Source organism: Coregonus lavaretus, assembly GCF_964263955.1.
Source record: "Coregonus lavaretus genome assembly, chromosome: 9".
In the NCBI taxonomy this organism is placed as follows: Eukaryota; Metazoa; Chordata; class Actinopteri; order Salmoniformes; family Salmonidae; genus Coregonus; species Coregonus lavaretus.
The window spans coordinates 47,789,083-48,077,440 of record NC_139996.1 but is presented as its reverse complement, the minus strand read 5'-3'; the positions used below and the strand labels follow the sequence as shown (position 1 = coordinate 48,077,440).

At 44.0% G+C, this 288,358-nt stretch overlaps 3 protein-coding genes and 1 long non-coding RNA gene across 10 annotated transcripts; 3 read left to right on the top strand and 1 right to left on the bottom strand.

The window, feature by feature from the left end:
- Nucleotides 1-9,095: 9,095 nt before the first annotated feature.
- On the top strand, nucleotides 9,096-13,289 carry LOC311134580 (uncharacterized protein). The gene is made up of 3 exons (XM_084168309.1): nucleotides 9,096-9,505; nucleotides 9,879-11,182; nucleotides 12,648-13,289. The coding sequence occupies exons 1-3, from the start codon at nucleotides 9,322-9,324 to the stop codon at nucleotides 12,882-12,884; spliced, it is 1,725 nt and encodes a 574-aa protein (XP_084024435.1). The 5' UTR covers nucleotides 9,096-9,321; the 3' UTR covers nucleotides 12,885-13,289.
- Nucleotides 13,290-32,372: 19,083 nt separating this feature from the next.
- LOC311135282 lies at nucleotides 32,373-44,036 on the top strand. 6 transcript variants are annotated; one of them, XR_014613756.1, is made up of 6 exons: nucleotides 32,377-32,450; nucleotides 39,783-42,672; nucleotides 42,840-42,996; nucleotides 43,116-43,289; nucleotides 43,514-43,687; nucleotides 43,825-44,036. It is a non-coding gene; the product is annotated as an uncharacterized lncRNA (long non-coding RNA). The 6 variants fall into 6 exon arrangements; XR_014613754.1 differs by having other exon boundaries at nucleotides 32,373-32,450; nucleotides 40,569-42,672; nucleotides 42,840-43,289; XR_014613755.1 differs by having other exon boundaries at nucleotides 32,374-32,450; nucleotides 40,146-42,672; nucleotides 42,840-43,289.
- Nucleotides 44,037-67,839: 23,803 nt separating this feature from the next.
- On the top strand, nucleotides 67,840-254,772 carry LOC311135278 (pleckstrin homology domain-containing family A member 7-like; the record flags this gene model as incomplete). 2 transcript variants are annotated; one of them, XM_084169234.1, is made up of 27 exons in its annotated part: nucleotides 67,840-67,922; nucleotides 68,041-68,117; nucleotides 68,302-68,359; nucleotides 170,452-170,535; nucleotides 184,889-185,003; nucleotides 199,111-199,215; nucleotides 200,991-201,063; nucleotides 205,810-205,910; nucleotides 215,465-215,646; nucleotides 221,178-221,744; nucleotides 223,801-224,380; nucleotides 224,517-224,600; nucleotides 232,852-232,905; nucleotides 240,600-240,665; nucleotides 241,981-242,061; nucleotides 242,320-242,469; nucleotides 243,949-244,050; nucleotides 244,526-244,637; nucleotides 244,977-245,089; nucleotides 245,555-245,749; nucleotides 246,306-246,402; nucleotides 246,527-246,618; nucleotides 247,464-247,709; nucleotides 250,117-250,335; nucleotides 250,840-250,973; nucleotides 252,037-252,182; nucleotides 254,391-254,772. In XM_084169234.1, the coding sequence occupies 27 exons, from the start codon at nucleotides 67,840-67,842 to the stop codon at nucleotides 254,414-254,416; spliced, it is 3,942 nt and encodes a 1,313-aa protein (XP_084025360.1). In that variant the 3' UTR covers nucleotides 254,417-254,772. The 2 variants fall into 2 exon arrangements, with proteins under 2 accessions (XP_084025360.1, XP_084025361.1); XM_084169235.1 differs by lacking the exons at nucleotides 67,840-67,922; nucleotides 68,041-68,117; nucleotides 68,302-68,359 and adding an exon at nucleotides 160,182-160,308.
- A 730-nt stretch (nucleotides 254,773-255,502) lies between these two features.
- LOC311135281 (small acidic protein-like) lies at nucleotides 255,503-258,318 on the bottom strand. Its single transcript, XM_084169239.1, has 5 exons — nucleotides 258,131-258,318; nucleotides 257,494-257,577; nucleotides 257,071-257,131; nucleotides 256,753-256,862; nucleotides 255,503-256,148 (listed from the first exon to the last, which is right to left on the bottom strand). The coding sequence occupies exons 1-5, from the start codon at nucleotides 258,182-258,184 to the stop codon at nucleotides 255,945-255,947; spliced, it is 513 nt and encodes a 170-aa protein (XP_084025365.1). The 5' UTR covers nucleotides 258,185-258,318; the 3' UTR covers nucleotides 255,503-255,944.
- Nucleotides 258,319-288,358: the final 30,040 nt, after the last annotated feature.

Below are 288,358 nucleotides of genomic sequence, written 5' to 3'. Positions count from 1 at the left end.
CGGCTCGAACGGCGACTTACATAGCGCTTCGAGTACCAAGGCCAAATCCCACTGGGGCAGCGTGGCTCTAGGCATTGGCCTAAGCCGCCGCGTTCCCAATAAGAAACGTTTCACTAAAGGATGGCTGAACACGTTCGTTCCGCCAAACCCCTCATGACCAGCTGAAATTGCCGCTGCAAACACTTTAATGGTGGAGGGCGATTTCTGCTTATCAAACATAAACTGCAGAAAAGAGAGCACACTCTCAACCTGACAGTTCATGGGGTCCACACCTTGTGTGTCACACCATCGTGAAAAAACGTTCCATCTGCTGGTATACATCCTAGAAGTGGAACCGGCTCGTGCACCTTGTATGGTTCTGATCACTGCATCAGATAACCCACGGCGCCTCAACCTGTCCCATTCAGGAACCAAGCCTTCAGTGGTTGGCCGATTATGGGCCACTGCCCTATCGAGCCTCCTGCCTGGGTCAACGCGTCCCGTCGATGTGGAATTGGCCAAGGTGGCGCAATCAACATCTGACTCATCTCCGCAAACCACGGAGCCCCCGGGCGATCGGGCGCTATCAGTATCACTGACAGCCCCTCTGACCTCACCCTGGCTAGCAGTGGGAGAATGCAAGACAGCGGAGGGAATGCATACAGGAGAACTTTCGGCCATGGGTAGTGCGCGAATGCGTCTCTTCCCAGTGGTGGCTCGTCCTGTTCCCTCAGAGAGAACCATAGGGGACATTGCGTGTTCACGCGTGACGCGAACCGATCCACCTCGGCTCTCCCGAACTGTTCCCAAATTCGGAGAACAATGTCCGGATGCAGACACCACTCGTCGTCTCGAGGACCCCCTCTTGACATGAGGTCTGCTCCTACGTTCAAGTAGCCCGGAATGTGTGCTGCTCTCAACGAGTGAAGGTGCTTGTGAGCCCACAGCCACAATTCCTCTGCCGCCCGGTGGAGGGCAGGTGACCTGAACCCTCCCTGGCGATTTATGTGAGCTACTGTGGTCCGGTTGTCTGACCAGACCAGCACATCGCGACCCCGAAGGGTAGGCGCGAAGTGGGTCAGAACCAGTCGAACCGTTTCCAACTCCAAGAGGTTTATGTGACGACCTGATTGAGGCCATACACTTCCTATCGCTTGAGTCTGACATGTCCCTCCCCATCCAGTCAGAGAAGCATCTGTAAATACTGGAATGTAGGATGACACCTTGCCCATCGGGACTCCGTGCGTGAGAACGCTCGGATTCCTCCAATAGTCCAGGTCTGCTCTTAGCGAGAGAGGAACCACCACCAACCGATGACGTTGACGCACTGGGTCTAGTCTTAGTTGGGCGAACCATCGCTGTATTCTGCACATGTGCAGAAGTCCCAGCGGGACCACAGAGTGGGCTGACGACATGAGACCCAAAAGTGACATGATCGACAGCGCCGTCACTGTGTGATTCGGACGACACTTCCTCAGGGCTAGCAACAATGCTACCCTTCGAGGGTCCGAAATTCGAGCCCTCATCATTACAGTGTCTAGCTGTAGCCCCAGGTAGACAATCTGATGACTGGGCCAGGGTGCGCTCTTTTTCCAATTCACAGCGAACCCCAGACGCGTGAGATGAATCACTGTCTGTGTTGTGTGAGTGAACGCCAGCTCTGCTGACGGGGCGAGAACCAGCAGGTCGTCTAGGTAGGCTAATAGCCTTATCCCTTGACGACGCAGCGGCTCCAATGCCGCCTCCACACATTTGGAAAACGTTCGAGGTGCCAGGGCGTACCCGAATGGCATCCTCGTGAACTCGTACGCCACCCCTTGAAAGGCGAACCGCAGAAACTTCCTGTGACACATGGAAGTACGCGTCCTTTAGGTCTATGCTTGTACAAGTCTCCTTTCTGGACACATTCCAGTAGACGTTTTGTCGTCAGCATTCGGAAGGGTCGTTTGTTTATGCTCTCGTTGAGAGTGCGTAAATCCAAAATCGGCCTCACTCCCCCCGTCTTTTTGGGCACTAGGAAATAAGGCGAATATAGCCCTTTGTTCCTTTGCTCCCGGGGAACTACTGTGACCGCCTCCTTCGCCAAAAGTTCCGTAATCTCTGACATCAGAGCGGCCACTTTGTCCGGCGTTTTCATTACCGTCTCCACCACTCCCCTGAACGGGGGTGGGGTTCGATGGAATTGGAGGGCATAACCCTTCTGCAACGTCTGTTCTAGCCAGCGTGAGAGGGTACAGCTTCGTTGCCACTGCCAGCAATGCAGAGAAAGCGGGCGCGCACGAAGCTGTGGTGCATCCAGTAGGAAGGACCTGTATTCCTCTATGGCCCTCGCCGCCGCTATTCCCCAGCACTGGGTTGGTGGAATAGCCCAAGGCGGGCCCCCCTCGAAAGGGAGAGGAAACATCAGCTCGTTCTGAGAGAATCGGAGGCCTTGATATGTCAGTTACGTCTGTAACTCTAGTATTCTGGCCCTCCGTGAACGCAGCACGGTTTTGAGCTGCACTGACTGAGGTATTAACCTGAGACAGAGCGCCCTCCCCGGATAGCAATTACGTCATCATGTCATTGTCTGACTGAGACTGCTGCTTACTCCTGAGTGGCGCAGTGGTCTAAGGCACTGCACTGCAGTGCTAACTGTGCCACTAGAGATCCTGGTTCGAATCCAGGCTCTGTCGCAGCCGGCCGCGACCGGGAGACTCATGGGCGGCGCACAATTGGCCCAGCGTCGTCCAGGGTAGGGGAGGGAATGGCCGGCAGGGATGTAGCTCAGTTGATAGAGCATGGCGTTTGCAACGCCAGGGTTGTGGGTTCGATTCCCACGGGGGGCCAGTATAAAAAAAATATATATGTATTCACTAACTGTAAGTCGCTCTGGATAAGAGCGTCTGCTAAATGACTAAAATGTAAAATGTAAATGCTTGCCATGAGATCCGTCCACTGCAGTGCTCAACAGAGTCTGGAAAGTGTGGTCTCTAACTGGTACCACAAGGTGGCACCACAATACCTCTTTTTTACTGGTCTCATGAGGCTGCTCAACAGCACACTCTAGGTGTGGTGAGCTGCACTCAGAGTAGTGGGCATTGTTACGTTCTGAATTAACCGGGGGCGCCCATACATTGGTTACACCTGTAACTCTAGTATTCCGGCCCTCCGTGAACGTCGCACGGGTCTGAACTGCGCTGGCTGAGGCGTTAGCCTGAAGCAAGGCGTCATTCCCAGCTAGCGGCTGCGTCTTCATGTCATATTTAGACTGAGACAGCTGCCTGCTATGTGAGACCTTTACTACAGAGCTCCTAGGAGTCTGTAGTAAAAGATCTTTATTAGGTGAGCTAAGGCTACGCCTTGCTACCTTTTTCTCTTTCCTCTCCTGAGTGTGTTCAACTACGCACTCTTGGTGGGTTGAGCTACACTCAGGATGTTGAGAGAAATTCATAGGACGTGAAGTACTCTGCAATGTGTCATGGAAGAAAGGCTCTTTTGTGACAATGTCAGTGAGAGCCAGCTCTTTATTCACATAACAACAATAAACATTTCCCTCCATTCCCTGAACAGTAGGGTGGGGAGGAACAGTGGGCTCTGTCGCGTCCAGCGCCGAGCCGTCATCCGTCCTCTCCCCCTCGTCCCGTCATTGACGCCGTCGTTTCTGGCTGACCTTCTGGTGTTGCCAGGACGGTTTTGTGACGACCTCTCTCGCCGGCGGAATCGTCGCCACCACCGTCGCTGGAGGGGCCGAGCCCGCTCGCCTGCTGTCGGTGGTAGGCGCCTGTCGCCTGGCCCGTCGCCTCCCTGTAGTTCTACTGGGGGCGTTAGAGGTTGACGGGTTAGTTGAGGCCCTGCTGAACTTGCCTGCCAATGGCAGGTGTTTAGCCAGGTGCTTTCTCTCTTCGTCAAGCTTACCAAAACGTTCCGTCGCCTCCTTAACGGCGACCCCAAAGAGGCCCTCGCTAGAGACGGGAGCGTTTAGTAGCGAGGCTCTGTCCGTCTCCTTCATGGCTGTCATTGACAGCCAGAGGTGACGTTCCATGACCACCGAGGTGGCCATGGACCGGCCTGCACATATCGCTGACGCTTGTGTCAAATGAAGAATAGCGCCAGAAATCCTGGACGCCTCTTCAATCTCCTCGCTGGTCAACTCAGACCTACCCGTTGTTAGACGGGATAGGGAGGCTGCGAGGAGGGCAATGTTATTAGCCGCTGACACAGCCTGGGCTCCCAGCGTAAAGGACTTCTCAGACAGCTGTGCTGTGAGTCTGTCCTTTTGTGCTGGCAAGGTGGCTTTCTTGGAGGCCGCCCAGGGACTCGAACCCGGCACTAGATACGCCGCCATGGCGCTCTCGAGCCTAGGGATTCCCTTAGCAGCCCACTCACGTCCAGCCACTCTCGTGAATGGGGTGTACACTTTGGCCGGCGAACGCGCCGCCAGGGGTGTATCCCACGAGCCCTCGACATATTTTCAGAGGGAAGGCATAGCAGGAGCCATCGGCTCAGCTGCCTTCCTCGGTCTAGAGTAGGGGCCGCCCTCCATCATGTCGACCTCCACAGGGGGGGGGAGCAGGGGGCAGCGCTATCTCTAGTCGGTTGGCGGCTTTCTCAATGAGTTCGGGAAAGTCCGCACGCAGAGAGGCCGCTGCGAAGGACAGGGCTGCTGACGTAACAGAGCCCGTGTCGTCATCGCACAAGGAGCCTTCAGATCTCACACTCCCCATAGGGAAGGGGGTCTTGAAGGTTGGCGCCAGAGGGTCGGATTGTTCCATTGGAACATCCATCTCTGCGTCTCTCTCCTTGTCATCCCCTGAGCCAGCACTGTCCGACGACGCCTCTGAAGCAGAGGCGAGAAGAGACAGTACATCCTCTAGGGGGATATCCTCCCTAAAAAACGCCCAACACTGCTTCCTCTCCTTCATAGGAAGGAGGGCGCAGGAGGCGCAATTAGGGAGATTGCCGGTCCCTTCCTTGGCATGCTGTGGCCCCAAACACACGAAACAAAGGTCGTGGGGGTCCGCAGATGCCATGGAGGAGCATCGGCACTGAGCCCTGAAAAGGGCTTTTGGGGGTGGAAATTCTCCTGGCGTGCTCATTTTAGAAGACACTCAGGAAGAAGGCGATTTCTTCCTGAGTGTTCTTACTTCTTGGCTTCTTCAGTCTAGTCGTCCAGTCGCTGAAGATAATGGGAGGCTGATTGAGGGGAAGCGTCCCCTCTTATAGGGACACCTGTGCTCCCATTGGCTGCAGGTGTGTGCATAATTTTGCTTCAGGCTGTTGCTGCCTTAGGGCAGAGGGTAAACCACTAAGAGCAGAGCTCCCCTATGGGGCGGAGCTCCACGATATAGAACACAAAGCGAATTTAACTTATTTTGAAAAACAGCCCGAATGTTAGAAACAAACATCTTTATGTTGTCATCCAGAGTCACATTCATTTTTTTCCATGCTATAGCACACAATATTTTACATACAGCAAACAGTTTGGTTGTAATTTTTGCCATGGAAAAAATATTGTCATACTGGTATCTTCCTGGCCCTAATCTGGGGCCCTATAAAATCTGTTTGATTTTTTGCCTGATTCCTTTAGATTTTTTCCAAAATTCCGTGTTGTTTTTCCTGGTTTCCGTTTTCCCTTTTTTGGTTTTCACTCTCAAAATCACACATTTTTAAAATAGAAAAACAACTCAATTGGATGTTCTAAGTCCACAACAATGCTTTAACCACCGGAGACCAATTTCTTACCCTTCAATTCCAGTGTGCATCTAGCAAGAGGTTGTTGTTTAACAGTGTTTTTGTAGCGCACGTGATGGTAGGGTTTGCAAAACAAATACCCACTGGATTGATGCAATACATGATATCATTCTGCCAGGTAAGCGTAGGCTACTTTGAAGAATATTTCATTTAGGTTTTTGGGAAAGCCTTTCCATCTACCCAGAATACATTAGCATAATCGCTAACGGCTACACAAAGTGGTAGACGTGCACACTGCACATACACAGACAGCGTTGCCTCTTCAGAAAGTTGCGGGAAATACAAATCACTGATGCATTCTGTTAATGTCTTATGATACATTTGGGCAAATTAATACATTTTCAATACATTTAGTTGATTCCCTACTAAGTTCAATACATTTTTGAATATTGTTGAATTCCGTTTTAATAACTGGATTCCGTGATTCCGTCTGAGTTCTCCACATTGCGAATTCTATAGGGCCTACATAACGAAATCATTGACTGAGCACAGAATGCATCCTTGTGCGTTCTACATAGAGAATATCAAACAGAGTTCAGAGTGTGATGTCATATCAGAATGAGCGCTTCATCCATTATCACGTGTGACGGCTGTGATAAACCAGCAACATCCCATACCAGCCATTACTCACCTGCTTCTCTCCGTCCGCTCTTTCTGCGCATCTCCATCACAGCTAAATTACATTTTAAAATTGACGTCGAGCGGTGGTGTGCAGACACTGAGTCTTCTGTAAAATTTATTGGAGCGACTGCGAGCGTCAACGAAGTGGATACACTGTATCTTTTCATTTAGCCTGTTAGAACCAAACGCACAGGTCAGTCTGACTAGGCTTCGCTGTCACGCAGCTTCAGTGCCATAAAGGAAAAACAGAGCACAGTGACATGCTTGAGCCTTTACACCGCTGAAAATTACACCTATTAGTGGAGCTACCCTTTCCCCTTTCTACCGCAATTCACGTGCATTTGATATATACTGAACAAAAATATGAATGCGTTGGTCCAATGTTTCATGAGGTGAAATTTCCCATACACACAAAAAACGTATTTCTCTCAAATGTTGTTTACATCCCTGTTAGTGAGCATTTCTCCTTTGCCAAGATCATCCATCTACCTGACAGGTGTGGCATATCAAGAAGCTGATTAAACAGCATGATCATTACACAGGTGCACCTTGTGCTAGGGACAATAAAAGTCACAAATGTGCAGTTTTGCCACACAACGCCACAAATGTGTCAAGTTTTGAGGGCGCGTGCAATTGGCATGCTGACTGCAGGAATGTCCACCAGAGCTGTTGCCAGATAATTTAATTCTCTACCATAAGCCGCCTCCAACTTCGTTTTATAGAGAATTTGGCAGTACGTCCTACCGGCCTTACAATCGCAGACCGCGTGTATGGCGTCGTGTGGGCGAGCGGTTTGCTGATGTCAACGTTGTGAACAGAGTGCCCCATGGTGGCGGTAGGGTTCTGGTATAGGCAGGCATAAGCTACGGACAACGGACACAATTGCAATTTATCAATGGTAATTTGAATGCACAGAGATACCGTGACAAGATCCTGAGGCCCATTGTCGTGCCATTCATCCGCCGCCATCACCTTATGTTTCAGCATAATAATGCACAGTCCCATGTTGCAAGTATCTGAACACAATTCCTGGAAGCTGTAAATGTCTGAGTTCTTCCATGGCCTGCATACTCACCAGACATGTCACCCACTGAGCATGTTTGGGATGCTCTGGATCGACGTGTACGACAGCGCGTTCCAGTTCCCGCGATATCCAGGAACTTGGCACAGCCATTGAAGAGGAGTGGGACAACATTCCACAGGCCACAATCAACAGCCTGATCAACTCTATGCAAACGAGATGTCGCACTGCATGAGGCAAATAATGGTCACACCAGATACTGACTGGTTTTCTGATCCACACCCCCTACTTTTTTTTTAAAGGTATCTGTGACCAACAGATGCATATCTGTATTCCCAGTCATGTGAAATCAATAGATTAGGGCCTAATGAATTCATTTCAATTGACTGATTTCCTCATATGAACTGTAACTCAGTAAAAACAATGAAATTGTTGCATGTTGCGTTTATATTTTGTTCGGTATATTTACATCTGATGGCCGAAGTGACCCCCATCGCACAATCGTCAAAAGTAGGCAGACAGATGTAAACATGTTTTTGTCTCTCACAAGATATGTTTTAAGTTTTGAGCCATATCATGGACAGCACTCTCCTGTCTGGGTCTGGTGTTTTTGTACTGCATGTGGGGATGAGTCATATGCACACTCTTTAAGAATGACTTGGTACGCTACTTTGTTTCTAGAGATGCTAATATCTGTACCCCTGTTTTTTTGCAGGACAAGGATGCCAAGTTCCACCTGATTCTCACCGAGAGTAGGATCCACAGACTGGCCCGTTACTACAAGACCAAGAGAGTACTTGCTCCCAACTGGAAGTAGTATGTACTAGTACACACAATTACTGCTCTTTGTATGGCAAACATAGTATGCCGTACTTATTTAAGATCAAATTGCTTCATAACAAGTCCATTATATTACTGTACCAGACCTCTGTCTATGCCAATTAATTTGGTCGCTATGACTCCTGCACAATTCACTGTCCTGCTCTTTGTCCTGTAAGACCTGAGATATTTCTGTTGTGCCAGAGGAATGCTGGAGGTCAATTATCGGAGTGGCTGCACTGCCAAGTCTGCCAGTCCTCTTCATACAGCACTGTATAATACACTATAACCATGGTTTAGTTCCGGGTTGTCTGATCTTGGGTCAAATATAAATGATTAGAATGTGAGTCATTATTTAAAACAAAAATAAATGTTAAAGTGGGGTGCCCTGATTTGTGTTGGAAATTGAAATGCAAAGCAGTTCTTTGTATTCTCTTCATGGTTGGTTAGGTGGTTCACTCTTGGTTTGTGAGAGTAGTACGTTTTTTTGTCTCTAATAATTTCCTTTCTGTTTCTTCTACAGCGAGTCCTCGACAGCTTCTGCTTTGGTGGAATAATCCTCATCACGTTTTGGATAAATAAATCATTGGGATTTAAATGTTTATTTGGCTTGTATTTATTTAAGGAGGACATTTTTGAGAATAATTAGTATGTCTTTATGTAGCCGTCCCAATGAATTATATGTCGGCATAATATGGATATATAGTGGAAGCTTCTATTTTTGTTATTGTGTTGTCATACGTTTATTTTAGACTGAACTAAAGAGGCAACCCTTGGCTGGGGAACTTACCGGCACTTTCCATGCGTCACTGAAACACGTGAGTGCAGGGAGTGTTTACAATGAGGAGGAGGTACTTGGATGTGACTGACGCTTACTTTGTCCAATCACAGCATAATATGACGACACGGACTTGTTTATTTTAGGGTAGTGTCGTCGCAATCGTTCGACATTCACTCTACTACAACATCACAGCTTAAAATATACCGGCACTAGTCAACATTTGAGATATTTTATATAGGTAGAAAGTAATACTTAAGATGAAAATGAAGCCTTTTAATACAGTACGACAACTGACGACGGAGTGTAATCTAGTTGTTTTCGACGAGGAATATCAGAATACTTGAGGATAATTCTTCGAAACATAGACATGGTTCGAAGAAAAATGGCATCAAGTGGCATCAATTCTTCCACGACGGGTTCTCATCGAACTGCGATGGAGAGGTTTGGTGACGGTGGTATGGCTCTCCTACCGTGGACCATGCATACACTGACCGTACTGTGGGAACAACTACGGTTGTTGGTCCATGTCATTTACTACAGCTTATTGACAGGTACAGTAACGTTCATTTGATACAGAAACCTCACTTCCTTTTGTATGTGTGGGAAATGTGGCCCTGGAAGCACGGATTGTAACTTGTTTTGTCCTGACACCGTAAAACAGGCGACAGTATCAATATGCCAAGTTAATTCATGTCCTTATTTTATAAAACATTTGACAGGGAGAAAGGGTAGGTAGGCTTGTTAAGTTCCAAATAACAATACCGGACATAGAACCACTGTTACCATATTTGGTATGACATGTCAACAATTATTTGTTTGCACATTGTTTAATCGATACAGTCTATGGTTTAATCAGGCAAAAAGAGGGGACCGTTTTGGCAAATTGGATATTGAGCCTAACCTATTGTTTTGTTCTTTTAACAGTTTTCCAGATGTTCCGGTTTGAAGTTCACCTAAGAATCACAGAAGAAACAGGTCAACACGTCCAGCACATGACCATAGCAGCAAACAGAGACGATTCCTTTTTCTTCTCATTGTTTGACAGCGACAAAAGCGTCACGCTTGCTGGCTCTAACCCCCTATCGAATTTCTGCGGGGATGTGGGCGATGTCTCCGGAAATTCCCACACAGGGGCCCTTCTGTCCAGCCTACAGGCTAAGGAGATGTGCTGCGGATTGGTGGACGACTTTGTGTCCCGCGCCAGGATGGATAGCGATGATGGACTTTGCCTTGGACACCACCCCAGCTGGAAACTGGGCTTTCCAGGTGACTGGAACCTGTTTGTGAGCAGCACTGTCAGCAGCTCCAGCTTACATGAAATGTGTCGCAAGAACAAGGAGAAAGCATTTGACTTCAAAACCAAACATGACACCACCGAAGATGATATGAGTGTTTACTGGGGTGAAGAGAATGACCGAAACATGGGAGAGTTTGACAGTGAGGACAACCCCTTCTCTGGCTCCCCCTGCATTTCAAGCTGCTCCAATATGGGGGAAACGAAAAATGAAGATCGTGTTGACGGCGGCCTCGAATGTAACTTATCCAGCCGGCCCGGTGAAGAACTTCAAGAGACCCTCGGTGGCTGGAACATCTGGAGCAGCCGTTCAGATAGCGAGAGCAGCTGGGGGAGTTCAGATGGTTCGTGCGCAGACCTGGACAAAGAGGAGAGCGAGAGGCTCTGGGAGCTCTTCACCAGCCCCACCGACCCATACAACCCCCTGTCCTTCACGGCATCTGTAGCCAGCTCAGTCCCTCACACAGACAAAGCACTTACACACTCCCAGGAGGCTGAAAGGGCCTCCGTCCTGACCTCATGTTCTTCTGACACAGTTGACAGCGAGACCCCTGGCCCTTCCTCCTCTGAGGATGACGCAGAGGAGCAGCTATGGAGATCCCTCTCCCAAAATGATGACCCTTACCACCCTCTGAACGTCCGTGCCTGCCTCCAGAGCTCCCCTACAACCACAGAGCCACCTGCCTTCAGCACTGGAGACCCACTCACCCCACAGAGCTGCCCCACACAGACGCCACCCGGCCAAGCTAAGCAGAGGGACGTTGTGGCCAAAAGCCTCCAAACAACCAGGCACACAAAGCCTTGTCTACCCAAGAGACAGCTGAAGCAGCATTGCCACCCAGCCACTACACTACTACCCTGGAGGAGACCTGAAGCTAAAGTAACTGGACAAGGACAACCTCAGGAGGAGAAGGTCAAACAACCTCTGAAAAAGGTTATTAGTTTTCCATGTTATACATCCCTCAGTCTATAGTTCTAGTTTTACTGCCTTAAAAATGATATGCGTATCACATCGCCCATATAAACATTCACAACCAAACATTATGTACTATTAATAGCTCAAATTTACATATTGGCTAAACATGAACAAACAAGACATCCAGTTCATACTACTTGAATATTAGGAACTGGAAATTAGTAAGGGGGAACCACTTATTTACTCAGAAATACTCCGTACTAACAACCAATGTATGTGATAAAAAAAGGTAATGGCTGATTCCACGCAAGCGGGAGCGAAAGTATTTGTGGGTATTCCAGATTGCTTTGGCAATTTTCACAGAAACTTAATTGGGCGAGAAGAGATGTTGGACATGCTTTTTACATTTGTATCACAAACCATACCCGTGAACCGACAACATCTTGGTGTCATTATACCCCTTATGGTGTGCTCTCAAATATGGATTATGTCTAGATTCTGAAATTAAACAAATTCACATTAATTTATTCAACATAAAAAATATAAATATCTCAACTACCCCGTTTGGGTTAGCTTATTTTTAGACAAATTGTTTGGAACAATATACTCTTTAAACATGTCAAATTTCCAGAGTGGGCTCTTTGGTACTTTTTAATGATAAAACCAATTTTATACATAGACATTTAAATTATAGGTAATTAACCAATCACAGCCCTCCTTTAGGATTGCACATTCAGCAAATCACCAGCAGAGGGAGTTCCCATTGAATCCATTTACCAGTCGCTGTGTTTGTTGGTGATACTTGTAGAATGTATCATAAATGTGATGTACAGGTAGAGTATATTGTTCCAAACAATGTCTTTAAATGAACAAAATAAAAAAAGGGTAGTTTTGAGATTCATATGAATATTTTAAATGTTGAATAAATTAATGTCAACAATTGTATTTCAGAATCTACACATACTCCATAATTTAGAGCTCACTATAAGGAGTATAATGACACCAGGATGTTGTCTGTATCATGTACAGTTGACGGATCATAAGGTCTTACAGGAGGAATGTATAGGGGAGGGGGGGAAAAAAGCAGATTTTCTCATTGTTTGGGATACAAATGTAAAAAGCATATTAAACAGCCTTCCTCCCAATGAAGTTTCCATGTGAGAATTGCCAGAACAATCTGATACCAAAAATATATTTTCTGCTCCCGCTAGTGTGGAATCGCCCTAATGTAACTTGTAGTATAGTTGATGGTGAGGTCAGTCAATGACTCTTCTGCCTCATAAGCACGTAGGCCTTGTTTATTGTTGGTTAGCAACAACAGAGGTTGTAATGACTAACCCTGTCATGTGATACGAGAGTCACGAGAGTCAGCGGAGAGTTCACTTCCAGTTAATGTTGTGTGTCCGTCTGCCAACACTGCAGTCAAATGCGCTGAGTCAAATGCTCTTATCTGACACGTGTTTTCCTGTTTTGTGTATTTTAGGTTCGGTTCTCACCACTTGTCCAGGTCCATGTGATGCATACCTGGCCCTTTGCTCGGCAGATGTCTCGCAAAGGACCCTGGGAGGAGCTAGCCCGCGATAGAGACCGGTTCCGAAAGAGGATCCAGGAAACAGAGCAGGCTATTGGCTACTTCTTCAGTCAATCACACAGAGAGATGATTCGGGCAAATTTGCTAAGCACTTCAACATCAGCCATGCCCCTAGTCCATGAGCTCTGAACATAAATGTTTTACCATACCTACCTAATGAGAACTTTTGATTGGTTGCAATGCAACATATGGTTTTAGGTCAATTATAATGAAATATGGTGGTCCTAGGCCAATAGGATTTGGCATCAAATTCTACCTGCACTGTACCTCAACACTGTTGCTCTGATTTTATATTGAATATAGTTATTAACCTAAACATTAATGTATGTAATGTTCTTTTGTATGCCTTTCTGACTGACCCAGCAATGCAATTTATTTATGTCCTATGTAGCTTGTTTAAAGTGTTTGAATTGTACCCGTTTTAAATGTTCATATTAATCCAGATAATTGGTGTATTTAGAACTAAAATAATGACTTAGCAGATGGTATTTGTGATCATACCATAGTTAATAAACAACCTGTTTGACACCATAACCATAATGGCCTGTTATTCATCTTTAGATTCTGAATTTTCAAAAGCAGACACGTTAGATTAGGACTTTGAAAACCCATAACTAAACATATACTTTTACATTTAAATAACTTGAATCAGGATAAAACTTCAGTTGGCGTGATTATTTTAGTGGGAAGTAAACTTTGACCGTCTTGTGCGCGGTCAACCAAACCTATATCTCTGTCACTGTAGCTACACAGAAGTCGGATCATGTCAATAACCTGAATGTATAATGATGTGGACTTTGTCACATCTATATTTAATGCCTTTTATGGGCACAGCCATTCCATGTAAAGGCAAAAGGCTTTCTGTCTCAGACCTATCATTGGGGAGTGTTCAGTAGAGTGAAAGTTCACAACGCTGCAGATAGAAATGTAATGTAAAGAGCTGACCTGAGTCAGTGACAGCGAATCATGTTAGTTATAATCTCTACACAATACCAGGCTGTCTATTTTCTGTATAATCTTGCAGGAAAGTCCCTTTAACTTTAATATTCACATTTTCTCCACATCATAAACCTAGTTGCCTACCTATTTTCACCCATGCCCATTAGGCTGTGTTTACACAGGCAGCCCAATATTGAATTTATTTTCTACTAATTGGTATTTTGACCAATCACATCAGATTTATTTCAGAGCTGATCTGATTGGTCAAAAGACCAATTAGTGAAAAAAAGATCAGAATTGGGCTGCCTGTGTAAACACAGCCTAAGGGGCATAGGTGAAAATCGGTAGGCAACTAGGTTTATGATGGGATTGTGGAGTATAAATGGCCTCCATCAGAGAGACTGTACTGCAAGGGTTGTATCAGACAAGGGTTAAAGACAATGGAGACCCATGAAATTACTTCTCTGGAGGAGAAATCAATTAGCATGTTCCCTTGACACACACACACACACGCTACATGAAAGCCATCTGCTGGATGGTGTAAAGGTGAGCAATCACTGACATGACTTTGCAACACTACCCAGCAGGTGACTCATGTTGTGACAGATTCTTCGATGACATCTTTTCTCGTTGGGTGTTTTGTGGTCCTCTGTAGCTCAGCTGGTAGAGCACGGCGCTTGTAACGACAAGGTAGTGGGTTCGATCCCCGGGACCACCCATACACCAAAAAAACAAAACAAATGTATGCACGCATGACTGTAAGTCGCTTTGGTTAAAAGCGTCTGCTAAATCTGCTATTATTGATGTGTTGCACTTAGGACCACACCACCACACCCAGTCTTACTGGCTTATTGATCCCCCGTTCTCAGATGCAGTTCTGCTGAGACGCTTTTAGGGAGAACACAGATCCATCAGATTAGAGGATAGGTTTAACTGGTATGTCACTAATGAATGGTGAATTCAATTCTACCCTACCTTAACTCAACTAATGATTTAAATTAGCCTTTTATCTGCTGCTGTGGGGAGGTGTTGTTTCCGGTAGCAGATGGTGATGAAAATGCACTACGTGGCCAAAATTATGTGGACACCTGCTCGTTGAACACCTCATTCCAAACTCATGGGCATTCATTTGGAGTTGGTACCCCTTTTGCTGCTATATAAGCCTCCACTCTCCTGGGAAGGCTTTCCACTAGATGTTGGAACATTGCTGCGGGGACTTGCTTCTATTCAGCCACAAGAGCATTAGTGAGGTTGGGCACTGATGTTGGGCGATTAGGCCTGGCTCGCAGTCGGCGTTACAATTCCTCCTAAAGGTGTTCGATGGGGCTGAGGTTAGAATCTGTGCAGGACAGTCAAGTTCTTCCACACCGATCTCGACAAACCATTTCTGTATGGACCTCGCTTTGTGCACGGGGGCATTGTCATCCTGGAACAGGAAAGGGCCTTCCCCAAACTGTTGCCACAAAGTTGGAAGCACAGAATCGTCTAGAATGTCATTGTATGCTGTAGCATTAATATTTCCCTTCACTGAAACTAAGGGGCCTAGCTCGAACCATAAAAAACAGCCCCAGACCATAATTCCTCCTCCACCAAACTTTTCAGTTGGCACTATGCATTCGGGCAGGTAGCGTTCTCCTGGTATCCGCCAAACCCAGATTTGTCCATAGGACTGCCAGATAGTGAAGCGTGATTCATCATTCCATAGTACGCGTTTCCACTGCTCCAGAGTCTAATGGCGGCAAGCTTTACACCACTCCAGCCGATGCTTGGCAATGCGCATGGTGATCTTAGGCTTGTGTGCGGCTACTCGGCCATGGAAACCCATTTCATGAAGCTCCTGACGAACAGTTATTGTGCTGACGTTGCTTCCAGAGGCAGCTTGGAACTCTGTAGTGAGTGTTGCAACCGAGGACAGACAATTTTTACGCGCTACACGCTTCAGCACTCGGCGGTCCCGTTCTGTGAGCTTGTGTGGCCTACCACTTCGCGGCTGAGCCGTTGTTGTTCCTAGACATTTCTACTTCACAATAACAGCACTTACAGTTGACTGGGGCAGCTCTAGCAGGGCAGACATTTTACGAACTGACTTGTTGGAAAGGTGGCATCCTATGTGGTGCCACATTGAAAGTCACTGAGCTCTGGGCCTCCCGAGTGGCACAGCGGTCTAAGGCACTGCATCGCAGTACTAGAGGCGTCACTACAGACCCGGGTTTGATCCCAGACTGTGTCGCAGCCAGCCGCAACTGGGAGACCCATGAGGCGGCGCACAATTGGCCCAGCGTCGTCCGGGTTAGGGGAGGGTTTGGCCGGCCAGGATGTCCTTGTCCCATCACGCTCTTGCAACTCCTTGTGGCGGGCGCCAGCTGTATGGTTTGTTTCCTCCGACACATTGGTGCGGCTGGCTTCCGGGTTAAGCGAGCAGTGTGTCAAGAAGCAGTGCAGCTTGGCAGGGTCGTGTTTTGGAGGATGCATGGCTCTCGACCTTCGCCTCTCCTGAGTCCGTATGGGAGTTGCAGCGATTGGACAAGAGTGTAACTACCAATTGGATATCATGAAAAAAGGGTAAAAAGTCATTTTAAAAAAGTCATTGAGCTCGTCAGTAAGGCCATTCTACTGCCAATGTTTGTCTATGGAGATTGCATGGCGGTGTGCTCAATTTTATACACCTGTCAGCAAAGGTGTGGCTGAAATAGCCGAATCCACTAATTTGAAGGGGTATGCACATACTTTTGTATATATAGTGTACCTCTTGCGCTTAGCGGAGCAGAGCTATTCTGAAGGAAGTTGTCAAGGAAGTGAGTTTGTGTTTATACAGGACGTACCGCCCCCACCTACCGTCAACCAATCATGTCAATGCGGAGCTATGCCCTCCGCATTGTTACAAAATTTGAGCAGCGCACGCCAATGCGGTAAAGAGCTTGATTTGGCCTCTGCATGGCTCCGGAGGCTCTGCAATTGCGTCACACCCTCCATACAAAGCTTCCGACCACATTTTCGGATTAAGCATACATTGGCTTTTACTGTATAATTTAGTTTGATCAACAAGTAATGTGTCTTTGTCAAATTTTAAGAGGAATTGAGTATATACAGTAGCTAGTCCACTAAAGTCTGCTTGCTTACAACTGGTCGTCATCTCTTCCACACAGTTTGCGCCAATCAGAGTATCACCACCCAGAGATCTCCACAGATGGATGAAGCCCACCTGCTTGATTTACCTAACTCGGTGGAGACCCTAGGAACCTCAAGAGTTAACCAATCCTGTGAACGGGTTAGGCAACTCAGTTGTCTAAACTTCAACAACAATGTTAGATAAGACGGAAGTTTATGAAGTAGGGCCTTGTAAACAAAAAGCGAGTAATGTAGAGATCTACGGGTCTTTAGCGAAGTCCAGCCAACCTTTGGATACAGGATGCAGTGATGAGTATCAAAACTGTCACCTGTAACAAAACGAAGGGCACTATGGTAGATTGCATCCAAAGGTTTAAGAGTAGTAGCAGCTGCACTTTGATAAATAATATCACTATAATCAAGAACAGATAAAAAGGTTGACTGAATAATCTGCTTCCTACTGCTTAGAGAAAGGCACGATCTGTTTCTGTAGAAAAAGCCAAGTTTAAATCTTAGCTTCTTAACCAGCTCATCTATATGTTTTTTAAACGTCAAATCGATATAAATCCAAATGCCTAAGTATTTATTTGCGGGAACACGTTCGATGGTATGTACCCATTGATTCTTGAAGAATATAACTTACAGTATACGGATGACTGTAGAAGCAGCTGCCCTGAGAACACATATCAAATACTCAGATGACACTGTTATTATTGATACATGGAATTCTAGGGTGGAGTCAGGGGTAGATGTACAGTGCCTTGCAAAAATATTAATCCCCCTTGGCGTTTTTCCTGTTTTGTTGCATTACAACCGGTAATTTAAATGGATTTTTATTTGGATTTCATGTAATGGACATACACAAAATAGTCCAAATTGGTGAAGTGAAATGAAAAAAATAACTTGTTTCAAAAAATTCTAAAAATAAACAAAGAGACCAAAGATAACCCTGAAGGAGCTGCAAAGCTCCACAGCGGAGATTGGACTATCTGTCCATAGGGCCACTTTAAGCCGTACACTCCACAGAGCTGGGCTTTACGGAAGAGTGGGCAGGAAAAAGCCATTGCTTAAAGAAAAAAGGTGAATAGTTATGCACGCTCAAGTTTTCTGGTTTGTTTCACAATAACAAATATTTTGCATCTTCAAAGTGGTAGGCATGTTGTGTAAATCAAATGATACAAACCCCCCAAAACTCCATTTTAATTTCAGGTTGTAAGGCAACAAAATAGGAAAAATGCTAAGGAAGGTAAATACTTTCGCAAGCCACTGTATGAGAGGGAGAGTGAGGGGCTATCTTCAGCTGTCCCCATAGGAGAACCCTTTGAAGAACCCTTTTTGGTTCCAAGTAGAACCCTTTTGGGTTCCAGGTAGAAACCGTTCCACAGAGGGTTTTACATGGAACCTAAAAGGGTTTAACCTGGAAACAAAAAGGGTTCTCCATGGACCCAAAAAGTGTTCTCCTATGGGGACAACCGAACAACCCTTTTGGAACCTAAGAGTGTAGAGGGCTGTCAAATATGGGCAAGTCAAATGTGAGTGTGTTTGTCTCTGCTTGCTTGCCTGCAGTCACATGTTCAGGCTGTTAAGATTTAAACATGCTATTTGATCTCTTAATGTGGAGGGCTGCCTTAATCGACATCCACGTCGATTAAGGGGAACAGTGGGTTAACTGCCTTGCTCAGGGGCAGAACGACAGATTTTTACCTTGTCAGCTCAAGGATTCGATCCAGCAACGTTTCAGTTACTGGCCCAACGCTCCTACCCGCCAGGCTACCTGCCGCTGACTATCCAATATCACTTTCCTCAAGGCATATCAATATTCACTCAACTCTAGAGTGCTATATTGAAATCAGTAAGAACGTATGAACATATGATGGTCAAAGAGCAATCATGTCTTCCGCTTGTTACAACCAAAACATTTCCCTCGATGAACAGGTTCTCGTGGAGGTTCCATATGCTGCTAGGCGAAGAAATTTAGATAAAATGTTACATACAAGTGGATTCGGAAAGTATTCAGGATCAGTGGAAACAGGATGCAGCTGAGCTCAATTGCGAGTCTCATAGAAAGGTTCTGAATACTTATGTAAATAAGGTATTTCTGTTATTTATTTTTAATACATTTGCAAACATTTCTAAAAACCTGTTTTCGCTTTGTCATTATGAGGTATTGTGTGTAGATTGATGAGGACATTTTTTTATTGAATCCATTTTAGAATAAGGTTGTAACGTAACAAAATCTGGAAAAAGTCAAGGGGTCTGAATACTTTACGAATGCACTGTAACTACATGAACTACTTCCCACACCAACTGATTGTCTTTTTGATTAATTATGTACATGGTTCTGTTTATGATTATTCCGAAAGGGTTGGGCCGATATACGATAACTATATTGAACAACAATATAAACGCAACATGTAAAGTGTTGGTCCCATGTTTCATGAGCTGAAATAAAAGATCCCAGAAATTATTAATACACACAAAAAGCTTATTTACCTCAAATTGTGCACAAATTTGTTTGCATCCCTGACCGAGGGGCTTTTTAAATGTTGTTTCTGTAATGTACCTTATAATATAGGACACCTCCTTCGCTGGTGTAGATGGACGTCACACGGATGGGCTCCTACATGTGCTCATTAATTTTGCCCTCCAGTGGGTACACCCAGTGGTGTGTATTCATGGATGCCAAGGGAAGCCAGGCTTCCCCCCAAAACACTAAGAAAAAAACATTAAATAATTTATCTTTCATCTCTCTGTTTTCATAATTTTCCTTATATTCGCAAGAGGCTGTCTCGGCCTTATGCCTATATATAGTATCACGGTCACAAGGCATAAGAACTAACAGGTTACAGAGCAAACAACGCAATTATCACAACACATAGGTTGTGATATGGCTTTTTTTTTCCTGGCTTGACTTCCCCAGTGATTTTACCCACGCACCGCTACTGGGTACACCTCCACCTGGAACTCCTAGGACACACACAAAAACAAATTCATACCAAAGTAGCTCTCCAAAAGCAGGGTAAGAGAATGGAGTTAGTGACCAGAGCCCAAAGACTCTCAGAGTATGAGGGCTGATCTTGGATAAGATCCCCTCTGTCCTTATAATATTGTTCATAATGATCTAACATTTAGCAAATTCCTAGTCTGAATTGTTATTTTGGGTCAAAGTGAATTCTAATCTTGGGACCTAGCTACTTGTATCAGCTGGTATAGATGAACTTCATGGCGATGAGCTTCTACATGTGCTCAGTGGAGTTGCTTGCCCTTCACTGGCCACCACCACTCTCCAGCCTGGTACTGGAAATCCTAGGTGAACAGCACAGGAGGCTGCTGAGGGGAGGACGGCTCATAATAATGTCAGGAACGGAGCAAATGGAATGGCATCAAACACATGGAAACCATGTGTATGACGTATGTTACCATTCCACAAATTCCGCTCCAGTCATTACCACAAGCCGTTCTCACAAATTAAGGTGTCACCAACAACCTGTGGTGGACAGGCAGACAGAAAGATGTACCGGCAGACTGGGCAACAGAATCAAATGCAAATGTTGTAGCTATTGGTGTAATTATCTTGACATGCTTTTCAGATAGCGGCTAGACAGAAGCCACTCAGTCTTCTTTATTCTAAATGGAAAAATAAATAGAACCTAATCAAGCTAATTTATACAGTAAAATGGGTGGCTAACCAGTTAGCAGAGCACACTGTTGCCTCTCACCATAGCCAGCTATCTAAGATAGCTAGCCAGCTAGCTTTACTGAACAAAAATATTAATGCAACATGTAAAGTGTTGGTCCCATGTTTCACGAGCTGAAATAAAAGATCTTAGACATTTTCCATACGCACAAAAAGCTTATTTCTCTCAGATTTGTTTACAAATGTGTTTACTCGGGGCTCCCGAGTGGCGCAGCGGTCTAAGGCACTGCATCTCAGTGCTCGAAGCGTCACTACAGACCCCCTGGTTAGATTCCAGGCTGTATCACAACGGGCCGTGATTGGGAGTCCCATAGGGCGGCGCACAATTGGCCCAGTGTCGTCCAGGTTTGGCCGGTGTAGGCCGTCATTGTAAATAAGAATTTGTTCTTAACTGACTTGCCTAGTTAAATAAAGGTACAATTAAAAATTAAAAATTAACATTCCTGTTAGTGCCCAGCTAGCAATGAGTAATCGGCCCAGAAGCGGCCCTCTTCCAGGGGACTAGCTTCATCCATCGCTGCATCCATCGTTTTATGTCTTTCTCCCTCCATCTCTGTCAGGGGCTAGCTGCATCCATTGTTTTATGTATTTTTCTATCTCCACATCAGGAACTTCAGAATGGCTGCGATGCACTGCACCTTTGTAAATATCAGAAAGAGAGAAAATAGAACACATTGAAATACTCCCTGAAATATGACTCATAGTTTATGCAACTCCCCTATCCCTACAACATAGTTTTATCAACTGCTTTTTGTTAAATATTTCCAGTTCATTATATTCTTCCTGCCTTGAAAACTGTGTTGTAATCAAATTGACATGCTGGCCTGTTTTATTTAATTAATCACTTCTGTGACATTATGCCTCTCTGCCCCATGCAGTGGCCTTGAAAGCAAACTTACCGATAACAACACTTTTTAAGGCAAGAGATTCAAAAGCCTGTTTCCCATTGGCCCCTCTCCAATTAATGTTCATGGCCAGGCCATTTGTAAGGAGTTTTGAGAGGATTCTCCACACATTCTCCTTGGTGGTCATCCCTCCTGACAGTCCCAAATATATGGTCTGAAAAACAAAAACTTGTACAGTGAGGGAAAAAAGTATTTGATCCCCTGCTGATTTTGTACGTTTGCCCACTGACAAATAAATGATCAGTCTGTAATTTTAATGGTAGGTTTATTTGAACAGTGAGAGACCGAATAACAACAAAAAAATCCAGAAAAACGCATGTCAAAAATGTTATAAATTGATTTGCATTTTAATGAGGGAAATAAGTATTTGACCCCCTCTCAATCAGAAAGATTTCTGGCTCCCAGGTGTCTTTTATACAGGTAACGAGCTGAGATTAGGAGCACACTCTTAAAGGGAGTGCTTCTAATCTCAGAAGCAATCAATCAATCAATCAGATTCCAAACTCTCCACCATGGCCAAGACCAAAGAGCTCTCCAAGGATGTCAGGGACAAGATTGTAGACCTACACAAGGCTGGATTGGGCTACAAGACCATCGCCAAGCAGCTTGGTGAGAAGGTGACAACAGTTGGTGCGATGATTCGCAAATGGAAGAAACACAAAATAACTGTCAATCTCCCTCGGCCTGGGGCTCCATGCATGATCTCACCTCGTGGAGTTGCAATGATAATGAGAACGGTGAGGAATCAGCCCAGAACTACACGGGAGGATCTTGTCAATGATCTCAAGGCAGCTGGGACCATAGTCACCAAGAAAACAATTGGTAACACACTACACCGTGAAGGACTGAAATCCTGCAGCGCCCGCAAGGTCCCCCTGCTCAAGAAAGCACATATACATGCCCGTCTGAAGTTTACCAATGAAAATCTGAATGATTCAGAGGAGAACTGGGTGAAAGTGTTGTGGTCAGATGAGACCAACATCGAGCTCTTTGGCATCAACTCAACTCGTCGTGTTTGGAGGAGGAGGAATGCTGCCTATGACCCCAAGAACACCATCCCCACCGTCAAACATGGAGGTGGAAACATTATGCTTTGGGGGTGTTTTTCTGCTAAGGGGACAGGACAACTTCACCGCATCAAAGGGACGATGGACGGGGCCATGTACCGTCAAATCTTGGGTGAGAACCTCCTTCCCTCAGCCAGGGCATTGAAAATGGGTCGTGGATGGGTATTCCAGCATGACAATGACCCAAAACACACGGCCAAGGCAACAAAGGAGTGGCTCAAGAAGAAGCACATTAAGGTCCTGGAGTGGCCTAGCCAGTCTCCAGACCTTAATCCCATAGACATTTTTTTTGCAGAGGGGGTCAAATACTTATTTCCCTCATTAAAATGCAAATTAATTCATAACATTTTTGACATGCATTTTTCTGGATTTCTTTGTTGTTATTCTGTCTCTCACTGTTCAAATAAACCTACCATTAAAATTATAGACTGATCATGTCTTTGTCAGTGGGCAAACGTACAAAATCAGCAGGGGATCAAATGCTTTTTTCCCCTCACTGTATATGATGAATATAATACTAATTTGAAGAAAGCTGGAATGGTACTCTGGGTCAGATTGCAGCTTGGTTGATTACTTTTCAGCAATACATGTAATGATATAATATGATATCTTGTCATACCAGGTTATTTTTTAATTCTTGATCTGAAAGTTGGCCCTCAACTCTCCTCAAGTCTTCCAGCGAGGAGATTGGAAGTCGAAGGTCTGTCAAATCTGGAACCTCATCCAGGGTTGATCTGTTCGCCTGGAGCTTTTGCAGCTGCAGCAAAATCAGCTTTTGCTGTTGCTTAATCATTTCTATGGAGGTTAAGATCTTACGAAGAATTGCTGCAAAAATACAAAACAGAACACAGTTGTTTTATCCCTCACATTCTTTCAGTAGTTCAAGTTATAAAGGATAACAAAGATAAATATAAACAACATAATCAACGCAAACACATTATAGATCAGGGGTGGGCAACTTTGATGTAGGTGGGGGCCACAACATGTACCTTACATGTAACACTTACGATCACACACTGGCTGCTGCTGTTCTTGAATGTTTGGCTCAAACCTTATTGGCCTATCAGAAATCCCAGGTGTCTCTCTTCTGTCCTCTGGAGGTCTGATAACTGGTGCAGGTGGCAAACCCTTAGAGGTGTTTGACTGGCCCTTGAGTGGAAACTTTTCCTTTGGCCCCTCATCCTCACTTTCAGTGTCACTGAATATTTGCGTATTTGTGCCCCTGATGTAAAAAATATAAGGTTATTGAACTCATAAGAACGACCAGTGAAGTTAACACTGGAAAAACAACCGCAGACCAGGTGTAACCACGCCAGCCCAGGACCTCCATATCCTACTTCTTCACCTGCGGTATCGTCTGAGGCCAGCCACCCGGACAGCTGATGAAACTGAGGAGTATTTTTGTCTGTAATAAAGCCCTTTTGTGGGGAAAAACTCATTCTGATTGACTGGGCCTGCCATCCAATGGGTGGGCCTTGCTCCCAAGTGGGTGGGCCCCTGCCCAGTCATGTGAAATCCATAGATTAGGGCGTAATGACGATTTCCTTATATGAACTGTAACTCAGTGAAATTGTTGCATGTTGCGTTTAGATTTTTGTTCAGTGTACATATTAGCCATCATATTGCTAGCTTTCCTTTCAGCACCTTGATTGCCCGGATCTGTCTCCCCTTTTCCCGGGAACTGCTCGCACGCGCCTGTCAGTCGTAGCAACAGTAACTATGGGGCAGAGTTGTGGGAGAGAAGCAGTGAGTCAGCATCCAAAACGTTTGTGACGCGGAACGGCGAGAGGTTTCGTCAGATTTGGTAGGCAGTCAGCTCTGGCATCGACACTGGCATGGCTGCATATCGCTCCTTGCTTGGTAAAGAGACATCTCTGGGGTCATAATTATCATGCCTCCCATGCCTGACGCAACACAGCAGCAGATATTGTGTCTGATACAAACACAGACAGAGGCATGGGCAGGTGAGCCTCCTGGTGTTCTAATGTGGTGAACATTAGTAGTGAAAGCTGAGGGATGGGCCTGGAGAAATGTAACCACTCTCAAATTCATAGACAGAGCTATGGATGCAAGGAATGACCATCCATGATATCAAAATTGTTTAACCATGTTTTGAGGCTATACAGTGTTTCTTTAGATTTACATTGTTTACAAACATTTCAGTAAAATAAGCTTATATTTTGGGTTCTGATGGGGTACGACAGTTGAACTAAGCTCATGAGGCATTTATAAGGTATATTCCACAAGAATCAATGGGTATACAGTGGGGGAAAAAAGTATTTAGTCAGCCACCAATTATGCAAGTTCTCCCACTTAAAAAGATGAGAGAGGTCTGTAATTTTCATCATAGGTACACGTCAACTATGACAGACAAAATGAGGGAAAAAAAAAATCACGAAAATCACATTGTAGGATTTTTAATGATTTTATTTGCAAATTATGGTGGAAAATAAGTATTTGGTCAATAACAAAAGTTTCTCAATACTTTGTTATATTCCCTTTGTTGGCAATGACACAGGTCAAACGTTTTCTGTAAGTCTTCACAAGGTTTTCACACACTGTTGCTGGTATTTTGGCCCATTCCTCCATGCAGATCTCCACTAGAGCAGTGATGTTTTGGGGCTGTCGCTGGGCAACACGGACTTTCAACTCCCTCCAAAGATTTTCTATGGGGTTGAGATCTGGAGACTGGCTAGGCCACTCCAGGACCTTGAAATGCTTCTTACGAAGCCACTCCTTCGTTGCCCGGGCGGTGTGTTTGGGATCATTGTCATGCTGAAAGACCCAGCCACATTTCATCTTCAATGCCCTTGCTGATGGAAGGAGGTTTTCACTCAAAATCTCACGATACATGGCCCCATTCATTCTTTCCTTTACACGGATCAGTCGTCCTGGTCCCTTTGCAGAAAAACAGCCCCAAAGCATGATGTTTCCACCCCCATGCTTCACAGTAGGTATGGTGTTCTTTGGATGCAACTCAGCATTCTTTGTCCTCCAAAACACGACGAGTTGAGTTTTTACCAAAAAGTTCTATTTTGGTTTCATCTGAACATATGACATTCTCCCAATCCTCTTCTGGATCGTCCAAATGCACTCTAGCAAACTTCAGACGGGCCTGGACATGTACTGGCTTAAGCAGGGGGACACGTCTGGCACTGCAGGATTTGAGTCCCTGGCGGCGTAGTGTGTTACTGATGGTAGGCTTTGTTACTTTGGTCCCAGCTCTCTGCAGGTCATTCACTAGGTCCCCCTGTGTGGTTCTTGTGATCATTTTGACCCCACAGGGTGAGATCTTGCGTGGAGCCCCAGATCGAGGGAGATTATCAGTGGTCTTGTATGTCTTCCATTTCCTAATAATTGCTCCCACAGTTGATTTCTTCAAACCAAGCTGCTTACCTATTGCAGATTCAGTCTTCCCAGCCTGGTGCAGGTCTACAATTTTGTTTCTGGTGTCCTTTGACAGCTCTTTGGTCTTGGCCATAGTGGAGTTTGGAGTGTGACTGTTTGAGGTTGTGGACAGGTGTCTTTTATACTGATAACAAGTTCAAACAGGTGCCATTAATACAGGTAACGAGTGGAGGACAGAGGAGCCTCTTAAAGAAGAAGTTACAGGTCTGTGAGAGCCAGAAATCTTGCTTGTTTGTAGGTGACCAAATACTTATTTTCCACCATAATTTGCAAATAAATTCATTAGAAATCCTACAAATGTGATTTTCTGGAGAAATAAAATCTCAATTTGTCTGTCATAGTTGACGTGTACCTATGATGAAAATTACAGGCCTCTCATCTTTTTAAGTGGGAGAACTTGCACAATTGGTGGCTGACTAAATACTTTTTTCCCCCCACTGTACATCATTAATTAAAAAAATGGATGTAGCCACTACGGATTATAGCTTTAATCTTAAGAGTTGCTGCTTGTCCTTAGGTTGACCTAGTATAATGGACTCTAAATTGGATAATCACAGATCACAGCCAACTTTCTTTGTGTATTTTGACAATGGTGTGAGGAAGTTATGGTGAGATTATTAGTCATTAAGCATAGAAAAACATTTAAATGAATTTGACTATTAACTATACCCTTTGTACTCGACTTACAACTCTATTGCAAGATTCCAAACAACTGTGCTGATGAAGCTGGAAACAATTGTCGAGAACCAGGTGGAACTCCTGGCAATTCAACGACAGCTGCTAGCCTCTGGAGCGCAAGACCTGTCAGACGAAGTCCTGCATAGACCAAAGAGGAGTTGGAGGACCTCTGCAAGAGTCTGGAGGCCACCACAAGACGGAAAGAGATGGTATGTATCTTAATCTTTGAAAATGTTCCCAGAACTTCCCACAACAATCTGTTGTAAATCACAGTATTCAGGATGATGGGATAACCGGGTGAGGCGAGCCCTGAGCAGAGTGTCGTGTTATGGATGGGACGTTAAACGGGTGTCCTGACTCTCTGTGATCACTAAAGACCCCATGGCACTTATCGTAAGAGTAGGGGTGTTAACCCCATTGTCCTGGCTAAATTCCCAATCTGGCCCTCATACCATCATGGCAACCTAATCATCCCCAGCTTCTTTAATTGGCTCATTCATCCCCCCTCCTCTCCCCTGTAACTATTCCCCAGGTTGTTGCTGTAAATGAGAATGTGTTCTGAGTCAACTTACCTGGTAAAATAAGGGTAAAAAAATAATATTTAAAATAACTGCCACTCAATTGTGTCTGTCATTTTAGATCCATTACATCCATTCCCTGGGGGGGGGGTCCTGAACACCATCGTGCGCAAGGTCCTCTGCAAAATTGCTACCAATGATGTCCTCAAACACTACACCTGAGAGGGAGGAGGGAGAAGCGGTCCTTCCAGGCCATGGTGATTTGCGGGTTAATAACCAGTAGGTTCAATACTAAGCTACACTGAGTATAAAAAACATTAAGAACACCTTCCTAATATTGAGTTGCATGGGGGGCAATAAATTGCAATGTCCGTACTGTGAGACGTCTAAGACAGCACTACAGGGAGACAGGACGGACAGCTGATCGTCCTCGCAGTGGCAGACCACGTGTAACAACACCTGCACAGGATCGGTACATCCGAACATCACAGCTGCGGGACAGGTACAGGATGGCAACAACAACTGCCCGAGTTACACGAGGAATGCACAATCCCTCCATCAGTGCTCAGACTGCCCGCAATAGGCTGAGAGAGGCTGGACTGAGGGCTTGTAGGCCTGTTGTAAGGCAGATCCTCACCAGACATCACCGGCAACAACGTCGCCTATGGGCACAAACCCACCGTCGCTTGACCAGACAGGACTAGCAAAAAGTGTTCTTCACTGATGAGTCGCGGTTTTGTCTCACCAGGAGTGATGGTCGGATTCGCATTTATTGTCGAAGGAATGAGCGTTACACCGAAGCCTGTACTCTGGAGCGGGATCGATTTGGAGGTGGAGGGTCCATCATGGTCTGGGGCGGTGTGTCACAGCATCATCGGACTGAGCTTGTTGTCATTGCAGGCAATCTCAACGCTGTGCGTTACAGGGAAGACATCCTCCTCCCTCACGTGGTACCCTTCCTGCAGGCTCATCCTGACATGACCCTCCAGCATGACAATGCCACCAGCCATACTGCTCATTCTGTGTGTGATTTCCTGCAAGACAGGAATGTCTGTGTTCTGCCATGGCCAGCGAAGAGCCCGGATCTCAATCCCATTGAGCACGTCTGGGATCGGAGGGTGAGGGCTAGGGCCATTCCCCCCAGAAATGTCCGGGAACTTGCAGGTGCCTTGGTGGAAGAGTGGGGTAACATCTCACAGCAAAAACTGGCAAATCTGGTGCAGTCCATGAGGAGGAGATGCACTGCAGTACTTAATGCAGCTGGTGGCCACACTGTTACTTTTGATTTTGACCCCCCCTTTGTTCAGGGACACATTATTCCATTTCTGTTAGTCACATGTCTGTGGAACTTGTTCAGTTTATGTCTCAGTTGTTGAATCTTGTTATGTTCATTCAAATATTTACACATGTTAAGTTTGCTGAAAATAAACGCAGTTGACAGTGAGAGGACGTTTCTTTTTTTGCTGAGTTTATATATACATTTACATTTTAGTCATTTAGCAGACGCTCTTATCCAGAGCGACTTACAGTTTTAGTGCGTGCATACATTTTTCATACTGATGGTGGGGTTGTGTTCCTTACCAGTATGCGTATGTGCCAGTATGCCCTGCCCTGCATTTCCTGTTCCATCTGACAGAGAACTGCCCTGCTGTCTCCCAGGTATATACAGCTCTGGGAAAAATTAAGACACCACTGCAAATTTTTCTTAAATCAGCATCTCTACATGTATGACAGCCATTCCATTCCAGTGTCTGTTGAATTCCAACACAGGCACACCTCATTCTACTGAATTAGGTACTGATTAGGTGATCATATGAACCAAATCTTATTTAACGAGAAAAAGTATAAAAAACACTGCTGTGGTCATCACTATCCTCTTGCAATAGGACCAGCTGGATGGCAAAAACAGTGTTAATAGTACCTCAAAAGTAATATTAATATTAATCAAAAAATAACTATTGACCATGCCAAAAGAGTTTGAGTGAGGAAAAGAAGGATTCAATTCTGGCTTTACTGGCAGAGGGATACAGTGAGCATCAGGTTGCTTCCATCCTTAAAATTTCAAAGATGGCGGTTCATAAGAACAAGGTCAAGCAGCAGACATTGGGAACAAAGCTACAGACCGGCAGAGGGCGAAAACGACTCTCTACTGACCGGGATGACCGTCAACTAATTCGAATGTCACTCAACAACCGTATGATGACATCAAGTGACCTACAAAAAGAATGGCAAACGGCAGCTGGGGTGAAGTGCACGGCGAGGACGGTTCGAAACAGGCTCCTAGGGGCAGGGCTGAAGTCGTGCAAAGCTAGAAAAAAGCCCTTCATCAATGAGAAGCAAAGAAGAGCCAGGCTGAGGTTTGCAAAAGACCATAAGGATTGGACTGTAGAGGACTGGAGTAAGGTCATCTTCTCTGATGAGTCCAATTTTCAGCTTTGCCCAACACCTGGTCGTCTAATGGTTAGACAGAGACCTGGAGAGGCCTACAAGCCACAGTGTCTCGCACCCACTGTGAAATTTGGTGGAGGATCTGTGATGATCTGGGGGTGCTTCAGCAAGGCTGGAATCGGGCAGATTTGTCTTTGTGAAGGACGCATGAATCAAGCCACGTACAAGGTTGTCCTGGAAGAAAACCTGCTTCCTTTTGCTCTGACATTGTTCCAACTCTGAGGATTGGTTTTTCCAGCAGGACAATGCGCCATGCCACACAGCCAGGTCAATCAATGTGTGGATGGAGGACCACCAGATCAAGACCCTGTCATGGCCAGCCCAATCTCCAGACCTGAACCCCATTGAAAACTTCTGGAATGTGATCAAGAGGAAGATGGATGGTCACAAACCATCAAACAAAGCCGAGCTGCTTGAATTTTTGTGCCAGGAGTGGCATTAAGTCACCCAACATCAATGTGAAAGACTGGTGGAGAGCATGCAAGACGCATGAAAGGTGTGATTGGAATAACCCTGATCTTTCACCAAATATTGATTTCTGAACTCTTCCTAAGTTAAAACATTAGTATTGTGTTGTTTAAAAATTAACATGAACTTATTTTCTTTGCATTATTCGAGGTCTGACAACACTGCATATTTGTTGTTATTTTGACCAGTTGTCATGTTCTGCAAATAAATGCTCTAAATGACAATATTTTTATTTGGAATTTGGGAGAAATGTTGTCAGTAGTTTATAGAATAAAACAAAAATGTTAATTTCACCCAAACACATACCTATAAATAGTAAAACTAGAGAAACTTATATTTTTGCAGTGGTCTCTTAATTTTTTCCCTCACTCCAGTGGGGAGAACAAGTATTTGATACACTGTCGATTTTGCAGGTTTTCTTACTTACAAAGTTTCAACTGTGAGAGACGGAATCTAAAACAAAAATCCAGAAAATCACATTGTATGATTTTTAAGTAATTAATTTGCATTTTATTGCATGACATAAGTATTTGATACATCAGAAAAACAGAACTTAATATTTGGTACAGAAACCTTTGTTTGCAATTACAGAGATCATACGTTTCCTGTAGGTCTTGACCAGGTTTGCATACACTGCAGCAGGGATTTTGGCCCACTCCTCCATACAGACCTTCTCCAGATCCTTCAAGTTTCGGGGCTGTCGCTGGGCAATACGGACTTTCAGCTCCCTCCAAAGATTTTCTATTGGGTTCAGGTCTGGAATCTGGCTAGGCCACTCCAGGACCTTGAGATACTTCTTACGGAGCCACTCCTTAGTTGCCCTGGCTGTGTGTTTCGGGTCGTTGTCATGCTGGAAGACCCAGCCACGACCCATCTTCAATGCTCTTACTGAGGGAAGGAGGTTGTTGGCCAAGATCTCGCGATACATGGCCCCATCCATCCTCCCCTCAATATGGTGCAGTTGTCCTGTCCACTTTGCAGAAAAGCATCCCCAAAGAATGATGTTTCCACCTCCATGCTTCACGGTTGGGATGGTGTTCTTGGGGTTGTACTCATCCTTCTTCTTCCTCCAAACACGGCGAGTGGAGTTTAGACCAAAAAGCTCTATTTTTGTCTCATCAGACCACATGGCCTTCTCCCATTCCTCCTCTGGATCATCCAGATGGTCATTGGCAAACTTCAGACGGGCCTGGACATGCGCTGGCTTGAGCAGGGGGACCTTGCGTGCGCTGCAGGATTTTAATCCATGACGGCGTAGTGTGTTACTAATGGTTTTCTTTGAGACTGTGGTCTCAGCTCTCTTCAGGTCATTGACCAGGTCCTGCCGTGTAGTTCTGGGCTGATCCCTCACCTTCCTCATGATCATTGATGCCCCACGAGGTGAGATCTTGCATGGAGCCCCAGACCGAGGGTGATTGACCGTCATCTTGATCTTCTTCCATTTTCTAATAATTGCGCCAACAGTTGTTGCCTTCTCACCAAGCTGCTTGCCTATTGTCCTGTAGCCCATCCCAGCCTTGTGCAGGTCTACAATTTTATCCCTGATGTCCTTACACAGCTCTCTGGTCTTGGCCATTGTGGAGAGGTTGGAGTCTGTTTGATTGAGTGTGTGGACAGGTGTATTTTATACAGGTAACGAGTTCAAACAGGTGCAGTTAATACAGGTAATGAGTGGAGAACAGGAGGGCTTCTTAAAGAAAAACTAACAGGTCTGTGAGAGCTGGAATTCTTACTGGTTGGTAGGTGATCAAATACTTATGTCATGCAATAAAATGCAAAAAAAATGTGTTTACTTTGTGCATCTACGTCATATTGCTGAGTCTACCTTTAAATACAAACTAATAGCTTCCTCTCCACGTGAGGTAGTGGTCTAAAACCAGTTGCAGTGAATTCCCTGACCTTTACATCATGCCCATGCTAACTTTCTTGATCTCTATTAAAATGTATATTTTTAAATAACATACAAACATGAATGGAGGTCATGTCAGGGGTAGGTCACTGTAAAATGTTTTCTCCATATATAAGCTGGAACAGATTTTATGTGTGATCTACTTTGCTGATGTTTTACAGTGCTGCACTGTAGTAATACTGCTATCTAGTGTACATTCAATAACTTTGTTCAAACTTAGTTTGGAAACAGCAAAAACAAACAAACTCTTAAGTTATAACCAAAATTAGCTACAGAAAGTATTGTAGCCGACATTGTAGAGTCCATAGTCTAATTGACACTGTATAGTTTTTTGTAGTTTGTCCAATATTTGTAGAGTCTGTGAAATAAGTCAACTTGGCCATAGCTGTGTGATGGTGTGTCTTTATTGTGTTGATAGCTCACCCACGTCAGGACGTGACGTGAAAGCAAAAGCTTAACTTTCCCTCTGGCTGACCAGGCAGGATCCATTTTGAGAGGACAGAGAGGTAAATGGAAAACATTGAAAGCTAGCCATAGAGAAGACAACACAGTAAGTACAATTATTAAGTTGACAAAAACAATCAACATTTAACTGATCACTGTTTGAGGGAGTAGGTTTGTGGCAGTAAGGCAGTATGGTGTCTATTATTAGAAGTGATTTCTCTGCATCACATTTTTTGCATAGTCATGATGTGGTTGTGTGAACATTTCTGTGTATTATAATCTCCTTAAAAGGTTAATTTAAAGGTCCTGAACAGTCAAAATCATGGATGATATTACAATGAAACCAGATTGTTCACATTGATAAAGTTAATGGCTTCCTCTTTAGTGTCAACTTGAATTCAGGAAGCCTGCTTATTGGGGATCGATGTGACATCACATTTAGCCACTCATTTTAAGAGTATTAATACACCAATGGTAATCTCAGAAACCCAGAACTAAAATCTTGCATAATTGCGTCAGATGCTCAATTAAAGTGATAGTTCACCCATATTACAAAATGACATATTGGTTTCCTTACCCTGTAAGCAGTCTATGGACAACGTATGACAGCAATCCATGCTTTGGTTTTGTTTGCCTGGCCACTGTTTCAAATGCAAATTTTTTAGCATTTGATGCACAAATCAAGTCAATTCAAGTTTCAATATTTAATGTCACGTGCACAAGTACAGTGAAATGCCTGTATTGCAAGCCCTAAACCCAACAATGAAGTAATCAATCAATAAACACACGAGAAATAAAATTAAGAACACAAGAAAAGAAGAAGCTATATACTGGGTCAGTTCCAATTCCAATACCATATGTACAATACTTACAATGTGCAGGGATACTGGAGTGATAAATGTAGATCAGTGGCGGTCAATGCCAGGGTTTTTTTCATGAGCATGGCCTTATTTCTATTACAGCATATTGGATGACTGTCATTCATATTCCAGCTAAATGTAACATCGGTGGCTTTAGGCTACTACATGACACTAATTTTCCCTATACCCATCATGAGGTTGCTACAACCTATGACTGAAAGTTTACAACGTAGGTGCACAGGTCAAGAGAAAAATTTGAGTAATCAAGGTGACAGACAGTGACACATTCAATACCACTTTGCACACTCTTGACTGCATCTAGCTGTAATCATTAGTCCAACAGTTGCAAACGAGAGTTTCTATTGGACAAATTCAGGTATGTTTATCCCCTGATCACATGCAAACACAGTTCACTTTCATAGCAGCCATATACAAAAGCATGATCGCTTTACTCGTTGTATAACTCCTTCTCGCATCTACGCGCTCTCCTCCTCTCACCATTTCCCTTCGCTTGTGGACTTCAGTGCACAACACATCAGTGGTCTGTGACCAGGTGAAAAAACTTTAAGCCAAACCTTCCTATCATAACCACTAACCGCTACACACAGCCTATATCGTTGTCACCATATTAGGTAACATCAGTCAACATAGCTGCTACAACTAACATATTAGTAAACCCGCTACAATCATGCAGTACAGTGTACACTCAGCAGCAGTTTAGCAGTTACACCGGCGGGCCCTGGTGGCAATAAATTAATAAAACCAAAAGCTTACCTTGACTTGGAAGAGTTCCAGTGTTGGATGGCCATAGCCAGCTAGTGAACATAGCTTCCCTCTCTGTTTGAGCCGGGTGTTTGAGTAGGCTAAATTAGCTAGCTGCATTCGCTAGATAAATGAAAACAATACAACGAAATATAGCTCTCTCTCACTCCCTTGGTTCTCCTTCATTTTTAAAGAAATAAATGTGTCAACTACTCACCACATTTTATGCACCAAACCAACTACTCATGTTCAGACTCTCTTATCCTATCAAGCAATCAATTTCCATCCATCTAAACTTTTTCAACTATACATTTTAAAATGTGCATAAATTAACATGGGTTTGAATGAGAACCATAGGAATACAGTGGTAGCTTTTCAAAATGGCGCTGCTCCTTGGTCAGTTATGCTAGTCCAACTTAAAATGTTCAAGCTGGCATCAATTTCTCTAACGCCTTTATTAAACTATAACCAGTTTTAATTAGCATACAACTTCATGAATTCAATGCCAACCCTAAGAACACAGTGGTAGACATTCAAATGCTACTGCTCTTTAATCATTGCAGCTACAAAATTAAAACAAGTTTAACATTTTCAAAATGTTATGAATTAAAACTATATAAATTACCATCAATTAGCATAAAATAACCCACCAACAGTAATAGTAACTCCTGAACCGTTCAAGCTAGAGACACCAAACCAACTTTCTCAGGTTCAGGCTATCCTATCAATCAATTAATTTAATTTAATTATTTTACCTTTATTTAACTAGGCAAGTCAGTTAAGAACAAATTCTTATTTACAATGACGGCCTACACCGAATGAATCAAATCAATCAATCATTCCATTTACCTACTTTTTCAACTATAACCAGACACTACCATTACGTGGTCCTCTGTAGCTCAGCTGGTAGAGCACGGCGCTTGTAACGCCAAGGTAGTGGGTTCGATCCCCGGGACCACCCATACACAAAAAAAAAAATGTATGCACGCATGACTGTAAGTCGCTTTGGATAAAAGCGTCTGCTAAATGGCATATTATTATTATTATTATTATTACTACTGTAGTCACTACCATTAACTTATTTCACAACCATAAATACTTTGAGACAAGCTAGCAAGCACACACATTTTCTTCAGGAAATCAAATGTTCTAGTTTTTCATAGTTTTAGGTAGATTTTTTAGCGTTACTGAACGTAGAGCAGTTTGGGAGTCAATTGAACGGCTCTTTTAGCTGAACGGAGCCAAATGAGCCGGCTCACTGAAAAGACTCAAATGCCCATCTCTAGTGACCAGCATAAACTGGTAACCAGCAAAACCAGCATCAAGTCACATCATGCTGGCTTGCAAAGTGATGTTTAATTCCTATTGGAATCCAGCCAGAGTGGTGATATCCAATAATGGGAATTTTTCTTCACCCACAATATGCATTCAGAATGACTGCCAGGGTAGAAAGTTGAATAAATGAGACTACCTAAACCATCTAATCTGGAACAACCATTTCAGTAACGGGTGCAATAAGTCCAACTAACAGATTGGATTAGTTTACAAAAATGTATGCTATTTATCTTTGTGTAGCATTAGATAAGATAATTAATCAGATGCAAAAACACAGATATTGAAACAAACAATTATAAATCTAACTGCATCTGTTACTGAAATGGTTGTTCCAGTTTAGATGGTTTAGGTAGTCTCATTTATTTATCTTTCTAACCCTGGCAGTCATTCTGAATGCAGATTGTCGGGATCCACTCTTGCTGGATTCCAATAGGAAATACAGCTTAGAGCAGCAATGAACGGGGTTCACAGGATGATATATTTATTTACGCACAGGAAAAATTAGCATGGAGCGGAATGACGTACTCTCCCCACTATTTATTGTTTTTACAGTGAGGCTTCACCATCTTCAGAGAATGATTTTGTAACTTATTTGCAGATAATCATAGTTTGAAGCTCAAAAAGCAGCTAGACCATGCTAGTCTGAGCAGCTAGACCAGGGGTGTCAAACTGATTTTGCCCTGGAGCCGCATTTGGTCTCAACGAGGTTTGGAGAGCCGCACTGAATTGTTTTTATATTTCTTCACCGGCAAAAAAAACATCTATAATAGTCCTCTATCGTTTTTGGAATTTGATGGTCCCTGACTGTCTAGCTTTCATTTCAGTGATTATTAGCGAGCTGGACACATTCAATAAACTGCCTTCAGAAAGTATTCATACCCCGTGACTTATTCCACATTTTGTTGTGTTACAGCCTGAATTCAAAATGGATGAAATATATTTTTTTCTCTCACCGTCTACACACGATACCCCATAATGACAAAGTGAAAACATGTTTTTTGAAATGTTTGCAAAATGTATTGAAAATGAAATATATAAATCTAATTTACATAAGTATTCACACCCCTGAGTCAATACTTTGTAGAAACACCTTTGGCAGTGATTAGAGCTGTGAGTCTTTCTGGGTAAGTCTCCATGAGCATTCCACACCTGGATTGTGAAACATTTGTCCATTATTCTTTTCAAAATTCTTCAAGCTCTGTCAAATTTGCCACTTTCAGGTCTTGCCATAGATTTTCAAGTAAATTTAAGTCAAAACTGTAACTTGGCCACTCAGGAACATTCAATGTCTTCTTGGTTAGCAACGCCAGTGTAGATTTGGCTTTGTGTTTTAGGTTATTGTCCTGCTGAAAGGTGAATTCATCTCCCAGTGTCTGGTGGAAAGCAGACAACCAGGTTTTCCGCTAGGATTTTGCCACATTTTCTGCAGTATTACGTTAGTGGCTTGTTGCAAACAGGATGTATGTTTTTGAATATTTGTATTCTGTATTCCTTCTTTTCACTCTGTCAATTAGGTTAGTATTGTGGAGTAACTACAATGTTGTTGATCCATCCTCAGTTTTATCCTATTCCAGCCATTAAACTGTTTTAAAATCAACATTGGCCTCATGGTGAAATCCCTGAGCGGTTTCCTTCCTCTCCGGCAACTGAGTTAGGAAGGACACCTGTATATTTTTATTGACACACCATCCAAAGTGTAATTAATAACTTCACCATGCTCAAAGGGATATTTAATGTCTGCTTTATAAAAATTAAAAAAAGATCTACCAATTAGGCCCTTTTCTTTTTTTCCTTTTGTTTTCAGGGGGTATCCCAGAGTCGCCTATTCACTGTTGACGTTGAGACTGGTGTTTTGCAGGTACTATTTAATGAAGCTGCCAGTTGAGGACCTGTGAGGTTTCTGTTTCTCAAACTAGACACTCTACTGTATTTGTCCTCTTGCTCAGTTGTGCACCGGGGCCTCCCACTCCTCTTTCTATTCTGGTTAGAGCCAGTTTGCGCTGTTCTGTGAAGGGAGTAGTACACAGCGTTGTACGAGATCTTCAGTTTCTTGGCAATTTCTCGCATGGAATAGCCTTAATTTCTCAGAACAAGAATAGACTGATGAGTTTCAGAAGAAAGTTATTTGTTTCTGGCCATTTTGGATCCTGTAATCAAACCCACAATTGCTGATGCTCCAGATACTCAACTAGTCTCAAGAAGGCCAGTTGTATTGCTTCTTTAATCAGCACAACAGTTTTCAGCTGTGCTAACATAATTGCACAAGGGTTTTCTAATGATCAATTAGCCTTTTAAAATGATAAACTTGGATTAGCAAACAACGTGAAATTGGGACACAGGACTGATGGTTGCTGATAATGGGCCTCTGTACGCCTATGTAGATATTCCATTAGAAATCAGCCGTTTCCAGCTACAATAGCCATTTACAACATTAACAATGTCTACACTGTATTTCTGATCAATTTGATGTTATTTTAACATGGACAAAAAAATTGCTTTTCTTTCGAAAACAAGGACATTTCTAAGTGAGCCCAAACTTTTGAACGGTAGTGTGTGTGTGTGTGTGTGTGTGTGTGTGTGTGTGTGTGTGTAAATAAATAAATAAAATAAACATACAGAAGTTTGGACTCACCTACTCATTCAAGGGTTTTTCTTTATTTGTACAATTTTTTACATTGTAGAATAATAGTGAAGACATCAAAACTACATGGAATCATGTAGTAACCAAAAAACTAAAGTGTTAAACAAATCAAAATATATTTTATATTTGAGATTCTTCAAATAGCCACCCTTTGCCTTGATGACAGCTTTGCACACTCTTGGCATTCTCTCAACCAGTTTCACCTGGAATGCTTTTTCAGTCTTAAAGTAGTTCCCACATATGCTGAGCACTTGTTGGCTGCTTTTTCTTCACTCTGCGGTCCGACTCATCCCAAACCATCTCAATTTGGTTGAGGTCGGGGGATTGTGGAGGCTAGGTCATCTGATGCAGCACTCCATCACTCTCCTTCTTGGTAAAATAGCCCTTACACAGCCTGGAGGTGTGTTGGGTCATTGTCCTGTTGAAAAACAAATGATAGTCCCACTAAACCCAAACCAGATTGGATGGCGTGTAGCTGAAGAATGCTGTGGTAGCCATGCTGGTTAAGTGTGCCTTGAATCCGTTCACCCACACCGCGTCTCACAAAGACACAGCGGTTGGAACCAAAACTCTCCAATTTGGACTCCAGACCAAAGGACAAATTTCCACCGGTCTAATGTCAATTTCTCGTGTTTCTTGGCCCAAGCAGGTCTCTTCTTCTTATTGGTGTCCTTTAGTAGTGGTTTCTTTGCAGCAATTCGACCATGAAGGCCTGATTCACACAGTCATTTTCATTTTTTCATTTTTAGTCATTTAGCAGACGCTCTTATCCAGAGCGACTTACAGGAGCAATTATGGTTAAGTGCCTTGCTCAAGGGCACATCAACATATTTTTCACTTAGTCGGCTCGGGGATTAGAACCAGCTACCTTTTGGTTACTGGCACAACGCTCTTAACCACTAAGCTACCTGCCGCCCAGTCCCCTCTGAACAGTTGATGTTGAGATGTGTCTGTAACTTGAACTCTGTGAAGCATTTATTTGGGCTGCAATTTCTGAGGCTGGTAACTCTATCCTCTGCAGCTGAGGTAACTCTGGGTCTTCCATTCCTGTGGCGGTCCTCATGAGAGCCAGTTTCATCATAGTGCTTGATGGTTTTTGCGACTGCACTTGAAGAAACTTTCAAAGTTCTTGAAATGTTCCGTATTGACTGTCCTTCATGTCTTAAAGTAATGATGGACTGTCGTTTCTCTTAGCTTATTTGAGCTGTTCTTGCCATAATATGGACTTTTACCAAGTAGGGCTATCTTTTGTATACCCCCCCTACCTTGTCACAACACAACTGAATAGATCAAACGCATTAAGAAGGAAATAAATTACAAATTAACTTTTAAGAAGGCACACCTGTTAATTGAAATGCATTCCAGGTGACTACCTCATGAAGCTGGTTGAGAGAATGCCAAGAGTGTGCAAAGCTGTCATCAAGGCAAAGGGTGGCTATTTGAAGAATCTCAAATATAAAATATATTTTGATTTGTTTAACACTTTTTTTGATTACTACATGATTCCATATGTGTTATTTCATAGTTTTGATGTCTTCACTATTACTCTACAATGTAAAAAATAGTACAAATAAAGAAAACCCCTTGAATCAGTAGGTATGTTCAAACTTTTGACTGGTAGTTTATATGAATACATTTTGAATTCAGGCTGTAACACAACAACATGTGGAATAAGTCAAGGAGTATGAATACTTTGAAGGCACTGTAAATACATAACATTACCGCTTTGTTTACCCTGACCAGATGGACAGGGTGCATAGTAGGCTGTATGCAGCTGCTGTTGTTAGTAGCCTACAGTTGATCAGACTAAAAAAAATAATCTTGTTTTCATCCCATACAGCAGATCTGTGGTTTCCGTAATCAAAGACACACACATAACCTGCAGCACTCCGATGTGAAGGACCGATAAATTGTGCGCGAGTTGAGAAATCATGAGGCAAATCAGGCTTTAAAAAAAAAAACAGTACTTTGTCCCTCTTTTTAATGCTTTTGCGTCAGTATTTTTTTTAAAGTGGTGGGGCGCTGCCCCACTGGATAGAAAAGGCCTGGGGCAAATGCCAGCTTGCGACATGTTTGCCGGCAGCCCTGCTACCATTACATTCTGAGTTAGGCATCTTAGGCATACAGACAGGTGTATTTTTTCAGAGGATGCAATTGCTGTTTATTCCAGCTGAAAACAGTGTTTTCTAATTGCCTTTGACAGGCTTCAACAGGAGAGATCAAAGTCTCCTGTCCTCAGCTGTGTGTTTATGAAGAGTGATGGGTGTGTTGTCACTGCCCACATATCCAATGGATATTCACTCTTCCTTTTAGGGAGCTGAATTTGATGGAGGGGAAACAACACAGTTTGATAGAACTCCTTCATTGTTTTTTCAAGGATACAAAGGAATCAGAAATATTCATTAATGATGACTTCAAAGTTCTCTTCATCTTTGATGGTCTGGATGAATGTCAACTTCCTTTAGACTTCCAGAACAATAACAGTTTGAGGGATGTCACAGAGTAAACCTCAGTGGATGTGCTGCTGACAAACCTCATTGAGGGGAGTCTGCTTCCTAATGCTCTCCTCTGGATAACATCCCGACCTGCAGCAGCCAATCATATTTCTCCCGACTGTGTTGACCAGGTGACAGAGGTACGAGGGTTCGATGACCCACAGAAGGAGGAGTACTTCAGGAAGAGAATCCATTCTTCGAACATGGCTAGAAGAAACATCACGCACATGAAATCATCAAGGAGCCTCTACATCATGTGCCACATACCAGTCTTCTGTTGGATTGCAGCAACTGTTCTAGAGAGGCAGTTGGGTGGGGCAGAGAGTGGAGAGATCCCCAAGACGCTGACACAAATGAACTTTCACTTCCTGATCTTTCAGACGAGGTTAAGAAACAAGAAGTGGGAAAGATCCTGAGTGGAACACAAATTAAGAGATTATTCTGAAACTGGGCAAACTGGCCTTTAAAACAGCTGGAAAAGGACAATCTAATCTTCTATGAGGAAGACCTGAGAGAGTGTGGCATTGATGTCAGAGAAGCGTCAGTGTACTCAGGAGTGTGCACACAAGTCTTCAGAGAGGAGTGTGGGCTGAAGAAGGGGAAGGTGTACTGCTTTAAACATCTTAGCATTCAGGACTTTCTCGCTGCTTTATACAGAAACAGAAATCTAATGTTGAAACAGCAATCCAAGTCCACACCTACAATCGACCTCTACAAGAGTGCCGTGGATCAAACCATTCAGAGTGCCAATGGACACCTGGACCCGTTTCTCCGCTTGGGTTGTTATGGTGTTGACTTCAGAAGAGGAGCTGGATGTGTTTGAGCTGAGAAAATACTCCAGATCAGATGAGGGTCTTCTAAGGATGCTACCGGTGGTCAAAGCCTCCAGAACAGCTGTGTGAGTACTGCCATACAGTACCTCTCATCATATATTGGTAATAATAAAGATGCACTCACAGATCAGTTGGGAAAATAAGACCATTTCAATAGAGCAGCTTGAGAAAGCCTTGTTAGCTTGTTGGAACAGTGTATAACTTAAAGGGGGGCTGAACTGATTTAGCCTCCGTTTCAATCCTCCTTATTATGAAATGTGACAGAACGAGATTTGGATCTTGGAGGCGTGCTTTGATGTGGGTGTCTCGTGTGTGTGTGTTCGCACATGGGAAGCTTTTTGTACATTTTAGTCATTTAGCAGACACTCTTACATCACTCTGCCAAGACAGTACACAGTTACGGTCACTCACCCTTCTAGATAACTTGAAACAGTCTAACCAGATCTTGTGTCTGGAAGTAGCCTAGGCCAACTTCTTTAGCCAATTTGCTTCAGCCGGCTGGTGTGTGACTGTCGCAAAATTGGTTTGACTTTGGATAGCCTATCTGTGGGGCTAGTTAGGGACCGTCGATACATTTCACAATGTAAATGACACAATATTTTCATGTTGCACGCCTTTTAGTTCTCTTTAAATGTTTTCAATATTTGTATACGAATTTCTACAATTTATAGTTGGTTTGAGGTTTTTAAGTCATTGAAATTTGGAGCTATTGAAGTTTGTAAATATTGTCCCATGTACATTGTGTAATTTATTGATGGTCCCCAACTAGCCCCACGGGGATATCCAAAGTGAAACCAAATTGACCATGGTCAGTGTGCTGGGCATTATGGTCGGTCCCGTGCAGCTACACTCCGAATTGGTGTTTACTTGGGTGCTGCCAGCTGTGGGCAGTATTGAGATAAACCCAACCCAAGGAAAACTGTTACGTACCCTTAATTTCGTGACAGATCATTTTTTCCTCATTGTCTCGCAAATCTCTGTTTTGGACGAGACTGGCTTTATGACCAAAATAATTATATTTACACTTTGTGGTCAATTTTGACACTAGAATAAATGTTATAAAATAACTAACTTTTTCTCTGCGCAGTCTGTCATGTTGTAGAGTCACTGGGAAAAGCTGTGCTTCTCTGGCTTCAGCTCTGAAGTCAAACCCCTCCCACCTGAGAGAGTGGGATCTGAGTGAGAGTAATCCAGGAGACTCCGGCGTGAGCCTGCTCTCTGCTGCACTCGGGTCCCCAAGGGACCACTCCTAACACTACACAGCTGATTCAAATAATCCAAGCTTGATGATGAGTATTTTTTGAATCAGCTGTGTAGTGCTAGGGCAAAAACTCAAAAAACATGCACCGAGTTTGGGAAACCCTGCACTATAGGATCCACTCTGTAAACTGGAGACACTGAGGTGAGCATTGGCCCCATTACAGCTCAATGATACGCAACACATAAAATGGTAGATATTTTGACAATAAGGAACCTCGAGACGTGATATAATGGCATTCCTCAGAAAGTGACACACATAGCAGACACAAAGAGCTTTCCTCCTTCTCCCCGCAATATATCACGTTGTAGTGTCACAGAGGAAGGCTGTGCTTCTCTGGCTTCAGCTCTTGAGGTCAAACCCCTCAAACCTGAGAGAGCTGGACCTGAGCTGCAATTATCCAGGTGACTCAGGAGTGAAACTGCTCTCTGCTGTACTGGAGGATCCACACAAACTGAAGACACTGAGGTGAGTGTTGGGGCCATAATAGCACAACTGTGAATAACTATAGAAAATCATAGGTGATCGTGTGTGCCTTGCCGTCATTGTGTAGCGTAATGTTGAAATGTATCTTTTTTTTTGTCAAGGCTGAATATCTGTAAACTTACTGAGAACTGCTGTCAAGCTCTGGCTTCAGCTCTCAGCTCAAACTCCTCTAGTCTGAGAGAGCTTGACCGGAGTACAAATAAGCTGCAGGATTCAGGAGTGAAGCTGCTCTGTTCTGGACTGGGGAATCCACACTGTAAACTGGGGATGCTAAAGTAAGGTCTCCTGTCTGAGAGTTACAGTACATATGCCTTGGTTCTTTATACAGCAGCTATACACAATAGTCCACAAACCTCACTTGTTTGTATCTTATGGTGGACACCTCAAGTAGAAACCTATATGATAATCTTAAAAAAAGAAAATGTAAACTTGCAAAGAAGAAAATGTTATCTTCTCTGTGTGTCCTGAACTGAAGAATTAAAGGATACTTTTATTTTAGGCTGTCGGAGTGTGGATTCACAGACAAAGGTTGTGCTTCTCTGGCTTCAGCTCTGAGGTCAAACCCCTCAAACCTGAGAGAGCTGGACCTGAGCTGGAACTACCCAGATGACTCAGGAGTGAAGCTGCTCTCTGCTTCACTGGAAGATCCATGCTGCAAACTGAAGACACTGAGGTGAGCGCTTTGAGTTCTCACCTGGCCACTGTGAAGAGGGTCTGTCTGGGTGACATTCCCTCAGACCTTGGTTGGCATTATATTTCAGTCAGTGGGTCTGTATTGTTTTCCCACTGTTCCTCTGTTTACTCCATTAGATTAAGTCCATGGGCCAGAGATGGGTTACAGAACTGGAGGACGGAACGGCATCCCAGCCCAGCAGAGCGGATGTGTAGTTACTGTTATTGGGAAACTTGCTTTTCAGAGCTTCTTTCACTGTCCAAACAGGAGAAAACAAAATAGCCAATATGTGGCAGATGTCCTGAATATCACATCCCTATTCTAATAGTGTGTACTTAGCCTGGGGGGGGGGGGGGGGGGGGGGGGGGGGGGGGGAGTATATATCAAAAGGTGACCCTCACATCTTTACCACACAGAATACACCACTAGGGCCTGTATTCATAAAGCGCCTCAATGAGTGCTGATCTAGGATCAGTTTTTCCTTTTAGGTAATAATGAATAAGATAACATGGACAGGAGGTGACCTGATCCCAGATCAGCACTCCTACTAGTACTCTGAGACACTATGAATACTGGCCCGGATCTTCCTTAGCTTCATCCATCTCCAAAAGTAATGAGGATTCAACAACACCACAATATAACAAACACCTAATGGTCATATGACCCATTGTATACTGTAAAATACACTGAGTGTACAAATCATTAGGAACACCTGCTCTTTCATGACATCGATAGACTGACCAGGTGATCGCTTATTGATGTCACTTGTTAAATCCACTTCAAATCAGTGTAGATGAAGGGGAGGAGACAAGTTAAAGAATGACTTTCAAAGGCTTGAGATTTAAGTGCCTTTGAACGGGGTATGGTAGCAGGTGCAAGGCACACTAGTTTGAGTGTGTCAAGAACTGCAAGGCTGCTGGGTTTTTCACACTCAACAGTTTCCCATGTGTATCAAGAATGGTCGGTCCACCACCCAAAGGACATCCAACCAACTTGACACAACCGTGGGAAACATTGTAGTCAACATGGGCCAGCATCCCTGTGGAATGCTTTCGACACCTTGTAGAGACCACGTTGAGGGCAAAAGGGGGTTCAACTCAATATTAGGAAAGTGTTCAGATTTATTTTGTAAAACACTGTATATAATATGTTTAAAAAAAATACTTTATACTCATTATGTATTTTTTTATGGTCAAGCTTGTGCAATACAAATGTAATCTGTTTCAATGTGCACCTATCCTTTCAGTTTCTATCTCTTCCTATCCACATTCACTGAGCCCCTCAATCCAGGTTTAAGTGATTACACAGACTCCTCAGCTTCCAAGAGCATGGCTTCCAATGTGTCAACTGTCAATGGAAGCAACCTTCAGCAAGGGCTGTTATACTAGTAGTTATTGTGATATAATATTTTTTTTAATGCACATTAAGTAGTAGAAGGGTTTTGCCTGTTAGTGCAGAAATTATTATTTTGGGTTAAGAAAACACTCCAGGCCACGTTTGAACGTCTAAAACTAGATAGAAAGTATGTATGGACCTACACATTTTCAAATAACTGCCCTTTTTCTGTCCCACAAATTGCTTTGACGAACAAATCGAAATCCCGATGTGCCCATCGAGCCAAATGTATTGCTAAACTGAAAATGCTAAATGGTCCAAGGTCAGTGTCTAGGGGCATCAGCTGCTGGGTGACTGGCATGACATATAAAGGCCAGCAGAGGGGATCAGAGTAACACAAAGGGGTTGCTTCACTTTCAATAACCAACAAGTAAAGTGATACAGAACATACAGTGACTTGAGAAAGTATTCACCCCCCTTGGCATGTTTCCTATTTTGTTGCCTTACAACCTGGAATTAAAATTGATTTTTTGGGGGTTTGTATCATTTGATTTACACAACATGCCTACCACTTTGAAGATGCAAAATATTTTTTTTATGTGAAACAAAACAAGAAATAAGACAAAAAAACAGAAGACTTGAGCGTGCATAACTATTCACCCCCCCAAAGTCAATACTTTGTAGAGCCACCTTTTGCAGCTGCAAGTCTCTTGGCGTATGTCTCTATAAGCTTGGCACATCTAGCCACTGGGATTTTTGCCCATTCTTCAAGGCAAAACTGCTCCAGCTCCTTCAAGTTGGATGGGTTAGGGTCATTGTCCTGCTGGAAGGTGAACCTCCGTCCCAGTCTCAAATCTCTGGAAGACAAACAGGTTTCCCTCAAGAATTTCCCTGTATTTAGCGCCATCCATCATTCAATTCTGACCAGTTTCCCAGTCGCTGCCGATGAAAAACATCCCCACAGCATGATGCTGCCACCACCATGCTTCACTGTGGGGATGGTGTTCTCGGGGTGATGAGAGGTGTTGGGTTTGCGCCAGACATAGCGTTTTCCTTGATGGCCAAAAAGCTCAATTTTAGTCATCATCTGACCAGAGTACCTTCTTCCATATGTTTGGGGAGTCTCCCACATGCCTTTTGGCGAACACCAAACGTGTTTGCTTATTTTTTTCATTAAGCAATGGCTTTTTTCTGGCCAGTCTTCCGTAAAGCCCAGCTCTGTGGAGTGTACGGCTTAAAGTTGTCCTATGGATTGATACTCCAAATCTCCGCTGTGGAGCTTTGCAGCTCCTTCAGGGTTATCTTTGGTCTCTTTGTTGCCTCTCTGACTAATGCTCTCCTTGCCTGGTCCGTGAGTTTTGGTGGGTGGACCTCTCTTGGCAGGTTTGTTGTGGTGCCATATTCTTTCAAAATAATTTTTATAATGGATTTAATGGTGCTCTGTGGGATGTTAAAAGTTTCTGATATTGTTTTATAACCCAACCCTGATCTGTACTTCTCCACAACTTTGTCCCTGACCTGTTTGGAGAGCTCCTCGGTCTTCATGGTGCCGCTTGCTTGGTGGTGCCCCTTGCTTAGTGGTGTTGCAGACTCTGGGCCTTTCAGAACAGGTGTATACATACTGAGATCATGTGACAGATCATGCAACACTTAGATTGCACACAGGTGGACTTTATTTAACTAATTATGTGACTTCTGAAGGTAATTGGTTGTACCAGATCTTATTTAGGGGCTTCATATCAAAGGGGATGAATACATATGAACGCACCACTTTTCCGTTATTTTATTTTTTTACTTTTTTGAAATACGTTATTTTTTTCATTTCACTTCACCAATTTGGACTATTTTGTGTATGTCCATTACATGAAATCCAAATAAAAATCTATTTAAATTACAGGTTGTAATGCAACAAAATAGAAAAAACGCCAAGGGGGATGAATACTTCTGCAAGGCACTGTAACAGTAATGTCTCCTAGGTCTTTACTATTTTCTGGCTCTTTTTATAAGCCATTAGCAGAGTATCAGTTTATTTTAATTAGAGAGATGGTGTTTTATACAGATACAGTTCTGCATCAAACTGTGTTAGCGATGTGGTAGAAATTGTTTACTTGGGCTGTGGTGCACTAAGAAGAAAAAGGTTCTTTCAGGGCTGCTGGGAGATTTCACTGTTACGCAAGTTGCAAGTGCTTCCATGGAGCAATGGCATGCATTATTCACACCACATTTAAATAAAAGACAATAGGGACATTTGTGCCGAGAGTTTGTGTGTGCATGCACACGTGTGTTTGTGATGCTATTAAATTCTCAGAAATGCTTTGCCACCCGAGCATCTAAGTAAATACTGCCAAAGGTTTTGTTGATGTGAAGTTGTGGAGGTGGGCTAAGGCCTACATCACTAGCTCCTATACCAAGCTGAGAGCGAGAATGTTGATAGTAGAGAAGATCAAGGATGGGACAATAAAGAGTGTCTCTCTCTCAACAAACAGTGGCTGGATTAGTTCTGGATTACTTTAGCAGGAAACAAGCTTCCTGGGAAATGATGATACAATGCAACTTTATCCAAACCAGTGCACATGATCACTATTCAATCTACAGTGAGGGAAAAAAGTATTTGATCCCCTGCTGATTTTGTATGTTTGCCTACTGACAAAGAAATGATCAGTATATACTTTTAATGGTAGGTTTATTTGAACAGTGAGAGACAGAATAACAACAAAAAAATCCAGAAAAACGCATGTCAAAAATGTTATAAATTGATTTGCATTTTAATGAGGGAAATAAGTATTTAACCCCCTCTCAATCAGAAAGATTTCTGGCTCCCAGGTGTCTTTTATACAGGTAATGAGCAGAGATTAGGAGCACACTCTTAAAGGGAGTGCTCCTAATCTCAGTTTGTTACCTGTATAAAAGACACCTATCCACAGAAGCAATCAATCAGATTCCAAACTCTCCACCATGGCCAAGACCAAAGAGCTCTCCAAGGATGTCAGGGACAAGATTGTAGACCTACACAAGGCTGGAATGGGCTACAAGACCATCGCCAAGCAGCTTGGTGAGAAGGTGACAACAGTTGGTGCGATTATTTGCAAATGGAAGGAACACAAAAGAACTGTCAATCTCCCTCGGCCTGGGGCTCCATGCAAGATCTCACCTTGTGGAGTTGCAATGATCATGAGAACGGTGAGGAATCAGCCCAGAACTACACGGGAGGATCTTGTCAATGATCTCAAGGCAGCTGGGACCATAGTCACCAAGAAAACAATTGGTAACACACTACGCTGTGAAGTACTGAAATCCTGCAGCGCCCGCAAGGTCCCCCTGCTCAAGAAAGCACATATACAGGGCCGTCTGAAGTTTGCCAATGAACATCTGAATGATTCAGAGGAGAACTGGGTGAAAGTGTTGTGGTCAGATGAGACCAAAATCGAGCTCTTTGGCATCAACTCAACTCGTCGTGTTTGGAGGAGGAGGAATGCTGCCTATGACCCCAAGAACAACATCCCCACCGTCAAAAATGGAGGTGGAAACATTATGCTTTGGGGGTGTTTTTCTGCTAAGGGGACAGGACAACTTCATCAAAGGGACGATGGACGGGGGCATGTACCGTCAAATCTTGGGTGAGAACCTACTTCCCTCAGCCAGGGCATTGAAAATGGGTCGTGGATGGGTATTCCAGCATGACAATGACCCAAAACACATGGCCAAGGCAACAAAGGAGTGGCTCAAGAAGAAGCACATTAAGGTCCTGGAGTGGCCTAGCCAGTCTCCAGACCTTAATCCCGTAGAAAATCTGTGGAGGGAGCTGAAGGTTCGAGTTGCCAAACGTCAGCCTCGAAACCTTAATGACATGCAGAAGATCTGCAAAGAGGAGTGGAACAAAATCCCTCCTGAGATGTGTGCAAACCTGGTGGCCAACTACAAGAAACGTCTGACCTCTGATTGCCAACAAGGGTTTTGCCACCAAGTACTAAGTCATGTTTTGCAGAGGGGTCAAATACTTATTTCCCTCATTAAAATGCAAATCAATTCATAACATTTTTGACATGCGTTTTTCTGGATTTTTTGGTTGTTATTCTGTCGCTCACTGTTCAAATAAACCTACCATTAAAATGATAGACTGATCATGTCTTTGTCAGTGGGCAAACGTACAAAATCAGCAGGGGATCAAATACTTTCTTCCCTCACTGTAGATTGAATAGTGATCATGTGCACTGGTTTGGATAAAGTTGCATTGTATCATCATTTCCCAACTGATTTGATTGGCCATCATCATTAGTGCCGCATTGATAAATACTTGCCTGACAAATGTACAGTAATTATACTTCAAGTGACAGCCCTCTGGCCCAACCAATCAACCGTCTCTGTTTCTAACAAAGGACTGCATGCCAACTGCCCCAGCTCATCAATAAACACGTTCCAGACATGTAAAAGACACAATGAATGACTAATTAGCAGGTAAAAGAGCAACATGGAAAAGTAATATACTTCCAGCACAAGAGCACACTCCATCTACTGTGAGCGGTCCTTTTGTTGAAGCCCACAAATGGACTTGGCTTTAATTTGTCTTGGATGTGTGATGTATTGATGTGGAGGCACAAGCTCACTATACAAGTGCTGCTTTTAGTCTAATTAAAAGGCCTCTCTCTTTTTACTCAAACACACACACACACACACACACACACACACACACACACACACACACATTTTCCCTTTTTTTCTGTAATGTAACACCCTGTAATGGAATCCAGGGAGCAGCCAGACAATACGCACCTGACTTTTGTTACAAAGGAGTTGGAAAGACAGCACAAACAGATCTGGGACTCAGGCTACCTCATCACATGTGTATTGTATAATAAATATTGTATTTTATACACTGTAAAAATAAATACTGTACATACAGCGCATTCGGAAAGTATTGATACCCCTAGACTTTTTCCACTTTTACGTTACAGCCTTATTTTTAAAAATGGATTAAATTGTTCCCCCCCTTATTTCTACACACAATACCCCATAATGACAAAACAAAAACTGTTTTTTAGTCATTTTTGCACATTTATAAAAAATAGATATAAAAACTGAAATATCACATTTACTTATGTATTCAGACCCTTTACTCAGTACTTTGTTGAACCACCTTTGGCAGTGATTACAGACTCCAGTCTTCTTGGGTATGACGCTACAAGATTGGCACACGTGTATTTGGGGAGTTTCTCCCATTCTTCTCTGCAGATCCTCTCAAGCACTGTCAGGTTGGATGGGAAATGTCGCTGCATTGCTATTTTCAGGTCTCTCCAGAGATGTTAGATCGGGTTCTGCATTGTCTTGGCTGTGTGCTTAGGGTCGTTGTCCTGTTGGAAGGTGAACCGTCGCCCCAGTCTGAGGTCCTGAGTGCTCTGGAGCAGGTTTTCATCAAGGATCTCTCCGTACATTGCTCCGTTCATCTTTCCCTCAATCCTGACTAGCCTCCCAGTCCCTGAAAAACATCCCCACAGCTTGATGCTGCCACCACCATGCTTCACCATTGGGATGGTGCCAGGTTTCCTCCAGACGTGACGCTTGGCATTCAGGCCAAAGAGTTCAATCTTGGTTTCATCAGACCAGACAATCTTGTTTCTCATGTTCTGAGAGTCCTTTAGATGCCTTTTGGCAAACTCCAAGCGGGCTGTCATGTGCCTTCTACTGAGGAGTGGCTTGCGTCTGGCCACTCTACCATAACGGCCTGATTGGTGGAGTGCTGCAGAGATAGTTGTCCTTCTGGAAGGTTCTCCCATCTCCACAGAGGAACTCTGGAGCTCCGTCAGAGTGACCATCGGGTTCTTGGTCACCTCCCTGACCATGGCCCTTCTCCCCCCATTTGCAGAGTCTTGGTGGTTCTAAACTTTTTCCATTTAAGAATGATGGAGGCCACTGTGTTCTTCAGGACCTTCAATGCTGCAGACATTTTTTGGTACCCTTCCCCAGATCTGTGCCAATACAATCCTGTCTCGGAGCTCTATGGACAATTCCTCCGACCTCATGGCTTGGTTTTTGCTCTGACATGCACTGTCAACTGTGGGACCTTATATAGACAGGTGTGTCGAATCAATTGAATTTACCACAGGTGGACTCCAATGAAGTTGTATGGGCCTCCTGTAGCTCAGTTGGTAGAGCATGGCGCTTGCAACGCCAGGGTTGTGGGTTCGATTCCCATGGGGGGGCCAGTATGAAAATAAAATGTATGCAATCACTAACTGTAAGTCGCTCTGGATAAGAGTGTCTGCTAAATGACTAAAATGTAAATGTAGGAACATCAAGGACGATCAGTGGAAACAGGATGCACCTGAGCTCAATTTCAAGAGTCATTTACATACTTATGTAAATAAGGTATCTTTTTTATTTTTAATAAATTTGCTAACATTTCTAAAAACCTGTTTTCGCTTTGTCATTATGGGGTATTGTGTATAGATTGAAGATTTTTTATTTTTTAATCCATTTTAGAATAAGGCTGTAACGTAACAAAATGTGGAAAAAGTCTAGGGGTCTGAATACTTTCCGAATGCACTGTACATGCTACATACTCTATTCCCCCGTTTTATCTTAAGGATATCTAAAGAGATCTCATCCCTAAAGTCGTACTACATTATTGTCAGAGACATACAGTATACAAATGTGTCTCTTCAGTGAGGGGGGGGGGGGGGGGGTAAACAAACCTGTTAGTCGCTCTCTCGTTTCCTGATCCTGTTCCTAGTGTTAGGTGTCACGCGTGTTTACCCTCAAATAAATATTTACCTTTACAATGTTGTCTTTCAGCACTTGATCTCTACTAGTACGAGAGATCCTCCCAGAGGCAACACTACTACTGCTGCTGCTCTACCTCAGAACAGCAGGGACTCGCCTTGAAATACTACAGAATTTCAGCAGTATCGGAATGGAACCCGGATAATATGCAACTGACATTGCATTCACCTCAGAGTTGTTTGTTTTTCCAAAGAACTCGATGCAGATAAGGGGTCAAACTAAAGACCTGAGGGAACAACTCCACAAACTAATGAGACGTTATTATTCACAATTGATAAAAACGTGTCCTGCAAGCACCCACAGGCCAAACTGAACGATCTACATTTATGGTGCGCTTCAACTGCATGTTCATTTCCCAGGCAGAATATTGCTGCGTGTTGCATCAAACTAGGCCCAGTGGTGAAAAAAGTACCCAATTGTCATACTTGAGTAAAAGTAAAGATACCTTAATAGAAAATGACTCAAGTAAAAGTCACCCAGTAAAATATAAAAGTATTTAGTTTGAAATACCTAAGTATCAAAAGTACATGTAATTGCTAAAATATACTTAAGTATCAAAAGTAAAAGTATAAATGATTTCAAATTCCTTATATTAAGCAAACCAGATGGCATAATTCGTTTTTTTATTTACAGACACAATTTACAAATGAAGCATGTGTGTTTAGTGAGTCTACCAGATCAGAGGCAGTAGACATGACCAGGGATGCACTCTTGATAAGTGTGTGAATTGGACCATTTTCCTGTCTGCTAAGCATTCAAAATGTAACGAGTACTTTTGGGTGTCAGGGAAAATTTATGGAGCAAAAAGTACATCATTTTCTTTAGGAATGTAGTGAAGTAAAAGAAGCCATAAATATACTAACCAAAAATATAAAAACACAACATGCGACAATTTCTAAGATTCTACTAAGTTACAGTTCATAAAATAAAACAGGTCAGTGGAAATAAATTCATTAGGCCCCAATCTACGGATTTCACGACTGGGAATACAGATATGCATCTGTTGGTCACAGATACCTTTAAAAAAAGGTAGGGGGGTGGATCAGAAAACCAGTCAGTATCTGGTGTGAACACCATTTGCCTCATGCAGCCCGACATCTCCTTTGCATAGAGATGATCAGGCTGTTGCTTGTGGCCTGTTGAATGTTGTCCCACTCCTTTTCAATGGCTGTGCGAAGTTGCTGGATATTGGCGGGAACTGGAACGTGCGGTCGTACACGTCGATCCAGAGCATCCTAAACATGCTCAATGGGTGACATGTCTGGTGAGTATGCAGGAAGAACTGGGACATTTTCAGCTTCCAGGAATTATGTACAGATCCTTGCGACATGGGGCCGTGCATTACCATGCTGAAACATACAGTGATGGCGGTGGATAAATGGCACCACAATGGGCCTCAGGATCTCGTCATGATATCTCTGTGCATTCAAATTGCCATCGATAAAGTCCGTAGTTTATGCCTGCCCATACCATAACCCCACCACGGGGCACTCTGTTCACAATGTTGACATCAGAAAACCGCTTGCCCACATGACGCCATACACGTGGTCTGCGGTTGTGAGGCCGGTTGGACGTACTGTCAAATTCTCTAAAACAACGTTGGAGGCGGCTTCTGGTAGAGAGGTTCACATTCAATTCTATGGGTACAGCTCTGGTGGACATTCCTGCAGTCAGCATGCCAATTGCACGCTCCCTCAAAACTTGAGACATCTGTGGCATTGTGTGTTGTGACAAAACTGCAAATTTGAGTGGCCTTGTTTGTCCCCATCACAAGGTGCACCTGTGTAATGATCATGCAGTTTAATCAGCTTCTTGATATGCCACACCTGTCAGGTGGCTGGATTATCTTGGCAAAAGATAAATGCTCACTAACAGGGATGTAAACAAATTTGTGTACAAGATTTGAGAGAAATAAGATTGTTGTGCTTATGGGAAATGTCTGGGATCTTTTATTTCAGCTCATGGATCATGGGACCAACACTTTACATGTTGCGTTTATATTTTTGTTCAGTGTAGTAAAGTAAATTACAGATACCCCAGAAAAAGACTTAAGTAGTACTTTCTGGAGGACCGAGTTTTGAAAAATCGGTCCTCCCCTACCTCTACAGAAGCACAGTTCCCGCTCAGCCCAGTCAAAGCTATTTGCTGCTCTGGCACCCCAATGGTGGAACAAGCTCCCCCACGACGCCAGGACAGCGGAGTCACTGACCACCTTCCGGAGACACTTGAAACCCTACCTCTTTAAGGAATACCAATTTCAGAGCATTTTCAGATATTACACGTTTCTAATTGACAGAAAGTCGTTTTCATTTCAAGTTAAAGTGTTCTGTTTTAACTAGCTAACTAGCTACAAGTTTATCAACTTTCAAAGCAGAATTACTTTCCCACTGTTCCTCAAATGCAGTGCATGATCTACCATTTTGTAGTTCTGTCTCTTCTTTTATCCAATGTAAAAGAAAAAAAAAAAATCAAATTTTGCTACTTAAGACCGAATCAGTGGTCGGCCACATTTTTACTTAAGTACTTTACACCACTGACTAGGCCAGGCCTAATCTAAATGACAAATGAGTTTAGCCAAATGTTTTAATGTCCCACTAAAGGATAGGATGTAGAGACAAGGGTGAATACAAAATGCTCTCTACCTGAATTCCCATGAGGGCAGCTCATTGGGCTCTGCTGAGGATTGAGTGTGTGTGTGACTGAGTAAGTGAGTGAGGGTTAGATACGTCACTGTTGAGCTAAATGTTATTCTAATGTCCACGGTGTCATGGATGAGGGGTCGGCCCTCTGTCCCTTAGTTGAGCCACAACAGGGATGTAGAACACACACACACACACACTCTTTATAAGACTTTGCGTTCTGTGGCTACCATAATCTCTCTCTGCCCATGATCCCAGCTTGCCATGTCAGGCATTCATTTTGTTGTTGTGCCTGTGTGAATGCTGCTGCCCACCGCAACCCAATAGGGGAGAGGCGAGAAGAAATCAAAGCCATAGATTGCCTCGTCTCCACTCATTCACACAGACCACAACACAGGGCAAAGGTCAGAAGACCTTTTTGTACTCACCCTGCCTTTAATTCACCAGCACTGGGGTAGGAGCAAAGGATAATAAAGGGATGAATGAGTTTCTATGTACTCTGTGATCAGCCAAGTAGCACCAGTGAGCTGTTGCTAATCGATGACCTCAGCTGTGAGAGTCAGAGAATGACAAATGGGAGAAAAAAGTTACTTGGGATGATAATGATTTTTTTGAGTATTTTGTCCCAATTATCTCGAGAGCTCCAAAGTCACGCTGCGTTTACAAAGCGAAAAAGCACAGCAGTTGGACCTTTTCATTTCCAGACTTGGAATTCCAAAAGGTTGTGTATGATGGAAAAAAACTAGTTACCTTGTCCTCAGGAACAAGCTGACACAAGCCTTCTCAATTAGATGGCTTCATGCTTCCTGACACACAGCTCAAAACAAGTGGTTTGTCTTTCTATGCTGTGTTCTGGGGGCTGTATGTACTTAGCCATATATGGCCAATTGAAGGAATGGAAGAAGTTAACATTATTGTGTATGTTCTAACGCATGGGAAATCCATAGTATACCACAGATTTTTTTTAAACCAAACATAAAATTCACAGAGGTGACAATAATTCTGCGGTGGTTATATGGAAAGTATATGACTTGCCTAGGGGGGCATGTAGCCTACTGTACATGTCTGCGTGTAAAGAAACAAACATCCTTTATTCTTTGACAGGGGGGCCAAAAGACAGGGCTAACATGAGGGGCCATGAATGAAAAAATGGTTGTATCCCAAATGGCACCCTTTCCCTATATAGTGCACGACTTTTGACCAGGGCTCTGGTCAAAAGTCGTGCACTATGTAGGTAATAGGGTTCCATTTGGGACACAACCGATGTCTCACACTGTATGTCTCATCGTGATAAAGACCTGTTGTCTCACCCACTGCTCATTCCAGGAGGAGTGTGTCACCAAAATGTAGTCCTGTAGGCTATTTTAATTATACAATTTATAGGCAAATAAGTCTGTGTCAATGTTTCTCCTTAACTCTCTATGATTCTAAGTTGATGCGCAGAGGATCTGGGGGGTGCGTAGTGTGTGAATAACAGCTGAGAGTTTTAGAAGGCAGCCTATTGAATTTACAGTATCTCATTCTATTCCCAATGATCCTCTCAAAGAACCGTTGTGCAGCTCATCATATTTCTGTGCTTTGAGACAGTGATATGCTTCAGATGTCACACTGAAAATGTAAAAGATTCCATTTTTGCACCGTGTCAGATTCCTGGTTTGGGGAAATCTTGAACTTGAAACATTTACTGGAATGAAACAGCAAAATAACAGTTAATTAATGGGAGCTGTACAGTTGGCAATGGAGCCCCCTTTCATGCTTGAGACATTAAATGTGAGAAAACTAATAACCATTGGATGCTAATAAACAACTTGTGAGGATTATGGCACATTCTCACATTCCCCATGTGCGTGAATGTAAATATGTTAGTGTTAGTTAATGTGTTAAGCCCTGTTTTCAGTCATTTTTCATATCCTGCCATAGTTACCATGTTTTCCACCGTTTCACCTGCAGCAGTCAAGTGTGTCAATTGAATGTGTGAGGAAGGTGTGTGTGTGTGTGTGTGTGTGTTCTTCAAATTTGTATTGGCGGATCGCAACCAACTGAAAGGTGCATACACCGCCACCTACTGTACTGGAGTGTGAGGCCGGTCACAGCCTCCCTATTCATCTATTTCTCTTATCTAGCCCTGTGTTCCTGCCTACTTTTCAATACACTTTGTGACACAAAAGAGAAGGGAAAAAGGACAGGGAAAAGGGATGACAAATTGCCCTACCAACTAACCCTACACCCATTAAAACCTCACCACTATTCCACTACTTGGCCCCATCTGATCCTACACCAGGCTAGCAGCCTGGGAGGACGGGACACTATAGTTCAACACCTTGTAACTTTTTTGCAATAAAATCTCATACACCCATGTACTTCTCTGCAGCTGCCACCACAACATTTATTTTCTGTGATTTGCGTTCCACTTCTGCAGTACAGTTGATAACCATGGCTATAAAACGCTGAGAAGCCAAACTTACTGGAACATGTTATTCCTATCACTCTCTATTGGCCTCTGCCTACTCACAGGGATCCTCTTAGGATTCCTCACCCTGGACCCATCTTCCTCTACCACTCTCCTGGCAACCTCAACCTGCCTATCTCTCACCAGACACTTCTGAGCTCCAGCACCATGGGTACCCTCACAGTTAACACACACAACCTCTTCCACCGGTAGTACACATTCCTTTGTCTCATTCCCTCCTGCACACTTCTCACATCTAGCAATCTCCCTCCTACTCACTGCTGCAACATGACCATAATCTTGGCACCTAAAACACCTTTAATGGGTTCGAGACAAAAGCTCTCACGTGATAACGAACACATCCTAACTTCACTTTGTCAGTTAAAGACTGCGTCAAAACTCAGCAGGACAGAGTGTTTTCTCTGTTTCACCACGCTCTCCACCGGGTTAACATTCCCCAACCTCTTCTCCACTATGGTGGGAAAATGAAAAACTCTTATGCATATGCGCTGTACAAGCCTTAAACCTGTATTTTTCCACTGTCCATTTCTGTCATGTAAGAAGCTAGTGTTCTTTTCACTCTTGTCTTTGTGTAACTTGGTCACGCGGCCAAAGACAAAAGGGCCATCTGAGAGTGACCACAGTTTGAGTCCATCATGTTCTTTTCGTATCTTTCAAGGGCACAGCTGTGTGGAGATATGAAGAGAACAGAGGCTAGCTTGAGCAGCAGCAGCTAGATAGTAAGAAAACTGGCGTCATCACTTGTTTGTACGCTTTGTTCCCACCATGATCTCACACACATGCTAAACTGCCACATAGACAAAAGAGGTTGTACTTTCCTATAAAAGCTGAGACCCAACTCTTGTTTGTTGAGCCTTAACTCTGCACCATTGAGTGATCGTTAATTGCTCCAGATTTGCAAATCCTGTAATAAAATTGTTGTTTGAAAAACCTACAGTCTCCCTTCCTTTCTGGTAAGAATTTCCACGACACCACCCACACTGACACCACATATGGATCAGCCAGAAATCAATAATCACTCCCACTGGGCCAGAATCATCCTTTTCATCATCGGGACAAGGCCCAAACTTGCACCGCAGGTAATTCACCCTTTTTTGTTGTTGTACTTGACGGCAATCTTCCTCACCACACCGCTTCCCTCTACACTCAGCTCCTTACCTTCTTCCTCACTTTCCATTTCCACCTCTCCACGCTCTTTCCGCTCCTTCATCCGCTGTAATAGCAAACTGTTCTTGTATCTTGAATTAGCCGCATAAACTCCAATAGCTCTACAAGCCGCCATTACTCCTCGCTGCCGCCTCGTTCGTGTGTGTGTGTGTGTGTGTGTGTGTGTGTTTAGAAGGATTGACTAATATTGTAGGCCCCTCCCAGCAATTTGAGTAAATTTAACTTCGATATAGGGCCAACTAATTTCAGTGGGAGAGGGGCAGTTGCTAGTTGGAAGCAAGGATAGAGGAGAGCATTTGTTTGATACAGTGAGGTCCAAAAGTATTTTTACAGAGACACATTGTATGTTGTTTTGACTCTGTACTCCACTTTGGATTTGAAATGAAACAATGACTGCCAAGCTTACATCTGAGGGTATTTTGACCAGCTTCTACCCCCAAGCCATGAAACTTCTAAACAAGACTGCTAAATAGCTACTCAGACTATCTGCATTGGCCCTTTTTTGCACAAACTCTCTTGCACTGACTCTGCACACACACTGGACTCTACCCACACATACTTTACACTGACACCCAGGGGTGAAAGTAGATTTAATGTCTTACCGGTATGGGACACCCAAGTGCGTGTACACATTTTGCTGACACTGACAACAGATCAATAAAAACGATGTTGTCAGATCCGTAGAATAGGCCTAGGAAAAGGGGAGACAAAAATCCAATATGACGTCCATCTAACCTGGAGGAGGAAATTATTGTCCAAAAAGAAACAAAAGTGAATATGCACACACTGGTGATATGGCCGATGTTCTCCACTGGTGCAAATAAGAACTTCATTGAGCAAACAGTAGCCTAAGAATTTTGATAACTAAAAGACAGATTGGAAAGCAAATGGCTTGCTGTAAAGATATGACAATGAAAAGACTCCTAACCTTTTTTCCGCGATTGTATTTTTGAATATTGCGATATGCCTCTGCTTTTCACTGACAGTAGCAACTCAACAATCATTTATTATGGTATTTGCAGCGAGTGCTGCCCCAATTGTGGGCCATGCGATTTACAACAATCCACAGTTTATTTTAAAGAAGCTAATGATCCTCTGTGGCCAAATCCTGCTTTCTGGTGTAGTAGCCTATTTTGAATGATTTTTTATTTGTGTATAGACAGGAGTAAGCTAATTAGGCTATATAATTTCGACAATTTAATTCAATTTACTTTAGGGAAAGCTTCCCCTAGCCTTCTGGACAAGCCAGCTATGCCTTTTAATGTTGCATAAACACAACCAGTCATGTTTTCATCTGATTGTCAAACAATCACTTAACAAAAGGCGCTCCTGTAGGCAACCCGCGCACATTCGTCCACTCACAAAAATATTTCAGCATCCTACAGTGCACTGTGCACCCGCAATTTGATGAATGTTCCAAAACACCTAATTGTATTGTAATGACATTCTGCGATTTTCATTAGGCTTACACTTGTAGCCTGAATTGATGCATCCACTGCTGTCCACGTGCGCCTCGGTCTCGGCCACTCATCTCCGCCTTGTCCACTAGCGTCTTGGCCACTCAACTCTGCCTTGACAAACTAAGTATTCTCCTCAAACCACAACGCAATTTGGATGGTATACAGTGCATTCGGAAAGCATTCAGACCACTTTACTTTTTCCATATTTTGTTACGTTACAGCCTTATTCAAAAATTGATTAAATTGTTTTTCCCCCCCTCATTAATCTACACACAATACACCATAATGACAAAGCAAAAACAGTTTTGAACGGAAATATTACATTTACATAAGTATTCAGACCCTTTACTCAGTACTTGGCTGAAACGCCTTTGGCACGATTACACCCTAGAGTCTTCTTGGGTATGATGCTACAAGCTTGGCACACCTGTATATGGGGAGTTTTTCACATTCTTCTCTTTAGATCCTCTCAGGCTCTGTCAGGTTGGATGGGGAACGTCGCTGCACAGCTATTTTCAGGTCCCTCCTGAGATGTTTGATTGGGTTCAAGTCCGGGCGCTGGCTGGGCCACTCAAGGACATTGAGACTTGTCCCGAAGCCACTCCTGCGTTCTTTTGGGTGTGTGCTTAGGGTCGTTGTCCTGTTGGAAGGTGACCCGTTGCCCCCAGTCTGAGGTCCTGAGCAGGTTTTAAATCAAGGACCTCGATGCCGACTAGTCTCCCAGTCCCTGCCGATTAAAAGCATCCCCACAGCATGGTCCTGCCACCACCATGCTTCACCATAGGGATGGTGCCAGGTTTCCTCCAAACGTGACGCTTGGCATTCAAGCCAAAGCGTTCAACCTTGGTTTCATCAGACCAGAGAATCTTGTTTCTCATTGTCTGAGAGTCCTTTAGGTGCTTTTTTTGGCAAACTCCAAGCGGGCTGTCATGTTCCTTTTACTGAGGAGTGGCTTCTGTCTGGCCACTCTACCATAAAGGCCTGATTGGTGGAGTGCTGCAGAGATGGTTGTCCTTCTGGAAGGTTCTCCCATCTACACAGAGCGATTCTTAGTCACCTCCCTGACCAAGGCCCTTCTCCCCCAATTGCTCAGTTTGGCCGGGCGGCCAGCTCTAGGAAGAGTCTTGGTGGTTCCAAACTTTGTCCATTTAAGAATGGAGGAGGCCACTGTGTTCTTGGAGACCTTAAATGCTGCAGAAATTGTTTGGTACCCTTCCCAATTCTGTCTCGGAGCTCTACGGATAATTCCTTCAACCTCATGGCTTGGTTTTTACTCCGACATGCACTTTCATCTGTGGAACCTTATATAGACAGGTGTGTGCGCCTTTCCAAATCATGTTCAATCAATTTAATTTACCACAGGTGGACTCCAATCAAGTTGTAGAAACATCAAGGATGATCAATGGAAACAGGATGCACCTGAGCTCAATTTCGAGTCTCATAGCAAAGTTTTTTTTACATTTTAGTCATTTAGCAGACGCTCTTATCCAGAGCGACTTACAGTTATTTTTTTGGTTAATTGTTTTTTATTATTTTTTTATACTGGCCCCCCGTGGGAATCGAACCCACAACCCTGGCGTTGCAAACGCCATGCTCTATCAACTGAGCTACATCCCTGCCGGCCATTCCCTCCCCTACCCTGGACGACGCTGGGCCAATTGTGCGCCGCCCATTAGTCTCCCGGTCGCGGCCGGCTGCGACAGAGCCTGGATTCGAACCAGGATCTCTAGTGGCACAGTTAGCACTGCGATGCAGTGCCTTAGACCACTGCGCCACTCAGGAGTTAAATAAGGTATCTGTTTTATTTTTAATAAATGTTTAACACTTTCTAAAAACCTGTTTTCACTTTGTCATTATGGGGTATTGTGTGTAGATTGATGACTGTAACATAACAAAATGTGGAAAAAGTCAAGGGGTCTGAATACTTTCCAAATGCACTGTACTACCCGGTTTGAAGTCAATTCGCAAATGTTTTATGCGGCTGACATGCAGTAATGTTAAATAATGGTGTAATAGCCTATAGTTTTTTTGGGCATGTTGTATTAATTGTGATATGCTCACGTTTTACCGGTACAGTGTACCCCCCCACCATTTATTTTGCTTGGATGCCGTACTGGACCGCCTTACTTTCACCCCTGCTGACACACACGTACTCCCTGTATATGGCAGTTACTTTCTACTCCCTATATAAAAAGGCCATGTTACTTTTACTCTTGTTATTCACTGTGCAACTATTCCTATATTTTATTTATCTTTAACGCTGCATTGTTGGAAAAGGACTCGTAAGTAAGCGTTTCACTGTTAGTCTACACCTGCATGTGACAAATACAATTTGATTTTCATCCATAAAATCGGGTGAACCGTTGAGAAATTACAGCACTTTTTGTACATAGTCCCCCCATTTTAGGGAACCAAAAGTATTTGGACAAATTAATTTATACTGTATGTGTATTAACTTTGTCAAAAGTTGAGTATTTGGTCCTATATATTCCTAGCATGCAATGACTACATCAAGCTTGTGACTCTACAAACCTTTGTTTTGGTTGTGTTTCAGATTATGTTTGAGCCCCAATAGTCACTTTTATTGTAAATAAGAATAGAATATGTTTCTAAACATATATACATTAAAATGTGGATGCTCGTATGATTCAGTGGTGGAAAAAGTACCCAATTCTCATCCATGAGCAGTGGTGTAAAGTAACTAAGTAAAAATACTGTGAAGTACTAGGTAAGTAGTTTTTTTTGGTATCTGTACTTTACTACACTGAACAAAAATATAAAAACGCAACATGTAAAGTGTTAGTCCCATGTTTCATGAGGTGAAATAAAAAATCCCAAAAATGTACCATACGCACAAAAAGCTTTTTTCTCTCACATTTTGTGCAGAAATTTGTTTACATCCCTGTTAGTGAACATTTCTCCTTTGCCAAGATAATCCATCCACCTGAGAGGTGTGGCATATCAAGAAGCTGATTAAACGGCATGATTATTACACAGATGCACCTTGTGCTGGGGACAATAAAAGGCCACTTTAAAACGTACAGTTTTGTCACACACCACAATGACACAGATCTCAAGTTGAGGGAGCATGCAATTGGTATGCTGACGTGTACGACAGCATGTTCCAGTTCCCGCCAATATCCAGCAACTTCGCACAGCCATTGAAAAGGAGTGGGACAACATTCCATAATCAACAGCCTGATCAACTCTATGCAAAGGAGATGTGTTGTGCTGCAAAAGGTGGTAACACCAGATACTGACTGGTTTTCTGATCCACGGGCCTACTTTATTTATTTTTATTGACTGATTTCCTTATATGTACTGTAACTCAGTAAAATATTTTAAAATTGTTGCATGTTCCGTTTATATTTTTGTTCAGTATATTTATTTTTGACAACTTTTACTCCAATCCATTCCTAAATAAAATGTGTACTTCTTACTCCCATACATTTTCCATGACACCCAAAAGTACTCGTTATATTTCAAATGATTAGGCAGGACAGCAATATGGTCCAACTCACACACCTATCAATATAACGTGTTACCATCCCTACTGCTTCTGATCTGGTGGACTTAACACAAATACTGCATTTGTAAATCATGTCTGAGTGTTGGAGTGTGCCCCTTGCTGTCCGTAAGTTTAAACCGTCTGGTTTGCTTAATATAAAAGGAATTTGATGTATAGCAATTCCTTTTCACTTTTATTCAAGTATGACAATTGAGTACTTTCCCCACCACTTTACTTGAGTACATTTAAAACCAGATACTTTCACTCAAGTAGTATTTTACTGGGTTACTTTCACTTGAGTACTTTTTCCCACCATTGTACTTGAGTTAAAGTAAAGATACCTTAATAGGAAATGACTCAAGTAAAAGTCACCCAGTAAAATATTACTTGAGTAAAAGCATAAAAGTATTTGGTTCTAAATATACTTAAGTATCAAAAGTACTGAGCAAATATCAGGTCTGCTGAGCGCAAACATGAATGTTGTGAAAATTCGGTGCAACTCCCAGCGCGCATTTACTGTGAACACTGAGGCGGTACCTGCTTTAAGTTATAGCTTTAGGCTAATGTGGCTATTTGATCATAATGTAGGCCTACCAGAGTGGCCTACCATCAAAAGCAATGGAGAAAATGCATCCCATAACATTTTAACATGGAAATAGCTGTTCTATCATTCAGCCTACGGTAGCAGCCAATGTGTGGTGTTCAATGTAGGCCTACATTCCATGTGACTTTTGAAAAAAACCAGCATGCAGGGCTTGACATTAACCTGTTTATCCACTTGTCCTTTAGACAAGGAGGTGACTGAAAATGTTGTGTTTGATGCAAAAAAACACTTTACAAAATAACATGCATTATTATTCTCATACCATTATTACAGAGAATCAGACAAATTATGTTACCCTTTGCCTATTGGCTACTTAGCTTATTCAAGCCTGTCTCAAAAACACTGCCCCTTTAAGACAAAAAAAAACTTTTACCTGACTCGCTTTCAAAGATGTCTAGAAATGTATACGTTTTGTGCTCTTGTAAGAAGCAATCACTCCCCTATTGCTGACTACAAACGATCTATAACTGGGCTAATAACTCACTAACTAGCAAAGGATAAGAACAAAATGTACAGACGTGGCTAAATGCAGCTCTGGCGTTGATCTCAAAACAAGTGCATATACTCACAACCGCTCACGCTGTAAACACAGTCCAGTTCACTAAATGGCACAGATCCATATATGGTAATGGTCTATTTGCATATAGGCCTACTGCAGCTCTGATTGGTTATGCCGCACTGGTCTGTGTAGAGTACGGGCTGAGTAGTGCGTGTCAATGCCATAGAATCCTACTCTGATGCATTCTGCCTACAACAAAATCTCTTGCATAGTTTGTTTTGTTTCGGTATGTTGCATTGAAAGTGGCTAATATTGTGTTGATTCGATCACAATTACCACAGTAAAGGGAAACTTTGATAGTGTTAACAGGGAAAACTCTAGAACAGTGGTCACCAACGTTTTCTGAGTCAAGATCACTTTGAGTCTAAATGCAAGCCGAGATCTACCGCTCAGTAAGCTATAGGCCCAATACATTATCACCGCATATTGGCTTTGCTTGAATTGCCCTGCCAATGCATTGTTGTTCGGGACATTTTTGAAAATAATATTTCAAAATTTGAGGTAGGCTATATGATCAAACCGGTTATAGATCCGTTGTTGTATTACTTGTGAAGCATAGCTGAGTGAGCATACATTTAAATCGTTTGCTTTTATTTTACTGGGCTGATGGTGCCTGCATCTGATGGTCAGTCTCAGTGGAGGGAGAGAGCAGCAGACTGAGGGTCCGCCTCTCAACATCCCTCCGCTCTCCCTTTCCTCCACTGACACTGACCAAAAAAGGGGCACCGCATTATTTCTGCCTCATGCACAAATTAATGTTGTTACTCCTATGAACAGAGAAAGTGAAATATTCCTTGATATTAAAAAAGACCCAAGCTGCTAATAATAACAACAACAACGCAAGCCTATAGATACACTTTCCTACTCATTCATTACTGCTGCAGTGCTTGTTGTAGTGCTGAGTTGAAATAGGAAGAACGGGTATTTTATGGGTTATAAAGGTGTTGAATACAAAGTATTGACAGTGCTGAGTAAGAACTTAAACATGAACTCACGCATAAAAACAGCAGCTCTTTGCTGTATTCGTTGACAGTCTCGCTCTAGTCATGGTTTTGAAATCTCACAGTATCAACTTTGCTGTAGCATTCTTTTATGCCTGCTACATTACTGCAGACAAGGTCATCTGAGCCATCCGATTGGCCAGCGGTAGACCTATAGTGCACTTGATTTGCTCTCTGGGCCCGCCGGGAAGTACCTTCAGACACATGAAATGGTAGGAAAAAATGGCAACAGTTCGCCTATCCAGCGTGAAAGGCAGCTGAATCGAGTGCACCCACCACCAACAGCCTGAGAGTAATACATAGAAAATATAGGAACACAAGGAATTATCGTTGGGTTTTTTATAGAAATGTTTGGCGATAGACCGGTTGGTGAGCACTACTCTAGAAAATTGAGTGAAGTTCAATCTCATGCTTCTCTATGTGGGCTGATATTTCTGAGAGGCAGTCCCAGGAGAGCTGCGCAGCAGTCTCGGGGCTACTGCGCGCACGCAGTTTAGAGGGAATGTTGCCCCCAAAACATGCTAACCTCGCACCAATAACAGGGGAAGTTAGCATTTTGTTGGGGTGGGATGATATTTACAGGGGCGCAACTTTCACTGGGGACGGGGGGGGGGGGGGACGGGGGAACATGTCCACCCCACATTCTGAAATTGCATTTGTCCCCCCCAGCTTTATCATTGGAATGTGATACAAAACGAGGCAACGGTGTGCTTCAGGACCATGCGGACGCCTCCGAGCAGTCGGGTAGGCTGTTTGGAGTGTTTATCCGACTGGATAAAAACAAAAAATAATTATGTCCCCCCCACTTCTTAAACCAAAGTTGCGCCCCTGGATATTTATGCCTCTAACTTTCTCACTCATTATTCACGATTCATTCAGGATTATCCGTAATCATCCACATTTGTCCAAATCTTTTTGGTTCCCTAAAATGCAGGGACTACAAAAAGTGCTGTAATTTCTAAACGGTTCACCCGATATGGATGCAAATACCCTCAAATTAAAGCGGACAGTCATTGTATCATCCAAAGTGCTGGAGTACAGAGCCAAAACAACAAAACATTTGTCACTGTCCAAATACTTTTGGACCTCACAATTTTTTATTTTTTTTTCACTTTTATTCCTTGTTTTATTTAGCCTTTTAGCGCTAAGCCTGATTTTAACCCGTTGTTGTATTTATCTATTTATTCAAATAAATACAACATTTTGGATGGAATGGTTTTATGGCTTTAATGTCTAATTGCATAGCTATACTGAACAAAAATATAAAACGCAACAATTTCAAAGATTTTACTGAGTTACAGTTCATATAAGGAAATCAGTCAATTGAAATAAATTAAATAGACCCTAATCTATAGATTTCACATGACTGGGAATACAGATATGTATCTGTTGGTCACAGATACCTTAAAAAAAAAAAGAAGGTAGAGGCGTGGATCAGAAAACCAGTCAGTATTCCAGGAATTGTGCACAGATCCTTGCGACATGGGGCTGTGTATTATCATGCTGAAACATGAGGTGATGGCGACGGATGAAAGGCACGACAATGGGCCTCAGGACCTCTTCACGGTATCTCTGTGAGATGAAATTGCAATCGATAAAATGCAATTGTGTTCGTTGTCCGTAGCTTATGCCTGCCCATACCATAAACACACTGCCACCACGGGGCACTCTGTTCACAACGTTGACATCAGCAAACCGCTCGGCTACACAATGCCATACGTGCTCTGTGGTTGTGGAGCCAGTTGGATATACTGCCAAATTCTCTAAAACAACATTGGAGGTGGCTTATGGTAGAGAAATGAACATCCCATTCTCTGACAACAGCTCTGATGGACATTCCTGCAGTCAGCATGCCAATTGCACGCTCCCTCAAAACTTGAGAGATCTGTGGCATTGTGTTGTGTGACAAAACTGCACATTTTAGAGTGGCCTTTTATTATCCCCAGCACAAGGTGCACCTGTGTAATGATCATGCTATTTAAACAGATTCTTGATATGCCACACCTGTCAGGTAGATGGTTTATCTTGGCAAATGAGAAATACTTACTAACAGGGATATAAACACATTTGTACACAAAAATTAAGAGAAATAAGATTTTTGTGTGTATGGAAAATATCTGGCATCTTTTATTTCAGCTCATGAAACATGGGACCAACAATTTACATGCTGCATTTATATTTTTGTTCAGTATAGATTGCCATGCACTGATTACCTTGGGGCGTGCGTTAAATAAGACAATGCCTCTGAAAAACTACTTTGAGAGCAGTATTTCTAAATAGGCTAATACTATGGAAATGCAATACTACAATCGCCTCCTGTTAAACAACTGAAATAATTGTCCTACACGTGTAACTACAAAACCTTAAATTAACCAAAGCCGCTAGTCTAGGCCTACTTTTTGTTTCCAAATGAGTGTAACTTTCAGTCGGCAGACAAAAGTAAGCTACTCAGAAAACGTACTTCTCCGTCAACGGAGTAGCCTAGCTGACAGCCCTCCCCTTTATTAGCCTCTTCTCCCTGGCCACCCGATTCGGGATTGTTGTCTAATCGGTTGCCCCGGCGGTGATCGTTGGATTTGAGCCCCTGGAGACTCCATGGAGAGGGAATGAAATAGGACTTCATACCGGGATCATGGCGGCGCCGCTCGGGCGGGAGACCTTACCTGAGCACTGGTCCTACGGTGTCTGCGTAGATGGCAGGGTGTTTTTCGTTCAGTGAGTCGGATATGTGCTTTGGCGAGGCGAAATGTGGTAGATTTTTGGCGGCTCTTTAATGAGAGTTCGTTTGTCTAGTGTTTATTTCCTTTTAACAGGTGTTTTGTCTTTCTGGCAGCGATGAAACGAACACCACTACTTGGCTCCATCCGCGAACGGGCGAACCTGTCAATTCCGGACACATGATACGGGCAGGTATGCGAATTATTAGTAGGCTAATGTATTCGATAAACATATTATTAATGCTGTTTGGCCTACTTCACAGAAGAACGGGTTTCCTTTTGTGCGTTGTTGCTATGCCGGTAACCTAATGAAGCACAAAACTTTCAGGGAATGCGCCAACTCTCGAAGGTAACGAATTTTTACACGCCCATTGCAGATTTACCTCGAGGATGGGAAGAGGGTTTCACGGACGAAGGGGCCAGCTACTTCATAAAGTAAGTCAAAGCAATTGAAGACGACTATATTATGTTTTGGCGAAGTACCTGAGCGTACTACAGCTGTTGAGGTTACTAGGGGAGCAAAAATATGGCTCCTCTAGCCTACTAATAATTCGTCAACACACGAGACTTCATAACTCGAGTAGGCCTAGTGTGCGTGAATTTAAAGGTAGGGACTATCCCGTGACGTGCTAATGACCCTATCACTAACTGTATTGGTATCCTACTATTGGCTATTAGGCCTACTAAATAGTTGTTTCAGTCTTTATTGGATTGCATTACATGCCTCTGTGGTGCTAAACTGACGCAGGTGTGTGTGTTCATAGGTTCAAAGACGTCAGTTAGTTGGTTTACAACTAGGCCAATAATGGACTAAAGGAGCCTAACGTTACCCCTTAGTCCAAGGATCTTACATGTTCTGTTTAAAGGCGAATTGGCGCTGGAAGCCAAAACAGCCAAATACTCCATCTAAACGTGAATTGATTCTCAATTGCAGTATGGTTCTAGAAACATAAATCCATCTACTTTAATATCACATCAAAATAATTTCACAAATGCAAAATACTTACTTACTGTACACTGTTTAAACCGGGTTTAACACAGTTGCAGCTGACAGTATTTTTCAGTTACAACATGTTTGCCACAGGTGTTAGGAGACACAGATAGCTAATTAGCACAGGTAGTCGAATCTGTCTTCTGCCTGTTTACAACACACACTCTCTTGTTGACTTGGTTGTTCATTGAACAGTTGTGGCTATTGTTTGACTATTTGGAAAATTGGTTGTTCAATATCACACCTATTGCTTTAGGCTGCAAAAATGTGTGTGTTTGACAATCTGATTCAGAATGTTTTGAACATCTATGACACTTACGATCTTGAACCTCGATGTGAGGCTTGATGTATTATTGTGTACCTCTAGCTATTAGTTTCAATAAGGTGTATTAGGCTACTGTCTGTCCATTGTCGATTTACACACTAGTTGAGATTTCACACGTTGATTTCCCCCAACTTATCTTCTGCTATCAGTGTGACTCAATATATTGTGCTCTTTTTTTACAATATTCGTTGGGACGCTGCATTTATGTGAAGTTTTCCTATGTGCTATGATATAGTGGTGTACAACTGATATTGTACTATTGTAAAAGAAGACCAGCACTCTTGATACCTAACGAAGGGAGGTAATGTAAACAATGTAGCTCAAGAGAGCCAAGGCACTTGCATGCTATTTGCTAATGTCGGTGTTCAATGAAGTTCCTTTTCCAGTGTCTAGTGTCTGTCTCCACTCTTATCCACCTGGCACCTGCAGCTCCTTGCCAGGAGTGCAGAGCAGCACAACTGTGACCTGGCATTATGTAATGTTATGATGCCAGATACCCCTACCGTGACATAGGGTCTGCTGTTATGTGACATAATGCTATTATGCAACTCAGGGCTACTGCAGGATCAATACTCTGTGGTGAAATGAATCTTAATGAGTGACTTCAGTATAGTTGGTCTGTCTGGCCAGCACTTAGACCGTGTGTATGCTTATTGAGTGAGTGCGTGTGTGTGGGTGTGTGGTATTAGACTCCAATACCGAAAGATGCAAACTTCAGAGGCCTGGACCTCACCTATAGCTCTCTTTTGACATCCATCAACCTGTGTTGATTGAAAGATCAACAAATATTTTCTTCAAACTATTTGGGAGTTTGGGAGCTTTGTACGGCTTCCTGTCTGGCCACATAATCCTCCCCATTTCTTGTATGCTCTCATAAGACATCCCCACCCTCCCCCCTCAGTCAATTTACTATTGTCCATGTTTGGCATTCTCTTCAGAGACATGAATACCACAGACATGGGAGAGTTCTGGTGAAATGCCCTCTCACAGTGTTTCTCTCTCTCTCTCAGGAGTAGTGTGGTCTAGCCTGGTTCCTGATCTGTTTGTGTTGTCTTACCAACTCCTACGGCCATTGTCACACAATTGGGAACAAACAAGCCTGGGACCAGACTAATTGTGGCCTGGGAACAGGCTAATTGTGGCCTGGGACCAGGCTAATTGTGGCCTGGTCAAGATAAATCATTTACAGACCAATAAGCCACAAACTATTTCTCAATGTGAGAGCATGCTTGTATCTTGATGAAATGCCACCCTAATCTCATTCAGGGTGCCCACACTCTGTACTGGGCAGTAGCCTCTACCCGCTCTAATTTAGGGACTGGCATAAACATGACATAATCCAGGGTTTACCTTCTCCAGGGTCATGTTCATTAGGTGCCAAATGGAACAAAACAGACTGAAACAGGGAGGAACTATCTGGACTAATAATGAACACAAATTGTATTAAAAAAAAAAACATTTTCTATTGTGTGGCTCAATGAACACGACCCAAAGCATAGCTACTTTCTTTAGATACCTAATCTGGCCTTTCTCCAGTTTGTCAAGCCAACTCTGTATATCAACTACCTGAATGGAGCTGTGTGCTTTAAGTGGAAAGAACTACTGAAAGTTTACCCACTTTGTAGACCACAAAAACACAAATCTCCCAGAGGCACTCATGTGAAAGAAAAGAGCATGTACCCACCTGTGCAATCATAATATCTCACCGCAAATGTTAACCGTCTTTATGTGCATCACCAAAACGCAGCCATCCGAAACCCCATTATTTCTACTTGCTAACCCATCAACAAAATAGACTGAGCTCATAGATGATGATGACGATGATGAACTCATTGTGGAGATAGGAAGGCCAGATTTGTGCCTTATCTGTGTCTCTGGTTGTTTGCATTGGGCCACATTCAAATCCATCTCAACTGTTACTCCTCCAGACTCTTATTTATCAGGGCTTGTGGAGAATAATCCCATTTACGCTCCCTTTTCCCTTTGGATGTCAGGGGCTACAAATGGGGGAGGGGGGTAGCTTGCTCAGAGCCCCTTCTGGAGTCCCTTGAGCTGCTATCGTGCCCTTCGGGGGCAGAGTGGGATCAAATCCTAGGGATGAAAGAGGAAAACCAGGGGATAAACCCCTCACAGGAATGTCAGACGGATCTTAACTCCGGCTGTGCCTATTGGAGGAGAAAGGGGAGGAGGGATGGTTGGTACAGAAGGACTGGGGGGCTGCATATGGCACAGCAAGGAGTGAGTAGCGGATGTCAGGGCCAATCTCTAATGAAAGATGGCACTTCTATCCCCCTCCCCCTAAACCCAAGTCCTCCTAGCCTCCTCCTTTAGCCTGTTAGCAGATCTGAAGGCACTGGGTCGAGGACCTCAGTGTTATACAATTGTATAGTTGATATAATTGTACATATAAGGCCTAATATAGAATACCCCTCCTCCCCCCAAAAAACGTGCAAAAAGTGTAAAAGAAAATGTAGGCCATTACCACTTTAATTTTTTAAGGCCTTTATTCAAATTATAATTATATTCTAAAATATGTTAATAACGTGGACATTGCCTGACTAAATAGATTGGATGCCTACATGGCACAAAAAAATTTCTGTAGCCTATGTGGCCGATGCAGGTACACATAATAAAGCCATGAATAGCTGTAGCATTAATCTCACCATCGCTATTTTTATAATGAGAAAGTTACGAAAAACCAGGTTCCTTTTTTTTAACGGAAGGGTTTGTATGGAAAGCCAAGTTGAAGCCAACATTAGATGTTGCCGTCCTCATAATAACCACGTGGTTTTACCGCAGCAGAGTAGCGCAACACCCTTCAGTTGACGCGGCGGGAAACAAACGGAATTGGCCACATCCCGCTCACAAAAACGGATAAATGTAATCACGGATAATTAAGGGAGCAGGAGAACTTATAAATTGGCTACAATAATTGCAAGGACTTTTCAAGCACCAAATTGAGGCCTACCTTGATTTTTCAAGGTAGGCCTATTCCAGTACTTGCATTTCTGAGCTCCAAGTTCAAGTAGGCTACTTCAAGCCCCTTGTATTGTTTAACATTGCAGGTGTAACATGGAAAACAAAATGTATTTGTCATATTATTTCATTACCAGATCATCATTGTGCATAAGCCCACTAGGCTATGTAATTTGTCATTATTTAAGGGATAATGCCAGAGAAGCCGGTGTTTGGAGGATATATTGGCACTGGTGTTGTTAGGCCTGAGACAAAGTTAAATCTAACAAGACTCTGCTGTAAATCAAGCAGACAACAACAGATGATCAACCTCAATTCGCTAGGGATATTAGATCCAACGTGGATCCAGGCACAACTGTCTTCACCAGCATAATGAATGAGACACCAAAATATTCTGGACATTCCTCGCGAATACCTTTTCTCCAGCTCTTGGGCTGTTGTTGGATTGCATGCACTATCACAACAGCTGTTCGTCACTTGGCTGTCATTCTGAAAATTCCTTCCTGGTGTGAAAAATATCACTGTGTAATTAAACAGCTCAACACCAAATGTAATACCACAGGTATTATGTATGATCGAAGAACCACGTTAATGACAGCATCTATTTAGGTTTTAAGTATCAAATATCTTTCGGTTAGAAGTATTCGATTTTTCAATTGCATTTTATTATTTTGGATTTGTGTGCCCATGAAAACTGTTTTCACCACGTAACAAGGAGACACAAAATGTTACGTAGTTACACTGCATTTCTGTGATCTCTATACAAAAAACTGTCCGACAGCTAGATCCAGGAGTCTTGCAGGGTTTAAGTTCAATGTCTAATTTAACTGATTAATATACTGTATGATATAACGACAACTTACACTATCATAAATGGCAAGGACAGAAAAGTAGTGTTGGCTACAATAATTGCAAGGACTTTTCAAGCACCAAATTGAGGCCTACCTTGATTTTTCAAGGTAGGCCTATGCCAGTACTTGAATTTCTGAGCTCCAAGTTCAAGTAGGCTACTTGCAAGGACTTTATAAGTACCAAATTGAGGCCTACAAATGGGGGAATACAGTAAGCATTTCACTGTAATGTCTGCACCTGTTGTATTCGGCGCATGTGGCCAATAACATTTTATTTTATTTTATTTGAGTGTTGTATGTCACACGATTTTGGACAAATCCGTCAAGACACCAACCATGATAGGTTTAAAATCCCCCTTATATCTTAATGTAATGAGATGAAAAAAAATGGGCAGATTCTTATCAACAGCTGTCACAAGTTGTCCAGTGTAGGAAATCCTCACCGGTACCCTAGCTTTATAGAAAGACCCATATATGAGTTTAACTATGAACGGTGTAACTTCATGAAGGTATATTTATTACTAACATTGCATGGCATCATACGAGAGACCGTTGCTTTCTTGATCAAACCCACTTGACCCAAAGCCATCATTAGCTCTGGCCATTCAGGATGCAATATGCAGCTGTTATGCAAATAACAAATAACCACATGTAGCATCTGTACTGGGATTCAATAGCATGCTGCTGCCACCTGCAGCACTAGGGCTGGGAATTGCCAGGGACCTCATGATACGATATTATGACGATACTTATGTGCTGATACGATGTGTATTACGATTTTCACGATTCTACGTGTATTATGATTCGATATTGCGATTTGATGTTCCAAACATATTGCTCACGATATGTCTGCTGCAGAGAGATGAGAGCGTGATCATTGTAAAAAAAAAAAAAAGTAGCTGAGTAGGCTACTTGTATTACTTTTTTGTTACCTTTTGCATAACAAATATCGGTAACACATGCACATACCAAAGTTTTGCTTTTGGCCTAGAGGCCATGGGTCCCTGTTGTAGTAATAAATGTAGTATGTGTGCTTGCCAATGGAAGCATAATGGCAATAATATCATGTATCATGTCACAGATAGGCTTAGCCTAAAGCCACGTACAAGGAACAAAACAGACTGTAATATGGCCCTTGCAGGAATTAAATCCACAATGTTAGTGATACTGGTTAATGGGCATCATGCTATACACAACTGAGTTATCATTGTAAATAAGAATCTGTTCTTAATGGACTAACTTGTATAAATACCGGTTGATTCAATAAATAAGATCAGACCACATTAAAGTAATAAACTCAGCAGGGTATTTTTCAGTCAATTATTGCCTGTCATTATTTCAAAAAAGCAACCCTGGCTTAAAAACATCACACTTGTATGGCTGGTCTTGACATAGAAGATTACATGAAATATTGTTCTTTGTAGTATTGTCTTAGAGCATGTAAATAGTTAATCTAGCACTTTTTTAAATTCCTCATTTTAAAAACAAAGCAACATTTTTATGGCACTGGCCTTGACTGTGGAGAAAGCCACAGTGCATTATGACTGCCCCCTGTGAGTTTGACCAGTCAGGCAAAGAGGAGCTCTGCTAGGCTCTTTACAACTACGCCATGTCAAGTATTGTAGAAGTCTTGTGATATAAAACAGGCTAAAACCATGTGGTAACACTTGTAACACATTTAGATTCTACGCTGTTATGACACAAACTGTTTAAAGCTGAAATCCTTAATGGTGAAACAGCCATGTCCGTTTGTGATATTACAACAACAAAGAAGTTACTGCAAACAATGAGCACAATTTTTTCCCCCTCTGACATCATTGCACACGCCATAGAACAGCACAGTATCTACAGAAAAATGTTTCACCATGCTGCGCGACGTCTCCCCAGCTCTGCAACAGTAACAGACGTCTCCCCAGCTCTGCAACAGTAACAGACGTCTCCCCCAGCTTTGCAACAGTAACAGACGTCTCCCCAGCTCTGCAACAGTAACATACGTCTCCCCAGCTCTGCAACAGTAACAGACGTCTCCCCAGCTCTGCAACAGTAACAGACGTCTCCCCAGCTCTGCAACAGTAACATACGTCTCCCCAGCTCTGCAACAATAACAGACGTCTTCCCAGCTCTGCAACAGTAACAGACGTCTCCCCAGCTCTGCAACAGTAACAGACGTCTCCCCAGCTCTGCAACAGTAACAGACGTCTCCCCAGCTCTGCAACAGTAACATACGTCTCCCCAGCTCTGCAACAGTAACATACGTCTCCCCAGCTCTGCAACAGTAACAGATGTCTCCCCAGCTCTGCAACAGTAACAGACGTCTCCCCAGCTCTGCAACAGTAACAGACGTCTCCCCAGCTCTGCAACAGTAACAGACGTCTCCCCAGCTCTGCAACAGTAACAGACGTCTCCCCAGCTCTGCAACAGTAACATACGTCTCCCCAGCTCTGCAACAATAACAGACGTCTCCCCAGCTCTGCAACAGTAACAGACGTCTCCCCAGCTCTGCAACAGTAACAGACGTCTCCCCAGCTCTGCAACAGTAACAGACGTCTCCCCAGCTCTGCAACAGTAACAGACGTCTCCCCAGCTCTGCAACAATAATAGTGGTGGTGTGGCGGCCGTGGCGCTGTTTCCGCATTCTGTCTAGTGGTAGCCTAATGCTAACTATTTGAGTACGATTGATTGTCTGATTGTTTTATTTCAGAATCTCATAACTTTTTTAGGTGCCCATATGGGCTTACCAATAATGAAATCTTATCATTATTATGGCATGTAGTGTATATGTAGGTCTTATGATGGAGGGTTCAACTCAGGTAAATGCTAATTAAGATTTATTTAGTAGGCCTGTGGAAAAGTCATAAAAAGTATATGGTCAGCTTGCTCCAGCTCTCTTTTGTCACGGCTAGGATACAAAGGGCTTTGTTTGGTCTCAGAGACCATGGGTGTGTCCCAAATGGCATCCTATCCCCTATGTAGTGCACTTCTTTTGACCAGGGCATATAGGGTTCTGGTCAAAAGTAGTGCACTTTATAGGGAATAGGTCGCCATTTGGGACGAATACCATGGCTAATTCAAAGAGCAGCCAAAGTAAGGGCGGTTAAGAGGAAGCTCTGTAAACAATAGTTTTGAAACGAGGGGTTAATACAGTAATCAGGGGGGAGTAACAACCTATACATAACCTCGTTGATTCTCCTCAGGACTTTGAACGGCCCCACAAACCGCGGGCTCAGCTTCCGGCAGGGCAGGCGGAGGGGCAGATTCCGGGTCGAGAGCCAGACCCGATGCCCCGGTACGAAGACCGGTGCCTCACTGCGGTGACGGTCAGCGTTGGCCTTCTGACGACGCACGGCGCACTGGAGGTGAACGTGGGCAGCGTCCCACGTCTCCTCCGCGCGCCGAAACCAGTCATCCACTGCAGGAGCCTCAGTCTGGCTCTGGTGCCACGGTGCCAGAACCGGTTGGTAACCTAGAACACACTGGAATGGCGGAGAGAGTTCTGGGCATATTCGGCCCATGGCAATAACACCGACCACTCCCCCGGGCGGTCCTGGGAGTAGGACCGCAGGAACCTACCCACATCCTGATTTACTCGTTCCACCTGCCCATTAGACTCTGGGTGGAACCCAGAGGTCAGGCTGACCAAGACCCCCAGACGTTCCATGAACGCCTTCCAAACCTTGGACGTGAACTGGGGACCTCGGTCGGACACGATATCCTCTAGCACCCCGTAGTGCCGGGAGACGTGAGTAAACAGGGCCTCCGCAGTCTGCAGGGCTGTGGGGAGACAGGGCAGAGGAAGGAGGCGGCAGGACTTGGAGAAGCGGTCCACAACGACCAGGATGGTGGTGTTACCTTGGAAGATCAGTTAGAAAATCAATACTAAGATGAGACCATGGTCATTGTGGAACTGGTAATGGTTGTAGCTTACCCGTTGGGAGGTGCCTAGGTGCCTTACTCTGGGCGCACACTGAGCAGGAGGAGACGTACACCCTCACGTCCTTAGCCAAGGTAGGCCACCAGTACTTTCCGCTCAAGCAGCGCACTGTACAGCCGATACCTGGGTGACCAGAGGAGGGTGATGTGTGTGCCCAGAAGATCAGACGATCACTGATAAGAGCAGGCACGTACCACAGCCCAGCTGGACACTGCAGTGGAGATGGATCTGTGCGTAATGTCGGCTCTATATCCGCGTCCATCGCCCATACTACCGGCGCCACAATGCAGGAGGCCGGGAGTATGGGGGTGTTGTCTCTGGGCCTCTCCTCTGTGTCATACAGCCGGGACAGTGTGTCTGCCTTCACGTTCTTCGTACACGGAATGTATGACAGTGTAAAATCAAACCAGGTGAAGAAGAGGGCCCACCTGGCCTGGCGAGGATTCAGCCTCCTCGCTGCCCGGATGTACTCCAAGTTACGGTGGTCCGTCCAGACGAGGAAAGGGTGTTTCGCCCCTTCGAGCCAATGCCTCCACACGGTCAAGGCTCGGACAACAGCCAACAGCTCCCGATCACCAACGTCGTAGTTCTACTCCGCCGGGCTGAGCTTCTTAGAGAAGAAGGCACAGGGGCGGAGCTTGGGTGGCGTACCCGAGCGTTGAGACAGGACAGCTCCTATCCCAACCTCGGACACATCCACCTCCACTATGAACGGTAGTGATGAATTGGGGTGGGCCGGTACTGGGGCTGAGGTGAACAGACCCCGCAGTTTGCTGAAGGCCAGGTCAGCCTCAGCAGACCATCGGAGCCGGGACGGCCCACCCTTCAACAGGGAGGTAATGGGAGCTGCGCCCTTGCCAAAGCCCCGGATAAACCTCCGATAGTAGTTGGCAAAGCCAAGGAAGCGCTGCACCTCCTTAACCGTGGTTGGAGTCGGCCAATTACGCACGGCTGAAATGCAATCTCCCTCCATCTCCACACCTGATGTGGAAATGCGGTGTCCAAGGAAGGAGACGGACTTCTGGAAAACATACACTTCTCTGCCTTAGCATAAAGGGCATTTTCCAACAGTCGGGCCAGCACCTTGCGAACCAGGGACACATGCTCAGCGTGCGTAGCGGAATACACCAGGATGTCATCGATGTAGACCACTACACCGCGACTAAGCATGTCCCGAAACACCTAGTTCACAAAGGACTGGAAAACTGAGGGAGCATTCATCAAACCATAGGGCATCACCAGGTATTCATAATGCCCCGTGGTTGTGCTGAATGCTGTCTTCCACTCATCTCCCTCTCGGATACGCACCAGGTTGTATGCACTCCTGAGATCTAATTTGGTGAAGAAGCGCGCCCCATGCATTGATTCAATCACTGAAGGAATGAGGGGGAGAGGATAACTAAATCTTATCGTCTCCCTGTTCAGTGGTCGATAATCAATGCACGGGTGCAGACCTCCGTCCTTCTTCACAAAGAAGAAACTCGAGGAGGCGGGTGAAGTGGAGGGACGTATATACCCCTGGCGCAGGTACTCTGTGACATATGTTTCCATAGCCACCGTTTCAGCCTGTGACGGGGTATATATGACTCCTGGGAGGTACAGCGTCTACCCGGAGGTTTATCACGCAATCCCCCACTCGATGAGGTGGTAATTTAGTCGCCTGCGTTTTAGAGAACGCTTGCGCCAGATCGAGGTATTCAGGGGGAATGCGCACGGTGGAGGTACTGTCTGGACTTTTTCCACCGTGGTTTCACCAACGGAAACATCTAGACACCTACCCTGACATTCTCGTGACCACCCCATGAGAGCCCTCTGCGCCCATGAGAAGGTGGGGTTGCGGAGGGCTAGCCACGGGATACCTAATACCACAGGTAAAACAGGAGATTGAATAATCGATAAAATACCTGCTCACAATGAGTCTCCTGGGTGATCATGGTGACTGGTATCGTGACTTCCGTAACAAACCCGGACCCTATTGGTTGCCTATCGAGTGCTCTGATGGGGAGTGGAATGGATAGGGGAACCAATTAAATGCCTTGACGGCGTGCGAATGCTCTGTCCATAAAGTTCCCAGCTTCACCTGAATCGACTAGCGCCTTACACTGGGGAACTACCATGTGATCGGGAAAGTGGATAGGTAGGGACAGTGTGCAACAGAGGGCTCTGAACAAGTGTGGGTGTTCGATACCTGGGGTGATGCGTGAGTGCCCTGCCTGCCGCCTCAGGTCCAAAAGAACGTTAACTATGACGTGTGGTGTACTGTCCCTTCGTGCCACCAGAGTGGCACTGTCGCTGTCCTCCTCCGCTCTCTCGGCTGGCGGCTCCACCCAGCTCCATCTGCTCGGGATCCGAGTCGTCCAGGGTGGAAACGGGCAGACCCCTACCAGGACGTTCTCTGGCTGCCAGCAGGTTGTCCAACCGAATGGCCATGTCCACCAGTTTATTAAAGTACAACATGGTGTCCCGGCAGGCTAGCTCCCGTCCGACGTCCTCCCGCAGATGGCACCGGAATTGGTCGATCAGGGCCCGCTCGTTCCACCCGGACCCCGCTGCCAGCGTCCGAAACTCCAAGGCGAAGTCCTGCGCGGTCCTCGTCCCCTGCCTCAGGTGGACCAGTCGCTCACCCGCCTCTCGACCCTTGGGCGGGTGATCGAAGACCACCCGAAAGAGGCGAGCAAACTCCCTGTAGTCCTCCAACGCGGCTCCTCCGTCATTCCACATCGCGTTGGCCCACTCCAGGGCTTTCCCACAGAGGCAGGAAACGAGGACGGACACCTTCTCCCGCTCCGATGGTTCCGGCCTGATGCTGGCGAAGTATTTCACTGTAGATCCCCCAGCCCAGCTAAACCTGCCTTAGATAGCTCCTTTGTCCCACCCCCCATACACGCGGAGACCGACTCAATTGGTGCCTCTAGTGATACTATCTCTTTCATTGTTACCCAACGCTTAGGTTTACCTCCACTTTACTCATATCCTTCCATATCCTTGTCTGTACATAATGCCCTGAATCTTTTCTACAACACCCGGAAATCTGCCCCCTTTATTCTATGTACCCAACGCACTAGAAGACCAGTTCTTAAAGCCTTTAGCCGTATCCTTATTCTAGTCCTCCTCTGTTCCTCTGGTGATGTAGAGGCTAACCCAGGCCCTGCAGCCCTCAGTATCACTCCTACTCCCCAGGCGCTATCATTTGCTGACTTCTGTAATCGCAAAAGTCTTGGTTTCTTGCACGTAAATATCAGAAGTCTACTTCCTAAGTTTGAGTTATTCACTGCGTTAGCACACTCCGCCAACCCTGATGTTCTAGCAGTGTCTGAATCCTGGCTCAGGAAGGCCACCAAAAATTCTGAAATTTCCATCCCCAACTATAACATTTTCCGTCTAGATAGAACTGCCAAAGGGGGTGGAGTTGCAATCTACTGTAGAGATAGCCTGCAGAGCTCTATCATACTATCCAGGTCCGTGCCCAAACAGTTTGAGCTTCTACTTCTAAAAATCCACCTTTCCAGAAATAAGTCTCTCACTGTTGCCGCTTGCTACAGACCCCCCTCAGCCCCCAGCTGTGCCCTGGACACCATATGTGAATTGATTGCCCCCCATTTATCCTCTGAGTTTGTACTGCTTGGTGACCTAAATTGGGATATGCTTAATACCCCAGCCATCCTACAATCCAAGCTAGATGCCCTCAACCTCACGCAAATTATCAACGAACCTACCAGGTACAACCCTAAATCCTTAAACATGGGTACCCTCATAGATATCATCCTGACTAACATACCCTCTAAATACACCTCAGCTGTCTTCAACCAGGATCTCAGCGATCACTGCCTTATTGCCTGCGTCCGTAACGGGTCCGCGGTCAAACGACCACCCCTCATCACTGTCAAACGCTCCCTAAAACACTTTAGCGAGGAGGCCTTCCTAATTGACCTGGCCCAGGTATCCTGGATGGATATAGATCTCATTCCGTCAGTAGAGGATGCCTGGTTGTTCCTTAAAAGTAATTTCCTCTCAATCTTAAATAAACATGCCCCATTCAAAAAATACAGAACTAAGAACCGATATAGCCCCTGGTTCTCCTCAGACTTGACTGCCCTTGACCAGCACAAAAACATCCTGTGGCGTACAGCATTAGCATCAAATAGCCCCCGCGATATGCAACTTTTCAGGGAAGTTAGGAACCAATATACACAAGCAGTCAGGAAAGCAAATGCTAACTTTTTCAAACAGAAATTTGCATCCTGTAGCACTAACTCCAAAAAGTTTTGGGACACTGTAAAGTCCATGGAGAATAAGAGCACTTCCTCCCAGTTGCCCACTGCACTGAGGCTAGGAAACACTATCACCACCGATAAATCTACAATAATCGAGAATTTCAACAAGCATTTTGCTACAGCTGGCCATGCTTTCCATCTGGCTACCACTACCCCCGCCACCAACTCTGCACCCTCCGCTGCAACTTGCCCATGCCCCCCCCGCTTCTCCTTCACACAAATTCAGACAGCTGACGTTTTGAAAGAGCTGCAAAATCTGGACCCCTACAAATCAGCTGGGCTAGACAATCTGGACCCTTTCTTTCTAAAACTAGCCGCCGAAATTGTCGCAACCCCTATCACTAGTCTGTTCAACCTCTCTTTCATAACGTCTGAGATCCCCAGAGATTGGAAAGCTGCCGCGGTCATCCCCCTCTTCAAAGGGGGTGACACTCTAGATCCAAACTGCTACAGACCTATATCCATCCTGCCCTGCCTTTCGAAAGTATTTGAAAGCCAAGTTAACAAACAGATCACCGACCATTTCGAATACCACCGTACCTTCTCCGCTATGCAATCCGGTTTCCGAGCTGGTCATGGGTGCACTTCAGCCACGCTCAAGGTCCTAAACGATATTATAACCGCGATTGATAATAGACAGTACTGTGCAGCCGTCTTCATCGACCTGGCCAAGGCTTTCGACTCTGTCAACCACCGCATTCTTATTGGCAGACTAAATAGCCTTGGTTTCTCAAATGACTGCCTCGCCTGGTTCACCAACTACTTCTCAGATAGAGTTCAGTGTGTCAAATCGGAGGGCCTGTTGTCTGGACCTATGGCAGTCTCTATGGGGGTGCCACAGGGTTCAATTCTTGGGCCGACACTTTTCTCCGTGTATATCAATGATGTCGCTCTTGCTGCTGGTGACTCTCAGATCCACCTCTACGCAGACGACACCATTTTGTATACATCTGGCCCTTCATTGGACACTGTGTTAACAAACCTCCAAACGAGCTTCAATGCCATACAACACTCATTCAGTAGCCTCCAACTGCTCTTAAACACTAGTAAAACTAAATGCATGCTTTTCAATCGAACGCTGCTGGCACCCGCCCACCCGACTAGAATCACCACTCTCGACGGGTCTGACTTAGAGTATGTGGACAACTACAAATACCTAGGTGTCTGGTTAGACTGTAAACTCTCCTTCCAGACTCACATAAAGAATCTCCAATCCAAAGTTAAATCTAGAATCGGCTTCCTATTTCGCAACAAAGCCTCCTTCACTCATGCTGCCAAACATGCCCTCGTAAAAGTGACTATCCTACCGATCCTTGACTTCGGCGATGTCATTTACAAAATAGCCTCCAACACTCTACTCAGCAAATTGGATGTAGTCTATCACAGTGCCATCCGTTTTGTCTCCAAAGCCCCATACACTACCCACCACTGTGACCTGTACGCTCTTGTTGGCTGGTCCTCACTACATGTTCGTCGTCAAACCCACTGGCTCCAGGCCATCTATAAATCACTGCTAGGCAAATCCCCGCCTTATCTTAGCTCATTGGTCACCATAGCAGCACCCACCCGTAGTCTGCGCTCCAGCAGGTATATCTCACTGGTCATTCCCAAAGCCAACACCTCCTTTGGCCGCCATTCCTTCCAGTTCTCTGCTGCCAATGACTGGAACGAATTGCAAAAATCTCTGAAGCTGGAGACTCTTATCTCCCTCACTAACTTTAAGCATCAGTTGTCAGAGCACCTTACCGATCACTGCACCTGTACACAGCCCATCTGAAATTAGCCCACCCAACTACCTCATCCCTATATTGTTATTTATTTTGCTCTTTTGCATCCCAGTATCTCTATTTGCACATAATCTCTTGCACATCTAGCATTCCAGTGTTAATACTATTGTAATTATTTTGCACTATAGCCTATTTATTGCCTTACCTCCATAACTTGCTACATTTGCACACACTGTATATATATTTTCTGTTGTATTTCTGTTGTATTTTTGACTTTATGTTTTTTACCCCATATGTAACTCTGTGTTGTTTTTATCGCACTGCTTTGCTTTATCTTGGCCAGGTCGCAGTTGTAAATGAGAACTTGTTCTCAACTGGCTTACCTGGTTAAATAAAGGTGAAATAAAAAAAATTAAAAAATTGCTCCAATTGGAGGAGGAATCCCTGGCACAGTGCCGCCGTCCCATCAAACGCCCGTGGTCGGGATATCTGGATCCCTCCGGGTGCTGGGGTGTAGGTGGCTGGATCCGGTCTCGACAGATCGGGTTCTCTCCTCTCCAGGCATTGAACGATCTGAAGAACCCAATCCATCGCTTCCCCCAAGCTGGCCAGCATCGTGGAATGCTCCTGGACCCGTGCCACGACTCCAGGCATGCGCTCTTCTCCTGCTGACTCCATGAAGGAGGTGGGTGATTCTGTGATGAGGTGGTGTTGAAGGAGTAAGGCGCAGGAGGGTAAATCACAGAATAACAGGCTTTAATCCGCAAAAATACAGGGTTACGCAGAAATGCGTCAAACACACTCCAGGGCACAAAACAGGTGCACTGGAAAATACAAGGCACACAGGAAAATACTCCCGTAAAACAAAATACACGAGCTCCACCGAGCTTCACTAACCTTCACAATAAACAATCACCCACAAGGACAAGGGGGCAGAGGGAACACTTATACACAGACTAATTAGGGGATTAGAACCAGGTGTGTGTGATAACGAGACAAGACAATTGTGATGATGATTGGGGCGGCAGTGTTTAGTACTCCGGTGACGACGAACGCCGAAGCCTGCCCGAACAAGAAGGGGAGGCGGCCGAAGTCGTGACAGACAACAGATCAACTTTTCGTTGCAACTCAGTTATTTGACAACAAAGGGACTATGGACCAGCCATTTCTGCTGTATACCATCTATCTATCCATATATTGCCTCTCTGCCTGTCTGGTAGCTCAGAGATAGGAAGTAGATAGGAAGTAGTCTCTGCTAGTGTGAGTGATTAACCTATAGAGAAGTTACCGGTAAATCATTCTCCTCACGCTGACAGCTCTGCGTTACTCTATGAAAGAAACTTCGGCCTTGAAGTCACAAATACTGTGTCATTGTTCAGTGTGACGTGCTGTGTATGTTTGGAAGGAATGGTTTTCTATTCAGTTGCTGTCTGCACTGCACTCGGCAAAACGAATCAACACGCACCACAGGACTGTCTGGATTGGAACCGACTAGAGTAAACCTTGAATATTCCATTTTCTGTTCAAAAATAAAGTATGAAAGAAAGGAGGGAGGCAAGGAGGGAGAGAGGGGTTGGGTGTCCTTGGAAAGAGATTGATATTTTTCTCTGAATCAGAGCTTCCCAGTGGGCTAGTTCTGCTGAGGCTGCTTGCTCTTGCCCTTCAAACACTCGCACACACACACACACACACACACACACACACACATATACATATATATATATATATATATATATATATATATATATATATATATATATATATATATATATATATATATATATATATATATATATATATATATATAGTTGAAGTCAAAAGTTTACATACACTTACGTTGGAGTCATTAAAACTCGTTTTTCAACCACTCCACAAACTTCTTGTTAACAAACTACCTTTTTGGCAAGTCGGTTAGGACATCTACTTTGTGCATGACACAAGTAATTTTTCCAACAATTGTTTACAGACAGATTATTTCACTTATAATTCACTGTATAACAATTCCAATGGGTCAGAAGTTTACATACACTAAGTTGACTGTGCCTTTAAACAGCTTGGAAAAGTCCAGAAAATGATCTCATGACTTTTGAAGCTTCTGATAGGCTAATTGACATCATGTGAGTCAATTGGAGGTGTACCTGTAGATGTATTTCAAGGTCTACCTTCAAACTCAGTGCCTCTTTACTTGACATCATGCGAAAATCAAAAGAAATCAGCCAAGACCTCAGAAAAAAAATTGTAGACCTCCACAAGTCTGGTTCATCCTAGGGAGCAATTTCCAAACGCCTGAAGGTACCACGTTCATCTGTACAAACAATAGTACGCAAGTATAAACACCATGGGACCACGCAGCCGTCATACCGCTCAGGAAGGAGCACATGGGGACAAAGAACATACTTTTTGGAGAAATGTCCTCTGGTCTGATGAAACAAAAATATAACTGTTTGGCCATAATGACCATCGTTATGTTTGGAGGAAAAAGCAGAAGAACACCATCCCAACCGTGAAGCACAGGGGTGGCAGCATCATGCTGTAGGGTGCTTTGCTGCAGGAGGGACTGGTGCACTTCACAAAATAGATGGCATCATGAGGAAGGATAATTATGTGGATATATTGAAGCAACATCTCAAGACATCAGTCAGGAAGTTAAAGATTGGTCGCTAATGGGTCTTCCAAATGGACAATGACATTTCAGTCATTTAGCGGACACTCTTATCCAGAGTGACTTACAGTTAGTTAGTTCATACTGGCCCCCCGTGGGAAACAAACCCACAACCCTGGCGTTGCAAACGCCATGCTCTACCAACTGAGCTACATCCCTGCCGGCCATTCTCTCCCCCTACCCTGGGCCAATTGTGCGCCACCCCATGGGTCTCCCGGTCGCGGCCGGCTACGACAGAGCCTGGATTCGAACCAGGATCTCTAGTGGCACAGCTAGCACTGCGATGCAGTGCCTTAGACCACTGCGCCACTCGGGAGAGAATGACCCCAAGCATACTTCCAAAGTTGTGGCAAAATGGCTTAAGGACAACAAAGTCAAGGTATTGGAGTGGCCATCACAAAGCCCTGACCTCAATCCTATAGAAAAGTTGTGGGCAGAACTGAAAAAGCCTGTGTGAGCAAGGAGGCCTACAAACCTGACTCAGTTACACCAGCTCTGTCAGGAGGAATGGGCCAAAATTCACCCAGCTTATTGTGGGAAGCTTGTGGAAGGCTACCCGAAACGTTTGACCCAAGTTGGCAATGCTACCAAATACTAATTGAGTGTATGTAAACTTCTGACCCACCTGGAATGTGATGAAAGAAATGATAGCTGAAATAAATCATTCTCTCTACTATTATTCTGACATTTCATATTGTTAAAATAAAGTGGTGATCCTAACTGACCTAAGACAGGGAATTTTTACTATGACTAAATGTCAGGAATTGTGAAAAACTGAGTTGTATGTATTTGGCTAAGGTGTACAGTGGGGGAAAAAAGTATTTAGTCAGCCACCAATTGTGCAAGTTCTCCCACTTAAAAAGATGAGAGAGGCCTGTAATTTTCATCATAGGTACACGTCAACTATGACAGACAAAATGAGAAAAAAAAATCCAGAAAATCACATTGTAGGATTTTTAATGAATTTATTTGCAAATTATGGTGGAAAATAAGTATTTGGTCAATAACAAAAGTTTCTCAATACTTTGTTATATACCCTTTGTTGGCAATGACACAGGTCAAACGTTTTCTGTAAGTCTTCACAAGGTTTTCACACACTGTTGCTGGTATTTTGGCCCATTCCTCCATGCAGATCTCCTCTAGAGCAGTGATGTTTTGGGGCTGTCGCTGGGCAACACGGACTTTCAACTCCCTCCAAAGATTTTCTATGGGGTTGTGATCTGGAGACTGGCTAGGCCACTCCAGGACCTTGAAATGCTTCTTACGAAGCCACTCCTTCGTTGCCCGAGTGGTGTGTTTGGGATCATTGTCATGCTGAAAGACCCAGCCACGTTTCATCTTCAATGCCCTTGCTGATGGAAGGAGGTTTTCACTCAAAATCTCACGATACATGGCCCCATTCATTCTTTCCTTTACACGGATCAGTCGTCCTGGTCCCTTTGCAGAAAAACAGCCCCAAAGCATGATGTTTCCACCCCCATGCTTCACAGTATGTATGGTGTTCTTTGGATGCAACTCAGCATTCTTTGTCCTCCAAACACGATGAGTTGAGTTTAGACCAAAAAGCTCTATTTTTGTCTCATCAGACCACAGGACCTTCTCCCATTCCTCCTCTGGATCATCCAGATGGTCATTGGCAAACTTCAGACGGGCCTGGACATGCGCTGGCTTGAGCAGGGGGACCTTGCGGGCGCTTCAGGATTTTAGTCCATGACGGCGTAGTGTGTTACTAATGGTTTTCTTTGAGACTGTGGTCCCAGCTCTCTTCAGGTCATTGACCAGGTCCTGCAGTGTAGTTCTGGGCTGATCCCTCACCTTCCTCATGATCATTGATGCCCCACGAGGTGAGATCTTGCATGGAGCCCCAGACCGAGGGTGATTGACTGTCATCTTGAACTTCTTCCATTTTCTAATAATTGCGCCAACAGTTGTTGCCTTCTCACCAAGCTGCTTGCCTATTGTCCTGTAGCCCATCCCAGCCTTGTGCAGGTCTACAATTTTATCCCTGATGTTCTTACACAGCTCTCTGGTCTTGGCCATTGTGGAGAGGTTGGAGTCTGTTTGAGTGTGTGGACAGGTGTCTTTTATACAGGTAACGAGTTCAAACAGGTGCAGTTAATACAGGTAATGAGTGGAGAACAGGAGGGCTTCTTAAAGAAAAACTAACAGGTCTGTGAGAGACGGAATTCTTACTGGTTGGTAGGTGATCAAATACTTATGTCATGCAATAAAATGCAAATGAATTACTTAAAAATCATACAATGTGATTTTCTGGATTTTTGTTTTAGATTCCGTCTCACAGTTGAAGTGTACCTATGATAAAAATTACAGACCTCTACATGCTTTGTAAGTAGGAAAACCTGCAAAAATCGGCAGTGTATCAAATACTTGTTCTCCCCACTGTATATACACACACACATACAGTGGGGAGAACAAGTATTTGATACACTTCAACTGTGAGAGACAGAATCTAAAACAAAAATCCAGAAAATCACATTGTATGATTTTTAAGTAATTAATTTGCATTTTATTGCATGACATAAGTATTTGATACATCAGAAAAGCAGAACTTAATATTTGGTACAGAAACCTTTGTTTGCAATTACAGAGATCATACGTTTCCTGTAGGTCTTGACCAGGTTTGCACACACTGCAGCAGGGATTTTGGCCCACTCCTCCATACAGACCTACTCCAGATCCTTGAGGAGTACACCACATCAGTCACTGGCTTCATCAATAAGTGCGTTGACGGCGTTGTCCCCACAGTGACCGTATGTACCCCAACCAGAAGCCATGGATTACAGGCAACATCCGCACTGCGCTAAAGGGTAGAGCTGCCGCTTTCAAGGAGCGGTACTCTATCCCGGAAGCTTATAAGAAATCCCGCTATGCCCTCCGACGAACTATCAAACAGGCAAAGCGTCAATACAGGACTAAGATTGAACTGTACTACACCAGCTCCGACGCTCGTCAGATGTGGCAGGGCTTGCAAACTAGTACGGACTACAAAGGGAAGCACATCTGCGAGCTGCCCAGTGACACGAGCCTACCAGACGAGCTAAATTACTTCTATGCTCGCTTCGAGGCAAGCAACACTGAAGCATGCATGAGAGCATCAGCTGTTCCGGACGACTGTGTGATCACGCTCTCCGTAGCCGACGTGAGTAAGACCTTTAAACAGGTCAACATTCACAAGGCCGCAGGGCCAGACAGATTACCAGGACGTGTATTCTGAGCATGCGGTGACCAACTGGCAAGTGTCTTCACTGACACTTTCAACCTGTCCCTGACCTGAGTCTGTAATACCAACATGTTTCAAGCAGACCACAATAGTCCCTGTGCCCAAGAACAGTAAGGTAACCTGCCTAAATGACTACCGACCCGTAGCACTCGTGTCTGTAGCCATGAAGTGCTTTGAAAGGCTGGTCATGGCTCACATCAACAGCATTATCCCAGAAACCCTAGACCCACCTCAATTTGCATACCGCCCCAACAGATCCACAGATGATGCAATCTCTATTGCACTCCACACTGCCCTTTCCCACCTGGACAAAAGGAACACCTACGTGAGAATGCTATTCATTGACTACAGCTCAGCGTTCAACACCATAGTGCCCTCAAAGCTCATAACTAAGCTAAGGATCCTGGGACTAAACACCTCCCTCTGCAACTGGATTTTGGACTTCCTGACGGGCCGCCCCCAGGTGGTAAGGGTAGGTAACAACACATCTGCCACGCTGACCCTCAACACGGGGGGCCCTACAGGTGTGCGTGCTCAGTCCCCTCCTGTACTCCCTGTTCACCCATGACTCAAATACCATCATTAAATTTGCCGACGACACAACTGTGGTAGGCCTGATCACCGACAATGATGAGACAGCCTATAGTGAGGAGGTCAGAGACCTGGCCGTGTGGTGCCAGGATAACAACCTCTCCCTCAACGTGATCAAGACAAAGGAGATGATTGTGGACTACAGGAAAAGGAGGACCGAGCACGCCCCCATTCTCATCGATGGGGCTGTAGTGGAGCAGGTTGAGTGCTTCAAGTTCCTTGGTGTCCACATCACCAACAAACTATCATGGTCCAAACACACCAAGAAAGTCGTGAAGAGGGTATGACAAAGCCTATTCCCCCTCAGGAGACTGAAAAGATTTGGCATTGGTCCTCAGATCCTCAGCTGCACCATCGAGAGCGTCCTGACTGGTTGCATCACTGCATGGTATGGCAACTGCTCGGCCTCCGACCGCAAGGCACTACAGAGGGTAGCTCGTACGGCCCAGTACATCACTGGGACCAAGCTTTTTGTCATCCAGGACCTCTATACCAGGCGGTGTCAGAGGAAGGCCCTAAAAAGTGTCAAAGACTCCAGCCACCCTAGTCATAGACTGTTCTCTCTGTTACCGCACGGCAAGCGGTACCGGAGCGCCAAGTCTAGGTCCAAAAGGCTTCTTAACAGCTTCTACCCCAAAGCCATAAGACTCCTGAACAGCTAATCATGGCTACCGGGACTATTTGCATTGTCCCCCCCACCCCACCCCCTCGTTTATGCTGCTGCTACTCTCTGTTTATTATCTATGCATAGTCACTTTAACTCTACCTACATGTACATATTACCTCAATTACCTCAACTAACCTGTGCCCCCGCACATTGACTCTGTACTGGTACCCCCTGTATATTGCCTCGCTACTGTTATTTTACTGCTGCTCTTTAATTATTTGTTATTTTTCTATTACATTTTTTGTACATTTTTTACTTAACACTTATTTTTCTTAACTGCATTGTTGGTTAAGGGCTTGTAAGTAAGCATTTCACTGTAAGGTCTACTACATCTGTTGTATTCGGCGCATGTGACAAATAACATTTGATTTGATTTGAGTTGGAAAAGACAAGTGAATTCTATTAGATCAAACACCGAAATGAGTATGCAGTTTAAGTATGTAGTACGCTAGTATAGATATTGGGACACGGGCAGTGAGAAAAGAGATGAGGGGGAGGAGAGGGCATGAGAGGAGGATAGATGAAAAGAGATGGAAGGAGGGAGGAGGGAGGAGGGAGGAGGGAGGAGTGACTCACTGTTTCTGCTGCCTGACTCACCAGATCTGTGCTGTAGTGCTGAGCTCAGGGAGTTATTCAGCACTTCTGGCAAATTATTTAGTGTGTGTGTGTGTGTGTGTGTGTGTGTGGTGGGGGGTGGGGGGGTCATTGGTGGCCAAACCATATCAGACAATCTAACCTCAAATCACAACCTGAAGGTACATGCTACTGTACTGTTTGCTGAAGCTAACATGAAAAGCATGCAGAGCACGTCAAGCCAAATACCGGTACTGTAATGGAATAGTGTTATGTGTTCCCAATGTACAGTCGTGGTCAAAGGTTATGAGAATGACACAAATATTAATTTTCACAAAGTCTGCTGCCTCAGTTTTTATGATGGCAATTTGCATATACTCCAGAATGTTATGAAGAGTGATCAGATGAATTGCAATGAATTGTAAAGTCCCTCTTTGCCATGAAAATGAACTTAATCCCCAAAAAACATTTCCACTGCATTTCAGCCCTGCCACAAAAGGACCAGCTGCCATCATGTCAGTGATTCTGTCGTTAACACAGGTGAGAGTGTTGATGAGGCCAAGGCTGGAGATCACTCTGTCATGCTGATTGAGTTACAATAACAGACTGGAAGCTTTAAAAGGAGGTTGGTGCTTGAAATCATTGTTCTTCCTCTGTTAACCATGGTTACCTGCAAGGAAACACGTGCCTTCATCATTGCTTTGCACAAAAAGGGCTTCACAGGCAAGGATGCTAGTAAGATTGCACCTAAATCAACCATTTATCGGATCATCAAGAACTTCAAGGAGAGAGGTTAAATTGTTGTGAAGAAGGCTTCAGGGCGCCCAAGAAAAATAGTTGCTTTGCTGATGGATTTTCACTTGTTTCAGATGGAGAGCTGGACAGTGTGTACTGTTGGTATGTGGTCAAGGTTTTTACAGATACACACACGACACTGCAGTGACCCAGGATTCTGTGTGTGTGTGTGTGTGTGTGTGTGTGTGTGTGTGTGTGTGTGTTCGTTCAAGATTTTGTCTCAATATATCTCAGTACAGAGTGCATTCGGAAAGTATTCAGACCCCTTGACATTTTACACATTTTGTTACAGCCGTATTCTAAAATTGATTTTAAAAAATAATATATATTTATATTCCCTCATCAATCTACACAAAATATCCCATAATGACGAAGCAAAAACAGGCGTTTATACATTTTTGCAAATGTATAAACCCCCCCCCCCCCTCCCACACTGAAATCACATTTATTTAAATATTCAGACCCTTTACTCAGTACTTTGTTGAAGCACCTTTGGCAGCGATTACAGCCTTGAGTCTTCTTGGGTATGACACTACAAGCTTGGCACACCTGTATTTGGGGAGTTTCTCCCTTTCTTCTCTGCAGATCCTCTCAAGCTCTGTCAGGTTGGATGGGGAACGTCGCTACATTGCTATTTTCAGGTCTCCAGAGATGTTAGATCGGGTTCAAGTCCGGGCTCTGGCTGGGCCACTCAAGGACGTTCAGAGACTTGTCCCGAAGCCACTCCTGCATTGTCTTGGCTGTGTGCATAGGGTCGTTGTCATGTTGGAAGGTGAACCTTCGCCCCAGTCTGAGGTCCTGAGAGCTCTGGAGCAGGTTTCATCAAGGATCTCTCTGTACTTTGCTCTGTTCATCTTTGCCTCGATCCTGACTAGTCTCCCAGTCCCTGCCGCTGAAAAACATCCCCACAGCATGAGGCTGCCACCACCATGCTTCACCGTAGGGATGGTGCCAGGTTTCCTCCAGACGTGACGCTTGGCATTCAGGCCAAAGAGTTCAATCTGGGTTTCATCAGACCAGAGAATCTTGTTTCTCATGGTCTGAGAGTCTGTAGTTGCCTTTTGGCAAACTCCATGCGGGCTGTCATATGTGCCTTTTACTGAGGAGTGGCTTCCGTCTGGCCACTCAACCATAAAAACCTTATTGGTGGAGTGCTGCAGAGATGGTTGTCCTTCTGGAAGGTTCTCCCATCTCCACAGAGGAACTCTGGAGCTCTGTCAGAGTGACCATCAGATTCTTGGTCACCTCCCTGACCAAGGCCCTTATCCCCCGATTGCTCAGTTTGGCTGGACGACCAGCTAGTAGAGTTTTGGTGGTTCCAAACTTCTTCCATTTAAGAATGATGGATGCAACTGTGTTCTTGGGGACCTTCAATACTGCAGACATTTTTTGGTACCCTTCCCCAGATATGTGCCTCGACACAATCCTGTCTCGGAGCACTACGGACAATTCCTTCAACCTCATGGCATGGTTTCTGCTATGACATGCACTGTCAACTGTGGGACCTTATATAGACAGGTGTGTGCCTTTCCAAATCATGTCCAATCAATTGAATTTACCACAGGTGGACTCCAAGTTGTAGAAACATCTCAAGGATGATCAATGGAAACAGGATGCACCTGAGCTCAATTTCTAGTCTCATAGCAAAGGGTCTGAATACTCATATAAATAAGATATTTCTGTTAATTTTTTTTTATAAATTTGCAAAACTTTCTAAAAACCTGTTTTCACTTTGTCATTATGGGGTATTGTGTGTAGATTGATGAGGAAAAAAAGATTTATCAATTTTAGAATAAGTTTGTAACATAACAAAATGTGGAAAAGGTTAAGGGGTCTGAATACTTTCCCGAATGCACTGTATATACAAAAGTATGTGGACACTCCTTCAAATTAGTGGAGTCGGCTATTTCAGCCACACCCGTTGCTGACAGGTGTATAAAATCGAGCACACAGCCATGCAATCTCCATAGACAAACATTGACAATAGAATGGCCTTACTGAAGAGCTCAGTGACTTTCAACTTGGCACCGTCATAGGATGCCATCTTTCCAACAAGTCAGTTCGTCAAATTTCTGCCCTGCTAGAGCTGCCCAGGGGTCTGAATACTTGTGTAAATAAGGTATTTCAGTTTATTTTTATACATTTGCCAAAATGGCTAAAAACCTGTTTTCACTTTGTCTTCATGGGGGATTGTGTGTAGATTGGTGAGAGTTTTTATATTTTTAAATCCATTTTAGAATAAAGCTGTAACATAACAAAATCTGGAAAAAGTCAAGGGGCTGAATACCTTCCGAATGCACTGTATCTCTGGCCTGCGTAAGTAAGTAAGTAAGTGTGTGTGTGTGTGCGCCCCAGACCTGGGTTCAAATACATGTGTATTTGAGTATCTGGTATTATTAAAAAAATGTGTATTTTAGTATTTTCAAATACACAGCCCAAAACAAGTACTTTTATTTGAATGGTTATTTAAAAATAAAATTGTACACAATTGTATTTAAGAAGATTTTCAAATACCTGGGTTAAATGCATGGGAGTGTATTTGAACCTTTCAAATACTTTCCAAGTGTATTTCCAAATACAATAACATTTTCAAAACCTTTTCTTCTCAAATAAATACATTCGAAGTAAGTATTCAGATATTTGTGAAAATATTTGATAGTATTTGAACCAAGGTCTTGTGTGTGTGTGTGTGTGTGTATGTACGTATGTACGTATGTATGTATGTATGTATGTATGTATGTGTGGGTGGGTGTTAGTACTGATCCCAGTATATCCCTAGCCTGGTAGTGCTGGCGTGACAACGGCCCTGGGTCCCTTGTTTCTCTGTGTGGCGCGAGAGGCAGTACAATGACGCCGTTGTTGCCTGCTGGGGTCTCTGGTAGCAGCGGTGGTGGTGGACACATTCAAACTCTCTGTGTGTGTAGTGCACTAATGATGAAAAAAAGCTTCTTCAGAATGAGATCTGATTCCCAATGCTGAAAAGTACAAATCCAACATGACCCCCAAAAAAGTATGTTTGACTAGCGCCCATAGAGTACTTCGTAAACTCGGCTGCAAACTTAAAATGGATGTCTTTCGTCCTTAACTTTGTCCTGGGCAAAGTTAGCGTTTTAATCTTGAATTTTTTCAATATACAGTGGGGGAAAAAAGTATTTAGTCAGCCACCAATTGTGCAAGTTCTCCCACTTAAAAAGATGAGAGAGGCCTGTAATTTTCGTCATAGGTACACGTCAACTATGACAGACAAAATGAGAAAAAGAAATCTAGAAAATCACATTGTAGGATTTTTAATGAATTTATTTGCAAATTATGGTGGAAAATAAGTATTTGGTCAATAACAAAAGTTTCTCAATACTTTGTTATATACCCTTTGTTGGCAATGACACAGGTCAAACGTTTTCTATAAGTCTTCACAAGGTTTTCACACACTGTTGCTGGTATTTTAGCCCATTCCTCCATGCAGATCTCCTCTAGAGCAGTGATGTTTTGGGGCTGTCGCTGGGCAACACGGACTTTCAACTCCCTCCAAAGATTTTCTATGGGGTTGAGATCTGGAGACTAGCTAGGCCACTCCAGGACCTTGAAATGCTTCTTACGAAGCCACTCCTTCATTGCCCGGGCGGTGTGTTTGGGATCATTGTCATGCTGAAAGACCCAGCCACGTTTCATCTTCAATGCCCTTGCTGATGGAAGGAGGTTTTCACTCAAAATCTCACGATACATGGCCCCATTCATTCTTTCCTTTACACGGATCAGTCGTCCTGGTCCCTTTGCAGAAAAACAGCCCCAAAGCATGATGTTTCCACCCCCATGCTTCACAGTATGTATGGTGTTCTTTGGATGCAACTCAGCATTCTTTGTCCTCCAAACACGACGAGTTGAGTTTTTACCAAAAAGTTATATTTTGGTTTCATCTGACCATATGACATTCTCCCAATCCTCTTCTGGATCATCCAAATGCACTCTAGCAAACTTCAGACGGGCCTGGACATGTACTGGCTTAAGCAGGGGGACACATCTGGCACTGCAGGATTTGAGTCCCTGGCGGCGTAGTGTGTTACTGATGGTAGGCTTTGTTACTTTGGTCCCAGCTCTCTGCAGGTCATTCACTAGGTCCCACCGTGTGGTTCTGGGATTTTTGCTCACCGTTCTTGTGATCATTTTGACCCCATGGGGTGAGATCTTGCGTGGAGCCCCAGATCGAGGGAGATTATCAGTGGTCTTGTATGTCTTCCATTTCCTAATAATTGCTCCCACAGTTGATTTCTTCAAACCAAGCTGCTTACCTATTGCAGATTCAGTCTTCCCAGCCTGGTGCAGGTCTACAATTTTGTTTCTGGTGTCCTTTGACAGCTCTTTGGTCTTGGCCATAGTGGAGTTTGGAGTGTGACTGTTTGAGGTTGTGGACAGGTGTATTTTAAACTGATAACAAGTTCAAACAGGTGCCATTAATACAGGTAACGAGTGGAGGACAGAGGAGCCTCTTAAAGAAGAAGTTACAGGTCTGTGAGAGCCAGAAATCTTGCTTGTTTGTAGGTGACCAAATACTTATTTTCCACCATAATTTGCAAATAAATTCATTAAAAATCCTACAATGTGATTTTCTGGAAAAAAAAATCTAATTTTGTCTGTCATAGTTGACATGTACCTATGATGAAAATTACAGGCCTCTCTCATCTTTTTAAGTGGTAGAACTTGCACAATTTGTGGCTGACTAAATACTTTTTTTCCCCACTGTATCTGGACAATATCTCTTGGAGGGTGAATGTATAAAGAATGTAATATATTTGAAAGAGATTATTTTATCACCTCTGTTTGCTAATACACAAGTGTATTGTTGAGAGATGAGGCTAGTTTCGTTAAGAGTTTTTTGTAGTGAATATGAAATTAAGTCTATACAGTATAAAAATCCCCATTCGTCTGTTTTATTAATAAAAAAAACAATCCTGCCAGGGTTTGCTTCCTGCAACACCTTACCTTTATCTCCTAATAATTAATGAGTAGTCCATAGACGCTATGTTCTTCCGTCCTACTCTATTCTATTTGCGAAGGTAAAAGCCAAGACTGTTTTAGGACTGTACAAAACATTTTGTAATTTCATCTTGCGAGCATTGTAAGGACGCTGATCTTTTAGGTTGAAATGGCACCCTATATAGTGAACTACTTTTGACCAGGACCCATAGGTCTCTGTTCAAAAGTAGTGTACTATGTAAGGAATAGGGTGCCATTTGGGATGCAACCTTAGAATGTCTGTGTTATTTTAGTTATTTCTGACTGGCAAGGTCTCGGGTGGGCAGAGAAAAGAGTGGGCTACAATGTACACTGAACAAAAATATAAACGCAACATGTAAAGTGTTGGTCCCATGTTTCATGAGCTAAAAAAAAAGAATCACAAATGTTCCATACGCACAAAAAGCTTATTTCTCTCAAATGTTGTGCACACATTTGTTTACATCCCTGTTAGTGAGCATTTCTCCTTTGCCAAGATAATCCATCCACCTGACTGGTTTGGCATATCAAGAATCTGATTAAACAGCATGATCATTATACAGGTGCACCATAAAAGGCCACTCTAAAATGTGCAGTTTTGTCACACAACACAATGCCACAGCTGTCTCAAGTTTTGAGGGTGCATGCAATTGGTATGCTGACTGCAGGAATGTCCACCAGAGCTGTTGCCAGAGAATGGAATGTTCATTTCTCTACCATAAGCCACCTCCAACGTTCTTTTAGAGAATTTTGCAGTAAGTCCAACCGGCCTCACAACCGCAGACCAGGTGTATGGCGTAGTGTGGGCGAGCAGTTTGCTGATGTCAACGTTGTGAAGAGAGTGCCCCATGGTGGCGGTGGGATTATGGTATGGGCAGGCATAAACTATAAGCTATTGCATTTTATCAATGGCAATTTGAATGCACAGAGATGCAGTGATGAGATCCTGAGGCCCATTGTAGTGCCATTCATCCGCTGCCATCACCTCATGTTTCGGCATGATAATGCATGGCCCCATGTCGCAAGTATCATTACACAATTCCTGGTTGCTGAAAATGGCCCAGTTCTTCCATGGCCTGCATACTCACCAGACATGTCACCCTTTGAGCATGTTTGGGATGCTCTGGATTGACGTGTTCGACAGCGTGTTCTCGCCAATATCCAGCAACTTCGCACAGCCATTGAAAAGGAGTGGGACAACATTCCACAGGCCACAATCAACAGCATGATCAACTCTATGTGAAGGTGTCGCACTGCACGAGGCAAATGGTGGTCATATCAAATACTGACTAGTTTTCTGATCCACGCCCCTACTCTTTTTTTCTAAAGGTATCTTTGACCAACAGATGCATATCTGTATTCCCAGTCATGTGAAATCCATAGATTAGGGCCTAATGAATTTATTTAATTTGACAGATTTCCTTATATGAACTGTAACTCAGTCAAATATTTTAAATTGTTGCTTGTTGCTTTTTATATTTTTGTTCAGTATAAATGGAATGTTTAAACAAGCTTCTTTGTTCCTCTCCACATAGAGCTGGAGAATGGCCTCTAAAGATAAGTGTGTGTGTGTGTGTGTGTGTGTGTGTGTGTCTCACACTAAACAAAGCCCAGATGTCAGAGAAGAATTGGCTTTGTTTCTTCTGTTCACCCAGCTATCTGTGCCCGTCACGCTGTGTGTCACATCACCATGGTTACACCTGTCTCACCGCGCTCGCACAAGCTCAGTGTGGGACCTTTGCAAGTTGTCTCCGGGCTGGGCACTTTTGATATTTACCATGTTGGGATCATGTAAATAGTCAGGGTAGCCATGATTAGCTGTTCAGGAGTCTTATGGCTTGGGGGTAGAAGCTGTTAAGAAGCCTTTTGGACCTAGACTTGGCGCTCCGGTACCGCTTGCCGTGCGGTAGCAGAGAGAACAGTCTATGACTAGGGTGGCTGGAGTCTTTGACACTTTGTAGGGCCTTCCTCTGACACTGCCTGGTGTAGAGGTCCTGGATGGAAGGAAGCTTGGCCCCAGTGATGTACTGGGCCGTACGCATTACCCTCTGTACTGCCTTGCGGTCGGAGGCCGAGCAGTTGCCATACCATGCAGTGATGCAACCTCTCAGGACGCTCTCGATGGTGCAGCTGTAGAACATTTTGAAGATCTGAGGCCCCAATTCAAGTCTCCTGAGCGGGAATAGGCTTTGTCGTGCCCTCTTCATGACTGTCTTGGTGTGTTTGGACCATGATAGTTTGTTGGTGATGTGGACACCCAGGAACTTGAAGCTCTCAACCTGCTCCACTGCAGCCCCATCGATGAGAATGGGGGCGTGTTCGTTCCTCCTTTTCCTATAGTCCACAATCATCTCCTTTGTCTTGATCACGTTGAAGGAGAGGTTGTTATCCTGGCACCACACGGCCAGGTCTCTGACCTCCTCCCTATAGGCTGTCTCATCGTTGTCATTGATCAGGTCTACCACTGTTGTGTCGTCTGCAAACTTAATGATGGTGTTAGAGTCGTGCCTGGCCATGCAGTCGTGGGTGAACAGGGAGTACAGGAGGGGACTGAGCACGCACCCCTGAGGGGCCCCCGTGTTGAGGATCAGCGTGGCAGATGTGTTGTTACCTACCCTTACCACATGGGGGCGGCCCGTCAGGAAGTCCAGGATCCAGTTGCAGAGGGAGTTGTTTAGTCCCAGGGTCCTTAGCTTAGTGATCCTTAGCTTTGAGGGCACTATGGTGTTGAACGCTGAGCTGTAGTCAATGAATAGCATTATCACCTAGGTGTTCCTCTTGTCCAGGTGGGAAAGGGCAGTGTGGAGTGCAATAGAGATTGCATCATCTGTGGATCTGTTGGGGCGGTATGCAAATTGGAGTGGGTCTAGGGTTTCTGGGATAATGGTGTTGATGTGAGCCATGACCAGCCTTTCAAAGCACTTCATGGCTACAGAAGTCAGTGCTACTGAGTCGGTAGTCATTTGGACAGGTTATCTTAGTGTTCTTGGGCACAGGGACTATGGCGGTCTGCTTGAAACATGTTGTTATTACAGACTCAGTCAGGGACATGTTGAAAATGTCAGTGAAGGTACTTGCCAGTTGGTCAGCGCATGCTCGGAGTACGCGTCCTGGTAATCCGTCTGGCCCTGCGGCCTTGTGAATGTTGACCTGCTTAAAAGTCTTACTCACATCGGCTACGTGATCACATAGTCATCCGGAACAGCTGACGCTCTCATGCATGCTTCGTTGTTGCTTGCCTCGAAGCGAGCATAGAAGTGATTTAGCTCATCTGGTAGGCTCGTGTCGGTGTAGTATGATTTCAATCTTAGTCCTGTATTGACTCTTTGCCTGTTTGATGGTTCGTCGGAGGTCATAGTGGGATTTCTTAAAGTATCCGCTTAGGGTTATAATTAGGTTTAGGGGTTTGGGATTAAGGTTAGGTTAGGGAAAGTAGGATTTTGAAAGGAAATCAATTGTTTGGTTCCCACAAGGATAGTAAAACAAAAGTGTGTGTGTGTCCAGCACTCCCATAGAGATAAGACTGGGATTGAAGCTCTTTCTCTGTCTAACGCCCAGGTGCTGTCTATTACATTTCATATATATTAAACTGTACATCTACGCATATCCACAGATGTTCCATCAATATTGTAATAACCAGCAGAGCTGGTATTAGTAGTTTGAAATTCATGCTTTAACATTATTTGCAGGTTGTTAGGTGTGTAGATCTTGAGTGCCATGGTATGATACACCTATGCACTCTGTTACAATAGCATTGTGTAGGCTACTGCATCTCTCAATAATGCTAAGAATGGAGGCCTATCTGGAAAGAAGGGTTACCAAAATATACTGTATATTCTATATCTATGGTTCAGTCACTGACAACACATTACACCAGGGCTGTGCGTATCAACATTGCTGTGAGTTTAGTGTTCTGATCAGTAACACTTGTTTATAGTATAAATCCAAGTATAAATCTATGATTCCAATGGGCCTTTTGTAACTCTGCTTCATGTCTGATTCTCTATGGACACATACATACACACACCCCTTCCTCTTCCCCTCTTTCTCTCACTGCCTCCCTCATTTAAAGTCTAATTCCAATTTTGTTCACTCGCTCACTCTCCTATGTTCCCTCTCTTCACTCACTCACTCACTCACTCACTCACTCACTCACTCACTCACTCACTCACTCACTCACTCACTCACTCACTCACTCACTAGTAGAAAACCAAATCAACATGTGCATGACCTTTGGCTTTGCTCTCCTGAACTCTAACATGCTGTGGTTCCAGGCATCAAGGGAATTGCTTCTCTGCTTCCACTCTGGTTGTCTTTCCTCTCTTTCACCAGTGATGGTTTTTCACACACTTCACAAAGCAAAGATGTCTTAGGGTGGGTCCCAAATGGCACCCTATTCCCATATAATGCACTACATTTGACCTGGGCCCATAGGGAATAGGGTGCCATTTAGGATGGAGTTTTAGACTCACTACCACAGGACACATTTCCAAGTGTTGCAAATGCCCTGCATTGAGGTTTATTGCATTATTGTAAACCAACCATGTTGATTACCCCTTTATCTTGATAATCATTGAATAGGGTTGCAAAATTCCTGTAACCTTTCCAAAATTCCCAGGTTTATCAGAAATCCCGGTTGGAATGTCCTGGAATCAGGTGGGAAAAGGCAGAAAATCCAGAATCCTCCAACCAGAATTTCTGGAAAACCTGGGAATTGTGATAAAGTTACCGGAATTTTGCAATCCTATGTTGGAATGAAGTCATGCAACTCTCTTGTATATGGCTCGGACATTGCTTTGACCCCAAACATGTTTCTTTACCCCCTACACAACATTAGGAAAGTTGAATATGATTCTTTTTTGACTTTGGTGCGGATCCAGTCTAGTCCATAGAGCCATCACATTTCAATTCAAGGTGTACGCAAACACACCTTGAAGGGTATATCAAATGAAGACATCCCTTGAAAAGAAAGGGAAATAATACCCGCCCACTTTTATGGATGCTCTGAGTCATAGTGTAGTTTCGACCAGTGTGGGTCTCCGTCATGCGGTGTGGGATTATCATGTGGACCACAGGCCTGACGGAAGGGAGGAACCATAGAAATATATTTACTAGAGGGGTCAAAGCCCCTCCCTCATACCACTTGAATAGTACTACCCTTTCTAGTAATTCTATTTCTATGGGAGGGACCTTTCCAGTTCATCACTACATGGCTACATCTCAAATGGCACCCTATTCCCTAGTTAGTGCACTAATGTTGACCTGGGCCTATAGGGCATGTGAATTCTGCTCAACATGATTTATTCCAATAGACAAACAAGAGGGGCTCGTCTGGGCAGTGTGGGGGTCTGACCATACAGAACACAGATAGTGGAGGAGAACACACACAAAGGAGGGATTGAGGAAGTGATGGAGAGATGGCAGATACATAGTGTTGTGGCCCAAACGTCTGTCCAGTGTCCATGCTGTACCGCAGGAGACAGTAGGCATTCTGTCACCCGAATGACATGTGACAAATAGTGCTTGGGCGCAAAACCATTAGCATTTTGAGTCGGCGTGGACGGAGTGAGAGGAAGGGTGTCATGTGAGCAAGCACTGGAGAGGACAAAGACAGAGGAAGAGACCGAAGACAGAGGAACAGAGGGAGAGGATGAGAGGGAGGATAAACATTGCATGGGACTTAGAGGAGGGGAGAAGTGTGGGAGATGAAAAACACAGAGGGAAGGCTACATGGGCGAGAGAGACTATAGTTTGTCCTCTAAGGAAGAGTTGAGGGATGGGGACCTGCTTTAGCTGTGACCCCGCTAGAGACTCGGGTCCCGAACTGGTTCCCGTCAAGCGTCATGCCACCTTGCCAAGACGAACCAAGGCTGTCGCTAGCGTAGAAAGATGGGATCTGATATGCAACACCAGGTAAACATTGAATACTTAACCTACTTAACCTTTTTTTATACGTTCCTTATGTTGGCACCACCTTTTTTAAAACTTCTAATTCAGTTTTGCCAAACTCTGATAGTAGGGTTTGTTCCTTAGGCACCAAACGGAAGAAAACAGACTGAAACAGGGAGGTACTATCTGGACTGGTCCAATAAGAACCGCTAATTTTGGTTTTTACATTGCGTGCCCTAATGAACGCAATGTGTTAGATACAGTATAAATCCATTTATTGTTGTGGTGTGCTTTTTTTTCTTCCCCTGTTGATATTGATCCACAGCAGCAGCAAGGTGAATGAACTGCTGCATTACAGCTCGTTACATCACGCCTGGTTTGTTTTGTGGTGTAGCGGTATCCCGTGTCGTACATCACACTCCACAGGAAAGCAGTGCGTGTGGCACTGACATCTGCTCCACTCTGTTTTAACCACACGTGTACACAGTCAACTGCGCGCACAAACACATGCATGCGTTCATACAGTCAATCACACCAATGCACGCACACACATACCCTAACGGCACCCGCAGAAAACAAATATTGGTTTAATTTGCGGTGGCAAGAGGCATATGACAGCTTTACTAGCACGCTCAACACTTTCCCTGTCCCACTCACCCAAGCCAGCCTATAAAACAGGTGGATACCCTCTCATCGTAGCAGTATGATAGACCATAGATATATAATGGAAAAAACAGACCTCATTATCCAAGCTGTGATTGATTATTTGTCCAACTGCCATTTTGAATGAGATTCAGTTGAGTCAAGAAATTATTATTTTGAAAATGTGGAGGAAATTGCTCATTTTAACAGTTCTCTTTTTAGTGTGGCACAAATATGGCAATGACTCAGTTCGATTATACAGCAATGTTCGGTGGGCATAGCTATGAGACTGATCTTCAGCTATATCTACAGTTTCTGTTCAGAAAACTTTAACATGCAAATCATTGATGACAAGGGCCAGATTCCTTTAAACCAGGGGTGTCAAACTCATTCCAAGGAGGGCCTAGTGTCTGCAGTTTTTTGTTTTTTCCTTTCAATTAAGACCTAGACAACCAGATGAGGGGACTTCTTTACTAATTAGTGACCTTAATTCATCAATCAAGTACAAGGGAGGAGTGAAAACCTGCAGACACTCGGCCCTCCGTGGAAGGATTTTGACACGTGCTTTAAACCATCAAACTATTTTAAATTTAAAACGTTGATTATTACAATCAAACAATTGCTGCTACTGAACATGTATAGCTGCAGATTACTGGATTCAATATGTATGCAAAGACAACGCAACGCTGCCAAGCAAGTGATAAGAAAACGTCCCTGCTGATTCCGCCTGCCCCTAAAGTCTGACGTTCCATGGCGCTCATTTGATTATTAACTTTGCTTCCATGTACTGAGTTATTTATTCACCATCAAACAGTGGGTTGAAATGAAATGCGAAACCTTACTTTTTTATCAACACCCAATATCAGGAGGAGGAAATTAGCCTTTCATGCATTTTCATTCAGATATGAGAGATGGAAATTAAATGGAAATCGAATTAACTGTAGGAAGGCAATAAGATATGGATTATCCAAGGTATCTGAGGTCGATTACTCGCCTACGTGTTGAGTTCTTAATCTTGTTTAGCGACAGAGCTCAAGACTAGGGTCCTACCATGTGTCTTCAAAGTCTTTAGGTGGGCTCACTGAAGTTGTGATTCTACCGCGTAGCTGTGTGTTTACTGTTTGTGTGTTACTTTCTTATGACGCAGGACAATGAAGTGCTGGTAGTGGCAGTGTTAAGCGTAATTCAGCATCCACAGACGCAGAGACGATAGTCTGGCATCCCATTGAAACATAGCTACGCGGCTCTGAGACCACCAAACGCGGGGGACGCACAGCCCGAACGCGCAACTCCCCAAAATTCCCAACCAACGCGGCTCCGCGTTTGAATGTGTTGACAGTTGCCGAAATTGCCCGAGCGGCGCAAAGAATTTGGAACGTATGAAAGCCGACAGTCCAATATTCTATAGCACTGCTGAGTGTACACGTTTTGGACTCTGATAGGCACTTAAGAGTGTAAGATCCAGAGCCCTGTTCAGCAGGGCACAGCAATGTGGAATGTTCCGATATAAATATAATATGTATAACAAACCTGTCTTTTCTGACATGTAGAATAAGGAATCACTTCAGCTCGAGTCATGACATTTCAAGCTGCAATGTTCCACAATGTTTATGCCCCTGAGGTGTCTTGACTGTTGTGTCTCAGGTTTACTCTGGGCATGCATGACGTGGGATGACTGCTGTCTCTGTGGGACTCAGTTACACTTTAGAGCTGCCACTGGCATTGCGATGCCCCTTTTTATACCTGCTGTAAACTGTGAATGTAACGAAGAAAATGAGATTTGGTGTCACACTGTCTAGGACAGACCCAGGATTTCTTGACTATCTTTTTTGAGACTGGCAAGCTGTGGTTCCCCTCCTTGGAGGACTGCTTCTAGTAAAACTAACACCTTTGCAGGAACTCTTACATTTAAACTAACCCTTGAGAACTGACTAAATAGGTGTAAGAAAACCATCTGAAGGACCGGCCAGCAACACCCCAGGTGCCAGAGCTGGTCCCCGGACCGGGGTTTGAGAAACTCTGACATATAGCAGATGTGGAATGGCTATCTCCCAGTGTACCACGTCACATACAGTGAGGGAAAAATTTGATCCCCTGCTGATTTTGTACGTTTGCCCACTGACAAAGACATGATCAGTCTATAATTTTAATGGTAGGTTTATTTGAACAGTGAGAGACAGAATAACAACAAAGAAATCCAGAAAAACGGATGTAAAAAATGTTATACATTTATTAGCATTTTAATGAGGGAATAAGTATTTGACCCCTCTGTAAAACATGACTTAGTACTTGGTGGCAAAACCCTTGTTGGCAATCACAGAGGTCAGACATTTCTTGTAGTTGGCCACCAGGTTTGCACACATCTCAGGAGGGATTTTGTTCCACTCCTCTTTGCAGATCTTCTCTAAGTCATTAAGGTTTCGAGCCTGACGTTTGTCAACTCGAACCTTCAGCTCCCTCCACAGATTTTCTATGGGATTAAGGTCTGGAGACTGGCTAGGCCACTCCAGGACCTTAATGTGCTTCTTCTTTAGCCACTCCTTTGTTGCCTTGGCCGTGTGTTTTGGGTCATTGTCATGCTGGAATACCCATCCACGACCCATTTTCAATGCCCTGGCGGAGGGAAGGAGGTTCTCACCCAAGATTTGACGATACATGGCCCTGTCCATCGTCCCTTTGATGCGGTGAAGTTGTCCTGTCCCCTTAGCAGAAAAACACCCCCAAAGCATAATGTTTCCACCTCCATGTTTGACGGTGGGGATGGTGTTCTTGGGGTCATATGCAGCATTCCTCCTCCTCCAAACATGGCGAGTTGAGTTAATGCCAAAGGGCTCGATTTTGGTCTCATCTGACCACAACACTTCCACCCAGTTCTCCTCTGAATCATTCAGATGTTCATTGGCTAACTTCAGACGGCCCTGTATATGTGCTTTCTTAAGCAGGGGGACCTTGCGGGCGCTGAAGGATTTCAGTCCTTCACAGCGTAGTGTGTTACCAATTGTTTTCTTGGTGACTATGGTCCCAGCTGCCTTGAGATCATTGACAAGATCCTCCCGTGTAGTTCTGGGCTGATTCCTCACCGTTCTCATGATCATTCTCCCGAGTGGCGCAGTGGTCTAAGGCACTGCATCGCAGTGCTAGTTGTGCCACTAGAGATCCTGGTTCGAATCCAGGCTCTGCTGTAGCCGGCCGCAACCGGGAGACCAATGGGGCGGCGCACAATTGGCCCAGCGTCGTCCAGGGTAGGGGAGGGAATGGCCGGCAGGGAGGTAGCTCAGTTGGTAGAGCAGGGCGTTTGCAACGCCAGGGTTGTGGGTTCGATTCCCATGGGGTATGAAAATTAAAACTAACTGTAAGTCGCTCTGGATAAGAGCGTCTGCTAAATGACGTAAAATGTAAATGTAAAATCATTGCAACTCCACGAGGTGAGATCTTGCATGGAGCCCCAGGCCGAGGGAGATTGACAGTTCTTTTGTGTTTCTTCCATTTGCAAATAATCGCACCAACTGTTGTCACCTTCTCACCAAGCTGCTTGGCGATGGTCTTGTAGCCCATTCCAGCCTTGCGTAGGTCTACAATCTTGTCCCTGACATCCTTGGAGAGCTCTTTGGTCTTGGCCATGGTGGAGAGTTTGGAATCTGTTTGATTGATTGCTTCTGTGGACAGGTGTCTTTTATACAGGTAACAAACTGAGATTAGGAGCACTCTTTAAGAGTGTGCTCCTAATCTCAGCTCGTTACCTGTATAAAAGACACCTGGGAGCCATAAATCTTTCTGATTGAGAGGGGGTCAAATACTGTCTCTCACTGTTCAAATAAACCTACCATTCAAATTATAGACTGGTCATTTCTTTGTCAGTGGGCAAACATACAAAATCAGCAGGGGATCAAATACTTTTTTCCCTCACTGTACCTACTGTACGTCCTTGACTCTGACGTCTAAGGAACCATAACCCAACGTTATCACAATGGTTTCTGTGTGAGAAAGAGCTCATTATCTGTTGGGCTATGCTGCACAACAGACCCACCACCAGGGCCTACTGTTGACGTTCCTGCTTTACAGCAAAATGTGTGAGAAACATTAGTCTTAGTAAGATCAATCTAGACCTTCTCTATGGAAAAACACTACTCTGAGTACTACAGCATTGGGTTGAACCTCTTATCTTAACACCAAACACCCACTTCCCTAAGAGCAACCTTAAAAGCTCTTTTTCTTATTGTTTGATGTAGGAACACTTTGTTCTCTCCACGTCCTCTTGAGGCACCTCTCTCTGTCACTTTAGATCACTATCGGCTATGGGCGAGAATGATTTATATATTTGGAAAAGATGTGAATTATTCAGCAGAGAGGATTGAGTTAGTGGGCCCTTAGCTTGCACTTTACTGTAAAGATTATGTCTGTAAAGCCTAACCTAAGACTTGGATTGCCAGATGTAACGTTGAGTTTGTCAAAGGAAATGATGATTGGTTTATTCACACTTTAAACTGGTTACATGTCACATTCTTTTGTCAGTTTCCTTTGCAGCTCAATATGAACCTCTCACTGTAGTCTGCTGTAGTCTCATGCGTGGGCACTGGTTGGCTGTTTTCGACATGTACATCATGCATAAAAAATAATGGGCTTCTATAGAAATAGGTCCTGCCTCTCGCTAAATAGTAGATAGCGGATTATTCAGTCGACATTCCAATTGGTCCTAGACTATGGCGACATCTATATGAACGCAGTTACCACTTCATTAAAGCCGTTAGATGCAGTTTATCATAGCGCACTGCGCTTTACTAAGGGTGCTAATTTTTGTAGTCATTACTGCATTCTCTACCAGAAAGTTGGTTGGCCCTCTTTTGATGTCATATACATTTGAAGTCTGAAGTTTACATACACTTAGGTTGGAGTCATTAAAACTAGTTTTTCAACCACTCCACAAATGTCTTGTTAACAAACTATAGTTTTGGCAAGTCGGTTAGGACATCTACTTTGTGCATGACAAAAGTAATTTTTCCAACAATTGTTTACAGACAGATTATTTCACTTATAATTCACTGTATCACAAATGCAGTGGGTCAGAAGTTTACATACACTAAGTTGACACTGCCTTTAAACAGCTTGGAAAATTCCAGAAAATGATGTCATGGCTTTAGAAGCTTCTGACAGGCTAATTGACATGATTTGAGTCAATTGGAGGTGTACCTGTGGATGTATTTCAAGGCCTACCTTCAAACTCAGTGCCTCTTTGCTTGACATCAAGGGAAAATCAAAATAAATCAGCCAAGACCTCAGGAAAAAAATGTGTAGACCTCCACAAGTCTGGTTCATCCTTGGGAGCAATTTCCAAACGCATGAAGGTACCACGTTCATCTGTACAAACAATAGTACGCAAGTATAAACACCATGGGACCACGCAGCTGTCATACCGCTCAGGAAGGAGACGCATTCTGTCTCCTAGAAATGAACGTACTTTGGTACAAAAGTATCTATATCCACAGTAAAACCTGAACCTGGAGCCACTGCTCCAAAACCGCCATAAAAAAGCCAGACTACGGTTTGCAACTGCACATGGGGACAAAGATTGTACTGATGAAACAAAAATAGAATAGTTTGGCCATAATGACCATCGTTATGTTTGGAGGAAAAAGGGGGACGCTTGCAAGCCGAAGAACACCATCTCAACCGTGAAGCACGGGGGTGGCAGCATCATGCTGTGGGGGTGCTTTGCTGCAGGAGGGACTGGTGCACTTCATAAAATAGATGGCATCATGAGGAAGGAAAATTATGTGGATATATTAAAGCAACATCTCAAGACATCAGTCAGGAAGTTAAAGCTTGGTCGCAAATGGGTCTTCCAAATGGACAATGACCCCAAGCATACTTTCAAAGTTGTGGCAAAATGGCTTAAGGACAACAAAGTCAAGGTATTGGAGTGGCCATCACAAAGCCCTGACCTCAATCCTATAGAAAATGTGTGGGCAGAACTGAAAAAGCGTGTGCGAGCAAGGAGGCCTACAAACCTGACTAAGTTACACCAGCTCTGTCAGGAGGAATTGGCCAAAATTCACCCAATTTATTGTGGGAAGCTTGTGGAAGGCTAACCAAAATGTTTGACCCAAGTTAAACAATTTAAAGGCAATGCTACCAAATACTAATTGAGTATATGTAAACTTCTGACCCACTGGGAATGTGATGAAATAAATAAAAGCTGAAATAAATAATTCTCTCTACTATTATCCTGACATTTCACATTCTTAAAATAAAGTGGTGATCCTAACTGACCTAAGACAGGGAATTTTTACTAGGATTAAATGTCAGGAATTGTGAAAAACTGAGTTTAAATGTATTTGGCTAAGGTGTATGTAAACTTCCGACTTCAACTGTAGGTTGATACATTGCTATGCCCTTTCACAAAAAGTCCCACTGTACCTAACATCGTTACTAAACTTTAGACATACGAGTTACCACACCCGTTCTCAGGGATGGCTAACTCTGGAAATTCCTTTCGTCTCTACTGAGTTGGGTAAATCAGCTTTTAGTTTTGTTGCACCTTATTTGTGGAACAATCTTCAAAATGTTCTTAAATTTTATGTTCTGTTGCCTCTAGGGCAATTCAGAAAGCTGATTGAGGACCTTATTACTGATGAATGTGTTTGTTTTTTAGGACTGACTTTTTCTTTCTGCTTGCATTTTGTTTTTATATTTTGATGTGTGTATTTTCTGTAATTCAGGGCTCATCTTCAAAAGAGACCTTGGTCTCAGTATGACTCCCTGATAAAATAAAAAACAAACATCAAGGCCACTAGCATCTGGCAACACAGTTCGGGTCGGCACGTGTGAAAAGTGTAATGTGGTCTTGTGGAGATGAGTCATCAACTCAGCCATTCATTCAGTCAGTGACTGCAAAAAAGATGACTTTGAACAACGCCGTTACTCTGTGTGTCAACCAGTCTGTCAGTCAGCCAGCCTGTCTGTCAGTCAGCCAGCCTGTCTGTCAGCCAGTCTGCCTAACAGTCAGGCACACAGTCGGACTGTGCAGTAACAGCTAAGCCTTGTGTGTTTGCTCGAATCGGTTTAGAGAGAGAGGAAAAAGCAGTCAATTAGCAAAGGGACTACCTTTGTCCCCCCCCGGGCTGTATTGTAATGGTAACCTCGCTCTGTTAGACAGCGAGAGCAGTCAGTGTGAGGTAAAACTAAACCCAGTGCATTTTGGACATTTATACATTGTTGTTTGTTGTTGTTGCTCTTTTAGTCCTGAGGCTTGACCAACAGCCCAGTTAAGGGGATATTTTAATGCTGTAAACAAAAACTGAATAAAGGCTACTGCATTTCTTTCGTAGTATGGTTTGTCTACCTTTGCAGTGAATATTATACAAGTCTATAGAGGCAAGAAAGAAAGAATAGTAACAGAAGATTGTCTGTGTAGTGTTAGCAGACATAGTTGCGACTTAGGATATTTATGAATTGATCCTTTAGAGGTGATTGCATGTGACTTTGTTCCTATACCAAGCTGGTCATTTGGGTGTACTAGGAGACATTTAAAGCAGAGTTCTGACATGACACTTTGAGTTTGAAAACAATTATTTTGGTTATTGAACTACAGTAGGTGAAGTGGATTTACATCTGGTAACGGAATTACGGTAACGGAATTATATCATGGGTCCCTGATCTGTACTATATAGAAATGCATGATTATGGATATTATTATAATTCTCCATGGTGATGTATCCTGAATAGGTACACAAAACTAGAAATATACAATATCCTTCTTTTGCATATTAGATGTCTATGTTTCACAAGTTTGGACATTACAGCACAGGAGAGCACACTATAGTACAGTAAAGTAGATATGTTTAGTAGAGTACAATATAGTACATTATACTGTACTCTAGTGTACTCTACAAAACCCTGCTGTACTCTACTTTTATTCACTGTATATACTGTTCTTTACTGTGCTCTACTGTACTGTGCTGTCCAAACTTGTGAAACATAGACGTCTATGATTGGCTCAATTGCAGTAATTCAGTTAAAGATGTGGTAACTGAATTATGAGTTTTAATCAGTAGAAACACTAACTAATTGGTAGGTGTACCTTTACTTGTTACTTCTGTGAACTTTCATTATCCTCCCTCCTCCTGAGGGAGCGAAATTAGAAAATATCTTAAAGATATGTGGGTTTTTGGTAACGGAATTGGTTTAACTTACAGACGGCAAATAATTTCTCCAAAACGAAATGTAAGTGTTGATATTAGTTGTCAGGGGTCTTTAATTCAACATAATTGTGTTATGTATTTTTAACCTCTTTAAGGATCGGACTATTTTTTTCAATTTTCGCCTAAAATTACATACCCAAATCTAACTGCCTGTAGCTCAGGACCTGAAGCAAGGATATGCATATTCTTGATACGATTTGAAAGGAAACACTTTGAAGTTTGTGGAAATGTGAAATGAATGTAGGAGAATATAACACATTCGATCTGGTAAAAGATAATACAAACAAAAAATCATGCTTGTTTTTTAAATGTTTGTATCATCTTTGAAATGCAAGAGAAAGGCCACAATATAATATTGCAGTTTAGGCGCAATTTAGATTTTGGCCACTAGATGGCAGCAGTGTGTGTGCAAAGTTTCAGATTGATCCAGTGAAGCATTGCAATACTGGACTATTTTGTATCAAGTCTGCCCAAATGTGCCGAATTGGTCAATTGATACATTTTCAAGTACATAACTATAGAGAACATACAAAAATTATATGGTAATAAAAAATGTAAGTTTACACACTCCCAGGAATGTCATACATGATGGATCATTAGCTTATACACTAACTTTCACACATCTAGATGGCCAGGCGGGGTGGGTGTGGAGCCAGAGACGGCAGGGGTTCAAACTGTAGAACCCAGTTCCTACATTTGAATATAAAAATGGATTTTATCAAACAAAACTATGCTACATTTTATCTCTGGGACCCTTAGGATGACAAATCAATGCAAGATTACTGAATGTAAGTACATTATTTACCTTCAGAGGTGAATGTATCAAACCAGTTGTTTTTTGTTGTTGTGCACTCTCCTCAAACAATAGCATGGTATTTTTGCACTGTAATAGCCACTGTAAATTGGACAGTGCACTTAGATTAACAAGAATTTTAAGATTTCTGCCCATATAAGACATGTCTATGTCCTGGAAAGTACAGTCATGCTAATCACGTTAGCACATTTTAGCTCAACCGTCCCCTATGTGGGACACCGATCCCGTAGAGGTTAATACCTTTTTAAGACTTTTTTAAGACTAATACCTTTCTAAGACCCCTTTCCATCTGTTTGACCAGAAATGAAAGCCTTTGCTTATTCAACATTTTTAGGATGGAAACTGTAGAAAAATGTATCTATGCCTTAATTTAAAAAAAGGAACAAAAATGGACTCTTCGCTTTCGTTTGACACCAAATTTGACATGCTCCTATGAACTACACATGTTGTTGCTCATGGATGGAAATGCCCCTATCAAAGATCTTAGACTTTATATCCACCAACCAATGGCGTTTTTTTAAAATACGTCAACCCTGGTCAAGAGGGATATTTGAAACCTACAAATTCAAGGTTTACTTTTGTTCCGTTGGTCTGAAACGAAATGTTGTGTGCCAATATTGCATTGATGCATCCTTGACTAGGCTACTAGGTACTAGTACTAATGCTAGACAAAATGTTCATGTTTTCGCATGTTATAACAAAACACACATTCGTGTGCTTTCAAAGCAATAAAGATGTAGGAGGATTATACAAGTTTATATTTGTAGAGAGACAGTGCATCTCGGTGTCAGAAGCCCATATTTTCTTATCACCGATACATCCTGACAAAATACACCATATGGGTGGGCTGCTAATGTACCTTTCTGGACCTTCTAAACTGTCAAGAATAGACCCATAACTGATCTAAATGGTTGCATAATCAGGCTTAGGCTGTATGCAGTTATTTTGGCATAAAACTGGACGTTTGAGCGTTATTCAAATCATTTTAGTTTACAGTCTAAGACCATGGGTAGGCGACTAGATTCAGCCAAAAGCTGAATGGTCGGAGGGACGGAATATAATTAATAATAAAGCAAATAAAATGCAAATTAATGACTTAAAAATCATACAATGTGATTTTCTGGATTTTTGTTTTAGATTCCATCTCTCACAGTTGAAGTGTACCTATGATAAAAATTACAGACCTCTACATGCTTTGTAAGTAGGAAAACCTGCAAAATCGGCAGTGTATCAAATTCTTGTTCTCCCCACTGTATATATTTTTTACTAAAATAGGCCAAATTTACTGTTGGCGAAAGTTGAGGGGGGAAAGTGCGTTGATATGATCACTTTGGCTGGTTACGATAACATTGTTGCACTGATGCATTGCAAATAGTTGCACAGGACAGACAGAGATGAGCACAGTGAAAAAGAAGATCCAAAGGAATTGACAACCATTAGAAAAATGGAAATCACTTGCAAACCACTTGAGCAATGATATGCTGTAAAAGATACGCAGGCTAAATGGCATTTACTGTTGAATTGCTACATTTTAAATACGAGTTGTATTTTTTTGTATTATGTACTGTACATTGACGTATTATTTGCAGATGTCACTGACAATGAACACACCCTGAAAGCACTTAACTGTCTTGTGTTACCACCTTATTAATAGGCCTACAGCATTCAGTAGGATGCGTTGCTCAGTTGATTGACAGGTGTACTGTAGAGCGATAAACTTTCCTCTAGTGTGGATGCTCGCCAATGTGGGTTCAAGTCCGGATTCGCCATAAACTTCTTTAAAATATCTGACACTGTTAATGCAATACTGCCATCTGTAAGATGATAATGAGAGCACTTGACTTTAGGGCTGGCACAATTACCGTATAACTGTGTAACCAACTGTTATGGATGAAGATCGTCATAAAAAGTCTCAAATACACAGTTGTTCATTCTATATGTTTCATTACAATGCTCGCCGGCAACGTTCTTATCCCTTGCTTGCTAGCTAGCCAACTAGCAATGGCTAACACAGTCACGACCTCGGCAGCCAAAATAGCAGCAAAGTAGCTGCATTTGCATTTGTTTAAGCTGTTTTCTATTGACATTCATTTGGATACATCCAAAGGAATGATGTTGGCCGATATTGCCTGGCATAGCTAGAAAGATTGGCCTTCTCGTCAGGACACTCGACACTGTTCATTATGAGGAGATTGCATTGCATATCAAACACTAAGCTAGAAGCTAGCTAAATCATCTGTTGCTAGCAAACCTGCCAATATGACAACCGAATTCAAAAATATCAGTTGCTGAAAAAAGCTGGTCAAACTACACTGAACAAAAATATAAACGCAACATGCAACAATTTAAAAGATTTTACTGAGTTACAGTTCATATAATGAAATCAGTCAACTGAAATAAATTTGTTAGGCCCTTATCTATGGATTTCACATGACTGGGAATACAGATATACATCTGTTGGCCACAGATACCTTAAAAAAAGAAAGGTAGAGGCGTGGATCAGAAAACCAGTCAGTATCTGGTGTGACCACCATTTGCCTCATGCAGCCAGACACATCTCCTTCGCATAGAGTTGATCAGGCTGTTGATTGTGACCTGTGGAATGTTGTCTCCCACTCCTTTTCAATGGCTGTGCAAAGTTGCTGGATATTGGTGGGAACTGGAACGTGCGGTCGCACATGTCGATCCAGAGCATCCCAAACATGCTCAATGGGTAGCTTATGCCTGCCCATACCATAACTTCACCACCATCACCATGGCGCACTCTGTTCACAACATTGACATCAGCAAACCGCTGTCTGCCTTCTGCCCAGTACAGTTGAAACCGGGATTCATCTGTGAAGAGCACATTTCTCCAGCATGCCAGTGGCCATCGAAGGTGAGCATTTGCCCACTGAAGTCGGTTATGACGCTGAACTGCAGTCAGTTCAAGACCCTGGTGAGGACGACGAGCACGCAGATGAGCTTCCCTGAGTCGGTTTCTGACAGTTTTTGCAGAAATTCTTCATTTGTGCAAACCCACAGTTTCATCAGCAGTCCAGGTGGCTGGTCTCAGATGATCCAGCAGGTGAAGAACCCGGATGTGGAGGTCCTTGGCTGGCGTGGTTACACGTGGTCTGCGGTTGTGAGGCCAGTTGTACGTACTGCCAAATTCTCTAAAACATCATTTGAGGCGGCTTATGCTAGAGAAATGAACATTCTCGGGCAAGAGCTCTGGTGGACATTATTGCAGTCAGCATGCCAGTTGCACACTCCCTCAACTTGAGACATCTGTGGGATTTTGTTGTGTGACAAAACGGCACATTTTTAAAGTGGCCTTTTATTGTTCCAAGCACAAGGTGCACCTGTGTAAATAGCATGCTGTTTAATCAGCTTCTTGATATGCCACACCTGTCAGGTGGATGGATTATCTTGGCCAAGGAGAAATGCTCACTAACAGGGATGTAAACAAATGGGTGCACAACATTTAAGAGAAATAAACTTTTTGTGCGAATGGAACATTTCGGGGATCTTTTTATTTCCGCTCATGAAACATGGGACACTTTATATTTTTGTTCAGAGAAGAAATGTATATTTGACAGCATAGCGCCACTTGCATCATGACTGCAACAGTAGGGACTGGAGATATTCATGTTCATCACTCACCTCGTTAGGTCATCAGATGCTCCAAAAAAATTCCTTGTTGCACCTGCGTTTACAATGTATCCAATTTTGGTTTGTGTGATTGTTGGTTTAGCTTTCTGTAACTTTGTAGCAAGTGCGGTGTGCATGTGTAGGCGCATATAGCGTCATGATTTCAAGGTGTCCCGATATCTTTTCCAACTGTCCCGTTGTCCGGTTTTAATGTCCATTCTAGAATGCCCTTCTAGCCAATCAGAAACGAGTATTCAACAATCTTAGCAGAGATTATGTTTATTTAATTCTTCAGTCATAAAAGGCTCTGAAAAATGGTGGCCATTACTTTTAAAAGTTATTTATTAATAACTCGGGGCCCATATACATTTGATTCCAACAGTCAGGCCATTACTTTGTCTGTGGGAATCCAATGTATGGACTAAAATAGAATCCAGGATAACCCAGGCTCCCTAAAGGAGTGGAGAAGACAATGTAACACAATTTACCTGCATCAGTTTAGAATGTTTATATAACAATACAATATGAGCACAGTATGATTTTGAAGAGACCGGGTACATTCCAAATGGCACCCTGTTACCTATATAGTGCACTACTTTTGCCAGAGCTTATGGGCCCTGGTCAAAAGTATCATTCTATAAGCGGACAGGGTGCCATTTGGGATGCAGTCACAGTTTAACGGAATTAGAAAACAATTATATGAAGAGACAAGCAATCGTTTTGGATTTGATTAATTTCTGTCCTTCGTCCAACAGTATGAGAAACTCTCCCTGACGAAAGGCATTCATTTAGTTAAAATGATAACCATCAGACTATTGTATTGAGGGGATTCAATGGTGGTGATATGCAAATGACACCCTATTCCCTTCATAGTGGACCATTTCTGACCAGTGCCTATTGGGCTCTGGTAAATAGTAGTGCATCGGGAATAGGGTGCCATTTGGGACACAATTAATGAAAGCCTGGAAGGCTAGAGAGAGCATTAATCTTCTCTCAGACTCATTATGAAGATGGTATCCAGGAAGTAGTTCGGAATCCCCAGGAATGTTTTACTTCCTTGCAATTACCTGACACACTGGATTTAACTCCACAGCTTGTCCTGGATAGAATAGCTAGCAATCCAGTCCTAAAATACAGCTAGTTAGCATAGCTAACTAGTTAGCTCACTAGCAATAACAGGTTATCGTTAGCCAAGGACCGCATTCAAACTTGACATATCTTGCTAACAAGCTAGGTTAGCTAGGTAGCATTAGCCTGCTAGCTAGTTAGCCAGTCTTGTATAACAGCTTTAAAATATATATCTATATAGATATAGATAGATATAGATAGATATAGATAGATAGATATAGTAGCACCGCGTGACTTCTGAATGAATTGGCGCAGTGGTCTAAGGCACTGCATCGCAGTGCTAGCTGTGCCACTAGAGATCCTGGTTCGAATCCAGGCTCTGTCGTAGCCGGCCGTGACCGGGAGACCCATGGGGCGGCGCGCAATTGGCCCAGCGTCGTCCAGGGTAGGGGAGGGAATGGCCGGCAGGGATGTAGCTCAGTTGATAGAGCATGGCGTTTGCAACGCCAGGGTTGTGGGTTCGATTCCCACAGGGGGTATGAAAAAATAAATAATATAAGTCGCTCTGGATAAGAGCGTCTGCTAAATGACGTAAATGTAAATGTAAATGTAATTGAACACTTCCTTTGGTGAGTGGCTGATTTTTGAGAACTTTGCTGTTGAGAACTGATTGAGTCCGCTGCACCTAGATTGATTGACTGCGTTTTATCTCCACTTCATCATTCAATGACTGAACCAAAGCAAACAGGCCCATCAGTTCTCCACTACAGACAATGGAAGGAAACTATTGGAAACTATTGGTCCATGGCCTAACAGAGGGTCATTTCAAACTCTCCCATAGCAAGAGCACTAAAAATCCCCACATTGTGATGTCAACATTGCATTGATGCTTTGACAAATTCTGAGTATGTATGACAAGGACAGTTTATGGATGTAGTTTTGGGTTTGGTCTCAGTGATTCCACAGAAGTATTTTTTGCAGAATCAGTGTTGTGGTGTAGGGTGAAATTGCCCGTAGATGCTGATCCATGGTTAGTTTGACAATTGCCCCACTATGGTTAAAGTTAGGATTGGGCAAAGCGTTTTGGAGGATTTCTCACTACAGTTATTGTCTTGTCATGTCATCCTGCTGTAGTCCAGTTGCAAGGAACATGTATGTCTTTGAGATGGATAGGTGCTGGGCCTCAGGGCACCGCTGCAGTGAGATAAGACGTGTGTGTTTTAGTCTGAAGTATCTGGATCAGTAGACCCTTGGGGGGTTGGGGGTTGTATGTCTGTGTACCCCCCCCCCCCCCCCTGTTCACACTATTACAGGATTATTTACACATCATTCAGAAATGAACATAGGAATAATAGACATGCAAAGAAAAATTCACAAACTGACCTTTTAGTGAAAGTCACATAGACTTCCTACTATAATAAGCTATTGTACTCACTGCTTAATGACATGCAGCTTATCGCACCTCCACTTTGTGTTGTTAGTTTGCAATGAGTCCTGTGTAACACAGTTTTCAAATTGATAAAGTGAGTCTGCAAAAGGTGCTATAGAAGTCCTAGTCTCGGAGTTACATTTTACATTTACATTTTAGTAATTTAGCAGACGCTCTTATCCAGAGCGACTTACAGTTAGTGAATGCATACATGTTTTTTGTATTTAATTTTTGAGTTAGGGGAGGGAGGGAGAAAGAAACAGAGATTGGGAAGGAGGGAGGGATGGATGAAGTGAGAGCGGGGAAAGAGCGAGTTAGAGAGGGAGAGAGAGCGCGAGAGTAAGATGGCGACCGAGAGAGTGGAGCTGTCACAAATGGCCTCCTATTCCCTATAAAGCAAATACTTTCGACAGCCCTATGGGCCTGGTCAAAAGTAGTGCACTGTATAGGGAATAGAGTGCCATTTGTGACACAGCCATGGTCTGCTGAGATTTTTTTTTCGGGGGGGGGGGGGGGGGGTGCATTCCTGAAATATTGTGCTGGATGTAACCTTGACAGCGTACAAGGGGAGAAAGGCTGCTGTGGGACACTGATAAGCTCAGAGGCGTCATCTCACTGGCCCATCACACCCACTGACATGATGATTCAATCCAGCCCCCTGTGTGTGTGTATGGCACTAAGGCCTACCTGAACTGTTATTAGTTAGTTATATTGCTATTATATAATACATAACCATAAGGGTGGTGATATGACATTCTTAGAGGGAATAGAAATTGTGATCTGGCAGAAGATGTGTGTGTTTTTTTGAGGGGTGGGTGACTGTGTGTGAGTGTCCGTGGCGGTCGGCGCCATTTAAGATTAGGGAGGACTATTTTATTTTTTTAGGAGCATGGCCTTATTTCTATTACAGCATATTGGATGCTTGTCATTCAAATTCCATTTACCCAGCTCATTGTAACATCGATAGGTTTAGGCTACTACATGATACTCGAATTTGCCCTATACCCATAATGAGGTTGCTACAACCTAGCCTACAAAGGAAAGATTATAACGTAGTGCACTGGTCGAGAGAAACTGGAGTAATCAAGATGACAGACAGTGACACATTCAATACCACCTTGCACACACATGCCTGCATCTAGCTGATCTGTGGGGTAATCATTAGTCCAAACAGTTGCAAAACGTTCCATTTTGCAACTAAAAGTTTCTATATGACAATTCATGTAGGTCCCTCCCCATTTCATTCCGTTTGCTTCCGTTTAAGAAATGTTTTGCAACAGAATCGGCGGAATGAATACACTCCTGAGCACCCACACACACCTTTCACTTTCATAGCAGACACATACAGTGTCATCCCTTTGCTCATTGTATAATTCCTTCTACACACTCTCCTCTCACCTTTTCCCTTCGCTTGTGGACTTCAGTGCATAACATAACAGCTGTCTGTGACCAGGCGCAAAAAAACCTCTCCAAGCCAAACCTTCATACCATAACCGCTAAACGATACATAGCCTACATCGTTGTCACCATATTAGGTTATAGTCAACAAACTAGAACTAACGCCTTAGTAAACCACAATCCAATCCATGTGTACAATCACTCGGTACAGGGTACCGCAAGCAGTTTAGCAGTTACACCGGCAGGCCCCGGTGGCAATAAATTAATAAAACCGAAAGCTTACCTTGACTTGGAAGAGTTGCAGTGTTGAATAGCCTTAGCCAGCTAGCTAACATAAATAGCATTCCTCTCTGTTTGAGTCAGGTGGTCGAGTAGACTAAATTAGCTGCATTAGCTAAGTAAGTGAAAGGTAAACTCTTCTAAACTCTGCTTCTTCTCCTTAATTTTTGAAGAAATTAATTTGTTTAAAACTGTTCAACTATTGTCTTTCTCTCTCTGAGTCAACTACTCGCCACACTTTTATGCACTGCAGTGCTAGCTAGCTGTAGCTTATGCTTTCAGTACTACATTAATTCTCTGATCCTTTGATTGGATGGACATGTCAGTTCATACTGCAAGAGCTGGAGGACGTCTATGGAAGTTGTCATAATTACTAAATTAGTCTATGGAAGGGGGTGAGAAAAAGAGCCTCCTTGGTTTTGTATTGAAGTCAGTGCACCCAGGGGACTGCAAATAGCTGTCCTCCGGCTACACCATGGTGCTGCCCTAGAGGGTGCTGTTGAGGCTAATGTAGACCTTAATTGCAAAACAGTGTGTTTTAATCAGTTATTTGGTGACGTGTATAGTTTTATCTAAAAATGATAACTTTTTTTAAATGGTTCACCTTCCTCCTCTGAGGCGCTTCCACTGGGGATGCTTGTACACGGGTGGGTGGGTAGGTGGACATTTCTATGTGTGTGTGTGTGTGTGAGAGAGAGAGAGAGAGCGAGACTGCATGTGCCAGTATGTTTTTTTCCTTCTATTTCTGTGCGTGGGCAGAGCAAGAGCACAGGTGACGACTGTCCACCTGCTTCTAGACAGGGGGAGAGGGAGACCGAGAGAAGGAGAGAGGAAAAGAGGGGGTGGGTAGGCACTGTTTCCTCTCCCTGATGAAATTGGGCTGGAATTGAGTTTCATAAACAGCAGGAGACAGAACCCACCTCCCTCCCTCCCATTCTCACCCTAGTCTCGACGGCACAGGAGCATGATGTAACCACAAAATTACACCAGTCTCCTTCGGAGAGTGCTGTTCTCTGCCTACACATATAACCTGTATCTTTCAATCGGTCTGTCTGCCATATTGTGTCAGACCTACTCTGTCATGTATGACCCATAACAGGTGGGTGTTTGACTTGCCTGAGGCCGCTGATTCAATATGCTCTCTGAGTAACACTTAGACAAACAAGGCTGTTGGATCATTCAAGGATCAATGTACAGGTAACTGCCAAAATCATGGAAACACTTGAGTAAATGAGGGATACAAAGTATATTGAAAGCAGGTGCTTCCACACAGGTGTGGTTCCTGAGTTAATTAAGCAATTAACATCCCATCATGCTTAAGGAAAAAAATGCTGGGCAGGCCATTATTTTGGCTACCACGAGTGGTCACTGAATGGTTTGATGAGCATGAAAAGGATGTACAGTAAACCATATGCCATGGCCGTCTTAGTTACCAGATCTCAACCCAATTGACCACTTATGGAAGATTCTGGAGCGGCGCCTGAGACAGCATTTTCCACCACCATCAACAAAACACAAAATGATGGAATTTCTCGTTGAATAACGGTGTCTCATCCCTCCAATAGAGTTCCATACACTTGTAGAATCCATGCCAAGGTGCATTGAAGCTGTTTTGTCTCGTGGTGGCCCAATACCCTATTAAGACACTTTATATTGGTGTTTCCTTTATTTTGGCAGTTACCTGTACTGTATATAGTAGGGTTATTAAGCTAACCCAACGAGTCCCCTGGGATGCATTCATTAGTCACCCCGAAGTAAAACGTTTGCAACGGAAACCGGTTTGCAACGAAAACAAGTGTTTATTACTGGACAAGTTAAGGTTAGTCCCTCCCCGTTTCAGCAGTTTGCTTCCTAGTAAATACACCCTTGGATTCATGTTTATGTTCAGTTTGATGTCCTACTGCCCCAAGTGTACGTTCACCAGAACTACCCTGTTAGATTTGATCATGGGAAATCCATTTAGTGGATATCAATGCAGTGACCTAACTTCCTGTCCTCTCTTGCTTTTGGCACTGCTGAATTACGTTCCAAATGGCAGCCAATTAATTCCTTATATAGTGCCCTATGGGCTCTGGTCAAATTAGTGTACTACAGTATATAGGGAATAGGGTGCCATTTGGGACACAATCCATCAGTACCAAGAGCAAGAGCGGACATGAGCAAGAGGAAGTTAGGTCATTGTATTCATATCCACTAAATGGATTTAGTGGATATATTCAGGGGCGTGGAGTGCTCTGAACATTGCAGATCAAAATAGAATGAATAGAGGTGACAATTCTATCCGACAGACAATCATTTGTTTTACACGATACATTTCTACCTGAACATTCTGTACTATTACATCCTCTTGACCAGTCCCCTGCGCTGCCATTTTGCCCTGTCATGTTCAGTAGAACATGGACACTGAAAGATCCACTGTTCCACCCATTTGCATGGTTCATTACTAATCTAAAGTTTTTGACTTTTACTATACAATAGGACTAAAAACATCACAGCTGGACTTACAAAATGATTATGTTTTAATAGTTAGGCATAGGCTCTTGGTCAAAAATGACTATAGTAAACCAAAAATATACCCACTTATCAAATCTATGTCCCCTGTCTATAGTCCTCTAAACAAATCTAGATTTTATAGATTGGGACATTGACCTATACAGCAACAGAAACTGTCAGTTTTCCAGATTTGGGCTGTGGTGGTCACTCCCTTGGTGAAGTGGAGTTGTGTACTGGCACACCACCAACACCGCTGCCAAGACAAGGTAGAGTAGGATTGGTCTATCTGTATCTATCTCTATCGGTCCCTCTCTCCTTGTATTGTTTTACTCTCACTTTCTCTCTTAGCAGTGCATATCCTGCCAATGAGCATGAGGCGGGAAAAGGAGAGCAGCTTCGCTCTCTCTCTCTCTCTCTCTCTCTCTCTCTCTCTCTCTCTCTCTCTCTCTCTCTCTCTCTCTCTCTCGTTCTCTCTCTCGTTCTCTCTCTCTCCCCCCCCCTTTTCTCTCTCCCAGTCTGTGTGCTCAGTCACTCAGTGCTGTTGTGTCATGAGGCTTGGGAGCCGGCGGAAAGCCGGTGCTGAGGGGAGAGAGACTTGCTTCTATTTGTAGTGACTACCTCAGAGATGTATTAGAGACGGCGCCAGAGAGATGCGCCAAAACTGTCCGGACCTACACGTAAGGGACACTGGAGATACGGGATAGAGAGAGACTGGACTACCGGTACCCACCACAGACTGAGGAGATACGCATTGAAGACTGAAGTGATACAGCTAGTACCAGAGACAGTGGAGATCCACTGTAGAGAGACCGGGGAGAGACTGGTGATTAGTGTCAGAGACCGTGGGTATATTGCTCGCGCTGACATACCCGTTAAAGAGATTGAAGACTTTGCCGATACAAGCTGACGACCTCCGACATAGTTCACATGTCAGATTGTTGGGGATACCTGTTAGACACTAGGGAGGGGCATCCGAGACTTTACTGAATATTTTGGTTAGGCTAGACATAGACACGTCTCCCCAGTGATGTCAGGTGGGGTCAGCCACACTCCTTTCCTACCCTGCTGAGAATTGTTGTGGGGCCTGGGAAGGGGCTAGGATTTTGGGCTGTCTGAATGACGGCACAGGTGTGTTAACTACACCAGTGCGTTCCTCTCGCTCTATCATATCTGCTCTCTCGATCTCTCCTTCACTTAAAGCTCTCTCTCTCTCTCTCTGTCTGTCTGTCTGTCTGTCTGTCTCCCATCTTTCTCACCTCTCCCCCTCTATCCCGCCCTATGGAAAAGTTAAAGAGAGCAAAAGCAGAAGAGTCTTTTTAAAGTAACTCCACCGCAATAAGTCTAAGAGTGCAGGTCTGCAGCAGCTATAGAAACTGAAGCAACAGCCGTTAGCCACAGTAACTGAGTGGATTACCAGAAGCATCATGTGGAGCCAGTCGGGACACTGCAATCACTTCCCTCACCCCGGACATCCCTTCTACCATGCGCCTTCCTGCAGGTGTGTACTACTTCAACTACACCACATCCTGCTCTTTTCCTGCCTGCTGTTTATAGCCTGGAAATACAGCAGATGTGTTCCTCAGGGTAGAGTGTTAGTGCCGGTGATGTTGTGCATTTGGACAGAACTTTTGCTGAAGGGATATTGGATCAGACATGGTTCCCAGGTCATCTCGATGTGATGTTGTTTAACAAAGTGGTTTAGCTTCTGTTGTGGAGTCATACTTGGTTTGTAGATGGCAACATGTCTCTGAATAGGCTGTTTTCTGGTGGGGATTAAACACATTTGGAATGAACAATGAGGCTAGCAGAACAGGCTGGTTTAGATTGAGTGATGTTGTTCCTGGCTAACTGAAGTGGAGTAGAGCCAGGTGAACAGGCTGGTAGGTTTGGTCATTGTCTCAATGCTGTGGTACAGTATGTGCTATTGAACGGCTGGAGGGACTGGTTTAGGAAGTGCTCAAATTACACGTTGACTCTTTGGGATGTCCTAAAAATAGTAGGCTGAGCCAATGTGCTTATACAGTGAGGGAAAAAAGTATTTGATCCCCTGCTGATTTTGTACGTTTGCCCACTGACAAAGACATGATCAGTCTATAATTTTAATGGTAGGTTTATTTGAACAGTGAGAGGCAGAATAACAACAAAAAAATCCAGAAAAACGCATGTCAAAAATGTTATAAATTGATTTGCATTTTAATGAGGGAAATAAGTATTTGACCCCTCTGCAAAACATGATTTAGTACTTGGTGGCAAAACACTTGTTGGCAATCACAGAGGTCAGACGTTTCTTGTAGTTGGCCACCAGGTTTGCACACACCTCAGGAGGGATTTTGTCCCACTCCTCTTTGCAGATCTTCTCCAAGTCATTAAGGTTTCGAGCCTGACGTTTGGCAACTCGAACCTTCAGCTCCCTCCACAGATTTTCTATGGGATTAAGGTCTGGAGACTGGCTAGGCCACTCCAGGACCTTAATGTGCTTCTTCTTGAGCCACTACTTTGTTGCCTTGGCCGTGTGTTTTGGGTCATTGTCATGCTGGAATACCCATCCACGACCCATTTTCAATGCCCTGGCTGAGGGAAGGAGGTTCTCACCCAAGATTTGTCGGTACATGGCCCCGTCCATCGTCCCTTTGATGCGGTGAAGTTATCCTGTCCCCTTAGCAGAAAAACACCCCCAAAGTATAATGTTTCCACCTCGATGTTTGATGGTGGGGATGGAGTTCTTGGGGTCATAGGCAGCATTCCTCCTCCTCCAAACACGGCGAGTTGAGTTGATGCCAAAGAGCTCCATTTTGGTCTCATCTGACCACAACACTTTCACCCAGTTCTCCTCTGAATCATTCAGATGATCATTGGCAAACTTCAGACGGGCCTGTATATGTGCTTTCTTGAGCAAGGGGACCTTGCGGGCGCTGCAGGATTTCAGTCCTTCACAGCGTAGTGTGGTACCAATTGTTTTCTTGGTGACTATGGTCCCAGCTGCCTTGAGATCATTGACAAGATCCTCCTGTGTAGTTCTGGGCTGATTCCTCACCGTTCTCATGATCATTGCAACTCCACGAGGTGAGATCTTGCATGGAGCCCCAGGCCGAGGGAGATTGACAGGTCTTTTGTGTTTCTTCCATTTGCGAATAATCGCACCAACTGTTGTCACCTTCTCACCAAGCTGCTTGGTGATGGTCTTGTAGCCCATTCCAGCCTTGTGTAGGTCTACAATCTTGTCCCTGACATCCTTGGAGAGCTCTTTGGTCTTGGCCATGGTGGAGAGTTTGGAATCTGATTGATTGATTGCTTCTGTGGACAGGTGTCTTTTATACAGGTAACAAGCTGAGATTAGGAGCACTCCCCTCAGCTCGTTACCTGTATAAAATATACCTGGGAGCCAGAAATCTTTCTGATTGAGAGGGGGTCAAATACTTATTTCCCTCATTAAAATGCAAATCAATTTATAACATTTTTGACATGCGTTTTTCTGGATTTTTTTGTTGTTATTCTGTCTCTCACTGTTCAAATAAACCTACCATTAAAATTATAGACTGATCATTTCTTTGTCAGTGGGAAAACGTACAAAATCAGCAGGGGATCAAATACTTTTTCTCTCACTGTATTTGTTACCCTTATGGTGGTTAATATTTGTCACCCACATTGAAATCGGAATTCCCATGGATATGCCATGATTTGTTAATGAATCCTGTAGTGTTAGAGGCTTGCTATTTGGCTTAAAAGGTTGGTGGTTCAGCATTGCTAGTTCTCTACATTACATGTCATGCTTTCTCATAGCATCACTGTTGACGCCACATCTTAGCATAGTTTCACTGCACAGAAAATCTGAATAATTGCACAAACCCATTCCCAGGTTTGATGGAAAGCTCTGAGAGATTGGAATCTTTTTGAGGTAATGAGAAATGACTCCTCATATTAGAGAAACTGTGGCTCTCTATTACCCCTCCAGCAATAATGACATCATTACATTTATCACACTGTTGCAGATGTGCCCCGCTCTCAAATGGACACATCAATTCTCATCACCTGAGGGGTAACAGACAGACAGACGCACACACACACATTCCTCATCTGCCGGATCACAATCTCTATTCTCTATAGACCTCTAAGAATTTAATATCACCACCCTTATGGTTATGTATTATGTAATAGCAATACAACTAGCAAATAACAGTTCAGGTGGGCCTTCACGCTAGAAAGAATTGACGTCTTACAATCTACAAAAATAAAGAAAACTAGTTGAAGTCTACTGTCTTTCGCAAGCCGCATAGTAGGAACACACTTTTAAGCGCAGACAGTAACCACCCGGTACACCATAAGCAGAACATAGGGTCAATTCCTAAGACTCTGACCTAACTGTAGTACAGACCTAGAGTTCGACTGTAAAGCTAATGATATGCGCACCAGATTCCTGCAACAGGGGTATAAGTGTCATTGAACAGGCCTATACCTGTGCTAGAGAGACTGAACGTCAAAGCCTACTCACTGGCACTAACAGAAACCAGGAGAAAACACATACAAACCCCCTGTTGAGAGAAATGTAGTGAGTCCAATTTATGTTTGAATTCTATTTTAATTTGTGGGATTAACACACAGAGTTCACTACATTGCCCCCTCGCATTTGTTTTTTGCCGTACACGCAATCTAACCGATTCCGTTACTCACAGCATGCAGGTACCCAAGAAGCCTGACCCTTGGCTCCCAGGCCCGCCCAATGGCAATTACAAGGGTGGCCACTGTGTACATTGTGACAACGCGACCAATACTAACATTTTCTTACCACCCGAGAACAAGTAAAGACTACCAAATCCAAAGCTTCCTTAATTGTCGCACCACAAATGTCATATACAGTACATGCTCAAATGCATCTGCGGGGCTGCTTATATTGGTCAAACTAAATGAGCATTGAAACTCTGCATTGCAGAACATAAGGCTGCTATTCGTAATAAAAACAGACTATGCTATTGCGCACCACTGCATAGATGCTAACCATGAGTCACCTTCCTCCCTGCGCTTTGTAGCCATGGAACACGTCCACATTTCTCCAAGAGGAGGTGACATCCTATGTAAACTAAAACAAAAAGAGGCTTTCTGGCAGTACTCCTTAGACCAAGGATCATCAACTAGATTCAGCCGCGGGCCGGTTAAATTTTTTCTGGAGCGGATGGTCGGGGGGGCGGAACATAATTACAAATAATTTGTAAACTGTAAATTGACTGCAAGAAGCCCAAACAGATATAATGTTTTGACTAAAACATAATCATTTCAAACCTTGATTACATTTGGGGAATACTTGGGAACAGTTGGGGAACCCTGCCTTAGACACTGTGGATCCTAAGGGACTCAACAATTTTTCTCTGTCCTCCTTTCAATAATGTTGCCTTGGTTTTTTGTGTCTGGATTCACAGACATCCAAATATCACCTATGTATATTTTGGCCTATTGATTAACGAGCCACATTATCTTAATATTTTGGGCTATAATTTGCCATTTACCTTGAAAGATATTATCATTATTATTTTCCTACCTTGTGTCTCAATGGACCACTAGGCCATAAATAGGAGCTAAGTGCAATGGTCAGGTCACTCTGAGAAGACGTCAGCTTGAAGTCGAAACGTCAGTCAGCTGTTTGCGTCTTGTACAATGGATTAAAGTGAGCTAAAATAAATAAATCTCCGCTTTTTTTTGTTGAGCGCTCCAACTCCTTTCTGCCTTGAATAAGTCCTGTTGGAAGTTTTTCTTGGTAAGCCCTTCTCATAGCTATTAACAGTATTTTAATTAATGCCACAGGCGTTAATAATCTCAAATAATTTCTCGAAGCTTGAGGAGCTTTTGCCCTCCGCAGATTCCGTCTGGCTCTAATGATGAGAGAAATCTATTGAGGTCCAATTTTATGTTTGAATTCTATCTTAATTGGTGGGATTAACACTAAAACCTACCCAGTAGTACTCATCTCTATAAGTGTATGGACATATTGTTGGATATAGTGGATATACACTGAGTGTACAAAACATTAGGAACCCTTTCCTAATATTGAGCTGCAGCCCCATTTGCCCTCAGAACAGACTAAATTCGTCGGGGCATGTACTCTACAAGGTGTCAAAAGAATTCCACAGGGATGCTGGCCCATGTTGACTCCAATACATCCCACAGTTATGTCAAGTTGGCTAGATGTCCTTTGGGTGGTGGACCGTTGTTGACACAGACGGGAAACTGTTGAGCGTGAAAAACCCAGCAGCGTTGCAGTTCTTGACACACTCAAACTAGTGTGCCTTGCACCTACTACCATACCCACTTTAAAGGCACTTAAATACTGTATTTTGTCTTGCCCATTCACCCTCTGAACGGCACACATACAACATCCATGTCTCAATTGTCTCAAGGCTTAAAAATCCTTCTTTAACCTGTCTCCTCCCCTTCATCTACACTGATTGAAGTGGATTTAACAGGTGGCATCAATAAGGGATCATAGCTTTCACAAGGATTCACCTGGTCAGTCTGTCATGGAAAGAGCAGTGTTCCTAATGTTTTATACACTCAGTGTATTGTTCATAGAACTCCGTTATTGTTGGGGGCATTGATGGTGGTTGATGACTATTTAGGGAATAGGGTGCCATTTGGGATGCAGTCTATGTTTACGGCCTCATTGGTAGAAATCTGACTCACATCTTGAACACAATACTATAGATCAGGGATGGGGAACTGGGCCATTTGTAGGCCTGTGGATAAATTCCCCCCTCTCTACTGTTGAGCGTTAGAATAGTAGAATACACAAGTTGCAATCTCGAAATGTGGATGTGCATCAGCAGTTTGCCTATTTTGTTATGTCAGTCACTGACTGTCATTCAATTAGCCCATGTCTAGCCAGCAATCTAAACTTGTTGTAATCATGGAGACGTTACCGACCGGGAGGCTCCCATTGATTTTGTTAGTCATTGTCACTCAGATATCAAATTCAAAACGGCAAACAATTATCTCCACCCTATGGCAAAATTAGTAGAATTGCAGGACATTTGCTGTAAAACTGCTAATTTTACTCTCCGCCCCATGGAAAAATGTGTTGAATTCCATGAAATTGGTTATAACATGTCAAAATCTTCTCTCTGCCTCATGGCAAAATGTGTAGAATTGCAGGAAATTAACTAGTGTCAAGAGGGGGACCGCTAAAATGTTTTGCTCCCAACAACATTTCACTTAGGGCCCCCAAAAGGCTAGGGCTGGCTCTGACTGCATGTGTGGGTATGGATGACTAAAAATGGATGAGGGTACACAGACGCGCAAGCCACTGCGGCCCCTCATGATGAGTTCAGATTTTAGCCGGGACCTGGCTGTTTTAGGTTAATCAGTTCCTCACCTGTCAATAAAGCACATCGTGACACCGATAGCCTCCGCCCCTTCTCGGCTCTCTCTGTTTACATTCAAATGACACAGTGTCACTGGCTGTTTGAGGAAGTACTTAGGAAACATCTCAGTCGTTTGGGCGCCTAATCCTTAGACGGAAGAGCCCCATTCAGGCATGGTGAGTGTATTTTAAGTACACAGCAATCAAGAAGGTTGTGTATGATTGTGTATTTGGTGTGTGTGTTTTGTATGGTGTAGTGTGTTCATGCCTATTCTTGCCTGTGTGTGTATGGGGCGGCAGGTAGTTTAGTGGTTAAGAGCATTGTGCCAGTAACCGAAAGGTCGCTGGTTCTAATCCCCGATCCGACTAGGTGAAATAATCTGTCGATGTGCCCTTGAGCAAGGCACTTAACCCTAATTGCTCCTGTAAGTCGTTCTGGATAAGAGCGTCTGCTAAAATGACTAAAATGTAAATGTGTGCTCACTTTTGTATCTGTACAAGTAATTTTTGTATCAGGCAGTGTTTGTGCTGTCAGCAGCCCATGGTCTCAGCATTGTAAATGGATTGGGCTGGCTGTCACAGCAGGGGTGTGGAGGGAGCAGATTGTCTGGGAGCCTCTGCTCATCGCTCTGTCTGACATACACACGTGCACAAACACACACACACGTGTGCACACACACCTTAATAACGATACCATACCCCTGCCACAACCTGCTATCCAATATGATGCAATACAGGAGTAACCAGAAAGCCAGGGGATCACCCTATCCATTCACTATCTCTCATGTCTGAGCAACAAAGTCGCAGCGATAGCCTGGTAATCTCGCCTCATTGCTCCCTTTGAAATGGGTAATGTGTGTCTTGAATGAGATATAGAACTCCAGAACCAAATCTATTAGCATGGTACTGGTATCTGCTATTTAATATATTCCTCTTTGTTGAAAATGTGAGTTTGGTTAGAAACAGTTATTAATACTGTGCCCTTTGCCAATGTCTCTCTCCGAAGCCCGGCAAAAAACATAACAGATAGAAAGAGAAAGAAAAGACCAACCAGAGTCTCTTGTGACAGATTGTTAGTGCGAGATTTGGTTCTGGGTGCGGAGATTACAAGAATGACACTTTGTAAGTGCTCCATTTTGTCAAACTCCGATTTTCAGTCAGTTTCCCTTGTTGTCACAGCAATGTGAAACTAGTTGAATGCCCAGCTGTTGCTGATTAACTATCTTGTCTTGACACGTTGAGTGATGGGAGAAAGAAATCAATAGTTAAATATCGCAATATTATTTTTGGATGATATTATATCGATATTTGACTCGAGTATGGATGTCTTTCATTTTTTTTATATACAGTGAGGGAAAAAAGTATTTTATCCCCTGCTGATTTTGTACGTTTGCCCACTGACAAAGACATGATCAGTCTATAATTTTAATGGTAGGTTTATTTGAACAGTGAGAGACAGAATAACAAAACAAAAATCCAGAAAAACGCATGTCAAAAATGTTATAAATTGATTTGCATTTTAATGAGGGAAATAAGTATTTGACCCCTCTGCAAAACATGATTTAGTACTTGGTGGCAAAACCCTTGTTGGCAATCACAGAGGTCAGACGTTTCTTGTAGTTGGCCACCAGGTTTGCACACATCTCAGGAGGGATTTTGTCCCACTCCTCTTTGCAGATCTTCTCCAAGTCATTAAGGTTTCGAGGCTGACGTTTGGCAACTCGAACCTTCAGCTCCCTCCACAGATTTTCTATGGGATTAAGGTCTGAAAACTGGCTAGGCCACTCCAGGACCTTAATGTGCTTCTTCTTGAGCCACTCCTTTGTTGCCATGGCCGTGTGTTTTGGGTCATTGTCATGCTGGAATACCCATCCACAAACCATTTTCAATGCCCTGGCTGAGGGAAGGAGGTTCTCACCCAAGATTTGACGGTACATGGCCCCGTCCATAGTCCCTTTGATGCGGTGAAGTTGTCCTGTCCCCTTAGCAGAAAAACTCCCCCAAAGCATAATGTTTCCACCTCCATGTTTGACGTGGGGATGGTGTTCTTGGGGTCATATGCAGCATTCCTCCTAATCCAGACACGGCGAGTTGAGTTGATGCCAAAGAGCTCGATTTTGGTCTCATCTGACCACAACACTTTCACCCAGTTCTCCTCTGAATCATTCAGATGTTCATTGGCAAACTTCAGACGGGCCTGTATATGTGCTTTCCTGAGCAGGGGGAACTTGCGGGCGCTGCAGGATTTCAGTCCTTCATGGCGTAGTGTGTTACCAATTGTTTTCTTGGTGACTATGGTCCCAGCTACCTTGAGATCATTGACAAGATCCTCCCGTGTAATTCTGGGCTGATTCCTCACCGTTCTCATGATCATTGCAACTCCACGAGGTGAGATCGTGCATGGAGCCCCAGGCCGAGGGAGCTTGACAGTTATTTCTTCCATTTGCGAATAATCGCACCAACTGTTGTCACCTTCTTACCAAGCTGCTTGGCGGTGGTCTTGTAGCCCATTCCAGCCTTGTGTAGGTCTACAATCTTGTCCCTGACATCCTTGGAGAGCTCTTTGGTCTTGGCCATGGTGGAGAGTTTGGAATCTGATTGATTGATTGCTTCTGTGGAGAGGTGTCTTTTATAGAGGTAACAAATTGAGATTAGGAGCACTCCCTTTAAGAGTGTGCTCCTAATCTCACCTTGTTACCTGTATAAAAGACACCTGGGAGCCAGAAATCTTTCTGATTGAGAGGGGGTCAAATACTTATTTCCCTCATTAAAATGCAAATCAATTTATAACATTTTTGACATGCGTTTTTCTGGATTTTGTTGTTGTTATTCTGTCTCTCACTGTTCAAATAAACCTACTATTAAAATTATAGACTGATCATTTCTTTGTCAGTGGGCAAACGTACAAAATCAGCAGGAGATCAAATACTTTTTTCCCTCACTGTATATACCCTGAACAAAAATATAAACGCAACAATTTCAAAGATTTGACTGAGTTACAGTTCATATAAGGAAATCAGTCAATTTCAGTAAATTCCTTAGGCCCAAATCTATGGATTTCACATGACTGGGAATGCAGATATGCATCTGTTGGTCACAGAAAAAAGTGCATGGATTAGAAAACCAGTCAGTATCTGGTGTGTCCACCATTTGTCTCATGCAGCGCGACACATCTCCTTCGCATAGAGTTGATCAGGCTGTTAATTGTGGCCTGTGGAATGTTGTCCCACGCTTCTTCAATGGCTGTGCGAAGTTGCTGGATATTGGTGGGAACTGGAACACGCTGTTGTACACATCGATCCAGAGCATCCCAAACATGCTCAATGGGTGGTGACATTTCTGGTGAGTATGCAGGCCATGGAAGAACTGGGACATTTTCAGCTTCCAGGAATTGTATATGGATCCTTGCAACATGGGGCCGTGCATTATTATGCTGAAACATAAGGTGATGGCGGCGGATGAATGGCACGACAATGGGCCTCAGGATCTCGTCACTGTATCTCTGTGCATTCAAATTGCCATCGATAAAATGCAATTGTGTCCGTTGTCCGTAGCTTATGCCTGCCCATACCATAACCCCACTGCCACCATGGGGCACTCTCTTCACAACGTTGACATCAGCAAACCGCTCATCCACACGAAGCCATACCGGGACTCATCCGTGAAAAGCACACTTCTCCAGCGTGCCAGAGGCCATCGAAGGTGAGCATTTTCCCACTCAAGTCGGTTACAACGCCGAACTGCAGTCAGGTCAAGACCCTGGTGAGGACGACGAGCACGCAGATGAGCTTTCCTGAGACGGTTTCTGACAGTTTGTGCAGACATCCTTCCGTTGTGCAAACCCATAGTTTCATCAGCTTTCCAGGTGGCTGTTCTCAGACGATCCCGCAGGTAACGAGGCCAGATGTGGAGGTCCTAGGCACGTGATCTTTTTTTTTTCAGCTCATGAAACATGGGACCAACACTTTACATGTTGCGTTTATATTTTTGTTTAGCACATATTTTTTGCTACTGTAGGTAGCATTAGCTAGCGCTAGTCGGCTACTTGCACCAAGCACTAGTAGGCTGTACCTGCACTAGTTGCCAAAAAGCTGGTATTTTTCATCCTGTAACAGTAGCTTGTTCTCATCTTTTTAAATAGTGAGCCAACGTTTCAGCACTTTTATTTCCCTGACCGATCAAAACTCACTTACTCATGCTCTCTCGTCTCTCTGCAGTAGACAAATAGTAAGCAATATGTTTGGAACATCAAATCTCAATGAAATCGCAGTATTGAATCGCAATACATATGGAATCGTGAGAATCACAATGCATATCGTATCTGCACGTAATTCCCAAACCACCATATTGTGTGTGTGGCACCTCTAACATTTCAATCTCCTACATTGTAACTTGAGCCAATGTTGACGATTGCACTGAAAATGTCGTTCCGTAGGAGGAAGACGATGACGACAAAGTTTAAACTCTGAACTGAAATCTAAATCTGGGGACACTCTGGGGACAAGTCCTGAAAGCTGTTGTGACTGACCACGAATGTAATCTGTGGTACCAGACTTCAGTTTCGTGATGTTGTCTGTGCCATGCTACGCTGGGATTGAGAGGATCAGAGATGATCAGAGAGGATCTAATACACTGACCCAGCTGTGGACTGTTATTCTCCCTCCATTTCCTCTTTTCCCTCCCATCTCAGTCTGCTTGGATGTTTTCCTCTGCATTGACTGTTTAGACGTCATTTTCTTGGATGCGCCAAAGGTGCTGCATTTTCTTTCTCTGTATCTTCTCGCATGGACTTTGCTGCTCCAGCAAACCTGTTGAAGGAGCACAACCACCAGAACCTGCTCTAAAAAGGACCAAAGCCCATTGTTATCTGTTCTGTTAGCTACGGAGGTGAGAACGCAAGATGCTAACCAACTGTGTGTGGAGTATGTGCTCCTGCGTGGGTCTCAGGCCAAGCAGGTAGGAACTAGAGAATGCCCCATGTAGCTTTAATACATGCCATTTAGCAGACTGTTGTATCTGCCTGACATGTGAGTGCACACATTGTCGTATGGGTGGCTCCAGTGGGAATTGAACCCATGACCCTGGCATTGCTAGTGCCGTGCTCTACCAACTGAGCTGTTTACATGGCAGTTGTTATTTGAGTCGAGCCAAAATGCCAGTTGCTATGCCATGGGTTCTGTGCGCTGTGGATATGGCCAGTTGTACTGTCGGAAAAAGATTTGTAGTGAGGTTTCCAGGGCACAGGTACAGTGGCTTGCGAAAGTATTCACCCCCCTTGGCATTTTTTCTATTTTGTTGCCTTACAACCTGGAATTAAAATGGATTTTTGGGGGGTTTGTATCATTTGATTTACACAACATGCCTACCACTTTGAAGATGCAAAATATTTTCCATTGTGAAACAAACAACAAATAAGACAAAAAAAGGAACTATTCCCCCCCCACCCCCACCCCCCTCAATGCTAACAAGTAATGTAAAACCCCATAGTGAATGCTAACTAAATGCTAATGAGCACATGCAAACATTTTATACAGTCTCTGACAAACTATTTGGAGGACAGACATCCAGCTCATAAAGTTATACAAATAACAAAAAAATCCTACTCAGTTTGTTGCCCGCACAAAACCAATATTTGACAGCAAGGCTCTTGATCCAGGAGGGGATTGTCTGCTGTTACCAAGAAGCTTGATTTCGCAAGAAGGTAACCAAAGCTAGCTAGCTAGAAAACTAGTTAGTAAGTTAGCAAACCAAATGCACAACTGCAGAGCATTTAGCACATTTTAGACGGTTAACTTAATAGTTATAAGATATCTAGCTGGCATACATTTAGTTTTGAATTCTATACTGTAACTAGATCACCTGGCGCATGCTACACAACAGTAAGTGACTCAAGGCTCCGGTCTCTCGTAGTTGTGTGCTTGTAAACAAAACAACATGTGACTGGGGACTACTGGTAAGCTTCATCATGAAAAATGTGACCGGTGAAATGAAAAACACGATCTGCTTTATCTCCTAACGCAGGGTTTCCCAAACTCTGTCCTGGCCCCCCCCCCCCTAGCAGTACACGGCTGATTCAAATAATCAACTCATCAAGCTTTGATTATTTGAATCAGCTGTGTAGTGCTAGGGTAAAACCTAATCCGTGCACGCAGGACAGAGTTTGGGAAACCCTGACCTAATGTATTGCACACGTGACGTTGACTGCAGGTATTTACTTAAAGTAGCTACAAATTTTAAAATGTGTAAAATAGTTTCAACAGTATTGACAGTATTGAAAAACCATCCATACGGTTTACTGCGCAAGGCTAGCATCTAGGCTTATTTTTGGCCTTGCTCAATCAATAGTGTGCCATGAAACGGATGGTTAGATGGCCAAAGTTTAAACTGGAAATGGTAGGTCTGAGCGTTCCTTTTGACTTCCAACCGTTGCATAGGTATTTGCGGTAATTCTGCTTGTCCCCAGCTACCAGCCTGTTCATGTGCATTTAAAGCCTTTACAGAGCTGTATAGAAGAATACAGGAATACTGTAGGTCTCACATTACTCCAGACGCTGCCCGCGATCTGTGTGGGCAACGCCACTGTAATCCCAGCCTAATCTGAGATGTCTTTGTGTGCAATCAAAGAATCCACAATAGGACCTCTAAGAGCTGAAATCCAATGCCACTCAATCCAAACCCCCACCACAGGGAAATGGACCGGGCACACTGGTATTTGTCAGAATGAGTGGGACAAACTAATGTGATCTGATGGGAGGGAGGGTGGGAGAAGAGAGCGAGATCACTTTCAGCCCTTTAACAGTAACATGATTCAGGATGAGGTGTGTGTGTGTGTGTGTGTGTGTGTGTGTGTGTGTGTGTGTGTGGTTGAACGCAACAGAAACACTGGCACCCAGGCATTCGTGTTGTTCGACACTGCCGTCCCGACTCCAAACTTTATTTTTCAAAAGAGAGAGTCTAAACAAATCCTTCCAATGCGTTCTTACACAACCCACACTAGAAACTGGATAAAAGACAAACTCCCTCTATCCCAACCCAGTAGACATGGTAAATCAGGAGTAGGCCGGAACACAAACAAGACCGATTCTCCTCACGGGGCTTTGTGGGTAGCCTGGATTCAAGTGCTCGCCTGCTCGCATATTTGGGCATAATGGCCTTTATATGCAGACATTCTGATACTCCATGGGTGGTGGTGCAAAGACAACGGCTTGTCTCTGTTCCACGTTTTCCACTGTCGGGCTAGCAATTTGTCTTAATTACTTTTAATTAATAACACGGGGGGGGGGGGGGGGGGGGCGTTTTTAATCACATTGAAGATTAGTGCGTATATAACTTTGATATTGCCTAAATAAAAAGCCTGTTCTGGTGTTTTTATGTTGTAATTGTAATCGTAGGAGAAATGTTGCAGGGGGATGCTGTCTGATAATTTTTTGATTATTTGTAACAGGGTGACATTTTAATTTGCTTTTTAAATTGAAAGAATAACAAGACCGTGATTAGTGGATGCCTGGTGTGAAGTGTGTGTGCGCGCACTGTGCTGCTATGCACGCATGTGTGTGTGTGTGTGTGTGTGTGTGTGTGTACGTGTGCTTTTGCGTGAGGGGCTGCGGGTGTGCGTGCTACGCCACTGCTTATATGTTAACTATCTAAGATGTGCCAAATAAATCTCCAGCTCAGAGCTCCAGCTATGCATTTGGTTTGCTAACTTGCTAGCTTGCAAGATCAAGCTTCTTGCTTACAGCAGAGATAATCAATCCCCTACTAGATCAAAATCCCTGCTGCCTAAATTTGTTTTGTGTGTACATTTTGTATTTTATATATATATATATATATATATATATATATATATATAATGTACGTACGTGAACGTTGAAACTAAGTGTCACGATCGTCTAGGAGTGAAGGAGACCAAAGCGCAGCGCGTTGAACGAACATGACTTTAATTGAAAAAGCACCGAAATACAAAACAAAAGACGACTCGTGAAGTCCACAGTACAACGACTGAAACACGGAACCAATAGCCCACAAGAAAACATACAGAATAAATATGGCTCCCAATCAGAGATAACGAGCCGACAGCTGACACTCGTTACCTCCGATTGGGAGTCAATGACCAAACCTAGAAACACACACAACAGAACTACCAACATAGAAAATCACCCAAAACCCAACAAAACACAATACACCCTGGCTCAAATACAAAAGTCCCGGAGCCAGAGTGTTACAGTACCCCCCCCTAAAGGTGCGCACTCCGGGCGCACCAGCATACAGTCTCGGGGAGGGTCTGGGTGGGCGTCTGTCCACGGTGGCGGTTCTGGCCCTGGTCGTGGTCCCCACCCCACCTTAGTCACCACCCGCTTCCCTAGCCTCCTCCACATGACCACCCTCCAACTTACTCCACCTGGATTTAGGGGCAGCACCGGGCTAAGGGACAGCACCTGGCTAAGGGGCGGATCCTGGCTGGCTGGCTCTGGCGGATCCTGGCTGGACGGCTCATGGCAGGCTGAAGGATCTGGCTGCTCATGGCTGGCTGACGGATCTGGCTGCTCATGGCTGGCTGACGGATCTGGCTGCTCATGGCTGGCCGACGGATCTGGCTGCTCATGGCTGGCCGACGGATCTGGCTGCTCATGGCTGGCCGACGGATCTGGCTGCTCATGGCTGGCGGAAGGCTCTGGCTGATCCTGTCTGGCGGAAGGCTCTGGCTGATCCTGTCTGGCAGAAGGCTCTGGCTGATCCAGTCTGGCAGAAGGCTCTGGCTGATCCTGTCTGGCAGAAGGCTCTGGCTGATCCTGTCTGGCGGAAGGCTCTAGCGGCTCTGGTCTGGCGGACGGCTCTGATGGCTCATGGCAGACGGGCGGCTTTGCAGGCTTTAGGCAGACGGGCAGTTCAGGCGGCGTTGGGCAGACGGACAGTTCAGGCCCCGTTGGGCAGACGGCAGACTCTGGCCGTCTGAGGCGCACCGTAGGCCTGGTGCGTGGTGCCGGAACTGGAGGTACCGGGCTGAGGACACGCATCTCAGGGCTAGTGCGGGGAGAAGCAACAGGGCATGCTTGGCCCTGGGGACGCACCGTAGGCCTGATGCGTGGTGCCGGAACTGGAGGTACCGGGCTGAGGACACGCATCTCAGGGCTAGTGCGGGGAGAAGCAACAGGGCATGCTTGGCCCTGGGGACGCACATAAGGCCTAGTGCGGAGAGCAGCAACAGGGCATGCTGGACCCTGGGGACGCACATAAGGCCTAGTGCGGAGAGCAGGAACAGGCCGGGCTGGGCTGGCGACGCGCACCGTATCTCTGGTGCGAGAGGCCGGAACAGGCCGGGCCGGGCTGGCGAAGCGCACCGTATCCCTGGTGCGTGGAGTAGGAACAGGCCGGGCTGGGCTGGCGACGCGCACCGTATCCCTGGTGCGAGTGGCCGGAACAGGCCGGGCCGGGCTGGCGAAGCGCACCGTATCCCTGGTGCGTGGAGTAGGAACAGGCCGGGCTGGGCTGGCGACGCGCACCGTATCCCTGGTGCGAGTGGCCGGAACAGGCCGGGCTGGGCTGGCGACGCGCACCGTAGGCTTCGTATGAGGCTCAGGAACAGGCCGGGCTGGGCTGGCGACGCGCACCGTACACTTAGTGCGAGGGGCCGGAACAGGCCGTACCGTACTGGGGACACACACTACTGGCTGTACCTCGGGATTAGGAACGGGCCGGACCGGACTGGTTACACACCCCAGTACCTCTCGCCGTGCCTCTACACCTTCCTTCCCTGCCTTTCCCAGTCGCCCCCTTAACCTGGTAGCCTCCTGAATCCGTCCCTTCTCTGCCTCCGTCAGCCCCCTTAACCTGGTAGCCTTCTGAATCTGCCTTGTGGCAGCCTCCTGCTGCTCAGTCGCCCAAGCCATGTGCCCCCCCCAAAAAACTTTTTGGGGTTGCCTCTCGTCCTTCCGACGATGGCCCTGCCGATGCCGTTGCTCCTCTCGCCGTCGCCTCTCCATCGTCTCGTTCCATGGTCGGCGATCCATACCATCCAGGATCTCCTCCCAAGTCCAGGACCCTTTACCGTCCAACAGTTCCATCCATGTCCAGACCCTTTGCTCCTGGACGCGCTGCTTGGTCCTTTTATGGTGGGTTATTCTGTCACGATCGTCTAGGAGTGAAGGAGACCAAAGCGCAGCGCGTTGAACGAACATGACTTTAATTGAAAAAGCACCGAAATACAAAACAAAAGACGACTCGTGAAGTCCACAGTACAACGACTGAAACACGGAACCAATAACCCACAATGCCCACAAGAAAACATACAGAATAAATATGGCTCCCAATCAGAGATAACGAGCCGACAGCTGACACTCGTTACCTCCGATTGGGAGTCAATGACCAAACCTAGAAACACACACAACAGAACTACCAACATAGAAAATCACCCAAAACCCAACAAAACACAATACACCCTGGCTCAAATACAAAAGTCCCGGAGCTAGAGTGTTACACTAAGTTGTGAATCCTTAACTCCCTCTTTTTTTCATTTTTTTTTTCACATTATAGCCTAACTAGACGGTAGGCTATAAAGGCCTGGGGAAATATGTGTAATTTTAATAAAACAAGAGGAAGAGGCAAACTTTAGGCTACTTTGGTGATTTTGCAAGGCATGCAAGACAAGTCATTGCGAGCTACCGATTACCAAGACATTCTTTCTCCCTGCCCCCTCCTCGCTCTCCCTCGCGCTGGCTCGCCTGCTCTTGCGCTTCGCTAATGATGCGCGTGTGTGTTCAGTCTTTGGTCTGTCACGTGTAGAATATCCTAGCCTATTCATTGATGATAGGCCCTGCTTTACTGAAGTTGCAAGACCTTGCAAGCCAAGAAATTGCGAGATACAGCATTCCATTGCGAGATACAGCATTTTTTGTTGTTGTAATTTTTACCCCCTTTTTCTCCCCGATTTCGTGATTACGATCTTGTCTCATCGCTGCAACTCCCCAATGGGCTCGGGAGAGGTGAAGATCGAACTATGCGTCCTCCGAAACATGACCTGCCAAACCGCTCTCCTTAACACCCGCTCGCTTAACCCGGAAGCCAGCTGCACCAATGTGTCGAAGGAAACACAGTTCATCTGACGACCGAAGTCAGCCTGCAGGCGCCCGGCCCGCCACAAGGAGTCACTAGAGCGCAAAGCCCCCCCCGGCCAAACCCTCCCCTAAACACGGACGACGCTGGGTCAGTTGTGCGCTGTCCTATGGGACTCCCGGTCACGGCCTGTTGTGACACAGCCTGGGATCGAACCGCAAGCTGTAGTGACGCCGCAACACTGCGATGTAGTGCCTTAGACCACTGCGCCACTCGGGAGGCCCGTGAAATACAGCTTTTGATTGCCGATCAATCGATAGGTCTAGTGCAAATCGTTGCTGGCAGCAGCGCAGCTGCATTGTGAATTCACAATTGTACTTATTGTTTTAACGGAAAAACTATTTAAAAAACTGCTGTTTTTAAACGTTAAGAAAATGTGTCCATTTGTCCTACCCCTAGCACACACACACACACATCCATCCTCAGGAGACTGTGCTGTTTCTCAGTAAAGCCCAAGCTTTCTCTATGCTGCTGATTCTCCCTGTGTGACTTATGACTCATATGCAGTCAGGTGGGAACAATAGCAGCAGCCGAGCACACAGCCCCAGCAGGCAGGTAGACACATGCATCAAAGGCAGATGACATGACCACTCTTCCACTCTCTCTCTCTCTCTCTCTTCCTGTGTCCCCGAGTGCACATCCGCTCCCTAACAGGGATACACACATCTGTCCTCTGTCATGTCCACAACCATTACAATAGCTCAGCTTTAGTCTCATGGGGGCAGTTTGGGTCACTGTGCAAAGTGATGGTAAAAAAAGTGGGTTGGTAAATGCCACGGACCTCACAAAACAATATTTTCACGATACTTATGTGCCGATACAATATGTATTGCGATTCTCACAATCCAGCTAGAACATAACATTCTGAAGACCATATGCTTCTTAGCTTGGTGAGAGCGTGGTTGTGGGAAGGTTGTATTTTGCATACAACCTTCCCACAACGTTCTGAGAATGGTGCTGGATACCCAGCTAGCACATAACATTCTGAGAACCATATGTTTCTTAGGTGGAAAATTCAGTACTTCAGCATAAAGTTTCCTCATGGTTGTATTTAAAGTAGTGCTCGCAAATTGTTCAGAGAACGTTAAGAAACAACGTTCTTCTGTGGGAATTTCTACAGGTTTCCTCATGGTTCTATTTAAAGTCATGTTCTCAGAACATTAATAAAATGTTCCATAAAAATCACAAGAAAACAGTCGTAACTTTCTAAGAATGTTATTTAAGAACATAAATTCCGTTCTCGGCATCAACAAAACTCTCTATCCTCAATTTTGTTAAGTGTGTTCAGGTGTATTGGCCACACACACTAATTGGCCACACCTGATCTTAATGAGTGCTTGTTGCCTTTAAAATATGGTCTGTTTCAATAGACTAATATTAACAGCTTTCTATGAGTAAAAAAAACATGGCATTCTAGCTCTGTCCTGGTGACGCAGTGGACTAATTTCAGGGATAGAACATTTTTATATATTTACATGATTAATGCCTAAGCAAAGGAATTTCCATGTGACCTATCTGTGCTTGGAGTTCAAAACAGTTAACCCAAACTAAGCTAGCAGGGTTAAAAGTATTATTGAAACATGTTCTCAGAACGTTATTTAATTACCTTCAAATAACCTATAATTTCTGTTCTCAGAACGTTAATAAAACCTCCTAGGAAAACTTTTAGGGAACCATAATAAAATATTCTCAGAACCTCCCTGCAACATACAAAGTAACGGTCCCAAATAACGCAAAATGTTCACTTCCGTTCACACGTTCCGTTTTACCGGTCACGAAAGTTATGGCTTCGTTCCCAGAACCAATGGGAAATCAAAAACGTACGTTCCCACTACTTCCAAGGAACCAAAGGTGCTTGCTGGGGATTCTGACGGTTCTCACTATTTTATATGTATTGCGATTTGATGTTCCAAACATTGCTCACTATATGTCTACTATAGAGTGATGAGAGAGCATGAGAAAACGAGTTTTAATCAATCAGGGAAATAAAAGTGCTGAAAACATGTTGGCTCACTATTTTAAAAGAAGATGGAGAACAAGCTATAGGATGAAAAATACTGGAGATTTGGCGCAGGTACAGTCGACTAGCGCTAGCTAACGCTACCTACAGTAGCAAAAAAGTATTTATTTATATACACTGAGTGTACAAAACATTAAGGACACCTGCTCTTTCCATTACATAGTTTTAACCCGGTCAGTCTATGATCCCTTATTGATGTCACTTGTTAAATCTACTTAAATCAGTGTAGATGAAGGGGAGGGGACAGGTTAAAGAAGGATTTTTAGACATGGATTGTGTATGTGTGTCATTCAGAGGTTTGGATGGGCAAGATAAACGATTTATGTGCCTTTGAACGGGGTATGGTGGTAGGTGCCAGGCGCACCAGTTTGTGTCAAGAACTGCAATGCTGCTGGATTTTTCACGCTCAACAGTTTCCTGTGTGTATCAAGAATGGTCCACCACCCAAAGGACATCCAGCCATCTTGACACAACTGTGGGTCCAAAAATAATATTGCAATATGTAACTGTATCAATTATTTCCCCCGTTACTACTTTTTAATAGCACATGGCATGTGGTGTCTTTCTTATCATGGGGTGTGAAATATGGTACATGACATTGGTGAGATAAATGAGTAATGAGATACTGTATGTCAATATTACAAGGCATGGTCATTGCACATTATTGTCCACAGTACCTCACCCACTTTGCCTCTGCAAAACAGTCAGTCACAAGATCCAACATTGGACTGATAGTGGCATAAGACTTTGCCAAGCAGCAGACCTTTTGTAATGAGTTGAAACCAAGCTCTGACCTTCCCAGCACTAGCCCTCTAAATGCCACCCCTAACCTCTAATATGTTAGGATGGCCATTACCTCATGTGTTGACATGATGTGATAACTGGACACCAGGGTTAGGGTCAACTTCTTTTCAATTCAGTCAATTCAGAAAGTCCCACTAGACCTAGCCTGGGAGCCTGGATGGGTAAGTAAACTTTCAGTCTTAAACCAGGTCCATTAAAGCACAACTCGATAACAGATCCTAGGTCAGTCTAGGTGCTCTATTGTTGTCCTGCCCTCTAATGCTCTCTCACTAGCCTTAGGGCAGTTCAATCTCCACTGATTGGTCCTGGGTCAGTTTAGATACCTTGCCATCTGCTAAGCAAGCTTTTTGTTTGTTAAACAACCAGCAAGGACTGAATGTCTCTGTGTGTATCAATGAATGGGACAGAGATACTATTTTGCATCCCAAATGGCACCCTATTCCTTTTCTAGTGCACTACTTTTGACCAGGGCCCATGGGGAATGGGAATAGGGTGCCATTTGGGATGCAGCTTAGTAGTGTTGGTGGTATTTTGAAAGTGAGTGCTTTTTTAATAGTAATTCTAGCAATACTGCAAAAAGGTGCCATACTTTGGAGGAGATTGATGCTGTAAATTAACCCTGTAAAATGTAAAGCAATTTCAGACATACTGAAAAGCACTATGCACATACTGTACAAGCTATGATTGTTCATTTACATACTGTATAGATATGAGCTGTCGCTAAGCATCATTTGAATGTGAATGCAGTGTGTGATGACTTCATTTAACTGTCAGAGCAGTATGGAGGAGCTGTGTCGGGAATGTTGATATGCCATGTTTGTTTAGTTGATTCGTTTTAATGCTTCCTCAAAGCAGTGCATTTGGATGTCATCTCCTCTGAGGGAGTAAATTTGAGCGTGCGCGCACACAATGCCCCCCACCCACCTTCTTTCAACTGTTATTGCTGAGTATAATAGGGCTGGTAATTGCCAGGGACCTCACAATACGATATTATCACGATACTTAGGTGCCGATACGATATGTATTATGATTCTTATGACCCAGCTAGCACATAACGTTCTGAGAACCATATGTTTCTTAGAGCTTGGTGAGAGTGTGGTTGTCCTATGGTTATTTTGCATTCAACCTTCCCACAACATTCTCTCCAGACTGAAACCCTGCTCTCCAGTCAGCGGGAGGCCCAGCCGGTCGCTGTTTATACCGTGTTTATACAGTGACTCAGACCTGTTTGGAGTAAGCAGAGCATATGTAGTAGTAAACACTTTTACCCTTTCTTTCACTAAAAGGGCACTTTTTCAATATCACTGCTCCCCAAGCTCGTTTATTATAATTGATTACATCAATTATGTCACGGCAAAAACAAATGGTATCCATCCGTATGTAAGGCCACATCACTGATCGCCATGGCAACAAGTGTCCCGGAGCAGCCTTTGGAGAGAAGGAAAACAAAAAGCCACGGCTGGCCCCATGGCGTTGCCGATGGCAACTGAGACGTAGGACGCAGTCCAGCTGTCGTATAGAGGGTGATTGGCGAAAAAGGCTTTGCGGTTCTTTTTGCTATGGTGGCTGTGGCGTGTTTTCCCTGATGTCTCCCTGACTGGCCCCAATCAAGACAGAGGCTGCGTCTCAAATGGCACCCTATTTCCTATATAGTGCACTTCTTTTGGCCTGAGCCTTGTGGGCCCTGGTCGAAAGTACTGCACTAAATAGGAAATAGGGTGCCATTTGGGACGCAGATTGAGCATCTCATCAGGGCTGGAGAATCACAATCCACCAGCATCTCTCTGCACAGCTGCAATTAACTCTGAGCACTGCCTCATACTTTCTGAGAGGGAGGGGGGAGAGAGGGGTTGGGGAGAGGCAGGAGCAAGGGAGAGGAACGGAGGGGGAGCGTGAGGGAGGGAGGGAGGGAGAGAGAGGCTAAGGGGGTAGAGGAGAGGGAACGGGGAGGGAGAGAGGGAAGCAAGGGATAGGAGAGAGGGGTAGAGGAGGAGGGGGGAGGAAGAGAGAAGCATAGGATAGGAATGAAAGAGGGGAAGATTGAGGGAGATGGAGAGGGAAAGCAAGTGATATTCAAATGGATAGAGAGAGGGTTGAGGTGGGAAATAGGGAAGGGGTAAGCGGTAAGGAGAGGGACTGAGAATGGGGTCTTTGACTGCTTGTTGTGTACGCCTGTCTATCTGGAGAAAGAGCCATTGAGAGAGAAAGAAAGTATCGTCTCACTTTTTAATCAATATTTATCACGTCAAACCATGGACGAGACATAGACCACTTTTTTGGGACAAACAATTTGATGAATCTCTTTCCAGGATAATGTTGTCATCTTGATGACCTGCAGGAGTAGCCTAAAGCATGTCTGATCAACAGAATGTCTTAACCTGACATGCATCACTGCTATGTTGTAGATAAGCCAGGTAAATTGGGAGTGGTCTAAACAAACAGCGTAAACACTATGGTCCAATTGTCACACTGAGATTTTCCCACTGAGCTGTGTGACCGGAGTTACCCAGTTCCATAGTTCCATATTTTCACGTTATTGCGGTGTTTATTTGAATACAGTGTCCTCATCTCTATTCTGTTTTCACTAGGCATTTCCGATGATCACCCCATGCCGTAACAAATGCTGATCTGGGGTTAGTTTAGAATTTTCTCCACTAATGGTTAAGGTTAGGATTGGGGGAAAGGAAGCTGCTCTTAGATCTGTACCTAGGGGAAACTGACAGATCAGATAAGCGATGACAAGGTAGATAGCACCAACGGCCCCGGTCAGAAGTACTGCACAATATAGGGAATAGGGTGCCATTTGGGACGCTGCCACATGGTCTGTCTGAGTGCCATGTAAATCAATATCTACTCTCAGGGTCACGTCCTTATAAGCCTGTTAAATAGAGGGTGTTTGGACAACAGAAGTGAGTTGTACCATTGGAGCGGAGGGAGATTGAAGTTTAGATAAAGTGAACTGATGCTGTTATGTTGTTTATGTTTTGAATGTCCGTCAATGTCATAGTTTCAAGCCCAAGGCAAATTTCCACATTGTGTGGACAAGAAAGGTTTTCTATTTTTTAATTCTTTTTTTGTACTCTACTCTAACGTTACTCTTTATCTGTTCTAAGTAATTCATCTGAAACAATTGATTGTGTTTACTGACAGTGGACTATAGTCTTTGCATAGTTAGTAAAAAATAATCAGCCATGTTCTTCCATCCCCTCAAATTTACAAGACCACCAACCTCTTCATCCATCTCATCGAAGCCAGCTCTCCCTACCTCCCTCCTTTTTGATCAATCTGATTGTAAACGCTTCACAGTCGTTTTAGTGCCGCGGTGCCTCTAAGAAAACTCAAATTTGGGTGATGGATTGCGTCAAATTGTCCTCCATAAATATTTATAAAGGAGCTCATTTCCGAGACAGCTAGCGCTAATAAAAATGGAGACACTTGGTGTGGGCTCACAGGAGAGACTGCTTTGGGATAGACATATAATGGGCTTGATGCATAGAGACAAGCGTAGATCAGTGATCTGATAGCGTGATGGATGGCGCGAGGGATGAATATGGTTGGTCATTGTCTTACACAAGCCATGCATGTTGATTTTGTCTATCCACACTAGATGCGATCATGACACGCAGGTTAAAACAACAAAACCAACTGTGAACTCACTACATTGGGGGCAAGTCGAAACACACATGAAACATTCATGGACATTTAGCTAGCTTGCTGTTGCTAGCCAGTTTGTCCTAGGATATGAACATTGGGTTGTTGCTGGACTTGCAGCGTGTTAAGCGTCTCAAATAGAACCACGTTCTATTTTAGCGTTCGGCAACGCAGAATTAATGAAATGATTTGAATAACGCAATTGCACGCAGATTGGCCAGTTTGGTTTTCCTCTTTATGGACATTCAATTCAACTCTTTTCACCCATCCTTAGCATCCATTTACATCTATTCAACTCCATCCCTTGCATTCACCAGGAGGTTATTTTCAGTCAAGAATAAAATTAGCACACTCGTAGATCAGACATATCAGAAGGAAATGCATTCCTCTGCTGCGGAGGACCCATTTTGAAGGAGGCGGTTAGTTGGAGTGCCAGTATGGTGTAACATCAGTCCAGTGTAGCGGTGAGGACTGAAGGGAAGTGGCTTTTCCGTGTCACCGTAAGGGCCCGGTGCGGTTACAGTGAATTCGGAAAGTATTCAGACCCCTTCCCTTTTTCCACATTTTGTTACGTTACAGCCTTATTCTAAAAATGATTAAATTATATTTTTTCTTCATCAATCTACGCACAATACCCCATAATAAACAGGTTTTTCCTTTGTCACAAAATAATAAGTATTCAGACCCTTTGCTATGAGACTCAGGTGCATCCTGTTTCCATTGATCATCCTTGATGTTTCTACAACTTGATTGGAGTCCACCTGTGGTAAATTCAATTGATTGGACATGATTTGGAAAGGCACACACCTGTCTATATAAGGTCCCACAGTTGACGTGACTTTCATTAATATGATGACTGTTATTTATAGAATCAACTAACTATGTTTAATTGTTACTCGATTTAAATTAATCATGTAACAATTAACTAATTAGGATTTGGGGCACCACGGAAGAAGTTGTTTAGAGTTACCATCTCCCGAATTAAGCTCTAAAAGGTTTTTACCTATCACTATGTATAAAACAGTCAACGTATCAATCATTACCTCTTATCAGTCTCATTCTGAACGGTCGTAGACTTCTTGGATCTGCACGAACACCAGCTTTACTTATGATTCAGCACTACACAAATTGGCTTAATTATTTATTTACTAGCTAACTAAATAATAACACTGAATACATACATACTTAATACATTAGAAAAAGTCCCTAGCGGACTAACAACAGCATGATGGCTTGTTTATCAAAAGAGGGAGGGGTAGATAGGGAGAGACAAAGAGAGTCAAACTTGTCGTTGATACATTTGGAAGCTACCCTCAAAGTAATCATAAATACTTTGCTCACGAACCACCACCATTTTTGGAGTAAGAAACCAATGAATGTATTTACGTGTTTGACACTCGTCTATCTCTGTTGACCCAAGCCCTCTTTGAAAGGAGGTTTTGGCTGGGTCTTCGCTCAGCTCACTTGTAAGGCTCTGATTGTCCACCAGAGGTCACAATGGCCTTCTTTGTTCTGGGTTGTAGTGGAGTGTACTCAGAGCAGATACCCGTTATTGTCTGAGATGGGATTTTCTCCTTCCTACCTCGTGTCTTTAGTCAAAGTTCTAGATCACATTACACGCACAGCTGCAGACTCGTAATGTTCTTACAAAGCCTATTCCCCCTCAGGAGACTGAAAAGATTTGGCATGGGTCCTCAGATCCTCAAAAAGTTATACAGCTGCACCATCGAGAGCATCCTGACTGGTTGCATCACCGCCTGGTATGGCAACTGCTCGGCCTCCGACCGCAAGGCACTGCAGAGGGTAGTGCATACGACCCAGTACATCACTGGGGCCAAGCTTCCTGCCATCCAGGGCCTCTATACCAGGCGGTGTCAGAGGAAGGCCCTCAAAATTGTCAAAGACTCCAGCCACCCTAGTCATAGACTGTTCTCTCTGCTACCGCACGGCAAGCAGTACCGGAGCGCCAAGTCTAGGTCCAAAAGGCTTCTCAACAGCTTCAACCCCCAAGCCATAAGACTCCTGAACAGCTAATCATGGCTACCCGGACTATTTGCACCCCCACCCCAGCTTTTTACGCTGCTGCTACTCTGTTAATTATCTATGCATAGTCATAGTGTTAATTATTTGTGCATTTCTGCACTTTTCCAAGAATCAAGTAAAAAATAATTGTCCAATTATCACCACCAACATAACATCAACATAAAACTAGCAGTGCTCAAGGACACTTGACGTAGAGTATACATACATTGTTTGGGGTTTTCAACATGCAACTTCTTGGTTGGGAGTGCATCGATGTTTCTGCAGTAGGGCTGGGCAGTATACCGTATTTTACGATATACCGGTATTGATGCACGAACTGGTTTGGGTTTTTACTTTACCTTCTATAATGGTATTTGAATGTTTGGTTTGTTAAATGTGATACGCCGTGTGCAATGTCCATTTTTATAGTTTCGCTACTTGAGTCCTCTCTCTCCGCTCTCTGTCTCTCTCTCTCTGTCTCTCTCTCTCTCTCTCTCTCTCTCTCTCTCTCTCTCTCTCTCTCTCTCTCTCTCTCTCTCTCTCTCTCTCTCTCTCTCTCTCTCTCTCTCTCTCTCTCTCTCTCTCTCTCTCTCTCTCTCTCTCTCTCTCTCTCTCTCTCTCTCTATGCTGCTTTCCAAACAGACCTAGCCCCGCCTCTGTCACTCAAGGAGCGCATTAGTTGTTCCTCGATCACCAGACACTTGCGTTTAGTCTGCATGGTCAATGCAGCACATGCAACAATGTTGATGACAATGATGCTGTTTTCAATTTGCTACTTACAATATTAGTTGTGTTTCTTACATCTGCAAACTTTTTTTTTTAGCAAGTTGGGCCTAAATCTTGTTAGCTGCTAATGCTAATTGCTAGTTAGCTGGCTAGCTAGCTAATAAAATCAGAGCAAACATAATTAGCTATACAGCCTGATAATACCAGTGATGGTGTAGACCTAAATCAACATGTTGTTTGTGCAACAATATCTTCTAAATCAAAGAGGAATACGCAGTGGGCCTCCCGAGTGGCGCAGCGGTCTAAGGCTTTGCTAAAGACCCGGGTTCGATCCCAGGCTGTGTCACAAAACCGGGAGACCCAAAAGGCGGCGCACAATTGGCCCAGCGTCGTCGGGAGGGTTTGGCCGGCCGGGATGTCCTTGTCCCATCGCAATCTAGCGACTCCTTGTGGCGGGCCAGGCGCATGTAAGCTGACTTCGGTCGCCAGTTATAGTGTCCCCTAGGAAACATTTATCAACACTTTGGTTCCTACCCTGTCACAATAACTCCTCCCTGGCATTTTCATTTGTTGTCATGTCACAACACTGTATTCAAAGTTCCCACTATTATATTCTAACTATAGAATTAGAATAATCATTCCATTTCCCACCCAAGTGTTTTGCTCTAAATCGAAGTCAAATCGCTATTGCAACATTTGAAAATGCTGAAAATTATAAAACAATCAGAATGGAGAAAGACTCACTTAGAATGTATGTGTTGCCACCCTAGGGTCAAGCAAATTCAGAACTTTTATTATTTAAAAACATAAAATACCGTGATATGATATTTTGGCCATATCGCCCAGCCCTGTTCTGCAGTGCCACCAGGTTCATACTAATTGCTTGGAACATACATTGAGTGTACAATACATTCCTAATATTGAGTTTTGCCCTCAGAACTGCCTCAATTCGTCGTGGCATGGACTCTACAAGGTGTCAAAAGCATTCGGAAGAGATATTCCGATTCCATGGCACATCGTTTATGAACTGATATACAAAACAATGCTGGATTCAAAACAAAGTTTTTCCATTTAAATGTGTTATACAAAATTATTGCAACCAATAGAATGTTGCTCTGCAGATCTTTCTGCGAAGATACAGAATCCAGATCAATTGTTTTGGTACTGCCCATATGTAGCTTGTTTTTGATCACAGGTTCAGGAATGGCAGAAAAATCACAACATTTGCCTAAAGCTAACTCTGCAAATAGCACTGATGGATGACTTGAAAAGCCATAGTCATTCGATCAATAATATAATAATACTCTTTACTATCTTTAGAAACTATGAGAATAGAAAGGTTCAGAACTTTTGTGAAACATCACAGCACAGTTTAAAAATATATGGCAAGTAGAAATCTAAACTGGATGGTTTTCAGAGATTGATGGGAAGTGTTGGGGGTAGCTGAAGAGTGGGACACAAAAGGATAACTAGTGTAAAATGTACAGTGTCCATAAAATGCATGTATGAGATGGAAGTACAAGTATTGTTGCCCATTAGTTTACTCCAATTAGGGGAGGAGAGGTAGAGTTAGAGTAAAATAATAAAGGCAATGTGGCATTTCTATATTTTCTGTAAATGTTATAACCTTGTATTGCTACCACTGTATCAAAGGTATTATCTAAGTGAGTTTCAGAGATAGTCAGAATATGAATGTCATCTGTTACTAGCAAATTATTGATTTCATGAACCTTGTTTCTTAAGCTACATACAGTTGAAGTCGGAAGTTTACATACACTTAGGTTGGAGTCATTAAAACTCGTTTTTGAACCACTCCACACATTTCTTGTTAACAAACTATAGTTTTGGCAAGTCGGTTAGGACATCTACTTTGTGCATGACACAAGTAATTTTTCCAACAATTGTTTACAGACAGATTATTTCACTTATAATTCACTGTATCACAATTCCAGTGGGTCAGAAGTTTACATACACTAAGTTGACAGTGCCTTTAAACAGCTTGGAAAATTCCAGAAAATGATGTCATGGCTTTAGAAGCTTCTGACAAGCTAATTGACATCATTTGAGTCAATTGGAGGTGTACCTGTGGGTGTATTTCAAGGCCTACCTTCAAACTCAGTGCCTCTGTCTGACGTCATGAGAAAATAAAAAGAAATCAGCCAAGACCTCAGAAAAACTATTGTTGACCTCCACAAGTCTGGTTCATCCTTGGGAGCAATTTCCAAACGCCTGAAGGTACCATGTTCATCTGTACAACCAATAGTACACAAGTATAAACACCATGGGACCACGCAGCTGTCATACCGCTCAGGAAGGAGACACGTTCTGTCTCCTAGAGATGAACGTACTTTGGTGCGAAAACTGCAAATCAATCCCAGAACAACAGCAAAGGACCTTGTGAAGATGCTGGAGGAAACAGGTACAAAAGTATCTATATCTACAGTAAAACACGTCCTATATCGACATAACCTGAAAGGCCGCTCAGCAAGGAAGAAGCCACTGCTCCAAAACCGCCATAAAAAAGCAAGACTACGGTTTGCAACTGCACATGGGGACAAAGATCGTACTTTTTGGAGAAATGTCCTCTGGTCTGATAAAATAAAAATAGAACTGTTTGGCCATAATGACCATCGTTATGTTTGGAGGAAAAAGGGGGTTCTTGCAAGCCGCAGAACACCATCTCAACCGTGAAGCACAGGGGTGGCAGCATCATGCTGTGGGGGTGCTCTGCTGCAGGAGGGACTGGTGCACTTCACAAAATAGATGGCATCATGAGGAAGGGAAATTATGTGGATATATTGAAGCAACATCTCAAGACATCAGTCAGGAAGTTAAAGCTTGGTCACACTCCCGAGTGGCGCAGTGGTCTAAGGCGCTGCATCGCAGTGCTAGCTGTGCCACTAGAGATCCTAGTTCGAATCCAGGCTCTGTCGTAGCCGGCCGTGACCGGGAGTCCCATGGGGCGGCGCAAAATTGGCCCGGCGTCGTCCAGGGTAGGGGAGGGAATGGCCGGCAGGGATGTAGCTCAGTTGGTAGAGCATGGCGTTTGCAACGCCAGGGTTGTGGGTTCGATTCCCAGTATGAAAAATTAAAAAAATAATGTATGCACTCACTAACTGTAAGTCGCTCTGGATAAGAGCGTCTGCTAAATGACTAAAATGTAAATCTAAATGTAAATGTAAATTGGTCTTCCAAATGGACAATGACCCCAAGCATACTTCCAAAGTTGTGGCAAAATGGCTTAAGGACAACAAAGTCAAGGTATTGGATTGGCCATCACAAAGCCCTGACCTCAATCCTATCGAAAATTTGTGGGCAGAACTGAAAAAGCATGTGCGAGCAAGGAGGCCTACAAACCTGACTCAGTTACACCAGCTCTGTCAGGAGGAATGTGCCAAAATTCACCCAACTTATTGTGGGAAGCTTGAGGAAGGCTAACCAAAACGTTTGACCCAAGTTAAACAATTTAAAGGCAGTGTATGTAAACTTCTGACCCACTGGGAATGTGATGAAATAAATTATAGCTGAAATAAATCATTCTCTCTATTATTATTCTGACATTTCACATTCTTAAAATAAAGTGGTGATCCTAACTGACCTAAGACAGGTTAGAGGGTCATACATTAGGATTAAATGTCAGGAATTGTGAAGTTTAAATATATTTGGCTAAGGTGTATGTAAATTTCCGACTTCAACTGTATGTTAACGTGGGCTATTTTGAGCACTTTTCATCTGGAATACTTACTTGTTTTTATTGCTTTACTGGGAAGCTTAGCAGCAGTAGATGTGCTCATATTCTTTATGTTAGTGCACGGTGAGCTGCACACAGTGGACTGCCTCCTCGGTTACACCGGCTCAGTGCTAACAGTATAAATCTGGTTCTTAGGCACATGATTACTGCACACAATAGCTGTAGGATCAGCGGTGGTATTCAGGGCAGTTAGAGAGACATAAATTAGGTTACTTATATTGTGACTACCGACGCCCCTGATGTAATGTACATTTGCTGAAGCATTTTGACAACTCTGCGTCACAATGGTAGGGATTAGCTCTCTCCGCAAGGCAACTAAACTGGCAAAACATCAGTATAGAGACAAAGTGGAGTTGCAATTCAACGGCTCAGACACAATGTATGTGGCAGTGTCTACAGTCAATCACAGACTACAAAAGGAAAGGTGCATCCCTAGCCGCATCCTCAGAGCATGTGCAGACCAGCTGGCTGGTGTGTTTACGGACATATTCAATCTCTCCCTATCGCAGTCTGCTGTCCCCATATGATTCAAGATGGACACCATTGTTCCTGTACCCAAGAAAGCAAAGGTAACTGAACTAAATGACTATCGCCCCGTAGCACTCACCTCTCATCATGAAGTGCTTTGAGAGACTAGTCAAGGATCATATCACCTCTACCTTACCTGACACCCTAGACCCACTTCAATGTTCTTACCGCCCCAATAGATCCACAGTCAATGCAATCGCCATCACACTGCACACTGCCCTATCCCATCTGGACAAGAGGAATACCTATGGAAGAATGCTGTTCATTGACAATAGCTCAGCATTCAACACCATAGTACCCTCCAAGCTCATCATTAAGCTCGAGGACCTGGGTCTGAACCCGGCCCTGTGCAACTGGGTCCTGGACTTCCTGACGGGCTGCCCCCAGGTGGTGAAGGTAGGAAACAACACCTCCACTTCACTGATCCTCAACACTCGGGCCCCACAAGGGTGCGTGCTCAGACCCCTCCTGTACTCCCTGTTCACCCATGACTGGGTGGCCAAGCACGCCTCTAACTCAATCATCAAGTTTGCAGATGACACAATAGTAGTAGGCTTGATTACCAACAATGACAAGACAGCCTACAGGGAGGTGGTGAGGGCTCTGGGAGTGTGGTGCCAGGAAATAACCTCTCACTCAACGTCAACAAAACAAAGGAGATGATTGTGGACTTCAGGAAACAGCAGAGGGATCACCCCCCTATACACATCAACGGGACCGCAGTGGAGAAGGTGGAAAGCTTCAAGTTCCTTGGCGTACACATCACTGACAAACTGAAATGGTCCACCCATGCAGACAGTGTGGTGAAGGTGCAACAGAGCCTCTTCAACCTCAGGAGGCTGAAGAAATTTGGCTTGTCAACTAAAACCCTCACAAACTTTTACAGATACACAATTGAGAGCATCCTGTCAGGCTGTATCACCGCCTGGTACGGCAACTGCATCGCCCGCAACCGCAGGGGTCTCCAGATGGTGGTGCAGTCTGCCAAACGCATTACCGGGGGCAAACTACCGCCCTCCAGGACACCTACAGCACCCGATGTCACAGGAAGGCCAAAAAGATCATCAAGGACATCAACCACCCGAGCCACTGCCTGTTCACCCCGCTATGATCCAGAAAGCGAGGTCAGTACGAGAGAATGAAAAACAGCTTCTATCTCAAGGCCATCAGAGTGTTAAACAGCCATCACTAGCACATTAGAGTCTGCTGCTGCCTATTGAAATCACTGGCCACTTTAAGAAATGGAACACTAGTCACTTTTAATAATGTTTACATATCTTGCATTACTCATCTCATATGTGTATATACTGTCTTCTATAATATTCTATTGTATCTTAGTCCATGCCGCTCTGTCATTGCTTGTCCATATTTGTATATATTCTTAAATTCCATTCCTTACTTAGATTTGTGTGTATTGGGTATATGTTGTGAAATTGTTAGATATTACTTACTTCTACATCATAGTCATTTAGCAAACACTCTTATCCAGAGTGACTTACAGTTAGTGAGTGCATACATTATTATTATTATTATTTTATTAAATTTTTTCATACTGGCCCCCCGTGGGAATCGAACCCACAACCCTGGCGTTGCAAACACCATGCTCTACCAACTGAGCTACATCCCTGCCAGCCATTCCCTCCCATACCCTGGACGACGCTGGGCCAATTGTGCGCCGCCCCATGGGTCTCCCGGTCGCGGCCAGCTACGACAGAGCCTGGATTCGAACCAGGATCTCTAGTGGCACAGCCTTAGACCACTGCGCCACTGCACTGTCGGAGCTAGAAGCACAAGCATTTCGCAACACCTGCAATAACATCTGCTAAACACGTGTATGTGACAAATAACATTTGATTTGATTGATTTGACAGTAAATATGTAGCAAAACACTAATACAGTATCCTATTAAATGTACTGTATAATGAACGTAAAATGTACCACTAAATTAACAGCAATGTTATCACATGAAGTGTTCCAATGTTTTTGAAACGCCTCATGTTTTTTCAAATGTGCAATTCCATGTGTTATCGCTGTTCAGCTAAAATATGACCCCACCTGGGATTTGAACTAACAACCTCTGCATTTGAGGTACGCTGGTCTTTCTGCTGCGCCACAAAATCTGTAGTATTTCCTTAAACATTCATTACCTATAATACATATCTGCACTTACCAAAAGAATGCCATCTGCACTGCTATTTATTTAATTTTTCTTAATCTCTCTCCTCCCTTTACCTCCTCTCCTCCAACTTTCCCCCACACTCTTTCTATCACTTTCTCTCAAACCCACCATCTGTCCCTGTCCCTGTCACTTCCCTGGACCATTAAACTCTGAAAAGACAGAGAAAAATGTTATCAAGCTATACAGGAGGAAGACGAACAGAACCCTAGTCCATTATGCAAACCTTCATCCTCTCACACACTCACTTTACTCCTGAGATAGGAGTACATTTCTAATTTCTAATTCTCCTCCCAGTTGGGGGAAAATAGCTCATTTGCAGTGAATGCATGACCTGCCGTGTGTAGACTGGGTTTTGGAGTTGGCATAGGCCCTTCTCTAACAAGTCTCAATACTGCTCAGCGCTCACCGCACTCATCCCAATCACACAATGCCACATCGCTGTCTCTCTGCCATCAGTGGTTATGCTAATGTCAATATTTGTATTATCCCAGAGTGGGTTTAATGAAAGCGAATCAGGCACAGAAGTACAGAAGTAGACTGCCAAAATGGCAACGTTGATTGGTGCGTGGTCAAGGGTCGAACAACCAGCTCTCTAATTTCCATAGCTATCGGAGAAAATAATTTGCATGTGCTCATCAGTGAAGCAGTCCAACTCCAGAGGAAATGTGAGTGATTGAGGAAACTCAAAAACTCAACCTCTTAAAGTGAACTTGCCAGAGTGTTGAAGCTAACTTGGTTGATTGAAGAAACTCTGGTTAAAGTAATAAAGCATGCCAAACTCATTTTATGTTAACTTTACCCAGTGTTTAAGTTAATTTCATCCAATGAAAAACGTAATGTTCAAGCGCAAAAGCTTGACTTGGTGACCTTGCCAAAATCTCTTGTTAAGTGAACTCAATTAAGTGAACAAGATGAGTCATGATTTTTTTTACTTGAGTAAACTTGACCTACCCTGACACTCACCTCAGTTACCTTGACCATGTCTAACAACACTGTTTGAAAGTAAATTTGACGTGCGTTAAAAGAGCACTTTCTAGAGAGGACAACCAGAGGGGATTATAGGTATAGTGTAAACTATAAATCACTCATACAAATGTTCACGCAATGTTAGCAGGCCTCTAATGTTAGCACTGGTGCTGTAAAACCAGCTGTTTCCCCCTACATCACACTCGCACACATACACAAGTCTGTTCTCCTCCAACGTATTGCAGTTTAACAATGCAGATATGTGGTATTACATCCGATTTAATGCATTTGGAATGTGCATGTGTTCCGAAAGTTCAACGGAGGGTCAGGACCAACCTGTTCATTGGAGGAGATTGTTGTAGTCTATTTCAGGCAAGCTGCTGCCAAACCTGGAGACAGAGCAAGAAAAGTCCAATGGAGTCACTATAGGTTAGGTCCTTGTATCCTCTCAATCCAGATAGAGTTGATAGTCTACTCTAGCCTTATTTCTTCCTGTTTCTTTCGTCTCTGAGTCTGTTTGTAATCCACAATGTTTTGGAGACGAGACACACTTATTTATTATTTTACCAGGTAAGTTGACTGAGAACACATTCTCATTTACAGCAATGACCTGGTGAATAGTTAAAGGGGAGAGGAGGGGGGATGAATGAGCCAATTGGAAACTGGGGATGATTAGGTGGCCATGATGGTATGGGCCAGATTGGGAATTTAGCCAGGACACCGGGGTTAACACCCCTACTCTTACGATAAGTGCCATGACATTTTTGTGTGACCACAGAGATTCAGGATACCCGTTTAACATCCCATCTGAAAGACGGCACCCTACACAGGGCAATGTCCCCAATCACTGCCCTGGGGCATTGGGATATTTTTTTAGACTAGAGGAACGAGTGCCTCCTACTGGCCCTCCAACACCTGAGGCATATGTCACGAAGCCAGCTAGACATATTTGGGATTTTCTAAAGATGGCTAGCTTCAGTTGGCTTCATAGTCCTACGAATGTGGATACTGATTAATCACATGCCATTACACCTCAGACATACTTATACTAATAGTATAACAGTAATCCTTCTACCCACCCCCCCATAAAAAAAAAAAGGGGTGGTTGTCGCTCTGGATAAGAGCGTCTGCTAAATGACTTAAATGTAAATGTCTGTGAGACTGTGCATAACCCTCAACATTTTGGGGTCACGAGACACCTGGACTTCAGATCTCTTGCTTGTTTTGGTGGCATCAACACACAGTTGATAAACATATCACGCCAGCTAGACAATGGGGGTTGCAATACACAAACCTCTCAATGCAAAATGGCCGCCTCAGTGTTGGCATGTTCTGCCATCAACAGCATGTTGCACAAGGTTGTCGCAGCATAGCAGCGATGCCAGGCTGTCACCAGCATTGAGTGCCCGCCATGCCCCCTTCCCCAGCTCTTGTGCTGGAGATGCCCTTGTTGTTCAGGGCCACAGTGAAACAGGAGAGGGGGGGCTGGCACTGGTTACAAGCTGGCCAAACAAAAGCTTTCCTGAGTGCCACAATGCCAAACACCACTTTAATGCATCAGGCTGCTTGGTTAGGGTTAGGCTGTGACGTCAAGCCCTAGGGTGAAAGCAATCCCACAAGTTATACTTTATCGAAAGGACAATGGAGATGGGAGGGAATAGTTAGTTGGGTATAGAGGAGAATATGGAGGCTTGGTAACATGGAGATATGAAGGCATACTGTGTGTGTACATGTCTGTGTTTGCGCGCACATTTCTATTGTGCGTGAGAGCAGAGCAGAAGACACATTTCCGTCGTAACAGATGGACAAATAAAGTTTGAAATTGTGGATTCATATGAAAGGAACAAGCTGACCGTTAGCTTTTCCAGTTCTTTGCAACAAAGGCTTTTTGAAGTCACTGCCAAGACAACCTCCTGATATTTATTTGAGGTGAACACAAAATACCTCTGAGGGGCCCAGTCTTAAAGGACTTGGAGTTTGCTGCAAAACAAACGCCCCAAAATAGCATATGATATTTCCGAAGGGGCTTGTTACAGAGGAGATGGTAAAATGGGCGTATAATGGCCCATGCTCATCCTGCGTGGTTAGTAACCCTCATTAAAGTGATTTGTGCCGCCAGACACACACAGATAGGATTCTACACACAGCCGGCCCACACTGATAAATGGGCCTACTTTCTCCATGTGCCAATGCCCATAGCTTTCTGCCTGCGCTGTATAGGGGGACGTGAGACCGTGGTAGTTTGGAACAAGGCTATATTGTCACTGCCTCTCACTGTATGTGAATGAAATCCCAGGCAGCAGTGCAGTCGTACTGAGAAGCCAAAGAGGGAGAGAGAGGGAATGAGAGAGTGAGGTGCGGCTCAGATAGTATTCCCCCCTTTCCCTCCTCCCTATGACAGGACCTAGCTACTGTAATGGTACTTTACCCACTCCCCGCTAAACACAGGAATAGCTCATACACACCCACAGACCAGCAGAGTGAAAGCCAGAACCGTAGCCATGTGGAAGAAGGTAAGAGGCCAGCTTGATTTAACCCTTAACTTTAATTGAACCATTTAAAAAAAACTATTTTGTTAGTGCTCACTGATTGCACTGAGTTCCAGCAATCTAGGGAGAGCGAGAGGCAGAGAGAGAGAGAGGGGCAAGGTGGAACTGAGCTATTGGGTTACTGAGGCGACATTGACCGCAGGGTCAATGCTGGAGCTATAGGAGCTAACTGCCTAGTGGCACCAGCTCTAGGGAAACCAACCGAAGCAGCTCTGAAACGGTACTAGAACTGTAGCTACTGTCATAGTTCAGCTGAGTTGCAGTTTGTATTCGGAAGATGTAGCAGCAAGTCGCTTTGGTGAGCTGGGGCTTTGCTTGGTTATTATATACAGTATTGTAGGCTATCTTCAGAGGGTTGTGCGGTGCAGTTACACAAGCTAACCATTGATCTATTGCGATAGTACAGTCAGGTGTGGACGTGCTAGCTTTAGCTGGGATTTGATTTAAGATTTAAAGAGGAAGAGGTGTTCTCATTTAGGTGACAACAATGTCATTGAGGGAGAGGGAATGGCTTAGTGAGCTTAACTGTGAAAAAGTTGACAGTTGCTGTACTGTCATGCACAGTAACCTTAGATAACATTTCTGGGAGGTGTATTGTTTTTATAGTTTTGGTAAATGTACATAGGGCTGTGACGATAATGGAATTCTGGATTAATTGTCATGCAAATGGTAAGTTATTGTCATTTTTGTTGAAAAACAGCTCCCACTGTCTTTGACTTTGGCTTTGTGTAATTCAACCTAGTGGACTCTCATCATACATGATACCCTTTAGTCTTTGGCAGGGTTGTGTGCGTGATCGTTTGCTCATTCACTTGTACGTGTACATGCACGTTTACTTGTGTGTGTACGTGTAGGCTACATGTGTGTACGCACGTGTACATACTGTATGTGGTCTGCGTGTGATGGTTGTGTGTGGGGGCTTGTATATCCAGTCCTAACTACCCGACTGTCGAAATCAATCTGTGCTTTTACCAATAGTTCAAAGTCGGTGTTAAAACAGTGTTCTTTTGGAGGAGAGTGCTGGTGTTCTGAGTTCTCAACTTCTGATGACACCTGAGCCTCTTCATCCATTTAACAAAAGCCAGTGTGTGGGATGGAAGGCTAATTATTAGCTGTATGATTCAGAGCCTACATTGCAGCTCCACTCAAAGGGCTACTTTAAATGTCTGTCTATGACACCACGCATGCACGCACCCACCTTGCATTACACACGCCAACTTATACACACACATATACACACACACACGTACGTTGCCACAAAGTAGGAAGTACAGAATCGTCTAGAATGTCATTGTATGCTGTAGCGTTAAGATTTCCCTTCACTGGAACTAAGGGGCCTAGCCCAAACCATGAAAAACAGCCCCAGACCATTATTCCTCCTCCACCAAACTTTACAGTTGGCACTATGCCTTGGGGCAGGTAGTGTTCTCCTGGCATCCGCCAAACCCATTAGTTTGTCGGCCTGCCAGATGGTGATGCGTGATTCATCACTCCAGAGAACGCGTTTCCACTGCTCCAGAGTCCAATGGCGGCGATCTTTACACCACTTCAGCTGACCCTTGGCATTGCGCATGGTGATCTTAGGCTTGTGTGCGGTTACTCGGCCACGAAAACCCATTTCATGAAGCTCCCGACTAACAGTTATTGTGCTGATGTTGCTTCCAGTTCCGGTCCCTTTCTGTGAGCTTGTGTGGCCTACCTCTTCGCAGCTGGGCGTTGTTGCTCCTAGATGTTTCCACTTCACAATAACAGCACTTACAGTTGACCGGGCTGCTCTAGCAGGGCAGAAATTAGACAAACTGACTTGTTGGAAAGGTGGCATCCTATTACGGTGCCACGTTGAAAGTCACTGAGCTCTTCAGTAAGCCATTCTACTGCCAATGTTTGTCTATGGAGATTGCATGGTGGTGTGCTCAATTTTATACACCTGTCAGCAACGGGTGTGGCTGAAATAGCCATAAACAGTGCCTTCGGAATGTATTCAGACCCCTTGACTTCTTCCACATTTTGTTACGTTACAGCGTTTTTCTAAAATTGATTAAATATTTATTTTTTCTCAGCAATCTACACACAATACCCCATAATGACAAAGCGAAAACAGGTTCGTAGAAATGTTTCCAAATTTATTAAAAATAAAGAAAAGATACCTTATTTACATAAATATTCATTACTTTGCTATGAGACTCGAAATTGAGCTCAGGTGCATTCTGTTTCCATTGATCATCCTTGAGATCTTTGTACAACTTGATTGGAGTCCATGTGTGGTAAATTAAATTGATTGGACATGATTTGAAAAGGCACACAGCTGTGTATGTAAGGTCCCACAGTTGACAGTGCATGTCGGAACAAAAACCAAGCCATGAGGTCGAAGGAATTGTCTGTAGTGCTCCGAGACATGATTGTGTCGAGGCACAGATCTAGGGAAGGGTACCAAAAAATTTCTGCAGCATTGAAGGTCCCCAAGAACACAATGGCCTCCACATTCTGAAATGGAAGAAGTTTGGAACCACCAAGACTCTTCCTAGAGCTGCCCCCCGGCCAAACTGAGCAATCTGGGGAGAAGGGCCTTGGTCAGGGAGGTGACAAAGAAACCCGACTGTCACTTTGACAGAGCTCCAGAGTTCCACTGTGGCGATGAGCTTCCAGAAGGACAACCATCTCTGCAGCACTCCACCAATCAGGCCTTTATGGTAGTGGCCAGACATGACAGCCCGCTTGGAGTTTGCCAAAAGGCACCTAAAGACTCTCAGACCATGAGAAACAAGATTATCTGGTTTGATGAAACCAAGATTGAACTCTTTGGCCTGAATGCCAAGCGTCACGTCTGGAGGAAACCTGGCACCATCCCTACGGTGAATCACAGTGGTGGCAGCATCATGCTGTGGGGATGTTTTTCAGCGGCAGAGACTGGGAGGCTAGTCAGGATTGAGGCAAAGATGAAAGGAGCAAAGTACAGAGAGATCCTTGATGAAAACCTGCTCCAGAGCGACCTCAGACTGGGGCGAAGGTTCATCTTCCAACAGGACAACAATCCTAAGCACACAGCCAAGACAACGCAGGAGTGGCTTCGGGACAAGTCTCTGAATGTCCTTGAGTGGCCCAGCCAGAGCCCGGACTTGAACCCAGTCGAACATCTCTGGAGAGACCTGAAAATAGTTGTGCAGCAATGCTCCCCATCCAACCTGACGGAGTTTGAGAGGATCTGCAGAGAAGAATGGGAGAAACTCCCCATATACAGGTGTGCCAAGCTTGTAGCGTAATACCCAAGAAGACTCAATGCTTGTCAGTCTATTCTTCTTCTGAGAAATGAAGGCTATTCCATGCGAGAAATTGCCAAGAAACTGAAGATCTCGTACAATGCTGTGTACTACTCCCTTCACAGATCGCCAGTCTGAGATATGGCTTTTTCTTTGCCACTCTGCCTAGAAGGTCAGCATCCCGGTGTTGCCTCTCTGATTAATGCCCTCCTTGCCTGGTCCGTGAGTTTTGGTGGGCGGCCTTCTTTTGGTAGGTTTGTTGTGGTGCCATATTCTTTCCATTTTTTAATAATGGATTTAATGGTGCTCCGTGGGATGTTCAAAGTTTCAGATCTTTTTTTTTAACCCAACCCTGATCTGTACTTCTCCACAACTTTGTCCCTGACCTGTTTGGAGAGCTCCTTGGTCTTCATTTACATTTACATTTTAGTCATTTAGCAGACGCTCTTATCCAGAGCGACTTACAGTTAGTGAGTGCATACATTTTTATTTTTTATACTGGAATCGAACCCACAACCCTGGCGTTGCAAATGCCATGCTCTACCAACTGAGCTACATCCCTGCCGGCCATTCCCTCCCCTACCCTGGACGACACTGGGCCAATTGTGCGCCGCCCCATGGGTCTCCCGGTCGCGGCCGGCTACGACAGAGCCTGGATTCGAACCAGGATCTCTAGTGGCACAGCTAGCACTGCGATGCAGTGCCTTAGACCACTGCGCCACTCGGGAGGACATGGTGCCATTTGCTTGGTGGTGCCCCTTGCTTAGTGGTGTTGCAGACTCTGGGGCCTTTCAGAACAGGTGTATATATATTGAGATCATGTGACAGATCATGTGACACTTAGATTGCACACAGTTAGACTGTATTTAACTAATTATGTGACTTCTGAAGGTCATTGGTTGCACCAGATCTTATTTAGGGGCTTCGTAGCAAAGGGTATACATATGCACGCACCACTTTTCTGTTATTTATTTTTTAGAATTATTTTAAACAAGTTATTTTTTTTATTTCACTTCACCAATTTGGACTATTTTGTGTATGTCCATTACATGAAATCCAAATAAAAATCAATTTAAATTACAGGTTGTAATGCAACAGAATAGGAAAAACGGGAGATGAAAACTTTTGCAAGGCACTGTAGGAACTTAAAGCAGAGAACCGCCAGACAGAGAGCAGTTTGCAGCATGGTTTGTGTCCCAAAATGCACCCTATTCCCTATGTAGTGTACTACTTGCTTCAGTGCACAACCATGCACAGAAGGATTTTCACAGGTTGTTACTTGTATGACCTTTTAGCCTCTCTCTCACTCAGTGATAGTGGTTTTGATATAGGAGAATGATGGTTTCTCAGAGGGAAATGCATACTGTACTGGATGAGAAAAAAAGGAAACTGTTAAGCCAAGGCCTATTATAGAAGTGTGTGTGTTTGGTTTTATTGACGCTCCTGAGCTTGTGGTAGAAATGGTGGCTGGTTTTGTTGAAGGGAAATGTGTGTTTGCTGCGGAGATCAGAGAGGCAGTGCAGTAACAGGTGTGTGTGTGTGTATGCGCAACAAAAACAGCCCTTTGCTGCTGACCGTGTCCTGACAGGCCTCAATACAGAGCCCCTGACAGATCACAGCACTTCAATATCACCGCTAACCAAACACAGCATCCTGCTTTTACAGTAAACACACACACACACTTTTCACACCCATGGGAGACTTGAATTCAGTCTGAAATGGCAGCAGGTTAGGAGAATGTAGGTTAAATACTGGTTTTAGGTTGCGTGAGTTATAGGGATGTGACAAATGGAAAAAAATGTGTTAACGTGTTGTTTTTGTATTTTTTACGATAAGAAAAATGCATACAGTTCCACGTGAATTCACAATGCTGCTGCCAACAACGGTTTGGATCTCACGGTGCGTCACTTTCAGATGGTTAAGCATTGTACCTGTACTACCATTGCTGTACTTCAATTCAACCTCGCAAAGTTAGCATCTCTTTCTCATTTAACTTCTCAAAGTATTGTAATCGCTGCCAAAGGTGTTTCAAGAAAGTACTGAGTAAAGGGTCTGAATACTTATGTAAATGTGATATTTCAGTTTTTTATTTTTAATAAATTAGCAAACATTTCCTAACCTGTTTTTGCTTTGTCATTATGGTGTATTGTGTGTAGATTGATGAGGGAAAAAACAATTGAATCCATTTTAGAATAAGGCTGAAACATAACAAAATGTGGAAAAAGTCAAGGGGTTTGAATACTTTCCGAAGGCAGTGTGTGTGTGTGTGTATACACTACCGTTCAAAAGTTTGGGGTCACTTAGAAATGTCCTTGTTTTCAAAAGAAAAGCAATTTTTTTTTGTCCATTAAAATAACATCAAATTGATCAGAAATACAGTGTAGACATTGTTAATGTTGTAAATGGCTATTGTAGCTGTAAACGGCTGATTTTTTTAATGGAATATCTACATAGGCGTACAGAGGCCCATTATCAGCAACCATCAGTCCTGTGTTCCAATGGCACGCTGTGTTTGCTAATCCAAGTTTATCATTTTAAAAGGCTAATTGATCATTAGACAACCCTTTTGCAATTATGTTAGCACAGCTGAAAACTGTTGTGCTGATTAAAGAAGCAATAAAGCTGGCCTTCTTGAGACTAGTTGAGTATCTGGAACATCAGCAATTGTGGGTTCGATTACAGGCTCAAAATGGCCAGAAATAAAGAACTTTTGCTGCTGTCGCTGGCTTTTCTCTGCCATTTTTCCAACTGTTAACGATGATGACGTAGTGGTGGAGCATCAACTCCAAAATAATTGATTCCTTGACTCCTTGCATGTCGACTCCCGGCGTCTACTGCCATTTCTGAGTGTCAAGATTCGATTCCACTAGGAATGGACTCCTAAGATTCAGTATTTTTGGAACAGAGGAGACTGATTTGTTGCCATACTTCCGAGAACACAAGCACTCGCATCTTTCATGGTGAGGGATGGAGAGAGAGGGGAGGGGCACCGTATAGGTAAGTCGGCCACCAGGCAGACAGTCAGAACCGTGCACTAGGCCTATCTATCGGCAATCAAAAGCTGTATTTCGCAATGCAATGAAATGCTGTATCTCGCAATTTCTTGGATTGCAATTTCAAGCAACTTCAGTCAAGCAGGGCCTATCATCAATTAATAGGCTAGGATATTGAGGTGAGCGAGATGCAATACTTCGCACTCACACAGTCACACACAGTATCTGCGCATGTGCACGGGTTCACTTCACGCTGTTCAGTGTGGTAGCCAGGGCACCAAAACAGTGGAGAAGTTGAGCTTTGCGCTTCAACGCTCGTAGTTGATGCGGAAAAAGACCCACTATGCTGTTTACGTTCTGCATCTACATAAAAAAAACATTGTTTTTCGTTTAGGGATTTTACTCGACAATAAGGATCCCAATTTTGTTTAAAAGTTTAAACGTTCACACCCCTACTTATTGAGCAGCGCTTGCTGATGTTAGATGTACTACTACTACTACTACACACACACACACACACACACATACACACACACACACACACACACATTCTAAGAGGTTATTAAGTCAACTGTATAGGGATGAAGGGGTGGGGGCATGGGAGCCTAGTAACCAACATTTGTTTACATTAATGTTTACCTCCCTTGATGTGCCAGTCAACACTCGAGTGTCCTTACGTACCCCCTCAGCACTGTAGGTAAATACCACACCGTACATGTAGAGGGTTGAGCTCAGCGTTAAAGCCAGTGTGGAATGGGTTATTTCTCTCACCATGAGATAAACATTTTTTCTTAAAGGGATGTTATCTGTTGTTATGATGCAGACTGAGTCTGCTTCACCTGTGGCTCTGTTTAGGTTCTTCCACAACATTTTCAAAGCCAGATAATTAGAGAGTTAACATTTATGTAGTCTTACTTATTACCCCAAACCAGAAACTAACAGAAACAACCCAAAATACCAGAAACTACCGGAAACAGCTACCCCCAAAATACCTGAAACAACCCAAAATACCAGAAACTACTCCAAACAGATACCTCCAAAATACCAGAAACTACTGTAAACAGCTACCCTCAAAATACCGGAAACTACTAGAAACAACTCCAAAATACCCAAATCAAAGTTCATTGGTCGCGTACATAGATTTGCAGATGTTACCGCAGGTGCAGCGAAATGCTTATGTTCCTAGCTCCAGCAGTGCAGTAATATCTAACATCCCCACAGCATGATGCTGCCACCACCATGCTTCACCGTCCTCCAGACGTGACACTTGGCATTCAGGTCAATTAGTTACATCTTGGTTTCATCAGACCAGACAATCTTGTCTCTCATGGTCTGAGAGTCCTTTAGGTGCCTTTTTGGCAATCTCCCATCTCCACAGAGGAACTCTGGACCTCATGGCTTGGTTTTTGCTCTGACATGCACTATCAACTGTGGGACCTTATATAGACAGATGTGTGCCTTTCAAAATCATGTCCAATCAATTGAATTTACCACAGGTGGACTCCAAGTTGTAGAAACATCTCAAGGATGATCAATGGAAACAGGATGCACCTGAGCTCAATTTCAAGTTTCATAGCAAAGGGTCTGAATACTTACAGTATGTAAAAAAGGTATTTCTGTTTTATTTTTAATACATTTGCAAAATTTTCAAAAACGTTTTTCGCTTTGTCATTATGGGGTATTGTGTGTAGATTGATGAGGAAAAATGTATTTAATCCATTTTAGAATAAGGCTGTAACGTAACAAAATGTGGAAAAAGGGAAGGGGTCTAAATACCTTCCGAATGCACTGAATGTTAGACGTCATGGATAAGAATTGCCTGAGATGGTGTGGTGGGAACATCTGTGCTATAAAATGTTCCATCTGGCGGTCCCAAAGACATTCCATAGAGTTAACCATGAATTTAAAGTGAATTCAATATACGTTAACATAGATGGAAACAGACAATTTAAATTCTAAAGGATTGAAACCATTTCTCAATGGGCTTTTCCATGACTGTATTGGATGGGTCAAATGTTTTATTGAAAAGTTAGTAGCAGGCAAAAACACTGTGATTTTCCCTGTTGTAATGCCTCTAGGCCCTGAGACTGGCACTGGTTGTTTACAAGTAATGCAACGATTTGTGATGACCTCAGTGTAACATTACATTTGCTGTTGAATTTGATGGGGATCTGTGAGCACGTCACCATTTTAGCGCATGGCTAAAAATACTGTGGAGGGTGGGTGCCACTGCCATCCCCTGGACAGCGCTATTACTCAAGTACTATAAAAGTATTAATTCCTGTTCAGCCAATATCGCTAATACTTATGCCTATCTGCATAGACAGCAGTACAAACTTTTCTAAGATAATTGTCTATGATAATGTAGACCCCAATAGTGTCCCCTGAGACATACTCGTATCTAGAGCACTGTGAGAAACATAACTCTGGCTGCGTCCCAAATGGCACCCTATTCCATATTTAGTGCACTTCTTTTGGTGCCATTTGGGATGCAGCCTCTGTCAAGACAACTAACAGCACAGCAGCCACTTCACACATCCCTGTGTGTATTGGACCGGAGTGCTTATTTCCTTCCTTAAAACCAGGACGTGAGCTCTCAGCCGTCACTCCACATCAGCTCCTACAGGGACAGGAACAGGGACCGCAGCAGCTCCCGTACAGGGATTTGATGGAGGGAATCTATTGGGAGGGTGTTGTGCGACGTGTGCCCTATAAAGGCTTGTTTTGAAGTCACTTGGCCTGCATCCCAAATGGAAGCCTATTCCCTACATAGTGCACTACTTTTACCCAGAGCCCTATGGGCCCCGGTTCGAAATTAGTGCACTATATAGGGAATGGGGTGCCATTTGGGATGCAGGCTTGGTGGTGTGTACGCAGAGCCTAACTGATTACATCCTAACCCCTGGAAGAAGAGGAATGCATTAGAGCTTCCTGGTACTCTGAGATATCTGGGGACGAAGCGCTGCAAATTGTGATTTTGTCAGCGATCTCCCTAAAGATCCAAATCTGCCTTTATGTTCTGAAAGGGTCTGACTTAACCTACATAGCAAGCAACAACAATACCTGTTGAAGACTAACTGAACTTAGTATGTATGTATGATTGGCTTTGCGATATCAGAAGATGCTACACACATTTCTTCTCTAGTTATTATTAGATGTCAACACTCGCTGGTTCGGGTCCCACGAGTGGACTGGATGGTGAATATGTCGATGTGCCCTTGAGCGGGGCACTTCACCCTGATTGCTCCTGTGGGTTGCTCTGGATGGGAGCGTCTGCTAAATTACTAAAATCGAATGTAAATGTTGAGCGGCTTCACTGCAGGTGGATTGTATGTTTTTTAAAATTCATTTAAAAAACATTTTAAAAACTTGAATGATTCATTTAGCGTGAGTTACACTGTGAGTGATTGTGTTTCATAAATGGAACACTTGTCATCAACCTTATCGCCGGCAGTTAACTTTGACCGATTTTCCAACTCAACCTCACCCTGCGAGCTCCCACGAGACAAGAGTCGAGTGTTGTAGACTGTGTATAGTTGGAAAACATTGTGTGCCATTTACCTTCAAAGTATTTCCAAAGCAAAGCGTTGACCAGCCCTCCTGCCACCACCCCTTCTTTGTTTATCCCCTTGGCAGTGGAATGCTTTTACATCCCTGATAGAGGGCCTGTCTGTGTCCCAAATGGCACCCTATTCCCTATGTAGTGCAGTAGTTCTTATAGGGAATAGCCTAGGGACGCAGGCCCTGAATCACTGGCTGAGGTCGAAATCAATGGAGGCCCTGCCTGGCCTGACCGATCTCTCTGTGTGTGTGTGTGTGTGTGTGTGTGTGTGTGTGTGTGTGTGTGTGTGTCCAGAATTTAGTGCTGAGCCTGACACTTTAGGGCGAGATCATACGAGCTGTCCAGGACAGGGGGCCACCGCCACCCCACACATTCTACACACGCCTGAGAAAGTCAGGGGGGCGAGAGTAGAGGGTTAGGGGGCAGTTGAAACCCCCTAGAGAATGATCTAGAGAATGATCCGCTTGTGTCTACATGTGAGTGGAAGGGGGTGAAAATCCAACGCAATGACCGCAGACTGATTTGATAGCCAGCGATGCTAATTTTGTTCCACTCTGTTTTTCCCCCTCTCTCCTCCTCCATCCATTCCCCACCACTCTTCCCTCTCTTCTCCTCTGTTCCTCTCATAGCCATAACCAGAGGATCACGGCGTTCCGGCACCCCGTGACTGGACAGGTGTCTCAGGAGAACGTTGATTTTATCCTCCAAGAACAGTGAGTGACTAATCTCCTTTTATCTGCCTTTTGTGCGATGACAACTTTTGGTTCTCAGAATATCGCTGGTATGCTAGTTGGTAATTGTCAATAACAGACCTGTGGCCTCTCAGGAATGTCAATGGCGTGCATCTATTTGTAACTACGAGTGTGTAAACCTCAACACAGCCAATGCCGAGCTTAACTATCTATATTAAATTGTATTCATATAGCGTCTCAAACAAATATCAATCTTCAAAGTAAATCCAACAGTGTATATTATTTCAAGACTGTAGATAGGAGCCTTAGAATTGTTGCATTGGCCAGATATGTCAAGGTATATGGAGCAGTGAAACAATAATCTGTGGAGTAATGGAATAGTGGTAAAAGCCAGTACTGTTGGGGAAGCTGAAATGTGGGAAAGTTGGCTTTGTTGTATAGATCTGTAGTTGTTGTTTGGTGAATACAGCATTGGGTGTGAAGTAAAAGGCAAAGCCAGTGTTGTTCGGAAACTGAGATTATGGAACAGAGTGGTTCATTAACCCAAATAGGATGTTCTTTCTCTCAGTTCCTTTATGGATCATCAAGGTTGGAAGGGCGGACCATGTCCCCTCTCAAATGTCCAGAGCCTGGTCTCCAGAATCCACTTACCCTTAGCTGGCCTCTACCAGGTCATCTTAACCCTGACTGTGTGACCCAAATGGCACACTGTCAGTACAGCTAGGATTTACCACCCTAACTGCTCATGAGTTGTGGCCTACAAACTCTGGTATATAAGTCTAGTGTTATAGGCGCATGATCTGAAAATCTCGAAACCGCCGTAAAATCCGCCAGATTTAGAATTGAGCTCAGAGTACTAGTGTGGGATGTCACAACGCAGCGCATCTATCCATCTCTTGCTCTAATTTCTCTCTGTTCTCTTTGTGTTCTTCTGTCTTCTCTCATTTTTGTTGTTCTGCCCTCAGCAATTGTGTGCAAGGAGATTCTGAAAAAAGTTCCCAGGTTTTTCTGAATTCCTGGTTGCAGCATTCCCAGTTGGAGGATTCCCTCCCTGCTTATCCTCTGAGAATCCTCCAACCAGGATTTCTGAAAAACCTGTGAACTTTGGGAAAGGAGACTAGCACCATTGGTAGAACCTTGTAGTTGGTTGTACCAAAGATTTTCTATTATGTTGACAAGATAGTCGAGTGACCGCTCTAACAATGGAAATACATGGAAGGTAGGCGGGAGGAGGCGAGATCAGGTGCTTTGGCGCAAGATGACACAGATTGGAAAGGTTGTGCTCAAAGGGTCACTCCATGAAAAATATTTTGGATTTTGTTCCTCAACACAAAACTACAGTGACAAGCATGAGTTCATGCAGAACTTTCTTATTTCTTAAATATCTTATTGCATCTACACTGCCTAAAATCTAAACAGCCGTGGAGCTAATAACAGCACATTTAAAACGGATACCACAAGACTCATCAACGTAGAGCTCTGTTCTCTATCTCTCACTCTCCGATCTCTCCCTCGCTACATCTCTCTCTCCAATGTCTCGCTTTCTCTCTCTGGTACTCTCTCGTTCCCTCTTTTTCGCTTTCTCTCTCTCCCTTTCTCTGATCTAGCACACTCTTGCTCTCTCCTTCTGTGTCTGGCAGAGAACAGGAGAGCACATTCCCCTGCTATGTTCTGATGGATCCGTCTCATTAACAGCTACAGTATGTGGGCGTGGAGGCCTATTTGAGCCGTGCAGATAATGTGTCACAGCCACTCAGCCTGCACACCCTCTAGTACTGCATACAGAGGAACAGGCCAGAGGTGTGTGTGTCTCTGTGTGTGTGTGGGCGTGCGTGCGTGCATTGTGAAATGACTCTCAATGCAGCTGCAGCCTTGAAAACGTTTCGGGGAGCTAGGCAAGCTATAATGCTGCAGCCATGACAATTGTGGGATACAATGTAGCCTAGCAGTACCTGTGGTTTGTTGTTGCTCCAAGTTAATGTTATTCAGAGCGATTTACAAACAGTGCATTCAACTAAAGTAGGTAAAACAACCACATAGATCACAAGTGTTGCTCTGTGAACCAGCCAGATCTATACTAGGGCTAGTCCAGGGTTTCCGTTAGGAAAATGTGGCGCCGGACAATGTGACCGGGAAGATTTTAATTTACCGGCCAATTCAGAAATGTACTGGACCTATATACATTGGGTGCATAACCAACCCATTAGGGTGTCCACCCACGGTGCTCAGAATGCCCATCAAAACTGCTTTTAACACGTGATTGCATTTAGAATAGTTGCGCAATAACTGGGTGTATAAAAGCATGTTTCACTCCAGCAGAAACGAGCTGGGGAGCTGCAGCAGCTCTAGCGCTGTCTGTAGTTGATATTCCGCTCAAAATAGGCGTTGTATGCTATGCACGTGTGATAAATAAGATGCATGATGACTAACGAAAATTCCAGTACATTATGCAAATTAACCTATAGACCGATGAGCATGACAGGCAAATGTATTTCAATCGACTGGTATTTCCATCAATGAATAAAAAGCATTATTTTGCAATGAGATTGTTTTTTTTTCTCCCAGTCAATTTGGTCGGCAACTATTTTATTTATCGGCCTAAAGCTGTCAATTATCGGCTAACGTAAACTCTACACTTGATGAACTACACAGTGGCCAGTTTTTTTTAGGTACACCACCCATTCACTAAAATGGTTCGCTCCTACAGACCATGAGTCACGTGGCCGTGGCTTGCTATATAAAGCCGGCAGACAGGCATCGAGGCATTCAGGGACTGTTCGATTTAATGTTAGAATGGGCAAAACGATTGACCTAAGCAACTTTGAGCGTGGTATGATGGTCGGTGCCAGGCGCCGGTTCCAGTATCTCAGAAACGGACGGCCTCCTGGGCTTTTCATGCACGACAGTGTCTAAGGTTTACAGAGAATGGTGCGACAAACAAAAATCATCCAGTCAGCGGCAGTCCTGTGGGCGAAAACAGCTCGTTGATGAGAGGTCAAAGAAGAATGGCAAGAATCATGTAAGCTAACAGGCGGGCCACAAACAATGGCGCAGTACAACAGTGGTGTGCAGAACGGCATCTCGGAATGCACAACTCGTTGGTCTTATTCACGGATGGGCTATTGCAGCAGACGACCACACCGGGTTCTACTCCTATCAGCTAAAAACAAGAAGAAGCGCTCCAGTGGGCACACAATCACCAACACTGGACAATTGAGGAGTGGAACAACTTTGCCTTGTCCGGCGAATTCCGGTTGCTGTTGCGTCATGCTAATGGCAGAGTCAGGATTGGGGGTAAGCAGCATGAGTCCATGGCCCCATCCTGCCTGGTGTCAATGGTACAGGCTGGTGGCGGTGGTGTAATGGTGTGGGGAATGTTTTCCTGGCACACGTTAGGTCCCTTGATACCAATTGAGCACCGTTTCCTTGCCCCGAGTAATTCAGGCTGTCCGACCCGGTACTAACAAACTGAGTGTATAAGATGATAGCACAGACCCACAACATTTTAGGCTTATTTCAAAATGCGGTGGAGACTGCTAATGAGGGGCAAATTACATCACGTAATACAAATTCAAATCTGGACCTCGAAGCCAGTTCCACTGCTGATTTTTAATTCCTCCCCTCTAATCAAGTACTGATTTAGACCTGGGACACCAGGTGGGTGCAATTAATCATCAGGTAGAAGAACAGAAAACCAGCAGTGATCTGGACCGCCGGGCTCAGACCCCTGGTATAGTCTTTAGATCACATATCCTCGTTCCAGCACTGCTTTTGATAGAGGCACCACCTAACAGATCACCATCAAAGCCGAGTTGAAACCTCATCTAAGGTCTTATATTATTGCCATGGGGAGACTGGCGTCTAAAGGGAGACTGGCTGGGCCTCAGACCCAGGAGTGGCTAAAGTGTCCAGGCTTTACACCTCATAAGAGGCCACACGTTATCGCCTCTTATTTTTATATCAGGCTGGAATGACGTCTAGCGTCGGTGTCTGGTCTCTCTGTGTCTGTCTGTCTGACTGCCTACCTGCTTGTCCGTCTGTAACTTCTTCTCTCTTTTCTTTCTTTCAATCAGTCTATTACCCCTTTCTCTCCGTATCTCACACACCTATTCGCTGATTCTTAACTGCTGTCTCTCTCCCCTCATTGCTATGGTATCTGGTGATGATGGGCAAAGCTACGCTAGCAATGTGATGACTCTCTCACAAGAGGGATCGCTGACCCGCCGGGCAGGGCAACGCTTTTGTTGACTGTCGCCATGGCAGCGACAGGGTGGATTTCAAACACCTGGACCACATGCAGACAGGGAATGGGGAGGGAGAGCAAAGAGCATGTTTCCACCTCCACAAGGCCTCACGCTGAGTATTTATACACACGCTTGCTCTCTGAAAAGATCAGGAATGGGATCATGGATTACTTTTATGTGGTGATATTGTAATATTCCAGAACCAAAGAGGCATTCTGAAGCAGTTTGGGAGAAAAAAAATGGCCACTGTTTGTCCTAATGACGTCTCCTATTTGGGTGCACTACACTACAAACGTGACCACAGTGCTTTTCTCCTTGCTGCACGTCAGTCTGCCCCTGAAGAGAGGCAGCAGTGAGAGCCAAAGCTGAGGCCCTTATAGCTGGTGATCTTTTTCTGTACTGGTAAATGCACCCCGGTAACTGTTATTTCCACTAGCAATTCTGGACTTTGCTAAATAAGCAGCTAACGAATTCAAAAACGTTTTGGAGGAAATGAAAATAAGCTAAACCTTGTGGAAAAGAACATCCCTTCAAGGCCCTTATTCCAGGGTGACAACTCTCAGGAGGCCCAGAGTGCTGATAATACCCAATGTGCTGAAAAGCTGTCTGTCACTGCCTAGATTGCCTGGCAGTATGCCCTTCGTAAGCGCCAGTCCTTGGCTGTGTCCCAAATGGCACCCTATTCCCTATTGCACTACTTTTGACCAGAGCCCATAGGGTTAGGGTTAGGGTTAAGGTTAGGGCTTTGCTCAAAAGTAGTGCACTACATAGGGAATAGGGTGCCATTGGGGATGCACCCCTTGAAAGTGTTTTCTTCCCCTCTCACGATGACAAAGTAATTGTCTGAGTCAGAGATGGAGAGGCGAGATCTGCGTTAACAGGTTTCTGTACAGCGAAGCGCTGAGGAATTCTGTGTGTGTGCAGATGCAAAGATTTGACTGTTTGTTTCTTGTGCTTATGGAAATGAAGGGTTATGTGGGTCTACTTTGTATTTGTAGGTTTAGTTTCAGTGATATATTAATTTCTGTTTTACACCGGATAATGAAGTCGTATTTTTATTTTATTAGATTTGTTTTGCCTCCATTTCAGTCAGTTTTATTGATTGAGCCTCTAGTTTTTAACACTTATCCTCTAGTTCTAGTAGCTTCAAAGGTTTTGCTTATAGTTCATCTAAGGCAGTGGTATTCAAACCTTTTTAGCGGGGACCCCATTTTTTCCGCCAGAATTTCTGGGTTCCCCATTTTTCCCCAAAGAATTTCTCTCCACCCCACCTCAAATCTAATGGGGTCATAAACACAATCTTCAATTCATTGTATTTTAATCACTTATCAAAATGAAAAGAAACCAATAAATAAATGTACTCAATAAAATTGTATTTGAATACCACTGATCTAAGGCGAAGCTATAATAGCTCTGAGGTGATAGTAGAGAGTGTAGACCAGTGCCCGAGTTCAGATCAGTTTTGCTTTTTAGATCATAATGAATAAGATTGTATGGTCTGATCCTAGATCAGCACTCCTACTCAAAGACGCTTTGTGGATAGGGGCCCAGAGCGCAGTGCATTGTGGGAGGAGGTGATGATTTCTCTCAGGTGATGGCCTAGTTGGCTAGCCGCCCACAACCTCGCATCACTTCCTGACAGATGAGTTCGCTCTATCCATATCCTATGAGAGAAACCCCAGAGGAGTGTCTGCGTACAATATATATAAAATGTTAATACAGAGACGACACAATTCCCTGCAGAAACTCTGATTCTACAAGGTACTTATTTTGAAGAGAGACAGAGTAACTATAGGATCAGACCCCCCCCCCCCGCTCTCCATCTATAATCTAATTCATTATGATTTTCAAGGCTAAACTGATCCTATATCAGCTGTTCTTGTCTGAGAAACAATTCTTTAAGATTGTGAGCATACTAATTTTAGTCCAGGACCAAAATAAAGTTCTGTTCACTATGCACTGAATCCATTACATGTCTGAGGAATATCCGTTTTTAGACATTTGGCTTTTGAGCCAAATTTAGTACAATCTGTGAAAAATCCTCTGGAACACTTGGTCTTTAGAACTAGATACGTTTTTCTCTCTCTCCCTCTTTCTCCCTCTCTTGCCCACACTGTACTGTGAGATTTACATTGTGTGAATGGGAAATGAGCTCCAAGTGATTCCAGTGTTGGCCGACCATGTCTGTGCCCAGCCATTGTTAATGTGATTTGTCGCTCTGTCCATACCAGAGCGCAGTAGTAGCTGTCGGATGTTCGAGGGCAGGAATACATGAGGGTGGACTGCTGTGGATTTCTGTGTGTGCGTCTGTGCGTGCGCCAAGCATTAATAGGTAATTCGGCTAGATCTCTATAGTGGAGTGTTTCAGAGCACAGCACACACACTGTTTCTCAATGAAGAAACTAATCACAAGGATTTACAGATATATCCTCACTGCGGTATAACAAGGGCTACATCTCAAATGGCACCCTATTCCCTATGTAATGCACTACTTTTGACCAGGCCCCTATGTGCCCTGGTCAAAAGTAGTGCACTACATAGAGAATAGGGTGCCATTTGGGACGTAAGTAAATATTACCAATGATACGCAAGGATGGCATGGTGGTTATTAAGAGTCGATGACATTTGAAGGTCCTCTGTGGTCAACCGTGTTTATGTAGTGTTGTCATACTATAGATTAGTTGTTGCATGTAGTCAACACGTTTGGCTAGGTAATAATAGTTCACTGTCATCGCTGTCCACGATATTCTCGATTGACCGTACAATACTGTATGCCTGACGGTGTACTGTAATGATTGATGAATACACTGTTAAAGACCATTGTCATGAATCTATTTCTGGCCCTGTAGTATGGTGAAAGGAATGTCCTTTGTTTCAGAGACTTTTGCCGCCCAAAAACTTCAACATCCAACAATGAACATTGGGGCAATATATTTCAACATCCAAACGTGGTATAAAGGCGTTATAAAAAAAATTGTATAAAGGCGTTATAAAGAAAACATTGCAACTTGAAGAGCTTTTACACTGTGTATATCAGGCTTACATCCTTTACCTTGGGTAGAAAATATCAAGGAGGAAGACAATGTTTCTGTGAAGATAGGAATGTGATTTTAGAAAGCTAACAAAATCTAGTGATAATAATACTTTTGCCTCGTAACTAGCCACACCCGAGGGAGCTCAGAGAGCGTGCATAAAAGACTTAGATAAGAATTATCAGATCAGACTAGACAGACCTCAAGCTGCAGCTGTTTTCTATATTGGTCCCGACCCTGAAAATCAACACGAGGTGAAGACGACAAAGTTGCCTCCACTAACAATCAATGTTACGGCTGAGTAGCTGTTCTAAGTACTGTATCTAAGACGGTGAATTTAAGTGGGACCATCCTGTTACTCTCTTCAAACCATCGTCTACTACACTGCTCTCATCACCCCACAGGGGATCATCGACACGGCTAATTAGCCGTCCTCAGAAGACCACTTCCAGAACGAGTGAAAGTAAACAGACGACTAAGAAGAAGGACATTGTGACCTCTTGTGGACAATCTGAGCCTTACATCTGAATCTTACATCTAAAAGGCCATCCGAAAAGAGAAGGCCTAATCGACCCTTTCCACAAAGGCCTGGGTCCAACAGAGACGACGAAGACAAACAATATATACATGCATTACTTCTTACCAAACAGGCGGCAGTACTTGGCAAATTATTAGGATTACTATGAGTATAGGTCCATGTGTATCCAAGTGTTTTCTCTCGCTCTCTCTCTCTTTAAATCGCCATCTTTTGTAACAAGTGTCATATTGTGTTAGTCCGCTGGGGACCCATTTTCATTGTGTTAAGTTTCTAATCCCTACCTATACCGTGTATGTGTTTGTATCTTGTGTTATCATTTTTAATTAGTTAGTAAATAAATAATTAAATCAATTTGTGTGGTACGGAATGATCAGTAAGACCCGGGTTCGTGCAGACTTAAAGAGCCTACGACTTTCAGAATGAGACTGATATGAGGTAAATGATTAATAAATGACTGTTAAATGATAAGATATATCTATATATCTTTAGAGTTAATTTGGGAAACGGTAACTCGTTAAACAACTTTTCCCGTGGTGCCCCAAATTCCTAATGAGTTAATTGTTACATGATTAATTTAGTCTAGTAACAATTAAACATAGTTGGTAATTATTCGATAAATAATAGTCATCACAACAATGAAAGTCATGTCACGACACCATTAACCATATAGGTTAGTAGTTCACCTCTGTTTTAAAGTGTGGTGAGTGTGTGAACTAGGGTTGAATGGCGGGAACCCGGTTACTGAGATTTACCGGGATTTGACGCCCAAAACCCACTCCCTTTTCCCGGGATAAATAACTGAGAGAAACTGGTAAATTATAATAAATTATTTATATGAGAAGTGTGAAATTGAACTGTTAATTAAATGCGGTCTAAATCTGGCTTCTCTACGGCCTCTGTATGATGAGTCAAGGCTCAGGGTGGGGACAGAACATCTCAGTATGGAGTGCAGTTCACAATGCATGTAGTCCGATCATCTCATAATGGTAACGTTTTTTTCTTGTGACAGGTAGGCCTACATTTGCTGCAGCACAGCCTATGCTACAGTAATATAAATACCGAAAGTCGAATCTAATTTACTCATCTCCATCTGGCTTTCAGGGTCACCTTGTTTTTTATTTTTATTATAAAGATTTTTTGGGGGTCTGCAATTTTAAAACAGCCTATCACTCGAATATCATTGCTTTAAATCAGTGCACGCGCGAGCACTCTCTCACAGTCTTTCTCTCTCCATCAACTCCATTCAAATTGCATTCAAAATAGATAATCCTGTTCTACATTGATATACTGTATAGCCCTATATATAGATGTCCTAGCCTACCTCTTTCAGGTAATACATTAAATGCAGTATTAGCCTTTATATTTAGCAAATGAATGATGGGTTATGCATAATAAGCTTCTAACTTGTAGCCTCTGTCTCTTGCACAAGACACAAGCACCTGTGCTCCGCTAGCCTCTCCTTAAAAAACACTCCTTAGCTCTTGGAGTCCCATGCAGGAAAATCTAGACTAGAAGAGCTTGCTGGACAATATTTTTTGTTGTTGTTGCATTTCTTATAGCCTACCAATAGACTATTCGAAGAGGGACGCAAGCTTTTTTTTGCTAAATGTTAAATACAGCAACCAATAGAACTCATGGGTAGTTTGAAAGAGCGAACACTCGATTGCGGTAGGCTATAGCGGTAGGCTATAGCGGTAGGCTATAACGAGTTCAAACAGGTGCAGTTAATACAGGTAATGAGTGGAGAACAGGAGGGCTTCTTAAAGAAAAACTAACAGGTCTGTGAAAGCCGGAATTCTTACTGGTTGGTAAGGTGATCAAATACTTATGTCATGCAATAAAATGCTAATTAATTACTTAAAAATCATACAATGTGATTTTCTGGATTTTTGTTTTAGATTCCGTCTCTCACAGTTGAAGTGTACCTATGATAGAAATTACAGACCTCTACATGCTTTGTAAGTAGGAAAACCTGCAAAATCGGCAGTGTATCAAATACTTGTTCTCCCCACTGTACATGTCAGCCTACTAATTATACAAATATTTCAAAATTAAAATCAAATTCGCTAGCCTATACTTGTAACTTTGTAGGCTGCATGTGCTGCACCAGAATCGCCTGTTCTCTTCTGCTTTATCATGGTTTGAACGATATGCGTAATTTCAGTCCATATAATACAGTACAGTAATACAGTTCACACTAAAAAAAGATTAGCCTACTGGAGCTAGTTTCATTTATTTACCCAAGAGGGCATTCGTGACCGACCGACTCAATTCGGTCTTATGTAGCAAAATTTGAAATTGTGTTTTTTACATTGGATAAAAGTAGAGACTCAGAGCTAGAAAATTGTATATCATACACTACCGTTGAGGAACAATGGGAAATTAATTCTGCTTTAAAAGTTGATAAACTTGTTGTCATTATGAAAAAGTATAAACACAAAAACTACAGGTGGCATGACATGACAGCAGACTGGTGGTCCAAAATAGCATAACAGGTGTATTTTAACACCAATAAACCCACCCGTTTAAAAATTAATATAGTATATGTCAATCTAGCAAACCAGGCAACTAAAAGCAACTTTCTAAACAATGTTTTGGTTCGTTTCTAGCTTGTTAGCTAGCTAGCTAATGTTAAGTTAGCTGTCTAGCCAGTTCAAATAATGACAATATCATATAGCAGACACCATCTTCACTTTAGCTCATTTGTATTCATTATTACACGAAAATAAACTCACAACAAGATCATTATTGGCACGCCCTGGCCTTGAGAGCCCGGTTTTCTTTAGTTGGTTTGGTCAGGGTGTGAATTTCTATGTGTAAGATCTAGATATTGTAGATCTATGTTGGCTGGGTGTGGTTCCCAATCAGAGGCAGCTGTCGATCGTTGTCTCTGATTGGGGATCATACTTAGGCAGCCATGTTGCCTAGCTATGTTGTGGGATCTTGTTTCTGTTTGTTTGGCTTGTTTTATGTTAGCCTTTAGAACTTCACGTTACTTTTGTTGTTTTGTTTGGTGTTTATTCAATAAACGAACATGTACGCATACCACGCTGCACCTTGGTCCAATCCTGTACTCAACGAACGTGACAATTATTTACAAGTTAATGGTGATCCAATTACTGAAAATAGCTTACGGTTGTGAGTGTGACGAAATAAAAGCAGGGCATTCTACCGGCGAATTTTAGAACATGGACACGTTGACCTAACGTTATATCCTAATTTGACTTTGGTGCAGGTCATGTTGTTCTTCACATTACAGTCTCTGGTAAACACATACTATTTCAAATAAAATCAAAGTTTATTTGTCACATGCACAGGATACAGAAGGTGTAAACGGTACAGTGAAATGGTTACTTGCATAGTGGAGTCTTTTGTTTAGACATCAGCTAGCTAGATAAACAATGAACCATAATCCAACTCATAACGTTACTACCCTGCATGAATCTGCAGGTAGCTAAAGCTAACCAACTAGGTTCAACGTTAGCTAGCTAGCTATAACTAGCAATGCAAATGGCTCTGAGATATGAATAATATTACTACACAGATCATACACATAATGTTAGCTAGCGGGCCAGCCAGCTAATGTTAGCTATCTAGCTAACAGTATGCTTTACCTTGCAATGAAAACGACTTTCTGACAGAATTAGAAACGTATAATATCTGAAAATGTAGCTAGCTAGACCCTCTTGCTTCTCCCTCTATGTCACAGATGCCATGGTTGCCCTTAGTTTGAAGATGTAATCTGGAGACAGGTGTTTTATACAACAGCCTTTTGTGTGTTCTCTTTTCGAATCCCTCTGCATATTTGCAATCAAACGCCAGAATTTTCCCCATCTCCTTAGCTATCATACCCTGCTTTCATCGGGCATTCCACTGATTTCAAAACTCTGTCCTCCAGAAAGTGGAGAGCAACACTTTTGAAGTTCTATTACATGATATCTTTCAAAAAAGCGGTGTTAGATAGGATATCCTACACGTACTGACCAGCTCATGTTATAGACAGAAGCGTGCTACTTGGCAGACCAATCCGAACTCCGAACTCGGCATGTCCAGCCCATCCATTATCTTAGCCAATCATGGCTAGTGGGAAGGTTCCTGTCTTTTTCTGTGGCTAAACCAACTAGGCTCGTAATTTAACAATTGTATTCATATTTACAAATGGCATACAACTTTGTTATTAAGGCACATGAAAGTTCACTTGTTCCAGAAGACATTTCTGCCAAAAAATGCATTTTGATAAAACATTTAATGTTTACGTTCAAATGCCTCTCCTGTGAATTAGTGACGTGCGACATACACCTAGTTTCCTGAAACGAGTCACATATAGCTAGCTACATCAATGAGGTTTTCTGTTTTTCTGTTGTGCGTAATGTGCAGTAGCCTATATGATTTACAGTGCATTCGGAAAGTATTCATACCCCTTCACTCTTTCCACATTTAGTTATGTTACAGCCTTATTCTAAAATTGATTAAATTGTTTCCGCCCCCCCCCCATCCGTCTACACACAATACCCCATAATGACAAAGCAAAAATAGGTTTTTAGAATTTTTTGCTAATTTATTAAAAATAAAAAACGGATAACATTTGCAAAAGTGTTCAGACCCTTTACTCAGTACTTTGTTGAAGCACCTTTGGCAGCGATTATAGCCTCGAGTCTTCTTGGGTATGACGCTACAAGCTTGGCACACCTGTATTTGGGGAGTTTCTCCCAATCTCTGTCAGGTTGGATGGGAAGCGTCGCTGCACAACTATTTTCAGGTCTCTCCAGAGATGTTTGATCGGGTTTAAGTCCTGCGTCTGGCTGGGCCACTCAAGGATGTTCAGAGACTTGTCCCGAAGCCACTCCTGCGTTGTCTTGGTTGTGTGCTTAGGTTCGTTGTCCTGTTGGAAGGTGAACCTTCGCCCCAGTCTGAGGTCCTGAGTGCTCTGGAGCAGGTTTTCATTAAGGATCTCTCTGTATTTTGCTCTGTTCATCTTTCCCTCGATCCTGACTAGCCTCCCAGTCCCTGCCGCTGAAAAACATTCCCACAGCATGATGCTGCCACCACCATGCTTCACCATAGGGATGGTATTGGCCAGGTGATGAGTGGTGTCTGGTTTCCTCCAGACGTGACGCTTGTCATTCAGGCCAAAGAGTTCAATGTTGGTTTCACCAGACCAGAGAATCTTGTTTATCATGGAGTGAGAGTCCTTTAGGTCCCTTTTGGCTAACTCCGAGCAGGCTGTCATGTGCCTTTTACTGAGGAGTGGCTTCCGTCTGGCCATACTACCATAAAGGCCTGATTGGTGGAGTGCTGCAGAGATGGTTGTCCTTCTGGAAGGTTCTCCCATCTCTACAGAGGAACTCTGGAGCTCTGTCAGAGTGACCATTGGGTTCTTGGTCACCTCCCTGACCAAGGCCCTTCTCCCCCGATTGCTCAGTTTGGCAGGGCGGCCAGCTCTAGGAGGAGTCTTGGTGGTTCCAAACTTCTTCCATTTAAGAATGATGGAGACCACTGTGTTCTTGGGGACCTTCAATACTGCAGACATTTTTTGGTACACTTCCCCAGATCTTTGCCTCGACACAATCCTGTCTCGGAGCTCTACGGACAATTCCTTCAACCTCATGGCTTGGTTTTTGCTCTGACATGCACTGTCAACTGTGGGACCTTATATAGACAGGTGTGTGCCTTTCCAAATCATGTCCAATCAATTGAATTTACCACAGGTGGACTCCAATCAAGTTTTAGAAACATCTCAAGGATGATGAATGGAAACAGGATGCACCTGAGCTCAATTTCAAGTCTCATAGCAAACGGTCTGAATACTTATGTAAAAAAGGTATTTCTGTTTTGCAAAAATGTCTAAAAACCTGTTTTCGCTTTGTCATTATGAGGTATTGTGTGTAGATTGATGAGGGAAAAAATTCATTTAATCAATTTTAGAATAAGGCTGTAACGTAACAAAATGTGGAAAAAGTGAAGGTCTGAATACTTTCCGACTGCACTGTATGTATTGGATAATGGCTTTTTTGGGCTCGAACTTCCACTCCTGTCCACATTATTAGGCATGCCCATATGTTTATTGATATTGAGTGCAAGGATTGCTAACCTGGGCCTGTGTTCATAAAGCGTCTCAGAGTAGGAGTGCTGATCTAGGATCAGGTCCCCTCCTGTCCATGTTATCTTATTCATTATTACCTAAAAGGCGAAACTGATCCTAGATCAGCACATGTGATGAATATGGGCCCTGAGGCTTGAAAGAGAGATGTTCCGGTCAAAGTACAGACAAAAGGGCTCATCTCCAAAGAACACCATTCTGTCCTTTCCCTCCACGGTGTGTATATTCAGTCTACAGAGCTGTGTGTGTGGAGTCGCATCCTCTCCCAGGTTTCTCAATGACACTTTTGTGTATACACACAAAACCCCCCCACCACCACACACACAAACACACACACACACACACAGTTTGTCTCTCTCGCCAGTACGTCTCTGTCTCAAGTTGTCGTTATACACACACACACACACACGGTCATGTCTGCTCTGTGTGACCCTGTGCTGCTGTCTCTGTTTCTCACCAGGCCGGGCGGCCGCATGTCCAACCCTCGGCAAGCCGACCTGCGGCCCTCCAGCACCGTCAGCGAGGCTTCTACCGCTGTAACCACCTCCACCGTGGACACCACCTCGGGGTCAAAGGTCAGTCCCAAAACGTTATTGATTTATTCTCTCCCAACCCTCTTCAATTTGACATGATGTTTTGAAATTACGTTATCTTTTTGAAGCACAAACGATACAGAGCATTTCTGTTTTCATTTCTGTGCTGGCCTTCCTATATTATACCTATGCTAAAATGTTTATTCTATTCTACTGAGCCATTTACTTGTCTTTTATTATTTGTTATTGTAGCATTGTCGAGAAGGAACCAGCAAGTAAGCATTTCGTTGGACAATGTATACCATGTGTATCCCATATATACGACTAATAAAACTTGAAACTTGGGTGGAAATTAAATTGAATATAGCTACCGCTGCTACGGTCTCACCAAGTTACAAACCAGTTTGTGAAGTGTGTATAGTAGGTTTGGGCGATATTACGATAGCATCGTCTATCGACGATGATTGACAGCCGGCGTCGATGGTGACGACATCGTGATGTGACAGACGATGGATGGTTTAGCCTATTTGAACTTGACTGGCGCCACGCAGTAAAGAATGGAGTCACGCAGCGCACAGCCGGGCAGCACACAAGTGACATTCCGAGGAATTAGCCTATTTCTATTTGCTATTGCCTGTTTCAATAAATATGGTATATACAGAACGCAAGAGGGGAATGTAGGCCAGACAGAGCGGAGAATTCTGACAAAGTAGTGCAAAATGTCCAGGCAGAAAATATTGTTTCTCTCTGTCGGATGCATGGGCCTTAAGCTATACAGTGGCTTGCGAAAATATTCACCCCCCTTGGCACTTTTCCTATTTTGTTGCCTTACAACCTGGAATTAAAATAGATTTTTGGGGGGGTTTGTATCATTTGATTTTCACAACATGCCTACCACTTTGAAGATGCTAAATATGTTTATATTGTGAAACAAACAAGAAATAAGACAAAAACACAGAAAACTTGAGCGTGCGTAACTATTCACCGCCCCCAAAGTCAATACTTTGTAGAGCCACCATTTGCAGCAATTACAGCTGCAAGTCTCTTGGGGTATGTCTCTATAAGCTTGGCACGTCTAGCCACTGGGATTTTTGCCCATTCTTCAAGGCAAAACTGCTCCAGCTCCTTAAAGTTGGATGGGTTCCGCTGGTGTACAGCAATCTTTAAGTCATACCACAGATTCTCAATTGGATTGAGGTCTGGGCTTTGACTAGGCCATTCCAAGACATTTAAATGTTTCCCCTTAAACCACTCAAGTGTTGCTTTAGCAGTATGCTTAGGGTCATTGTCCTGCTGGAAGGTGAACCTCCGTCCCAGTCTCAAATCTCTGGAAGACTGAAACAGGTTTCCCTCAAGAATGTCCCTGTATTTAGCGCCATCCATCATTCCTTCAATTCTGACCAGTTTCCCAGTCCCTGCTGATGAAAAACATCCCCACAGCATAATGCTGCCACCACCATGCTTCTCTGTGGGGATGGTGTTCTCGGGGTGATGAGAGGTGTTGGGTTTGCGCCAGACATAGCGTTTTACTTGATGGCCAAAAAGCTCAATTTTAGTCTAATCTGACTAGAATACCTTCTTCCATATGTTTGGGGAGTCTCCCACATGGCTTTTGGCGAACACCAAACGTGTTTGCTTATTTTTTTCTTTAAGCAATTGCATTTTCCTGCCCACTCTTCCGTAAAGCCCAGCTCTGTGGAGTGTACGGCTTAAAGTGGTCCTATGGACAGATACTCCAATCTCCGCTGTGGAGCTTTGCAGCTCCTTCAGGGTTATCTTTGGTCTCTTTGTTTCCTTTCTGATTAATGCCCTCCTTGCCTGGTCCGTGAGTTTTGGTGGGCGGCCCTCTTTTGGCAGGTTTGTTGTGGTGCCATATTCTTTCCATTTTTTAATAATGGATTTAATGGTGCTCCGTGGGATGTTCAAAGTTTCTGATATTTTTTTATAACCCAACCCTGATCTGTACTTCTCCACAACTTTGTCCCTGACCTGTTTGGAGAGCTCCTTGGTCTTCATGGTGCCGCTTGCTTGGTGTTGCAGACTCTGGGGCCTTTCAGAACAGGTCTGTATATATACTGAGATCATGTGACAGATCATGTGACACTTAGATTGCACACAGGTGGACTTTATTTAACTAATTATGTGACTTCTGAAGGTAATTGGTTGCACCAGATCTTATTTAGGGGCTTCATAGCAAAGGGGGTGAAAACAGATGTACGCACCACTTTTCCGTTATTTATTTTTTAGATATTTTTGAAACAAGTTATTTTTTTCATTTCACTTCACCAATTTGGACTATTTTGTGTATGTCCATTACATGAAATCCAAATAAAAATCCATTTAAATAAAGGGGGTTGAATACTTTTGCAAGGCACTGTAGCCTAAACCTATTCTTTTTTAAAATAACTGACACTCCTTAACTATCTTACATTTTTACATTTTACATTTTAGTCATTTAGCAGACGCTCTTATCCAGAGCGACTTACAGTTAGTGAGTGCATACATTCTTTAAAAAAAATAAAAAATCATACTGGCCCCCCGTGGGAATCGAACCCACAACCCTGGCGTTGCAAACGCCATGCTCTACCAACTGAGCTACATCCCTGCCAGCCATTCCCTCCCCTTGTGTCTAGCTATTTTAAAAAACATAGCCTATATTCCCTTGTCTCTCCATTCGATAGGCTATGAATGACTTTGGGCAAAGGCTACTCTTTCATATTTTTATGCATGACTTTCTCCCGATCAAATAATGAATGTAACGGAGTTCCATCTCAAAAAGCTGTTTGAAAAACCTAAAAACTTAAGGTAGCCAGGGGACTAATAATGAGCGAGAACAATCAATATCAATAGCTTATAGAAAAATTGAATTATCAAGTTTTTAAGCTTATTAAGAAAGAAATGATCCATGCGGGCCGCTGGGAAAATCCATCCATGTGAGTTTGAAAACCAAATGGCCAATAACCTATTATCCTACCATAAAAGCTTTAAGATAAGTTAAAGTTACGAACAGTAGCGTATTTCCGCTTTGAAAAATAAAAATAATGAAAGTCTATAGCCTAAGCCTTTTCTCAATCATAGCTTTATGAGAGATATAACAAACAATATTATTTATTCACTATTATATTATGAGGCAAATAAAGCAATTATTATCCATTTCTGAAGATGGTAGACTGCTTCTATCTAGCCCATCATTTATAACCTAATTCACTACACTAAGACCGTTCCTCATCAGACTGTCACTGCCTCATCATGTGCGCGCTACACACACACACACACAAAGCTGTTGTTCCATGCTGAAGATCCTTCACCAGAAAATAATATTAGAAAAGATGTGCCTGCACTAAGCCTCTGCCCAGGCTTTCAACAACAATGTCATGATTCGTCTAGTTGTAGTATTTGATTTCGAGCTATAGCCCAATGGTTGTTTTAGCTTTTATAGTTCCTAATTTTACCAAAAAGTCACTGATCATTACTGTCTGGACAGCGTTTCCACGGACCACTGAACATTCTCAGGCCATTCTCATGCACCTAGCCCCCCTGGGTTCACTAAGGCTGCGTCACAAATGGCACCCTATTCCCTATATAGTGCACTACTTTCGACCAGCTCTGGTCAAAGTAAGTGCACTATATAGGTAGAGCCCAACCGATATGGGATTTTAGGGAGGCAAAAGTCACCGATTACTGATATATATATATATCTGCTGATCCTTGTACTCCAAAGGATGAGCAGATACTCTAAATTATGATTTGTTAACAAAATATATAAAAACATATTTTAAGAACATTTATTCTGTGGTTTACAGGATATCCACCAAAAAGCAACTATATCCTCTATAAATACGACAGTAAAACTTGTTTAGTTTACCTTCTAAGGTACAACTTAAAGATGTGTATCTATGGCTGTGGATAAAAATACACTGGCTGTGGCAAGCTACTCACCGTCAAACCAACATGCCTACTCTCTCTCACATTGTGACCTAGGGCTGAATCATGTTCAATGAGCAGCTCGTAGAGCACCCTCTTCAGAAAACCGCAAATAAGCATACGTATTTGTTTATTCTATGTATATAATATCTGTGGAATAAAGGCCGATACAAATATTTCTGTGAAAGGCTAACATCTGCCGATAATATCAGTCAACCGATTGGTCGGACTCTATATATAGGGGAAAGTAATTTACACTGACATTAGGTGATGATGAATGGCTAGGGTGGCTGCTCTCACACACCTGTGTCCAAGCCCCCAGACAGTGGTGAGGAGGGGGGCTTCTGTCTGACCGTAGGAGGCAGGTTTAATTAATGTTGCAGACTCCAGAGGGGGAAAGTTAGACGTGTGGATCTGGACGGAATTAGACGTGGACTGCGCCTGTTTCTTTATGGAATTGTGCAGGTGGAGGGTGAATGTGACAGGGTAAGAGTGTTTGTGTGTCAAGTGTAAAATGTGTGTGCGTGCTTGTTTGTGTGTCAGGTGTGTGTGACGAGTGACAAGAGGTGTGTGTGTGTGGCTCAACGTAATATGCTCAGGGCCTTCTCTCCAGGCTCTACTGTGACCCCAGCAGAACAGTCAAGCCCATTTCAAGCCGCAGGTGGGATACACCTGATACTCACCCCCCGACCCCTTTATAACTTGAAAGGGGATTCACTACCTAACTTTCACTTTGAAGACTGGTCTTAGTGGCATAACTTCCCCATATTCCTTTAAGGCTTTTGCGTAAAGCCAAGTGAACAGGCTACTGTAGCAACAGCATGATATGAGCTCTTTTTCATTCCTTTCTCTCTCTCGCTTTCTCTCGCTCTCTCTCCTTTGCTCCATATCTCCCTCTCTTTGGCAGAGGACGGGAGAGCACACACTCACACCGCTTCTCTCTCTTAGACACACACACACCACTAAACAGAGGTAAATCATGTCCATCCCATTAACAGGTGACCCCAGATTATGATTGAATGTGGCACACAGGAAGACGATAGGGCATCCATCACACTGGGACTCATCAGTTACCATGGTGAGAGACCACAGCTTTTCACCACCATAACCCTATTCCCTTTTATAGTGCAGTACAAAAGTAGTGCACTATATAGGGAATAGGGTGCCATTTGGGATGCAGGCCAGGTGATCCCACTCATTCCCTCTCTCCCTCTATAAGGAATCACGCAATATCCTTTGCTTTACTTTCTTCTGCATTCATGAAAATAAGCACCAATATGTCTGTGCTAGATGGTTCCCAAATTCTGTTGCCTTATTTGAAGTCTTTGTCGAAGAGATGTCTTCTCTTCAAGGTAGTAAATTGCCGACAAATACATACTGAAACAGGATGATAGAATTATGGCTGTAAAGAGTATGTAGCATGTACAGTGCATTCGGAAAGTATTCAGACCCCTTCCCTTTTTCCACATTTTGTTACGTTACAGCCTTATTCTAAAAATGGATGAAAGAAAAACAATTCCTCATCAATCTACACACAATACCCCATAATGACGTAGCGAAAACAGGCTTTTAGACATTTTTGCAAATGTATTAGAAATAAAAAACAGATACCTTATTTACATAAGTATTCAGACCCTTTGCTATGAGACTCGAAATTGAGCTCAGGTGCATCCTGTTTCCATTGATCATCCTTGAGATGTTTCCACAACTTGATTGGAGTCCACCTGTGGTAAATTCAATTGATTAGACATGATTTGGAAAGGCACACACCTGTCTATATAAGGTTCCACAGTTGACAGTGCATGTCAGAGCAAAAACCAAGCCATGAGGTCGAAATAATTGTCCGTAGAGCTGCAAGGACAGGATTGTGTCGAGGCACAGATCTGGGGAAGTGTACCAAAAAATGTCTGCAGCATTGAATGTCCCGAAGAACACAGTGGCCTTCATCATTGTTAAATGGAAGAAGTTTGGAACCACCAAGACTCTTCCTAGAGCTGGCCACCCTGCCAAACTGAGCAATCAGGGGAGAAGGGCCTTGGTCAGGGAGGTGACCAAGAATCCGATGGTCACTCTGACAGAGCTCCAGAGTTCCTCTGTGGAGATGGGAGAACCTTCCAGAAGGACAACCGTCTCTGCAGCACTCCACCAATCAGGCCTTTATGGTAGAGTGGTCAGACGGAAGCCACTTCTCAGTAAAAGGCGCATGACAGCCCACTTGGAGTTTGCCAAAAGGCACCTAAAGGACTCTCAGACCATGATTCTCTGGTCTGATGAAACCAAGATTGAACTCCTTGGCCTGAATGCCAAGCGTCATGTCTGGAGGAAACCTGGCACCATCCCCACCTTCCAACAGGACAACAACCCTAAGCACACAGCCAAGACCATGCAGGAGTGGCTTCGGGACAAGTCTCTGAATGTTCTTGAGTGGCCCAACCAGAGCCCGGACTTGAACCCGATCGAACATCTCTGGAGAGACCAGAAAATAGCTGTGCAGCGATACTCCCCATCCAACCTGACAGAGCTTGAGAGGATATGCAGAGAAGAATGGGAGAAACTCCCCAAATACAGGTGTGCCAAGCTTGTAGCATCATACCCAAGAAGACTCAAGGCTGTAATCGCTGCCAAAGGTGCTTCAACAAAGTACTGAGTAAAGGGTCTACGCTACCGTTCAAAAGTTTGGAGTCACTTAGAAATGTCCTTGCTTTCGAAAGAAAAGCAGTTTTTTTGTCCATTACAATAACATCAAATTGATCAGAAATACAGTGTAGACATTGTTAATGTTTTAAATGGCTATTGTAGCTGGAAACGACTGATAAAAAATAAATAAAAGGAATATCTACATAGGCATACAGAGGCCCATTATCAGCAACCATCAGTCTTGTGTTCCAATGGCACGTTGTGTTTGCTAATCCAAGTTTATCATTTTAAAAGATTAATTGATCATTAGAAAACCCTTTTGCAATTATGTTAGCACAGCTGAAAACTGTTGTGCTGATTAAAGAAGCAATAAAACTGGCCTTCTTGAGACTAGTTGAGTATCTGGAGCATCAGCAATTGTGGGTTCGATTACAGGCTCAAAATGGCCAGAAACAAATAACTTTCTTCTGAAACTCATCAGTCTATTCTTGTTCTGAGAAATGAAGGCTATTCCATGCGAGAAATTGCCAAGAAACTGAAGATCTCGTACAACGCTGTGTACTACTCCCTTCACAGAACATCGCAAACTGGCTCTAACCAGAATAGAAAGAGGAGTGGGAGGCCCCGGTGCACAACTGAGCAAGAGGACAAATACATTAGTGTCTAATTGGAGAAACAGACGCCTCACGGGTACTCAACTGGCAGCTTTATTAAATAGTACCCGCAAAACACCAGTCTCAACGTAAACAGTGAAGAGGCGACTCCGGGATGCTGACCTTCTAGGCAGAGTTGCAAAGAAAAAGCCATATCGCAGACTGGCCAATAAAAATAAAAGATTAAGATGGGCAGTCTGGGATATGGCTTTTTATTTTTATTTGTAATACATTTGCGAAATGTTCTGTTTTTGCTTTGTCGTTATGGGGTATTGTGTGTTGATTGAGGGGGGGGAAACAATTTAATCAATTTTAGAATAAGGCTGTAACATAACAAAATGTGGAAAAAGTGAAGGGGTCTGAATACTTTCTGAATGTACTGTATATGGCCTTTCACTGACAAAAGCTGAATCTTACATTAGAGACCCTATTGTATGGTGGATATAAGTGCCAACAAATTACATTTCTGTTTGCCTCATATCACTCCATATTTCCACGAATTTACCAGGCCTTAAAATAGACTACAATAAACCACGTAGACAAGTGAATCTGTTGTGACAGCTCTTCCGCCATTTAGTGTCTACCTTCCACGCTTGGTCAGCAGCGGTTCTTATAATCGTATAATTAGCCACTTTTTTCCTTCCCACCAGCTGTAGAGCTGTAGCGCCAGCGTCCCCGAGCTTCCGACAACGCCGCTAAAGCACATGTAGCCGTCACACCCCGCCAGTTAAACGAAACCCTCTCCGCCGTAACACCCTGCTCAGGTTTTGGATAGAAATGATGGGAGTGATTTTGTGTAAGTGTGTGGGAGGTGATGTGTGTAGGGTACAGGATACGTCACGGCCTGTAGTGTACTATCTATATATATACACACACACAGCTTGCCTCATGTCACATCACTGACATGCCAGGGGAGTTGAGTGGGGCTTTGCTAGGTGATTGGTGATGTTGATGGGCTTGTTTAATGCTGCAATTAAGGTACTGGAATTGCAAGTGTTACGGTTCAGCGAGGGGGAAGGAGAGCGAACACATGATGTCGAGCGCTGACGTCAGAGGTGTCGGTCAATGATGGTCCCACCCCCCCCCCACACGCACATGTCGTATCCGGTCCATGCTGCATAAATGATACACTTCGCTCTCTTTTCTTCAATGGCTCATTACAGCACTGAGCAGTAGGTTGTAATTCAGGTCATAGGGACACACATGCATGCACACACACACCTCCACAGAGGTAAATCACGTCCACCCCATGAACAGATGGACCCAGACTATATTTGAATGTGGCACACAAGGGCATCCTATTAATGCTTTGGTGTGTATATGAAAGCATTTTTGGAACTTTAAGCGTGTGAATTGCTGACCGTCTGTCTGTCTGTGTTTGTATGTACTGTATGACTTGTGGCTGGTGCGGGTGATAGGGCTGACCCCATTTGGTCGACCAAGATTTCTTTACTCAAGCAGTCACAATTTTTGTAAAGTTTTTTATGGTGCACAAGACAGCTGTCTGATTTGTGCCTGTCTCAGTGGACTAATCCATTGTGGAGGCCACAGGGATGGCACAGTCCATCACTCTAAGACATGAGACTGAAATTGTATATGGTTATATTATGTCAAAATAATGGTGCAACACTAATAAGTCTAATATTACTTTAAATCAAATCAAATTGTTTTGGTCACATACACATATTTAGCAGATGTTATTGCGGGTGTAGCGAAATGCATGTGTTCCTAGCTCCAACAGTGCAGTAGTATCTAACAATTCACAACAATACACACAAAAGTAAAAGAATGGAATTAAGAAATATATAATATTAGGATGAGCAATGTCGGAGTGGCATTGACTAAAATACAGTAGAATACAGTATATACATATGAAATGAGTAAAGCAGTATGTAAACATTATTCAAGTGACTAGTGATTCCATGTCTATGTACATAGGGCAGCAGCCTTTAAGGTGCAGGGTTGAGTAACCGGGTGGTAGCCAGCTAGTGATGGCTATTTAACAGTCTGATGGCCTTGAGATAGAAGCTGTTTTTCAGTCTCTCGGTCACAGCTTTGATGCACCTGCACTGACCTCGCCTTCTGGATGATAGCGGGGTGAACAGGCCGTGGTTCGGGTGGTTGATGTCCTTGATTATCTTTTTGGCCTTCCTGTGACATCGGGTGCTGTAGGTCTCCCACATTGGATACGGTCGCTGCCCACCGGTCCTGAAACATAATCAGTGCACCGTAGAATTGGCACCTTTCCCTATGTTGCTATGTGAATAATAGCAAAGTTAACCAGCATATTGAGATTGAGAACAATGCGGCGGAGGCAGCAGCAGTAGAGACGAAGAAACAGCCTTTGCCCTAGCCTAATTGTCTAAGAAAATTGAGGAGAGAGGAAATTAGGTCTATAATCAATAGCCGAACTGTTAAATGTGCCTGGCTTTATAAATCATCAATGTATCTACAGAAATAAGACAGATCCTGCTTCTGTTGCCTGTTTGAGTGTTTGTTTAATCACCAAGTCTCATGCAACGGCAAAATGTCGGATAAAGCAATTTCACAGATTCAGCAGTTTTTCATCTTTGCTTTGCTGTAATAAAGGCTTTACAAAAAAAAATCTTTACCATTGATTTATTTTGAACAAACTGGTGTTAATGATAATTTATTTAGTGTTGTTTACAATGTTCCTAACAGGCAGAAAAATTATATTGTAATCTAACAGTGACTATTTGTCACACATAATATGCACCAACCCTCCCTCCTATACCCTCCTTTTTAAAAATCTCCTTATTGTTATCATTATAATAATACGTAATGTTATCATTAGTATGCCTTGTACAGTCGTGGTCAAAAGTTTTGAGAATTACACAAGTATTGGTCTTCACAAAGTTTGCTGCTTCAGTGTTTAGATATTTTTGTCAGATGTTACTATGGTATACTGAAGTAAAATTACAAGCATTCCATAAGTGTCAAAGGCTTTTATTGAGAATTACATTAAGTTTTATGCAAAGAGTCAATATTTGCAGTGTTGACCCTTCTTTTTCAAGACCTCTGCAATCCGCCCTGGCATGCTGTCAGTTAACTTCTGGGCCACATCCTGACTGATGGCAGCCCATTCTTGCATAATCAATGCTTGGAGTTTGTCAGAATTTGTGGGGTTTTGTTTGTCCACCCGCCTCTTGAGGATTGACCACAAGTTCTCAATGGAATTAAGGTCTGGGGAGTTTACTGGCCATGGACCAAAAATGTCGATGTTTTGTTCCCTGAGCCACTTAGTTATCACTTTTGCCTTATGACAAGGTGCTCCATCATGCTGGAAAAGGCATTGTTTGTCACCAAACTGTTCTTGGATGGTTGGGAGAAGTTGCTCTCGGAGGATGTGTTGGTACCATTCTTTATTCATGGCTGTGTTCTTAGGCAAAATTGTGAGTGAGCCCACTCCCTTGGCTGAGAAGCAACTCCACACATGAATGGTCTCAGGATGCTTTACTGTTGGCATGACACAGAACTGATGGTAGCGCTCACCTTGTCTTCTCCAGACAAGGTGTTTTCCGGATGCCCCAAACAATCGGAAAGGGGATTCATCAGAGAAAATGACTTTAGCCCAGTCCTCAGCAGTCCAATCCCTGTACCTTTTACAGAATATCAGTCTGTCCCTGATGTTTTTCCTGGAGAGAAGTGGCTTCTTAAAAAATTATAATATTGTAATCTAACAGCAACTGTTTGGCACAAATAATACTCACGCAACGCTTGCTCCTACACCCTCCTTTTTCTTTATCTCTAGTAGTTTCCACAACTAAGTCAAATGCCTTCCACAGATCTGGCTTCCCCTTTCTGTCCTGAGCAACCAGTTAACATTCGCCTGTTTCGAGTTTCTTTTTCACGTCCTTCGCATCCATTTTGCTGTCAACATTACTGTGTTCAGAGTTTGTTTATAACCAATTTATTCATGTGATTATGATAGGCTATAGGTCAGACCCTATTGGTCACATGCATGTGATGCTTACATGTTTCACGTAAAGAGAGCAAGGGTTGAGGGAATAGGGAATGTTTTTCCTGAACAAAATAGGGATTTTGGTAACAGAACTTTTCATTCAAAGTAAGTAAGAAACTAAATGGCTGAAATTATGTTGCAGCTTCAGCACGGACAGCGCAAGGAACACTTGCTGTGGTGCCTTTTCGCAGCTGTAGGGAGGAGAGCGAGACAACATGCACCAGTCGCACAGGCACTTGCTGTCATTTGTTTTAACACTGTGACCATCGGACTCTTTCTTGAGTCATTTTTGTGTCTTAATTATTTAAACAAACGGTATGCTTAAAGCATCAGACAAGCCCAGTGCCTATGTAGTTGAACACATAGGGTGTGTTTGTCTGTATATGGAAAAATACGTTTCAGTTTAAACATTTCCACCAATCGATTGGTCGAAAGAATAGGACAACTCTCGGTCGACCAAGATTTTTTTTTGGTCGGGGACAGCCCTAGCGTGTGCGAGCTTGTGTGTATGATGTGTGTGCATACGTGTCTGCGTGTTTCCTTGAATGCGTCTGTATGTGTGGCGTTTGCGTGTGCGGCACATGCGTGCATGGTTGATTCATGGCCCTTACCCAGCAGCTACAGTGGGGGAAAAAAGTATTTAGTCAGCCACCAATTGTGCAAGTTCTCCCACTTAAAAAGATGAGAGAGGCCTGTCATTTTCATCATAGGTACACGTCAACTATGACAGACAAATTGAGAAAAAAGAATCCCGAAAATCACATTGTAGGACTTTTTATGAATTTATTTGCAAATTATGGTGGAAAATAAGTATTTGGTCACCTACAAACAAGCAAGATTTCTGGCTCTCACAGACCTGTAACTTCTTCTTTAAGAGGCTCCTCTGTCCTCCACTCGTTACCTGTATTAATGGCACCTGTTTGAACTTGTTATCAGTATAAAAGACACCTGTCCACAACCTCAAACAGTCACACTCCAAACTCCACTATGGCCAAGACCATAGAGCTGTCAAAGGACACCAGAAACAAAATTGTAGACCTGCACCAGGCTGGGAAGACTGAATCTGCAATATGTACGCAGCTTGGTTTGAAGAAATCAACTGTGGGAGCAATTATTAGGAAATGGAAGACATACAAGACCACTGATAATCTCCCTCGATTTGGGGCTCCACGCAAGATCTCACCCCGTGGGGTCAAAATGATCACAAGAACGGTGAGCAAAAATCCCAGAACCACACGGGGGGACCTAGTGAATGACCTGCAGAGAGCTGGGACCAAAGTAACAAAGCCTACCATCAGTAACACACTACGCCGCCAGGGACTCAAATCCTGCAGTGCCAGACGTGTCCCCCTGCTTAAGCCAGTACATGTCCAGGCCCGTCTGAAGTTTGCTAGAGTGCATTTGGATGATCCAGAAGAGGATTGGGAGAATGTCATATGGTCAGATGAAACCAAAATATAACTTTTTGGCAAAAACCCAACTCGTCGTGTTTGGAGGACAAAGAATGCTGAGTTGCATCCAAAGAACACCATACCTACTGTGAAGCATGGGGGTGGAAACATCATGCTTTGGGGCAGTTTTTCAGCAAAGGGACCAGGACGACTGATCCGTGTAAAGGAAAGAATGAATCGGGCCATGTATCGTGAGATTTTGAGTGAAAACCTCCTTCCGTCAGCAAGGGCATTGAAGATGAAACGTGGCTGGGTCTTTCAGCATGACAATGATCCCAAACACACCGCTCGGGCAACGAAGGACTAGCTTCGTAAGAAGCATTTCAAGGTCCTGGAGTGGCCTAGCCAGTCTCCAGATCTCAACCCCATAGAAAATCTTTGGAGGGAGTTGAAAGTCCGTGTTGCCCAGCGACAGCCCCAAAACATCACTGCTCTAGAGGAGATCTGCATGGAGGAATGGGCCAAAATACCAGCAACAGTGTGTGAAAACCTTGTGAAGACTTACAGAAAACGTTTGACCTGTGTCATTGCCAACAAAGGGTATATAACAAAGTATTGAGAAACTTTTGTTATTGACCAAATACTTATTTTCCACCATAATTTGCAAATAAATCATTAAAAATCCTACAATGTCATTTTCTGGATTTTCTTTTCTCATTTTGTCTGTCATAGTTGACGTGTACCTATGATGAAAATTACAGGCCTCTCGCATCTTTTTAAGTGGGAGAACTTGCACAATTGGTGGCTGACTAAATATTTTTTTCCCCCACTGTATGTCTCACCAATGGCCGACGAATCGATCCTCAACCACGGAGAGGATCACACAGACACACGCATAACCCGGAGGGCATCAGTCAGCCACCACAAACTGTCCTGTTGACGGCTACCTCTATAACCTCATCAGCTGTAACTATGCTCATGATCACTACCGCTGTAGACCATTGCAGCAGCTAATGAGCTCTAACGGCCATGTCAGACCTAGTTGAACTCTCGCCTCCTGGTTAGTCTGAAGAGCGATTGTCTCACCCACCCCACCACCCCCTCAAGACAGAATGGTTCCTCCCGAGGTGTATTGCTATAATACTCATGGGAGTAATTTTTTTCTTCACTTGTTATTTGTGTGGGTGAGCGTTTGGCTTATGGTAAACCATTGTCACAATTGATTCTGGGCTTGCTTAAAAATTCAACTTACTTTGATTGGTTTGGGTCAACCAATCAGAACATACTGCAAAATGTGTAATATGAAACTTTAAAAAACAAACTTTAAAAAACAAACAGCATTGGGGATTTTCTTATTGTGTATCATGCTACATATTCCAACTCACCTACAAGAGACCGTCATGTACTGTCATGGCCGTGTGTGTTTTAAATTAAATCAATCAATCTGTGTCCCCTTTCAAGTATGATTGAAATTGAGGATGGATCAGTAGAAACTAAATTGTAAGGGCTGGTGAGGTCAAAGTTGAAATAACTAACCAGTATGCTGGGTGTGTGTCCTATAGGGCTCCAGGTCCAGTGGGAGGGTGCACAGTTTTGGGAAGCGAGAGCAGTCCATCAAGAGGAACCCCAATTTCCCCGTGGTGGTGAGAGGATGGCTCTACAAACAGGTAAGCAACGCACACACACACACACACACACACACACACACACACACACACACACACACACACACACACACATACACATACACATACACACACACACACATACACACACACACACACACACACACACACACACACACACACACACACACATACACACACACACACACACACACACACACACACACACACACACACACACACACACACACACACACACACACACACACACACACACACACACACACACACACACACACACACATGTATGCATACCTACACGCTCGAAGGCACACACACCTAAAATGACTAATGAAACTTGAAAGGTACACACACACACACACACACGTATGCATACCTACAAGCTCGAAGGCACATACGACTAATGAAACTTGAAACGCGCGCGCACACACACTGTCTATCAGGGTTTCCCAACCCTCTCTTCTGGGACAACCAGACGTTTCACCTGATTCAATTAGTCTACCTATCATCAACCCCTTGACTAATTGAGTCCGGTGTGCCAGTTTACGGCTAAAACAAAAAGGTGAAACGTCTGGTGGTCCCCGAGGAGAGGGTTGGGAAGTACTGGCATAGGCTGCCATTGCAACAGAGGTCATGGACACATCATATGGACGTGCATTGGGTTGCTTTTCAAAAACAGGATGGAGCTCATTGGTTGATAAGGTGTCTGTAGGACAACACTGATTGGCTGATAGTGGGACAAGCAAGCCAATGAAGATGATAGACATGGGTGTGCAGGCTGTCAGTTGATTGGTAGACAGGAACTGGTAACAAATCTCATTGGTTGACACAGAAAGGGGTGCAAAATCTACAGGATACTGTTGATTGGTTAGTAGAGACACACAGAGACTCACAGGATAGAGCTCATTGGTTGATAGGTGTCTGTAGGACAACATGATTGGATAAACTGGTAGCTGGTGTATGGATCGTATCGTACACGTTTTTTTTGTACACAGTTCTCACTCTGTGTGTGTGCGTCCCAAATGGCACGCTATTCCCTATATAGTGCACTGCTTTTTACCAGAGCTGGTCACAAGTAGTGCACCAAATAGGAAATAGTCTGCGTCATTTGGGATACAGCCAGTGTCTTAATGAGCTCCAGGGTTGACCTTTGAACCCTGTTTATGTCTGCCAGGTAGATGGATGTGACTTTGCCCTCGCTGGAACTCGGAAAAGCCAGCACTGTCCCATTATAAAACTCTAAGAGAAGAGAAGCACAATGCAATTCACTTTAACTGATAGACACGCATTATCGGTGGAAACACACACACACACACAGAAAGACACACACAGAAAGACACACACGCATGCATGCTCTCTCTCTCTCTCGCTCTCTCTCTCTCTCTCTCTCTCTCTCTCTCTCTCCTCTCTCTATCACTCACTCACTCACTCACTCATTCCCTCACTCACTCACTCACTCACTCACTCACTCACTGACTGTCAGGCACTCACGCACCACACACACACTCACTTCTGAGGGAACGCTATTTAAACACCAAACCATTTTCCTCCAAAACAAACTCCCTATCATGACAATGGGGAAATGAACACAATGCTCTTCCTACCAGGGAAAAGATTCAAACAGGCAGCACTTAATTACTGTGTGTGTGTGTGTGTGTGATGATCTGTTTGAAGTGTGTTTTCCCTTCTCTCTGCTTCCATCATTCCCCTGGCTGCGAGTGTTTGAAAAGCGATGGCAAGCATAGCGGGCCAATAAAGGAGTGTAGGCCTGAATTCTCTCTCGCTTTCTTTTTCAGGACCGCTCTGGAATGAGGCTTTGGAAGAGGAAGTGGTTTGTGTTGGCTGACTACTGCCTGTTCTACTACAAAGGTGAGAAGCTTTTGGTGCGGGCGTGTGTGTGTGTGCATGCTCTAGGGGAGATTTGACGTGGTATTTTAGTGCTGTAAGAATAGACTTGATGACTTTATAGGCCTATTTCGGTGGCACTGACCTGGCACCTAGATGTGAGCATAGAACATCTTTTAGTATTTTGTTCATTTGTCCACTGTTAATACTTTCCTCCAAACATGTGCATGTCAGCAATAATGTTTTCAAGACAGACTACTTTCAATACAGAGCAAAACTGTGATGATGATAATGTGTTTTGCAGATCAAATCAGATCAAAATATCCTATTAAAGTTAGATTGGCTGAGATAGAAAAGAGGCAAAATTGGAGCATAAAGGAAGCTATTTATAGTCAAAGTTTCATAAAGGGCCTTTCTCAAGACTAGACGGCAATCTTGGATCTTGGCTGAGCCTCGTGAATGAAAGTATTTGCCGAACGAGCCTGGAAATAAGCCATACGGATACTCATTACGCTTTTTACTTGGTTTATTCTCACCATGTTTATTCTAACCACATCTTGGCAACGCCAACGAGTGCTCATCATTCCAGACCCCTGGTAGTCAATGGGTGAGTCCCAAATGGCACTCTATGCCCTGTTTAGTACTATACTTCTGGTCAAAAGTAGTGAACTATACAGGAAAAGTAGTGCACTACTCAGAGAATAGGGTGGCATTTGGGACACAGACTGTCCTAATCCATAGCCACTGTCCCACGTGAACCGTTCTCAATGTTGCCCTAACGTTAGGAGAGGGTTAAAAGAGCGTTACGTAAGAGATTGGAACCAGAATGTCTCCAGTTGATGAGGGAGCCAGAGGTTTAATCAGTGGTTAATCTGATGTGTAACCCGAGGTCTCTCTCACCGTGTCACTTTCTTGCTGTCTAACCCCCTCTCTCTCACGTACTCTCGTTCACTTTTACTCCTTCCCCCGCTCTCTCACCCTCTTCCTCCATCTCTCTCTCTCTCCCCTCTCTTCATCTTACTCCCATTTTACTCCATCTCGTCTCTTTCGGCCGCAATCAACTCTTTCCCTGTTTCTCTCTCTATTCATCTGTTCATTTCTCTGCATAAGAAGTGTGTGTGTGTGGGCAGATAAAACTACTGGGCGGGGTCCCAGATGGAGAATGTCTCCTTCAAAGCTCCTTGAATTTATTTTTAACCAATTACTCTTTAATCCAGACACCCCCCCCCCCCCCCCCCCCACCTTCACTTATCAACCAAACACTCCACTCCACTACACACACCACCACATGTTGTCGCACACACACACATTCTAGCACTCTGTCACAATGTGCAGCGGTGGAAACACTCCCCCCATGAGAGTTGTCCCTTGTATTTATAGCGGGGTGAGCTAAGTAAGATATGACCAGGCTCTAGAGTCAGATGGGGAACATAGTGGCATGACATTGATGCCAAACCAGGCAGAGGACAGCCGTGGTATGAATCGGCCATGCCAACTGGATGGGCAGAGAGCGATTTAGTGGAGTGGCAGTGTAGTGCCAGTTTGGGTAAGGGGGGTTTGGCAGAGTGCTTTGAAAGGGGCAGCGGTTATTGACTGGTTTGGCAGAGTACTGCCACATGGGTGTTGGGGGAGTGGGGGTATACTACAGTGGTGGAGGAGGGAAATGTTATTAGTGGGTCATAAGTGACATCTCTCTCTCTCCCAAAATGGGAAAATATTATTGACATTACATTGCTCTTTTCACTGGCTGTCCCTCAGGTTGTGGCAGGAGGCACATTTTGCCTTTTCACCCAATAAATATTAGATTTTTTCTTCATCTTTTATAGTTTCAAATTCTTTCTACTGAATGATCATTTTTGGAAAGAAAGATTCTCTTAGGTCTGAGTATTTGTCACAGTGTAATAGGAAATGCAGCTCTGTCTCTACCTCTCCCCTGGAGCAGAGTGAGCACAGCCTGTCCTCGCTGGGCAGCCAGGTTTGCCTGTGACGACCGGTCTCTATAGCCAGACTGTTCTCACTGAGTCTGTACGTAGTCAGTGTTTTTCTCAGTTCTTCTGTCAGATAGTCTGCCACCATGTACTGTCTGTTTAGAACCAAATAGCATTGAAGCTTACTTTGATTTTTTTGTGGCGTCTTTCCAACAGGTGATATATTTTTGCTTTGTGATGATTTGGTTGGGCCAGATTATCTGAGTGTTGTCCTGAGGCTCTATGGGGGTTAGTGAACTGAGCCTCAGGACCAGCTGACAGAGGGGACTCTTCTCTTGTTTCATCTCTTGACATTATAGGGCTGTGTGATGAAATGTTTTGGGGTCACTTGTTTTTAGATGGTTGTAAAATTTGATGGCTGTTTTTTCTATTCTAATAAGGAGGGGTTATTGGCCCAATTCTGCTCTACATGCGTTATTTGCTCTTTTTCTTTGCACATGCAATACAGTCTTACAAAACTGCATGCAGTATTTCGATTGGATTTGTCCCATTTGGTAAATTCATTATTAGAGAGTGGACCCCATACTTCGCTGCCATATAGAGCACTGATTGGAACATTTTTAGCCAGATTGTAATTGTAATTTCGATTTTAATGTTCCTTTTAATTGCATAGAATGCTCTTCTTGCTTTGTCTCTCAGCTTGTTCACGGCCATGTGAAAGATACCTGTGTTGCTAATATTTAGTCCTAGATACATGTTGTTTTTGGTGTGTTCTAATAGAACTGTGTCCAAATACAATTTGTATTTGTGATCCTGATTTCCGGACCTCTTTTGAAATATCATTATATTCTGGGTTTTTAGGTTAACTGTCGGAGCCCAGGTCTGACAGAACCTGTGCAGATGATCTAGATGCTACTTAACCCCTCCTTAGTGGCAGACAGCAGCACCAGGTCATCTGTGTACAGCAGACACTTGATTTCAGTGTTTTGTAGGGTGACACCATGTGCTGCAGATTCTTATGTTTTATCCAATTCATTAATGTAGATGTTAAATATTGTTGGACTTATTGAGCAGCCCTGTTTCACTCCACGTCTCTGAGAGAAGAAGTCTGTTTGCTTGTTGCCAATTTTAACCACACATTTATTTTTAGTATATTTACATTTACATTTTAGTCATTTAGCAGACGCTCTTATCCAGAGCGACTTACAGTTAGTGAATACATATATAAAAAAAATTATACTGGCCCCCCGTGGGAATCGAACACATTGATTTAATAACATCCTATGTTTTCCCTCCAATACCACATTCTATTAGTTTATAAAAAAAGACCTTTGTGCCAAATTGAATCATGCTTTCTTGAAGTCTACAAAACATGAGTAGATTTTGCCTTTGTTTTGGTCTACTTGTTTGTTAATTAGAGTGTGGCGGGTTTAAATGTGGTCTGTCGTGCGGTACTTTGTTAAAAATCCAATCTTGCTTCTGCTCAGGACATTGTGTTCATCAAGGAAATGAAGTAGTCTGCTATTTATGATACTGCAGAGAATTTTCCCCAAATTGCTGTTAATGCAAATTCCTCTAATTATTTGGGTCAAATTTGTCTAAATCTTTATAGATTGGTGTGATCAATCCTTGGTTCCAAATATCGGGGGAAATACCTGCAGTGAGGATAATGTTGAAGAGTTTGAAATAATGTTGAAGAGTTTGAGTATAGCCAATTTGAATTTGTGGTCTGCATATTTTAACATATCATTTTAAATACCATCAGCACCACAGGCCTTTTTGGGTTGGAGAGTGTATAGTTAATTATTGTTCTGTAATTGAGATATCCACAGGATTCTGATAGTCTTGGACTGCTGATTCAAGGATTTGTAGTTGATCTTGTATATCTTTTTGTTCTGGGCTCTTTGTTATATTGCTGTAGAGGTTTGCGAAGTGATTTCTCCACATATCACCATTTTGGATAGCCACTTCCTCATGATGAGGTTTGTACAATTTATTCCAATTCTCCCAGAAGTGGTTTGATTATATGGATTCCTCAATTACATCCAGCTGATTTCTAATGTGCTGTTCCTTTTTTGTTCTTAGGGTGTTTTTGTATTGCTTCAGTGTTTCCCCATATTGAAGGCAGATATTGCTGTTGTCTGGTTCTGTATTTTTGATTAGATATATTTCTCAATGACTTCCTTAGATTTTTGCAATCATTATCAAACCATTTTTCATTATCTATTATTTTTGGTTTGCTCTTATGTTTCCTTATATTAGCCAAGGAGGCTAATTTGTCAAATACAAAGTGTGTTCCAAATGTCCAAATGTACACCTTCATTGCTGTAGGACAGGGATCATCAACTAGATTCAGCCGCGGATCGATTTTTTTCTGGAGCGGATGGTCGGGTGGCCGGAACATAATTACAAGTAATTAGTAGACTGCAAAAAGCCCAAACAGATATAATGTTTGACTAAAACATAATCATTTCAAACCTTCCTTACATTTGTATACGATCATGTGTCTATCTATTATGCGTGGGAATACTTGGGAACAGATTACTTAAATTAAAATCACTTGGGGATGATTTCCTGGTGTTTTTATAGTCTTTTATGTCCAACAATTAATTTTTTTTTAAAACGGCCCATTGGGGAACCCTGCGGTAGGAGAATGTTAAGGTTAAAAAGTTGTCCTAGAGAGATTTTATTTTTGGGCTACTAATTGAACTCCATCTATAGGCCTGTTTAGTGGCATGTCATTTATTGGGCCGTGATGCTTCATGGTTGGGTTCCGCTCTTCTCAGATACACTGTGATTTTACTGTGGTCTCTCGCTCTCTCTCTTCCCCCTCCCCTAACAGACAGTAGGGAGGAGTCAGTCCTGGGTAGCATTCCTCTGCCCAGCTATGTCATCTCAGCCGTGGAGCCTGAGGACCACATCAGCCGCAAGTATGCCTTCAAGGTACGACTCAGTTTGCCTCTTAACACATCTTATTTGTAGTCTTTTTAATGTTTTTTTGTTTATTTTATTAATTTGACTAATTTAATATTCTATGGCTTTATGTTGGACTGATAGATAATGGACTGAATGTGATTGGTTCTCTGCTTCATATTGACTTCTATTTGACCATCCGCTGGCTTAGAGGCATTGCATCACTGTGAGGTCACAATGCTCACAGGGAGAATTCTGTCAATCAATGATTGATGATATTCTGGATAATAAGTCAATCAGATATTTAACTGCATCCATCCTCCCCTCCCATTGGCTATTGAAGAGTTTCTGTATTGGTCACTTTTTAGCTTTCTAATTTCCTTGTCTAATAAATAAATACATTATTTTTGTGTTTTTTTAAACACCCACAAAAGAAAGCTATTTTCTCAACAATGCCTCCAACCGTAGGTTTTCTCTACAGACATATTGTAGGTATAATACTACAGTGTATAATTTAGGACTCCCTATGCCATAGAGCGACCGTGCCTTCAGAAAGTATTCACACCCCTTGTTTGTTGTGTTAAAAAAGTAGGATTAAAATAAATTTTAATTTCTGTCAACAATCTACACAATATACTCTAATGTCAAAGTGGAAGAAAATTCTAACATTTGTAAAAAAAAAAAAAAAAAAAAAAAAAAAAACATGAAAAATATAACATTTATATATCTTGATTAGATAAGTATTCAACCGCCTGAGTCAATCCATGTTAGAATCACCTTTGGCAGTGATTACATCTGTGAGTCTTTCTGGGTAAGTCTCTAAGAGCTTTCCACACCTGGATTGTGCAACATTTGCCCTTTATTCATTTTAAAATTCTTCAAGCTCTGTCAAATTGGTTATTGATCATTTTCAAGTAGATTTTAGTCAAAATTGTAACTCGGCCACTCAGGAACATTCATGTCTTCTTAGTAAACAAATCCGGTGTAGATTTTGCCTTGTATTTTAGGTTATTGTCCTGCTGAAAGGTGAATTCATCTCTCAGTGTCTGGTGGAAAGCAGACTGAACCAGGTTTTCCTCTCAGATTTTGCCTGTGCTTAGCTCCATTCCACTTCTTTTTTATCCTGAAAAACTCCCCAGTCCTTAACGATTACATGCATACCCATAACATGATGCAGCCTCCACTATGCTTGAAAATATGGAGAGTGGTACTCAGTAATGTGTTGTATTGGATTTGGCCCAAACACTTTGTATTCAGGACAAAAAGTGAATTACTTTGCCACATTATTTGCAGTATTACTTTAGTGCCTTGTTGCAAACATGATGCATGTTTTGGAATATTTGTATTCTGTACAGGCTTCCTTCTTTTCACTCTGTCAGTTAGGGTTAGTATTGTGGAGTAACTACAAAGTTTATCCATCCTCAGTTTTCTCCTATCACAGCCATTAAACTCTGTAACTGTTTAAAAGTCACCATTTGTCTCATGGTGAAATCCCTAAGCGGTTTCCTTCCCCTCCAGCAACTGAGTTAGGAAGGATGCCTGTAGTGACTGGGTTTATTGATACACCATCCAAAGTGTAATGAATAAATTCACCACGCTCAAAGGGATATTCAATGTCTGCTTTTTTTTATTTTTACCCATCTACCAATAGGTGCCCTTCTTTGCGAGGCATTAGAAAACCTCCCTGGTCTTTGTGGTTGAATCTGTGTTTGAAATTCACTGCTCAACTGAGGGACCTTTACAGAATTGTATGTGTGGGGTACAGAGATGAGGCAGTCATTAAAAAATCATGTTACACACTATTATTGCACACTATTATGTGACTTATTTAGGCTTGCCACAACAAAGGGGTTGAATACTTATTGACTCAAGACAGTTCAGCTTTTCATTTTGTATTCATTTGTAAACATTTCTAAAAACATAATTCCACTTTGACATTATGGGGTATTGTGTGTGTAGGCCAGTGACAACACAGCTCTAATCAATTTAATCCATTTTAAATTCAGGCTGTAACATAACAAAATGTGGAAGAAAAAAAAAGTAAAGGGATGTGAATTATTTCTGAAGGCACTGTATACCTGTGACAGACTGTGGTGCTAGCTGTATATCTGTGGTTGGTTCTAGATTAACCACATCTTTCTCTAATATCCTCTGCTAGTGGTTTCATTCCCACAGGAAGCCAGTGTGGTTCTGTGATGTTTCCTTTCCGCACTACATACAGCCTTGCCTCTGTTGTCATGCAGAGCCATTAGGGGTTTAGGTTTCAGTCTATTGACTGTATGACAGACGGTAGGCCTGGCTGGTCGTATAATATAGGCCAGTCACTGACTGATACAACCAGTCGGTCTCCTAGTATCTCTTGTCAGGGTTTTTTCTAGATCAAAAAGGGGCTTAGGTGGGGGGCGTGGCAGGGGTCGGCCCGTCGCCACGGCTGAATTTGATTGAACATTTTAGTAGCCCCCATCTTGCCTGAGTGGAGAATTTCCTGCAATTCTACACATTTCTACATGGAGCTGAGAGAAAATGTAGCAGTTTTTTAAAGCACATTTCCTGCGATTCTATGCATTTTGTTATTTCGCTCAAACATAATAACAAAATCAATTCTCCCTGACTGTCTAGCTTTTATTTTGGTGATTGTTAGTTCTCAAAGATTATATTATAAGAAAATATATAGGGCATTTTTTTCAAACATACTTTACATCTGGTTTTAGTCGTTTCAGTTTACACTGAAAGCGTTTTTGTTTTTACACTGTTTGGATTTAGGTGGCCAGAAAAAACGCTTAGGCGGCCCGCCCAAGGATTTCAATGGCAGAAAAATCCCTGTAATGCCTCCAATCTCTGCCCCTGGCTGACGACATGGATTCAATGTTATTTCACTGTTGATTCAATGTTTCCTTCCTAACCAGACCACCCTGGCCCTAAGGCAGTGTTTCTCAACTCTAGTTCTATGGTTGCATATGGTTTCTAGCCCAATACAAGAACACCTGATTCTACTCTATTCTATTCCTAATCACTGAATCCCTTCATTAGTTGAACAAGGTGTGCTTGTGTTGGGCTGAAACGAAACTGTGCAGTCTTGGTGTTACCCGCAAGGGTTGCAAAATTCTGGTAACTTTCCCAAAATTCCCAGGTTTTCCAGAAGTCCCGGTTGGCCCAGAAACGGTAGGGAATAAGAAGGAAATCAGGAATCCTTTGGGAAAGTTACCAGAATTTTGCAACCCTAGAAACACTGCTATCCGGTTGTCCTATTATAGGTGGTGTTTTTGTTAACAGTTCACTCTACTGTTGACTCAACTAATGCAGTGAGAAAGGCTCTTACAACTCAGTTTGCAGTTACACTATAGCAGGCCAAATGTAATTGAATGCAGAGTGGAGATTTGGGCTGGCGATCTTGGGATTGACTGTGGAATGGCTCTGTAATCTACTCTAAGCCGTTATCAGAGACATAGGTTATATTGAGCTGCTACACTCTTGTGCAATCTGTCCCACTGCTATGGGTGTGCGTGTACGAGTGAGACGGAGGGAGGGGACAATAGAGAATGGCTAGCTTGTGTTTCCTACTCCCTAAACCAAGATCCTGTTACTGCCATGGAAGAGTTGGGAGAATGTTAGGAGTACTGCCCCTTCCCCCAGTCAATACCTGTAACCCTACCCTGTCAGGACCCCCTATACTATAGGCAGAATAGGTCACTCTCCAATGTCTCTCTGGAGGGGTCTGTCTGTGTGTGTATGTGTGTGTTTTATGTCCTCTGGTTAGTTTGATTGTGCTGCAACCATTCACTACTACAGTGTGTTAGTACTACTTGGTTTCGTCTGACTACTTCATCCCAAAAAATGTTTCCCCATGGTTAAAACCTCACTTTCCCACCCCACCCCACCACTGTTGAGTCAACCAATCTAGCTAGAAGGCTGGTACCCCCTCCCCTATTCGTTGAACTCTGTTCCCTCTCTTGTTCCTATTGGTGGGCTGCCTCGCTGGGACCCTGCGAGTGTGCGAAGTCGTCCAATGAAACACAAGTGCACCGTCCACTCATAAATAGGTACTGCCCTCTCAACCTATTGTACTTTACCAGAGTTACTGCTTTTACCATGTCATTTACCATCAGTGTGTGGTTGAAAAAGGGGAAATATATACAACAACGTGTATATTTCTTATGGTTTTGAGAGTGGTGTGCCTTTGGACGTGGTCGTGGTTTCCCTTCATTTTATCCGTCTTCTCTGTCTTGTATGATCTCATTCACTTATGCCTGTTGTTGTGTGTGTTGGCTGAACTCTGCTTTGTCTCATGTCCAGCATGCCACTCATGGAGGTGGATCGATTGATTTTATTTAAGTGGAATAATATTTTTTTTCTCCTCTTATGCAGACTATTTTGGAATGCATCTAAAACCTTCTGGCCTGGTCCCAGATCTGTTTCAAATTAAACGTTTATTTATAGAGCACATTTCTTACAGGGGATGCATTTCAAAGTGCTTAACAAATGTTTGTGCCGTCTTGCTCGAGGATGTGAATATTCTGTATACTCACTGTTGCTTAACGACTGTTGAAGGTTATTAGCCTGGTCCCAATTCTGTTTGTGCTGTCTTGCTGACTCCTATTTTTTATTTAACCCTATGTGGATAGTTGAGCAGTAGGAGTTGTCAAGACAGCACAAACAGAATTGGGACCAGGCTAATAACCTTCAACAGTCATTAAGCAACAGTTAGTATACAGAATATAGTTCCTATATTCATTTCCATTATGCCAATGGTTTTCCCAGAGCAGAAAGGTTTTGAGATTGTGGATTCCAGAACGTTCTGTGCGAATCATGTGTTTATTGATGTAAAAATATTTTTACGTGAGAGTTCATGAGTTTGTGTTATCGCAGCTTAGAGAGACCAGGGTTATGTCCCAAATGGCACCCTATTCCCTACATAGTATAGGGCTCTGGTAAAAAGTAGTACACTATGTAGGGAATGGGGTGCCATTTGGGACGCGGTCTAGGCCCCCAGGCTTATCTGCACAATAAGAAGGCTTTGAATAGACGGGACAAAAAAGGCCTGCGTGTCTGAGAGGGGCTGGGGAGAGGAATAAGAGGACTGCTGCTATTGTTAGCCTTCCTGTCTGGGAGTACAGGCTGGCTATTTTTGAGGAGGAGAGGGAGGGGGACTTGCCCAGAGTGAGCAGTGTGCATTCTCTGTGGAGGTGTGGTGGTCACACAGTGCACTGAATGTCCCACTCAGCCTCTTCCCTGTAGCAGGAATGCTATGAGGCTGTGGTAAGGGCTGTTATTGGAGACCAGGCAGTGTTTGTTTCGGTGTCTTCACATTCTTATATTGGTCTGAAAAGGCAGGGCAGGTATTGGATAGTTACAGTAACAGGGTAGATGTTGGGATGGATTGATAGATGTGTGTGCATGTGTATGGCATGCACATACATCCAACTATGAACGACAGGGCAGATATAGAACTGTATTAGATAGCAGCTTGTCCAGATAGCTGAAGAGGCTGAAGAGTGAGGGAGGGGTGATTAGACAGCTGATTAACACAGCAGCAGTCTGACCCCCCTGTGTGGCCTTGCTAGTAACTACGTTAGGCCTTCTACTGCTATACTCTAGTGTACAGAGGAAGGGGAAGCTGCATCTAGATGGTCAGTTTTGCATTTCCCCCACTAATGGTTAAGGTTAGGATCGTGGGAGGGGAAGCTGATCCTTGATCTAGGGGCAACTTCACCCTATTCCACAGTGTACACTATAGGCCGAAGCCAGACTAGCCAGGGAGGAGATTTAAGACCTCCCCAGGGGGTAGAGGCAGCCTTCTGGCCCGACCTTCTCGACCTACTGATTGGGGCCAAGAGGCTTATCATTACACTCAGTCAACCTGCAGGAGCACGGTCTGTCTGTGTGTTTGTGTGAATATATGTGTGCATAAATGTGTGTGTACACCACAGGTGGCCAGTGCACCTCCATTGGGTAGGATGGGCTCATAGTAATGGCTGGAACGGAATAAATGGAATAGTATTGAACACATCAAACACGTGGATTCCATGTGTTTGATACCATTCCATTCACTCCATTCCAGCCATTCTTATAAGCCATCCTCCCCCAGCAGCCTCTTGTGGTATACACGTGTGTGTGTATACTGTTGTAAGGGTTTTCACACCACTAACAACACCCATGCCTCAACTCGAAAAGCCATGTTTGTATCAAATGTCGAGCCAGGCAAAATCACACGTTAATAAGATGCCTTTACCTTGCTTTGTCTAGATCCAACTAAAACCATGAGTCCCAAATGGCACCCTATTCCCTATACAGTGCACTACTTTTGACCAGGGCCCTTGTCAAATGTAGTGCACTAATAGGGAATCGGGGCAGGGGTGTATTCATTAGCACATACTGTAGCAAAACGTTTTGGTACGGAAAAACTAAAACAAGCGTTTCTTATTGGACAAATTCAGGTAGGTCCCTCTCCGTTTCAGCCTGTTTGCCTCAGTTTGGTTCCTAGTGAATACACCCCATATAGATTGGCTCTCATTTGTTACATAATGGCGATGGCATGAGTGATTGCCTCAATAATTGCCTTTTGCAGTGCCAGTGATAGCCGTCTTCTATCTAAGGAAAACTGTCTCTTGAAATATTGATTAGCCATCCTTCTCCCAAAGTGTGCACTTGCAATACCCCCTGTGATGGATTTTTAAAGCATTGGAATGGTGTAAGCCAGGGGTGTCAAACTCATTTTAGCTCAGGGGCCACATGGAGGAAAATCTATTCCCAAGTGGGCCGGACCGGAAAAATCATGGTATATATAACTTAAAAACAACAACTTCAGATTGTTTTCTTTGTTTTAATACGATCAACATACAACATAAAGCTGGAGCCTGAGGACAGTGTGTCCAAAATAGTACAAGCACAACATCACTATTAATCATAAAACACGTCAAGTTTATTTGAAAATTCTAAAGAAAAAGAACACACAAACACACAATGCCTCAGTGATTAACAGAACTGTTTCACAGATCACAGAACTATATCAGGGTGTCATTTCTCAGGCAGAAATGTAGATAAAAATAATGAAATCCTGTTCCCCAAACAAGTGCAAGAACCACAGAGTCAATAATATGTTAAATATACAAATAAAATCAATTAAAAACAATAGCACATCAACATAAAAACATAAACATAAATCTGAAAGCGTTGCTCAAACTCCCGTAACAGTCCCGTTATTTTATCTTTGAACCGCTTCATGTCTGCCACATGTTGGGTCGCGCACACATTTTTCAGACAGGGGAAATGAGCTGCATCACCACCCGCAAGTTGCGTCTCCCACAATGACAGCTTCAACTTGAAAGAACGTATGCTGTCATAATACTGCGTGACAACTTTGTTGCGCCCTTGCAGCTGTTTGTTCAAGTTATTCAGGTGCTCTGTAACATCCACCATAAATGCAAGGTCCTGCATCCATTCTGCGGAATGAAATTCTAACACTGGTTTGCCCTTTTCTTCCATGAACTGTTCAATTTCTTCTCGTAAATCAAAGAAACGCCTCAGCACAGCACCTCGGCTTATCCATCTTACCTCAGTGTGGTATGGCAGGCCATAGATGTGGTCTTTCTCTCTGAGAAGGCTGTCAAACTGACGGTGATTCAGGCTTCTGGATCGGATGAAATTAACAGTTTGGATGACCACCTTCATGACGTTATCCATCTTTAATGACTTGCAACACAAAGCCTCCTGGTGCAAAATACAGTGAAAAGTCAAAAAATCACGTCCTCCATTTGCAGATTGCACTTTCTCTCTGAACTTTGTCACAACGCCTGCTTTTTTCCCGATCATTGAGGGCGCACCATCTGTAGCCAGGCTGACAGCGCGGGACCAGTCCACTCCGACCCTGTCCAGCGCGCCGACGAGTGCGGTAAAAATATCAGCTGCTGTCGTTGTATCTGTCATCGGCACCAACTCCACGAACTCCTCGGTGACGGTCAATGTGTCATCAACTCCGCGGATGAAAATGGCCAGTTGTGCAACATCTGTAATGTCCGTGCTTTCATCAATTGCAACCGAAAACGCAATAAATGACTTTACTTTTTGCTTCAACTGGCTGTCCAAATCCACTGAAAGATCGGAAATCCTGTCTGCAACTGTGTTTCTTGTCAGGCTGATATTTGCAAAAGCCTGCCGCTTTTCAGGGCACACAATCTCCGCTGCCTTCATCATGCATGTTTTTACAAATTCACCCTCACTAAATGGTTTTGAAGCCACTGCGATTTCATTAGCAATGAGGTAGCTAGCTTTCACTGCAGCGTCATTGATGTCTCGGCTGTGAGTAAACACAGACTGCTGTTTCTTCAGACCCGCCAACAGTTCATTCACCTTCTCTCATCTCCGCTGTCCTTGAAAGTTGTCATATTTGTCGGCATGAAGACTCACATAGTGGCGACGAAGGTTATATTCTTTCAGCACTGCAACATGCTCTGAACACACCAAACATACAGCTTTCCCATTCAATTCCGTGAATAAATAGGATGACCATTTTTCTTTGAACACTCTGCACTCTGTGTCCACTTTTCTCTTTTTTGACAGAGACATATTGGGGCAATGAGGGTGCCAAAGCACATAATGTTAAAAGTAGAAGCCGTAATAAATATCGCGGGCAAAACAAAGTAGCTCATTGGCTGCACATGCTTGACCTACTTGCTCTGCCCCGGTATAAACAGTTTGCTTGCTTAACACAATTGCTATTGCGCCATCCAGTGGACGCAATTGGAACAGCAGTTTATTTTATTGAAAAATTGCAGCGCATTTTTATACTTTACAAAAAAAAAAAAAAAAAAAAAAAAAAAAATTTTATTTTTTTATTTAAAAAAAAATAATCATCTCGCGGGCCGGATTAAACCCGTTTGCGGGCCTGATCCGGCCCGCGGGCCGTACGTTTGACACCCCTGGTGTAAGCGTTGACTGCTGTAGGGAGGTTCCACCATTGTTAAATCCATGATGGGAAGTGTGCAAGTGCACACTTTGGGAAAAGTGTGGAGAATCAGAACGCTCCATAGGAGACAAGCATAAGACAAGTATGTATAGAGTAGGCCTAGTACAAACAATTCACAAGTTCTATCACAATGGCTCTTTCTAGGCTTGCTTGTTGTTGATTGGTTTACACTGCCCTCTGTTGTGGGTTGGATTGGACCTTTGCATTCTTGTTATGTCTCTCATGTTACTCTGTGTCCATTGGTCAGTATGGATGTCTCTCTCCTTTTCCATTGGCTGGAGTACTCTGTCGCTTCTCTCTGTTATTCTATTGGCTTTTGTCTCCATTGGCTGGTATCTCTGTTTCTCTATTGGCCAACACAGATATGTGTTTGTGTCTCCATGGGCAGACATTGGTTGATGTCCCTATTTCTCTTAATTGTTCAACACTTCTCTATCCATCTCTTTCATGGTTGGGGTCAATTCAGTTCATAGTAGACCATTTTTTGTTGTTGAATTACATTTAAATTCACCTGAAATAACTGAATTCACAACTGACCCCAACCCTGCTATCTACCCCATTGGCCAGACACCACGTCCATCACTCTTCTTCAATCTGACCCTCCCTCTCTCCTCTCCCATAGGCCAACCACACGGGCATGCGCTCGTACATTTACAACCGGAGCGCTGTGATTGACTCGCAGGTGGAGCACGGCGGCATGCGGTCATACTTCTTCAGCGCCGACACGCAGGATGACATGAACGGCTGGGTGAAGGCCATGAACCAGGCGGCGCTGATGCAGAACCAAACCGACAGCCTCAAGAGGTAGGTGTAGTGCGAAGTTACCCCTAGACACTGATCCTGGGTCAGTTTTGCATTACCGCCGCCAATGGTTAAGGTTCGGAGGCGCAACGATCGTCAAAATTGATGAAAGGTCCAAAATACATTTCTGAGAAATCTAACAGCTGCATAATGGAGAAAGATACTCAACTCATATTTATTTTATTTTTTTATCCATAAAATAATGGATGTATTATAGCAAATGAACAATTATAGCAACTGAACAATGAGAGACAGAGAATTAATGTAATCCAGACATTTTGGTGGGACTTCAGGTATGCAACTGAATGTGAAATATGACAATTTCTTCTTTAAAATGATTAATGCCAACGTTCTTAAACCACATATGGCCCTTTTATATGTTTTGTTATTATATTGATAGAACGTTTTGAAAATAACAACCAATTTGTATTTACATATAGGCACAAATTAGTAAATTAGCATGAAATTACTCTATCCAACCAGCTCTTTCTAAATGACCACCCCAAAGATAATTTGTAACCGTCCCCCCCACAATCTCCCGTCAACTTTCACCATGGCTTTTACCCAAAGACTTGCGACATTACTTATTCATGATTGATGTCATCTAGAATATTAAACAAGGCAGAAATGTTTTGTACCAAAATAGCACCCACCTGTTGTGAACATCAACATCTCGTTGGAATTAACCAATGCATATTTTTTTGACAATAGGGGAAAGATAAAAAATTGCGCGATTGACCTAGATATCTGGATTATTTGTGTCTGCTTTCTTTTCTGAGTGGCGACTTTGTTCACATTATCATCTAATCAAACAACAGTTTTCTTTCCCACGAAATGGAACCCTTTCTGTACGTAGAACGTTTTCCCTTCTCTCTTGTCATGTAGTTGCCGTGTCAGTGCGTTTAATCCCCATCGATATATAAACTTTGATAAACACGTGGGTCAAAAGGTTTTTGTCCCATGTCTACAGTTCCGACGATACCCCCATCCTTTTGAGACATCGTTTCACACTTTCCCCCGATAGTAAAGTCCAGGAGAAAAGGTGATTTGCACAGGTAATTGTGGAGCCAAGAGGTACGCTGCCTTGGACCTAACCTCCCTGTCTGTCAACCTGTCACTCCAGACCTGGGTCATATACATGTGAAATATGTTGAAATACTTGAGGTTTGCTTGATTTAGCTTTAACAAATTGAAGGGGTGGGGGAGTTTGCACTTTTGGGACTGTTAAGTTGGTAATATTTTATTGGGCAGTTACACATCTGACCTACGTTGTAGTGTGAATGTAACTTAGCCGTGGCAATTCTTAAGTGTGTGTGTGTCTGAATATATTTGTCTGGGGAGAGAGATGAGTTTCCTTGTGTTTGCCATTCTGTCAGTCTCATTGATAGGCAGCGCTGAGAAACAGAGCTGCAATCTCTTGGGCTCTTTGTGTGTGTGTGTGTGAGTGCGTGTGCATGCCTGTATTTACATTTTAGTCATTTAGCAGACGCTCTTATCCAGAGCGATTTACAGTTAGTGAGTGCATACATTTTTCATACTGTATGACCTTGCAGCAGACAGTGCATTGTGATGCAGGGTGCTGTGTCTGTGCCAGCCTTGCTCCATGATGCCACTCAGCATGCTCTCAGATTGCATTGGTGCAGGCACACACACACAATAGTACAGTTTCACAGACTTTATGACAGATGCCTAACTATGATGTGAGAAGGATGGCGAGAAAGTGAATGACAGATGGAGATGGAAGAAGAGAGTGATGGTGGGAAAAGCAATGGACAGACTAGAGAGAATAATAGATGGGGGGGCTGATGAAAGACAGAGAGATGTGAGCGAGAAAGAGGGTGATATGTGGAAGAGAGGAGGGGGTGAGAGACACACAGACAGACACACATAGACAGACAGACGGACGGACAGGGACGGACGGACACACACGGACAAAGCGACGGACACGGACGGACGCTCGGACGTCAGTCCTTCTGTGTCTGTCCTTCCATGTCTGTCCGACAGGCAGACAGACACGGATGGACGGACACAGGCAGACGGACACGGACAGATGGACACACGGATGGACGGACAGACAGTCAGACAGAGATGGACGGACGGACAGGCGGACGGATGGATGGACAGAGACAGACGGACGGACAGACACGGACGGACAGACACGGACCGACAGACGGACAGAACGGTAACGGACGGAAAGACACGGAGGGGCAAACGGACAGACATGGACAGGCAGGCAGACGGACGGAAGGACAGACACGGACAGACGGACAGAAGGACAGACACGGACAGACGGAAGGACAGACACGGACAGGCGGACGGAAGGACAGACAAGGACAGACGGACGGAAGAACAGACGCGGACAGAGACAGACAAGAATGATAGTGAAAGAGCGTGAGAGAGAGAGCGAGGCAATGTGTATCAGACAGAGATTGATTCCCTGTCAGATCAGGTGGGTCTACACACATAGCAGGGGTGACAGGTCGCTTCACTACACTACAGGAACTAGCAGAGACCGAGGCCTCCCATGTTCACAACAAGCTGTGCCTACTGTCTAGTCTAGACTAGGGGATCTAATTTAGTGGAAGTGCAAACATATTGGGTCCAAAAAGTTTAAACTTAAACTGTCTCAAAATCTGCATCATCGTTGACGTAGTTGCACGTGATACAACGCTACATGTTAGCTGTTCCCGTGAGATAACCTGGCACACTATGCTAACAAGACCAGCCGGCAGAGATTATTTCCACTAACAAATTCTTTAAATCCACCAACCAATGGTACTTCTTAAAATAGGTCAACTTGGCAACCAGAGGGATATTTTAAACCTAAAAATTCAAGGTTTACTTTTGTTCAGCTTGGTCTGTCACAAGTGTAGTGTGCCAATATTGCATGACGCATTCTTGACTAGGCTACTAGCTACTAACGTTAGACAAAATTCCAGAGGCACGTTTTCGCATATACACTATATATGCAAAAGTATGTGGACACCCATTCAAATGAGTGGATTCGGCTATTTCAGCCACACCCGTTGCTGACAGTTGTATAAAATCAAGCACATGGCCATGCAATCGCCATAGACAAACATTGGCAGTAGAATGGTTTACTGAAGAGCTCAGTGACTTTCAACGTGGCACCGTCATAGGATGCCACCTTTCCAACAAGTCAGTTTGTCAAATTTCTGCCCTGCTAGAGCTGCCCCGGTCAACTGTAAGTGCTGTTATTGTGAAGTGGAAACGTCTAGGAGCAACAACGGCTCAGCCGCAAAGTGGTAGACCACACAAGCTCACAGAATGGGACCGGAACTGGAAGCAACGTCAGCACAATAACTAGTCGTCGGGAGCTTCATGAAATGGTTTTCCATGGCCGAGCAGCCTCACACAAGCCTAAGATCACCATGCGCAATGCCAAGTGTTGGCTGGAGTGGTGTAAGCTCGCCGCCATTGGACTCTGGAGCAGTGGAAACGCGTTCTCTGGAGTGATGAATCACACTTCACGATCTGGCAGTCCGACGGACGAATCTGGGTTTGGCGGATGCCAGGTGAACGCTACCTTCCCGAATGCATAGTGCCAACTGTACATTTACATTTACATTTACGTCATTTAGCAGACGCTGTAAAGTTTGGTGGAGGAGGAATAATGGTCTGGGGCTGTTTTTCATGATTCGGCCTAGGCCCCTTAGTTCCAGTGAAGGGAAATCTTAATGCTACAGCATACAATGACATTCTAGACAATTCTGTGCTTCCAACTTTGTGGCAACAGTTTGGGGAAGGCCCTTTCCTGTTTCAGCATAGATAAAAGGAGGTCTATACAATATTTAAGTTTATTGTACATTGTGAAAAGGAAAAAGTTGAAGAGCCTTATGGTCTTGTCAAATAGCTGTCATGTACCTCCATTATCACTGCCAGGTGGGGTATACTGGTAAGGCGGTTGACTGTGAATCTTCAGGGTACAGTAACCGTGGGTTTGAGGCCCCCTCGCGTCAAGCGTTTATGTTAAGGAAAAAAAAAGTTCACTGCTGGTCCTCGGTGCTCGATTTAAATAATGCATATGTGACAAAGTGGATGACTATAATAATGCATATAAAACGTTGTACATGTATGTTTAGCCTATATAACAAATGAAGGTGTTTTTTTGGTCTAACAGTAACGTTATGCAATTATATTCGGTATGTTAGGCCTATGTAGAAGAATAAATAAAGTGATCTTGTGAGACATTGATTCAGCTTTGATCTAGACTTTATTAAACAAGCACCATTCTGAGAGGCGGCGGAGCGACGCTCCGGCAACATTACACCACTGTAGCCTATGTGTTGGTCTGCAAGAGACACTCCATGAAGCTCCTTTTTTAAATATATTTGTCATCTTCATTTACAAGGTTTTGATTTCCCTTCGAAACAGACTATTACAACAAATGTAATTCTACATTTCAAAAACTATCTCTCCTGGGATTCGAACTTGCCGATAAACGCTGAAAATTACCAGGAGCCATGCTCACTACACAGATACAATTTAGTGCGTGTTTTGGTAACTTAGAATAGCAGACCATGCCGTTTTTACTACTGTTAAGGACGCTTTCATGACAAAGTGTTCGATCACATCCAACTACATCAACATTTGTAATTGGCTGATGCAGAATTTGTTCCAGGAAATAATCATGTCCTGCTGGTCTTGTTAGCATAAGGCTAAGTGTGCCAGGTTATCTGATGGGAAAAGCTAACATGTAGCGTACTATCATGCGCAACTACGGCAACGATTTTAATTGGCTGATGCGGATTTTGAGACTTGTTTTAATGTTCACAAGTATCAGATTTGGCCATCCATGCCCCTTAATGACCCCACTGTACGTTTATCACCTCGTGTGTTTGTGTGCGCGCGGCATGCGTGTATATGCGTGTTATAGCCAACCAATTCACTGTGGCTCTTATGACTAAACGGTCCTGGAACGCTGTATTTGATGAATGAGAAGCTCATATCTATTATTCATGTGTCAGTGGAGGGAAGTGATTGTGTCCATCAGTGCAAATATGACTGCTCATTCCCCGCCAGTCCTTTAGACACCCTGAGCTATTTGTTTTAGCACAAGTGGCTGTCAGGTTAACTAGCCTGAGAGACCCAGGAAGCTAGGCTACGCTAATTTGCTAATGCTAAGTAGCCCAGTTCTCTTTCATGTAGATGGAATTAGCCTGGTTTTCCCTGTAGCTGAGGCTAGGTACCTATATCCTATTTTGATGGGCAATTCATTCATGTTAGTGTCAACCAAGGCTAAATGCTATGCTAACGTTAACACCTCACTTGGTTGTGATTAGAGATATGAAGGGATGAAATAATGATTCTCTAGTAAATTACAAAAAGTAAGATCTAACATAACTCCTGGAAACAAAATGAGGAAGCAAAATAAGTGGGAATTTTTGGAAAGTTACTGGAATTTTCCCTAGTTACTGTCCTGATACAATGGCAATGTCAATAATGATGTTGTTCCTGTGTTGAGATAGAGAGCCAAACCAAAACATCCATCTCCCGTTCTTTTCCTTTCCTAGGCCATTGGAAACATCGGAGAAATCGGAAATGCCCAACGTGTCGGAACGCCAGGGGGTCCCCCAAACCAACCACGTCAACAACTACACAAAGACCTCACGCGAACCCCGAGCAGACCTCCATCTCCATAGCGATGGAGTGGTCCTCAAACAGGCCGACATCCGAGAAACCGAGGAGCGCTGTAGCTTCCGGAGCGACACTCTAAATCCCATCACTTCCAAGATTCCTTCCCTTGGCGGCGGAAGCGTGGAAATTCAAATGGACGCCGTTCCTCCTAGCAGTCTCCCTCCCATTCCCACCCTACCTCCAGACTCAGCATCCGCACCCACATCCGCGCCCACCTCTAGGGCGCCATCACGTGCCCCGTCGCGCGGCGCCTACACCCTGCCCCCTGGGGCCTGTCTGAGGAACGGGACACCCATTCCGGAACCCAACGGGATGGGGACGGGGACGTACCAGAGGGCCACGCTGCCCCCCCAGGTGGTTGACACTCACAGGCAGGTGCAGAGGAGGAGCACCCTGGAGCAGGTGGAGCACTGGGTCAAGGTGCAGAGGGCCGAGCACAAAGGGTAAAGGTCACGGTTCACACGTCACACCACCGCTCATCTAGGTGTTTATCATTGTGCATTCAAATGGCATAGAAATACAAACACATTGACACTCATATGTTTATCCTTGAGTTCATACACATTGGCCTACTCTTATAAGCATTTCGTTGGACCATGTATACCATGCGTATCCCGTACATATTGTATGACTAATACAACTTTAAACTTATACACGTGCACAGCATGAGCATGCACACTCGCAAATGTTTATTGTGGTGCATATTCAAACACATACAGTACCAGTCAAATGTTTGGACACACCTACTCATTCTAGGGTTTTTCTTCATTTTTACTATTTTCTACATTGTAGAATAATAGTGAAGACATCAAAACTATGAAATAACACATATGGAATCATGTAATAACCAAAAACGTTTTAAACCAATCAAAATATATTTTAGATTTTAGATTCTTCAGTAGCCACCCTTTGCCTTGATGACAGCTTTGCACAGTCTTGTCATTCTCTCGACCAGCTTCACCTGGAATATTTTTCCAACAATCTTGAAGGAGTTCCCACATATGCTGAGCACTTGTTGGCTGCTTTTCCTTCACTCTGTCGTCCGACTCATCCCAAACCATTGGATTGAGGTCAGGGGATTGTGGAGGCCAGGTCATCTGATGCAGCACTCCATCACTCTCCTTCTTGGTAAAATAGCCCTTACACAGCCTGGAGGTGTGTTGGGTCATTGTCCTGTTGAAAAACAAATTATAGTCCCACTAAACCCAAACCAGATGGGATGGCGTATCGCTGCAGAATGCTGTGGTAGCCATGCTGGTTAAGTGTGCCTTGAATTCTAAATAAATCACAGACAGTGTCACCAGCACCATAACACCACCTCCTCCATGCTTTACGGTGGGAACTACACTTGCGGAGATCATCCGTTCACATACACCGCGTCTCATAAAGACACGGCAGTTGGAACCAAAAATCTCTAATTTGGACTCCAGACCAAAGGACAAATTTCCACCGGTCTAATGTCCATTGCTCGTGTTTCTTGGCCCAAGCAGGTCTCTTCTTATTGGTGTCCTTTAGTAGTGGTTTCTTTGCAGCAATTTGACCATGAAGGCCTGATTCACTCAGTCCCCTCCGAACAGTTGATGTTGAGATGTGTCTGTGACTTGAACTCTGTGAAGCCTTTATTTGGGCTGCAATTTCTGAGGCTGGTGACTTACCATCTGCAGCAGAGGTAACTCTGGGTCTTCCAATCCTGTGGCGGTCCTCATGAGAGCCAGTTTCATCATAGCGCTTCATGGTTTTTGCGATGGACTGTTGTTTCTCTTTGCTTATTTGAGCTGTTCTTGCCATAATATGGAGTTGGTCATTTACCAAATAGGGCTATCTTCTGTATACCACCCTTACCTTGTCACAACACAACTGATTGGCTCAAACGCATTAAGAAGGAAAGAAATTCCACAAATTAACTGCATTCCAGGTGACTACCTCATGAAGCTGGTTGAGAGAATGCCATGAGTGTGCAAAGCTGTCATCAAGGCAAAGGGTGGCTATTTGAAGAATCTCAAATAGAAAATATATTTTGATTTGTTTAACACTTTTTTGGTTACTACATGATTCCATATGTGTTACTTCATAGTTTTGATGTCTTCACTATTATTCTACAATGTAGAAAATAGTAAAAATAAAGAAAAACCCCTGAATGAGTAGGTGTGTCCAAACTTTTGACTGGGAGTGTACTTTCACACACACACACACACACACACACACACACACACACACACACACACACACACACACGCATACATTCTACTAGATAAGAGTTTTCAGTGTATGGTTGAAATACTGTAAGTATTTATGGGGGTCATAGCCAACATCTCCCTCTAGTGAGGCTCTGGGAATAATGCAAGCATGTGTCGCTCAAAGCCTCATAAGGCTTACTTTCAGCACAATACTCAGACTCTGCTAAGCCAGTGAAATGTAGATCAGCAACACGATGATACAAAGTTTATAGCCTTTGCTTTTGTCTGACATCCGACCTCTTCCCTGTTCTCTCCCCCATAGCCCCCCCTCTAGAGGGGGCACGCTCCCCCGTCACACCCCTTCGACTCAGCCCAAGTTCATTGGCCTGGAGGCCTACCAGACGCTGCCAAAGACCCCCTGCCAGAGCCCCCCCACCGTCGCACGCCAAGGGGAGTACAAATACGCCCAAGACCGCCTCAGCCACTTCCGACTCGGACCCTCAGACCTCCAGGGTACCGGCTCCAGGGAAGGTGGTGGCATCGGTGGGCCTGGCACCGTGTGGCAGCTCTACGAGTGGCAGCAGCGCCACCAGTTCCGCCACGGCAGTCCCACCGCCCCCCTCTATACACCTGCCCCGGACTACCCCTTCGGGCCCCGGCCCCCCTCCACGGTGCCACCCTCGGCCCCGCGACCCAGTTCTGAGGTGCCCCGCTGTGTGTCGGTGCCCCCAGACCCCTCCGACATCCTCCCACCGGGACCCCCGGGCTCCAGGGCCCTGTCCCCCCCACGGAGGCCCCACACACCTGCTAACCGGGTGGTGGTAATGCCCCGGGGGGAGAGATACGCGCTGGACGTGCCGGTGGCTGGGTCCCCCCGAAGAGCCAAGTCTCAACTACTCAAGGTAAGAGGAAGGTGAATGAAACTTGAAACTTGAATGTGTCATAGCAGGTTTATGTCATTTTTTATGACAGTATTTTGCGTGGGTGATAATGGCAGATTAAGACCGTTAACTGCAGTGTGTGTGTTGTGTTCGCCAGGCTGCCACCATCGAGAGACGGTCCATGCCTTCCTCCAGCTACATCACACACACGGTCAGCGCGCCCAGCCTTCACGGGAAAACGGTATGGACTCACACACCCAGTCACAACCCAAACGTGTTGTGTTAGATTACGACATGAAGTCAAGGATCCAGTGTTTCTTGAATAACATGGACACTTTGCAATTAGCTTAACTTATCTACAGTACTTCTTTACAAGGACAACTATGGGATGTGAACCAGCAACATTCTGCTCCATACAGATTTCAGGTTTCTGATATACACTGAACAAAAATATAAACATATAAGGAAATCAGTCAATTTAAATGAATTCATTAGGCCCTAATCTATGGATTTCACATGACTGGGAATACAGATACAGTGCATTCGGAAAGTATTCAGACCCCTTGACTTTTTCCAAATGTTGTTACTTTACATCCTTATTCTAAAATGGATTTAATTGTTTTTTTCGCTCATCAATCTACACACAATACCTCATAATGACAAAGCAAAAACAGGTTTTTAGAATCTTCTGCTTTTTACCCTTTACTCCGTACTTTGTTGAAGCACCTTTGGCAGCAATGACAGCCTCGAGTCTTCTTGGGTATGACGCTACAAGCTTGGCACACCTGTATTTGGGGAGTTTCTCCCATTCTTCTCTGCAGATCCTCTCAAGCTCTGTCAGGTTGAGTGGGGAGCGTCGCTGCACAGCTATTTTCAGGTCTCTCCAGAGATGTTCGATCGGGTTCAAGTCCGGGCTCTGGCTGGGCCACTCATGGACATTCAGAGACTTGTCCCAAAGCCACTCCTGTGTTGTCTTGACTGTGTGCTTAGGGTCGTTGTCCTGTTGGAAGGTGAACCTTCGCCCCAGTCTGAGGTCCTGAGCGCTCTAGAGCAGGTTTTCATCAAAGATCGCTCTGTACTTTGCTCTGTTCATCTTTCCCTCGATCCTGACTAGTCTCCCAGTACCTGCTCCTGAAAAACCTCCCCACAGCATGATGCTGCCACCACCATGTTTCACCGTAAGGATGGTGCCAGGTTTCCTCCAGACGTGACGCTTGGTATTCAGGCCAAAGAGTTCAATCTTGGTTTCATCAGAACAGAGAATCTTGTTTCTCATGGTCTGAGAGTCCTTTAGATGCATTTTGGCAAACTCCAAGCAGGCTGTCTCATGTGCCTTTTACTGAGGAGTGGCGTCTGGCCACTCTACCATAGAGTGCTGCAGAGATGGTTGTCCTTCTGGAAGGTTCTCCGGTCTCCACAGAGGAACTCTGCAGCTCTGTCAAAGTGACCATCGGGTTCTTGGTCACCTCCCTGACCAAGGCCCTTATCCCCCAATTGCTCAATTTGGCCGGGCGGCCAGCTCAAGGAAGAGTCTTGGTGGTTCCAAACTTCTTCCATTAAAGAATGATGGAGGCCACTGTGTTCTTGGGGACCTTCAATGCTGCAGTAATTTTTTGGTTCCCTTCCCCAGATCTGTGCCTCCACACAATCCTGTCTCTGAGTTTTTGCTCTGACATGCACTGTCAATTGTGGGACCTTTATATAGACAGGTGTGTGCCTTTCCAAATCATGTCCAATCAATTGAATTTACCACAGGTAGACTCCAATCAAGTTGTAGAAACAACTCAAGGGTGATCAATGGAAACAGGATGCACCTGAGCTAAATGTCGAGTCTCATAGCAAAGGGTCTGAATAATTACTTATGTAAATAAGATATTTCTGTTTTATTTATTTTTTATACATTTGTAAAAATGTATTTCAACCTGTTTTCGCTTTGTCATTATGGGGTGTTGTGTGTAGATTGATGAGGAAAAACATTAATTTAATCAATTTTACAATAAGGCTGTAACGTCACAAAGTGGAAAAAGTCAAGGGGTCTGAATACTTTCCAAATCCACTGTATGCATCTGTTGGTCACAGATACCTTAAAAAAATAGATAGGGGTGTGGATCAGAAAACCAGTCATTATATCTGGTGTGACCACCATTTGCGACATGCAGCACGACACATCTCCTTCGCATAGAGTTGATCAGGCTGATTGTGGCCTTTGGAATGTTGTCCCACTCCTCTTCAATGGCTGTGCGAAGTTGCTGGATATTGGCAGGAACTGGAACACGCAGTCGTAGACTTCGATCCAGAGCATCTCAAACATGTTCATTGGGTGACATGTCTGGTGAGTATGCAGGCCATGGAAGAACTGGGACATATTCATCTTCCAGGAATTGTGTACAGATTCTTGCGACATGGGGCTGTGCATTATCATGCTGAAACATGAGGTGATGGCGGCAGATGAATGGCACGACAATGGGCCTCAGGATCTCGTCACAGTATCTCTGCATTCAAATTGCCATCGATAAAATGCAATTGTTTTTGTTGTCCGTAGCTTATGCCTGCCCATACCATAACCCCACTGCCACCATGGGGCACTCACATCAGCAAACCGCTCGCCCACATGATGCCATCTGCCCGGTACAGTTGAAACCGGAATTAATCCGTGAAGAGCACACTTCTCCAGCGTGCCAGTGGCCATCGAAGGTGAGCATTTGCCCACTGAAGTCGGTTACGAAGCCGAACTGCAGTCAGTTCAAGCCCCTGCTGAGGACGAGAGGAGGACGACGAGCACGCAGATAAGCTTCCCTGAGACGGTTTCTGACAGTTTGTGCAGAAATTCTTCGGTTGTGCAAACCCATAGTTTCATCAGCTGCCCGGTGGCTGGTCTCAAACGATCCCACAGGTAAAGAAGCCGGATGTGGAGGTCCTGGGCTAGCGTGGTTACACATGGTCTACTGTTTCTAAAACTACATTGGAGGCGGCTTATGGTAGAGAAATCCACAATTAAATTATTTGGCAACAGCTCTGGTGGGCATTCCGGCAGTCAGCATGCCAATTGCACGCTCCCTCAAAACTTGAGACATCTGTGACATTGTGTTGTGTGACAAAACTGCATATTTTAGAGTGGCCTTTTATTGTCCCCAGCACAAGGTGCACCTGTGTAATGAGCATGCTGTTTAATCAGCTTCTTGATATTCCACACCTGTCAGGTGGATGGATTATCTTGGCAAAGGAGAAATGCTCACTAACAGGGGTGTAAACAAATTTGTTGCCAAGATTTGAGAGAAATAAGCTTTTCGTGCTATGGAAAATTTCTGGGTCTTTTATTTCAGCTCTTGAAACATGGGATCAACACTTTACATGTTGCGTTAATTTTTTTGTTCAGTGTAGATACAGGTATTTGAATGGCTGCCGTGTTGGTATCAAAAGTTCCAAAACAATATACTTGGAAAGTGGATTGCGTCCTTTTCTGTAAAATGTAAACACAACTGGAAACACATTTGTTTTGTCATGTTATTAACACAAGTATTACTTTAGCTAGTAAAAGAGTGCAGGAGTGGTGGCTAACTAACTCTAAATAACTTTAGCTAGTTAAATACCCTGGCTAACAGTGGGGTGAAACATTTTAGCTAGTTTGCTACTCTACAGCTTTCTTTGCTAGCAAGCGTAACACTGCCTCCAAAACTGGTGACTCCACTACTATTTACAGTTTGACTTTTTTGATGTCTCCACTTTCCCTAGCGTTCCAGTAAGATTGCATAGTTTGAATGTAAATGGAATAGAACTTTTGGTGCTAACATGACCGACAGTTGAACCTAACTATATAGATTCTATACAGCTCTGAGTATCTTTGCTAACCATTGAGTGGTCTGTCTGTGTTGGGGTGTTGAGTTAATTCCCCCATTCCCTCCCTCTGTCCCCCGAGGGACACACTACTGTTACGCATGCAGCCTGAGGAGCTCACCCTCCTGCTCATTCAGCTCCGGAGGCATCAGGCAAAGATGGCCGCCGCGCGCCACCACACGCTATCCCAGCTGCAGCACTTCAACTACAGCCCCTCTGGCCCCCACCTCCTTACCACCAAAAACAACCCTCTCTTCTCCTCCGGCCCTTATCTGGGGCCCTTACTAGGCCCCTCAGGCCCCATGGGCCATGGCAGCAGCAGCCAGGTGGGGGCCCCCAGTACGCCTGGTCTTCTTTACCCCACCAATGTAAGCTCAACCTGGGCATGGCTGTTTGTGAGCGTTGACCTGTGCTGGCTGCCCCCCATAGTCCCGTTCTATATGATTTGATTTGTTTCATTATTATAGTGTCTTGCATCTTCAAGATGCCCAGCCCACATGAGCTCATAAGACACTGTATCCACAGTAGCAAAGACATTTATAATATATGCACGCATAAATTATATTCATTCATATACAGTGCCTTGCAAAAGTATTCAGACCCCTTGGATTTATTCACATTGTGTTACAAATTGTTTTAATTGAATTGTAATTTTTTGTCAACAATCTTTTACAAAATAATCTGTAATGTCACAGTGCAAGAAAAAGTATACATTTAAAAAATATATTAATAGAAATTAAATAACTAAAATATAGTCTTTGCATAAGTATACAGCTCCCTGAGTCAATACAGGTTAGAAACACCTTTGGCATTGATTACAGCTGTGAGTCTTCTTGCAAAAGTCTATAAGAGCTTTACACACCTGGATTGTGCAATATTTGCCCATTATTCTTTTAAAAATTCGTCAAGCTCTGTCTAGATGTTGGGGGTCATGGCTAGACAGCCATTTTCAAGTCTTGCCATAGATTCTCAAGCAGATTTAAGTTAAAACTGTAATTTGGCTACTCAGGACAATTCCCTGTCTTATTGGTAAGTAACTCCAGTGTAGATTTGGCCTTGTGTTGTAGGTTATTGTCTTGCTGAAAGGTGTTTTCCTTTCCCAGTCTCTGGTGTAAAGCAGACTAAAGCAAGTTTTCCTCTAGGATTTTGCCTGTGCTTAGCTCCATTCTGTTTCTTTTTATCTTGGAAAAACTTGCCTATGTCAAGCATACCCAGACCATGATGCAGCCACAACCATGCTTGAAAATAAGGAAGCAGTTACTCAGTTGTGAAGGATTTGCATTTAGGCCAAAAGTGTATTCCTTTGCAGTGTTTTTTTTTTGCAGTATTACTTTAGTGCCTTGCATACAAGATGCATGTTTTGGTATATTTTTATTCTGTATATTTCTGTTCTTCTTTTCACTCTGTCATTTAGGTCATTATTGTGGAATAACGACAATGTTGTTGATCCATCCTCAGTTTTCTACCATCACAGAATTCTGTAGCTGTTTTAAAATCCCCAGTGACCTCATGGTAACATCCCTGAGCAGTTTCATTCCTGTCCTGCAGCTCAGTTCAGAAGGATGACTGTATCTTTTATGTGTCTTGGTGGTTTAAATACAGTATAATACACAGCATAATTATTAACCTACTGTCTGATTTGTTATTGTTACCCATCTACCAACCACTGTCCTTATTTATGAGGCTTTTGATAAGCTCCCTGGTCTTTGTAGTTGAATCTTCGCTTGGAATTCAATACTTGACTGAGGGACCTTACAGATGTTGTATGTATGGGGGACAGAGGAAGAGTTAGTCATTCAAAAATCATGTCAACCCCTATACAGTGAGGGAAAAAAGTATTTGATCCCTTGCTGATTTGTATGTTTGCCCACTGACAAATAAATGATCAGTCTATAATTTTAATGGTAGGTTTATTTGAACAGTGAGAGACAGAATAACAACAACAAAAATCCAGAAAAATGCATGTCAAAAATGTTATAAATTGATTTGTATTTTAATGAGGGAAATAAGTATTTGACCCCCTCTCAATCAGAAAGATTTCTGGCTCCCAGGTGTCTTTTATACAGGTAACGAGCTGAGATTAGGAGCACACTCTTAAAGGGAGTGCTCCTAATCTCAGTTTGTTATCTGTATAAAAGACACATGTCCACAGAAGCAATCAATCAATCAGATTCCAAACTCTCCACCATGGCCAAGACCAAAGAGCTCTCCAAGGATGTCAGGGACAAGATTGTAGACCTACACAAGGCTGGAATGGGCTACAAGACCATCGCCAAGCAGTTTGGTGAGAAGGTGACAACAGTTGGTGCGATTATTCGCAAATGGAAGAAACACAAAATAACTGTCAATCTCCCTCGGCCTGGAGCTCCATGCAAGATCTCACCTCGTGGAGTTGCAATGATCATGAGAATGGTGAGGAATCAGCCCAGAACTACACGGGAGGATCTTGTCAATGATCTCAAGGCAGCTGGGACCATAGTCACCAAGAAAACAATTGGTAACACACTACGCCGTGAAGGACCTGAAATCCTGCAGTGCCCGCAAGGTCCCCCTGCTCAAGAAAGCACATATACAGGCCCGTCTGAAGTTTGCCAATGAACATCTGAATGATTCAGAGGAGAACTGTGTGAAAGTGTTGTGGTCAGATGAGACCAAAATGGAGCTCTTTGGCATCAACTCAACTCGCCGTGTTTGGAGGAGAAAGAATGCTGCCTATGACCCCAAGAACACCATCTCCACCATCAAACATGGAGGTGGAAACATTATGCTTTGTGGGTGTTTTTCTGCTAAGGGGACAGGACAACTTCACCGCATCAAAGGGATGATGGACGTCAAATCTTGGGTGAGAACCTCCTTCCCTCAGCCAGGACATTAAAAATGGGTCGTGGATGGGTATTCCAGCATGACAATGACCCAAAACACACGGCCAAGGCAACAAAGGAGTGGCTCAAGAAGAAGCACATTAAGGTCCTGGAGTGGCCTAGCCAGTCTCCAGATCTTAATCCCATAGAAAATCTGTGGAGGGAGCTGAAGGTTCGAGTTGCCAAACGTCAGCCTCGAAACCTTAATGACTTGGAGAAGATCTGCAAAGAGGAGTGGGACAAAATCCCTCCTGAGATGTGTGCAAACCTGGTGGCCAACTACAAGAAATGTCTGACCTCTGATTGCCAACAAGGGTTTTGCCACCAAGTACTAAGTCATGATTTGCAGAGGGGTCAAATACTTATTTCCCTCATTAAAATGCAAATCAATTAATAAAATTTTTGACATGCGTTTTTCTGGATTTTGTTGTTGTTATTCTGTCTCTCACTGTTCAAATAAACCTACCATTAAAATGATAGACTGATCATGTCTTTGTCAGTGGGCAAATGTACAAAATCAGCAGGGGATCAAATACTTTTTTCCCTCACTGTAAGTCTATGTAACGTATGTGATTTGTTAAGCCAAATTTTACTCCTGAATTAATTTAGGCTTGCCTAAACAAAACGACTATATTTTAGTTAGTTAGCTATATTTTTGTTATTTCTAGTTATGATTTTAGTTATAATTTTTCTTGCGTAATTTGTGTAGATTGTTGACAGAAAATGACAATTAAATCCATTTTAATCCCACTTTGTAATACAATAACATTTGAAGAAATCCAACGGGTCTGAATACTTTGCAAGGCACTGTACATATATACTGTACATTCAAATGAAAAACTGAAAAACTAAACAAAAACCTGCTATTTCAGTTATATAGCTTATCTTGACGTACAGTATCTTCCATGCTTTTGAAACAAAATGTGCAACCAGGAACACTTATTTTCTAAATAACCGTTCCAGTTTCTCTTCGTCTCTAACCCAGAATAGTTCTGGTTTCAGTTGTTACATTTGATCAAACAAGGCTATAAGGCCGTAGCAGCCTGTAGTGGTGGTTTTTGCACTCCAAGTTAGGCTATGTTGTAGTGCCGGATTGTGTGTTAGCATGTCGTGTTGTGCTAGCTAGCTTCCATACAGTCATCCCAGGCTAAGACTGTCTGGTTGACTTTAGATACAGTTCTATTTTTTAAATCTGCCTGGACTGTCTCTCGCTCATTTTCAGTGTTTTTTTAAGTGTGTTTGGCTGAGATGTTGCTAGTTTGCTTCAAAGTGGAGCCATTTTTGATCTTGGAGCGGCTGCTTGTAGTGTGCTTCCATTTTGTATGTGCACGTCTTGCATCTCTGATGGCATAACATTGAGAAGCTCATAAATAAATGTGATGTGCCAATACTTAGGAATGCATACTTTATATCTGTCTGGGTCTGTGTGTGTGCGTGGGTGCTTTGGATGACAACATTAACTTTTTCCCCATTTTTCTTTTTACTCATCTTATAACAAGCCTAACAGATGACATTCATCCAAATGCATATTCTTGACAATAGACTTACAATCATCTCACCTTTTAATTCCTAATCCATTATGAAATCATTATAACACATCATGGTAGATTTGACGTTAATGAGTAGTGCTATATAATCATATGGAGTATCAGTGATTCATTCAGCAACTAATAACCCCACTATACAGTTAGATCTATAATATGGAAGCGTATAGCTGTCAAAATGTTGTACGCTTCCATACTGTAATGCCGTAAAGCTTTGATTGACACTTCTTTATCTCTCCACTCTACCCCGAAGGTTGATGATACATACATGCAACTGAAGAAGGACCTGGAGTATCTAGACTTGAAGGTGGGAATGCTCTCTCTCCTCCAGTTTCCCTTTTTTCCTCCTCATCCCTCTCTTTCTCCTCTTCTGTGTTTCCCCCTCTCGTGGAGGCCTAATTTAATAGAGTAGGGTGAAGTTGGATCAGTTTTGTATTTCCCCTACTAATGGTTAAGGTTTGGATTGGGGGAGGGGAGGGGAGGGGAAGCTGATCATGGATCTGTACCTAGGGGAAATTCACCCTGGAGCTAGGCCTAATGCCTGGCCAAAGATCTCGAACGTTAACACACTCACCTTACTACTCACTGGATGACCAACACATGTTGTATCTCGGGGTAGAGCTGAGAATGACATGGCATGAATGGGGATTAACAAAACGCGAAACTTGGTAAAAGAACAAGCACACGGGATGTTTAAGGAAATACACTGCTCAAAAAAATAAAGGGAACACTAAAATAACACATCCTAGATCTGAATGAATGAAATAATATTATTAAATTGTTTTTTCTTTACATAGTTGAATGTGCTGACAACAAAATCACACAAAAATTATCAATGGAAATCAAATGTATCAACCCATGGAGGTCTGGATTTGGAGTCACCCTCAAAATTAAAGTGGAAAACCACACTACAGGCTGATCCAACTTTGATGTAATGTCCTTTTAACAAGTCAAAATGAGGCTCAGTAGTGTGTGTGGCCTCCACTTGCCTGTATGACCTCCCTACAACGCCTGGGCATGCTCCTGATGAGGTGGCGGATGGTCTCCTGAGGGATCTCCTCCCAGACCGGGACTAAAGCATCCGCCAACTCCTGGACAGTCTGTAGTGCAACGTGGCGTTGGTGGATGGAGCGAGACATGATGTCCCAGATGTGCTCAATTGGATTCAGGTCTGGGGAACGGGCGGGCCAGTCCATAGCATCAATGCCTTCCTCTTGCAGGAACTGCTGACACACTCCCGCCACATGAGGTCTAGCATTGTCTTGCATTAGGAGGAACCCAGGGCCAACCGCACCAGCATATGGTCTCACAAGGGGTCTGAGGATCTCATCTCGGTACCTAATGGCAGTCAGGCTACCTCTGGCGAGCACATGGAGGGCTGTGCGGCCCCCCAAAGAAATGCCACCCCACACCATGACTGACCCACCGCCAAACCGGTCATGCTGGAGGATGTTGCAGGCAGCAGAACGTTCTTCACGGCGTCTCCAGACTCTGTCACGTCTGTCACATGTGCTCAGTGTGAACCTGCTTTCATCTGTGAAGAGCACAGGGCGCCAGTGGCGAATTTGCCAATCTTGGTGTTCTCTGGCAAATGCCAAACGTCCTGCACGGTGTTGGGCTGTAAGCACAACCCCCACCTGTGGACGTCGGGCCCTCATACCACCCTCATGGAGTCTGTTTCTGACCGTTTGAGCAGACACATGCACATTTTTGGCCTGCTGGAGGTCATTTTGCAGGGCTCTGGCAGTGCTCCTCCTGCTCCTCCTTGCACAAAGGCGGAGGTAGCAGTCCTGCTGCTGGGTTGTTGCCCTCCTACGGCCTCCTCCACTTCTCCTGATGTACTGGCCTGTCTCCTGGTAGCGCCTCCATGCTCTGGACACTACGCTGACAGACACAGCAAACCTTCTTGCCACAGCTCGCATTGATGTGCCATCCTGGATGAGCTGCACTACCTGAGCCACTTGTGTGGGTTGTAGACTCAGTCTCATGCTACCACTAGAGTGAAAGCACCGCCAGCATTCAAAAGTGACCAAAACATCAGCCAGGAAGCATAGGAACTGAGAAGTGGTCTGTGGTCACCACCTCCAAAACCAGTCCTTTATTGGGGGTGTCTTGCTAATTGCCTATAATTTCCACCTGTTGTCTATTCCATTTGCACAACAGCATGTGAAATGTATTGTCAATCAGTGTTGCTTCCTAAGTGGACAGTTTGATTTCACAGAAGTGTGATTGACTTGGAGTTACATTGTGTTGTTTAAGTGTTCCCTTTATTTTTTTGAGCAGTGTATATGCATTAATAACTAGCTTACTAATATTTACAAATGTGTGAGAGAGAGCGAGAGAGAGAGACTGACACATGTACTGCCAGTTTATTTATATTTTGGCTCTATATTATACACTGAGTGTACAAAACATTAAGGATTCTACAAGGTGTTGAAAGAGTTCCACAGGGATGCTGGTCCATTTTAACGCCAATGCTTTCCACAGTTGTGTCAAGTTGGCTAGATGACCTTTGGGTGGTGGACCATTCTTGATACACACAGGAAACTGTTGAGCGTGAAAAACCCAGCAGCGTTGCAATTCTTTACACAAACCGGTGCGCCTGGCACCTACTACCATACCCTGTTTAAAGGCATTTAAATATTTTCATTCCCAATCACCCTCTGAATGGCACACATACACAATCCATGTCTCAATGGTCTCAAGGCTTTAAAATCCTTATTTAACCTGTCTCCTCCCCTTCATCTACACTGATTGAAGTGGATTTAACAAATTACATCAATAAGGGATCATAGCTTTCACCTGGATTCACCTGGTCAGTCTATGCCATGGAAAGAGCAGGCATCCTTAATGTTTTGTATACTCAGTGTACAGCTGCTTACCAAGATGACATTTGAATGTTCCTGAGTGGCCTAGTTGCAGTTTTAATCGCTGTCTAGCAATGATCAACAACCAATTTGACAGAGCTTGAAGAATTTTATTGTAAAATCCAGGTGTGCAAAGCTCTTAGAGACTTACCCAGAAAGACTCACAGCTGTAATAGCTGCCGAAGGTGACTCTAACGTGTTGACTCAGGGGTGTGAAAACGTATGTAAATGAGATATTTCTGTATTTAATTTTCAATACATTTTCTAGAATTTCTAAAAACATGTTTTCACTTTGTTATTATGGGGTATTGTGTGTAGATGGGTAAAAACCAGACATTTTGAATTCAGGCTGTAACAACGAAATGTGTATTAAGCCAAGGAATATGAATACTTTCTGAAAGCACTACATATTTCAAATTAGTGCATGTCAAGTGTTCCCCCCTGCCCACTTAGCGAAAGTTTTTAAATATGAGTCTACATGGAATTCAATAGAAGAAAACAGAGAGAAGGAGAGAGCGAGACTGCCAGTTCCTTAATGTTTTGGTTGTATAATACAGCCAGTGGCTACATTTAAGGAAATGTCAGTCTCTCTCTCTCTCCCTTACGCTCTGTTTTGTTTTTCTATTGAATTCAATATACAACCTTATGTGTAAGTCAAAGAACGATGCTGGGACTAGTTTATGTAGATACGGCTAGATTTCAACACTGTGCTTTGTTTGACAGTGTACGTATTCTTATCTTTCTGCCAAGAAGTGACAGGCCTTTCAGATAATTAAATAATCAAGACATAGGCGGACTTTCCAGCCTTCAGTGGCGATGGCTATGTAAAGTCATCCGACACCAGAGTCACTTCTTACTACAGCTCATAAACCCACTCGCTGGGCTGAAGAGACTGAGATTCAGAAGCGAATAAACATTGATAAAAAAAAAAATGCACTTTATTGTAATACATGATGCCTTGTGTTTAGTAAAAAGGACTGTATTAATGTCTAGTAGATGGCTACAAACACACTAAAGCAGGAAGCACCAGTGACTCGGTTAATAAGGAAGTGGTCAGATGACGCAGATGCTAAGCTACAGGACTGTTTTGCTAGCACAGACTGGAATATGTTCCGGGATTCTTCCGATAGCATTGAGGAGTACACCACATCACTGGCTTCATCAATAAGTGCATCGATGACGTCGTCCCCACAGTGACCGTACGTACATACCCCAACCAGAAGCAATGGATTACAGGCAACATCCGCACTGAGCTAAAGGGTAGAGCTGCCGCTTTCAAGGAGTGGGACTCTAACCCGGACGCTTATAAGAAATCCTGCTATGCCCTCCGACTAACCATCAAACAGGCAAAGAACACCTACGTGAGAATGCTCTTCATTGACTACAGCTCAGTGTTCAACACCATAGTGCCCTCAAAGTTCATCACTAAGCTAAGGACCCTGGGACTAAACACCTCCCTCTGCAACTGGATCCTGGACTTCCTGACGGGCCGCCCCCAGGTGGTAAGGGTAGGTAACAACATATCTGCCACGCTGATCCTCAACACGGGGGCCCCTCAGGGGTGCGTCCTCAGTCCCCTCCTGTACTCCCTGTTCACCCATGACTGCATGGCCATGCACGACTCCAACACCATCATTAAGTTTGCCAACGACACAACAGTGGTAGGCCTGATCACAGACAACGATGAGACAGCCTATAGGGAGGAGGTCAGAGACCTGGCCACGTGGTCCCAGGATAACAACCTCTCCCTCAATGTGATCAAGACAAAGGAGATGATTGTGGACTACAGGGAAAAAAAGAGGACTGAGCACACCCCATTCTCATCGACGGGGCTGTAGTGGAACAGGTTGAGAGCTTCAAGTTCTTTGGTGTCCACATCACCAACAAACTATCATGGTCCAAACACACCAAGACAGTCGTGAAGAGGGCACGACAAAACCTATTCCCCCTCAGGAGACTGAAAAGATTTGGCATGGGTCTTCAGATCCTCAAAAGGCCTCCGACCGCAAGGCACTACAGAGGGTAGTGCGTACGGCCCAGTACATCACTGGGGCCAAGCTTCCTGCCATCTAGGACCTCTATACCAGGCGGTGTCAGAGGAAGGCCCTCAAAATTGTCAAAGACTCCAGCTACCCTAGTCATAGACTGTTCTCTCTGCTATCGCACGGCAAGCGGTACCGGAGCGCCAAGTCTTGGTCCAAAAGGCTTCTTAACAGCTTCTACCCCCAAGCCATAAGACTCCTGAACAGCTAATCATGGCTACCTGGACTATTTGCATTGCATAATAGAAAAACAATTCCTCATCTATCTACACACAATACCCCATAATAACAAAGTGAAAACAAGTTTTTAGACATTTTTGTAAATGTATTAATAATAAAAAACAGATACCTTATTTACATAGGTATTCAGACCCTTTGCTATGAGACTCGAAATTGAGCTCCGGTGCATCCTGTTTCTATTGATCATCCTTGAGATGTTTCTACAATTTGATTGGACTCCACCTGTGGTAAATTCAATTGATTGGACATGATTTGGAAAGGCACATGCCTGTCTATAAAAGGTTCCACAGTTGACAGTGCATGTCAGAGCAAAAACCAAGCAATGAGGTCGAAGGAAGGCTGTAACATAACAAAATGTGGAAAAAGTCAAGGGGTCTGTATACTTTCCGAGTGCACTGTATATAATATTTGTTATTTTATTTTTTGTCAATTTCGACCAGCCAACCCAAATTAAAGATGGACCGGCCCTTCTGGCATTTGCCAGAATTGCCAGACGGCCAATCCGCCCTTGCACAACATGACCATAATGCAGACTCCATACTGTTGTAAATATGACATAACAGTTGGTATACGAACGGGTATATTCAAATGAATGGTCAAATTGCTAACTTGCTTATAGCAAACGGCAGCCGTTTAACAGTGGCTCTTTATCTCCTATTTGACGCAGATAAAAAGTTTAGAGCCGTTCATCCTCATGGCTCACAGTGTGCTACTGCACTGCACTGCCGGGCCCCTCAGGCCCCTATGGAACGTAAGCACTGGGGACACACTGTGTATGTATGTGCGTGTGTGTGTATGCAGTGCTTTGTAAAAGTATTCATCCCCCTTGGCGTTTTTCCTATTTTGTTGCATTACAACCTGTAATTTAAATTGATTTTATTTGGATTTCATGTAATGGACATACACAAAATAGTCCAAATTGGTGAAGTGAAATGAAAAAAAATAGCTTGTTAAAAAAAAATCTTTAAAAAAAATAACGGAAAAGTGGTGCGTGCATATGTATTCACCCCCTTTGCTATGAAGCCCCTAAATAAGATCTGGTGCAACCAATTACCTTCAGAAGTAAATGTCTTGGAATGGCCTAGTCAAAGCCCAGACCTCAATCTAATTGAGAATCTGTGGTATGACTTAAAGATTGCTGTACACCAGCGGAACCCATCCAACTTGAAGGAGCTGGAGCAGTTTTGCCTTGAAGAATGGGCAAAAATCCCAGTGGCTAGATGTGCCAAGCTTATAGAGACATACCCCAAGAGACTTGCAGCTGTTATTGCTGCAAAAGGTGTCTCTACAAAGTATTGACTTTGGGGGGGTGAATAGTTATTGCACGCTCAAGCTTTCTGTTTCTTTGTCTTATTTCTTGTTTGTTTCACAAGAAAAAATATTTTGCATCTTCAAAGTGGTAGGCATGTTGTGTAAATCAAATGATACAAACCCCCCAAAAATCAATTTTAATTCCAAGTTGTAAGGCAACAAAATAGAAAAAATGCCAAGGGGGGTGAATACTTTCGCAAGCCACTGTACATGTTTATGAGAGAGATCATCCCATCGCTTAAAACTGTGTGTCTATGTCCATGGCTGTGTGTGGGTACTGGCTTGGCATTGACCCCTCTGTAACCCCTGACTCTCGACTCCTCTGTGACGTGATTGGTGGTTCTGGCCTGGGATGGCTCTGCAGTGCATGTGCAGTGGTTCGGTGGTTGAAAAGCTAGCTGCTTGCACCATCCTCCTGTTGATCTATCAAACATATCTCCTTGATATATCCCCAGTACAACACATCAAAACACAGCATGTTTACCCTGAACCCAGTTGGTTCAGAATATACTCTAGGAATGCAAAAAAACAAATGTTGTACAAATCTATGTATTTCCAACACTGGGAGTATTGTAAGGAGTAGCCTAAGTAGCAGTGTCTCATTCCATTTTTGTTTTAAAATGGGTTTGTTGTCCATCTTCTTGTGATGCAGGGACATGAAAAGATATGGAGAGAAAAAAAATGTAATCGATGGCCATTGTTATGAGTGGCGTTCATGCAAAGATCTTCTTTGTCTCTCTGTGTCATATAGGCTGCATTTGTCAATGGCTATTTTCTTACTTTCTCTAAGCCATCATGGTTAGTTCACGGTTGGTTTCCTCATTGTGCTTTCAGTGTAACTTTTCAGTATCCTCAACAACCAATATCCCTACCAGAAGATACACTCAGTGGCCAGTTTATTAGGTACACCCATCTAGTACCGGGTTGGACCCCCCTTTGCTTCCAGAACAGCCAGAATTCTTCGGGGCATAGAAACGTTGGTCAATTGGTATCAAGGGACCAACCATTACACCACGGCCACCAGCCTGTACCGTTGACACCAGGCAGGATGGGGCCATGGACTCATGCTGCTTAGCCAAATCCTGACTCTATCATCAGCATGACGCCAGTTAGCTTGCACGATTCATACCATTCTCCTTCGACCTCTCATCAACGAGCTGTTTTCACCCACAGGACTGCCACTGACTGAATGTTTTTTGTTTGTTGCACCATTCTCTGTAAACTCTAGACACTGTCGTGCGTGAAAAGCCCAGGAGGCCGGCCGTTTCTGAGATACTGGAACCGGTGCGCCTGGCAACGACGATCATATCACGCTCAAAGTCGCTTAGGTCACCCGTTTTGCCCATTTTAATGTTCAATCGAACAGTAACTGAATGCCTTGATGACTGTCTGCCTGCTTTATATAGCAAGCCACTGCCACGTGACTCACTGTCTGTAGGAGTGAACCATTTTCGTGAACGCAGTGGTGTACCTAATAAACTGGCCACTGAGTGTACATAGAGCAACAATATTTGAAGATGTATTTCTTTTCTGGTCCCAAGGTGATTGGAAGTCAGACGTTGAAAGAAGCAACGAAACCTGTCAGAGTAGCCGAGAGTGATGTGGATGTGAGTATGAGCGAGAATCACAACAGAGCAGTTTTCCGCATTGCTCACACACTAATGCACACAAATACGCATACCCACTCTCACATACTCTCTCTTTCTCTCTCCCACCCGCAACCCTTAACAACATTTTCACTCCATATCCTCTTGTCCCAAAAGGACATTTTGAGTTTTAGCTTAAAACTTTTCTGGAAGGGTACAGAGATGAGGAGACTGATACACTGACTACCATAGACCCTTAGGGGAATAGAGTGAGCAATACAAATTTAATAAATCAAATCAAATAATAATGAAATAAGTGTTGACTAGGATTTAGTGGGCTATTTACCTCAACTTCAAGAGAAAAATGTATGAAGTCGTGAATCTTTCAGTTCTATATTAAAAGCGTAGCATTAAAAAAAATATTTTTCTCCTATCAGAGTGTAACTACTACAAAAGGAGTTGAAGAGTGTAGCGTTGATAGCTCGGCACTTTAACAATTTATAAGGGTGCCAGGGTTTTTCTATCCGCACAGACTATTTCATGGCATCAATAAAGCAATATTACTGCGCGTGGAAAAAAACACAAATAAATGATGTATTCAACAGAATGGCAAATTGAGCATAAACACTATACATATGTTTGCGCCTGCGAAAGATACCATGCAACTTAATATAGTTATAACTACAAACAATTATTATGCAACTTTATGTAACAACTTTAATTAGATGGAATACTATTTGTTCACATCGAGCGGTGTGTTTGTGATCTTACTGCCTTCGTGAAAACTGCAGTTTCCCACAAATAGCCCGTAAATTGGTAAATTGAGAGATGAAGATCAGTTGATCCAACCTTTGTCATGACGTTTGGGTTTCTTAGGGTACGTCCCAAATGGCACCCTATTCCCCAAGGACTCTGGTCAAAAGAAGTGCACTGTATAAGAACTAGGGTGCCATTTGGGACGCAGCCTTAACCAGGGATTAATTAGGAGGACTCTGAGGTTCTGAGACACTTTGACAAAAGGGCAGCGTGGGATGTGGCGTATTTGCATAAAGGGTTTGCTCTGCATAATTATCAGCTAATGAGACAGGAGAGAGGGATACGTACACACTTCTGCACGTAGACTTGCACGCACGCACGTACACACACACACACACACACACACACAAACTGGTGAAATGTTAGAGGGGGAGGAGATACATGTACATGGAGGAAAATGATGCACACACACACTGTAGGAAACCGTAGGAAAGATTGAGACCCACTGTGGACAGGCCAGGTCTGTAACAGCCCTGTCTGTCTCTCTCTGTCTGTCTCACTGTCTGTCCCTGGCCTACAGGTGAAACTCAGTCGGTTATGTGAGCAGGACAAGACCCTGAAGGAACTGGAGGTCCGGATCAGCTCACTGAAGGACGATAAGGTACTGACACTTCATCTCTATACTCATGTGTCTCATTGCATTTGGGTCTGGTTTAATTTGTTATCAGCCAAGAAATCAATGTCAATTCAATGTATGAGGTAAAACATGTAAATTATTCAAATTTAAAGGGTTTTCTTTTGTATGGTTTTTCTTCCATCTTTACAAAATTGACAGCATTGTGTGCATTTCCCGAGTTGAAATGGAATTGTCCTTGACCCTGCTGTCTCTGATATTGACCTCTAATCCCTGACCCGTCAGGACAAGCTGGAGTCGGTTCTGGACGTGTCCCACCAACAGATGGAGCAGTACAGAGATCAGGCGGCCCACCTGGAGAAGATAGCCTACCAACAGAGACTCCTACAAGAGGACGTGGTGCACATCAGGGCCGAGATCTCCAGTGTGTCCACGGTGAGATCATCACACACACCTGTGTGTGGGGGTGGGGTTGGGGGGCCTTACCCATGCCCACGACGTTCAGGCCCTACCCTACCCAGGACCGATTGCTTCTGCCAAATTTAAGGCCCGGCCCTGCCCGAAATCAGAAATACCTTATTCCGTTAGTAAATCCATTAGCTTCTCCTCTCTGTCTGTCACTCACTCCCTGCGTGCAGCTCGCTCTGCATGCGCTATGCTCATGACCGCTCTGAGTCTGTGAGTATCCATAGCTCCGCTTGGGTTGCTCTGCTCAATGAAGAGACATATGAGCAGTTAGCTGTTAGCTACTTTTCTTCACTCTAAACTCTGACAAAACTCCAGGAACATTATTATTTTCTATGAAATAATCTCTCTTGTCTTGTATTTGATGAGGTTGAAGCACTTCTAACACAAAGTTATGATTTTAGTCAGATGTCACAAAGTGCTTATACAGAAACCCAGCCTAAAACCCCAAACAGCAAGCAATGTACTCTACCAGGATGCTGACCTTCTAGGCAGAGTTGCAAAGACAAAGCCATATCTCAGACTGGCCAATACAAATAAAATATTAAGAAGGGCAGTCTGAGATATGGCTTTTTCTTTGCAACTCTGCCTAGAAGGTCAGCATCCCGGAGTCGCCTCTTCACTGTTGACGTTGAGACTGGTGTTTTGCGGGTACTATTTAATGAAGCTGCCAGTTGAGGACCTGTGAGGCGCCTGTATCTCAAACTAGACACTAATGTATTTGTCCTCTTGCTCAGTTGTGCACCGGGGCCTCCCACTCCTCTTTCTATTCTGGTTAGAGCCAGTTTGCGCTGTTCTGTGAAGGGAGTAGTACACAGTGTTGTACGAGATCTTCAGTTTCTTGCCATTTTCTTGCATGGAATAGCCTTCATTTCTCAGAACAAGAATAGACTGACAAGTTTCAGAAGAAAGTTTTGTGCCTGTAATCGAACCCACAATTGCTGATGCTCCAGATACTCAACTAGTCTCAAGAAGGCCTGTTTTATTGCTTCTCTAATCAGCACAACAGTTTTCAGCTGTGCTAACATAATTGCATAAGGGTTTTCTAATGATCAATTAGCCTTTTAAAATGATCAACTTGGATTAGCAAACACAACATGCCATTGGAACAAAGGACTGATGGTTGCTGATAATGGGCCTCTGTACACCTATGTAGATATTCCATTAAAAATCAGCCGTTTCCAGCTACAATAGCCAATGTCTAGACTGTATTTCTGATCAATTTGATGTTATTTTAATGGACAAAGAAATTGCCGTCCTTTCGAAAACAAGGACATTTCTAAGTGACCCCAAACTTTTGAACGGTAGTGTAGATGTCGCAGAGCTCTAGTGTGTGTTATATACATGCAGATCCTAGTGTATGGTCTTCTGTGTGGCTCTGGCCAACACATTCCACGCTATGTGTTTATGAAAACTCTCTCTTACCCTGCTGCTTCATGTTGTGTGTAGGAGATGGCCCGGGCCTGGGAGGAGTACAGCAGGCTGGAGAGCTCAGTGGAGCAGTTGAGGACCGTGCTACAGGCCCACATGAACCACAGCACCACCCCTCAGGTCAGAGCTGCTACTGCATCTCAACATCACTTCAACACAGCTCAGTGCTGTGCAGTGCTGCTATTCCACTCTACGGGGACAATGTCCACAGGTGTAGACATGAACAGAACATAGAGTTGTTATTCACTGTTTTGAAGCGTGTACTGTAGACTGGGTGGGTATACTGTGGAAATACTGTTTGTTGTGTGTGTATAGCACAGTAGGAACCAGCTAAGGTGTGTGTGTGTGTCTCTCTCTCTCTCTCTCTCTCTCTCTCTCTCTCTCTCTCTCTCTCTCTCTCTCTCTCTCTCTCTCTCTCTCTCTCTCTCTCTCTCTCTCTCTCTCTCTCTCTCTCTCTCTCTCTCTCTCTCTCTCTCTCTCTCTCTCTCTCTCTCTCTCTCTCTCTCTCTCTCTCTCTCTCTCTCTCTCTCTCTCTCTCTCTCTCTTTGCGTGTTTGTGTGTGTACATGCATGCGTACGGGTGTTATGTTTTCCAGCAGGAGAAAACAGAGATAAAGCGGGAGCTGTGGAGGATCGAGGATGTGATGGCAGGACTGAGTTCCAGCAAAGCCAACTACAAGATCACAATCGACTCGGTGCAGAACCCAGGTGGGAGAAATCACCAACTGTCCAGACATCCACACCCACCTACTATGTTTAACCATATTTTACTCAATTCTATTCAGATGAAACAACTTTATTTGTCCCCTTGGGGGAATTCCTAACTACAATACACTACATGGGAGACAAATGACCATGGTAGTTTTCCATACCAGATAGCCAAATCTAATCTCCCTATACCATTGTTACAAAACCAACTACACCAAACTACCTCCATATCCTAACACTTACCATGACAGACAAACAAGCACAGAGGTCAGTCATACCTTCATTCTTTGCCTGTGTGTGAATTTGTAGGCACTTTGCCTGTGTTTTTCTGTTTTCCAGAGAGGAAACTAGTGGCTTCAGTGTCGGATCCTGCAGTGACTTCGCAGAGCGCTACGCCCCCTGTAGGGGAGGTTAGGCCCCCTCCTCGCAGCTCCTACACACTGCCAAAATGGGTGAGTGGCAGTTGAGTTTGTAAATCTGGGTTTACTGGGGGATTCGAACCTGTACATGGACCAAAGTGGGTGAGTTTATAAAAGCAGTTAGTCCTGCATTAGAGTGGATATGTAGACATAGGTTTAATCAAAGTCAAGCTGTCAAAAGTGTGTGAGTTTGGAGCTACTGTACAAAGAGATTCTAAAGTAAGTGAGTTGAGGACACGTGACCTGTGCTGTGAAGGGTCAGAATACTTAAAACACATTTAACAGTAAAGCTGAATAGGAAACCTAGATAGCCCTGAGTTTGTAGAATGACTCCCTTCTAATCAGTGGTTGTCTCAAAGCGTTACTAGCTGACAAATCCTTAATTCCGCCCACTCCAATGTCCCTCCCCTCAGGCCTCATCCTCCAATGAGTTTTGAGGTACTTGACAATAAGTACCAATTGTGACTTACTTCCTGTATGGGTGTGGCTCTGGTACAGGCAGAAGATGAGGCTCCTCCCAGACCACCCCTGCCCCACCTCTATGACAATGAAGACCCGCCCCCCGCCATCCCACCCCTCCCCAAAGAGGCGTCGGTGGTAGTAAGACACACGTCGGTTCGCGGGCTCAAACGCCAGTCAGACGAGAGGAAGAGAGACCGAGAGACCGGAGGGTGTGTCAACGGAGACTTTAAGGTCAGGACAAGCCTTTATTTTATTTAGTGATTTATTGTTAAGACGAGCCTTTGTTGTACTACTAATGTGTATGCTGCACGTACAACAGTGCTTTTATTGGATGCCGTTTGTAAAGTTGAACAGTCAATTGTGGCATTTGCGGTATCAAAAACACTGCTGTTTTCAGCTGTCACCATCGAAGCCAGTTTTACATGACGATATCATACTGTCACTCAGCCATGTAACTTCCTCATCACTGAAATCTCACTGACCAATGTCACTTTGACGAGATGCAAAAAGGCTGCATTCTATTCCAAAAAGCAGTTCTCTTTCCTCTTCCCTCATTCACAAATCTTCATGCATCTGAGACAACTGAATAGGCAATATAGCGGGAATGAGTTGCTAACACACCTTTCCAGTCGTCTCTGAAGGAGAGGGAATGAGGGTTGAGGGAAAGGCGACAACATTTTGAAATGGAATGCAGCCTTTACCTCATTGAGAGCAATATGTATTGTATTAAGTTGACTCGAACCTCACTGATCTAGTTTGTGACAACTGCAGTATGATTGCGTTTCAGGTGGAGCTGCGGTCATACCTGAGTGAACCAGAACTGCCAGGGATGGGCCGGAGCAGCACAGGGTCTGCGGGGGGCTACCAGACCCTCCCAAACAAAGGTATCATCAGCCTGTTTTATGCTTACATTCCACTCTGTGTCTCTACAGATCAGTGGTGCTGTGTCAGAATGGGTTTCCCCCCAGGCATACTGTGACAGTGTTTCCTGTTTCCTGTCCGTAACAGGTCTGTCGGGCTCATCGTCGAGGCTGAACCAGTCCAGTAACATCTCCTCCTATGTGACCCTGAGGAGAGGGGCGGCCGCCTCTGCAGAGAGGGTGAGTCACCACACATGGGGTCCATCGCAGAGCCTGCTCTGGTGAAAAGTAGTGCACTATGTAAGGAATAGAGAGGAAGAGTCACCAATCAGAGGAAGGAACGAGATATGAGCTTTATCCAAATGACACCCTATTTTCTATATAGTGCACTACTTTTGACCAGGGCCAACAAGGCTGACATTAGCCATGCAGTAACCTCTTAATCCTAAGGAGAAAATTCACCAGACTGATTGTCTGTCTGCACAGTACTGGGCCGTTTGTCTTTTGCTTGCTGTTTGCCCGGTGTGTTATAGGGACCACCCGCTGTTGGCGACTTCTGGCTGTCATTTTGCCTGTTTCTACACGTAGAATGGGTTTACGGCGGCACTCTGTCCAGAAGATGCATCTTTGTTTTTCTTTCTTCCCCCTTTCCTTTACCCCTCTTCCTATCACACCCCTATGTCACTACCCATCTCATATCTCTTTCACGATGTTTCCCTCTCCTCCTATCCTTCTCTCCTTTCTATCTCTCTCTCTCTTTCTCACTCTCTTTCTCACTCTCTCTCGCTTTCTCACTGTCTCACTCACTCTCTCGCTTTCTCATTCTCTCTCTCTCTCTCTCTCTCTCTCACACTCTCTCTCTCTCACACTCTCTCTCTCTCACACTCTCTCTCTCACACACTCTCTCTCTCTCTCACACACACTCTCTCTCTCTCTCTCTCTCTCACACTCTCTCTCTCTTTCTCTCACACTCTCTCTCTCTCTCACACACTCTCTCTCTCTCTCACTCTCTCTCTCTCTCTCACACTCTCTCTCTCTCTCTCTCTCTCTCACACTCTCTCTCTCTCTCTCACTCTCTGTCCCAGGAGAGACCTAAGAGTGCTTTGGAGCAGCTGTACACCTATGACCAGCAGCCCCAGCCTCTGGCCCAGGCCCCCCGGGGCCGCATGAGCGCAGAGGAGCAGCTGGAGCGCATGAAGAGGCACCAGAGGGCCCTGGTGCGCGAGCGCAAGAGGAACCTCAGCCAGGGAGAACGCCACGCCACCTCCAACACCACTACCCATCGTTCCTCCTCCTCCACCAGGCCTCTCTCCTCCACTGACCTGGGCTCAGTACGTTACCCCCGCAGCAGAAGCAGGGACCTCTGCCACTGTCACGCCCCTGCCGAACCCCCCACATAGGTGCCGCCTCCGCAAGTGCTAACATGCTAAGCGACTAACGCTAACACTATTTTCCCACCCTCTCCCGCATGTGTAACCAATGGCAGTAACTTGAGTAACGTTAGCATCGTGCTAACACGCTAAGGGCCGGTGGGACTGGCTGGGACAAAGCCGTGGCTGGCTGGGCTGGGCTATGGAGCAGTTGGACTGAGCGTGGTGGAGGCTGCTTGGGAGAGTAGGGGAGGGGATATCTGTCAGATATGGACTGTAAGACAGAGCTGTTCCCCATATTAAGGTGTATGGGTTGAGTTAAACCTATCACTAGTGCCCCCGTGTGGTACCTCACTGACACACACTGAATGTATATCAAGGAGAAGAAGAGAGGGACTGGCTACAGGCATAGCTCTGCCTTCCCTCTCTCTCTGTCACGAGAAAAGAAAAGCCCATTTTATGTACATTTACACTTATGTACATTTGTATTTATTTACTGAAGGATATTTTCAGTAGCCTCTACATTTGTAAAATTATATTTTATAGAGATTTGATAAAGTGGGGATGGGGAAATGTGTACCATGTTTGAACAAATCAACTCGGTGGGAAATGGAAGGGGCACAAATCATTACCAAACCGCCCTGCTCCCTCAATCTTTCAAATGATATGAATCGAATGAAATCAAAGTGCCTTTTGTTCCTGGTGAATAATCATTCCTCAATTCCACAATTCTTCTCACAAAATTCACCTTTAACCTCACTTTTTCCGCCCTGTTTGTCTTATGACATGCTATGGCTACCACAGAATCCGATTTAAATGAGCTTTCAGATAGCTGGCGTACTTATGTTTGAGGTTTCTTGCGCGTGCCAGCCAAGGAGAATCAACCTTACAAAGACTAATTAACCATCTAATATATTATCTAACATACAATCTTAACCAGATTGCTGTGAGATCATCAATACCCTCAAACTCCTTACTACATTTGCCATCAACCCTTGTGTTCCCAGCTCCTACTAACATTTGGAAGTACGTAGTTCATCAACTCCTGCTGGTTACTAAGTTTCATTTTGTAGCCTTCACCATAATAGCCAGATCTTACACTACTTCTCATTTTAGGCTCCCTCTGTTTTATCATTTGAATTATTTTATTCTACCATGACACACTAAACTGTCACTTATTCACACCATTCAGTTTTTAGTTTCTGCTACATCAACATTATCACAGCCTTTTTTTGACTACAACAAAGACTTTTGTACTTGACCGTGGTTGATCGCTACAGGAGAAGGAAAAGCAAAATGGCTGCCGCAAGCCTACCGCCAAGGCAGGTGTAAATTCCACCATATTGCTTTTACCGATCCCAATTGTATTTATTTTTTATCAGCGAGGATGAAAAAATAGCAGAAAGAAAAGGAAGTGACTAGAGACAGAGTGCATTATGAAATGGACAGCTAATGCTAAATTAATCTGTTAAACTGAGAGGCAATGCACAGCTCCTTCACACCTGTTCTTTTCCAATGTAGAGATTTGCACTCGAGAATAAAATAATATTGCTTCAATAAATCACCTCTGGCTGTGTTTTTCCATTTGGCGGGGTTTTGATGAACTTATATGCATGTATTTTCCCTATGGTGTGTGGTTTTCCTCTGTCCACTGAGCACAATAACGCATGTGATGCACTTTCTCCTCACAGCATGGGAGGCCTACACACACTGGAGTGGCAATGATGCATGCATGGGTTTGAGAACTAGGACACACAGAAAATACACTCATACAGTACAAACAGATATTTACTCATAACACAAATGTGTTTATGTATGTGTTTGGAAAAGCAAAGGTGTGTGTGTGTGTGTGGTCACAGTTTAATCAGTATCCTTTGGTGGTTGGTTCTGATGATGCTGTCATTAATCTAATAATTAAATCCTCTTTCTGGTAATCCTGCAAACAATTAAATGCAATGAAGTTGCTGGTGGTGGAATGGAGATGCTGTAGGGACCTCCTGTGGTGACAGTGCAGAGCCCAAGAAAGACAAGATTTCGGATGCGTGGTCCTCACTCCTCAAGACTTCATTTGTCCCCGCAACACAGAAGCAGTTCATCCTCATAGGACTAGGAATTGTGCTGTGAAATCGGCTCCAGATAGAATATACATTGTTGCATGTTTTTTCTCTAAGTTCTACACAGGGTGGTCCAATCTGTGATGGTATTGTGTTGTCTCTTATTGAAGTGAAATAATACTTACTTTTTATTTTGCCTCTGAAAATGTATGCACTCACTAACAGTAAGTCGTTCTGGATAAGAGCGTCTGCTAAATGACTAAAATGTAAAACCTAATGGTCAGGTAAAGTAATGGTTGTCTGTCTCCCCCTAGTGGAGGCGAGAGCAACTGGACTTTGATTTGCAGCAGCAGCAGGAGCAGAAAGCTCAGGTGGAAGAGCGACAGGTTGCCGAGGGCCAGAGCGACGAGGGGCGGAGCGAGCTGAAGGAAATGGAGAGGATCCAATCAGACGAGTGGCTCATGGTGATGGCCACACCCATGAGGGAGACAGACATGGAGCCCCTCGACTACGACCTGGACCTCAGTCGTGAGGTACGTTCACCGATGGCTAATTTAGGATCTGGCGCCAAATATTCTCCTGTCAATACTCTCCATTATTGGTTGAATATCTGTAATTCTGTAAACAAGTGGTTAAAGAGAAAGTTCAGTATTTTAAAACGTAATGTAAGATGGTTCCTCATCCTGAAAGTAGTCTATGGACCTGGAGAAACTGTAAACCATGCTCATTTGTTTTTTTTACTGTAAAATACTGAACTTCCCCTTTAATACTATGCAGTCGTGTATGGGTTTGAATTAGTGGAATGTCTGTAGCCTGCTACTCTCATACTACTTCCCATTCACCACATACAATGAACTGATGCTTTCAACTGCAATCACATAACCTTGCTTTTGTGGAGCCTCGCAACTATACAGAACCGCAAAGTATAAATGTATCTGACCCCAACAGTGTGACCACCTAATTGGTGAATATTGTTCTAAGCCTGAATACGGATTGGTTGGTTGACTGGACATCTTCACTATGATTGGTCTATGTAGCTGTCCAAGCCCCAAAAGGTGTCTATCCCAGAGCGCTATGTGGAGTCAGACCCCGAGGAGCCTCTGAGCCAGGAGGAGATGGAGGATCGTCAACGCAGAGCAGAACGCATCAAAAACATCTTGGCCAAGTCTAAGTACTACTGACTTAGTTTCAGCCATTCAGTTCATGTTGATACAATGAGGATGATGATGATGATGATGAATGTCAAAGTCGCTTTTAAAAAACGACGACATTAAGGGTGATCTAGCAGATTATTGATGAGAAATGGTAGAAATCTGGGCTCTTCTTATTGAGAAAAGGTAACACTTTATTTGGATAGTCCATCTGTAAATGCTCTATAGCAGGGATCATCAACTAGTTTCAGCCACGGGCCAATTTTTTTCTTGAGCGGATGGTCAGGGGTCCGGAACATAATTACAAATAATTTGTAGACTGCAAATTGACTGCAAGAAGCCCAAACAGATACAACATTTGTCTAAAACTTGATCATTTCAAACCTTGCTTACATTTCTATATGATCACATATATCTCTCTATTATGCGTGGAAATACTTTGGAACAGATTTCCAAAATTAAAATTACTTGGCGCTGATTTGCTGCTTTTTCTTTTAGTATTTTATGTCGCAGGCCAGGCTGCCAGTTGGGAAACCCTTCTCTACAGACTATAAGCATCATTTCAACAGCATGTCTCGGGCCTTTCAGTAGCATCTCAACAGTGTCTCATCATTTCAACATGCAGATGACATGTTACTGATTGTCTGTAGATAGTTTGTAGAGCATCTACAGATGGACTATTCAAATAAAGTGTTACCTAGAAAGGAAAACATTAACGGCATCACAAGCATCATAATGGCTACGTCAGTGTGTCCCATTTCATGGGTCCCTGGATCCTGTGTTGGGTGAGCTGTGGCTGATTTGATCAAATTTACAAATTAAAACTGGGTTCTGACTTGAAACTTAAGCAAACTACAAAAGCTTTAGAGCACAATATAAAAAAGTTAATGCAATAATCCCTTATGTCCTAAATAGCGCCCTATTCCCTACACTCTATTCCCTATGAGCCTTGGTCAAAAGTAGTGCACTATATAGGGAATAGGGTGCCATTTGGGACACTGTTTTCCTTTGTTCCTCAATGTTTTCCTTTGTTTCGGTCTCTCTTTTCCCTGGTGTGTATTCCCTTCCCACCTTGTGTGTCAGTTTTCAGAACATACGTCCGTCGTCTGGTGTGTCTGTCCCACTGAACTTCACTGATTTGGACATAGCCATGCAGCAGCAGGAGAGGATCATGACTGTGTCCCACGCCTTGGCCTCTGAAGCCTCCATTAAGAGCAAGCAGTTCACAGGTCAGCTCATACATGCACATGCTTTAAACACACACGCTACAAATATGCATACTGTCCAGTTCACACACTCATAGGCTACTCTATGTATACTGTACACACAGACAAACACACCCTTTTCCCACTGAACTGCCTACAGTATCTTTGATCCCATCATAACCATTCATTCCTTCATAAAACACTACCGATTCTAAATTGGCAGAAACAGACAATCCTTTAATATTCCTATACAGTGCCTTCAGAAAGTATTCACAGCCCTTGACTTTTTCCACATTTTGTTGTGTTACAGCCTGAATTTAAAATGGATTAAATGTAGATGTTTTTGTCACTGGCCTACACACAATACCTCATAATGTAGAAGTGGAATTATGTTTTTAGAAATGTTTACAAATTAATTACAAATGAAAAGCTGAAATGTCTTGAGTCAATAAGTATTCAACCCCTTTGTTATGGCAAGCCTAAATAAGTTCAGGAGTAAAAATGTGCTTAACAAGTTGCATAATAAATTGCATGGACTCTGTGTGCAATTATAGTGTTTAACATGATTTTTTAATGACTACCTCATCTCTGTACCCCACACATACAATTATCTGTAAGGTCCCTCAGTCAAGCAGTGAATTTCAAACACAGATTCAACCACAAAGACTAGGGAGGTTTTCCTATGCCTCGCAAAGAAGGGCACCTATTGGTAGATGGGTAAAAACAAAAAAGCTGACACTGAATATCCCTTTGAGCATGGTGAAGTTATTAATTACACTTTGGATGGTGTATCAATACACCCAGTCACTACAAAGATACAGACATCCTTACTAACTCAGTTGACGGAGAGGAAGGAAACCGCTCAGGGATTTCACCATGAGGCCAATGGTGACTTTAAAACAGTTACAGAGTTTAATGGCAGGAATAGGATAAAACTGAGGATGGATCAACAACAATGTACTTACTCCACAATACTAACCTAATTGATAGAGTGAAAAGAAGGAAGCCTGTACAGAATAAAAAATATTCCATAACATGTATCATGTTTGCAACAAGGCACTAAAGTAATACTGCAAAAAAATGTGGCAAAGCAATTCACTTTTTGTTGCACAACCCAGGTATGGAAAAAGCTCTTAGAGACTTACCCAGAAAGACTTACAGCTGTAATCACTGCCAAAGGTGGTTCTACAAAATATTGACTCAGGAGTGTGAATACTTATGTAAATGACATTTCTGTATTTCATTTTCAATAAATGTGCAGACATTTCTAAAAACATGTTTTCACTTTATCATTATGGGGTATTGTGTGTAGATGGGTGAGGAAAAAAAACAATTTAATCCATTTTGATTTCAGGCTGTAACACAACAAAATGTGGAATAGGTCAAGGGGTATGAATACTTTCTGAAGGCACTGTAAATATCTAGCAGGACACTGAGACTATCACTGTGCTGTAGATAGATAGCCTCCCTTCAGAGAAGCCTAACCAGTTCACAGTGAAGTATATAGACTTACTACTATGTGTGAGGCAGAGCCTGTATCCCGATTCTCCCCTTCTCCCAAAGTTTGCACTTGCACACCTTCTCGTTTGGATTTATCAATGGTGGAAACTCCCTCCAGCCTATGCTTAAATCAATTCCATGACAGGGAGTGTGCAAATGCACACATATACAGTCTGTGAGGGTACAGCACACTCAGGGGTGAAGTTTCCCCTAGGTACAGATCTAGGATCAGCTTGCCCTCCCCCAATCATAACCATTAGTGGGGAATATGCAAAACTGACCCAAGATCAGTGTCTAGGGGCAACTTCATCATACAGCACAGTAACCGGACCCTCTCTCATTGTCCCTGGTTGTGCAGAGAGCGAGATGCTGGGGAGATGAACAGATCTAGTGAAGGTACACCGCATCTCCTCTGAGTGTCATGGCCTTAAGATGCCTCTGTGATGTTTGTGGTGGCATAACTGTAGTCTTTAGGTGTCATTTCTGCTCTCACTACATTGGGTGTTTTGGTGGTTGCTTTTCTGAAGTGTGGTGGCTTTTCGTGTCCAAATGTTCTTGGCTCATGTGTTTTGAATGTGGAAAGGTTGTGCCTCATTGTTTCCACACAAACAAGTTTGGATAATACTTGGGCTTTTTAGAAAGATGGTTGAGCTATAGATTGAAGACATCAAAGACAGTCTTTCACAAAGTCTGTATTTTCAATGTCATGAGTGTTTTCCTCCCCCCTTTCAGCCAATGCTCAGCTGAGCTCTGACTGAGCGTTGACTCAGACGCCAAGGCACCAACAGGACCTCCTTGTGGACGAAAATTGTTTGGAGTTCACTGGCAGAAGTGAAGTGATTTGTTGAATAAGGCTTTTTATTAGAGCTAAAACAAGATGCTTTTTTAAAGAACCAAAAAGAGTTGTTTGAAACTCAAGAGCATTTGAAACAACTGTGCGTGTACCTAATGTTAAGGTTGAATAGGAGTTGTTTTCTACATGCTTTTGCACTTTTATGGCGTGTTGTGTGTAATTATTAACACTAGTTTTTGCAATAGAGAATAATTAGTAGTTTTTTTGCAGTGGTCTGTATATCAACATAAATTAAGTTCAAAGCAATATATTCTAAGGTCGCAGACAGGGAAATGGAATGATATAATTATATATTTATTTTGAGTAATGAAAGAATCTTGCACCAAATTTTTCTTTTTGTATATCAGCAATGCCACCTAATGCTTTTGCCAAGCAACTGTATTGTATAATTTAAAAAGGAAAGAAACCATACTGGTGTTTTATTGAAATAAAGGTTTTAACAAAACATGTTGCCTTAATGTCTTTCTTTCTATTGACGTTACACACGTGAACACACTATTACACTCTTGTCGATTCAATGTGTCACGTCAAATGAACTCACCAAAAACAGTAAATGTGAGACAATTAAATCACAAGCATGTTTATTTATACATAACAAAAATATAAACGCAACAATTTTACTGAGTTAGTTGATATAAGGAAATCAGTCAATTTAAATACATTCATAAGGCCCTAATCTATGGATTTCACATGACTGGGCAGGGGCCTTTTATTGTCCATAGCACAAGGTGCACCTGTGAAACGATTGTTGTTTAATCAGTTTCTTGATATGCCACACCTGTCAGGTGGATGGATTATCTTGGCAAAGGAGAAATGCTCAAGAAAAGGGATGTAAACAAATTTGAGAGAAATAAGCTTTTTGTGCGTATGGAACATTTCTGGTATCAACACGTGTACATGTTGCGTTTTATATTTTTGTTCAGTATAGTTTCTGTAACTATTTCCTTATCACTATTTTCTCCCCCACAATTCACCAGACCCACCCTGAGAGAACTGTGGTGCTTCAGTTTATTGATATTCAGTTTGTAGTTCAAGTACATTTTATTACTCATGGTGAGACATTGAACAGGACTGTAAAATACCTATCGAGCCAATAGGTTCAACCCCATTACATTCAACCCAACTTAATTAAAGCTTTTGCTTAATCTCAGATCCATTAAAACACGTTGGACAAGTCCCTCTTCTAGTTAGGAATTCCAAAAAAATTGACAAGGAAACAATGGGAAGAATCTGGCTCAATCATTGATTACATTCCCTCCTACAGTAGTACACTACTGCTTTGCTGCTCAGCATTGAAACATAAAAAAAAGGCATTCTTAAACCACAAAGTTACCATGTATCATCTAGGGAGTACTTCCGAGACAAACGAACATCGTTTGTACAAATCTGTGGTTCGACATTAGAAAAGGTGATTCTCAGTTTTTCGCCCAGTCTTAGGATGACTTCACAAAGGCCATTTTGTGTTTCTTGTCTTCTTTCTTGTCTTTTGCGCTGGGCTCTGTCCTCCCGCCCTCTGGGCTCTGTGAGGGGGATTTGTCCAGTGACTCCTGGGGTTCCGAAGGGCTGTCTGGGGCTTTGGGACTGGCTGGTTGCTCTGCTTTGCCTTGGCTCTCTGCGGGTGGTGGAGGTGGGTCAGGCTGTGGGGAGAACAGAAGAGACACAAAATTAATATCTGAAGACTGGGGCAACAGGCGACACGCAGGTGTGTCATGGACATTGACTGTAGCAATCATGCCTCTGTGACTTGAGCCAATCACAAACAGTCTTACAGACAGAGCAACACATTTTGATGTTGTGGAACTTCATCTGCTGTCATTAATCTTACATATGAAAACATACAGGTCCAATTAGGAGCACTGCCCCTAACTCAAATCTCAAAATGTATATCATCCATCAATCAGTCAAGCAATCAGTATTACATCACAGTCTAATCATGTCATTCTAGCCTCATCTCATTCTAGGCTTCACCTTGCTGTAACAGTCCAGGATTGTGTTCATTACGACAAACGTTTTGCAACAGAAAATAAAAACAAGCGTTTCTTATTTAATACCTCGCGATTCAGCCATTCAACACCATAGATAATATAACTGTAGATAGGCTGATTTCAGAGGCCCTATGCATCATAATGTAACCATTTCTTGGCCATCTTTGCTAGGACCGGTTCTCAACCAGCAACAACAGGAACATGTGGCAAGCACGCTCTGTATTGATGTTCAACCCGTCTGTCCATGATCCCTCACCTCGCTGAAGCCCAGGCCGACGTGTCTCCTGTTCCTGCCTGACAGCTTCCCGTCCAGCCCCTGCTGGTACTGCAGCTCCAGCTCAGAGTTCATCCTCTGGTCCTCCGCCCCTGCAGAGGACAAGCTAGTGAAACACCAATCATACCCAATACAGTGCTATTCGGTCCGAGATAGTACTGTATTGGTATGGGATAAGATTAGATTAAATAGATACATCCATGAGTAAAGAGTGTGTGATTGAAAGGAAGTGTAGAATAGGGTTGTCACGATACAAGTACCATGACAACCCTTATGTATAATTCAAAGAGGGTTCCTCACCACTGCGGACATGGGATGTTGACTTGTGATCTCCAATGACTAGGCGTCCGGTGTGCTCTTTCTGCAGAAACAAATACAGTAAACATTGGATTCTGTAATACCACAGTTATGTTTCTCCTTTGACAAAGCTGTATGGATTATAAGGTGTAACCTACAATAAAATGGTGGCTCAATCTAATACTGGAATAGAGGTAATAGTCACAAGTTGAAATAACAGTAATAGTCCAGTACCAGATGTTTTACATATTTGTTGAGCCCTAAAACTGACACACTTGATTCAACTAGTCAAGGGCTTGGTGATTAGTTGACAATGAGTCAGGTGTGCCAGTGTAAGGGCTACAACAAATATGTGAACTTCTAGTGGTCCAGAGGAGAGGGTTGGGAAACATTGTAATAGTCTACATAGAACATGACTAAACAAACCTTCCCTGCACCCATCAACCGCAAAAACTTCTGCTTTCTCTCGTTGTCCCCCAGATCTGCAGCTTCCCATGGAGTAGGTCCATCCTGCAAGAAACCAACACATTGGCTACAGTACACAAAGAATGGGATCCCAGAATATAGCCCTAGGTCTATTGCACCTTAGCTAATTTGGCAGTTTGATATGAGGCTAAATCACATCTTTAATCTAACGTCAGCTAGTTACATCATAGGCCTAGTAGTAACAGCATTGAGTTGATTAATTTATCAAAAATAAATATTTTTTAAATTATTGCCTGGCTGGCCGGCAAGCATAATGAACTGTCAATCTGGCCACCTAACATGGTGAATAGGTTAGCTAAAAACGAACTACTTTTTTATGGTGATTTGTTGACTAACGTACAGTAACGTAGCTAGCTATACTATTGGTTGTTTACAATTAATTAATTAGCTAGCTGTTTTACCAACGATTTTTATAACTGTGGTTTTACTCTGTAGTTATGGCTTTCTTGAGTTAGTAGCTGCATACTTCTCTTCGCTGAAGCCAACAAGACGGGCCTTGCTAGCTAACGTTGGCTAGCTACCTGAACCACAATGTAGTCACGTTCAATGAATTTAGCTAGCTATACACTTAACCTACTTCATTTGGAGAGCCAGGTCTTTTTGTCCCGTGTCGATTCCCTGGAGAACTCATTTTCACCGCAAAAATGGTTTACTTCAGCTAGCTAAGTCACAAATATTGACATAGCAGTTCAGACTGGTTAGCTATGCTACTATCAACAAACAGCAAAGACCTGTGGCTGCAGTGTGTGAACCCGACCGGAACCTAGCAATTCGAACTTCCGGTTGCAGTGCTTTGTTCTTCTTCTTAAATTTTTTATGGCAGACTACACCTATTGGTGTATTGCTGTACGGGGTATTGACCCGAAATAATACAATTTAAAAAATCAAACAACCATCCCACTCCTTCAATCACATTCAAATCACAACCATACACAGGCACAGTATTCCTTGCTATGCCTCTGCAGAAAAATCACCCAAAACGCTCAGCCGCACTCACAATGATGCCTATTTTCTCAGATTTCCTCTCAGTTTGCGCTGTGCAGTTGATAACCAAAGTAATAAACGCTACAAAGTCCACCTTCTTAACATGTAACATGTCAGGATACCTCTGTTAACAAGGAATAGCATATTGTGTCTCTACTCCTACTACCATTACATCTTCAACTTCACTCCTTTCTTCCACTCTTCTCAACACCTCCGGATAAGAGACATTCTGGACAGCCCTTATTCTTGGCTTGCGGTGCTTTGTATGTGAATTTCAATATAAAAGTGCTGTCGAGAATCAAAAAATCACTTTATTTGTGAGGGGAAAAAAACATTTAAACTTAAAGTGGAATTCCACCACTTTTCAAATACTATTCATTATCTCCAGCACCATACCATTGTCTATTTAAAAACGTTTCTAAGTCCTGTAGAACAAATAAGAAGAAAATGTCCTGAAAGTGCCTGATGTCATCAAAAGTAAAAACAGTACAACCTTATTTTAAAAAAACCTGCAAGGTGTTTATCCAAAGAGGGACTTGGGAAAATTGCAGTTGGCTCAGAACAGGGCAGCACGGCTGCCCCTTAAAAGTACATGGAGAGCTAACTTTAATGACATGCATGTCAGTCTCTCCTGGAACAGAGTGGAAGACTTCATCACTGCTTGTTTTTGTAAGAGGTGTCGACAAGCTGAATGTACCGAGCTGTCTGTTTGGAATACTGGCACACAGCTCGGACACCCATGCATACCCCACAAGACATGCCCCCAGAGGTCTCTTCACAGTCCCCAAGTCCAGAACAGACTATGGGAGGGACACAGTACTTGTCACGTCTCCTCCCGTTGCTCCCCTCCGGCGCTCTGATTCGCCGGTCTACTGAGCCACCGGTCTGAGAGCACCACCTCGGAAACACCGGAATGGAAACCCAACGCACCCTAATGACCTCCAGCGCACCTGCACCTCATCATCTCATCACCACCCCCATTTAGCCCTGGACTGTTCTGTATGATGTTGTGTGGCAGCTGTGGGATTGCCGGTAAATTGGGGAAGGGCTAGGGCAGGCTGGGTGGAGCATGGCGTCTTCAGCGAAAAGACAAGCAGTTGGAAATGGCGTAAGTCCCGATGATAGTGAGGATAACAGCTTGGATGAGGGATCGAAAGACGATGGTGATTCAGGAGAGGAGGACAGCGGATCAGAAGAGGAGAGCAATGAAGAGGTCAAGGCCGAGGATAGAATAGACGCCGGAAGGGAAAGGAGGGGGAAAATTGAGTCCTTAGAGAAGGCAAGAAACAGATATAGGTTTGGAGAAATGCAATATTATCATAAGGAAACGTATACCTGGATGACAGAGGAGGAATGGAGGGAAAAAGAGAGGCAGAGGAGGTTTAAAGATGGGTGAAAAGAGCGTTGGGTAAAGTGGAATCGGTGAGGGTAACCAGAAGTGGTCTAGTGATAATTGTTTGTGTTTCTGTTGGGCAGAGGGAGAAGGAGCTCAGAGTTAAACAAATGGGGGAAAGAATTGTGAATTGTTTCGCTCTTAAAAAAAGGGCGCCATTGAGAGGAGTGATTACTGGAGTAGCAGTGAATGTAAAAGTGGATCAACTGAAGGAGATGATTCCCGGTGTGTGTGATGCTCGTCGTTTGGTGCGACGTAAACAGGGTGGCGAGAGTGGGGAAATAGAAGAGTCATTGTCTGTTCTTTTTAGTTTTGAAGTTGAGTCTTTGCCTGAGAAAGTGAGGTTAGGATATATAAGTTATCCAGTGCGAGCATATGTGCCGAATACCTTAAGATGTTACAGGTGTCAAACTTATGGGCATGTGGCAGCAGTGTGTAGGAGGGAGATTCCAAGGTGTGAGAAGTGTGCAGAAGGGCATGAGACAAAGGAGTGTGAAGCAGTTTGGAAAGTAGTGGTATGTGCTAATTGTAGGGGTGGCCATGGAGCTGGGGATCAGACATGTTCAGTGCGAGAGAAGCAGGTTGAGGTATCCAGGGTAAGAGTAGGGAAGAAGTTGTCATATGCGGAGGCAGTGAAGAAAGTAGAGGAAGATGGGTCAAGGGGGAGGGATCCTGAGAGAAATGGTGTAAGTAGTAGAGATGTACCATTACATTTACATTTACGTCATTTAGCAGACGCTCTTATCCAGAGCGACTTACAAATTGGTGCATTCACCTTATTGCCAGTGGGATAACCACTTTACAATATGTATTTTTTTTATTTTTCTGGTGGGGTAAGGGGGGGTAGAAGGATTACTTTATCCTATCCCAGATATTCCTTAAAGAGGTGGGGTTTCAAGTGTCTCCGGAAGGTGGTGAGTGACTCCGCTGTCCTTGCGTCGTGAGGGAGCTTGTTCCACCATTGGGGTGCCAGAGCAGCGAACAGTTTTGACTGGGCTGAGTGGGAACTGTGCTTCCGCAGAAGTAGGGGGGCCAGCAGGCCAGAGGTGGATGAACACAACGCCCTCATTTGGGTGTAGGGACTGATCATAGCCTGAAGGTACGGAGGTGCCGTTCCCCTCACAGCTCCGTAGGCAAGCACCATGGTGTTGTAGCAGATGCGAGCTTCAACTGGAAGCCAGTGGAGTGTGCGGAGGAGCGGGGTGACGTGAGAGAACTTGGGAAGGTTGAACACCAGACGGACTGTGGCATTATGGATGAGTTGTAGGGGTTTAATGGCACAGGCAGGGAGCCCAGCCAACAGCGAGTTGCAGTAATCCAGATGGGAGATGACAAGTGCCTGGATTAGGACCTGTGCCGCTTCCTGTGTAAGGCAGGGTCGTACTCTCCGAATGTTGTAGAGCATGAACCTACAGGATCGGGTCACCGCCTTGATGTTAGCGGTGAACGACAGGGTGTTGTCCAGGGTTACGCCAAGGCTCTTCGCACTCTGGGAGGAGGACACAACGGAGTTGTCAACCGTGATGGCGAGATCATGGAACGGGCAGTCCTTCCCCGGGAGGAAGAGCAGCTCCGTCTTGCCGAGGTTCAGCTTGAGGTGGTGATCCGTCATCCACACTGATATGTCTGCCAGACATGCAGAGATGCGATTCGCCACCTGGTTATCAGAGGGGGGAAAGGAGAAGATTAGTTGTGTGTCGTCTGCGTAGCAATGATAGGAGAGGCTATGTGAGGATATGACAGAGCCAAGTGACTTGGTGAGAGCACGTGGTGCGGAGAAAGATTCTCACCACGCCACTTGGTAGGAGCGACCGGTCAGGTAGGACGCAATTCAAGAGTGAGCCGTGCCGGAGATGCCCAGCTTGGAGAGGAGGATCTGATGGTTCACAGTATCAAAGGCAGCAGACAGGTCTAGAAGGACAAGAGCAGAGGAGAGAGAGTTAGCTTTAGCAGTGCGGAGAGCCTCCGTGACACAGAGAAGAGCAGTCTCAGTTGAATGACCAGTCTTGAAACCTGACTGGTTTGGATCAAGAAGGTCATTCTGAGAGAGATAGCAAGAGAGTTGGCTAAAGACGGCACGCTCAAGAGTTTTGGAGAGAAAAGAAAGAAGGGATACTGGTCTGTAGTTGTTGACATCAGAGTGTTGGTTTTTTGAGAAGGGGTGCAACTCTCGCTCTTTTGAAGATGGAAGGGACATAGCCAGCGGTCAAGGATGAGTTGATGAGACTTGGAGGGGAGTTGCAGTGAGATTAGTAGAAGAACAGCATCTAGTAACGATGAGGTCAAGCATATTGCCTGCCTTGTGAGTAGGGGGGGACGGTGAGAGGGTGAGGTCAAAAGAGGAGAGGAGTGGAAAGAAGGAGGCAGAGAGAAATGAGTCAAAGGTAAACGTAGGGAGGTTGAAGTCACCAAGAACTGTGAGGGGTGAGCCATCCTCAGGAAAGGAACTTATCAAGGCGTCAAGCTCATTGATGAACTCTCCAAGGGAACCTGGAGGGCGATAAATGACAAGGATGTTAAGCTTGAATGGGCTAGTGACTGTGACAGCATGGAATTCAAATGAGGAGATAGACAGATGGGTCAGGGGAAAAAGAGAGAATGTCCACTTGGGAGAGATGAGGATTCCTGTGCCACCACCCCGCTGACCAGATGCTCTCTGGGTATGCGAGAACACATAGTCAGACGAGGAGAGAGCAGTAGGAGTAGCAGTGTTTTCAGTGGTAATCCATGTTTCCGTCAGCGCCAAGAAGTTGAGGGACTGGAGGGTAGCATAGGCTGAGATGAACTCTGCCTTGTTGGCAGCAGAACGGCAGTTCCAGAGGCTGCCTGAGACCTGGAACTCCACGTGGGTGGTGCGTGCAGGGACCACCAGGTTAGAGAGGCAGCAGCCACGCGGTGTGAGGCGTTTGTATAGCCTGTGCGGAGAGGAGAGAACAGGGATAGACAGAGGCATAGTTGACAGGCTACAGAAAATTGCTACAATAATGCAAAGGAGATCGGAATGAAATGAACTAAACATCTGTACAGAGGGATAAACCAAAAAGTGATATATGGTTCAGCAAGATTGGATTTTTAGAGTTTATAGCAATGGTTATTAATTGTACTGCAGGGATGGAACACAAATCGAAGAAAATTGAGGTGGTGGTGGCAGCTGGAGAGATATTTGGGTGTGCGAGACTTGACAGCAGAAGAGTTACAGGGAGTGTTAAGTGGTGATGTCCCATCAATTAAAGTTGAGGGCATGAGGTAGGAGTGAGTGTATTTATACAGTGGAGAAGGGTGGGGTTAATTATTAGTTGTAGTGTTGAAGGTGTGAGTGTAGTATTAGATGGTAGGATATTTCTTTGCTTTGGTTTATTTTATTTTTCAAGGAAAGATAAGGGAGTTGAACTCCAGTCTAGTAGGTGGCGGTAATGGAACAAATTGGATGCCAACCACCATTAAACCTCATTGAAGAAGAAGAAGAAGATGATGTTGCGTGTGATTGTTAAGCTTCGTGTCGTTTACTCTATCTTTGTTATTTCTCTTGCTCTTTGTTAAGTAAACCTTGACCTTGTCAATTCCTGCGTCTGCGTCCTGCCTCTTCGTATACTCAGTACGCGTCACAATGCTACATAGAGCCATGACTACATGGAACTCTATTCCACATCAGGTAACGTCTGCAAGCAGTAGAATCAGATCTAAAAAACAGGTAAAAATACACCTTATGGAACAGCGGGGACTGTGAAGCAACACAAACATAGACACATGCATTCAAACACACGATAAGTTCCTTTCCTGAGGATGGCTCACCCCTCACAGTTCTGGGTGACTTTAACCTCCCTACGTCTGCCTTTGACTCATTTCTCTCTGCCTCCTTCTTTCCACTCCTTTCCTCTTTTGACCTCACCCTCTCACCGTCCCCCCCTACTCACAAGGGAGGCAATATGCTTGACCTCATCGTTACTAGATGCTGTTCTTCTACTAATCTCACTGCAACTCCCCTCCAAGTCTCCGATCACTACTTTGTATCCTTTTCTCTCTCGCTCTCCTCCAACACTACTCAGTCTGCCCCTACTCAGATGGTAATGTGCCGTCGTAACCTTCGCTCTCTCTCTCCCGCTACTCTCTCCTCTTCCATCCTATCATCTCTTTCCTCTGCTAAATCCTTCTCCCTTCGATCTCCTGATTCTGCCTCCTCAACCCTCCACTCCTCCCTTTCTGCATCTTTTGACTCTCTATGTCCCCTATCCTCCCGGCCGGCTCGGTCCTCCCCTCCTGCTCCGTGGCTTGACGACTCATTGCGAGCCCTGCGGACCTGTCATCTTTTCACTCCCTCCTCTCTACATTCTCTTCCTCTGTTTCCGCTAAGCCACTTTCTACCACTCTAAATTTCAAGCCTCTGCCTCTAACCCTAGGAATCTCTTTGCCACCTTCTCCTCCCTGCTGAATCCTCCTCCTCCTCCCTCTCCCTCCTCCCTCTCTGTGGATGACTTCGTCAACCATTTTGAAAAGAAGGTTGACGACATCCAATCCTCATTTATTAAGTCAAATGACACCGCTGGTCCTGCTCACCCTATGCTTTGACTTCTTTCTCCCCTCTCTCTCCAGATGAAATCTTGCGACTTGTGACGGCCGGCCGCCCAACAACCTGCCCGCTTGACCCTATCCCCTCCTCTCTTCTCCAGACCATTTCCGGAGACCTTCTCCCTTAACTCACCTCGCTCATCAACTCATCCTTGACCGCTGGCCATGTCCCTTCCATCTTCAAGAGAGCGAGAGTTGCACCCCTCCTCAAAAAACCTACACTTGATCTCTCCGATGTCAACAACTACAGACCAGTATCCCTTCTTTCTTTTCTCTCCAAAACTCTTGAGCCAACTCTCCTGCTATCTCTCTCAGAATGACCTTCTTGATCCAAACCAGTCAGGTTTCAAGACTGGTCATTCAACTGAGACTGCTCTTCTCTGTGTCACGGAGGCTCTCCGCACTGCTAAAGCTAACTCTCTCTCCTCTGCTCTTATCCTTCTAGACCTATCCGCTGCCTTTGATACTGTGAACCATCAGATCCTCCTCTCCACCCTCTCCGAGTTGGGCATCTCCGGCGCTGCTCACTCTTGGATTGCGTCCTACCTGACAGGTTGGTCCTACCAGGTGGCGTGGCGAGAATTTGTCCCCGCACCACGTGCTCTCACCACTGGTGTCCCTCAGGGCTCAGTTCTAGGCCCTCTCCTATTTTCTCTATACACCAAGTCACTTGGCTCTGTCATATCCTCACATGGTCTCTCCTATCATTGCTACGCAGTTCTCTCATGTCACCCCGCTCCTCCGCACACTCCACTGGCTTCCAGTTGCGGCTCGCATCTACTACAAAACCATGGTGCTTGCCTACGGAGCTGTGAGGGGAACGGCACCTCCTTACCTTCAGGCTCTGATCAGACCCTACACCCAAACGAGGGCACTACGTTCATCCACCTCTGGCCTGCTAGCTCCCCTACCTCTACGGAAGCACAGTTCCCGCTCAGCCCAGTCAAAGCTATTTGCTGCTCTGGCACCCCAATGGTGGAACAAGCTCCCCCACGACGCCAGGACAGCGTAGTCACTGACCACCTTCCGGAGACACTTGAAACCCTACCTCTTTAAGGAATATCTGGAATAGTATAAAGTAATCCTTCTACCTCCCCTGCTCCCCCACCACCCCATAAAAAAAAAAAAAAAGTGATTGTCCCACTGGCTATCATAAGTTGAATGCACCAATTTGTAAGTTGCTCTGGATAAGAGCATCTGCTAAATGATATAAATGTAAATACGCACTATATACACATGGATTTTGTGTAATAGATGTGGTAGTAGATGCCTGAGGGCATACACTTAATATGTTGTGAAATATGTTTTGAATGTATTGTAATGTTTAAAAAAAGTATAACTGCCTTAATTTCGCTGGACCCCAGGAAGAGTAGCTGCTGCTAATGGGGATCCATAATAAATGCAAATACAAATCCTACCTGAAATGCTGCTACATCTTGTAACTTATCTTACTATCTCTTTCCTACAGTAGGTAGCCCAGAGCTGTCTCCGCATGATATTCCTCTCCAGCTTCATAATGTTATAGGCTGCTAGCTAACCAACATCAACTAGCCCACAAAGTTTTGAGTTTTATAACAATAAACAGTGAATGTTTGGTGTTCTTATGCTTGAAAGTTTTTTATTTATTTAACCAGGTAAGCCAGTTGAGAACAAGTTCTCATTTACAACTGCCACCTGGCCAAGATAAAGCACATTTTTGCAGTTAGTTCCAGTCATTTGCAGCAGAGAACTGGAAGTAATGGCGGCCAAAGGAGGTGTTGGCTTTGGGGATGACCAGTGAGATATACCTGCTGGAACGCATACCAGGGGTGGGTGTTGCTATGGTGACCAATGATCTAAGATAAGGCGGGGATTTGCCTAGAAGTGATTTATAGATGACCTGGAGCCAGTGGGTTTGGCGACGAATATGTAGTGAGGGCCAGCCAACGAGAGCGTACAGGTCACAATGGTGGGTAGTATATGGGGCTTTGGTGACAAAAAAACGTTGCTGTTATCTTGGTGCTTAGAGCCAAACAATTATTTTTCCCAGTGGTAAAAAGGCTCCTGAATGATGACTACCTGTCATGAATCCCGCTTCCTGAGTCTGTTTCTGCCTGTATTGCCTGTATCGTATCTGAAGATTATGCCTTTGTTAAATGTTTTGGAGGAACAAAGAATGTTGTTTTATGATCTTAGTTCAAATGTAGCGTTGGGAGGGTGATGCCCCAGGGGAGACTGGTGATTGGCCAGAAGAGGGGAGTCACTCCTCTTTTTGCATTGTTTATAAATAGGGGGTAAACGATGAGACGGCAGAACGGCCATAGCAATCTGGGAGCCGTTCTCCGGACATCGCGAGTCTGTATCTATGCTGTAAATTCGTGATTTTAATAAAAGCCTCTAACACGATGCAGCATAGCGGACTTTTTGTTGACAGCAATAATTGCTACCACTCATCATATACGACACCTGTTTTCTGTGATGAAGTCTGTTTCCTGAGGTTCCTGAACGCACCCTGTCTGGTTGCTAGGCGACGAAGCTAGGCGGGAGATCTCTCTATTACCCGCACCTGCATCTCATCAGCGATCTGCACATCTGGTCCTGATCATCAACTCTCCACTTCATAAGCTCTGACCTGACATCCATTCCCTGCCGGATCGTTAGCCATGAACAGTATGTTGTGTCAGCGTATATCAGCCTCAAGTTTACTAGAGTTAGTTTTGTTGTTCTGTACTTTTTGCTTGCTGTGTACTCACCTCCGTTTACTCTGTCTACAGTCATTCTCCCGGAACATTCACCCCACCCCTGCCTGGTCGTCGGTGGCTTCTGTGACACCATTTGATCTGCCTATTCACTCCCACCAACTCACCTCCGCTGCCCGATCCGTCTCCTGGATTATTCTGCTTCCACATTTGAGTACTCACCTCCGTTCTACTCACCTTGTCCTGGTCTGCTTCTGGGTTCTGCTTTAGAGAATCGTGACACTACCATTAGTAGGACCAGCAGGTGCCCACTGGCCTACAGCATGATCATGATTTTTATTTTATTTTTAAGAATCAATATAATAATAGAATATATCCAGTAACAGTTCAGATTAAAAATGATTAGTTAGTACAGTTGCAGTTCAAATGCAAAATTACTGGTCATAAAATAACAGACTTAAAATAGAAAGATGGTGTAGATCAGAACAGATGAGATCAGAGGATAATTAATATCCTTTGTGTATGATTTTTGTGCCAGTAAATTCTCTCAAGTGAATGCTGATGAAAAACAAAATAAGCACCATTTCATTAGATTAAGAACGCAAAGATTACACCTATCCCCCACAGCACCATGCGGCAACATTAATCATGATATGCGCTCTTTCATGGTAATATCTTGGTAAATCAACAGAGATACTGTGGAAAACAACGGTCATAAAATGAATGATGGATTGCTGGGGGATTCCTTTGGTTATAGTACCCTCAAGTGGTCAAGATAAAGAAGTGCAATTTTGGCAAGGAGTGTGAATTATTGGTACATGAGTGCACATTTTAGTTTCAGCCCAGCATTATCACATCTGATTCTAATCAAGGACATGATGGTTAATTAGTTGTTTTTTATGTATACTGAAAAGTATACAATGGTTAATGTATCAATAACATCTGTCTCACCATTCTCTTATCACCCTGAGAGACATTCCAAAACAAACGACCTCAAATTCAAATCAAATCAAAATCAAATCAAATTGTATTTGTCACATGCGCCGAGTACGACAGGTGTAGACCTTACACTGAAATGCTTAATTACAAGCCCTTAACCAACAATGCAGTTTTAAGAATATATTTACTAGATTAACTAAAGTAAAAAAAAAAGAAATGACACAATAAAATAACAATAATCAATCAAATTCCAATCAAATTGTATTTATAAAGCTCTTTTTACAGAAACCCAGCCTAAAACCCCCAAACAGCAAGCAATGCAGATGTAGAAGCACGGTGGCTAGGAAAAACTCCCTAGAAAGGCAGAAACCTAGAGAGGAACCAGGCTCTGAGGGGTGGCCAGTCCCCTTCTGGCTGTGCTGGGTGGAGATTATAATAGTACATGGCCATTAAGGCCAGACTTTTCTCCAAGATGTTCAAACTTCATAGATGACCAGCAGGGTCAAATAATAATCACAGTGGTTGTAGAGGTTGCAACAGGTCAGTACATCAGGAGTAAATGTCTATTGGATTTTCATAGCAGGGCATTTAGAGGTTGAAATAGCAGGTGTGGTAGAGAGAGAGAGTTGAAAACAGCAGGTCTGGGACAAGCTAGCACGTCCGGTGAACAGGTCAGGGTTCCATAGCCACAGGCAGAAGAGTGGAAACTGGAGCAGCAGCACAGCCAGGTGGACTGGGGACAGCAAGGAGACATCAGGCCAGGTAGTCCTGAGGCATGGTCCTAGGGCTCAGGTCCTCCGGGATTGGAGGGAGAGAGGGAGAGAGAGAGAATTAGAGGGAGCATACTTAAATTCACACAGGACACCGGATAAGACAGGAGAATAACACCAGATATAACAGACTGACCCTATCCCCTCGGCACATAGACTATTGCAGCATAGATACTGGAGGCTGAGACGGGGGGGTCGGGTGACACTGTGGCCCCGTCCGACGATACCCCCGGACAGGGCCAACCAGGCTGGATATAACCCCACACACTTTGCCAAAGCACAGCCCCTACACCACCAGAGGGATATCAGCAGACCACCAACCTACTACCCTGAGATAAGGCTGAGTATAGCCCACGAAGATCTCCTCCACTGCACGAGCACGAGGGGGCGACAAACCGGACAGGAAGATCACGTCAGTGACTCAACCCACTCAAGTGATGCACCCCTCCTAGGAACGTCATGGAAAGCACCAGTGACTCAGCCCCCGTAATAGGGTCAGAGGTAGAGAATCCCAATGGAGAGACAGGATCCGGCCAGGCAGAGACCGCAAGGGCGGTTTGTGCCTTTCTGTTCACCTTCGCATCCCTGGGCCAGACTACACTCAATCATAGGACCTACTGAAGAGATAAATCTTCAGTAAAGACTTAAAGGCGAGACCGAGTCTGCGTCTCTCACATGGATAGGCAGACCGTTCCATAAAAATTGAGCTCTATAGGAGAAAGCCCTGCCTCCAGCTGTTTGCTTAGATATTCTAGGGACAATAAGGAGGCCTGCATCTTGTGACCGTAGCGTACGTGTAGGTATGTACGGCAGGACCAAATCGGAGAGATAGGTATGAGCAAGCCCATGTAATGCTTTGTAGATTAGCAGTAAAACCTTGAAATCAGCCCTAGCCTTAACAGGAAGCGAGTGTAGAGAGGCTAGCACTGGAGTAATATGATAAAATGTTTTGGTTCTAGTCAAGATTCTAGCAGCCATGTTTAGCACTAACTGAAGTTTTTTTAGTGCTTTATCCGGGTAGCCAGAGAGTAGAGCATTGCAGTAGTCTAATCTAGAAGTGACAAAAGCATGGATTAGCTTTTCTGCATCATTTTTTGGACAAAAAGTTTCTGATTTCTGCAATGAAAAAAGCTGTCCTTTAAATATTCTTGATATGTTAATCAAAAGTGAGATCAGGGTCCAGAGTAACGCTGAGGACCTTCACAGTTGTTTTTTTTAGACGACTGTACAACCATCAAGATTAATTGTCAGATCCAACTCTTTGTTTCTTGGGACCTAGAACTAGCATCTCTGTTTTGTCCGAGTTTAAAAGTAAAATCTTTGCCACCATCCACTTCCTTATGTCTGAAACACATGCTTCCATGGTAGGCAATTTTGGGGCTTCACCATGTTTCATCGAAATGTAGAGCTGTGTGTCGTCGATGGTGTCAAAAACAGCACTAAGGTCTAGGAGCACGAGGACAGTTGCAGAGCCTTGGTCTGATGCCATTAAAAGGTCATTTACCACCTTCACGAGTGTGGCCTCAGTGCTATGATGGGGTTTAAAACCAGACTGAAGCGTTTCGTATAGATCTTTTGTCTTCAGGAAGGCAGTGAGTTGCTGCAAAACAGCTTTTTCTAAAATGTTTGAGATGAATGGGAGATTCGATATAGGCCGATTTAGTTTTTTACATTTTCTGGGTCAAGGTTTGGCTTTTTCAAGACAGGCTTTTTTTACTGCCACTTTTAGTGAGTTTGGTACACATCCAGTGGATAGGGAGCCATTTATTATATTCAACATAGAAAAGCCAAGCACAGGAAGTAGCTCTTTCAGTAGTTTAGTTGGAATGTGTCAAGAGATATAGGATTAAATAACTTGAGTGTCTCAATTGATCCTAGGTCCTGGCAGTTCTGTGCAGACTCAGGACAGCTGCGCTTTAGAGAAATACACAGATTGAAAGAGGAGTCTGTAATTTGCTTTCTAAAGATCATGATCTTTTCGTCGAAGAAGAAGTTAATGAATTCATCACTGCTGAAGTGAAAGGCATCCTCTCTTGGGGAATGCTTCTTTTTAGTTAGCTTTGCGACTGCATCAAATAGACATTTTGGATTGTTCTTATTCTCCTCAATTAGGTTGGAAAAATAGGATGATCGAGCAGCAGTGAGGGCTCTTCGATATTGCTCTCGAAGACTTACAGTTTGGTGGAGCACCATTTCCGTTCCAATTTTCTGGAGGCTTGCTTCAGGGCTCGGGCATTTTCTATATACCAGGGAGCTAGTTTCTTGTGACAAATGTTTTTTGTTTTTAGGGGTGCGACTGCATCTAGGGTATTACGCAATGTTACATTTAGATCCTCAGTTAGGTCGTTAACTGATTTTTGTACTCTGACGTCGTTGAGTAGGTGGAAGGAGTCTGGAAGGGCCTCTAGGAATCTTTGGGTTGTCCGAGAATTTATAGCACGGTTTTTGATGGTCCTTGGTTGGGGTCTGAGCAGATTATTTGTTGTGATTGCAAACATAATAAGATGGTGGTCCGATAGTCCAGGGTTATGAGGAAAAACATTTAGATCCACAATATTTATTCCAAGGGTCAAAATTAGATCCAGGGTATGACTGTGGCAATGAGTAGGTCCGGAGACATGTTGGACAAAACCCACTGAGTCAATGATGGCTCCGAAAGCCTTTTGGAGTGGGTCTGTGGACTTTTCCATGTGAATATTAAAGTCACCAGAAATGTGAATATTATCTGCCATGACTACAAGGTCCGATAGGAATTCAGAGAACATGATGAACAAGATGAAAACGCAGTCATTTCTGGGGGGGTAAATTGACATTTGCTATCGTAAATGTTAGCATCACCTCCGCCTTTGCGGGATGCGCGGGGGATATGGTCACTAGTGTAACCAGGAGGAGAGGCCTCATTTAACACAGTAAATTCATCAGGCTTAAGCCATGTTTCAGTCAGGCCAATCACATCAAGATTATGATCAGTGATTAGTTCATTGACCATAACTGCCTTGGAAGTGAGGGATCTAACATTAAGTAGCCCTATTTTGAGATGTGAGATATCACAATCTCTTTCAATAATGAGAGGAATGGAGGAGGTCTTTATTCCAGTGATATTGCTAAGGCAAACACCGGCATGTTTAGTTTTGCTCAACCTAGATTGCGGCACAGACACGGTCTCAATGGGGATAGCTGAGCTGACTACACTGACTGTGCTAGTGGCAGACTCCACTAAGCTGGCAGGCTGGCTAAAAGCCTGCTGCCTGCACCCTATCTCATTGTGGAGCTAGAGGAGTTAGAGCCCTGTCTATGTTGGTAAGATAAGATGAGAGCACCCCTCCAGCTAGGATGGAGTCCGTCACTCCTCAGCAGGCAAGGCTTGGTCCTGTTTGTTGGTGAGTCCCAGAAAGAGGGCCAATTACCGACAAATTCTATCTTTTGGGAGGGGCAGAAAACAGTTTTCAACCAGCAATAGGCTCTATGCACGCATCACTTCCTCATTGGGGTAAGGATGCTTGGGCATTTCCGGTAACCGGAAAAAACATTAGACAGTGACAGTAGACCGTTATGATGGCAGAGATGAAGTTTACAAGGTGTTTGCTGGAGTTGCCTAAAGTATCTGTTAATGATATACGGAGGGTCGTCCGGACATCCAGTACGACACCACGTAGCAAACTGGATAAAGGCTTCAAATTTTACGTTTCTTCTTTTCTTTGCAACTTTAAAGGTAATATGCTAACGCTAGCTAGCCTGAGCTAGAAGCCTTGCTTTGGTGTTTTAAGTAATGACTCCGTCCTGCTTCAGGTTAATCATGCTTTAAATAAAGTTTAATCATGTGTATATACCTCTCACTTCATGTGTTTGTACTTTTATGAAAGTATCAGGTAAAAACAGGGCTACAAATGAGATCTCTGTGAGAGCCCACTGCTACCGCTCAATGAAGAAACTAAAGCCACCACACCAGCTGAGAGTAGGACTAGATTAAGTGACACGTTCAAAGTTCTGTTGAACTTGTTCAAGGTTCCATTCAACACATGTTTTACTCGTTTAATGTTACCACAGCTTTCATTGCCATTCTCAGTATTTTAAAATACAATAAATGCTCTAGTAGATACAGTGGGGAAAAAAATTATTTAGTCAGCCACCAATTGTGCAAGTTCTCCCACTTATAAAGATGAGAGAGGCCTGTAATTTTCATCATAGGTACACGTCAACTATGACAGACAAATTTAGAAAATAAATCTAGAAAATCACATTGTAGGATTTTTTATGAATTTATTTGCAAATGATGGTGGAAAATAAGTATTTGGTCACCTACAAACAAGCAAGATTTCTGGCTCTCACAGACCTGTAACTTCTTCTTTAAGAGGCTCCTCTGTCCTCCACTCGTTACCTGTATTAATGGCACCTGTTTGAACTTGTTATCAGTATAAAAGACACCTGTCCACAACCTCAAACAGTCACACTCCAAACTCCACTATGGCCAAGACCAAAGAGCTGTCAAAGGACACCAGAAACAAAATTGTAGACCTGCACCAGGCTGGGAAGACTGAATCTGCAATAGGTAAGCAGCTTGGTTTGAAGAAATCAACTGTGGGAGCAATTATTAGGAAATGGAAGACATACAAGACCACTGATAATCTCCCTCGATCTGGGGCTCCACGCAAGATCTCACCCCGTGGGGTCAAAATGATCACAAGAATCCCAGAACCACACGGGGGGACCTAGTGAATTACCTGCAGAGAGCTGGGACCAAAGTAACAAAGCCTACCATCAGTAACACACTACACCGCCAGGGACTCAAATCCTGCAGTGCCAGACGTGTCCCCCTGCTTAAGCCAGTACATGTCCAGGCCCGTCTGAAGTTTGCTAGAGTGCATTTGGATGATCCAGAAGAGGATTGGGAGAATGTCATATGGTCAGATGAAACCAAAATATAACTTTTTGGTAAAAACTCAACTCGTCGTGTTTGGAGGACAAAGAATGCTGAGTTGCATCCAAAGAACACCATACCTACTGTGAAGCATGGGGGTGGAAACATCATGCTTTGGGGCTGTTTTTCTGCAAAGGGACCAGGACGACTGATCCGTGTAAAGGAAAGAATGAATGGGGCCATGTATCGTGAGATTTTGAGTGAAAACCTCCTTCCATCAGCAAGAGCATTGAAGATGAAACGTGGCTGGGTCTTTCAGCATGACAATGATCCCAAACACACCGCCCAGGCAACGAAGGAGTGGCTTCGTAAGAAGCATTTCAAGGTCCTGGAGTGGCCTAGCCAGTCTCCAGATCTCAACCCCATAGAAAATCTTTGGAGGGAGTTGAAAGTCCGTGTTGCCCAGAGACAGCCCCAAAACATAACTGCTCTAGAGGAGATCTGCATGGAGGAATGGGCCAAAATACCAGCAACAGTGTGTGAAAACCTTGTGAAGACTTACAGAAAACGTTTGACCTGTGTCATTGCCAACAAAGGGTATATAACAAAGTATTGAGAAACTTTTGTTATTGACCAAATACTTATTTTCCACCATAATTTGCAAATAAATTCATTAAAAATCCTCCAATGTGATTTTCTGGAGAAAAAAAATCTCATTTTGTCTGTCATAGTTGACGTGTACCTATGATGAAAATTACAGGCCTCTCTCATCTTTTTAAGTGGGAGAACTTGCACAATTGGTGGCTGACTAAATACTTTTTTTCCCCACTGTAGATACTTTACTCATCCCGAGGGAAATTCAAGGTTTCCAGTAGCTTACAACAACACACATCATTTAAACAGATAATAATACTAGTCATTGTTGACAGCTCAAATACATAGGCCTATATATTAAACACATTGGACATTTTAATTTACCTTGTGAAAAACCTTATGTCATCATCAGATCCAGCAAACCGCTCCAAGCAGAACTTGCTGCTGATAGTTATCTCCTCAATTTGATTTCGGAGCCTTGCTATATCTACACTAAGTTCTTCATTGTGGTCAAGGGACATATCCAGCGCAGCAGGTTCAGTACTGTTGCAGTAGTCATGGTCAGGAGGACAGTCCAATTCCACAGACGGATCATTCATGGTTTCTGTGTTGGGACGCTCTGTCCCAAACTCCGGGCGGTGGGGCTGGAAGACTGAAATTGTTCCATTGAAACAGCACTGGAACAGCTCCCTTCTTCAGACGCCTGTGCCCAGCTGGAGTCGGAGGCTCTATCACATCTTCACTTAGAAAGTGTCGGCTGCAGACTTGTGTGTTTGTTGTAAGAAAGTTGACTTGTCGAATGTTAATCACCGACCGTTTATGTAATTCACTGTCTTTAGGAAAAGTAAAAAAAAACTAACAGAAGAATTGCATCTGGCAGACACTGTACATTGCGGCACACAGCAGTGATGGCTGGAAGAGCTGTCATCCCGTTTTTTAAAGGACACTTTCGTACGTTTACACGTCATCGTGTTATAAGTCAAGACGAAGTATTACAAGTAAAAACATTAACATAAATATTAAGATAAACAACAACAACGAAAATTAACCGTTTTGGATGTTTTTGACAACAAGCATTCAATGCTAGCATACGGTAGCACAGCATTCTACGATAACCGGAAGTTTACATCCATCCTGAGATTTAACCGGAAGTACGTCATGCTCGCCTGTGCATATCGCCTATTGAGTTGTGAGACTCTGCTGTAGAGCTCATCACTCACCCTAACTGGGAGGGGGCCAAAGACAATTACTCGATGCCGACACATCTTTCTAGCTAATTTACACGCTGAAGCTATGTTGCTCTTTGTGACCTCTGCCTGTTTCATCCTAACATCGTTGGTGCCGACGTGGATAACAATATCCCTATACACTCTACACTCGCCAGTTTTTGCCTTAGCCAGCACCATCTTCAGATTAGCCTTTACGTCGGTAGCCCTGCTCCCTGGTAAACAGTGTATGATCGCTGGATGATTATTTTTAAGTCTAAAATTGCGGGTAATGGAGTCGCCAATGACTAGGATTTTCAATTTGTCAGAGCTAATGGTGGGAGGCTTCGGTGGCTCAGACCCCGTAACATGTGGAGGAGAGACCTTAGAAGGCTCTGCCTCTGACTCCGACTCGTTGCTTAATGGGGAGAACCGGTTGAACATTTCTGTCGGCTGAATGAGCGACAACGGTTGAGCATGCCGACAGCATTTCTTTCCAGAAGCCTTGAGAAAATTGTCCGGCTGCGGGGACTGTGCGAGGGGATTTATACTACTATCTGTACTTACTGGTGGAGAACAGACGCTGTTTCATCCTTTCCTACACTTACATTGCCATTGCCTAACGATTGCGTCTGAAGCTGTGTTTGCAGCACGGCTATCCTCACTATAAGGCGATAGTTATCCTGTATATTATGAGTACAGCGACTGCAATTAGATAGCATAGTGTTAATGTTACTACTTAGCTTCGGCTGGTGGAGGTCCTGTAGAACCATGTCCAGATAAAGCGTCCGGGGTGAAAAAGTGAATGAAAAAAATAGAGCGAGTAAAAAATATAAAAATAACTAAGACGTTGGTAAAATGTGTTAAATGAAGATAGATTAAACGGTTTTAAATCAGTAAAAATAGTCAAGTTTGGCAGGTAGCCAAGCAGCAACAAACAGCGTAGCATGGATACAAGTGATGCGCTCAAAACGGAAGTGACCTCACACCAATTGAGGCTATATACAGGGGGTACCGGTACCGAGTCAATGTGCGGGGGTACAGGTTAGTCGAGGTAATTTGTACATGTAGGTAGGGGTAAAGTGAATATGCATAGGTAACAGCAGCAGTGTAAAAACAAATGGGGGTGGGTGTCAATGCAAATAGTCCGGGTGGCCATTTAATTAATTGTTCAGCAGTCTTATGGCTTGGGGTTAGAAGCTGTTAAGGAGCCTTTTGGATCTAGACTTGGCGCTCTGGTACCGCTTGCCGTGTGGTAGCAGAGAGAATAGTCTATGACTTGGGTGACTGGAGTCTTTGACCATTTTTTGGGCCTTCCTCTGACACTGCCTAGTATATAGGTCCTGGATGGCAGGAAGCTTGGCCCCAGTGATGTACTGGGCTGTACGCACTACCCTCTGTAGCGCCTTATGGTCGGATGCCGAGCAGTTACCATACCAGGCGGTGATGCAACTGGTCAGGATGCTCTCGATGGTGCAGCTGTATAACTTTTTGAGGATCTGGGGACCCATGCCAAATCTTTTCAGTCTCTCGAGGGGGAAAAGGCGTTGTCGTGCCCTCTTTACGACTTTCTTGGTGTGTTTGGACCACGTTAGTTTGTTGGAGATGTGGACACCAATGAACTTGAAACTCTCAACCCGCTCCACTACAGCCCCATCGATGTGATTAGGGGGCGTGTTCGGCCCTCCTTTTCCTGGACTCCACGATCATCTCCTTTGTCTTGCTCACGTTGAGGGAGAGGTTGTTGTCCTGGCACCACACTGCCAGGTCTGTGACCTCCTCCCTATAGGCTGTCTCATCGTTGTTATGTGATCAGGCCTACCACCGTTGTGTTGTCAGAAAACGTAATGCTGTCGTGCTTGGCCACGACTCCAACACAAAAGGAAAAGGAATGCATGTTAGAGAATTCCCATCTCTAATAACGTGAAAACATCAACACCATACTTTGAACAACAGCCGTGTGAGTTTCCTCACAGAGTAGGACTGTCACGCTCTGGCTCCGGGACTGTGTAGTTTGAGCCAGGGTGTATTCATTTGGTTGTGTTGGGTATTGGGTGTGTTCATTTGGTTGTGTTTTGGTTTTGGTTGTAGTGTCTTGTCTGTTCATGTGACTCCCAATCGGAGGTAACGAGTGTCAGCTGTCGGCTCGTTATCTCTGATTGGGAGCCATATTTCAACTGCCTGTGTTCACCTTGTGTTTGTGGGTTTTTGTTCCGTGTTCGGTATTATTTAACCGTTGGACTTCACGAGTCGTGTTTTGTTTTGCATGCTTTAATATAATAAAGTCATGTTTGTTTCATACGCTGCGCCTTGGTCTACTCACTCCTACGACGATCGTGACAGAAAAACCCACCATACTACGACCAAGCAGCGTGTCCAGGAACAGGCAGCCTGGACGTGGGAGCAGCGTCGGAGGGACGAGAGGCACCCCCAAGAAATTTTTAGGGGGGGGCACAGGGCATGGACGACGGGGCTAACGGAGGCAGAGAAGGGGCGGATTCAAAAGGCCACCAGGTTACGGGGGCCACTGGTCAAAGTAGGGAAAGGAGGTGTAGAGGCACGGCGAGAGGTACTGGGGTGTGTTGCCAGTCCGGTCCGGCCCGTTCCAGTTCCCGGAGTAGAGCCAGTGGTGTGTGTCCCCAGTACGGTCCGGCCTGTTACGGCCCCTCGCACCAAATGGACGGTGCGCGTCTCCAGCCCAGCCCGACCTGTTCCTGCTCTACGCACCAAGGCTACGGTGTGCGTCGACAGCCCTGCCCGGCCTGTTCCTGCTCTACGCACCAAGTCTATGGTGTGCGTCGACAGCCCTGCCCGGCCTGTTCCTGCTCTACGCACCAAGTCTACGGTGTGCGTCGACAGCCCTGCCCGGCCTGTTCCTGCTCTACGCACCAAGTCTACGGTGTGCGTCGACAGCCCTGCCCGGCCTGTTCCTGCTCTACGCACCAAGGCTACGGTGTGCGTCGACAGCCCTGCCCGGCCTGTTCCTGCTCTACGCACCAAGGCTACGGTGTGCGTCGACAGCCCTGCCCGGCCTGTTCCTGCTCTACGCACCAAGTCTACGGTGTGCGTCGACAGCCCTGCCCGGCCTATTCCTGCTCTACGCACCAAGGCTACGGTGTGCGTCGACAGCCCTGCCCGGCCTGTTCCTGCTCTACGCACCAAGTCTACGGTGTGCGTCGACAGCCCTGCCCGGCCTGTTCCTGCTCTACGCACCAAGTCTACGGTGTGCGTCGACAGCCCTGGCCGGCCCAGTCCTGCTCCCCGCACCAAGTCTACGGTGCGCGTCGCCAGCCCGGTCCGGCCTGTTCCTGCCACCCGCACCAAGTCTACGGTGTGCGTCGCCAGCCCGACCCGGCCTGTTCCTGCCACTCGCACCAGACCTACGGTGCGCGTCGCCAGCCCGACCCGGCCTGTTCCTGCCACTCGCACCAAGCCTACGGTGCGCGTCGCCAGCCCGGTCCGGCCTGTTCCTGCCACTCGCACTAAGCCAGGGGTGCGAGTCGTCAGCCTGGTAAGGCCCGTTCCTCCTCCACGCACCAAGCCTACGGGGTGCGTCGTCAGCCCTGTCCGGCTCGTTCCTGCCCTCCGCACCAGGTCTGTGGTGCGCGTCGCCAGCCCATTCCGGTCCATTCCTGTTCCACGCACCAAGCCAGGGGCGCGTGTCGTCAGTCCGGCTCCGGCCAGCGGGGCTAGACAGGACCAGGGGTACTTTGGGGGGTTGGAGAGGAGGTGGGGATCAAGGCCGGAGCCAGAGCCACCGCCGAGGAGGTATGCCCGCCCAGCCCTCCCTTGTTTAGCCCGTATTGAGGCGCGGTCGCAGTCCGCGCCTTTAGGGGGGGGTACTGTCACGCTCTGGCTCCGGGACTGTGTAGTTTGAGCCAGGGTGTATTCATTTGGTTGTGTTGGGTATTGGGTGTGTTCATTTGGTTGTGTTTTGGTTTTGGTTGTAGTGTCTTGTCTGTTCATGTGACTCCCAATTGGAGGTAACGAGTGTCAGCTGTCGGCTCGTTATCTCTGATTGGGAGCCATATTTCAACTGCCTGTGTTCACCTTGTGTTTGTGGGTTTTTGTTCCGTGTTCGGTATTATTTAACCGTTGGACTTCACGAGTCGTGTTTTGTTTTGCATGCTTTAATATAATAAAGTCATGTTTGTTTCATACGCTGCGCCTTGGTCTACTCACTCCTACGACGATCGTGACAAGGACTTTGGTTTCCTACATACTCTTAACTGTTTGATCATAACATCATCATTCAAATAAAATAAAACCAAACTGTATTTACAAAGAACGTTTTACAAATATAAATATCTGAAGCCTACCACATGAATGATCTAGAGTTGATTTGCTTTCCTAACAGTGTTGTCCATATCCTGCCTTTTTATTCCCAACTCCTGATAGATCTCTGTCACACACAATGGCGTCGACGAACATGGTAGCCTCGCCTCGAGCTCCTACGAGTACAGGTTTCCTATCAGAGAGAAGGAAACAAAGACTCAGATGGAGAGGCAGACGTGGAGGGGTCTTAGTGAGATTGAAATGCAGGGTGACTCATCCTCCATTACAGAGCATACTACTCGCCATTGTTCAATCATTAGTGAATAAACTTGACGAACTCAGAGAGAGGATCTCCTTCCAGAGGGACATCAGATGCTGCAACATACTCTGTTTTTCTGAGACTGTACTTTCCACCGAAATCCAAACAGTACAATCAGCGGGTTTTACAGTTCATTGAGCGGATACGAAGCGGGCTCTCTCTGGCAAGAACGAAGGCGGTGGAGTCTGCTTCATGACCAAGTGGAGCGATGGAAACATATAGGAACTTGCGAGCTTCTACTCTCCCTACTTGGAAGACTTCATCATCGAATGTCACCCTTTTTACCTCCCGAGAGAGTTCTCAGGGATTATCGCCATGGTGTACATCCCACTCCAAGCCGACACCAAAAATGCTCTCAAAAATGATCTTCATTGGACATTGAACAAACTGGAGACCGCGTACCCGGAGGCAGCGTTCAATGTTTGAGGTCCTTGCTCCCAAATTACTATCAGCACATTGACTGTCCAACTCGTGGAAATTCCACTCTTGACCACTGATACACGCCTTTTTGACAAGGTTATAAGGCTCTCTCCCGTCCTCCTTTCGGCAAATCTGACCACGACTCCATTTTGCTCCGCCCCACCTACAAACAAAGACTTGAGGGAAGTTCCTTCCAGTGGTCAGGTCTGTACAATGCTGGTCTGACCGATCAGAGTCCATGCTCCAAGACTGTTTTAATCACGTAGACTGGAATATGGTCCCGGGGCGCTTCTGGGGATAACATCAATGAATACGCCAACTCAGTCACCGGATTCATAAAAAAATGCATAGATGATGTGATACCGATGGTGTCTTTACAAAACTCGAATCGAAAACTGTGGATTGATGGTAGCCTTGTCGGGAAACTGGAGAGAGATGCTGCTTATAAAAATGGCAAGGTGACCGGAGACAATTGTATGGTTAAACAGTACAAATACGACCAACGCAGGTCGATCAAGATGGCGAGACACAAGTCTAGGGACAAAGTGAAGGAGCAATTCAGCGGGTCGGACACGAGGTGTATGTGGCAGGGTCTTCTAACGATCAAGGATTACAAAAAGAAAGCCAGTCATGTTGCGGACAATGGACGAGCTAAACACCTTTTTCTCACGCTTCAAGCATAACGACTCTGAGCTGCCGAGGAGAGCCCCTGAGGACAATGAGGGCTACGTGCTTATGGAGGACGTATGTAAGTAATTCAAGCATGTTAACCCTCGCAAGGCTGCCGGCCCAGACGGCATCCATAGCTGTGCCATCAGAGCATGTGCAGACCAGCTAGCTGTTGTGTTTTCTGACATTTCAAGTCTCTCTCTAGATCAGACTATTATCCCCACCTGCTTCAAGATGTCCACTATTCCTGTGCCCAAGAAAGGGTAAGTAGCTGGATTGAATGACTACCAACCCGTAGCACTCACTTCCGTCATCATGAAGTGCTTCGAGAAGCAAGTCAAAGACCACATCACCTCCTCCCTTCCCGACACACACGACTCTCTCCAATTCACCAACCGCCCTGACAGATCCACAGATGACGCAATCGCCATTGCACTGGATACTGCCTTCACACATCTGGACAAAAGGAATGTATGTGTGAGGATGCTGTTCATTGACTACAGATCAGCCTTCAATACCATAGTGCCCTCCAAGTTCACCACAAAGATCACGGCCCCTTGGACTGAACTCCTCCCTATCGAACTGGGTCCTGGGCATCCTGACTGGCCGTCCCCAGGTGATGAAGGTAGGCATTACCTCCTCCACTCTGATCCTCAACACGGGGGCCTCACAAGGGTGCGTCCTCAGCCCACTCCTGTACTCCCTGTATACACACGACTGCGTGGCCTCACACAGTCCAACTCCATTAGCAAGTTCGCTGACGACATGACAGTAGTAAGCCTGATTACCAACAACGACAAGAAGGCCTACAGAGAGGAGGTAGGCACTCTGACGGCGTGGTGCCAGATAAACAACCTCTCCCTCAACATCAGCAAAACAAAGGAGCTGACTGTGGACTTCAGGAGGAACCAGGCTGGGCATGCCCCGATCCTCATCAACAGGGCTGCCATTTAGACGGTAAAAAACTTCAAGTTCCTAGTTGTACACATCTCCGAGGAGCTGAAATGGTCAAACCACACGGACACCGTGGTGAAGGAGGCACATTCTGCAACTCTTCAACCTCAGGAGGCTGAAGAAATGTGTCCTGTCCCCGAGGGCCCTGGCAGTGTTCTACAGGAGCACCATTGAGAGCATACTGTCGGGCTGCATCACAACCTGGTATGGCAACTCCACCGCCGCTGACCGCAAGGCTCTACAGAGGGTGGTACACTCAGCCGAACCCCCTAACGGACATTTATCATTGTTACAGTTCTAAATCTGTATATTTTATCATTTGTATTATTGTTTCATTCACTTTTCACTTCCCCCCCTGCTGCTCCTCCTATGAACGTTCCCTCAGGAACATTATACCTGCCCCCCCACCTCCCAACGGACATTTACCCCGCCCCCACCCCCCAATGTTTGTAGATATGTACAGTACCAGTCAAAAGTTTGGACACACCTACTCATTCCAGATTTTCTTTATTTGTACTATTTTTACATTGTATAATAATAGTGAAGGCATCAAAACTATGAAATAACACATATGGAATCATGTAGTAACCAAAAAAGTGTTAAACAAATCAAAATATATTTTAGATTTTAGATTCTTCAAAGTAGCCACACTTTGCCTTGATGACAGCTTTGCACACTCTTGGCATTCTCTCAACCAGCTTCATGAGGTAGTCACCTGGAATGCATTTCAATTAACAGCTGTGCCTTCTTAAAAGTTAATTAGTGGAAATTCTTTCCTTCTTAATGCGTTTGAGCCAATCAGTTGTGTTGTGACAAGGTAGCGGTGGTATACAGAAGATAGCCCTATTTGGTAAAAGACCAAGTCCCTTTTATGTCAAGAACAGCTCAAATAAGCAAAGAGAAACGACTGTCCATCATTACTTTAAGACATGAAGGTCAGTTTATTCAAGTGCAGTTGCAAAAACCATCAAGCGCTATGATGAAACTGGCTCTCATGAGGACCGCCACAGGAATGGAAGACCCAGAGTTAACTGCAGCGGATAAATTAATTAGAGTTAACTGCACCTCAGATTGCAGCCCAAATAAATGCTTCACAGAGTTCAAGTAACAGACACATCTCAACATCAACTGTTCAGAGGAGACTGCATGAATCAGGCCTTCATTTTCGAATTGCTGCAAAGAAACCACTACTAAAGGACACCAATAATAAGAAGAGACTTGCTTGGGCCAAGAAACACGAATAATGGCCATTAGACCGGTGGAAATCTGTCCTTTGGTCTGATGAGTCCAAATTTAAGAGTTTTGGTTCCAACTACCGTGTCTTTGTGAGACGCAGAGTAGGTGAACGGATAATCTCCGCATGTGTAGTTCCCACGTGAAGCATGGAGGAGGTGTGATGGTGTGGGGGTGATTTGCTGGTGATTTATTTAGAATTCATGGCACATTTAACCAGCATGGCTACCACAGCATTCTGCAGCGATACGCCATCCCATCTGGTTTGAACTTAGTGGGACTATCATTTGTATTTAAACAGGACAATGACCCAAAACACACCTCCAGGCTGTGTAAGGGCTATTTGACCAAGAAGGAGAGTGATGCAGTGCTACATCAGTTGACCTGGCCTCCACAATCAAGTGCTCAGTACATGTGGGAACTCCTTCAAGGCTGTTGGAAAAGCATTCCAGGTGAAGCTGGTTGAGAGAATGCCAAGAGTGTGCAAAGCTGTCATCAAGGCAAAGGGTGGCTACTTTGAAGAATCTCAAATATAAAATATATTTTGATTTGTTTAACACTTTTTTGGTTACTAAATTACATGATTCAATGTGTTATTTCATAGTTTTCATGTCTTCACTATTATTCTAAAATGTCGAAAATAGTACAATTAAAGTAGGTGTGTCCAAACAAAGTAGGTGTGTCCAAACCTTTGACTGGTGTATATGTTATCATTTTTATTCACTTCTCTTTTCGACCTGCACTGTTGGAGCTTGGAGCTTAAGAATTTCACTGTACCCTGCAATGACTGTCCTGGTTCCCTTTGTGTCTGAAACGTATCCTACACTCAGCACAGTTAAATAATGTCTCTCCTGTGTGAGTCGAAATAGCTTTTTAAGGCTATATTTGTGTCTGAAGCTTTCCCAGCAGGACCCACAGCTAAAAGGTTTCTCTCCTGTGTGAGTCAATAAAATAACAGTTAGGGTTCCCTTATGGTTGAAGCTTTTCCCACAGTCACCACAGCTAAATGTTTTTTGCCCTAGCAGCACCCTCGGCACCCCTACTTCCCGCGCCTATGGGGAGGAGTAAATATGAACTCTATAATGTCAGCCTCCAGCCCTTGATGCTGCCCTAACTCCTGAGTGGTCCTGACTTCCTCCTTTTCCTCTTTAATCTTTATGGGATCTGGGTCCTCCATCTCGAGACAGGAGTTCCACTCCTCCTACTCACAGTGCTGCTGCACAGGGCTAACCTCCTCAGAGACAATAAGAGAGAACTGGAGGGAGTCTATTCTACATACACTATATATACAAAAGTATGTGGACACCCCTTCAAATTAGTGGATTCGGCTAGTTCAGCCTCACCCATTGCTGACAGGTGTATAAAATCGAGCACACAGCCATGCAATCTCCATAGACAAACATTGGAAGTAGAATGACCTTACTGAAAAGCTCAGTGACTTTCAACGTGGCACCGTCACAGAATGCCACCTTTCCAACAAGTCAGTTCGTCAAATTTCTGCCCTGCTAGAGCTGCCGCAAAGTGGTAGGCCACACAAACTCACAGAACGGGACCGCCGAGTGCTGAAGCGCGTAGCGCCTAAAAAGTGTCTGTCCTCAGTTGCAACACTTACTACCGAGTTCCAAACTGCCTCCGGAAGCAAGGTCTGCACAATAACTGTTCGTCGGGTTTCCATGGCCGAGCAGCTGCACACAAGCCTAAGATCACCATGTGCAATGCCAAGCATCGGCTGGAGTGGTGTAAAGCTCGCCGCCATTGTACACTGGAGCAGTGGAAACGTGTTCTCTGGAGTAATAAATCACGCTTCCCCATCTGGCGGTTGCCAGGAGAACTCTACCTGCCCGAATGCATAGTGCCAACTGTAAAGTTTGGTGGAGGAGGAATATTGGTCTAGGGTTGTTTTCCATGGTTCAGGCTATGCCCCTTAGTTACATTGAAGGGAAATGTTAACGCTACAGCATACAATGACATTCTAGAGGATTCTGTTCTTCCAACTTTGTGGCAACAGTTTGGGGAAGGCCCTTTCCTGTTTCAGCATCACAATGCCCCGTGCACAAAGTGAGGTCCATACAGAAATGGTTTGTCGAGATTGGTGTGGAAGAACTTCACTGGCCCACAGAGCCCTGACCTTAACCCCATCGAACACCTTTGGGATAAATCGGATCACCGACTGCGAGCCAGGCCTAATCGCCCACAATCAGTGCCTGACCTCACTAATGCTCTTGTGGCGGAATGGAAGCAAGTCCCCGAAGTATTCCCAGAAGAGTGGAGGCTGTTATAGCAGCAAAGGGGAGACCAACTCCATATTAATGCCCATGACTTTGGAATGAGATATTTGACAAGCAGGTGTCCACATGTAGTTTTATCTCCGGTGTGATGTGATCAGCAGCAGTCTCCGTAGCTGGTCATTCTCCTCTTTAGATTTTTCTCCTACTGGTAATCCACTACCACTTTCTCTACTGCACCCAAAATCTCTATGGCAGCCACTGTTAAACGCTTATTAACAAAGACGCTAAAAGTTTTACAGAATCCCTCTGCCGAGGGCTCTACAGGACGTTATATCACTGTGTTGTGTGCGCATTGTTACAATGGCGCCGGATGGGATGGCTGCCGTTTTATGGGCACTTAACCAACCGCGCTATTTTGTTTGTTTTTTCGCATTGTTTGTAATTTATTTTGTACATAATGTTGCTGCTACCGTCTCATATGACCGAAAAGAGATTCTGGACATCAGAACAGCGATTACTCACCTTGAACTGGATGAATAATTTTTCTTTAACGAGTCGGACGAGAGGGATTTGCTCCAGACACCCAACAGGGCCCTCATCCCCGTCATTCGCAGTAGAAAGAGACTGCCTCTGCCATCGGTACTATTGGCCAACGTACAATCGCTTGATAATAAAGTAGACAAACTACAAGCACGTATATATCCTACCAACGGGACATTAAAAACTGTAATATCTTATGTTTCACCGAGTCGTGGCTGAACGACGACATGAATAACATACAGCTGGCGGGTTATACACTGTATCGGCAGGATAGAACAGCAGCCTCTGGTAAGACAAGGGGTGGCGGTCTATGTATAGTTGTAAACAACAGCTGGTGCACGATATCTAAGGAAGTCTCAAGGTTAAGCTCGCCTGGGGTAGAGTATCTCATGATAAGCTGTAGACAACGCTATCTACCAAGAGAGTTTTCATCTATATTCTTCGTAGCTGTCTATTTACCACCACAAACCGATGCTGGCACTAAGACCGCACTCAATGAGCTGTATACGGCCATAAGCAAACAGGAAAATGCTCATCCAGAGGCGGCGCTCCTAGCGGCCAGGGACTTTAATGCAGGGAAACTTAAATCCGTTTTACCTAATTTCTACCAGCATGTTAAAAGTGCAACCAGAGGGAAAAATAACTCTAGACCACCTTTACTCGTCACACAGAGATGTGTATAAAGCTCTCCCTCGCCCTCCATTTGGCAAATCTGACCATAATTCTATCCTCCTGATTCCTCAACACGGGGGCCCCTCAGGGGTGCGTGCTTAGTCCCCTCCTGTGTTTCCTGTTCACTCATGACTGCATGGCCAGGCATGACTCCAACACCATCATTAAATTTGCCTATGACACAACAGTGGTAGGCCTGATCACAGACAACGACGAGACAGCCTATAGGGAGGAGTGGTGCCAGGACAACAACCTCTCCCTCAACGTGATCAAGACAAAGCAGGTGATTGTGGACTACAGGAAAAAGAAGAGGACCGAGCACGCCCCCATTCTCATCGACAGGGCTGTAATGGAGCAGGTTGATAGCTTCAAGTTCCTTGGTGTCCACATTACCAACAAGCACACCAAAAGAGTCGCGAAGAGGGCACGACAAAACCTATTCCCCCTAAGGAGACTGAAAAGATTTGGCATGGGTCCTGAGATCCTCAAAAGGTTCTACAGCTGCACCATCGAGAGCATCCTGACTGGTTGCATCACTGCCTGGTATGGCAACTGCTTGGCCTCCGACCACAAGGCACTACAGAGGGTAGTCCGTACGGCCCAGTACATCACTGGGGCCAAGTTTCCTGCCATCCAGGACCTCTATACCAGGCGGTGTCAGAGGAAGGCCCTTAAAATTGTCAAAGACTCCAGCCACCCTAGTCATAGACTGTTCTCTCTGCTACCGCACGGCAAGCGGTACCGGAGCGCCATGTCTAGGTCCAAGAGGCTTCTAAACAGCTTCAACCCCCAAGCCATAAGACTCCTGAACATCTAGTCAAATGGCTACCCAGACTATTTGCATTGCCCCCCCCCCCCCACACTGCTGCTACTCTCTGTTTATTATCTATGCATAGTCACTTTAATAACTCTACCTACATGTACATATTACCTCAATTACCTCGACTAACCGGTGCCCCCGCACATTAAGTGATTCAAACGTGTCACTCTGTTACCAAATCAGTAACAGAGTGACCGGAAAATCTGTAACAGAATGGCAGCAATTGGGCACAATGGGAAATCATAGTAGTCACAAACCACAATTGCAGTAGAGCACAGTACAGTACAGTAGAGCATAGTAGAGTACAGGAAAGATGAGTAGAGTATAGTTCAGTAGAGTAGAGCACACTACAGTAGAGTACAGTATAATGTACTGTATTGTACTGTACTCTACTGAACTAAACATATCTACTGTACTGTACTGAACTCTACACTACTGAGCTCTACTCTACTGTATTCTACTGTACTGTGCTATACTGAACTATACTCTACTTTTCTTTACTGTACTTTACTCTGCTGTACTGTACTGAACTCTACTCCAGGGGTTCTCAAACATTTTGGGCCCGGGGACCCCTTTTGTGATAGCAAATTCATCAGGGATCCCCTCATAATCAGAACACAACTCGAGTGAGATGAAAATAGCATACAAGGAGTTTTACTATGACTTCGGCAGGGCATGTCCGGACATA

Excerpts from the sequence above, each read along its gene's own strand:
- LOC311134580 (XM_084168309.1), top strand. The coding sequence starts at position 9,322 with ATGGTTCGAAGAAAAATGGCATCAAGTGGCATCAATTCTTCCACGACG. Across the intron at positions 9,506-9,878 it reads TTACTACAGCTTATTGACAG|TTTTCCAGATGTTCCGGTTT; the intron begins GTACAGTAACGT and ends TTCTTTTAACAG. Across the intron at positions 11,183-12,647 it reads TCAAACAACCTCTGAAAAAG|GTTCGGTTCTCACCACTTGT; the intron begins GTTATTAGTTTT and ends TGTGTATTTTAG.
- LOC311135281 (XM_084169239.1), bottom strand. The coding sequence starts at position 258,184 with ATGAGTTCTCCAGGGAATCGACACGGGACAAAAAGACCTGGCTCTCCA. Across the intron at positions 257,578-258,130 it reads GACCTGGCTCTCCAAATGAA|GATGGACCTACTCCATGGGA; the intron begins GTAGGTTAAGTG and ends GGTTTCTTGCAG. Across the intron at positions 256,149-256,752 it reads TCGGCCTGGGCTTCAGCGAG|CCTGACCCACCTCCACCACC; the intron begins GTGAGGGATCAT and ends TTCTCCCCACAG.